Here is a 257,016-nt window from a genome sequence, read left to right on the forward strand (position 1 = left end):
TTAAACTTGTCTTGTCGCTAAATATCATAAGAAATCATTATTTTTTTTCCATTCTTCCTTTTTGAATACATTTTTTGTATCACTTCCCTTCTAATGCCCAACATGCATTAAAATTCTATGTTATTTCATGCATGGCTGAGTGTTTTTATTTTATCTTATCATTTCATATTTCATGCAGTCATTAAACATCTTGTTTTTGATCCAAATCATTATTTATACATTCGTACTGTATGAACAAGCATAGTTTTTGTATTTCTACACATATCACAACTGAACACAGCTGCTTTTGCACATCTGATGCATGTTAGTCCATTTTACAATTGTTTTACCTAAGACAAATATCTTGTGAAAGATATCTGTAGTATTTGAACATTAAGGCTACCTTGATATCCATTACTAGTGAGAAAGAGAAATATGTCCAACACTGTCCGCTATCAGAGCCATGGCTCTCAATTTGTTATAACTTTAACTATTTTCAACCGCTGCGGAAGGTGTTAGGAAGGTGAAGGTTGGAAATGTGAACTGTTACGGCCCTTTGATGATGGTCTACAGACTCAAAACTAAAGACAAAGTGTGTACACAGTCTCTTTGAGAGGGGCTGGTGCCATGATGTTACGCTCCATGACACCCTGAACAAGTTGCCAGTCAGTCACATGGCACATATAGTGAATATAAATAGGTACTATTCAAATAGATCATCTCTTGACATGGTCCGCTAACAAATCGTTGTTGTGTGTGTTTCCTGTGTTGAGGTCAGTTATTGTGTGAGTCTGTCCTGCCACCTACAGGCACTAACAAGTATCAGTACATGTATACAGTCCACTCAAATTATACATATTTCATAACATTTATTTTCAGAACACTGATGTAAAGAGTTTGACCCGTATAGATTTGATAGCTGACAACAAAATATATAGATTGCTATCTTTGCTGACTGATACAGCAGGAACCATCTGCAGCTCAGTATAACCAAGACTAAGGAGACGGTGGTGGATTTTAGGAGGTCCCACCGGCTCTGGTCAGTATTCACGATGTGGACACCGTGGGGTTCTACAAGGATTGGAGGTGGACCTGGAGGACAGGTTGGCGTAGACTGGTACCTCTGAGGCACTGTGCAGGAAGGGACAGAGTTGCTTCTACTTCCTGAGGAGGCTCCAGTTCTTTGGCGTTTACAGGACAATGCAATGGTTGTGCCATCTTCTACCATGTGGTTGGCCGGGGAAGTGGCATCAGAGCAGGGGATGCTTATGGGCTTATAAGAAACTTATAAAGAAGACTGGCTGTGTTGTAGGAGTCAGACTGGACGCTCTGGAAGTAGTCCATGAGCAAAGGGCACTTAAATGCTTTCCCCTGATGCTCATGATTTAGTTTTTAAATACATTGTGCCAAAATATCAGATTGACAAGGTCCTAACAGCTGAACCCTCACCGGAAAATCAGGGTTCAAGAGATTAAAGGTGGGTGAGTGAACACAGTGCACATCATTATCGTCAAATTCAGTGAATATCACCTCACGGTCCGCTAGCTGTTAGTTCTGTTGCCCTTGATTTTCAAAGACATCTTAGCTATAGAAGCAGCAGAGTTGTGAGTGTCTCTGTTTGGAGCTTGTGTGCTGGCTCTGAGACCATCTCGTCCTCTATGCATGTCAGCTTCACAGCAGGAACTGTCAGGACTTGCAGTACTTGGTACTAGGTACTTGTTGTGTTGTGAACCGGCTGCAGCAGCTCTGCAGTATCAGAATCAGAAAGAGCTTTATGGCCAAGTAGTGTTTTACACGTGGGAGGAATTTACTTTGGAGAAAAGATGCCACATGTGGACAAACATACAGTTGACATAAATAAATGCAGAAATATATAAACAAGGAATAACCAAATGCAAGTTATATAACAAAAATAATAAAAGAATAGAGAAAACAATACAACTATTTGCAGATAAAGGATAACGGCAGATATTCACAGTATTCTCTGGCTTCTCCTCAGCCTGTTCAGGTGTTGCTCCTCTGTCTCAGCTGCTGGCCGCCCCGCTGTGCAGCAGGCCTGAGGACAGCCACTGTTTCCTAACAAAAACAACCGTATCAGTGATTTTTGAGTGATGTCTCAAGCTCATTTGCATTATTTGCATAACTCACTTCCGTTTGCATATGACAGCAACTGATGCCCGGACATCCTTTTTGCAAGTGCAAATGATTTACACTCTCACACAAATCATTAGAAGTTTCTGGCACTGTGTTGCTGTATTTGTAAGTGATTGTGTCTAAACAGTCTGACAGGGTCCCGGAGTAGAAAACTGCAATCACATTTCACACTTTAAAAATATACTGCTGTGCTGGCTACAGTTGCCTCAACGTGTTGTTATATAATATGTATTTCAAAATGTTTTCTGCCTGATTCTGAAGGATTAATACGGCAGACATGCAATTTTAAATATATTTGAGCATGTAACCGGATCAACAGGGAGAAAAACACAACGTCAAATAACACAATCTGTGTGTTTGAAAGTGTGAGGATGGAGCTGAGTGGGTGTGTGTTTATGTATTAAACTGTATGTGAATGTGCATAGACGACAACTATAAACGAGATTTTGTAACAGAACCTGAACATTTATGAAATACTGATCGTGGCTGACATGGCTTACTGCCTGTGGAAACATCCAGAGAGCCAGGAGCTCTAAATGTAGAGCAATCATTACTGAGGATTAACAGCCAGTCAGGGTCAGATTGGGCCGGCACGCCTTTTATAACAAGGCTGTTTAGATGCAAACAAAGTCATTCCCAGCAACACCAGAAATACTTTTAAACTGAGGCAGCCATAGTAAGAGCTAAACCTCCATTAGCATTTCTTCTGCACTTTTTTAAAGTATAATTTGTCAAAAAAACATTCTGCAGTTAGAAAGGTTTATTTGCACATTAAGAAAACATGCAACGCAATTAAAATATAGAAGAAACAAATGTGCATTATCCAAAAAAGGAATTTAAGCTAAAAAAAAACGAGCTACTGATTATAAAATGACCCAAAAACGTAACTTTAACTACTTCTTAACACAGTGTCTTATAGGCCAAGTTTTCCGTTCTCTCCCTTTGACAAAAGAGGAAGGAAGACTAAATCACGCCTACATATGTGTTGCCTCAGCAAGGAATATTACATGAGAATAGTTGATCTACAGGAGAAACGGATCTGAAAGCAGCACAGAATGCCTGAGAGTTTATATATTAAAATGTCACACACTACATGAATTTTGCGTTTCCTTTTACATAAATAAAAACATTTCCACCGTAAATTTGGCGCAGAAACTTTCACCAGAATGCAGGAGATGAAGTAAACACTTCATGATGATCAAAATTTCCTGGGGAGGTCCCTCCAGGCCCCCCGCTCGTATATCTCAGCATTGAGGACATCTTTCAAACACTGTTTAAGGACGTTTTCGTCTCGTTCTCATATCGTGATGTCTTGTGAGCTAAGTGTCTCTTCACACCCCTAATCTGAGCCCCACTGTCCTGTCAAGTGACACTGATGGAGCTGCCACAAGTTGCAAAATTTCAAAATTTCGCTCTGAAACAGCCAGTTAAAACACAGATTCTGGGTCATGTGATTTGCACTGTTTAAACCATATGCTGCAGCATGTCTGTAATGCAACTATTTTAAACCCAGCTCATGTTGCAGTGGTACTCAGACACCACAGCTGATTTTATTTATTCAAGATCCTCTGTCACTCAACATGATGTCTTTCCCGAGCTTATCTTATTTTACTTCAGCACAAGTAGCTCAAATTCTTGTATGTGGGAAGCCTTATGTTGGTAAAACACCACTGCTTACTGTAAAATCACTTCATGCCGCTGAGCAGAGTGAATTTTATATAGAAATGCAATAATGAAAAAAAAACAGCTGTACAAATTTGAGAATTACAAAAATAATTGAATTAATTTTATTCATCAACTGAAGTAAATGTTAGAAAACAACTGCAGACAAATTTACCTTCAATAAACAGCAACTGCATAAAATACTGCGGCGGTATGGCGACGTCTTTACATGGTGACAATAACAAATGTCAGCAGTATGATTCCTCATTTCGTCTGTAAATGCAAAGGTCAAATGGGATTTACAGCTGTGACAATACACGTCCACACAGGCGTCACCGGAGCGATGTTGGGAATTACCCAGAATGACTAAGATGCAGTTTTATGACCTAGCAGGTCTAACAAAACCAACACAAGTCCAATCTGTACACGCTCACAAAATGAGCCAAAATAAGTGAAGTAGATTCAATGAAGTGGAATTCATGACAACCATCAAACATTAAAATATGCCAGGTTCCTTCACAATTCTGCTTGGTGGAGTCTGCAAAAACCTGAGTTACTTCAAACCTGCAATAACTGGATTTTTATTAGGCCGCTTGGAGGCAGCAGAAACATATTGTGAAGTCTTGAGACAGCTGAACATGATGATTTAGTAAGAAGACTCCAAAGATGGTCCCCAGGTCCTGGAGAATGTCCTTTACTAAGAATGTCACCTATTTTGAAGGTGCAAGCCTTGTTGGACACGGTGACATCCAAGCATGAATCCCAGTTCCACAGAGACTCAGAGGGAAGTCAAGGCTGACAACGTTAGAGCTGCATCTGGATCTGGTGTGTACAGGGTCTTTTTCCCCCACCATGATACAACTTGATTATTTTGTAGGCTACAGTTTGTGGTGCTGTTGAATTGTATTGCCTTGGACTGACGACGTTCCTGCTACATGTATACGTTATATACCAATGCATCTCTCTGTATAATTCAGTACAGCTCTCTACATTCCCTACAAATACATTACAAGGTCAGAATATTTTGCAGGACTGTTGTATTTTATTTGTTGTATTATAGTGTTGTCAGCTTTTACAGAGGAGCAATAGAAGGCATCCTGACTGGAAACATCGCCAACTGGCGTGGGATGTGCACGGCCCAGTGATGTTGGTGAGGTGAAGTGCCAGCAGAGGCCAAAGGACACTAAAGGACAGTAGCCACCCAGCCACAGCCTGTTCACCCTGCTGCTGCACCACCAGACTGCAGAGCCTCATCCTCAGCACTGCTCCAGTAATGATAGTTTATTTCTGTTTACCATTTGTATGATTGCTTTTGTATCGCTGCATATTGTCAGAGGGGAGTTACAAACTCAGTTTCAGTCTATAACCTGTAAAATTGTGACAAAATAAATCCTCCTACCTATTAGACGGCATTAGTTTTAGCTAGGTGTACCTAATAAACTGGCAAGTGAATGTTTCTAACCTTATCTGTGGTGATCAAAACCTTAGGATGTGAATCCTTCTGCTGTGCTCCGATTGAAACATGTGAACTACAATACAGGTGGAAAATGTTACTAAAGTAAACATATGTAAGCATGATAAAGAGAATGTATTTAAAGTATTAACATTGGAAAAAGAATAATGTCCTGTGACTGTGACTATTATCATCATCACTTATGATGAAGGGGAGCTCATTTTTAACTAATGAATATTTTCATTATAGATTAATATGCTGGGTTTTTTTCCCCATTAATTGATGTTCGAAATTCTGACAATAGTGAGAAATGCTGTAACAATTCCCCAGAGCCCAAAGTGACACAATGCTTGGTTTATCTAACCAACAGTACGAAGCTTAAAAATGATTTCAAACAAATCAAAATAATTAAAAGGAAAAGCAGCAAATCTTCACATTTGTGAAGCTGGAACCATGAAACATTTTTACATTAAAGAAAAAATTAAAATGATTTAAGGTGTTGCAAGTTTATTTTAATGTCAATCACAGCTGTACTTAAACTGTTGATTAGTTTAAATAAAATAAAAAAATCAAATTTTTAAATTTTTTTTCACATGTTTTGTGTGTAAAAATCTTAATTTGTAAAGTAACTAAAGCTGTCAGATAAATGTAGTGAAGTTAAATGCACAATATCTCCCTTTGTGATGTGGAGTAGAAGTAGAAAGTGGCATGAAAAGAAAATACTCAAGTAAAGTAAAAGTACATCAAATGTATACTTAAGTACCGTACTTGGGTAAATGTACTTAATTAGTGTCCAGCACTGTCTAAAGAACAGGGTTGTCACCTGATCGGCTGAGTTACAAAGTGAATCTCCCCTGCATGTCTCTTAGAACTGAACATGTGTACATCTACAGCATAACAACACCTGATGATTGACGTGTGTGTTTGTGTGTGTGTGTGTGTGTGTGTGTGTGTGTGTGTGTGTGTGTGTGTGTGTGTGTGTGTGTGTGTGTGTGCTGTTTACGTTTTTGAATTTAATTCTTTATTTGTCCCCCAAACATGAGATAAAAACACAAAAGTACGTGAGTGAAAATATAAAATGTCAGTATATTCAGAATGTAGGTTGTGTATGTGCTCGCCTTGGTTGAGAGCTGCAGACAGAGAGATTAGTGTTGATCAGCCCTGTCATTGATAGTTTTGATTAATACAACAATGTCCCAGACAGGCTTCACTGCAGCCAGCACCTTCACCCTTAATTTATTTTTCTAATTTCTTCACTATCACACACTTCTGTTTGGGCTCCGGCAGTAAAACATGATTAAATGCAATGGATTTGTATATGTGCTGGGTGATGATTGCGCATGGATAAGATGCCTGCCTTTGGTGTGAGAGACCCGGGTTCAATCCCCCACTGTGTCCCTGAGCAAGACACTTAACCCCTCGTTGCTCCAGAGGCTTGCGACCTCTGACATATATAGCAATTGTAAGTCGCTTTGGATAAAAGTGTCAGCTCAATGTAATGTGCTATATATTTGATTGCTGCAGAGTATATACCGCACCTCCCAGATGGAAAATACATTTATTTGGATTTGTGTTACTGGAGTTTGTGAGAGTTTCATCGTGAAATGAAATCGTCTGTACTTGCACCTTTCTAATCTTACAATACATCAAGCTCACCTCTTTAGCAGAGACTAAGGTCATCAGAAACAGAAATAAGCACATTCGTACACATTCACAGAAGTAAATTTGGGGATCAAACTCCCGACCTTCTGTTTACTGGACGACCTCTTTGACCTCTTCGGGGGTCAAACTGACCCCAATCATAAACAATCTAACTGTGTAGGATCACATACTGTTCGTTTCTTTGTCTTTTTGTGTCTTTTTGGCAAACAAAATATACTGCAGTGGTGGAAAGTAACTGAGCACAATTACTCAAATATGTACAATATGTACAAGTATGAGGTACATGTACTTTACTTGAGTATTTTCATGTTATGCTACTTTACAGTGCTGCTCCACCACATTTCAAAGAGAAGTATTTAATATTTAATAATACTTTTTTCTTTTAACAGCCAAATCATGATTACAAACCATCAAGGTTTAAGATGTGAAGCATTTTATAGATAGATTATGTAAGTATTTTATTGTGTTATATTGATACTTTTACATAAGTAAATTATTTGAATACACTGTACTGGTTATTTGTTTATACACAGCACATTTAACATATAAAACCTTATATTTTTTTCTTTTTTGGTGTGTTGAGAATACTTTTTTGCTCATTTCTGTGTGTAAATGTGAATTTTAAGACAAAAAGAAGAGTTACCACTTCATTACTTTAATACATATTGGATTTTATTAAGATCAGAAGAAAAAAAAAAGAAAATAACCTGGTTGATATTGCTTATTACATTATTATTATTACAACACATACAGCAGTGAGGGCTGTGAGGCCACAAACAATGAGGAAGTAAAGCCGTTTTCCCTGCTGATGATATTCATCTCTGCTAAAAGCATCACAGATGGTAAATAAACTGCCTTTCTGAACTATAACCTCTTACAGATGTCACGCACAGAAGAGTGTTTACAGTTCGTTGTGATATGCATAGTACTGCACATAAACACGTACAGCTCACACTCACCACAGCTTTTAGTAAATTCCAGTTCCAGCCTTCCTGGAGCAGCGAGACGCCTCTCTTGGCATTCACCGCGTGCCTTAATTGACTGATTTTAAATCAAGGTCCACTGTGAACACTGAGAGAGGAAGCCCAGAGTCACAGAGGAAGAGAGAGAGAGAGACAGGGACAGTAACCTTGGAGTAGAAAGTGCTGAGGTCAAACCTACAATATATCTGTTGTACTCACTGTGAATACCACAATGCCAACTGACTATCCAAATTGCAAAGAGGAGTACAGCATCATTTGTCCATTTTTTCTCTTTTGAACATGCAGCAGCAGTGTATATTCTGTCCCGGCTGCATCAGAATCATAATTAAAGGACATTCCCAATAATTAGCAACATGTTTTACAGACAGAAACTGTGAAAAAACGAAAAAAATATCCTTTTTTGTTTGGAATTATTTTAAAATACACTTCCTTGCTGAAAGTATTTAAAGGTCACGCATGCTGATCATCTTCCTCTCAACATAATGTATGGTTGCCATCAACTGTTTACACCTGCCTGTGCTACTAGACAGTATTCAGGAGTAAAAAAATTAAGAAAATCATGCAAAAACACAGGTCATAATCCAGCTCTCTTTTTCATGACATGTCAAGGACACATCAAGCAGGCAGCCATTACAGAGTATAGCCCAGGCTGCAGGGATCTAAATGAGGCTAAGACCGGATTTGATGGCGCCTCATCAGAATGTAAACAGATGGAAACCTGAGCATCTGAATCACGTTATCATGGCGAGAAAGACGCATTAAAGTGTGCAAAAAAGACATTTTAATAACAATCCCATATTGTTTTCTTTTGCCAAATGGTGACACTGTTAATTTACTCACGAGAAATGCAGCTGAAATGGTCTGATCTGTTCAGAAAGATGACATTAATATGTTATTATGGTCGAAATGAATGATGATATAATGGTAGATTTAAAAAACGCCTCATACAAGCACCGCAGTACTGTAAACACAACACTGAGCTCTACAGACACATTGTCCCTGCTGGAATATTGCAGTGATGATCAAACATATATCATAAACTAATAATTTTTCTAAACTCAATCTTGACAAGCACAGACACACAAAATGTCCCTTTAGGAAAGTTATATAAGAGATGCCTTTTCCTTTCAGCCCTCCCGACGTTAAATGGATCAGATTATTTTAGTATGTAGGCCGGGCCATGCAGCATTAGCCTATATGCTGAAGCCTGAACGACCACATTCTGCTAAACAATACAAAATATGCACTTAAAGAGAAAACAGCTTGCAAATACATAAATCAATATTCAGTTTGAATACGCAATTAAATCAGCCAACATGCGTCTATTTTACGCACAAAGGCAGCTTCTTGAAGGATGCCTTTTTTTTTTTTAAATAACAAGAATGTGTTGCCTAAATATGAAGAGCGTCGATATCTGCAGTGAGACGCGGGGGTGCTCGTCTCCTTGTCGCATTATCTCCTCCAGGGTCCATCCCGAAGCCTTCGCATCCTCTCTTGTCCTCCTCTCCTCTCCGAATCATTTCGGGCAAGACAAAAATAATAAAAGGCTAATTCTGATGGGAGGGGAAGGGGAGGGGGGGGTGCAAGTCCTCTTTTCGACGAGGCGTAGTCTCTTTTCAGTGTCCTCTTCCCAGTCCCTGGATGGCGAAAATGATCTTGGTTTATTGGGTTAATGTTCGAGACGGATTTGTTAAATGGAATCAGTGTTTGGATTCATCCTCCCGGACAGTGCGGATGGGCGGGCGGTGGATTACGCACAGGAGAAGGCTTCAAGCGGCTGGGGCGGAGTGACGTCACCATGCAGACAGATGCCCCCCCCCTCTTTACCCTTGAGACCGGGATAGGCCTAATATACAGCTGATGCTGCCATTTGGGTCCCTCACTGTGCTCTCTTTCCCCATTATTCAGCAGTTCTCTCTAAAAACACAGCAGAGAAAAGTGATCTCATAAAGGCTACTAAAAAATATGAATATATGTTTATATATTCATATTTACATGTGCAGCCATTTTACAGGGGCAGAGGATTTGTTTAAATATATCAATTCAAAAAAATACAATAGGCAGTTTGTGCAGAGACACACAAAATATTTACACTAGATTTGCATTTAGATTTACATTTACAGTATGCAATGTAAAGGGTGTGGAGGGGGGGAGGAGTGTCAGTAGGGGTCCCGGGCGTTGTTAATGAGGCCAGCTGTGGATGGGAAGAAACTGTTCTTGTGGCAAGAGGTTTTGGTCCTGATGGACAGCAGCCTGCTGCCTGAGGGGGGTCCAAACTGTCCAAACTGACCAAAACCTCTTGCCACAAGAACAGTTTCTTCCCATCCACAGCTGGCCTCATTAACAACGCCCGGGACCCCTACTGACACCCCCCCCCCCCCTCCCCCCCCACATTTACAAAAATGTGAGGGGTGTACTCACATTTGTGAGGTACTGTACTGTGCTAAAGTCTTATTGATGGCGTGGAACAATACTGTAAAATATGAAAGCTTTCAAAAACATACATATTAATGGATTATATTCATCAATTAACAAAATACAAAGTGAGTGAACAGACAAAAAATCTAAATCAATTCGATATTTAGTGTGACCATCCTATGGCTTTCAAAACAGCATAAATTCTTCTAGGTATACACGTACAAAGTCGGGGGTTTTGTAGGCATATCATAAGGTGTATGGTTAAGCAATTATAACAAACAGGTGCTTATAATCATAAATTTAATATGTAGGTTGAAACCAGATCATCAATTGAAACAGAAACAGCTGTGTAGGAGGAAAACAGCTGGGTGAGGAACAGCCAAACTCAAGCTAACAAGCTAACAAGCTGAAGCTGCTGAAGACAGTTTACTGTCAGAAGTCAAACACCAGAGTGAGAATGAGCACGGCAATACGACACGAGGTAGTTTCACTGCATCAGCAAGGCCTCCCCCTCGCAGATGTTTCATGGGTGTGCTGCCGTTGAGGGCCGCAGACGCAGTGGTCGGTCTTTCAAACCACATTTTACTTCTACTAACATTTACAACAGCCAAAACTCCATCCCAACGTGGCAGCACCTTCTCAGTAACAGCGGTCGCTGATGCCATAACTGCTTCCACATTCACTCTTCTTTCTCTGCACGGTGACTCTGCTGCTGTCCTTCCTCTCTTGCCAGATCTCCTGAATGAAACTGATTTCCTGTAAAAAGGACATTTGGGAGCTGATGGTGAAAGCGGTCTTTGAGAGCTGTGATACTTCATGAAATGAGTTAACGGCTGCGGGACTGGGAGTCAGTCCAGCACTGAAATGATGGAGTAGTTTCTTTGATTGAGGACTGTGTCACATTGATAGACCCATAATTTAAACATGACGCGCTTCCTTTCATTTCATCGGGCAGAATCAGGTAGATTTCTGGTTACGCTAAAACTTTTCAAGTTTCAAGCCGTGCTTCGTAAATGGAATCACTCAGCGTGGCCAGAGAGGGGCAGATTGGAAAGTTCAATGACACTTCAGTGTAGCATCACTCTCTGACATGTTACATCACCAAACACATTCATCAGACGGAGGCGGGCGGCAGCAGCAATTCTGACCACATGCAGATATCTTTTCTCTCTCTCTTTCCTTCGACATGTCCTGTCTTTTCATCTCTCTGCTCCTTATGTAATCACCCTCTTCCTCTCCTCCTCTCCCCTCATCCTCTGCTGTACCCCTGGGTAATCATCAGTTAAACTGAATACTATTGGTCTGTTGGACATTTAGACGGGACTCAGACCCGACAGCAGTAAGAACATGCTAGAGTATTTCCATTTTGTGCTACTTTATACCTCTGCAGCTTGTTGCATCAGCTGTGTGTAACATTAAACTCAGCCTAGTTGTAACGTAAATTATTGTGATTTATGCATTACTAAAAAAAAAGCAGTTGCACCACTGAGATAAGTTACAACATAACTCATTAAAGCCCCAGGGTCGGTGTAAATCATACATGTCACTGTATATAATACTCACTAATAGTAACTGCTCCACACATCTTCATTAATTTAATGTCAATTTGCAACACGGAGACCAAATGTATTGATATGATATTTGAATATTGGTCTAGCTTACTATGATTTCTCACGATGCCCAGTGACTCATGCCAGTCAGAAAGCTAATGTGCCCAGTAATCCTAACAATGGAACTCAATCTTTGATTGGCCGCTTGCTTTAGCTACGACTTTACGTCTAAACTAGTAAAGTCATCCTCCAAGTAATTGTGGAAATTGTGCAGTTTTAGTTACAAACTAAGTAGTAGTTACTAAGCCTCTACAGTGTCCACTTTACTGAGTGCAACACAGATTTCAGAGGTCGATATTGCACTTTTTCCTCCATTACATTTATTTACTGTTACCTTAAAGATGGAGATTTTACTTAACAAAGATGGTAATCTTTTAAAATATTACTAATGATTGAACCACTGTTCCCGACACTATCGGCTTGTGGCCCCTTCATAAAACAACAGTGTTTCTTCTCGGGTCTTCCTGCTTTATGTTTCAGATGTCTGGGAGTTGTGAGCAGGGGGCGGAGGCCTGCGGGCTTTTACAGCAGCAATAAGCAGAGGTGGGACACGGTCATTGTTTTACCAGTCACATGTAAGTCTCAAGTCTTAGCACTCAATTCTTTGAATTTCGAGTCCTAAACAAGTCGTGATGTGCTCTTCAAAGGGCCCCCTGCAGTAAGGTCTCAGCCTTGTTCATGGGGCACGTGCTCTACCAGATGAGCTAACCAAGCCCCGCATTTCATACTTAAAATATCCATCATGAAATCATGAAAGATGTATATTTAATGTATCGGCAACACCCGCCAACAATTTGATTGGTTGCTGTTGGATTCAAACTGTCATCAGTTAAATGAAGTACTGATGCGCTGCACACACTTTTTACATTAATATCCTTATTTATATTTTGGTTTGGGGAGGGTATCAAGTCACGAATCATTGGTGTTAACGTAAAAGTCGAGTTACAAGTCTTTTTTGATTTTGTCAAGTCGACCAAACCAGAAACCAAAAACCTGGACATAATTTGGGAAAAATATGATAGTTGCTGAGGTAAAAAAAAATTTATCCTGTACAGCCTACATCCAATATTGTGTCTAGTTGTTCTCCAACTGTCTTCACCATTGTGAAACCACAACACAACAGATGTTGAGGATCTCCTTCCACCTAAAAAGAGAAAAAAAGAGTCTCTTCCCCTGTGTTCCTAGATACTCTGGCCATCACAACCCTAACCAACCCCCTTCATACCTCCCCTCTCCACCCCTCCATCCTATCCTTCCTGAACCTTCTCGCTATCTACCTTTCATACCTCACAATTGGCGTGGTCTTTGTCAATGACACATTATCAAAATCAGCAGCACAATCAATGCAGCAATACCAGACACATTGTCTTTATTTATTCCGCACATTGTTGTCACTTGTCAAAACCTCCATCACCCACAGCACAACTCGACAGCCGACTGTTTGGTCTGAGATGCAGGTGTGTTATGCTAGTAGTGGCTAAGAATCCTCGAGCCGCTAGTCTCAGACACAGATGAGTAGCAGGCTACAGAGGTCTGCTAAGCTCTCTTCTGTCAAAACTACACTCTTTTTGATTTTTTGAATTTCCAGACTTGTAGCCTTCAGCCCAAACGACGCTGACTCAAGAGACATCACACAGCTCTCTCTGGAGACACTAGACACACTTTTTTTCACACATGCAATAGTACTTTCCAACACTCAGGATCCCCCAGACCGTTGGGAACCACGGGACTAAATTGTCTAATTGCCTTTAAAGTAGTTAAAGTAAAAGAGCATCAACACCTGGTGGTTAAATATTGACTCAAGTAGCAGCCCCGATAACTCAAGAGGCTCAAACACTTAATACAGACAACGTAATAATAATAATAATGAATTACATTTATATAGCACTTTATCATTGATACTCAAAGCGTTTCACAGTGAAGTGGGGGGGGGGGACTCACATCAACCACACCTGGGTGATGCACGGCAGCCATTTAGCGCCAGAACGCTCACCCACATCAGCTTGAGGCAGAGAGGGAGGGAAACATTGAGCCAGTTACTCTGGGGGATTATTAGGTGACCAGATGGTGAAAGCCAGGTGAACCCCCTACTCTTTGCGAGAAGTGCCATGGGATCTTTAACGACCACACTGAGTCAGAACCTCGGTTTAACGTCTCCTCCGAAGAACAGCTGCTCTTACAGCGCAGTGTCTCCATCACTAACACACTTATTATTAGAACCAGAGGGAAGACTGCCCCCAACTGGCCCACCAGCATCACTTCTAGCAGCAACTCATGTTTCCCAGGAGGTCTCCCATCCAGGTACTGAACAAGTCTAAACCTGCTGAGCTTTGGTTTACATTACTTTGGCTGCTGGCCAATGTAGATGATCTGATAAATGGTGGTGGTGATTCCCGACTGCGACCCATCCACCAATGTGTCCCTGAGCAGGACACTTAACGCCTAGTTGCTCCAGAGGCGGTAAAATTAATAAATTTAAAAACTGTTGGAGATAATGAGTAAATAAGAAGCCAGTGCTGGAAGGTTGTAAGGATTGTTTGAATGTGTACTTTACAAAAGTGAAAAAATGCTAAGACTTCTAGTGTTGACATTTACTCTGGTTTGTAATAATTCTACATTTGTTTCAGCAGAAAACAGTACAGCACAGTAAGAGACTTGAAGTCAGAAAGTACATAAATGAACATCCTGCATTCATTTATCCATTCAAGTTGTGATTTTTTAAGCTCAAAAGATGCAGTTTTATGTCTCAGAGGTTTAAAACATGTTGACATTAACCCACTAGTGGTGAGAATGAGCTGTGGGCCCCTATAGGGCCTCCGTGTGAGGTTATTAAATCACAAATTTATTCACACCATGTAAATTTTGACATACAGCTCCTCTACCAGGCACATTTGCAATCATCATTTTTGTCAAATGACCACAAACCAACCAATGAATATTGGCCCCTTGACACTCAGGAGTCCCAGGAAAGTTCCCTGTACCCTAATCCAGTCTTGATTATGTTCCTCTGAACCAAATCCAGACTGAAAAATGAGCGATTTAGAGAGTATTTATGATTACTAAACCAGGAGATAACAATCTAGAACAAAAACCACATGAAAACAGCTGGACTTAATATGTCACTCTCACACAGCATCTAGCAGCTGCAGCAGATGTTATTTTGTGTGTGAACATTAGAGGGCAGCCTCTCATTCGAGGACAAAACATGAGAAGCACCAACCTTCATCTCATCATAACATCTATTGTAGTCATGCAAATTTGAACAGGAGTGTGACCATCAACACTTACCTTTCACCTCTAGATAGATAAATAGAAGATAAATATCGCAGAGGTGAGAAAATACCTTTTGGAACATGTATTATTACATTTTCCATAAAGCAGTTTGTGTCTCGGCTTTGAGCGTTGATGATAGGCCGTTTTCAGAATCATCAGCTGCTCTCTTTTATCTTATATTTCAGTTCCTGTTCACGGTGCAGGTGTCCTCAGTCATGACCCTGCTCACTCCTTTCCGTCCGTTAATCTGATGTCTCCAGTAATAAGCTTACTAGAGCACAATCTGAGATCAGGAATAGGACAACATGCAATGAGTTCTGTGAGTGGGCTGTCCAGGTTAGAGGTTAGACAGAGCGCAAAGGTTAGTACAACATGACCAAGATAAAGCAAATATTATATTATAAAATAGCTTTATTTATCCGAGGCTGAGAATTTTCAGTTTGAAATAAACAGTCATCAGTTGAAATGGCCGTAATAATTTCCATTAAACAGACAGCTTTCTTATTTTGTCCTTACAAACCACACATCTGATCTTACTTGTGTTGTTTTACAGCCTGAACTTGTAGCTGTTGTGTAGCTCAACTTGAAACCATAAGAATCTCACAGGTTCTTGAGAAAGGTGACACTAGGATGAGAAATCATTTCTCAAGAGCTAAAATTAAATTACTGAAAGTGGAGAAAATATGTGTGAAGGCAGGTTTCGGTTTTAAGTACGCCCCTCTTAATGTCTCTTTGGCACTTTAGTCTGCCATATAATATCTAAGACTACAGCCGTGCCAGCAGCTCTGTGAGGCTATACTCTATGCACATTGGTTCTTTGAGTTAACATGTCGTTGTTAAGCAGGTAGGCTATAATGTTCACATGTGTGTTAACATGTTGCCAAGTAGCACAGCAAAGCTGCTTTATATGTCTTTAGTTTTTCAGGTATTTGATAAAACCAAAGTACCTGATGAAAAGTCAGAGATCAGCAAAGTGGTTACAATTCATCCTGAGGGGAACATGAATGTCTGTACTAACCTTTAAATTTAGAGATATAAAACAGAATGAGCTAAAACTGATACCTGATGGTGGCGCTAATGAAGATAATTATGCAACACTTTTTTAAACCCAACTCGTCACACATGGCGCTTGGTCAAGACCCCTTAGCATCTTTTTAATGCCCAGGGTATCACTTTAGTGTTGTTATTTGACGTGTAGGGCTCAAGTCAGCAATAATAAATATGCAACGTCCAGTTAGACTTTGAAAATAAAACTTGTGGTTAACGTTGTGAACGTCGCAATTTGGTTCGTTATAGGCAACATAGTAACTATTTTGTTAGGTTTAGGTAACAAAAACATCATCCAACATCATCATTTGCGTGAAAATGTCACTTAACATACATAAGTTAAGTAACGCTACTTGTGTAAGTTACGCAACTTACGTAACTTTCACAAACATTCATTGACTTTTTGTTTTACTTGGGAAGCAAACACTAGTATCCAGGGTAAAAGTCCGGTTTCTGGCCCACACGTCCACCCAAACCACCTCCTTACTTGAAATTTTGTGTTAAATATCCCACACCTAGGCTACCTTGCATGAATGAAACGACAGGGCTTCCCCAGTGCGTTACAAACTGACACCAATGGGTCTTGACCATGTTTTCATATGTGATGACTTGGGAGTAAGAAACGTGTTGCCTCTGGGCACCATGAACGTCTCTGCCAAATGTAATTCCAATCCATCTAATAGTAGTTGATATATTTCCCTAAAAGACAAACATGTCATCCTGTTGGTGGAGCTAGAAGAAAAGGCAGTCAGTAGAATCCATCCTCTGGGGACCAACAATGACTGTGCAAAATGTAAATAGCTATTGAGCCCTGCTGCTAGCTCCAGAGAAAAGACTAATGACTGAAGACCATTAAATTAGTCTTTATAATATATTGGTGCACAGCAGTGTGTATTTGAGTAACATACTGACTGTAAATCAATACATTGGCCAGTTCACCTCCCTACAGGGAAATTATAGGAGGATCAGTGATTCTACAAATAAGTTACTTTTGATTTATAGCCAACCAAACACCTTCTGTGTAATCACCATCTCAAACACTTGTACAATTGTGTGATGTAAGTGCAGATTTAGTTGGCCTCATTAGAAACTCACAGCTCAGCTGGGCAATCAGGGAGCTCAGACATTTGGCACCCAGGCTTTGGCTCTGCACCCTTAGGTGACAGGACTGCATTCCTCAGGCCAGACATGTCAATCTGCAGAGTATTATAAAGAAGTTAACGTGACCTACGATACATATTCATTTGAAATTGCACAATATTTGCATAAAGTATGGGACACAACTCACCTAACATTCCTCTGGGAAAAAAAGGCATTGCTGTGTGAAGAATCTTTTTACAGAGGGGGTGATTATGTCCTTTGAACAATCGAAAAACTAATTTGAAAGACTTTTGTACTTACAGATTAGATCAAAACTCTCACAGTACCTTGGAGAACTCATAAAAGTCCCAGAAATAACTAATATCAAAAATGTATTTATAACGATAATGGAAAAGAAAACTCCTACAGGAAGTCAAATGTTTAAGATAATAAATGGTTTAAAGAACACTAATAGTGGCACCCTAGAAAAGACTTGGGTGAAAGATTATTATTATTTAAGTTTATTAATAGGAAAACTTAAACTCCTGAAATTATATAGTGATGAAAAGAGTTGGCACTGTAATGAACAAAAAGTTTTATTCTTTCATATGATATGGAAATGTTCAAAACTTCAAATATTGTGGAAGGAAATAATGTCCATGTTATCCCATGTTTGGATCCCAAATTATGCATTTTGAATTATATGGATGATAAAAACTGGAAAAAAAGATAGTGTCGGTTGGATTTATGAGTGCAAAACGAGTTATAGCAATTATTAGGAAGACAATTAACAACATAAACGAGAAATCACGGCTTCTAACATTTGATTTGTTATTAAGCTTATATCAGACATTATATATGGACCTTCTCCTGTAACTTGGTATCAGATTAATACTCAGATTTACAACAACTCTGTCCTGACTAAATAATTATTAAATATTAACTTTTCATGTCAAAGATACTATATGGTGGGATGTGCAATGTTGCAGATAATCCAGGAATATCTTACTTTGTTATTTTGTTGTTTATTTATTTATTGTTGTTGTCATTTTTCTTATTTTATTTTGTAATTTGATCTGTATGGAATATGTTTTTCCTCCCCGAGCATGTGTTGAATAAAAAAGAAAGAAAAAAAGAAATTCATGTGACCTTATGATTCACTTTAGGAAAAGTCATTTTATAGTACATTTGTGTTAAAATATTTTAAGGAGGAAAACTGCATTAAACAGTCACTGACTATTTAAAAAAACAACAACCATGAAATACAATAACATCACTATGAATTCTTCAGTTACACTGGAAACATGGAAATATAATTACAAATGGAAATAACGTACTTTTTTTCAGGACTATTAAACTGTGTTATGTAAATTGGCATCATAGGAAATGAGGGATTACAGTAAGAGCCTCTACTGCAGGTGTTGTTTCATCCATCAATATGTCTGCTTCTGGCTTTAGCAACGTGCCTACCCGTGTGTGTGTGTGCGTGTGCACGTGTGTGCGGACACTGACAGAGTTTGCGCGGAGCAGCAGAGAGATTAGCGCTCTCTCTGGATCTGGACGTGCGCACTGCGTGTTCCCAGCTCTCCGACTGTTTGCTGGAATATTCCGGGCATCGTTTAAACTTAGACATGGAGGGACTGAATCATTTGTGGGAACCTGTTCACTTCTGACGGAGTCATTAGGCATTTCAGGAAGATCAGATGAAAGGTCGGGGGTTTAACTTGAATTTGGAGACTTTTTACGCGCGTGGATAGCCTCGTCCTGTAGCTCAACAGTTTGTGACTTTATTTAGAGTTAGGAGTAATGACCGTGTCTTTGGAGCTGAATAATGGACCTGGTGTCATGACATTTTATACAGAACTTGTGATTTTCTGGACTCATCTCAAGTGGCCTCATGAGAGATAATCCGTTTTTATATAGAGTGGAACTATTTACATTTTAAAGTCATTTAAAACGGAGTTTATAACAGGAATCATTTGTTAGCGAGTCAAATGGCAGAGGAATATGAGCTGTACGGGGCTTCAGAGTTTATTAAAGGTAAGTTACACATGCGTTTATGATGTATTATAATGAGTAATAAGAATTATCTGTGAACCTACTCAAACATCCATCATGGAGGGTGAATATGCTGTTGAGTGTAATTGGGTAGCTATAAATAAACTAGCTGAACAACAAGACTTCTATAGAAAAATATAGGACTTTAAATACATAAATAACATATTGTGTTTAAACTATAACTTGTTCTCTTGAGTAACCACAGACTAACAATGAATGTCAATAGGGATATCATAGTTATCCCACAATGATTCCTTAAGAGAAAAATACCACTTAGGTTAACTATTGAGAACCACAGACACGCTGTAGATTCCCATTGGAAAACTGCTGAATGCTTCATTGATTCTGGTTGGTTTATTCTGTTAAAAAGAGGTAAAACAAATGGAAGTTCGGCCTGTTTACCAATATCTGTAGGAGCTGCAGGAGTGGCTCATGGAGGGAACTAAGGCAGCTCCTGATTACTTCAAACATGGCACTTCCTCTCTGAGTCATAACTGAGTCAAGTCTCAGCACACAGACTTAACATGCAGATTTTTAGAGTCAGTGTGACACTTTGTGATGATACCACCAGTCCATCGCAAACAAACATCCATACATCTGCTTAGAAACAGAAAAAAGACGCTTCTTAACTCCAGAACTGGATTTTAAGAGGAGTATTTCAGTGATAGTTGTGCGTACATCCATGGCTTCACTGCAAACTGGAACTGCCAATAGCTAATTTGGCATTTAATGGTGACAATTTAATTCAGTATATAGGTTTCAGTAGTGCTAGGATTAAGTCTATTTAAACAGGTTGGGTAACAGGCAGTGTGGTTTAACGTGAGGAGCTTGTGTGAACATGTGCTCATGGCGCCTAAACAGAGAAGCTAGAATAAAAAGTCTCTGTATTAAACTTTGTGATCCTTGAGGAGGTTTTAGCAGTCAACATTAATTTAGTGTACAAGAAATTTAAAAAAAGAATTGTGGGTGCAATTAGAGGTTTCACTGTCAGTACGATGATCTCTTTCTCTATACAGTCCATTGAACAGCATGATTTACTTTGTAAATTGGAGGTTGATGTTTTACTCTGTGTCCCCGACATGAAAGCTAAACTGTCTGTGTTGCACCTGAACTCACAACACCTATCAATAATGCAATGTTATCTGTCTGCTTGTGTGTGTGTGTGTGTGTGTGTGCTGTACACCACAGACAGGCTGTACTTTACCACTCTACGTGTCAAACCAAAGAACACGGCCAACACACACTACTTCAGCACGGATGAGGAGTTCATCTATGAGAGGTAAGCCTCTGTGATAAGCAGCTGCATCACATTAACGTCACTCATCAACATCAATCCCAGAGATAATGCCAACACAGAATACTAAACACAACGCAAGGCAGCGGGACGGAAATACATTTGTACAGGTGCTCCTCCAGATCGGGTAACAAAACAGTAGCAAGAATTTAAACAACATCAATACAATATATATAGTCGCCTGACAGAGGTTCACCAGGTATCAGAACGTAGTTTAATTCGAGCTCTCTGGAATATTCTGATACTGTGAATGAATATTTTGTACTTGTGTGGCCTGTAAAATGGGTGTGAGCAGTGTTGTTAATACTTGCCTTTTAGTATCTATGCTGTTTAGTTGGTGTAATCAGACTGGAATCAATAGTAATGTTGCCACTAGTTTAACATTCAATATGTTTATACATGTAGGCTACAAGGTGCATAATATTAAATACACTAAATTGAAAATATCTACACTAATTAATATACACTAATTGAAAACTGAAAATATAAAGACCAGCAAGTTCTCATTCCAGGTACACTGTGTCACGTCTTTTGGCGTCTGTATCAACGCACTTGGAACCCTTTTACTTCATCGTTCAACGCAGTGGGGAAAGCCCTTTAGAGCCTTTGTTAATTGTTAGTCAGAGCAAGGAGTTGGTTGGGGTGGACAGGTGGTACAAACAGTCAACATTGATGTTGCGTAGGTACATAGGAAGTTAAAAATCAAGGCGTCTTGACCTAAGGGCAAAAATGACACCTACTTACTCTAACGTTTCTGTTATTTATAGAAATACTTTCAGTGTGGAACAACAGTGCTAAAGGTCTTACCCCAGTGCGTTGAACTATAACGCCACAAGGCGACTGATTGTTCACAGGACTCAGATGACTTTAACAACATAATAGTAAATGTTCATTTGTGTGTCATTGCCACACAAGTACAGGCTTTGTTAAGGTTAACATCTAACTAGTTGTAGTTCAATATGTTTTTAAAATGTTCCTCCTCTTTGCTCTTTTCTTTTTTAACACCTGTTCTCGGTCAGTACTGATAAGTATGGAATTGAATATCACGTGCATCAAACCGATGCTTTGTCTTATTCGGGATTTCATAGTCTGGAGGCAAATGTTTGGCTTTATAGGTTAGCAGCAGGGTCTTAAATTTACCGTGAGGCACCACAGGGACCCAGAGGAGCCAATGAAGGGTTTGGGCAGTTTGAAGAACAAACAGGACGCTGAGTTGACCATCTGCAAACCAGGTTGTTGCAATAATCCAATCTGGCAATGATGATGATGAACATGACTTATTTCTAAATGCCGATTCATGTCATCAGGCTCATAAGTATCATAGATGTGATATTTTAACTGACCATTGGTAATTAGCCTCTCTTCTATAACAGGTTAATGCAAAGTGAAAAGGTTGCAAGCGAAAAGTAAAGAACATTGTTTGATACTTCAAAAGCACTGTCTTTATATTTGTATACAGTATACACATATTGGAGAGAAGAGATGTATTAGACAGCACACTCTGAACGACACAGGCGTTACATTCATCATGTGCACTGTCACAGGAAATATTGTTTCTGGCCTAGATGCAGACACAAGAACAGAGCCGGTTAAATTAGTGGTGTTTATTTGAACCAAACTGTGGAAACTTACAGTGACGGTGAGGCAGTCCAAAACCAAGCGACGTACATCCAGAAACAAACAAGTGATAATCCGCACGACAGAGTAGAAATCCACAAGACATCTGAAAACAACACAGGTTGAAACGATGAAGTGGCGACTAACAACAGGAAGACAATGACTTATAGACACAGGAGGAGGGGACATTAAAGGACAGAAGTGATTCACATTAGACAATCAGTGAACCCACCCGTTCTCACTCCCCGACTCGTCACATATGGACGCATGGTCAAGACCCATCAGCGTCAGTTTGTAAGGCACTCGGGATCCCTATGGCGTCATAGTTCAACGCGGTGGGGGGAAGCCCTGTAGGGTCAGTTTTTGATGGTAAAGGCAGGTATATGATATTTAACACAAAAGACTGAGGAAGGAGGTGGTTGGGGTGGATGGAGGGCCAGAACCCTGACTTTGAACCAGGAGACCCGTGTTTGTGTCCTGTGTGAAACCAAAAGTCAACATTAAATATTTTTATTTACGTTACACAAGTAACGTTAGTTAACTTACGTGTTAACTGACCTACGTAGTTATTTTAACCCAAACCATGATCTTTTCCTAACCCTAACCAAGTACTTTTTGTGCCTAAACCTGACCAAATTGCAACATTTCACAACTTTAATAACATGCCGTTTAAAAATGGCGATGTTTTGAAACGCCAGCGTTTTATTTTAAAAGTCTAACCAGACGTTACATATTTTGTTGCTACGCATTGCTAACTTGACTGCGGAGCTAAATGGGTACCCAGGGCGTTAAAAAGTGTCGCCAAAGGGCCTTGACCAAGCATCAATATGTAACGAGTCGGGAGTGAGAATGTGTTGGGAGAACAAGTGTTGTAGTACTCAAGACCGGTTTGGTCTCGAGACCAGTCTTAAGACCACTTTTTGATGGTCTTGGTCTCGTCTCTGACTCCACCGCATTTGTACTCTGTCTTGTCCCGGTCTCGGATATTGAGGACTCAGGATTTTATTTCTAGACCAGTCAAGACCATGACTTTGGGAATATCAATAAATTGCTTTTGCATTGTCTGACTTATTTGTTAACATCCTAACTTTGATTGGATGTAAAACGTATTGTTTCAAATGCAATTAAAAATTAAAAATGTGTTGTTACTGACCGTCCCCCCTTCCCGCGATGGTAAACATGGAAAAGGAGTGTTGAATAAAGATGCTTACGTTGATTCAGCTCTTAATATTTTAATGGGAATGTGGATCTTTCAGATCAATTTGAGAAGTACCTATGATCTCGTTCCACATTTTATTGTGTGTCATGTAATGTGGGGAACTGGTCTTGGTCTTGACTTGGTCTCGCCCTCCCTCAGTCTTGGTCTCCACTTGGTCTCAGCCCCTTAAAGTCTTGGTCTTGTCTCGATAAACTCTGGTCTTGGTCTTGACTTGGTCTCGCCCTCCCTCAGTCTTGGTCTCCACTTGGTCTCAGCCCCTTAAAGTCTTGGTCTTGTCTTGATAAACTCTGGTCTTGGTCTTGACTTGGTCTCGCGCTCCCTCAGTCTTGGTCTCCACTTGGTCTCAGCCCCTTAAAGTCTTGGTCTTGTCTCGATAAACTCTGGTCTTGGTCTTGACTCGGTCTCGCCCTCCCTCAGTCTTGGTCTCCACTTGGTCTCAGCCCCTTAAAGTCTTGGTCTTGTCTCGATAAACTCTGGTCTTGGTCTTGACTCGGTCTCGGTTTGTACAACACTAGAGTGAACACACAAACAAGAATTAAAAGAAGACAACGACAGGAGGGACAGGTCAACTTCAAAGAAAAATAGGAAATATGAAACACCAACACCCCCAGAAACACGACAAAAGGGACATCAGTCGCTCTCTGACACCTTTCCTCAGTCCTTTGATTCCCTCCTTCCTTCTTTACTTTATTTATGATCTTGACTAAATCCCTCTTGTGTAGTCCTTGCATTTGAAAGAGGAATAAAAAATGTATTTGTGTGAGAAGTAAGACTCTCGTTCTGAATGAGGCAACAAAATCACCCCACGGGGTACAGTATTATGTGTAAATTAATTTACTTACTGTATGTTGAAGCAGGCTAATGAGGAAATACTTCTCTGAGCAGTTGGATTCCAGCCAGTGAGTAAAACCCGTTCATTCCCATTCATGTTCAGCCAGTGGTTATGATCCCACTGTAAGATATAGGTCAAGATGAGATCAGTGGCTGTGCCCTCGAGATGGAAAGGGATTTAGGACTAACACCGAGTGACGTCATTCAGACTGGATGCTTAATCATTCCAATCCATTTGTACCAGTCTACCATTTTTTCTACCATTACATTTTAAATTCTCGACGGTGGCCAGGACTTTATGTTGGACGGGAGACTCTTCCAGAGCCCAGGGGCAGCAACAGAAAAGGCTGTAGGCTTTAGAGTATTAGTTGAGTGTGCCAGTCGGCTCAGAGATGAGATTTATAGTTTAACATTGACATTTTAGAGGGAGAACCAAAGGTAGTGTGTGAAATATATCTTTACACCCATAAAGTATGAGTACTTAATACTGAGGCAGCAGCTTATCATGCACTCAATCAGTGATACAAAGAAGAGCTGAAAAGCAGTTAAAGTTGAGATTTTTTATGATCCACAAACTCTGAAAGGGAATACCAAAACTAGTATTAGATTCGGAAAGCAGAAGTGTTTTGATGAATGTGAGGTTCAGGACGTTTGGCAGCAGAACAGCAGCAGTGCGCTCTGTGACATTACCACAGATGGATGCCAGATATTTTTAAAATCAGCTTACTCAATGCAGCTGGACGGTGGTTGCCAGCAACAACTGCAGATTCACTTTACATATTCAGTGTGTCTCTGCACAGGATGTCCTCCCTTAAATGTCTGTCTATGGATGTACATGTGTTTCTATACCCCACAGACTTGCTGTGGTTAACTCTCCAGTAGGGTGGACGATTGTAATGGTCTCTTATACTTCGCAACTTGGTTAGGTTTATGAAAACGTTACGGTTTGGGTTAAAATAAAAATGTTACTTACGTCACCTCGCTAACTGTTACTGGCGTAATTTACGCAACCTACGTAACAATATAAAACATTCAATGTTGATTTATTGTTTCACACAGGAAACGATCACTGGTCTCCTGAAAAGTCCAGTTTCTGGCCCAGCCACCCACCAGAAGCACCTCCTTACTCAAACCTGTCTGTAAAATATCTGACGCCTACTTTTAGCGTTCAAAAGTGATGCTACAGGGCTTCAATCAGTGTGTTAAACTATGACGTTAAGGGTCTACCCAGTGCGTAACACAGTGACTCCAAGGGGTCCTGACTATGAGTCCATATGTGACGACTTGGGAGTGAGAATAGGTTGAAGACTGGAACATTTGGGACAGGGTCTATACTTCTAGAAACCTTAATAATGGTTATAAACTGTACAGTTGTAGTGATGTACAGTTCATTTGTTCCTCTTTGTGTTGCAGTTTCTATGCAGACTTTGGGCCCCTCAACCTGGCCATGCTGTACAGATACTGCTGCAAACTCAACAAGAAGCTCAAGGTAACAGAGACACCGCTCTGCACCTCACATCGATGACAGTACTCTGTTATAGAGATTTAAGGTGGAAGAGTTTACCACTTTCATACGCTGACATAAAGCTCTGAGCTGCTGTGTTGTTCCCCCTTTTTGTCACTTCAGTCCTTCACCATGTCTAGAAAGAAACTGGTCCACTACACCAGTTATGACCAGAAGAAGAAAGCCAATGCTGCCGTTCTCATCGGTGCCTACACTGTAAATATTTCTTTATTTGTCCATCTCTTCATCCTCCTATCTGTCTGTCCATCTGTCCATTATTTATAATACAGTAAAACATCTTCCCTATAGGTAATCTATTTGAAAAGAAGCCCAGAAGAAGCCTACAGGACTCTGATCTCAGGAAACAACACAGGCTACCTGCCGTTCAGGTACTAAACAAAGTTTTACTGCATTTATTTATCATTTAAAGCAATAGTTTTTTTTTGGCAAACATGCCTTTTTACTTTCTTGCCCAAAGTTAAATGACAAAATTTACTCCACTTTCATTTCTGTCCGCTAACTGAAGTTACAACCTGCAGCCAATTTCAGTATCTTAGCATAAAGACTGTGAAACTTCACATTTTGGGGTTTAGATTTGGTTATTTTTTTCCCAACACAACCTCTAGGTGAACCAGATCACTATCAGTGTTACAGTAAAGGGGTGAAAATGGTGCAGCAGAGGCTGAGACCAAACCCATGTTTTGAGCCTCCCATCCTGTTAAACACCCCTGCCTTAAGTTTGTCCTGAAAAAGGACAATATAGGTTGTTATTATTATAAGCCATATTTACATTTTTTGTGGCAGCGACCTCTAGTGACTGTACAATGGAAGAAGGAAGTCGGGTGACCTATTTTAAATGGACTGAAAGTCCGCGTAAATCCGGGCTGTTTCTCAATACAGACAAAGATCGGACTTGGCAAGTTCGGCTCGGGAGTACAAACTTCCAGGAACGGGAGCACGCAGTCCGTCATTCAGCAATTGGAACAGCAGCGGACTTGATGGCGGCCGGACCCGTTAGCAGGCGGGATCTCACATTTTCGAAAATGTTGTAGCGATTTTTTTAATCAGCTCTGTCTTGAGAAATCAACCACATATTTGTAGTTTAAACAACTATATTCCCGCATAAAAAACTCTTAAAACTATTATATTTGACACAAGAACAGCAATATTATAACTTACAGTTCTGAGTCTTCTCGTTCGTTCATTCTGGGATGAGGAAATACTTTTTTGAGCAGAAGTCCACACAAGTCACCACCGATGCAGGCTCGGTAAAACGGGCGGAGCGAGAACACATCCAGGTATTTGACTGTACTTGGCTAGATGTGGACTTTTGAATTGGAAGTCCACAAGAACACAAGTACAGACAAGAACGCAGACTGAGAAACAGCCCCGGACTTTCACTCAGGAGAACGGCGTTCGAGTCCCACGTGAAACCATCAATAATATTTCCTCACTTGACTTTTGTAATTTACTTACTTTAACCCAAATCACAACATTTCCCTAAACCTAACCAAGTAGTTTTTGTTGCCTAAACGTTTTCATTTTAGAGAACAAGAAATGCATTAACACTATATACACAAAAAATGTCCATGTCAGGGGTACGAGAACAAAACAGAGAAAAAGATTAACACAGAAAGAAAGAGGAGGATGTAAGAACTTAAAAGAGTAAAGTAGATTTAAATATTCAGGGGGAAATAGGACAATGCTGTAGCTCCATAAACCTGAAAACACACTGAAGAGCTACGAAATAACATAAAAATAAAAGCATTACTCACCTTTTATATTCCACTCGTGAAATATCACCTTTTTTTAAACCAGTTGGCTTAGTGACAACCTCTGATACGAGTGCTATATGTAAGCATAATGAACTTAATAATGAAATATTTAAGAACAGTATTTTCATGTCACATATGCAGCTTTAACCGTATTTAACCTTATGTTGCAGTTACTGCAAAACACACATGCTGCATTTCTTTACACTGTACAACCAGGAAAACTTTTACCAGGATAATTGCCCTTTAAGAATAATAGAATTGCCTTCCATCTTGCTAGCTTAAACACACTAGCACAAAACTACAAAATGATGAAAAAGCACCACCATGTGACTAAACATTAAACAGCACATGAAACCAAATTATAACAAACCTTGTGCCCTTATCAGCTGGGTGCTAAACAAACAAAAATATTGATTTGCCGTTCACGTTTCTTCTCATTAAGCGGACGCCTTCAAAATAAAAGCCCTGGCATTAAATTCTAAAATAGTGGGCCAAATAATGACCTCACTTCAGAAGAAAACGTATGATATGAAAAAGCATATAAAACAACTAGTATATGAAAGATGCTGGGCATTAATAAAGGTAATTTACAATCAGACCGTAAGAAATTGATCAAACACATAATTAGTCTTAATCGCCTTCTTATTCATAATGTCTTTGATCGGGGTGCTATATTGACAAAATTCTTGGCAAAGAAGTCCGTCATTTCTTCTTGTGAACTGGGAATATTTCCAATAATAAAACTAACTGCACAAAAAACTTTACTTACTTACTTTCAAAACATCCAAGATTGTCTTTACCCTGATGTTTAATTGTTTGGCCAGTTTTCCTTCTTATATAAAGTTGAATATTCAACCTAAATATTCTACTATACATACATAGAAAAAACAAATGACATTAATTGACATGAATGTTTCTTCTTGTAGTTCACAGAAAGTACTCGATATTAAATCTAAATCTACCTAATGTCTTTTTTACTGGACATTTTCGGTTTTATGATTTTAGAAAAAAAACTCTTTATTGTTTAGACTAAATTTGTCTCCTAAAAACCAATTTTTCTGACTGTTAATTTCCATAAAGTGAAACCCAGAGAGCTACAGCTTGTTTGTGATTCCTGATGTATTTATTCAAATATTTATTTTTAGTTATGTCAACTTCTCCAGGGTATATAATACCATTAAGTGGTTTGATTGTTGAGACTTGGACTGCTGAACCTCTAAGAGGTTTGTTGCCTAAACCTAACCAGACTGTGACTGTTTCACAACGCTAACCACATGTTTAAAGTCATGTGACACGTGATAACAAATCGTTTTGGGATGCATGAACAAACGCCGCCTGTCGGGCCGCTAATTTAGGAAACACTCACGTGGGTCTTGTTGGGAGGCATGGATAAGCGACCTTTGTTGAAGGACTTGCTGCATGTCTTCCAAACTCCGATCCACCTGGGACTTGTCAAAGCTCCTCCAGAGCCACAAAAGACATTTTAGAAAGTCTCCTCATGACTAGTAAACTGACCTCGGTGTGTTTGTCCCGCAGGGATGCAGCAGTTGGAGAGTGCTCCTTCAGCCTCACTGTCCTCGACTGCTTACAAGGAATACGCAAGGTAAACAACAAGCACCAAAATAAACTACAATGGATCACTTAAATTAGTAAATTAGCTTGTCACTTAGTTCACCCCTCATACACTCAGACTAGCAGAGATTAGTTGAGGGGAGGTCAGCTAGAGTTTATCCAGCAGTCATCAATCTGAGGCTTTGCTGTTAATATGATTTATTCCTTAAAACACATTAGTCACTATTTAAAGGCTAGTACTTATTAATAGTCACTAGTTACTATTCACATTTTACCAGTAACGTTTGATTCATTACTAGTACTCCATTTTTAGCTACTTGTAACTAATTGTACATTTTTTCCATTATCTAATCTTGTACTATTATCTAAATAATTTATACATGTAAAATGGAAATAGTTACTGATAGCTATGCGAAAAGTTACTAGTAACTAATGGATATGTGATAGCTTAACTGCAGAGCCCCGTAGATTTCAATGGCAAAAATGTAACTAAATTTAAAATTAAGTACTAGTAACTAATCTAATTATTGATTTGATATTATATATTATATGATATTGATATTATAGATTTTTGATGTAATGGACTGTCCTCTCTCTCTCTCTCTTTCAGGCATTACAACACGGTTTCTTTGACTTTGAAAATTTCCATGTTGAGGAATATGAACATTATGAGGTGAGGGCACTCGGACACTAATAACCATCCTCGTGCTCAATCATGCAGTTTCACTTGGTTTACTGTTGAAAGACACAATTAAGGACGATTATAAAATAAACTTACAGAGCAAATTTTAAATATCCAAGTCACTGTTAGAATAACAGACTAAAGAATTATGTGGAAGAGAAGGAGCAGTGAATGTGTTCAGACGGTGTCATTTTAATAGAGGTCTGCAGAAAAGCACTTTGTTTTGCTTGGGTCTAACAGGACGGACGCAGCCGACCTGCTGTGGGACTGCACAGAAATATTGCCTCACACACTCATACTTGAGCAATTTACTAGTTTTCTTTCATAAAGCTGGAAACATTTTTAAAAAATTGAAGCAACAGAGGCCAAAATATCCCAGAACATTGGATCATACATTTCCTGTGCAGCAACTAATAGCATCACTTAGTTTCAAACATTTGTAGAATAAAACCAAAGTGGAGATAAGCCAACAAGTTCTGGGTCCCAACTCGTCAAGACCCCTTGGCGTCGTTTTTCAGCGTCTAGGGCTCCGCGGTCAAGTTAACAACAATAAAAATGCAACGTCCAGTTAGCACATTGATAAGACTCAAATGGATTTTTGGGGTTTTATCGTGAAAATATCCCAAATGGCCAGACATTTACAGAACAGTTGATCAAAACATTGTTTTTTCATGGAAGGACCCCACATATTTACAGAAAACATGGCAAATAAAATGAGAAAAGATTTTTAAAACAAGCTCTGTAAACATCTATAAGAGCTAGGAAACAATGTGTTAAACAAGCTTTCAAATGATATATGAGTCAATATGAACAGCTAAATTCTAAAAATAGACCAATAATAATGTTTAAATATATTATTCATGATTGTTTTGTACATTTTAATAAAGTATGGTAATAAATCTGAAAATTGACAGACTGAAGCAAAATCCTAATTTTGGACTGTGGTGTCTAATAGTGCCACAGGTGTCAAATGTAGGCTCCAAATTGTTGCCAGCATGGTTTTCATTATTAGTAATAATAATAATAATATAATAATATCGAAGTATCATGACAGTTTTACCGTTGTACACATGGTTGGAGTACCTCAGTCATCTCCTTCTTTTCTTTTTAGCGAGTAGAAAACGGGGATATGAACTGGATCATTCCAGGGAAAGTTCTGGCGTTCAGCAGCCCTCACTCTCGCAGTAAGATCGAGAATGGTGAGTCAGATTCCTTCTAAAGCCTTTTCTCTAAATCACTGGGTTTAACATTAATTTCCCAAGAGCCCAGCTCAGCTTTTGTAAGACATATAATTAGAATTCATTCATTAGAAATCAGTATGAGGATGCCATGGGAGGGTTTACTCTTTTCCACATCTTTACCACCACTGAATTATTGGTTGTTGCATTTTAACAGAAATGATGTCTCTTAAAACTACTATATAACCACGATAATCATGATTGTTTTTCCAGGTTATCCTCTCCACGCACCAGAGGCGTATTTTACATACTTTTGCCAAAATGACGTCACAGCTGTGGTCCGTTTAAACAGGAAGTTGTATGATGGCAGGCGGTTTGAGGATGCAGGATTCGAGCACCATGACCTCTTCTTCCTGGATGGGACCACGCCCTCCGACCTCATCGTTAGGCGCTTCCTGCACGTGTGTGAAAGCACTGAAGGAGCCGTGGCTGTGCACTGTAAAGGTAGGAGTGGATGGATTTTCATTTTTCAGCGGAATACACGGAGAGCAGTGTGTTTAAAATCTAGAAACCATTTTTTCATTTGTTTAAAACTTTCTCTCGTAGGGCTGAGTATCGGTACTCGATACCTTTAAGATGTAGACCGAAATAATAATAATAATACATTTTATTCATAGGCACCTTTAAGAACACTCAAGGTCGTCTTACAGGACATAATGAAACAACAGGATAGCAATAAATAAATAAAATGAACAAAAACTAAAATTACAGTGCATAAAATCAGGGTGATGGTTAGTGATGTGCCCTTCCGTATCGAGGCTTGTCGAGTAATCCAGGATGAAGCGCGTATCGAGGCTTGCATTGGTGACGTATGTGGTGACGTTCAAAGCCTCGCGAGCCGGTCGTACCTGATTCAGGAAATGTAAATTTTGTATAGCGCCTTTCTAGTCTTTGCAACCACTCAAAGGGCTTCTACATTCATACACTGGGGCAATTCAGGGTTCAGTATCCTGCCCAAGGACACTTTGACATGCAGCCTGGAGGAGCCGGGGATTGAACCACCAACCTTTCAATTAACAGGCAACGTGCTCTACCTCCTGAGCCACAGCTGAAATGGTTTGTGGGTACGGCGTGCGATTTGAAAGGAGCAGCAAAATGCAATGGACCTTTTGATTAGATTTGTTTTTTTTTTTAAACCTGTCCTGCCCAGCAGCCTGGTATAGAGTAAGATGAGCTGGATACCATATTGTGCCAGACAGATTTTTACTTTAACAAGAGAGTATTAAAATACTCCTTTGTCTGTTTTATTATTTATTTAATTATGTATTGATTTGTCACCGGGTAAGACTAGCGACAGCAAGAAAGTGTTGAGATTTTTTTTTGTTGTTGACATTTTGTGTTTTTTTTAAGAATTAAACTGGGGGCTCTTACCCCATATTACCCTAATAATAATTTTCTAAAGCAGGTAAAATCATCTGCAAAGAAAGAAACCGCCTGAAGCCCTGCAGTGTGGAAAAGTCATTTTAAATAAAAATGAATTAAATGTTGTCTGTATTATCTAATGTCACAAAGCACATTCGCATCATAGCCCTTTCTCTTGTTTCCACTTTCCCTTTTGACCCTGTTTCATAAAGACAGACACCTTATTAATAAGTTTATTATTTATGTATTGGCACCACACACATCATTCATTAAATTATTCAATTCAAAGCTTCACACACCAAAGCCATTGTGCCGTTATAATCACTTTGCCTGTTTTACCTTTATTGTCCACTTGATGGCGCACTAGAGCAAATGAAGCACCATGAAGCTTCGGCCCATTAGTGAACCAACTGGATGGAAAGCTTCAATGCTTCATGAAGCTTGAAGCATGAGGGCTCAGATCAGGGGTGAGATGATACACTTGGGTCACAAGACGTGACGATACACGAGACCCAAGATTTTTAGAACTATTTTTTTCATAGTAATAAGCTCAATGTTTCCCTCCCTGTCCGCCTCAAGCTGATGTGTGGTGAGCGTTCTGGCATCCTACCCCAGGAACACTTCCTGCACTCTGGAGACATTTTCTGCTCCAATTTATGGTGGAAATGTCTTTATTTATATAAATGGAAACAAAATAAAAAATTCAGCTGGCAGGTGACAATTTATAAACTTAAAATATAACTTTTATATTATATATATACTTTATAATGCGGTCATCAGCTGTTTCTTCTATATTTAATAAAATGCATTGCATGTTTTCTTATTGTGCAAATAAACTTTTCTCAAAGCATTTTCATTTGTTATCTGACATTTCTTGTAGCAATCTATTTTTCAGTACATTTTTACAAGTGCTTCAAAAAAGTGATCAACCGTTTCGTGGTGGGGACATTGGGGACAGTGTAAATGACACCTGTGCCTTTAACACTAACGTGTGCGGTCTTTCTTCGCTTCAGCTCGCTTCTTTAGAGTCTTTACTGTAGCTTAGTGTGACTTGTTTAAACAGACTCCTTTCTCGTTTTCTACTTACTGTCATCCTTTTTTGGAGGTTTGCGACTCACCACTAAAGGAAAAAGCACTCGGGGAGATCTTTTAATTCAGTTATTCAAGATTTATTGATCCAAAGTTAGCAAAATGATTCACCGTGGTTTACTTTTAACAAACGGATCAAAAATGAACTTAAATTCCTTTTTCACAACTATTTCACTCTCTTATTCAAATACAAAAAAAGCAGTCATTCTAGTTTGGTCATCCTGGGACAAAGAGAGCTCTGAAATAATCTTCTAATATTTTATCTCAAACAATAAAAAAGAAAAGAAATTGATCACATTGCTTGTCTATAACAACAATAATAATACCAAACAACTGTTATGGCTTCAACCGGTGGCATTTTACACAAGGTTTTGAATAAAGTAGCCCACTGGTTTTGGTACTTTTATTGTATATTTTTATATGTATATTCCCTTAACCTTCTCTCTTTAAATATTTCATCCAATCATAGCTGGCCTGGGCCGTACAGGCACTCTGATTGGCTGCTACCTGATGAAGCACTTCCGGTTCACTGCAGCTGAGGCCATCGCTTGGATCAGAATTTGCCGGCCTGGATCCATCATCGGCCCCCAGCAGAACTTCTTGGAGGAGTGAGTTTCAGGCTCAGCTGTGGCTCCACATTATGAACAACCAGTAGCTTGTTTCCCCCTTTTAGTGAGACGGCTCCGAAGATCATTTGAGAGCATTTAGAGATCAGTAGGGACCAGTGGGCTTGAAAAGTCAGAAAGTTTTGAGAGATGCTTTTTGTGTGTAGGAAGCAGCACAGTTTGTGGGTCCAGGGCGACGTCCATCGCTCCAAGCAGAAACTGGTGCAGCAGAGGCTGAGTCGACGGCAGCATCTACAACAGCAGTGTCACCAGCAGCAGCTCCACAGCCCTGACTGTGAGGCAGAGAAACAGGAAGCCATGTCCCACCTACTCTCCAGCATGGACGACCTGTCAATCAACACCACGCTTTACAAATCATACAGCTTGGATGAGGTGAGGGGCGGGACTTTCTGGTGTCTTTATTATAGCTGCATTAAAAATGAGGATTGCAGTATTTAAAGAGGATAAACAGATAATTGACGTACATTTACAATGTGACCCCAACAATCAATTACTGATAATACCTTCTCTCCGTCCGTGGGTGTAGAATAACTGTAAAGAAGGCAGTCTAACTCAGGGAGACAAACTGAGAGCGCTGAAGGGAAGACGACCACCTAGATCGGCCTCCTCCTCCTCAAGGTACCCGTCGGTTCTAACTTTGGTTTGTGGTAAACATTTGGGTTGTAGTTGGGGTGTATATTATTATTCAGAGATCACTGATCGGAACAGTACAGTACTTAATATAGCAAAGATAGCCTGGAGGTGTCAGGCCTCAGATTCAAACGACACTTTACTTCATGCAAGACTGGTTTACTGAAAATTGGCAAAGTAGCCTCTCATAGCAAATGGCTTTTTGATACTTGGAACAAATGTAATGCTATATGTAGAAAAATGGGGAAAATATATTGTATATGTATTAGTTTGGGCAGTGAGGCTTGACCTTGTGTTGTGCTGGAAAAACGGGTCCAGGAAAGAGGGTGTATTAGTATGACGGCTTATTAGGGCCATTGTAGATATAATACTTTGGGGGTAATAATCCATGGAAAACTCAGAATATCCGAGATTAAAGTTTTTAATCATTCTTAGTCATTAAGAATACAGGACGAGAGTCAGTGCAGACACGAGAACAGGTGGAGATATGAGGGACTGCAACAAAGCATTGTCACATCTTAGTCATTTATAAATGTCCTTCCTCAGTTTTTTATGCTTTCGGTCGGACTACTATTACTAAAGACCCATGGGCATATCTGAGTTTTTAAAAAATATTTGTTACATTTATTTAATTTGATCTTTTGTAAGAGTTTCTTAATGTTTGTTATTCATGTTTTAGTCTGTACAGTGTAAAAAAACCTGATCGATATACACACACACACACACACACACAGGTATTTTGCCTGATTATTCCTCATCTGAGGGCTTCAGGTGTGTACAGATTTTGCTTGATTGACATCTGCCATCTCCTTACCGCACAGTCTTATATATCTTGAACCTTTGAAATGTTTTTTTATATTGTAACTTATACACATTTCATTAGGGATAAAAAGCAGCGAAGCCCTATTATTTCTGTTCTGATTCTTTCTTGCTAAAAGTGTTTGGGCAGCAAAAACTGCTGGACGAAAACTGGCACGTAGGTTTCAAATTCCACCCACTACTCAAGCAAAACAAATGGCCCTCATAGATCTCATGGTGGCACTCTAACAAACAACTTTGCGTTTTTGCAATTATCTTCAAAATGGCTTCGTTTAGAGTCAAACGTCATTATTTTAATCTCTGGATTCATCTGCATCTTTGCTCCAATGATCTTCTGCTCTAAAAATGTCATATTATGTGACTTTTTATCACTTTTTCAAAAACCTATTTTTGTGAACTCGTCCCAGATAGTACAGCAGACAAACATCTTTCAAATGTGGAAAGAAGTACCAGAATTTGACTGAGTGGGTCATTCTTTTGAAAAATCCCATTAGCCACTTAAATTTCCAAATCGCTGACTGTGACAGTATGAGGCATGTTTGTCTTTTTCTAATAATAATATGTTTTATTATTAATTGTTATTATCATATGCAGCCATTTTGCTGCAATTGACCTGACCTTTCTTTTCTCCGTGAGATTGAAGAATTGCTGTGTGACGCTGCGGAGAGCCCCCAGCTGCAGTAGGCCATGGATCATGTGAAATATTCTTCCAGACAGAGGGAACAATCACGAACCGCTCACAGCGTGTTGGTCGTACTAGCGACGACCTGTACCGGAGAGGAAGTGGGGCGGGCCAGGGACAGGAGATTGGAGAGCGACCGGCCCGCTGCGAACGGTCTGTGATCGTTCCCTCTGTCTGGATGAAGTCCGACGCTCCTGATTTTACACACAGATCCATGACGATAGAGAAATATTGAGACTAATGTCAATAATGCATGCTGTCAATATTTTAGAGACCCACAAAATATATTTTTGGGGAGCTGATGTCTTATTAAGAGGAGCTAAGCTCCCCCTGGCGCCCCCGTAGTTTGCACCCTGCTCTAAGTTTAAATGGAGCATCATCTTCACATGAGCAGCTACACAGGGCATGACCAAAACTGTAGCATTTGCAGCTGACCACACTCGGGCAGCAGTGCCAATTCATAGTCATGTGTCTATCAGAGATGGGCACTCGAGTTTGAGACTCGGACTGAAGTCGCACTTAAGTCACACACACACAGTGACTTGACTCGGACTCGGCTGTGTACACGCACAGTTAAATAACGTTGGCTGCAAACTGGTTACAGGTTTATTGTTGACCATGTAGCGTTTTATTTAGTTACCGTTACACTGGGTTTGAGAGTCTGGTGGTGGGTGTTGACTTTATTTGTTGCAGTGCACATACATGGTTGTGCTCAGTAAGTGAAAAGAGGTTACAGTCACAGAATTCCTTATAGCTGTGCAGTGGTCTAAGCAGCCTGGATGCAACAGCAGGAGTTGCAACACTACACATTATAACCACCAGGACTTGAGACTTGACTAGGAGTCTAGATCAGAGACTTGTGAGCATCTCTGGAGTCTGTCCACTGCCACGCAGATCACCTTTCCCTAGTCGGCAAGACTTTGTCCTTCTGGATAACCAAGTGTTGATTGTTCCCATATGCATCCTGCCTGGTAGGCAGCATCTTGCCCAAGGAAAGTTTCATAGTTAGACTTGGTCTCAACAGTGTAGATTACAAGAATCAGTCTCTATATTTTTCAGAATATGCTGAATCAGTTAACATCTATATCTCCACAAGTCTTTTTTCAAATACTACCAAAATCAACACAGACATTCTCTAGATTGCCAATATCAAGGTGTGTCAAAGGGTTTTCAGATCGGTTAAACGGTGAGTCTGCAGTGATATTTAGTATCTTGCTGTAACTTGTACAGGATGCACAACATTTTCTTTTTTGCACAGTTTTGGATCAAATGCCACCAAAATAATAGACAACACACTCAAAACCAGCAGAATGATGTGTGATTTTATTCAGACATTTCTCACCAACATCTTGACTGTTGTAAGCATTTTAAGTTTAAACTGACAAAACTATCCGGCTCTGGCACATGTGACGTCGCTACCTCAACTTGTGAGAAGGTGTGTGGAAAAAGCCTCTCACCAGTAGCTCAGTCAGTGAGTCACCTGCTCTGGAGATCTGAAGTTCCAGGATTCAAACCTCCAGGTGACCGAGTCAGACTTGCTGACAATGGGATTGTTCAGATCATATTGAGTCTAAGTTCTCTATTTTATTTGGATCCCGTGACACTTTATTTTTCTCTGCTAAAAAGTGTTTGTGCAGCTGAAATTTTAAATCATGGAAATACAAAATGTCGCAGGTGGGTTGAACATTTCACCCAGTAGCCTGTACATATAATGACACTCTGACCTCAAAGTGATGCTGTAAAAATCAAGTTTGCGTTTCCCCAAATATCTCAAAGTCCAAATATTTTTCATCACTATAATCTCTCAAGTCGTCCGCGTCTGTTCTTCTCCTCTGAAAATGTCAAATGTTAAAGTTATAGTTGTATTAGTCTGTTAAACACACTGTTCATGTGTCATCATATTTTACAGTATTTCTTCATCCTTAATACATGCTGTCATTCCTGTTAGTTCAAATTTTCCAGTCACATTTTTACATTATACGGTTACTAGTTGCATTATATTTAATGTGTGTACATCTGTTATAATGGGTTGATTCCCTTGTGTATCTTATTCAGGTTGAACCTGTCCAAGGCCTCTCACTGCTCCATTCCCCCGCCTCCTAGGCCCCTTAAGGGCCCCCTGTCCTTCTCCTCCTCTTCCTCCTCTTCTAAGAAGCTGATACGAAGCTCCTCCTCCTCCACCATGCACATCAAGAGGTGAGTGTCCATGTTCTCGTTGCTTTTTAAATGCAGCGCAGTCAGTCGGATAACGACTATGTTAACGGCTAAATCTGCTGTGACAACACCATTATGCAGGCATTAATATTATTTCTGATGTCGTCCTCAAGATTAAATATACAGAGGAGACAGCTTGACTGCATGAATTAAATCCCCTCCCTCGTTCTCCACAGTCCCTTCAGCCTCGGTCTGTTCAGCACCAGGCCTGCTGTCATTCACTGACTTCACAGTTTGGACGTTTCCATTCTGCTCACAAGTCGAGTCGACTGATGATGGAGTGAAAAACAGGACCACCAACATGCTGTGGTTGTCTGGGCCTTAAACATTTTATCAACCTCGACAAAGTAACTGCACTTTAAATGTAGGGATTCATCGCAGAGTCAACTAAAAGTAAAGAAACACCTTCTGATATGAAAATGTTCAAGGACTACACCAGCTTTGAAAGTGAAATGAAAGTTGGCACCAAAACTCATGTCCCTGTCTCTAGTAGAAAATAAGCTCATGGTATGTTCAAAGATAAAACACACACAATTATAGAGAAACAATTTCACAGACAAGTTTAATTAGTAAACCATCGTACCTATATGTACCTATATACAGACTACCTGGTAGTCTGTAAGTACTCCTTTACTTAAGTAAAAGTAGAAATATAACAATGCAATGTTATGCAATGCTTTCAAAAACCTACTTAAGTAAAAGTACAGGAGTATTATCTGCAAAATGTATTTTAAGTCTGTCAGATAACTGTAGTGCAGTAAAAAGTACAGTATTTCCCTTTAAAAAGGGATGAAAGGAAAAGACTCAAGCAACTTACAAGTACCTAAAATTTGTGTGCACTACTTACGTAAATGTACTTTCCAGTGCTGTGAACATCTTTCCCAGTTTACACACGACTTCCTGCAAACCTCAAAACTGAAGTAAAACTTCCACCAAGTAATAAAAAACAATACCAACTTTAGATCATACCATCTCTATACTTTGGATAATTCTGCTGCAACTACGTTTGACTACCATAAAACTTCAATTAATAGCCTGGGCTTTTATTTGCTTAAATCACTGAGCTCTCCCTGCTCATTGTTTCCGTCAAATAAACTGAACGATTAAGTTGTGGAGAATCTACGGATCTACCGATGTGTAGCAAGTCCATACTGACAAAAAACTTTTATATTGCTATGCATAATCTTAGAACTAGGAGCTTACAATTAGCTAAAGCAGGTGACCCGGCACTTTTATACATCCAGAGAACTTCTATAAAAACCAGACTAGGCGTCTAATTGAGACCTGCGTTTACTTGTCAAAATATTTAGCCACAGTTAAAGGGACTAAGTGGGACAAGGCTAATTGGAGTTTTACGGCAATTAACTTATTTTACATTTGAGTATGAAACGTGATTTTGGTGTCAGTCGGATGATGTGATAGTTCAGGTGGCGCACGGACCCAGCTTCATAGTCGTAGTTGTTTAAAAAAGCAAGCACGGTGTTTTACAATCTTACCAGCTCGAGAAAGTCAATAAGTGAGTAATAATCAGAGGAAGGTTTTCTGTTTTCCATCTGAAACGCCCGTTTGAATGTAACACAATGTTTAAAAGAGGAGTGGAAACGAAGCCATATGAATCTCAAATGCACTTTATTATTAGAACTCTAACATATTAAAAACTAATGATTAGTAAATGTTTGTTTTGAATCGAGCAAAGACCACAGAGAATGAACAGTTTATGGAGAGATCAGTAAGTTATCAAACAAACTAAGGCAACAGAAACGTTGGATTACAGGGGTACAAATGAAAATAATAATAACATTTTTGGTAGATATGTTTAGTTTTTTAACCAAAAATGTAACTCATGCAAGTCATTCATGAAGGGAAGTTTTTCTGTTTGTCTGTGTTAAACCATTTTTCTCCTTTCTGAGCAAATGTGTGTATTGAGATTATCTGTTTTATGTTGTTATGTTGTTTGCTGCAACATGAACTCTGTTCACTTTTGAAACTGTGCTGTTACGAAATATGACGTGATAATGATTCAGAGATTGTTATTTTTAAAATGAAGAATAAAGGTTGCTGATGATAAGAAAATGATTCTGGTTACCTTTGCTCATGTATGCATGTTGGTAGAATGAGTGAATGTGGGCCTTTGTTTCATATGACATCCCAGAGGATTTACATGATTACACCTAGTATATTGTTATATTGTGTATGGTTTAGTCATACAAAAGGAAACTTCAGGGGTTAAGGGATTTTAATTTTGCTCAACATACATGCAGAAAATTATGTCAAATGTAATTTGTTAACAAATATGCCCCTGAAAACAAATTTAAAATGTCATAATCATATCTTAACCTTTGCACACATTTATATACACTTCCTACTCATCCTGGAAAACAGCTGATCAATTTTCCAGACATGGAAAAAACTTGGAAAAGGAGAAGAAAAAGTCAAATGTCCAGGAAAATTATGTTGTGGCACACACCCCCACATGTAGCACAGGCTGGATGACATCAGTTCAAGTTATTGAAACTCACAAATACATATTATCATCAAAAAATAAATATTAGTGACACAAGGTTTGGGTTTCAACTCTAGCAATGTTTTCAAATATGTTGGGTATTGTTGAGAAAATTGCATAAGAATGAAGAGCAGTGAAAACAATGAATGGGAGCCCAGCTGTATGTGAATCAAACACCAGCTAAATACTAACTAACAGCACTTTTTGTACCATTAAACTGAGTTTGGGATGAGGACCACAGGGATTTGAGAAAGCTAAAGTTTAAGAGGATGCTGGGATTTGTTTTAGGTTATTATTTATTGGTGTTCAGGCAGCAGTGGTTAAAATATAATTAATTAATTTTAAGGGTTTTCCAAAAGAAACAAAAAAAAATACAATGTCAATCCATAAAAAAAAAATAAAACACAGCAATAAAACAAGGCCAAATCAACTTGTCGTAATTTCTAAGCATTTAAGAAATTATTTCTTAGATAAGTTATAGCCACAGACAGCATGTCTTTAAAATCAGACTTCTGCAGAGAGGAACATTAGGGCGTGATCCCTGTCTGTCTTACCAGTTAGATCGCCACTGAAAAAGTCCTGGAAAATGATCTCTAGGATAGAGTGACTGTCAGTGACTGTTCTTAAGTTCACTGTGCAGCAGTCTGTATTTCTCATATTACCAGTGGATGTTGCTTCAGGTCTGATAGATGTGTAAGTAGGCGACTATTTAACAAGCACTTCTGCGATAACAACTTACTCTGATGCCTTCAACATTAAAGGTTAAAGTACATCAATGTCAAAATGCATCTGTACATATACGTTGTATTTCTTAGTACTGATACATCCCCTGCAGACAGAAACATCTGTCTGTGTTTCCTAAAGCTATCTAGAAGCAGCAGAGCGGATGATGCCTTCCAGAACATCCACCTGAAAGAAAAGATCCAGAGAGAGACTTTGAGTTGTTGGTCATGTGAGCCGACGTCCCATCAGGTACCCGTGGTACTGACCGACTGCGGAAAGAAGCTTCTAAACTGCATCACATGCCCCCCAGCTAATGCACATTAAGTCAGACAGCAGGAGGTCAATAAGGCTTTTATAGCAAGTTCAATAAAAGCTTCTCCAATGCACAAAAACTGTGTCAGAAATATATTGTCCTGACTGAACAGTGACTGGTTGTTTGTGCTGACTAGTTGTTGTTTTTTAGGCTAGGCTACATTTCACGTGATCAGAGAAAGGGTTAATTTACAGCATTGGTCGGCAATAGGCGGGCCCACCAGCAATAATATCTGGCCCGTGGCCATAGCGGCTGGTGCTGATCTCAGTTGTGCTTTAAAATATTATTACTAACATTCAAAGCCCTCGACAATCTGTCTCCTACTTATCTGACTGACCTCATTCAGACCTACACTCCATCTCGTTCCCTGCGGTCTTCCACAACAAGTCTTTTGGCACTACCAACCATCAACCTCAGTACAATGGGTGCTAGAGTCTTCTCCTGTGCTTCACCCAAACTCTGGAACTCTCTCCCACCCACACATCCGTACACTGGACTCTATTACAAAATTCAAAACTGATCTTTTTGAACTACATTACATTTACATTTACTCATTCGGCAGATGCTTTTATCCAAATCGACTTACATTCGAGGAACAACATACAATCATTAACAGAGCATCAACTACAGATCTACAACTGACAATACATACTAGTAAGAGCAGCAATAAATACTAGTAAGAGCTCACAGTACACATCACATCAATGGGGAAGATACCTAAGGAAGGAAGTAAGAGTCAACAAAAAGTGCAATCAATACAAGATCATTGTAGGGGATAGAAGAAGAAGAGCACAGGAAGTGCATGTTAGAGGTGTTATAAGAGGAAGTGTTCTCAGAAGAGATGAGTTTTCAAGAGCTTCTTGAAGTTAGAGAGGGACGCCCCTGCTCTGATGGCGTGTGGTAGCTCGTTCCACCATCGTGGTGTCACAGATGAGAATAGCTGGGACTGGGATTGCTTTGTGTGAAGGGATGGCAGAGCCAGGCGGCGTTCGTTGGAGGAGCGTAGCGGCCGAGAAGGAACGTAAGTTTGTATTATTGAGTTTAGGTAGATGGGTGTAGACCCAGTAGTCACTCTGTATGCAAGCATTAGTGACTTGAATTTGATTCTGGAGGCCACGGAGACCCGGTGGAGGTCACTGAGTAATGGAGTGACATGAGTCCTTTTGGGCTGATCAAAAACCAGACGTGCTGCTGCGTTCTGAACTATTTGTAAGGGTTTCACCGCACAAGCTGGAAGACCTGCTAGGAGGGCATTGCAATAGTTGAGGCAAGATATAACCATGGCCTGTACCAGAAGCTGGGTGGCGTACTGAGTGAAGTAGGGCCTGATTTTCCTTATGTTGTATAGAGCAAAGCAGCATGAGCGAGAGACAGCAGCAACATGGTCTGAAAAGGACAGCTGGTCATCAATCCTGACACCTAAGTTTCTCACCACCTTGGTTGGAGTGATGGTTCAGTCTTAGAGTGGTTTAGTTGAAGGTGGCAATCCTTCATCCATGCAGATATGTCTGATAGACAGTCCGTGATCCGCGCCGAGACGGTGGGATCGCCTGGCGGGAAGGATAGGTAGAGTTGCGTGTCGTCTGCGTAGCAGTGGTAAGAAAAGCTGTGCGAGCGAATGATCGGCCCCAGTCAGGTGGTGTAAATTGAGAAGAGAAGGGGCCCTAGAACTAGCATGCTCACTGTAATAATGTACTACACTGATTCCCGGACTGTTGATGTTTCAAATTTTATTTACCTTTCGTTTTTATATTTTTACTTGCAGCACACTACTACACACTACTTTATGTTGTGTTTAATTGAGAGCTTTAACTTCGAAAAGTTCTGAAGAAAAAAAAAAAAAAATGAGTCTCTGGCTCAAGCCGTCAGTAAACGTGAGATCGGATTCCCCTGAATGAGAAAAGCAGCAAATGAGGATTGAACACACAACCCTCCAAACAGGAGTGCTGTGCACCACCAACTGAGCTAATCAGTAAACTTGGGAATATAAATGATCAATTGACGATGTTCTGGCCCGCCATCTAATGACTTGGGAAAAAAATTGGCCCAATGGCAGAATTATATGCCGACCCCTGATTTACAGTGTTGGGCAAGTTACTCAGAATTTTTTATATATTACTAGTTAGTTATTACTCCTTAAAAAACTAATATTACTTATTCGATCTATGTTAACTTTCAAGGACACCGAGACCATTTTACACGCCTTCATCTCATCACGCCTGGATTATTGCAACAGCCTTTTCACCTGTTTAACCCAAAAATCTATTGATCGACTCCAGACTGTCCAGAACTCAGCTGCCAGGCTTTTAACCAGAAGGAATATGACCACATTACCCTTGTTTTAGCTTCATTACACTGGCTCCCAGTATGTTTTAGAATTGACTTTAAAATTTTATTGATCACTTTTAAAGCTCTTCATGGCCTCTCTTCTTGTTATATCTCTGACCTTTTATGACATTAATTTATGATTTGATTTTATTCTATTTATTTTTATAAATATTTTATATTGACTTTTAACATGTGTTTTAGACTTTTAAGTGTTTTCTTGCTTTTATCACGTGTTTGTTTTTATGTTTTATTGCCTTTGCACTTGTCAAAGCACTTTGTAACTTGTTTTTGAATAGTGCTCTATAAATAAAGATTATTATTATTATTATTATTATTATTAATGGGTGGTAAAAGTTAGGTTACTCGTCATGTTACCATACAGTGGTTGTTACGTTATAGCCACTCTCTCCCGACGAGTCCAAGCTGCCGGATCGTCTTCTGTAAGTTTCACGTTGCTGTGCTGCTTCAGGTAACGTCACACTATGTCAGCGCCACTTGGACAAACTACATTGTGTCCCATATAAAGATGTAGGCATCAGAGCTGCTTGAGGTCTCTATTTATTAATACATATTTTTGCTTTATTTCACATTTGTTTTGTCGATTTTAATTCACTGAATCGTGGCCTTTCTGCTCTCAGGGTTTTTACCAGCTGACGGTCGGGCTGGGGTAAGATGCATATAAAAGGTAATGTGATATTTCACCGTATAAGTTCTCCCAGAGCTGTTAAACAATCTTATTTAACTGTTCTGAGTTCTCCATGGGTGTTCAGAGGTTCCCTAAACACTCAGATGTACAGCCAATCACAATCTGCCACTTTATCACACAAACAAACAGCCAATTATGTTATGTGATGTTACCATGCAGGTGCAGGACTCCGAGCAGATCTGGTACCTGCCGGTTTGTCCCTACAGCTGCCTGGCACTACTAGCATTGGCCTAAACGGTCCTTGCCACCTGCCCCTCAGGCTTACCTGGCTGCTGTCTCCCACACTGAGGTTCTTGAGCCGGTAGACAGTCACTTGTCCATCACTGTCTCCTACCAGGACACAGTCTGTCTGCGTGGCAAAAAGGAGGGACTTCATCTTCACACCAGGGGCAGCCGGCTGCACAAGGACTGGGTCCAAGCTGAAGGAGATAAGTGTTTATGGTGGATTCATCAGAGAAACATAACAGGGTTAAAAAGAGTGAGAGAGACCACAATCCCAGACAGATTCTCCCCTTCGTCTGACTCACATGCTTGAATTAAGGTCCCAGATCTCCAGCTGGCCCTCATTAACGGCTCCGAATACTGTGGCCCGCTTTGGGAACCACTTGACGTCGCACACAGCTCTCTGGTTGGAGGTGAAGCCTAATAGGGGGCTGAGGTGGTCCTGCTTCCACAGCTGGATGGTCCAGTCAGAGGAGCAGCTCAGGAAGACATCGGGACTGTGTGGACACCACGCGATGCGGTTCACAGGGCACTGAGGGGCGAGATGTGAACGTTACTGAGGTTCTCTCTGATTTCTCAACTGAGTAGCAGAACACAGACCCACTGAATAACACTAGAAACACGCGGTCACGGAATTTAATTTCAGCATTAAAATGTCATTTTTAAATAAAACATAATTCTGTTGACTCCTGATGATATTATTTCTAGTAGTAACTGAACACTTTGATTAGTTTTCCAATTATTACAGTTAATTAAAGTTTTGTTTCACCAAACAAACATTAAATTGTGGGTATACTTAAGACCTGATGATGAAAGCTCTCCCTGTCCTTTTTTACATCAGTAAAGCCATTTATTTTTTACATTTTGAAACCTGTATTGTCTACACTGTGATGCAGTCTTCTTCTTTATCTCTTCTCTCGGGGCACTGCTGCGTTATACAGCGTCCTGCTGCCACCAGATGTGGATCTGAGTCAGACTGCTTGAAGTCATTTGCTAAACGTAGGCAGCTTTTCAAGTAAATTTTTTTCACATTGGGTGATTTGACATGCAAACCTAACTACAACTGGTGAGGTAAGATTGTTCTAAAAAATAAGCTTTCATGTATGAACTTAACCTCTAGTCAGCAGAAATATTACGTTCCCCACACTGTGCTTGTTGAGTACATGTCTTTCATCAAAACATTGCTGCACATTGCTGCTATTCAAAGACTTCACATGGTACCCGTTAATTCAAAATGACATCTTTTAAACCTGAATTACATTATGTGTGTGATTCAGGGCTCAGTTCAAACAGGATCAAACATAAGTTCTCTCTCGTCGTTAACTACTGTACATATTTTTTCTGAAATAAGGTCCCATGGGCGGGAAGCGGAAGCGAGTGATATAGGCTCTCTATTGATTGCACAACTCTTACTTCTTCCCCTTGGTATTTACAATAGACTGTATATAAAAAGGTATTTACCCCATTGATGCCATACACACTAATGGCTCTTACTCTTGATTTTCCTAATTATCAATATAATAAATGTTTAATATATCGTCAATAAATATTTGGTTTAATTAATTTGAATCACGGAAAAATTAGCCTTTAATTTTTCTATAAAAATTTTATTTTGTTGACTGAAAAAATATTTACTAATCATATTTGTTGAAAAAGATTTTATTATAATAGTTTTGAATGTTCTACCTAAGATTTGTTAAGTGCTTATCACCATATAGAAAAGTTTAAAAACACAATTAGCCATCTGGTTTCTTCAATTTTCACTCAGGAGCAAAAATCAGCCTTTAAACTTTAAAGAAATAACGATTTGACATATATCGTGATAATTGTCGCTATCGAATGACATGAAATGTTTTTATCGTGGTAACATTTTTGGCCATGTCGCCCTGCCCTATATTCATGTTTTACTTGCTTTAAACCAGAGTTATCAGAAGGACTTGAAGGATCATGATGGACTTACAAAATGTTTCCTGTAAGTGTCCACAAACTGCTGACTGTTGGAACACAAGCACTTGTGGATGAGACCTTCCCATGTGCCCACCAAGTAGATGCTTGAATCCTGGAGGAATAATGCAGAGGAGACGTGTGATCCATGATTACAGTGGAGGAAACAATTCCACAAAATGAACAATCTTAAACTGTTCATTGTACAGAAAAAGGCTGTTTTAAAGCCACAGACTACGTTAGTGATACTTACTGTTGGATGGAAGTCAAAGCACAGACCCGGGATCAGTGCTGACAGAACACTTTCCGTCCTGTTCCCTCCAGCCTTCTTTGCTGTGTTACGAATCTTCTTGAGCTTCATCAGGTCTATGGCAAGAGACGCACAACTGGTTTGAAAACAATATGCCTCATTTGTTTGAATTATTTGTTACAAACAAAGACATCAATTCAACATGAGCACGTTGGGGGGGGCTGTGGCTCAGGAGGTAGAGCGGGTTGCGGCTCCTCCAGGCTGCACGTCGAAGTGTCCTTGGGCAATTACATTCACGTTCTCATAGCATTTTCAAATACTAAATGTGTGAGTTTGATTTTGTCTTGCTTTTGCAGTTCAAACATGACAAAAATGGTAAAAATAAATAAATCAAATCAGAATTAAATCAGACAGAATTTCTCGTTGGTCAATTGGTGCAGGTCACTCAACCTTAGGAACAAAAATAGATTGCAAAGCATCATCAAAGTGTGCCGGAAAACTGCAGGCACAAGTTTGAAGAAGGCCCGTTCAATTCTGGCTGATTCTAGCCATTCTCTGTTTGAGAAGTTTAGGTTGCTTCCTCCGGGCCGTAGATGCAGAACGCCAACATGCAGGACAAACACATTTAGGAATTCGTTTGTCCCAGCTGCCATTGGGGTTTCAAATGATTCACTGAAATTCCATTCAATTGTTTTATTGCTTTTACTTTAACTGTGGTCTTTTTAACGTAGTGCATTTCTTTTGCCTATTTTGATATTGCTTGTTTGTGAGTCATAGTTGATAGTTTTGTGTTGACAGCTGTCTGTACAACAAATTGCCCCTCGGGGACAATAAAGAGTTCCTTGATCCTTGAATTGCTGTTGACTACATGTTGTTTCCCTGTCCTTTAAACAGTTCACAGGGCTTTTAAATGAACTGTTATAGAGAACTTTTTCTTTCCACAAACTTTGTTAATGGGGTGCATTGCAGTTCTGATTACTTCTGAATGTATCTATGCTCTTACAGTCTTTTTAACTATGCATGTTGAGCTGAAGTAAAACAGTAAAACCACCACTTGTTGCTGAGTACTGTACCTATACAGTCGAGTCCATTGTTGCAGACAAACCACTTGCTGATCCTGCCATCTGCAGCCACAGAAAAGAGAGCTTCTACATTCTCCTCTCCTGTTAAACTCAACGCTTGTTGGATCCACCTGAGCTGCCACACTGGACCCAAGTGCTTGTTGGGGCTTTCACTGCACACACAAAGCAGTAAAGAGCAAGAACGTGAGCAGTAACAGTAACTGTTATTTGTGTGTGATGTAAGTAAGAGTCCTCACCTGCTGCTGACGACACAGGATCGGTTGTCTCGACTCTGCACACTGTACATAGCGATGCTGCCATCTTGCATCCCCACAGCCAGCTGACTCGGGTTGTTGGATGAGAAATCCAGGGAAGTGACGGCGCTGTCACAGTGGATGATACGCTCAGGCCACTGCAGAAGGGACACATGACAACATCTGGGATGGTCACATGGCTCGCCCACATTAACTAAATCCTAAGCATAATCGAGTAGCGTCAGTCTATAATAAACTTATGACTTGTGATATTAAACCACTCCCAGTAATAAGAAGTTGGGAAAAAGATTTTCTTCATTTTGATTGGAATTGGCCGAAGGTTTGGAACACAATCTTTTCTAAAAACCTTGCTCATCAGATAATTCACTACAAATTTGTTCATAGATTATTTTTCACGCCAGAACGCTGATTTAAAATTGATTACTAGTGACCTATGTATCAAATGTTCTGGCTCAGTCAGAGGAGATTATTGACATATGTTCTGGGCCTACCATCAACACCTTTTAGGAACATATCAATACAACAGTTGGAATTAACATTGCTAAGGTCTTCCCCTGCTGTCCTGCTCTTTTTGGGTACAACCCAAACTTTTTGGTATCTTTCCAGGAGAAACACTGCCTCTACAGCTGCTTGAAATGTTGAAATGTTAACTGCCAATGAGGCTGAAGTTGATACTGTGAGCAGTTGGTTTAAAGCAACAGATGAAATACAGGCGAATATGCAAACCTAATCTTCAGCCTTGCTTTTTTTCTTTACATCTGCATAAATAACACTTTCTATTTAGTACTGTGGGCCATAACAGGTAATATAGGTATTTGTATCTGTAAGTTTGCCTGTGTGTATTTGTAATTAGGAAGTTTGGATCATAATCTCTGCCTTCATGGTTCTTTTTTTAAATTTTAGTAGAGTAAAATGTGGAGTAACGATTACATTTTTAGGTTTGGTCCAGGATATCCTGCGCATTAGTATGGACTCACAATACTCTTTAATCATTTGGAGGACTCCTGAGCAGATATTTAAGATCAAATAAAACAACCCTGTGGTGTTCATTATTTATTTATGTATGTATGTAGCCTATGTATTAATTTCCTTTGTCCCTGAATGGATATTAATATGTGCCTGGTGATTTACAATAATGTTTTGTTTCTTGTCAAATATTTGATCACAAAAAAGCATCTGAGGATTAAGCTTGGGAAGGTAAATAAATGTTAAAACAAAGTCATACCGTGGGGTTTTTGAGAGACCAGCAGCACACCAGACCTGGTTTCTGGTTATTTAAGTCGAACTCACCATAGCCCACGGCCAGGAGGTCCTAGCAAAGCAGAGCACAAACAGGTATGCCTTGGTGAAGTAACACACATTTGACTTAATCACATATGTTACCATCAACGGATGAACAATTAATCAAAATCTTATCAAATCGCAATAAAGCCTACTGCAATTTTCAATATTTGTTAAAGGCAATATGTGTGTCAAAATAGCATTTATTTTTATAAATTAAATATTTTTGTCACATCATATAATACAGACTTAAGAAAACATCTTTCTTTGGTACAAATGACTCAATATTGATTTAAATATGTTTTTCAATTAAAATGAGTGAATAATTATGTAAAAATTATCAGTTAAAATAATCGCAATTAAGTATGTTTACAAAATCGTTCAGGCCCTATTCTTCATCTATTCATAACTTTTTCATTTTGATTGCCCGTGCTGATATTTTATTATGTTGGTCTATTCTGAACACACGACATCCATTGCATGAATGTCTGTCCTGGGAAAGGGGACCCCTCCTCGGCTGCTTTCCCTGGGTTCAAAAGTGTCGTAACTTTTCAACAACTGTTGGGATGCCTGTTGATTTAAGATATGAAGTAACATTTCTCTTCTTCATGACTGCAGGTGATGTTTGTTTAGCAAGCAGGGAATCCTCGTCTGATCCCACAGCATACTTTAATTTCCCCTTCGCGGGGTTTGTTAAATTTCCCATAAAAAAATGGTCTCCTAATAATTTTACAAACCACATGCTGCATAACGTTACTTTACATTACAGTGTGGCTCCAAACATATATGAAGTCATTAGCAGGGCCACGCCTCAACCACACCTCTTATCACTTACGTATCCTGTCCACCCTCACTCTCCCTTCCTCTGCCCAGCACTACTTTCTCTTCCCCCTTCTGCTCCACACTGAATCTCTTCCCCTCTAAGCCATCCTAGACCGGCCTAAACAGACAACTTCCTCTCCCACGTTCTTCCTCATCCATTCACCCTTCCTCCGCATCCTATGCTACAGGTGTGTCTGTGTTACCGGGTTCTTCTTGTTCCAGACCATGCTGCTGATGCTGCGTCCTCTGCTGAGCTCACAGCTGAAAGCCCAGAGACACTCCAGGGCTGGCGATCGAGGTCTCTCTGTCTCCCTCTGCTCCAGCACTGGACTGTCTGGATCTGACACAGTTATTACATTTATACTGACTGTTTCATTTATTTATCCATTAGTGTGCATTAACTCTCTGAGCTCACCCGTGACCGTCTTGAGGCCAAAGTGAACAAAATGCAGCCCATGTGATAATGAGCTGAGTTTACCTTCCAGCGTGGGCAGCTCTCTGAAAGCAGCCAGCTTGGGTTGGAAGGTGTTTCCCACTACGCTCCTCTCCATTACTAGTAAAGAATGTTGGAATTTCTCCGACAGCATGATCAGCGGCAGGTTTGACTCAGAGCTTAAACTGTTCCCAAACGCTTCCACTTCTTTCAGTGAGCTAGCAGCACTGGCTGAATAGAGAAACAGAGAAGAGGAAATTTGTATGCAAGTTATTGCAAAACAATCCTGAATTAAGAATAAAACAATTTTTAATCAGTGAGAAGTCAGATTACTTCAGTCAGCCAGTGGTCTCTTCATTTTCTCTGCACAGTATCTATGAAGTCGTGTTCATTTATCCACCACCCACAAACATTAGAGTATTATTGGCTTTTTAAAGTGTAATTACACTCAATAAAACCCGGACTAAAGCTGATTATCCCCCCAGTGTCCTTCATTGTTACCTGTACTGGCTGTGCTGCCCACTGACACGCTCCTCTCTGCACCTCTGCCGGTGTCCACACCAGCCTCCGGATGCTCAGGCCTCTCTGGTTCGGGGCCGCACTCTGTGTGGTCCTGCTCAGGGCTGATCAAAGTGTTATACATGTCCCAGGTGGTCACAGTCGTGGCTGTGGACATGGAAACATTTGAAAAAGACCAGCCACTTTCAAAAGCTGAACACCATTTATGTAACTAGCCAAGCGGCCAAAAGAAAATTCAGTAACTGCGGCTTTATTAGGATCGTAACCTGAGTCCGCCGTGACTATGCTGTCGCTCTGGACCTGCTTGTTTTTAGATGCTCCATTCAATGTCTGCGTTGATCGATCCACGTACTTATCATTGCCCATTCGGTTCCTGTAAATCTCAGCATACCGGTTGTTTCTCTCTCTGTGAAAACAAGGTGAGGGTGACACCAGCTTGTTAAAACCAAAGATATAGATTTTATCCACAGTCACTAGGGCTTGGGGAAAAAAAAATCAATACAGCATAGTATCTCTATACTTTCCGTGGCAATACTGTATTGATACACGGACGTCAAGTATTGATCTTTTATTATAAAAATTGCACGTGAGAATTTAACTTTTTGGCACTAGAACAATACAATCTACTGCTTTTTCAGCCCACTAGAAAACTCAACAGCACCATCTAACAGACTAAACAAGTGAGATGAACAAAAAGAGAAATGTATCTTTTTAGATAAAACAGATGTTGACAAAGTTGGGGTCATGATTTGAAGTTGGACCGGTCCAGTAGACATTTCAATCTCTGTCTGTTTTTGCAGATCAGAAGGATTAATGGTGCGTTCGCATTTTTCTCGGATGGTCCCATTTCCCGAGTTATGAAGTCGTTGTTCCAACTTTGGTGTGTCCGTGTGCTTTTAAGTCGTAATGTGGAAACAACATGGACGGTGTTACAAAGATGTGTTGGACAGTCATTGTCATCCAAGTGTGCTGAAACAGTTTTCTATTACAAGGTGATTTTTGTCCCAGAATTGTTACTGCACCAGTACTGAACAGTCCTGAAACTACTCAAATATAGCTTGTACTGCAAATACTACTAATAAATAACTTCCTAACTAATCTAGCTCACTCTACAAGGACAGCAAACTAACTAACTTCGCACCATTAATTTAAACGTTTCTAACAATTCTGATTATTCAGACACCACATATAGGTGAAGCTTGAAAAATGTGCATATCGTGCAAAAGTTCATTTATTTCAACTTAAAAGGTGAAACTAATATATTATATAGACTCATTACATGCAAAGTGAGATATTTCAAGCCTTTTTTTTATATAATTTTAATGATTATTGCATAGAGCTTATGAAAACCCCAAATTCAAAATCTCAGAAAATTTGAATATTACATGAAATCACTAAAAAAAAAATTTAATAAAAAGGATTTTAAATACAGAAATGTCAGCCCTCTGAAAAGTATAATCATGCATCATGTATATGTACTCAGTACTTGGTTTGGGCCCCTTTTGCATGAATTACTGCCTCAGTGCAGCGTGGCATGGATGCCATCAGCCTGTGGCACAGCTGAGGTGTTATGGAAGACCAGGATGCTTCAACAGCGGCCTTCAGCTCTTCTGCATTGTTCGGTCTCATGTCTTTCATCTTTCTCTTGGCGATGCCCCATAGATTCTCTATGGGGTTCAGGTCAGGCCAGTTTGCTAGCCAATCAAGCGCAGTAATCCCATGGTCATTGAACCAGGTTTTGATACTTTTGGCAGTGTGGGCAGGTGCCAAGTCCTGCTGGAAAATGAAGTCAGCATCTCCATAAAGCTCGTCTGCTGAAGGAAGCATAAAGTGCTCTAAAATGTCCTGGTGGACGGCTGCGCTGACTCTGGACTTAATAAAGCACAGTGGACCAACACCAGCAGATGACATGGCTCCCCAAACCAACACAGACTGTGGAAACTTCACACTGGACTTCAAGCATCTTGGATTGTGCCTCTCCATTCTTCCTCCAGACTCTGGGACCTTGGTTTCCTTGTGAAGCTCCCCCACACATTTGAAAGGCCTTTTCCTGACAATCCTCTCCAGGCTACGGTCATCCCTGCTGCTTGTGCACCTTTTTCTTCCACACTTTTCCCTTCCACTTAACTTTCTACTAATGTGCCTTGATACAGCACTTTGAGAACATCCAACTTCTTTTGTAATTAATTTTTGAGGCTTTCCCTCCTTGTGGAGGGTGTCAATGATGGTTTTCTGCACAGCTGTCAGGTCAGCAGTCTTCCCCTTGATTGTGAATTCCACTGAACCAGACTGAGAGACCAATTAAAGGCTCAGGAACCCTTTGCAGGTGTTTTGGATTAATTAGTTGATTAGAGTGGGACACTTTGAGCCTACAATACTGAACCTTTTCACAATATTCTAATTTTCTGAGATTTTGAATTTGAGGTTTTCATATGCTGTACGCAATAATCATCAAACTTATATCAAATAAAGGCTTGAAATATCTCACTTTGCGTGTAATGAGTCTATATAATATATTAGTTTCACCTTTTAAGTAGAATTACTGAAATAAATTAACTTTTGCACAATATGCAAATTTTTCGAGTTTCACCTGTAAACGCACAGTGTGAGTGGTCTGAGTAGAGGACCTCACTCACACGATAGCTTCTGCGTCATCAGCATCCACTGACACAGAGGTGCTGGGTAAATCCAGCAGTGAGATGCTGTCTGTCTCAGACACGTAGACGTCTATGACCTCTTTCAGCATGTCCTCCGTCACGTGTTCTTTCACAGTGCCTCCTTTCCTCTGCACGTCTGGCAGGAAACAAAAATACATTTTTACAAAATATTATTATATACACAAGATACGTTAGAGCTGCTACAGAGAACTGACATTCAATCACAATAAAATGCTGTAGGTGTAACTGTACTTTGCTGCATTTAATTTAAATTAACTTGTCGTGTGTAGATGGAGCTCAGACAATGAATTAAAAGTAATAAACAATAGAACAAAACTTATATATGTATGGAAACCTGAAAAGTTGATGGGCATGTCCCGTTTGGAAAATGTATCCTCAATCTCCTCATTCACTGATTCTATTGTAGACTGGCTGGAAATTCTGCTGCTTCCTAATATTGACCTGCAAAACCATGTCAACAGTCCATTTTTAGAAGGTGAAACTGTGTGGCACCTGCACAAAAAGCGATGTCAAACACTGTTATTATACATGACACAACGTCTTAGTGCTTTCTAAGACATGTGGCTACAAATCACATTTTATGTGCATAAAAGGTTAAATGACTATTTTCTTGCCCCACATCATTTCTATTATAAATAAATCATTCAGTCCTCTATGTATAGGTGATTTAGTTAAATTGCATTTAACAAAGTGGCCTGAACAATCATATATTATTATTATTATTATTATTATACAGTTTTCCTGAAGTCAACTAATGCCATGTCAGATCAGCTCCAGCTGTTTGCCAGCCCTGGTACCTGGAGAAAGGCATAGCGAAGCTCCCGGTGACTGTTATCTGGTCTGATGCTGATCCAGCAGAGATTTCATCCAGAAAGAACCTGCAGTTGGCTTTGTTCTGCACAGCTGTTGGATCTGCCCGGTACAGCGGCTGAGGAGTGACGTCATTGTCTTCTTCATCAAACACCTGCAGACAGGGGAACAATGAGCCGCCTCGCTACAATATCACTGAAGGAAGAAGGCAGATTATTCATTGATTTGATTATTTTTGATTTAATAGATATTAAAATATCTCAAGATATGAGTGAGTCCTATTTCAATAACTTGGACTAACTAATGTGACTGAGAGGAAATTAGTTTTGCTTTAATAATGTAAGGACTATTCTGATCCACGCTCCAAACCAAGTGATGCCGGTAGATAGAAGAAATGGTCCTGGTGTATTTCAATGTATATTACAGTATTTTTTTTTCCAATTGCTAACAAGCATCTGACAATACTGAAGCCACTTTTTCAAAACGCTTCATACAGTCTGCATTACCAATATGCATCTTGGCCAACAGTTAATCTCACCTCCAAAACGTCACTCCAAACCACCAAAACACTTCATACATGTCTCAAAATAAACTCGTTGGACCAAAACACTGTCTCACTCTGAAAGCACACACTGTCACTCATAACACTAAAAACACTAATAACAGGGAGCATTATACATAAATTATGAACTTTTGATTAATATTTCACATAAATCCGTATATAATTATAGAATAAATAATAATATATTTTCACATTAAGGACTAAAGTATATGTAATAAGAATGAATCAGAAATGCAGCAATTTGCTTCAACATCCTTTATTTGTTCTATAACATTGGGCATGATAATTTACTTGATAAGGGGCCCATAGATAATGCTTCTGTACAGGGCCAGATTTATGTGCGATGCCCCTGGACGTAAACATAAATGTTCTGCTAACTTTTCTCTAAATTTCAGTCTGGTTTCTGCAGAAATGCAGGCCATTTGCCAGCATCAAAAACACCCTGTAAATTGATGCTTTAATCCAGACTTTATCGTAAGCCTTACTGAATTTGTAAGGTTTTTATTTGTACTCCTGGAAAATGATAAAAATGTTGTTGTTGCATTGTATGTTTGTGCAGACATTGTTAATAAACAATAAAAAGAATGAGGGGAAAAAAACAAGTTGTGAAGTCGGAAGTTCCGAGCTGTCTGGAACGCAGCATAAGATCCACGGCGTGGGTAGAACCAGAGTAGAACCCGAGTAGAACTCACCCGAACAGCTGGTCTGGGAGTCTGCAGGACGCTCTTCTCCAGAAGTCTGCTGCCACCGCCGAGGCTGAAACTTTTCCTGCTCGGGGAGCAAACTGCGCTGTTTGTGCGTCTCGTGCTTTGGTTGACTCCATGTAAACCGGACACTGAAATGTTTACTGCTCGAGAGGAGCTAAGAGACAGCAAACATAATAAATTAGCACAACAGAATCAGCATGACTCCAGTTTCTTTGACAAAACAAAACATAAATGTGCACTTACGGCCTCAGCACCCGAGCCCGTCTCATCTGTCTTCCCTCGTTTGCCACAGACATTGTTGTTGTTGATGATGGTTTTCTTACTAAGTTGCCATGGCACCGTGACTCCCAGCGCCCCTGCTGGACAGTCCACATTATTAAACCTGTCATGCATGAATTAAAAACTACGCCTGTAAACTTATTTTGTCAACATATTTAATTTTGCACTGCAGACTCTGCAGAGGACACCATGCATCAACGGCATAAAAGTGATTTGATGAAACTCAGTATGAGTCCAAAAAACTATATGTTTTTAATATATTTACTAACTGCAAGTAGTATTATTCAAGTGTATCATAATTTTAAATAAAACACACAAAATAAGTCAGAACATATCGTTAACGTCCTCTGGAGTGAACAGATGGATTCAGTCACAGAACAAAAAGTAAAATAAATATATCATTAAAATCTGGTTTAAAGTATTTCTAACATCTTATTCTGTTGAAAAAATAGTTTTTTTGTACTGTTTTAGTTTGCTGATAAATGATTGTACAGTTATTGCTGAGGTACTTGGAACATCTACTCTTCCCTCCCCTATTTTGGATTTACACTCACCTAAAGGATTATTAGGAACACCATACTAATACTGTGTTTGACCCCCTTTCGCTTCAGAACTGCCTTAATTCTACGTGGCATTGATTCAACAAGGTGCTGAAAGCATTCTTTAGAAATGTTGGCCCATATTGATGGATAGCATCTTGCAGTTGATGGAGATTTGTGGGATGCACATCCAGGGCACGAAGCTCCCGTTCCACCACATCCCACAGATGCTCTATTGGGTTGAGATCTGGTGACTGTGGGGGCCATTTTAGTACAGTGAACTCATTGTCATGTTCAAGAAACCAATTTGAAATGATTGGAGCTTTGTGACATGGTGCATTATCCTGCTGGAAGTAGCCATCAGAGGATGGTACATGGTGGCCATAAAGGGATGGACATGGTCAGAAACAATGCTCAGGTAGGCCGCGGCATTTAAACGATGCCCAATTGGCACTAAGGGGCCTAAAGTGTGCCAAGAAAACATCCCCCACACCATTACACCACCACCACCAGCCTGCACAGTGGTAACAAGGCATGATGGATCCATGTTCTCATTCTGTTTACGCCAAATTCTGACTCTACCATCTGAATGTCTCAACAGAAATCGAGACTCATCAGACCAGGCAACATTTTTCCAGTCTTCAACTGTCCAATTTTGGTGAGCTCTTGCAAATTGTAGCCTCTTTTTTCCTATTTGTAGTGGAGATGAGTGGTACCCGGTGGGGTCTTCTGCTGTTGTAGCCCATCCGCCTCAAGGTTGTGCGTGTTGTGGCTTCACAAATGCTTTGCCGCATACCTCGGTTGTAACGAGCGGTTATTTCAGTCAAAGTTGCTCTTCTATCAGCTTGAATCAGTCGGCCCATTCTCCTCTGACCTCTAGCATCAATGAGGCATTTTCACCCACAGGACTGCCGCATACTGGATGTTTTCCCCTTTTCACACCGTTCTTTGTAAACCCTAGAAATGGTTGTGCGTGAAAATCCCAGTAACTGAGCAGATTGTGAAATACTCAGACCGGCCCGTCTGGCACCAACAACCATGCCACGCTCAAAATTGCTTAAATCACCTTTCTTTCCCACTCTGACATTCAGTTTGGAGTTCAGGAGATTGTCTTGACCAGGACCACACCCCTAAATGCATTGAAGCAACTGCCATGTGATTGGTTGATTAGATAATTGCACTAATGAGAAATTGAACAGGTGTTCCTAATAATCCTTTAGGTGAGTGTATGATGCAGTAAAATCAAATCAAAATGACATAAGATGTAAAAGATAATAATCAATTGTAGATAACGCTTTTGGGATCCGTCACATGGCGGCTGGTACTATGACTTAAACAGCTAAAAATGGCTTCCAAGTATTTGTCCATCTATGAATGAAAGGGTTAATGTTTGTTTTTCATTGAAACATTATGGTTACCAACTTTTACTTGTTACACTTCTAAAAGAAAGAGAGAAATTACTTGTTATATCAGCAACTAGGAGGCAAATCAAAGTGACATTTATATTGTCAGCCTGATCTGATCCAATATTAGGAATCAGTTTTTATGATCATGGCCCCGTGTGTTCACTTTGCTCACTCAGCTGTTGCCGTATCTAGACTGGAGATAAAATGACATTAAAGTGTTTTCCAGCCCGACGGTGTTGGGATCTTTAAAATATAGAAAACTTAAGACATGCAGGAATGAACCTCTCAGGATTGCTCTCTCTCTGTCTCTCAATTTATTTATTCAGTTCGATATGCTTAATTGGCATGAATGTTTAGGTTCAACAATGTTGCCAAAGCAGAAAGTCACAATAATATATATGCTGCTAAACAAATAGAAAAAACAAATAGAAAAAAACAAACTAAAAACCAAACATATCTTATCTGAAATAATTATTTATTAATAATATTGCAGTTATTTTATTATATAATATATTTATCATAAATATCAAATATTTTAAAATGAAATGTATTTAATTCAAGTATAATCTTGAACAATTTATTTTATAATAATAAATGAATACATACATTGTGTGAAATTAACATAAAATTTAATTGTTTTTTTTTAATAATAAATAATTAGTCGCTTTAAGTGAAAAGACGTTGATCTTTCCAAGCTGTACCTGGCAATGGCCACAAAATGTTTAGTTTAGGAGATATTTACTTCCAAAGTGAAGGGTTTTACAGATTTGTGGAGATAATAATGAGATAATGGTCATTTAGCTGACGCAAAGCGACAACTGCTGATATACTTCAGAGGTCGCCCACCTTTGGAGCAACCAGGGTTCAAATGTCTTGCTCAGGGGCACAATTGTGAATGTGTGCTAGTGGGAATCGAACCTGGGTCTCTGATCCATAGGTGTCATTTACTCTGGGTACACCGGGGACATGTCTCTACCACTTTTTGAAATGGCTGATTTTGCATTTCTTACAAATATTCTGAAAAACAGCACCAAGAAATGTTAACTAACAAATGAAAATGCTTTGAGAAAGGTTTATTTGAACAACAAGAAAACATGCAATGCAATTTAGTTTTCCCTCATAAAAAAACAGACATTTCCACTGTAAATTGGAGCAGAAAAGTTCTCCAGAACGCAGGAAATTACGAGTTTAATGCTCAAAATCTTCTGTGGGAGGACCCCCAGACCCCCTCATTTCAGCATCTAAATACTGTTAAAAAATCTTCTTGTCTTGTTCTTGTGCATCGTCATGTCTCATGACCCAAATGTGTCATCATGCTCCTAATCTGGGCCCTTGTGTCCCCACCACTTTTCAACACAAAGTGACGCCCTTGGTCTGATCCGCTGCTCCATCACCAGAGATTTCACGAGTGTGTCACATGACCAGCTAGAGCGCGGTGCAGACGATTTGGCAGACCGGAAAATAAATGTATTAACTGCTCACTGCTGCCCATTCGTGCATCTCCATAAACACATAATAGGCATCAAAATGTAGCCACAAGCCCTTTCTCTCTCAAAATCCCATCTCCCTCAATGGAGTTTAGTTTTTTAGATTTAAACCTTAATTGACAGGTAGCCCATGGTCATGGTCTCGGTCACTCCTGTACAGTCTGCAGACTGAGTCCCCCCTCCCACCCCTGTTTGTTGTCTTGCAGGTGTCTTTGTTTCAGCAAATTGGTGTATTTTTTAGCTTCGTTGTTTCCTGTTGTCACCCTCCCAACCCCCACCCCCCATTCTCTGGCAGGTGCTGTCCTTTCTCTGTGGTGTCTGTTACTGTGAGAGAAAAAAAGATTGGAATACAGGATATATTAGGGAAATGTTTTTCTGGTAAAGCTCTGTTTCTCCTCTTCTGATGACCAGCTCTCTCTTTCTATGGTTCAGAGTTCACTGAGTCTCTCTCTCTCTTTCTCTCTCATATTTCCTTTCTTGGCCCCTTATGGTATGCAGGTAGTTTTACCAGTGGTGGAAGAAGTACTCAATTTTCATACTTAAGTAAAAGTACAGATACCACATGAAAAATGCTATTCAAGTAAAAGTAAAAGTCGTCCAGCTTAAACCTACTCACGTAAAATAATAAAAGTACCTGGTTTTAAAAATACTTAAGTAATCAAAAGAAAAAGTACTACACATTAAAATCTTTTGATCTTACAAAACGCAATCTATCTTTTTAAATTCACTCAAGCCAGGTTTGAATACAGCAGTGTAAGTTACTGTGAATCACAATAAGAAAAACTGATTTGCAAGAGTAAAGTAGATATTTTCTACACTGTGGGGAGGATAAATCTGCGTCATTGCTCCGCTGGTGTGGTTATCCCCTTCAGACTGTCTGACAGACACAGAACACCGTCTGGGACCTTGGGTATGTTAAGATGAGACGTTGAGGCGGAAACCAAAACTGACTGAAACACTTCTCAATTCACAATCTCACCAAAAATCCACACACGTTAACTTCAGCGCCTGTCATAAAGTGCAGCTCACAGTCCCAAACAGAGCAAGGTTAGCTTCAGTTTTCAGATGTTTATGTTGCAAAACCAGCTACGTTACCACTCGGTCACAAACTGGCTGCGACTCATGATGCAAGAACAGAGCTGCTGCACAGTCACACCTGACACCACAATGCTCTCACTACAGTCCTCCCTCTGTTAGAAGCCTGAATAGAAACCTCTTCTAGAAAAGTCCAGTCCTTGTTTGACGTCTGATTGGGGCCTGGGGGCCAATCTGCTGGGTCAATCCATCAGGGTCTGAGCTGCTTGTATCTGATGCTGGCTGTACATCTCTGGCTGTGCTCGTACTGGCTGATGATCCCACATCTACTCTACTGACAAACTTCAGCACAGCCCCTGTACATTATAGATATTTTCTATATATTAATGTTATCAGCTGCATCAGGCCCATTCAAACTGGCTCCTCCAGGTTTCCTTCAATAAACTGCATAAAATACTTTTTATGAAATGACTGGGCTGAATATGTGATGCTTATTATTTACTTCCCAGCTAATCAACATATTAATAGTCGATGTGAATTCACTGTTTCCCATTTTGCATTAGTCCAGAGTTGTAAACTAAACTTCACTGTCTTGTTTAAAAATGATATGAGCAGTGCCATCACATCCTGTCTGGACTGGTCCCACAGATGTTCCTTGCTCGAATGCGTTCGTCGGCTTCATCAGTTTTACATTTGTTTTTCAGTGCTGCTCCACTCAGGTGTGCTGCAGGCGACTAATATGTAACGAGGTCTTGTACAGAACGTAAAAAGTCAGATATTTGGCTTTGAAATGTAGTGAAGTGAAAGTAAAAAGTTGCAACAACTAAAAAGTACAGATAGGCCTCCCGAAAAAACTACTTAAGTACAGTAACGAAGTATTTGTAGGGGAGAGCGGGGTATGTTGTTACACTGTTCACACCATCTAATATTTACTGAGCACCGAACATCACAATGGTACAAATGTCATACCAAATGAAAGAATGAAGTCTTGGGGCAGAATTTGGATAATAAATAATTTAATTCAAAACAAAAATGTTGGCAGAGCTCACATTAAGTGGGACAACCTCTTTCTTTGAACTTTAAAATCAAACATTCTCTGGAGTGCAAATAGATCTATGGTAATTGAATGTAATGCTGCAGATAACTTGCTTAAATGTATAACTTCTTTAACTAAACAGATGTGGTGTTTAAACACACTAATGCAACAATGTGCATTTTTGTACAACTTTCAGTATGTATCTGACTAATCAGACATGTGTTTAGAGTCACAGTTCTGGCACACATAAATTGCATGGCCTGAGGTGCAAACATCGCAGGCCCGTTTGTTGCTTTTCACTCACTTAAACCACGTCTTCTTTGGAATACTGTATGAAAATGGTTCCACATAGATGAGGCCAAAAGAGATGTCAGCAGCTTATGTCCAAATCCTTAGCTGTACTTCTGATTGATTTGTTCTTCAATTCACCTGCCTGACTGTCTTTAACATTATGTCAGGTGGTGTGCTGCCATTCTCTGTCTTCTGTTGGTCTTCTTTGCTGTCTATTACACTTGTTGCCTAAAAATTAATCACTGTATGATGTAGTGTGTGTGTGTGTGTTTGTATCTACTAACGTACTACATGCCTACGGTATAAGACCGTATATACTCTGTCATGAATTCAGTCTTGTCCAGGCATATGGCTGCTACTGTAAACAACAGTCCCATTTAATACTTGTGTCAGAGGTAATTACACAATTTCACATAGTTTTTTGAGCATGTTTTATGTGTTTATTTGTACTGGGGCTCGTAATCACATGTGACAACTTGCCCCAAACTGACATGTGTGCTAATGTTGGCTAAATCTCAAGGTTAGAACAACATAGCACTTCAGCTGAAGTATCAAAAGACACGTTACTGTCTTCTCTAAATTGTGCAAAGTTATCATTTTGAACATTCATACCTAATAAGGAATACATAAAATGTAAAGTGCAAATGTTTTACTTTTGAAGCAAAAAAATATAGAAATTGTGCTCAGCTCAGATTAGAGGGACCTTGACCACATGTGAACAGGAAGTTGAACATAGAACAAGAAATCACACAAAGTGGCCATTTTAGTTATGAGCAGTGTGACAACTTACACACGAGACAACTTACCCCGCTCTCCCCTACTACACATGTTAGCTTACTCAGTAATCCTTTTGCTGCGTTTCCGACCTCAAACTAGAAAAAGTACCAGGGGACCATTGATGTCACACAACAATGGAAGCACACATTGTAAATGGTAAACCATAAACTAAAAGGCTACGTAAAGTATGTTTGCCTGTAGGCTATTTCATTGAAATAATAGTCTACACTGAGAGTACACCTGACAAAAAACATCAGTTTACTTTGTCCATCAGCCATGTTTATCTTTGATTTCCCGCATCATGCACCTTATGTACCTGGAAGGCTTTGAGATCGGAAAAATCTTTAAGAAGAGAAAGCGAAGGGTTTCAATGGCTTAACTATAAACACAAAACTATTGACCTAAATCAGGAAAATAAAATTAAACACCCTCCTCTCACAAAGAGAGTGGGAGTAAGAACAAGCACACAGCTCCAGCTCCAGGCTGCCTTCTGGCCCGCTGGCCCTGCAACAACCCCTCCACGGTCCCCACCCTCATTAGAGAGAGGGGACAGCTGCATAAAACCACTGTGCTGCAGGGTTGGGGAGAAAGAGGGAACAGAAGCCACACAGAAAACAACTACAAGACACATGGATTTATGGACTTAACAACACACCATGTAGTGATGGTAGTTTCTCCTGTTTTATTCCAATACATGGACCTTTGTTACATATATACTGTATGTATATATGTGAACATGCATAGTGTCATTTACACTGGGGACATGTCCCCACCACTATTTGAAATGGCTGATTTTGTCCCAATCACTTTTTTAAAGCATAATTTCTTGAAAATGTTCTGAGAATGTAAACTAACACATGAAAGTTTTCTGAGAAAGGTTTATTTGCACAATAAGAAAACATGTAGTGTAATGTAAATACAGAAGAAACAAATGTGCATTGCCAAGAAAAAGTTACTCAAACTAAAAAAAGCAAACAAGATACTGATTCTAAAATCACCCCAAAACACGTGCATGCGCTGACCGGTTTGTTCTTTTGCAAGTCTTCCCTTCTCCCCTGTGAACATGACACACAGCCTGGACGCTGAAGAGTCTGGTTTGTTTCTAAAAGTGTGCAGCATCGAAACAACAAGGCAGATTAACATAACATCTAAAGGTAGGTGTTGTTTTTGGCATTGTTCGATGGACCCGGTATGTGTAGATGTGACAGATGTTTTTGTTTTGTCGACTCTGCAGCAGCCTACACTGCGCACTTTGATGCCCATTATGCAATATGTTCCTGACCCGCAGTAATTTGTACTCTGACGTCATATTGATCCCCCTTATATTTCCTAAAATTGCACATGCTTAAGACCGTTTACATCCCCACCACTTTTCCACACAAAGTGTGTGTGTGTATATATGAGCCTTGTCCAAAGATTGTGATCAGTGAAATCACAGTGATCTCTGCTCTTTGGATAAGGCTCATAAACGTGACAATAAAAATCCCATCTGTCTCTCTGTCGCTGCGTGTTGCTCTGCAGCTTTTACAGAGACTACATATTTTAATCGTAAAGACAGCAGAAAGACCCGGCAGAAAAGGATGGGAGAAAGAGAGGACAATCAGAGAGGGGAAAGGATTAGCACAGAAGAAAACAGGTCAGTGACAGACAAGTTCTCACAACTGATAAAGCTGCATACAAAGCTAAAAAAAGTGAGCTTGTGACAAGTTCTCTGGGTAAAATGACTCAAAACTAATTTATTTATATTAAACCTGGTGTGATTTGTGTCCTTGAGCAAATCCCACTAGAAAAATTCATTTTAAAGTCTAAATGTTGTTCACATTGTTGCATAGATAGACGTGTGATTGGCTCTTCTGTGTGTGTTCCTCCAGGATGAGGGCGCAAGGTTTGGACTTAGGACAAAAGAAACAGCAAGACCTTTATCTGGCCTCTCTAACAAAACAGCAGCTGATAATGATATCTGTGGCTGTTGGACTTGTCCTCCTGCTGATTGTCATAACTGTCACAGCAGTGTTGCTCACCACAAAGTCAGGTACATTCTGCCCTTTGAGTTTTTCAGCTTTATGGGATTTCAACTAATTCTCAGTAAATACATTTAACAGTGATGCAAAATAAATCATTGTAAACAGACCACACTGTTTTATAAGCGTAAAGTATTGAGCATAAAATAAAAACATGATAGTTGTGATTTATTTATAAGCTACTTTCATGGCTTAAAATGATTGTGTATATATGAATTATTCTACAAATAGAAAATCAAACACAAGACATTTCACCTCTCACAAGAGGCTTCATCAGTTCTACTGACAGGAGGGGAGTCCCAGACCTTCAGACCTCTGTGGCTCATTTATCTGTTGATTTTAAATAAGATTCACTGAAGTCACATTTGGTCAAACAGCTGTTATGTAATCATTTGAATTGTGGTGTGAATTGTTAGAATGAATCTAATGAAAGTTGTAAAATAATGAAACATGGAAAAGTCCAAGGAGAGATTTTGATGTGCAGTATATTTAAGTTTATCACTATGTAGAGGTGATAACAGTAGCTAAGATTGATTCATCCATAATCAGGGTAGATACCATTAAGGACACAGAGGTTATGTCCTCTGAACCGGGGGGCAATTTACATTCTGCAGTAACTACTTTTCTTTAATTCAATTCAAATTAGCTTTATTGGCATGAATGTGTAACAACAATATTGCCAAAGCATCATACAAACTACATAAGAACAATCAACCCCATACATTTCATTAAACACGTGATTAAAGCATAATAAGCGTCTTAAGTAATCAAAGCATATGTGTGTTTTTGTTAATTTTTTTTAAATTAAAAATTTAGATGAAATAAATAAATAAAACGGTAAGTGTGTGTGTGTGTTAAAAAAATAAAAATATATTAAAATAAAACAATTAAATAAAACAGTAAGCGTGTGTGTGTGTAAATTTTTTTTAAATATATTAAAAATAAAATAAATAAATAAAACAGTAAGCGTGTGTGTGTTAAAAAAAATATATTAAAAATAAAATAAATAAATAAAACAGTAAGCTGGTGTGTGTGTTAAAAAAACCCATATATAAATTAAAATAAAATAAAATAAGTAAATAAAATGGTAAGCATGTGTTAAAAAATTAAAATATATTAAAATAAAATAATTAAATAAAACAGTAAACTTGTGTGTGTGTTAAAAAAAAATATTAAAAATAAAATAAATAAATAAAACAGTAAGCGTGTGTGTGTTAAAAAAAATACAAATATATTAAAATAAAATAATTAAATAATACAGTAAACTTGTGTGTGTGTTAAAAAAAATATTAAAAATAAAATAAATAAATAAAACAGTAAGCGTGTGTGTGTTAAAAAAAATACAAATATATTAAAATAAAATAATTAAATAATACAGTAAACTTGTGTGTGTGTTAAAAAAAATATTAAAAATAAAATAAATAAATAAAACAGTAAGCGTGTGTGTGTTAAAAAAAAAAATATATATTAAAATAAAATAATTAAATAATACAGTAAACTTGTGTGTGTGTTAAAAAAAAATATTAAAAATAAAATAAATAAATAAAACAGTAAGCGTGTGTGTGTTAAAAAAATAAAAATATATAAAAATAAAATAAATAAATAAAACAGTAAGCGGATATGTGTGTTAAAAAAAAATATATTAAAATTAAAATAAAATAAATAAATAAAACAGTAAGCGTGTGTTTTAAAAAAAATAAAAATATATTAAAATAAAATAAATAAATAAAACAGTAAGCGGGTGTGTGTGTGTGTGTGTAAAAAAAACATATATATTAAAAATAAAATAAAACAAAATAATAATAATTTGAAAATTTGTACAATTATTTATCAGTCTGAGATTCCACTGGTTGTCCTCACTTCATGGCATGAGGAGGTATATTTTGCAGCACTTTACTGCAGGATAGAAAAAAAATGTCACTCAGTTCACTCCCCTACGAAATAAAAACATAACATACTCTATTTAAACAGAACGTCCTGTGTTTGTTTTGCTACCCAATCAGATTCCTCAGCTCCTCTTCCCTTGTTTTCCACTGGTGGAGACATGCTGGACTTCCTGGTTCAGTCGGGTCACATCAGCAAACCTGACGGTCTGTTGGCTACCTGGTTTCACAGAGCCAACAGCAAGAAGGAAATGAACAAAGCTCTCGCAAGTAAACTCACATTGACACACACAGATTCTTCTTTGGTGGTGGAGCTCTGCCGACTAATGTGGTGACAGTGGATTTATTTATACACACTCTCCTGTAACTATGAGGTTCAGATACTGGACATCACCTCTTCTCTCGTCCCCTCAGGTGATGTTATGATCCTGGAGTCTGATGTCACTGTGGAGGGTCATGGGACACCCAATGAGAAGCCAGTCCCTATCATGGCCCACCCCCCTGACATCTATAGTGACAACACTCTGGACCAATGGCTGGATGCTGTACTGGCCTCTAGAAAAGGTAGAGTAGATACAAAATGGAACAGATGTCTCTTTCTGTGTCTTTATCACTTTGTGTTGAAAAGTGTTGGGGACATAAGGGCTCAGATTAGGCGTGAGATGATACACTTAGCTCCCGAGACGTGATGATGCACAGTATTGGGTTTACGAGAACAAAACAAGAAGAGAGCACTAATTTAAAGACTTCATTTCCTGCATTCTGGAGATATTTTCTGCAGCAATTTATGGTGGAAATGTCTTTATTTATATAAAGGAGAAACAAAATTCAGGTTGCAGATGACAATTCAAAATATAAAAATATAACAGAATATAATACAATACACAGTAACTAGTTTGTTTTTATCTTAAGTTACTTTTATTGGACAATGCACATTTCTTTCTTCTATATTTAAAATGCATTGCAGGTTTTCTTAGTGTGCAAATAAACTTCTCAAAGCATTTTCATTTGTTAGTTTCCATTTCTTGTTACTAGCTATTTTTCAGAGCAAATGTTTGACCAATTATGCTTTCAGAAAGTGATGGGGACATGTAATAGTGTTTAATAGTATGAACTTGAGGTCGGATATGTCAATCCATTTATTGTCAGAGCAAGTAGACTTGAAGCAGTACACAGCAACACACCATGCCAATACACAACGCTTACAACACTTTATCTGTACTTTTGTCTGTGTCCGTTCTTAAGAAGCAAACCACAGGGTTTTAATGCTCTTTGTCTCCCTGCAGGCATGAAGTTGGATTTTAAGTCTTTGGCATCAGTGGGTTTGTCATTGGACCTGCTAAGTGGAAAGAACAGTAGCAGAGGGATAAACAGGCCTGTGTGGCTTAATGCCGACGTCCTCCGAGGACCCAACGTACCAAACTTCCTGCCTCCAGTCAATGGAACCAGGTGAAGAAGCCTGATTTTTATGTATTTTGTCCATCGGTTCCCTGCTGTTCACAAGCCAAATTAGTTCCCGATCATAATACATTTCTCTTCTGTCTTCTCTTTTTACGTCCTTCCACCTTTTCCAGATTTCTGCAGCTGATTCAGGAGAAGTTTCCAGACGTCACTTTGTCTCCTGGATGGAAGGTAAGTTCACGTCCTGATCAGGAATCACTGTAGAGTATGTGTATATGACCCTATGGACGTTCCAGTCAGTTGGTCAGATAATCAGTTAGTCTGTGAGTCAAAGATATGTATAGGTAGGATTTTACTAATACTACTTATTATATTATTATTATATTAACAGCCACACTAGAGGCTTTGTGAGGCTGTACTTAGGCACAGGGGCGCTTTGAGCAAAATGCCAACATCAGCATGCTAAAATGCTGAGCTTCATGCTAATATTTACTAATTAGCAGTAAACCCAAAGTACAGCTGAGGCTGATGGGACATTGGATTTGCAGGTATTAGTTCATAAACCAAACAGAAATTTTGACCTGATGTTGTCTTTTGTTGCAGCTAGCTCAGCTGTAGACTTTCAGTCCTGTTGTAGTCCAAATGATTTTGATTCCCCGCTGACGTTGCATTGTTTCTGACAGGTAGCCTATGCTCCTCCACTTTTCATTAAAACCTATACCAGGTCCATGGTGGAAGACATGTATGATATGATCAAAGATGTCCCGCAAAAGGTAAGCTTTAACAGACACAAAAAACAAGTATCAAGCAGAGTGAAAATGGATAAATAATATCGTTAACTGCTAACTTCCATCCATCGTCACCCGCTTATCCTGCGTACAGGGTCGCTGGAGCCCGAGCGAACACCCTGGACAGGTCGCCACACATAGACAGACAACCAGGCACACGCACACCACGTCACCAATTAACCTAGTCCGCACCTCTTTGGACGGTGCACCACAGTGAGAACATGCAAACACAGAAAGGCCTGGACCGACCAAGGTTCAAACCCACGACCTTCTTGCTGTGAGTGCTGTACCACCGCGCCGCCTACTTACCTAAACAAAACAAAGAACAAAAGAAAATACAGGCCGCTTACTTACGTCCTATAAACAGGAGAAATAGGTTAAAACAGAAAAAGCTTTTCCTCCCTAAAGTTTTCCAGGGCTGCACTTTAGTTATCGACTTACATTCTACTACAAATCTAAGAAGAAGAAGAAGATGATACTTCTTTGATACTTTATTGTCACATACACATACATGTTGTGCGGCGCCCACGAACCAACCAAATCGTAGCTCCACACTGGCAAGACTCAGCAGTCACTAAACAGCTCAGCAAGGCACAACAGAATCTGTTTGGGAGGCAGCAAAAGGAGGAGACCTCACAGCATCAGCATGCTAGGAAGGTTCCTAACTGAGCGAAATGACCCCGAAGTGTTTAAGTGGCAGCCATGATAAGAGCTGGTCACCCGCTTATCCTGCGTACAGGGTCGCTGGGGGCTGGAGCCAATCTCAGCTGACATCGGGCGAAAGGCGGGGTACACCCTGGACAGGTCGCCAGCCCATCGCAGGGCCACACATAGACAAACAACCAGGCACACGCACACCTAAGGTCAATTTAGCGTCACCAGTCAACCTAGTCCGCACCTCTTTGGACGGTGGGAGGAAGCCGGTGCACCCGGAGAGAACCCACGCAGACACGGGGAGAACATGCAAACTCCACACAGAAAGGAACGACCAAGGTTCGAACCCACGACCTTCGTGGTGTGAGGCGAAGTAGCAAAGTGTTTAAGTGGCAGCCAATATAAGAGCTGGTTGAATTCTCTAAAAGCTGAGGAAAGGAGCCTCAATGCTATTATCATCATAACAAAATACTATACACATAAATCTTGTTTTGCTGAACCCCCACATTGTGGAATGTAATAAAAAATCTATTTTCTCAACATCCTTTCTTTTTTGCAAAGCATTGGGTTTGTCACTGTAGGCTAATTATTTTCCGTGGTTCAGAAGTAATGTGTGTTTTTTAAAGCCTAGAGTAAAGTGCAGTAGGATTCTCTGAGCACAGCCGTTGTCTTTATGAAATGACCTTCACATCTTTCCTTGACCTTGTGACATTTTCATCAAGGTCAAGGAAAAGTGTGCGACAATAGTAGATGTATCAGCTGAAAGTCTCTGACAATGAAAATGGGCAGTAAAACATTAAAAATCATTTGTCTCTTTAGGTGACGTTCCCAGTCCACGCCCTGTTGGTCCGCAGTGGCTGGCAGCACATCAGCTGGCTCCTCAGCCAGTCACCACGGTAACACTCGCATGTGTATTATGACAATGACTGAAAATCACTCATCATTTAATAATAAGAATGTCCCACTCCTCAGACTTTTAATGCAGACATTTAAGTGATACTCCAGAGCATATTCACTCACGATATCATCCGTGTGCTTGTGATTTTACTCATATTGTTGTGTTCTGTTCCGCTGATCTGTGTCACTGTTGGGATTTGGTTTCCAGGTTCAGTCTGACACTGTGGCAGGGTTCGATTCACCCGAACATCAGTGACCTGCTGTTCATACGGGACAACACTCAACCCACCAGAGTCTACTACGATATCTATGAACCAACGCTGTCTGCCTTTAAACAGGCTGCAAGTAAGGAAGGAGCTTTTTCTCTGAACAGTAACAGAGTCGAGTCAGTGATTCTAAAACCAAAAATATTTTGAATACAATCATTTTAAAAATGCACATATGTTTTAATCCAGAAAAAGTTGCCAAATGGGTGAAAAATGTAGAAAGAATCTATGATTTAGCATTTGTATCACTGAATAAACAAATACTAAAACTACATATGAGCCTAACCTAAAGCAAAGCTAAAACACCTGAAAATAAAGGCAGCCCTGAAGGACTCCTCTGTATTGGACAGTAACATTGTGAACAATTCATTGCGAAGATTGTGGAAACGTCTCATAATTCATAGGTAAAAGACAAAATATTTTGTTAGCATTGAACAGCGACGGCTCCCCGTGACGCCTTGACAGCGTGTCACTGGCTACAGGATATGTTCTTATAAATCTTATTAAATGTAACTATACTACTATAGTTAACTACTAATACTACTATATGTTGAAATTACTGTACTTACCTCACTACTTAACTTATAGCACTGAAATATTTTACCATGAAAACCATCTATTTAAATTTGTGAGGATAAATTCCCTTATTTCAAATTTCCAGGAGTTCATTTTACGTTTTGAAAAACTTTTTTTGGGGGTGTTTCACTAATTCAGATAAGTTCATTGAGTTCTGATTTTTCTTTTTTGATCACATGACTGGCAGAATGTAACCAGATAGGACAGTTTTATGCATTGATTCTCCTTGTTATGCGATCCAGAATTTTTGATGTTTCAATTTCACCTATCCAATGTGAGAAGCAATGTCTGTATTTGAGTTTAAACATTTTTAAAATAGACTTTACTACATTCCATTGCTCATAAATCTTGCTTCAGACATGCAGCAAAGTGCGGCAGGTCAGATTTGAACACGGGCTGCTGCAACAAGGACTTAGCCTTCGTGCATTCGCCCCATTCTAGTTACCTACTGATGTATTGATTGTGTTTACAGTGCAGCGGGGCCGTCTGAGGCGGTTCTATCCTGGAGGAGACCTGATGGACTTCCTCTATCCAGTTCACAGCTCAGATACCAACTTCCTGTCCGCATCCACACAACCCAACAGCCTGGGCATCCATTGGTTTACAGTCACTGATCAGACCTCCCTGTTAGCTCAGCTTTCAGGTATGTAGACAAAAAAACAGCTTCTTTACACAGTTTCTTTAGACATACAGACATTAACTTTTATTATTTTTCACTTGATGAATAATTGATGAACTGATAGTAGGCTGTTTGGCTTCACTGAAATGTGTCATCAAACCATTCTCTCCATGTTCAGTAACTCTATTCTTTAAACCCCTAACTCTGGAGCCATCCGGTGGTAGTGTCAAACACTACTACACAAAACTGTGTGGCATCACAATACCATCATTTTGAAATATGACATAATCTCAAATTTCACACATTTTGATAAGCTGGTAAGCACAAATAAATTCCCTCCCATGAGTTATTGTGTGATTGCATCTCTTAATGCTATCATAGCATGCAACATCTTTTTGTGTTGACGTAGCATGGTGGCTCAGCGGTTAGCACAGCAAGAAGGGTTCGATTGATTGTAGGTCATTTTTACACTGCATAAAAGTGTTAAATGCATATACTCTGATAGACCAAATTTCTTGCACCCCCCACGACTCCCTCAAGTGCCCTTTTTTGTTGTTAGATGGTCGCTGAGTGATTTTAGCAGATCCGTTTTGTATCTGGATTATTGGGGTTATCAGTGTAAATATTGAAGTGTCCTGAGACAACAGTCAAAATTTATAGAAATTTTGGATTGTAGCTCAGAAAATTCCTCTAAGAATACGTGTTTAAGTTACAGTGTAACTGATATTGTAGGGGGGACAGATTTATGGACGAAAGCAGCATATTCAAAGGATGACAAATTGCCAAAAGACATATTATTAAAGCTTAAATTAGGATGCAGACCATGCATGTCATTGCACTGTGTATGACTATATATGTGACAAAAAAGTTGATTTATTTATTTAGTTGTACCTTCATTTCTTCATTGTGTTCAGTCAGGACATCCCGATAACATCTGTGGGTTTTTTGAACCACGCTTCATCACTGCAGCAATAATGAACCATTCGCCCTGTTCACCTTCACTGCCTTCTAACATCTGTGTGTCCAGATGGTGCTGGCGGCATGTTGGTGGTTCGGGTGGCTTCTGACAGCAACCGGCCTGAAGTCCCTCTGGTGGAAGGTTCTGCAAATCGCTCAGAGGCCCTCACACTGCAGGTATGTTAACAAAAATCAGTTTGTTCGGTTTTTATTTTTCATTTCTTAAAATAATTATTAGACTGAGACATTTCAGTTGGGCCATACAATAACTGGCTGATAGTTCCCTCCTTCACTCAGATAACAGTATAAACTTTTACTCCAGCTGATAGTAAGAGCATTTTCAATACGGATCTTAAACTATATACCTTAATCTGTTTCTGAATCCATCTGAGGCAAGAAATTAGCCAAGATGCTGGTGAAACGGGGCTCTATTTTAAATCTACAACTCCAACTTCATTCAAATATTTGCTTTTAGTGGAGAGGAGATTTAAGAGGTCAGCAAGTGACATCAGTACAACATTCTCTGTAGTACGGGGATTTGTTTATATGTCAAGTAGAGTTCAGTGGACTCACACAGGATGTTTTCCAGATTTGAATCTGATAGCAAAAACCGAGCTGGTGTCTGCCTTTGCTTTATATCATCTTTGTAGATTTGTGCAGCTCTTGTATTTCTCTGTTCTGTGAAGAGTCTTGACTTACAACCATAAATGCACCGTAGACGATAAATGTGCATGTGGATAAAAACGGCCTTATGTGTAATATGTCTTTGAAGGATGTCCTGCAGCTGCTTGGGAAAAGGGCGGATGTACCCTGGGGTGTTCACCTTCGGATCCACACTCAACAGCTTCTGGAAGCTTCTCTTGAACTGCTGCACTCAGCCTACAGCAGAGAGAAGCTCTACAGGCCTGTCTGGATCAGCATGGAGGGTTTACAGAGCACTGACAACACAAAGGTATGCAGTTTCCTTCCTGACTTCTCTGCATCCACCAAAAGGGGTTCTGATTTCATTCCAGATTGAGTTTCTCCTACAGCAGATTAAAAGTGTTAAAGCTGTATTAGTATGTGAAGAACTGTAGGTCAGGCTGAATTATAAGCCTCCAGTCAGACAGGAGAAAGAACAAACAACTGTGGTATCTGCGGTTAAATGACCATGCCAGTGCTTTTGCACGTTTCAGCACATTTACCACACCACATATTTTACATCGCAGCTAACAATTCTGCAAACTGTGTTTTTTTGTTTTGTCAAAAAAAGTTAATTCCATTTGGAATACCACAAGGTTCTGTCCTAGGTCCAGTACTGTTCAGTAGATATATGTTAACCCTTGGGGTCATCCTCTGTAAGCAAAGAATTGATTTATACTGTTATGCAGATGACACCCTGCTTTTTATAGCTGTTGATCCTGATGTCCTGATGTGTCCTTTACTCCCCTGAGAACTGCTTATCTGACATCAATATGGACAACCCAAAATTTCCTCAATCTACAAGACTAAACAAAAGTCTTGGACAATGGACTAACAGAGACTGAACAGAAGCAAAGGCATTTTGTAATGACACAGACACACACAGTCAGGCAGAGTAATTAACTCCAGGTGATACACATTGGATAATCAGGCAGAGAGGAAGCAAAACTTAACACAGACAACAGGAGCAGAAACCTACAAACTAAAACAGGAGACAGTCAGACACAGGGACCATCAGATAGACAACAGGCAAATTTAAAATAACCAGGACAAGCACACTGAACGAAAACTTCAGAAACACAGACCAAACAGATGTCAAAATAAGACAAGGAAACAGAGATCAGGAAACACAGAACACAGAGCAGAACAGGTCAAACCATGACAGGTTCTTGTTGTTGTCTATAATTGTATTGACTTGACTAGTTGGGTAATATGATGCAAAGATATGTCCCTGGTGGTTCCCTCTGATCCACAGACTCTATGCTGTATGTGTGTATATATTTGTACGTATATATATATGTGTGTGTGTGTGTATAAATAAAAATGTAGGATGTTCCATCATATAAGATGTGGACGACTGAATAACACGTAATTGTAGGCCAAAATATTTTGAAACTTATATGTCACACATAATCAGGGATCAGTTGTTTTTTAAGTGCATTTTTGACTGTGCTTTTGTTCCACTACATACAGCACAGTAGTGTTAATACTCCGTCGTCTTTCAGGAGTTTGTATCCACAGTAGAGAGGCTGTTCCCTTACGTCACCCTCGTCCTGACGGAGCAGAACTGGCCTCCTCTGATCCCGGCGACAGTGACGGGCTTGTCTCAGAGAGCGGCTCTACATCTGAACACGGCCTTGCTGCCCGAAGGACAGGATGCGCTTAACTCGCTAATGGGAATGATGGATAGATATGACCTGTTAGTGGAGGAGGACACAGAAAGCAGTGCTGGAGCTTTTACAGCCTTCAAAGGACTTATGGCCCAACGTACAGGGAGATCAACCACAAACCTGTATCTGATTTCTGACTGAGTAGATCTATCTATCTTCAGAGTGTGATACTCAGTCAGAGCCTAAATGATAAATTGGAGGGCTAATTTTTTCACCTGATATTGGCTCATCACTGATCAATTTCTTGTTCATAATGCAATAAAAGCGGTTGGTTGTATTGTCTTGCACTGAAAGAAAATAAAATGTAGGAACACTCTGGTAGGTGTTAATTGTACATGTATCGTGACATCTTTCGCACCTCTCAATTTACTGAAAAAGGGGAGTGTATTGGTATGCAGTATAGACAGCACCCTGCACAGCTGGGGGTCTGATTTCCACACCTGTTGGTTTGTTCCATTTACTGACTATGCAGCACCAGTGTTAGCAGAAACAAGACTAAGGCCCCATCCACACTGCAGCGTTTTCGTTTCAAAACGGAGACCTTTTGCTACGTTTGCACCTCCCGTTCGACGAAGGCCTAAAAGGGAGAAGTTTGAAAACGCTTCCGACCGCGTTTTTCGTTTTAAAGCTTCGGAGAGCAGTTTAGTGCGGACGGGCAAAAAACGGAGGACTTTAGAAACGATGACGCAGACGCTCACGTTTGGCTCTCAGATTGGGTCACATAAGTCATGCAAAGCAGAAACACGATGCTACTGACAGTTTTTGATTTGCTATTTTTATTAAATTATTTTGTACCGTGCAAATAACACCTACACTTGTCACCGTTTACTTTTTGACTACTCTCAGACTGTTTTCCGCCACCACCGCTGCTTTTGACTCCTGTGTTACATTCAGTAACAGTCCCAGCTCGTTGTTGGTCCATGCAAAAAAAACTGGTGTGGTTCCTCGTCTGCATTACTTTATTATCTCACCAAATCTTCTACGGAGTAGACCATCTGCTTCATGTTTACACCGGCACGTGCATGCCCAGTGTACATGAATGGCCACTAAATGTGCGTTTTCAGTCGTAGTGTATAAGGGGCCTGACGCATCTTCAGCCTTGCTAGCTGCTCTGTAGCTCTGCATTGCCACATGCTCACAATGATAATGCTTGCAGGTTGATGTTTAGCAGGTAAAATGTTTTCAATGTTAGTTTCGCCTTTGAGCAATTATTACATTTGCTAATTAGCACTAAACATAGAAGGATTGTCATTAGTTTAGCAGGTATTTGCTCATAAACCAAAGTTTTGGATAAACAGAAGTGTTGACCTGATTCAGGAGTTGGGAGATAAAAAAAAGTTGGAACAATCTTATTCACCTTACATTTATTCATTTAGCTGACCCTCTTATCCAAAGTGACTTACAACTGCTATACATATCAGAGGTCGCACCCCTCTGGAGCAACTAGGGGTTAAGTGTCTTGCTCAAGGACACATTGGTGGATGGGTCACAGTGGGGGATTGAACCCGGGTCTCCCACGTGTCTTATCCACTGCACCATCACCACCCCGCCAATAAGCAATATTATTAGGAAACATTTCCATTTCCATTGTTACGCAGATGATACCCAATTATAAATCAAGCCAGATGAAACCAATCAGTTAGCTAAACATGCAGTGTGCCTTAAGAACGTAATTGGATGACCTGTAATTTTCTGATGTTAAACTCAGACAAATGTCAGCCCCAAACACCTCCGAGATGCATTATCTAAAGATACAATTTCCATGGGTGGCATCGCCCTGGCCTCCAACACCACTGTGAGGAATGACTGAGTTAACTTTGATCAGGACATGTCCTTTGACTCTCACATAAAACAAACTTCAAGGACTGCCTTTTTTCACCTATGTAATATTGCCAAAATGAGGAACATCCTGTCTGAAAATGATGTAGAAAAACAAGTCTATGCATTTGTTTCTTCTAGACTGGATTATTGCAACTCTCTTTGGTTATACAAGGGCCAGATGGCTCGTAGCAATGGCCCCTGTACACCACAGTCCTGCAGTACACCCCACAGGATTCTCTGGGGGACAGGATCATAAGTAGATGTAGACAGTGTGAATGGCGGGAGGGTAGGTGTACGGGTACCATGTTGCCACAGGAGATAGCCACAGAGCTAACACATACTCTCCTCCACACACCACTGCTAAAAGCAACATCATGGATTTGAGAGGCATCGAAAACAGGTAGGAGACATCAGAGCCAGATGTTAGTTTGACATTTGGGTGAAATAAATGGCCCAGTTATTCTCATTTCTGACATGCATGTGAAATGAAACCTTTTCTTTCACGTGAAAAAACAGATGATGAAATCAGGGCCCGTATTTATCAAGCTTCTCAGATTTACTCATAAGAACACTGCTAAGGATTGACTTAAGAGTAAAAAAATTCTTGGCTCAAAGCAGTGCTTAAAAGTTCGTTATCAAGCATCTCATTCCTAATTTGAGTGAAGTGTAGGACTAAATCTTAAGTGTCAGTCTTAGTGCTGATTTACGACACTATGCTGTGCCGCAAACAGTACTTTGGATGACGATGTAGCCAAGGACCAATCACTGAATAGATTTCCTTCTTTAATATTCTAAAATCACATTGAATGGTGAAATTCCTAAGAGGAGTTTATATTCAACACACATTTGACAATTAAGTATTTTTAAGAGAATACATTATGATATACACAATAATAAATGAAATATATATGAGTGCTATCAACTGCACCTACTACTCCTGGGAAGCCGACTATTTGCATGAATTTTGTTTGCTTCTATTAGATTACGGGGGGTGTTGTTGGGAAGTCGATGAACCGCATGACAATGAGTCAAGCTGTAAGTGCCATAAATGTTTCCGTGACAAATCGGCTGAATGATGGTTGTGATGGCCCCAAATCATCAGTATTGCTACATTTGTCCTGTGGCAAAGAAACTGAGTCATCACAACCGTCAGTTTAGCTGAAAACGCATTGCTGTCAGTGGTGACATGACGTCGCTCACCAACTCACTGACAAAGATTATCATGATTATGATGCCTGTGCTGTCCGACCCCGTCTAATCAACTACGCGTTGTCAAATAATTCAAAAACATTCTTCCTCTCCTGAAATATTTGTGCATGTCTCTGTCTCCACAGTGCCATCACAAGGCCCTACTGGCAACTCCTAACCACTTGAGAGACCTCTGGAGCTGCCTTAAATAACTGTGAGATCAATCATCAATCAATAGATCATAAAAGATGCAATAAAATATCAAACATCATTTCATGTAAGTAACTAGATGGGTGCCATAGATAAACAAGACACTAGAGGGAAACAAAATTCATTAAAAAGCAGTGGTTAGTTGGGGCTGTTTGTCATGTTTCCACCAAAGAGACATTTCCCATCTAAAATTCTCAGATGCTTTCATTTAAATAACAGCTTTAGAACCAAAAAGGTCAAATGATCAATCATTTCACAAAAAGATTATAGGTAAGTGCAAAAAACAGATTTGTCAGAACTTTTTTCTTCTGTACCCTCCCATTAATAATTTCACAACCCCTGAGATTTATCTTATGACCCTTATGAGAGGCACCACCCCTAGGTCTGAAACCACCAGACTAAACTACCTGATTGTATATCAAGTAGCTAAAAGTAGCTCCACCTACAAAGCAGGTACAAAGTATGACATTAAAATTCTGCTTAAAAAGTGATGCATCAGTGTTAAAAATCTAATATTTAATAATAATAATAAAAATATCAGCCACAGGGCCATTTTATAATCAGAGTGCATACTTTTGATACTAAGTATGTAGTAGTAAATATAGTCTCCCTCCACATTCTTAAAACTACCACCTGAAGCTTTCTTGAGGAAGTACTTTTGTGTCTTTCACTCCACTGTTCATCCCCAAAGGAAGCAGCAATCAGTCAGACACAGACGCTCGTCAAAAGCAGCTGATCCTTTATTCTTTGTGTGATACAGTACGCAAAAACAACAACAGCAGCTCTGTGGGCAATGAAACAAGAGGTAAACATCACCCAGGGGTAAACCGTCAGTGACTGTACACAGTGTACACAGTATATTGGATAGATGAGAGTTTGGCTGTAAAAGTTTTCACTGGCAGCCAAGTTGGTAAAGTGCCACACTCGAGCTCCTCAGTTGTTTCTGGGTTGTATTTGTACTAATCTTATTCAAAATATAATATTTTCACGCCAGTAGCAACTCCAGTGATGTATTTTTATTTAGTTCCTTGTTGAATGAGTATAACCAGGTGCTCAGAACCTGCGAATGCTACTTTTTGTAGCACTTTTCCAATTTCCCACTTGACAATTCAAATTTCCATCAAGAGCAAAATTCATTTTAAAGGAACATTTTTAGAAATATGCCTGTGTCCTTAAGTGATCGTACTTGAATCTGTTTCAGTTGGGGCTGACAACTGCAAGTTTGAAAATGTGAAAATTTGGAGGTGTGGAGTTAGAAAGAGGCGAGCTCACCAGACCTCTGAAGCCAGCGTCTCATCTCTGCTTGACACCAGCAGGTCCAGGCTACTGTAGCTTCTACTAGCACAACACACCGGACACACAATGAACGGGTTTTGACAAGGAAGGGAAATGCTTGTAATAATGCAGAAGATTTATCTGGTTCTACTGCAATGTTTTTGATATTGTTTTAAACTGTTCATCATGAGTTTGCTATTTTGTAGGCAAAATGGAGCAGTGACATGGTACAAGCTGGTCACTATGAAGAAGCAACACCTTTTTTTGGTACTGTGTTGAAAAAGGAGTGAGTATACAGTAAAGTTGGTACATTATTCAGTCTAGGGCAGTAGGCTGTGTTGTGTCTGTATATTGTGTAATTACATGTTTTTGAGTGGCAGAACAAAGAGCATAGTTACGTATCAGCATGTCACCAGTAGTACAACCTGATCAAACTGTGAAGCAGGACTGGACCAAGGCTCAGGGGGCTCAGTTAAATTTTTTCCCCTGGTCCAGTCTGTCTTTTCCTGCTGCCACAGTTATAACAAAGCTGCCTTATGGCTTTCATGTGCTTTGGATGCACCCTCTTTAGCAGAACATAGCACTTTAGGAAGAAGTGAGGTAAATTATAGGTCCAGGAGCCTCTCCAGGAACCATCACCTTATCGTGGAGGAGAGGTTTGCATGCCCCTGTGAGTGTTGTCTGGAGACTAGTGCTCCTGGTAGGGTCTCCCAAGGCAAAGTTGTTCCAGGTGAGGGGCCAGACGGAGAATGGTTCATAAAGACCCCTGATGAAAAATCGAGGAAGAGGAAGAGATACCCTGCCCGGAGGAAACCCGGGGCCCCAGTCTGGAGCCAGGCCCAGAGGGTGAGCTCGCCGGCACACCCCGAAGCAGCAACCCTCTCCATCCTTTGGACCCACCATCCATGCGAAGATCCACGGGGGTCGGGTGCACTGCCACATGGGTGGCTGTGAAGGTCAGGGACCTCGACAGACCAGACCCGGGAGGCAGAGGCTGGCTCTGGGGACGTGGAATGTCACCTCTCTGTGGGTGAAGGAGCCGGAACTTGTGTGGGAGATGGAGCGCTACCAGTTAGATCTGGTGGGGCTAACCTCCACGCGCAGTCTCAGTTCTGGAACCATACTCCTTGATAGGGAATGGACCCAATTCTTCTCTGGAGTTGCTCAGGGTGTGAGGCGCCAGGCGGGTGTGGAGATACTCACAAGCCCCCGGCTGAGCGTCTCTAAGTTGGAGTTCACTCCGGTGAACGAGAGGGTTGCCTCCTTACAACTTCGGGTTGTGGGTGGGTGGGGGGGGGGGGACGACTCTGACTGTTGTTTGTGCATATGCACCAAACAGCAGCTCAGAGTATTTGGCCTTCTTGGAGACCCTGTGTGGGGCTCCAGTAGGGGACTCCATAGTTCTGCTGGGAGAGTTTAACATGCATGTGGGCAATGATGGAGATACCTGGAGAGGCGTGATTGGGAGGAACGGTCCCCCTGATCTAAACCAGAGTGGGTGTTTGTTGTTAAGACTTCTGTGCTAGTCATGGGTTGTCTATAACAAACACCATGTTCGAACATAAGGATGTTCATAAGTGTACGTGGTACCAGAGCACCTTAGGCCGAAGATCGATGATCGATTTTGTAATCGTTTCATCTGATTTGAGGCCGCATGTTTCGGACACTCGGGTGAAGAGAGGGGCGGAGCTGTCAACTGATCACCACCTGGTGGTGAGTCAGGGGGTGGGGGAAGACTCTGGACAGACCCGGTAAGCCCAAACGGAGGCGGTTGCAAGGTACTGACAGGCCTGAAGGGCTGCAGCCTCTGCTGTGGCAGATGCAAAGCAGCGGGTGTGGGAGAAGTTCAGACAAGACATGGAGAAGGACTTTTGGTCAGCACCAAAGTGTCTGCCACCTCAGGAGGGGGAAGCAGGGAACTGTCCAAGCTGTGTACAGTAAGGATAGGACTCTAAAATCCGACTGACACACCCTCTCTAGAAGAGACAGAGCTGGAGGCTGATGGGGGATTCTATTCAATTTCCCTGGTGGAAGTCACTGAGGTAGTCAAACCACTCCACAGTGGCAAAGCCCCAGGGATTGATGAGATCCGCCCAGAAATGCTAAAAGCTTTGGGTGTGGAGAGGCTGGATGACAAGTCTCTTTAACATTGCGTGGAAGTCGGGTACAGTTTTCGTCCTGATGGTGGAACAATGGAGTGGGCTTGGCCCATCCAGTCTACATGTGCTTTGTAGATCTGGAGAAGACGTATGACCGGGTCCCCCGGGAGATACTGTGGGAGGTGCTGCGGGAGTATGGGGTGAGGGGGGCCCTTCTCAGGGCTATCCAATCCCTGTACATCCAAAGCGAGAGCTGTGCCCGAGTACTTGTCCGAGTTGTGAAATACTAAGTCGGACACTTTCCAGGTAAGGGTTGGCCTTCGCCAGGGCTGCGCTTTGTCACCAATCCTGTTTGTGATATTCATGGACAGGATTTCAAGGCGTAGTCGTGGTGAGGAGGGGTTGAGGTTCGGGGGACTTGGGATCTCGTCACTGCTTTTTGCAGATGATGTGGTCCTGATGGCATCATTGGTCCATGACCTTCAGCTCTCACTGGATCAGTTTGCAGCAGAGTGTGAAGCGGTTGGGATGAGGATTAGCACCTCTGAATCTGTGGCCACGGTTCTCAGCAGGAAACCGGTGGAGGCCACGGTTCAAGTGAAGGAGTTCAAGTAGCAGAGAAATTGGCCGGTGGCAGTATTGCACTCCCTTTACCCACCTCTGCTGAGCCGTAAGGCAAAGCTCTCGATCTACCTGTCAATTTTCATTCCTACCCTCATCTATGGTCACGACCGAAAGAACGATAAGGCCGAAATGGGTTTCCTCAGGCTGGTATCTCTCTTACAGATAGGGTGAGAAGCTCGGCCATCCGGCTCGAAAGGAGCCAGTTGAGGTGGTTTGGGCATCTGGTAAGAATGCCTCCTGGACGCCTCCCTAGGGAGGTGTTCCAGGCACGTCCAGCTGGGAGGAGACCTCGGGGAAGACCCAGGACTAGGTGGACAGATTATATCTCCACACTGGCCTGGGAACGCCAGTCAGACCTGGTTAATGTGGCTCGGAAAAGAGAAGTTTGGGGTCCCTACTGGAGCTGCTTCCCCTGCGACCCGACCCCAGATAAGCGGATGAAGATGGATGGATGGAGGTCCAGGAGCATCACTTTAAAAATGGGGGATGGGTGCAGTGGAGGACACAGGGATGGATTGATGAAGAGTCTTTGAGGGTTTTTACCTTACAAGTGCAACAGTGAGAAGGAATAAAGACCATATGAAGGATGTTTATCAAAAGACTGGTTTGTTTCTTTATATTTTGAAGTTAAGACAACAGATGAACAGAAAGCCCAGTGTGTCCTAAAGATAGTCTACCTTCACATTATCCGGGCAGTAGGTGCTCAGTAAATAGATTTAGTAGCATGCCGGGTAAATGGTCAGGACCTCCGTCAGATGGAGTGCATTGTGATATAAAGAGGCGTGAAGCTGTTTATGCTTCTGGTACTTCAGATAAACATATCGCTACAGAGCAGGAACTGTCTGCAAAACTATTTTACTGATGACTAATTTGAGCAAGCACTTGGGGTCATTTTGATTGTTTACCTTTAGTAGTGATGATGCTACCACTACTTACAAAATCAGATGTACTTTTAAGAGCAATTCTAGGTGAGAGGAAACAAGATTAGAGGGATTATGTTGACAGGTAGGAGGTAAAGACAGTGACCACAGGTTGACCTTTGACATTAGAGATAGAAGGAAAACATTACATGGTTCAAATTAATGTTGTAAGGCCTTACATTGCTAGCAGCAGGCTTTTGTGTAGCACCGATATTAATGGGACCTTTGGTACCAGTGGTTTGTGTAAAGGGGTTGAGGTGCGAGGTTACAGTTAAGACTTCAGAGTCTTGGTGCCCTGCAGGACTGGCAGCAGGCCTTTCTGTAGTACCAATGGGAACACAGTTTCACCTTTAGGACTAGGGCACAGTTGGCTGTTGGTCTGTCTTGGCAGGAGTCGTCTACTGCTACTGATGCGGCCGGTGCTGCTGCTGGATAAAACACACAAAAGCCACTAAAAAAGTCTGAAATATATGGAAAGAGGCAAAAGTGCAAATGCTCCATTCAAGGTGAGGCACGGCAGGGAAATTTTGAGATTTTGGGCTACTTAGCTTCCTTAACATGTCTTCTTTCAGACTAGTGGAAAGAAAACATCTAAAATATACATTTAGTAGTTTATCTTACTACAGTTTGTCTCTGTGCGTCTGTAGATTTCTACTAAAAGTTAGTATTTCTAATGTAACACGTGCTACCGCTATCGCTGTCTTACCCATATCATTACCGGTACCGGTTGTTGTTGTTAAGGAGTTGATTTGATATTCAGTATGAAAATTCTGATTTTCAATGAAAAGTGTAGAATTGCACTATATTAACTATATTCTGAAGGTTTTTACAGAGAGGTTTATTTATATATCATTCATAGCCTGAATTAGAGAAAATTTTATTCACCAAAACAGGTCAGGTTTTTTTATGCCTGTTGATAGTATTTTCTGATTTATGGAGTCATAATAAGAGATATCCAACACCCCTCTATAAAAACATTTGAGTCTAATATATCAACAAAATAAAACAATAATTTGGATCTGACTTAATCCAGTGTTCAGATTTCAGTTCTTGAAAAAATATGCAAATTAGCACATATTTTATTAGATACTGCCTAATTTGCATATTCAAACACAACATTTCAGAAAACCTGTAACGCAAAAAATACTGTCTTAATGTAATTAATAACCTAGGAAAGTTTCATGGTGATATCTAGTTAAATTTTTTTACCCCATTCCCCTGCAGCGTCTCAAGAAACACTTTATCACAGGGACACATCTAGGACTTAGTTTATCCTATATCTCTAGCTCCTCCTGTCCTTTCAAGGAGGCGTAAATTGCTTCGCCTACATTAACTTTGCACACTGTGTTTGTTTCTGTACCTGGTGCTTCGGTCGGACAACTCTGGATTTCACAACTCTGTCTGGCTTCTGGCTTGAGGGCAGAGTCACAGCTGTGGCCCCTGGTTACCAGCTCCTCCCCCTGGTAACACTTCACTTCTCGAACCTGGACACCACTCCCACAGGTCTTACTGCACTGAGGGGGCATGGGAGGACAGGACTTTTTATGTTTCTGTACATATTATTGATGATCAGGCTACAGTGCCGACAGACACTCTCACTGAAGATGCGGGACATTTTACCCCGAGCCCTGGTTTGAGATCACTGTAGTGGTGAACTGGCTGGTCGATGCATCAGTATGCAGACAGACAGACTGTTACCTGAGACCAGGATGTGGTGAACCATTTGGAGCAGGGTCTCTGGAAGCAGGAGGAGCTGGTCTCTGGTTTATTGGTTGGGTCACAACTGCTGTCTGGAAACTCTTTGAACACACCGCCTTCCAGCCCAGCACATACCACCTGACGCTGACGCACTCCGCGCCCACAAGTAGCATTACACTGGCACACACAAACAAAGAAAATATATATATGATTTGGCTTATCTTAAAGAGATTTCCCCCAGCAGCCAAAATATGGTCTCCAAAGACCTCTAAAAGTGCACCACACTTACTGTGCTTTCAGACCAAATGCGAAGTGAGCATTGAGGGCTGCGCGATACAAACAAAGTCAATGTAAAGACGCGGAAAGACACGATTTCCTGTCGGCGGCAATGCGTTAGCATTGAGATTGTCCGGACATCACCAACAGTTTCAGAGTGTTGCTTGAAGAGGACCAGGCAGAGCGGAGGGACAGAGTCTCTGCCGACCGACAGATACTGCTGAGTGACAGGGAGCTGTGGAGGAGAGAGTCGGGGGCAGCGCCGGAGCTTTTGGACAAATAAACACCTACAGTTGGACCGGATCTGGCTGCTACAACTGCGCCGTTTAGCGGTGGAAGGGGCTCAGAGTTAACTGCTTTTATTAAAATTAATTTAAATTTTTGGGATTAAAACATTAGTTTATCTTCAGTCGTGCTTCTCAGCAGTGAGCCACCGTGTGTTTCTGACACTGTTATTATAGTGTCGGTGGGAAACTACTATTTACAGTTTAGACCTAAGACAGACTTTATTGTCATTCAACTGCACATTCACAATGTACATTTGAGATTTCGTTGCAAGGCAAGTTAAAGAAAAAACAGTATAAATATAAGTATATGCAATATAAAATAGAATAAAAATGTATAAAATAAACAGAAACCGAATTTGTCAGGAATGTAGGACAATATGAATAGTGCAAATATTTGTAGCACCAGGATGTATTGTAACAGCAAAACGGACGATAGTGTGATAGTGCAGATAGTGCAGTTACTCAGTTCAGTGTCCATGTAAAGTGACTAGTGTCGTATGTATGGGAGGGGGGATTAATGGGAGTTTAGTAGTCTTATGACGTGGCAGATGAAGCTGTTGTGGAATCTGGTTGTTCTGCATTTGATGCTGAACCTCTTGCCAGAGGGCAGCAGGGAGAACAGTCCGTGGCGGGGGTGGGAGGGGTCTTTTGTGATTGTTTGAGCCCTGGTCAGGCAGCGTCTGCGAGCACTGTCAAGGACAGAAGGAAGTAATTCTCTCCGCTGTCCTCACTACTCTCTCTACGCAATTCCAGTCTGAGGCATTGCAGGTCCCAAACCAGAGAGAGATGCAGCTGGTCGGCGTGCTCTCTACTGTCCCTCTGTAGAAAGTGGTGAGGATGGGAGGGGGGAGGTTTGCTCTTCTCATCCAACGCAGAAAGTCCTCTCTTCACAAGAGCAGAGGTGTGGAGGGACCAGGTCACAGTGTCTGTGATCCACACCCCCAGGAACTTGATGCTGCTGTCCCGCTCCACTGCGGCAGCGTTGTTGATGAGGAGGGGGGGGGGTTACTTGGCTGATTTTTCAAGTCAACGACAATCTCTTTTGTTTGACATTCAGGATTAGATTGTTTGTGTCACACAAGTCTACCAAGTTTTTCACCTCCTCTCTGTAGGCCAGTTCGTTGTTGTCCCTGATGAGACCCACCACCTGTCGTGTCATCCGCATACTTAATGATGTGGTTCGTACTACTTGCGGCAGTCATGGGTCATGAGGGTGAAGAGCAGTGGGCTCAGTACGCAGCCCTGGGGGGAGCCGGTGCTGAGGGAGATGACACTGGAGGTGTTTTTTCCAACCTGCACAGACTGGGGTCTGTCTCTGAGGAAATCCAGCAGCCAGGTACACAGGGGGGTGTTGAGTCTAAGGGGGGCAGTTTGCTCACCAGGTGCTTGGGGATGATTGTGTTGAATGCTGAGCTGAAGTCCAGAAACAGCATTTGCACGTGGGTATTTTTCTTCTCCAGGTGTTCCAGGCTCAGGTGGAGTGTGGGGGAGACGGCGTCCTCTGTGGAGCAAACTGAGTGGATCAAAAGGGGGGGGGGTTGGAGATGATGTGGTCCTTTGCCAGCCTCTCGAAGCACTTCATCATGATTGAAGTGAGTGTGACAGGGCGGTAATCGTTGAGTGATAAAATTGTGCGTTTTTTGGGCACTGGTATGATGGTGGCAGTCTTGAAACAGGATGGGTCGACAGCATGGGTCAGTGAGGTGTTAAATATGTCCGTGAGGACGTGAGCCAGCTGGTCAGCACAGTCTTTGAGCACCCGTATGTTACCGGGGCCTGCTGCTTTTCGTGCGTTGAGTCTCAGTGTCCTCCGGAAATCAGCTGTCTGCAGTCTGAGTGCCTGTTCATCTGGGTGAGGCGTGGATATCCTTACGGGAGTGTTGTTGAGTGCTTCAAACCGACCAAAGTAGTTACTGAGTGTTGAGGAAACCAGACAAAACATTGCTTGAAGAAAAGAAAGCGAGGAAGTTGAACTACCTGGTTCAGAAAATATGTGTATGTAACTTGACTCCAGCTATCGTTGTACTTTACTGTGAGCAAGATAGCATCGCACAGGCCTGATCGAGCCAAACTCCATTCAGAAAACAAGCATTTTAAAAGTTGTTTTTCTGCTCTCTTGCTGGAAGATCTAACAAAGCATGACTTCATTTGTTTAACAAATCAGCATCGTGTTGTAGTTATTTCGGCATCATTTTAATCCGTTTATTGCAATTAAATAACAGCAAAATGTTTACTTTGTTTTCACACCGCTGTCATAATTGCGAGTTGTGTTCATTATTGCATAGTGTGTGAACGCTCGGCGAGTCATCCAGGGATAAAACACCCGCGAGGATTAAATTCGTGTTTGGTCTGAATGCACACTTATATGGACGAGCCCTTTAGATGTTTACCTGTTGCCATTCCTGTTCGACCCAGTGGGGGGCGCAATCTCTGTCGCCACACGGATAGATGGCCAGCGGGCGCAGGGACTGGTCACACTGCTCCTCTGACATCACTACCCCACCCGACGATCGACACATCACTGCTCGCACCATCCTTCCCTCTCCACACACACCGGAGCACTGGAACATTTACAGACACGTTGAATTGAAACGTAAAACTGAAACTATTAATTTTATATTGAATGATAAAAATGATGATAAAAAGCTGCTGAAGCTGTGTGTGTGTGTTGTTAAACTCACAGGTCCCCAGTCAGAAACCGTCCATCTTCTGTCACAGGGCGGCCCTTCACACTCTTGACTTTCTATTGGCTGAGAGGACTGGTTGCATAGTCTCATTTCCAAGGAGCATCGCACCTCCCGAGTACGGACACCCCGAGAGCCACACCGAGCCGAGCACTGACACACACAGTGACAAACTCACACATATACAGTATATATACCCATACATGTGCAAGGATCACAAAAGCCTCCTCCAGGCATGTTCATTATACTAAAAAGGGGACCATGATGTTGTATAATGAAGAATACATAAGCAATCTAGTCAGAGATAAATGATCAACATGCAGAATACTATTGCTTAAGTTTTGTCTGTCTGAGTTACACCAGGCACTCATTGTTTCCTATGAAGTCATTATTCCTTTGGATGAGATGTTAAACTGAGGTTCTGACTCACTATGGTCATTAAAGATCCCAAGGCACTTGTCACAAAGAGTAGGGGGTTCCCCGGTGTCATGGCAAAATTCCCAACCTAGCTTTCTCCATCTGGCCATCTAATCATCCTCCACAGTAAAAGTTTCCCTCCCTCTCCGCCTAAATATTTGATTATATCTTAAAGTAGTGAGAGTACAGCTTGTATAACAGTGTAAATTTGTTGTCCCCTCAAAATGTATGAGGGAGTGTGAGAGCGATGACACCAAATTTAACACACCTGCTCCCCATTCACACCTGAGACCTTGTAACACTAACGAGTCACGTGACACCGGGGAGGGAAAATGGCTACCTGGGCCCAATTAGGACATTTTCACTTAGGGGTGTCCTCACCTTTGTTGCCAGCGGTTTAGACATTAACGGCTGTGTGATGTGTTATTTTGAGGGGACAGCAAATTTACACTGTTACACAAGCTGCACACTCACTACTTTACATTGTAGCAAAGTATCATTTCTTCAGTGTTGTCACATGAAAAGATATAATCAAATATTTACAAAAATGTGAGGGGTGAACTCACTTTTCTGAGATACTGTAAATATGATGCATTATTATTATCATTATCATTATTATCATTATTATTATTCTTCCAGTCTCACCTACCAACGCATTACGGTGTGGTGTTTAGCAGTCCTGGGGAGCCTCCGTTTTGAATTAATGCTTCTTAACTTTGAGAGAAACCAGCTGAGGTGTTGCAGACACCTGTTGCCTCCTAACTGCCTTGCTTTGGGGATGTCCTGGGGAACACCCAGCTGGGAAGACACCTCAGCATATGGTGCATGGATTAAACATCCCAGCTGGCTCAAGAGCACTTACATTAAAGGGAGCAGAAATCTGGGATTTGTGGCGTTCCCACTGACTCAAAAATGAACGATTGGATAGATGCAACATTAATCATAGTTGTTTTTTATTTTTTCAGTTTTAGGTATTAGATTTCAATTCCAGTTCAGTTTTATTTTATTTAAAATTTATTTTATTTAAAGTGAAAATATTTTCCCCAGTATTTGTAATTTTTGTTTGTTTGTCTCTGTTAATGACGACTGTTGTGAGCAGTCACAATGTATTGTGTTCTTTGCTGCTTTGTCCACAACAAAACTTCCCATGCACATCCCCACATCAGACACAATGCACTGTGGCTTGCTGTATTACCTCTGACCACTCTGCCACCTCCCACTGGGGTCCGCAGCTCTGGCCCAGACAGACCTTTCTATTGGCTGGTTTGTAAAGGTCATGTGACAGACACAGTGAATCGTAGACAGAAGAGTCAAGCCCGGGTGACAGCATCTTCCAGCAGCGCACAGTACGATACTGAACTCCCTCGCCGCACGTTCGAGAGCACTCACTCCAACCACTGGTCTCCCATCTGAGGACAAAGTGGTGAGACGGTGCAGCTGGTGAGGTCTTCAGCGAAATGTTAAACAGTTTCAGAAAACCATTTCAGTCACATTAAGAGATGTCATTCTTTCTTCTGCCTGTGTTTAAAATTTTTTACCTCAGTGTGAGGTTCTTGTTTGAGACACTTTGTGTAGAATTTAGATTTTGAGGTGCCATAGGCTCTTGTTTGTAGAAACATTAGACAATTCCAGTGAAACTTAGTAATCTACAGTATGTTATTTATGTTTCATTCAGCTGTCCCCGGGTCAGATCCGCGGTTGGGGATAATTTGTGTGCACAGCTGCCTGGCAGTGCCTTTTTTGCTTCTCAAATCCTACACAAATCCTTTCTAATTTTGCTAGAAAATACTTCTGAAAAATTCAAGACCTTAAAGGATAATTATGGTATTTTTAAACATACAACAGACTGAGCCTGTCAGCGGCAAAAATAAGCACGGCTGCCGGCTGAAGCAATCTACATTACATTTACATTTATTCATTTAGCTGACGCTTTTATCCAAAGCGACTTACAATTGCTGTACATGTCAGAGGTCAGGGTTAAGTGTCACACGCCTCTGGAGCAACGAGGGGTTTGTCTTGCGGTCAGGGACACAATGGTGGCTGTCACAGTGGGAATTTAACCCAGGTCTCCCACACCAAAGGCAAGCATCTTATCTATGCGCCATCACCACCCCTGCTCTACTCTACTATACTGCACAGATTCAAAACCTTTTGTACCCACACTGACACATGTGAAAATAGGGACATGGTTTAAAAATACTAAAATGATCCTTTATTTTATTATTTAAAAATTCCAAGATTTTTTGTTTGCTAAATTAGCAAGCATTTGTGTAGGATTTGAACATTTTTGACAACAATCCCTAGTTGTAGTACCAAAAAAAGACACTGATAGGCAGCAGTGCACGCAAATTACTCAACCACATTAATGGATTTGATTTGAGATACATAATCTTTGATTTTACAAGAAAAATGCCCAATTGATTAGTACTTGGATTAATTTGCTTGGTTTTTCCTTCAGGACTGAATTTATTTATGCACAACAGTCCTATGTTTAAGACCTCAGTAGATTCAAAGATGCAGATATACTGTAACTTTAATGTAGTACATAACTTTAACTTACAGACGTAGGTGTCATCTCACCTGACCTGACCTGATGTATTTGTTTTTCTGATCTCTCACACAAGAAAAGCACCACATCTTTGCCATTTGCAAATAAAACTGTGCCAGAGTTTGAATAATTTCACATCAGGCTTTTAGGTTACCAAACCAGTCAGTCAGTCAGTCAGTAGGTTAAATCCGTAAAAGGGTTGTACCTTGGAGGGCATTCCTTTCCAGTGCAGAACTCATGTGTGGGCTCCGGTCTGGTCAGAGAGTCACAGTAACTGTCATCGACTTCAGTACCATCATACCGTACACAAAGGGCATAGCTAGAAGTGATACCTGGCAATACAAACAGACACACACTGTTAACAGAGTGCACAGAGGAAATCATAGCATATAAACATAACGCAACACATAAATCGGCAGTGTCAGCCAATCAGATTTGTGTATTATCATATTGGTGTACTTTCATTTACCTGCTGTACAGGTTGAGCTGCATGGAGCGTAAGCAGAAACCTTCCAGCGATACATGTCTGCCAGACTAATATCTGGGTCCAGACCCACATCAAAGTCATTGCTAAAGAGAGACACACATAAACAGGCAGGCACATTTTTAAAACCATTTATTTTCTAGTTCATTTTCTAAATGTAACTAGGTTTGATTTAATTCATTTGCCCAAACTACTCAGCACTTAATTTTCCTATAAGATGTTTATTTTGTCATCAAGTGTTTGTTCTGACCGTAAAGAATAATTTGAAACCACATTTAACCACCTGGAGCCTTTAAACGTGAAAGAAACAATGATTTGACATTTATCCTGATAATTATCGATATTGAATGATTTAATTTTGATAACATTTTTTGGCGACAACGCCCATCCCTAAATGTATCAACTAGACTCACAGGCGAACCTCTACACCGTCATTAAAACATTGTTAGGACAGGACTAATCTTAATGTTTTTCAACATGAAATATCTAGATACTATACTCAGTAAATGAACGAGCCATTGAACATCACATGGCACAAATGTGCAGTGAATTATATCTCATATACCTCATACCTCTCTGTGTGGGCTGCTTGGACTGCAGACACCTGTTGCAGCTGTACCAAGATGGCGGTGCGTGTGTCTGAGTGTGTGCCAGATTCTGTGCGAGTAACAGAGTGTGTGTCAGTAACTGTGAGCGCGTCTGAGCGTAACTGTGGGTCTGTGGCAGACAGAGTTTCCACATGTGTCTCTGCTGGTGAATGTGAGTCAGTGAGGGTGTGTTTGACAGACTGTGTGAGAGAGCGCGTGTTTGAGTGCGTCTGGTTGTAATGTAAATCCTCCAGTAGCAGATAGGGGGCGTCTTCTGGCAGGGCTGCGGTGTGAACACTCACTTCACTACCTGCGAATGGATATAACAAAAACGTAGGGTTTTTAAAACATCCTGGTATTTTAAATATGTACCTGTCAAAGAGATTATAGTGAAATGATGTTATTTAAGACTGTATCGGATTTTCTTTTTTTGATTAGTTAAACCAAACTAATAATAGATTTTCTTTTTCTCTGTTTAAATGTCATTTTGGTCTCTTCTCTTCACATGGAAGTCAGAAGTTCAGGTACAGCTTCAGAACAACACACTGGAGTTGCTAGGGCCTGTTGAGTCTGTATGTTTGAATAAGGGGTAGTGTCTTTCCACCGCTTCATTCCCATCCTATCCAACCCCTATGTGTGGAGGATTTGCCATTCTGAAGCCTATCCCACAACAGTTAGTAGTGTAGCGGACCCTATGGGGGTAAATCGATGTCAGTATCCCTGTAAATGCACAGACTATGAGTCACAAATATACTTAATTTGTAAACCCAAACACAATCTACAAATACACTGAACAAAATTATAAACACTTTTGTTCATTCATCATGAGCTGAACTCAAAGATCTGAGACTTTCTCTATGTACACAAAAGGCCTATTTCTCTCAAATATTGTTCACAAATCTGTCAAAAATCTGTGTTAGTGAGCCGAGATGATCCAGCCACCTCAAGATGCTGGTCAGACAGCATGGGTATTCCACAGGTGTGCGTGAGTAATTTGCCCAACACTGCTGCTAGATACGCTGTATAAACTTATGTGCTGCAAAGACCGAGCTTTCTGCCCACTAGTTGCATCTCGGTGATGAGGTTGCACAGAAACCCGTCTATGGAAAAAAAGCTTGATTTGCCTTTCCTACCTGGTAACGGGAGAATTACAGTGTTGTCATCAGCAGAGGATGGCTCGTCAATCGAGTTGGAGGAACTTCCTGAATGAACAGTAAAAGAGAGATGACAATAAACACCACAACAATAAGAGGTTGGACAGAACAAAACAACATACTGAAGAAATGGCAGTTTAGATAAGATGAGATAGTGACTGGTTTCTGAAAGCGTCAGTGGGAGCTGCATCAGACAATTTCTATAACTTTCCAAGTCTGTGAAATGGCTTTCAACTGTCAAATCGTCCTGGACAATATACTTGCTATATTAGCTTGTCATTGACATATTATGTGGGCGTTACTGTAATCAGATTACTTTTGTCTGTAACGCAATAATGTGACGCGTTACTGTAACTTCAGTAATCACATTACAGTTACTAATAACAAAATCATCGCGTTACTTGCGCACTGGTTCTTGAACTATCCGCATAACGGGAGGAGAGAAAAATAAGTCAAACACCCCTTTTCATACGTGTTTGGCGTAACAATTTTCCGACCTCACTTTTGATTTTAGCGCCAGTTCACGAGGACGCAGAAATGGCAGAGCCGCTGAAGACGTCTTTCGAGGGGTGGAGGTATTGTATTAGTTTGGTGAAAGGACAGCGACCTCTGGTGCGCCTGTGGCGAGGCTCTTAAGCCAGGGCTGTCTTGCGCTGACTCAGACGAGGAACAGGTTGTCTGACAAACGATTTGAGAGACTCCTGCTCATCAGGTATAACCACTTCTTTGATAGGCATGTCCAGTAAGAGGAAAGATAGTTCAGCAAGTGAGCTACAGTAAGTTTGTTGTGTGGGTTTGGCCAAATTACATTTCATATGATATGTTTTTCCTTTGAAGTCTCATCGTCAGTTCATCATATTTGGTCATCATAGGTGATGTTACGCAGTAATCCAAGTAATGTAACTTGTAGTGTAAATAGTTACTTTCAGCAGTGAGTAATCTAGTAAAGTAAGGCATTACTTTAAAAAAAGTAACTAGTAATGTGTAATATATTACCTTTTTTGAGTAACTACAGTACCTCTTCACTGCTTATATGTCAGCTAATAAATAACAAGAAATTGCAGTATGGCAAGATATGTTTGAGGTCATTTAAGGTTCTCTAGTGTTCCCATTACATAGTTTAGAGAGTTTATTTTTTAACTGTAAAACATCCCACACAGTAAAGATCTTGGTCACAGTTCTTTAAAAAACATATGTAAAGAATTGTTTGCGCTATGTTATTATGAAAAAAAAACTATTTCATGATCAAACTTGCACCAAAAATGCAGAATCCGCTAACGCGTGCACAGGTGTGACACAGACCTACAAGTGCGCCATGAAAAGTTATTTTTCAAAGCAGTGGTAGTGGCTTTAGTCAAGATATCGTGCTCTGGATGTGTGTTGGACAGATGACAATACTATCCTTAAGATTTTGAAAAGCTATAACAAACCATATTTTATATATTTACTCCATGACTGATTATCTGTCAGCTGACTAATTAATTACCTTATCAGTTTTAGCACCGAAACACTGTCAATTTGCTTCTATGGACAAATGTGCTGTCAATAGTGGCGTGACGAGAATGAAACATGACGATATTTCTCGTCAAGCAACTGACACTTTTCTCACGCCGTCACGTCACACATCATCTCCAACCAGCTGACTGGCTGTACTAGTAAAAACTAAAGTTACCCCCCCATCTCACGCGGTGAGTCGCAGCCAGTTTGTGACCAAGCGGTAACGTAGCTGGTAGTTTTCCAATATAAACATCTAAAAACTGAGGCGCAACCTCGCTCTGTTTGGGACTGTGAGCTGCACTTCAACGGAGGTGCTGAAGTTAACGTGTGTGGATTTGTAGTGAGATTTCTGCCTGATCACAAGTGTTTTCGGTTAGTTCCGTTTTCCACAATCATCAGCCATCCTAACATACGGTCCCAAACGGGTTTATGTCTCTATCAGATGGTCTGAAAGGGGATGCAACCATATCAACAGAGCAGTGATTTTTGAATTCTCATTAAATGACGACGTTAGTCTCAGAATATCACAACTCTTTTCTCGACATGTCAGACATGTGGGAGAGATTTTGAATGTGCAGAAAGTTTTGAACCTGCAGAAACACATGAGCTATTAAACTTTAGGAGTTTATAACTAAATTAAAATGTAATAATTTATCCTTGAGGTGAAAAGGTGCCACAGTCACATTTAAAGAGGTTACTTCCCCAAACAAAAGACACAAAAGAGGAGGGAAACCATGACTCAGCAGGGAGGATATTACAGGAGAAGAGTTGATCTACAGGAGAAACAGATCTGAGAGCTGCACTGAATTATATTCTGTTAGAGTTTTAGATTTTGAATTGTCACCTGCAACCTGAATTTTGTTTCCCTTTACATTAATAAAAACATTTCTACCATAAATTGGTGCCGAAATAATTGACCAGAAAAATGTTAAAATCTCGTCTCAATCTCGTGAACCCAATATCGTGTCCCGTCTCGTGAGCTAAGTGTCTCGTCACACCCCTAGTTGTCAATTTTAAAAAGTAAAAAGCTCTATTATTAGCAGAAAGATCAATCTCGGACTCACGGTAGCCAGATGGCACTGGAGGTCCCTGTTCCTCAACATCATTATTGCTGAATACATGACTGGTGACGTCAGCCGGTCTGTAGACCAACATGTCGGCTTGCGGTGGGGGGCTGGGTGTCCTGATCTCCCATACGACGTCCTCCTCTTCTTCTTCTTCTTCTTCCTGCAGCTGAACATCGGATTGGCCATCAGCTCCCAGCTGGGTGTGGTAGTGATGGACAGATGTGACACTCCCTCTGCTGTGATTCGTCGCTCTTACATCCTCATTTACCTTGTTATCGGGGAGGTTAAGATGGGAGAGGGAGGGGCCTGTGGTGATGCCTTCTGCAGCTGTGATGTCATGAGATGTGCGGGGAACGGTGTACTCGTAGGTGATGTGGGGGAGCTTCCCATTCAGGTTGTAGTACTTCATGTCCAAAGAGAAAATCACAGATTAACCACTTCATACTGGAATTAAACTATAAAAATGAGACAAACATATTCCCGTCCTGTGTGTGTGTGTGCTCTACCATAACATTGACGCCCTGAAGTGTGGGCCCCTGGGCGATGATGTACTCCAGCCCGTCAGAGAATACATTGCTCGGACGTCGGTATTTAAACACTGTTCCTGCCACTCTGAAGTTTTGAGGATTGTCAAACACAGTGTTTCCGTTGAAGAAGAAATGCCCAGCTTCATCTGACAGAGCTGGATAGGAGAGGAAATGTCAGGGGGCGGGACTAAGACAGTGATATTCAAAACTGGGTCAGAACCCCCCAAAAGAATCGATAGAAAAAAGAATAATTTTAAGATAGTGGTACAATATCTGAGAGAGCCAGACCAGAAGATCAAAACGATCTATGGTCAGTTGGTGCAAATACAGACCCAGACAGCTCATCTCAAATGTATATATTAAATTATATAAAACTTTATAATAATAAAAACACCTAGAACTACTACTGATTTAAATCTGTTGATTGTCAGTTTATTGACCTTAAAGTTGTAGGTTCTCACCCAGGATGTTCTCCGTCTTGTGTCTCTCTATGATCTGAAGGTCTGAAGCTCCAGCTGGGATGTTGGTGATGAACACGTAGCCTGATGAGAAAAACACCCACATTAAACACAGGCACAGTGGACTGTTGTAAATTAACTGTCATCAGCGAGGCTAAAATGTTCCAAACAAATGTTTTTGTTGGACACAACCAGGATAAAACGCACCATTTCAGTTCTAGCTTTACTGGAACTCTTGTTCTTTCCTTAAAAAAGTTGCTTTGACTTGGAAAGCCGTTTTTTGTGAGATCAGGCGAGTGCACATTTCTTGAATGAAAACTGTGATGAAATATATTCGCCAACAACCTTATGAGAGAACACTGATTTCATTCAACACTTACTAAACTAAACACTGACTAAATCTCCATAGAGCAAAATAAAAACTATAACGAAATCTCTCTTTATTTTCAAGGAGAAGAAATTACATTCACGTAATCCAAATCTCCTTCTTCTCACTGGCTGCACATTTCACATATCCTGCATGCCTGAATCATCTTCCCGGTGATTTTGCACACTAGTAGCGCTTCGCCAACATGGCCAAAAGCCTGGAGCTAGCTGCACGCTACATCTGTAGGAGCTTGGCCAATGTGAGACAGTCAAGGGGAAACAACATTGTGACAACAACAGGGCAACGTTAGTAAAAAACAGGTTGACATTTCGTCCCACTTCAAATATAATGCTGTGGAGAGAAAAGTGTTTGGAGTAATGACATTATGAGGAGAGAAGCCCTGCAGCTAAAATGTAGCTGGAAGGAACACTACAAACCTGAAGAGACACGTTTTGTATTAGTGGTGGAAACTGGGTGGAAACGCCGTTCCAGGAGGAAAAGTCAGGAGGGAATGGCGTTCCTGCTCAGATTTCTAAAATCCATTCAATGTTTTTCACAGGAGGAAATCAGTTATAGCTGATTTACACTGTGTTCATGAAACGAATATAAACAATCAGTTAGCTAAACTTCAAGCGCGCCTTTAGGATGTAAAAACCTTGTAGTTATTATACTGGGGCACAAACACCTCCGAGAATCATTATCTGGCCTCCAGCTCCACAGTGAGGAATCTCTGAGTTATCCTCGGACCTTTAACTCTCAAATTAAACAAACTCTAAAGACCGCCTTTTTTCTACGATACTAGAAGACGTTTCGTCCCTCATCCAAGAGACTTCTTCAGTTCCGAACTGAGTCCGGTTGTCCTTGACCACAACCTTTGTTGGTCTCCCTTTATATGCAACCTCATCCCTTTAATGCATGTTACTAACTCGACTTCTTCCCTCTCCTGTAGTTTTGTGCTTTCTCGTCCCTCTCCTCTCTCCCTCTGTAACTTTCTGCAGGTGTTTCTGTCTCTGGACCTGTGTGGTCTGAATCTGTGGTTGCAGGCTTCCTAAAGCCCCCATGCTCCTGCTCGACACCCGCTACTACAAATATTGTTATAGTCCTACAATTATTCTCATTATTATTACTATTATTCGTTTTCATTGAAATTTGTATTATTACTACTACCATTATTATTATTATTTTGGTTATTATTATTATTACTGTGTGTCGTCACTCCTCCAGCTCTCTGCCCTTCCGCCCATCCGGTCGAGGCAGAAGTCCGCCCAACTTTATGGTTCTGTTCAAGGTTTCTACCAGTTAAAAGGGAGTTTTACCTTACCTGTGTCGCCAAGTGCACGCTCATGGTGGGAACTGTTGGGTCTTGATGTAATAATATTACAAAGAGTACAGTCTAGACCTGCTCTATATGGAAAGTGCAATGAGATAACTTCTGGTGTCAATTGGCACCATACAAATACAATTGAACTGAATTGAAAACAATTTCAGAATAAAATAATAAATAACATTTTAGTGAAATAGTCTTAGTGAAGCTATAAATCATAAATCAGTTTCAGGACTTGACATCAAGACATTCTGCAAGAAACGCATCATGAACATTAATTATAGAGACATTTGATGAGAGGGCTGCTGCAGGCCTAAATAACTGTTTACTCCAATAACAAAAGAAACAGCAGGTGACTTAGAAGTAAAACAGACTTTAGACTGTGGATCCAGCATATTTAGTATTGCTGTGCAACGAAATTCAACACCAGATATCTTGACTTTAATCATTAAGTGTGTTTGTGTGTGTGTGTGTGTTACCTAACTGTGTGAGTGCCTTCCTGTATGATCCAGAGATGCGCTGGCATGACGACCCGTTGCCTCCACATACTCCACACCTGTCCACTGCCTTACTGCTGTACAGCTCCCCATCACAGCCCACAGGCTGAAGGAGAGGAGAAATTCAATTCTTAGTTCATCCAGCCAGTGAATATGAATCAGTCATTCTTACAGAATATTTTTTGGAGGGGGGGGGGGGGGGGGGTTACCTGACATATTCCCTCTATACAGACTCCATGGTATTTGGTATCGTGGCAGAAGGTGCCATCGTGGGCAGGAACTAGCAGCTGCCGCTCACCACTGATGGTTGTGCACTGCAGGTCACATGGCTTATTGGAGATGCTGATGTAATCAGCTACACAGGAAATTACATATTTAAACAGATATTTACTTTACTGACATCACAACATAGGATTTATGTGCAACGAAAGTCTACGTAATTCAATTAGTGACATGTGGTTCTCGTTTGGTATTGCACAAATGCAAAGAAGCCTAGCGCAGCCTTAACTGAAGGTGTCAGATGAGTAAATTCAATCTTTTACATTTGCTGGACCTCGTAGGACTTAAATACTCCATTCAAGCAGTCACACTCAACGATTATTCAGCAATACTTTACTTTCATTTATTCAAGAAACTACGACATGCAAGTTGTGAACATTAATATCCAGTATAGACGGCTATTTAGAAGAGAGAGGTAATACCGAGGATTGATCCCTGAATGCACAAACAGGCAGACAGACAGATTTTATACCTGGGTACAGAGGTATCCACTGGTAGTATCTTCTTCCAAAGGCTTTAGAATTGAATTGGGAACACTGGTGCTGTTTGAAGCTAACACTGGGGCTGGGACAGGGCTGGAAAACACACACACACACACACACACACAAAAGAGTTTAACTTTTGTTCTAATTTCTTTCTAGTTAACATCTGCGTTCGAAGGTTAAAGGCTCAACATCAATACCTGGTTTGGACAGAGCTGGTACTGTTTAGGAGAGCCAACACAATATGAGCTGTTTATGTTCTGAGTGGTGGACAGCCTGAGAGGGAGACAGGATATGATTAATGTACTGTATTACATGGACTGCACACAAGATGAATAGAATAAAACAGTATATCTACATGTACACGGAAATCTTATATTGAATAAGGAATGGTTTTGCTGTAATTGAAATAGAAATTGTGATGGCCTCAAGTAACCTTTAGTCCACGAGAAGCTTTAGCAAGCTGTAAATGTCAAGACATTTTTATGATTGGTTTCATTATTAGCCAACTAGCTGCAGGCTCTATGTTTCACCACAGCAGTGGCTGTGATGGTGGCTGATTCGAATGGCTGTAAGGCAAAATGCAGATGCTTCAGTGCAGCACATGATGGCTCACTGAATGGTATGATCAGTATGAAAATGGCCGTCCCAGTCAACAGATCGCAACCCAACTGAACACCTGTGGGTTAGACAGCACTACAATCTTTGAGAAGGAACTTATATAATGGGTTTATACTGGGTTTTCCTTAATCACCTGTCTATTTGTATATCGTGGATGAAATATTATGAACAAAATATCTCGTAATGATAGTCAGGAATCAAAGCACAGGTACAAATTAAACTTAAAGGCTGAGCATGTGGGCTGACAGCTGAAGAGCCAGTGTGTGTTTGAAAATGAATGAAACAGGAAGAAATGTTACGCTCCACAAACTTCTTTTTCCAAAACCTTTCCTCTGGTATACAGTCTTACATCCCATCATCTCACCCACTCCTATTTGTGGAATAAACATTGATTCACTGACATTTAGCGCTCATAATGAAAAGTGACTTTCTGTAATGAGTAGCTAGAGCAGCTGCCACTGTGACCAAACAGTCCTTATATACACATCTCAGACACTTGGCACAAATTCACACACATTCAAAGTGCTTCATACTGACTAATGCAAATGTTATCCCCATTACTGTCTCGCATTGTATACATGGACTACTAAATAACGCAAAATTTATTACCATTACTTGCTCATTTGTTTTGCCATTTCACTCCTAAACTCCATCTTCTTTTTGTTGTGGTGAACGTTGCCCAACTTCAGAGAGCACTGTGAGACGCTCTTCTTTCCATTAAGGCTGCTTTTTAACCATTTTTTCAGCGGCTCCTTTTGCTTAATGTAAAATAAAGAGGTATACAGTAAATACTGTCTAAATCAATCAGTACACAATATTAGTTTTTTTTAATTTCCCTCAATACTCCACTGCTCCAATGTACACACCAACACTGGGTTGAACTTAAAGCTGCACAGATCTATATTTGTACATTAAAAGCTGGTCAATTGATAATGTGTCACTTTTTTGTCAGCGTATTGTTTTGGCTTTAGCTTTTCAATTTAGTTTGGAGTGAGATTTGGTGTTAGTGAGTAGGTGCATCAGGGCGGTCAGTCCTCAGGAACTTTGTTTAAAAGGTTCAGCAGCCAAATACACAATTTTAAAGCACATACAGGGTTATTAAAAATTGGACTCTCAGTAGAATCTGGAAGGTTCAGTGTGTAATATTTAGGAGGATCTATTGACAGAAATGCATTATAATATCCATAACTTTGTTTTCAGTGGTGTATAAAGACCTTACATAATGAACTGTTGCGTTTTATTATACTAGAATGAGACATTTCTATCTACATACACCGCGGGTCCTCTTATATGGACATCGCCTTGTTTCTACAGTAGTAGTAGTAGTATTAGTATTAGTCATAGTAGTGGTAGTAGTATAGTAGTCGTCTGGTTTATTAGAAGTAAGATGAGAAGTGAAATTTGGACAAATGGAGGACCAAACGTATTATTTAGCACAAGAGACGACAGAGCGTGTCGGCCACCGTAGCTTCACCTGCTCGCTTACAAAGGGAAGGGTGAGCAGTGACTGATGGTGCATTCATGTGGTGTCGGAATAATCAGAATCTATTTTTCCTCCTCAAATGTTTATTTTAAAAAGAGAATTAAAGTCTACATGGGACATAAAGTATACAGAACTTTGATTTCTGCAAAATCACATATATACATATTTTTAGTATACACAAGTGTGTATAATTTGTTTTCAGTCCATGTCTGCATGTTGTTCATATGCAAATGTAAATGCCTTTCTAGTCTTTGCGACTCCCACTCAAAGTGCTTTACACTACATCGCACTCACCATTCACACACTGAGCCTAAGTGCTCAAACAGAAACTAACATTCATACACTTTTTGGGGTTCAGTATTTGCCCAAGGACACTTCGACACGCAGCCTGGAGGAGCCGGGGATTGAACCGCCGACCTTCCGATTAACAGCACAAGAACACACACTGAAGTCAGAGTCGCAACTCGGGAAGTGGGACCATCGCAACCCTCACCACTAGATTTTTGTTCACATATATTGTTAAAAGTGGCATTTGGTGATTTGATTTTCAAATCTGTAGTACTCACCTCAAGGGCACAACATTGGTTTGAATGGTATAAGATGGCTATCCTGCTTAGTTTAAGAATTCTGCCACAAAAGTTGTAAATCAGATAAAGCTTCTTTCTCTCTGCACATTTAACCCAGAACCCTACTGAACATCACATGCTGCAGTATTCAATTAGGGATATAAGTTATATTTTGAAGAATAGAACTATGGCACATTATTTTATGGCACTAGCAACTACACTAGTATTTTATGGCCATTTGCAACTTCAATCACAACGTATAAGAAATGTTTAAAGAAGTCACACATTGTCATTTGTTTTATCAAGATCTGTTGATGCTTTATTGATGCTTGTATGTTGTTCCTCAAATGTATGTTGCTTTGGATAAAAATGTCTGCCAAATGAGTAAACGTAAGATCACTGTTTATGAAAGTGTTAGCTTTAGTTTAAGTCCAGCGTCACCATCTCATTTGACTTAAATTGAATAGCTTATATAGAAACATAATCCTTCATACCATCATGTATCTATCCTTTTACTGTTACGTTTTAAGATGATAAAAGACATCAATGAATCAGTAACAGAGATCAAGTTATCAAACTTGCTGTTGTTGACAAAGGTTAATTTTAAAATTACTACTACCAAATGGGCGTGTGGCGTCAGAGTGTGAAAAGCGTCAATTGCGCGAGTCTCCCGGTCAATGCGTGAAATTTGGCAGCCCTGATTTTACTGCCCACAAACACTGCTCTCAAGCTCTCAACGAGGCAAACCTGTTTGCAATTTATTGATATTCCCAAAGTCTTGAAAACTGTGCTGAATACTCATTTCAGCCAAGTACTCGCTCAACACTACTATCAATCTGTCTATATATACATATATAATAGGTGATATACAGTATGTCTTGTAGATATTGCCTTGAATCATGCATGGCAGAATTAAATGAGAAAGAAGAGTTGTCACTATCTGGGTAATTTTACTTTTTTTTTTTTTTTATGTTTTTGATTAACAGAAAAGTCCCAATGTGTTCCAAAATGTCCCAGATGTCCCAGAGAACTGGTTATGTTTACTTCACACAATTGATTTATTACTGATAAAAGCAAAATAATGTGATGGTATAGGCGTGGTACCATGGGGCCTGATGGATGGTAAAACTTTGTACAGGTCAAAAGTGGACGCTGTGAGGAACTAATTCATGGAAACTGCAGTCACTGCTGCTGTGTTTAGTTTGAAGTACATACATTTAGAGGAATGTGATAAACACAAGCTCACTTATGTATTTTTTTTGACAGTAAAAGGAGAAAGAATCTCTAAACCAGCTGATGGCAACACATCTGAAGGGTCTCAGAACTTCACGAGTTTGCAAAATTTTGCAAGAACAAGAAACACGTGTCTGCAAAAGCTGTAGCAAGAGAAATCTGTCGAAGAGTTTATGGTTAACATGATTGTAATTTTGTGTGTGTGTTTTGGGGAGGACCTACAGAACTCCAACATGGAGTTAATGCATCTGTCTTTCATTACCATGTTAACGTCACCCCCACACACCCCTCCTCTGTCTATTTATCTGTGTCGCTCTTTCTTCAGCCCATCCTCCAGCACTTTTTAGACGGTAAAGTAGGAGAGACAGCAGGAAGAGGTGAGTGGGAGGTCACTATGTGAGGGTGTCACATCTAATTGGTAGAAGGAGATGAGTGTAGGACAGGAGAGGAAGGGGGGGGGGCAAAAGGAGGTAAACGGGGCAGGGAGGAGAAGGAGGAGAAGAGTGTGTGGGGGGGGGGGGGGGGGGGGGGGGGAGAAGTTGAGTTAAAAGGGGTAAAAAAAATAGAAAGAGGAGTAAAAGGGGCATATGTGAGAGGAAAGCATGGGAAGGAGAGGAACAAAGACAGCATAAAGAAAGGGGGAGGAGGGGGAAGAAGGGGAGAGACAGAAGGCTGACTGTGAGGGCAGAGAGGCGTTAATCTTGGTTGACAGAAACTTCCGCAAGTCTGACAGGGGGAGGTCAAAGGTAACAAGATGGCTGCAAACACACATTTTCTGTCAACGCTCTGCCTAACTTCCCTCCATGTACAGCCATGTTCACTCTTCCACAGTGTGTTACTGCTGTGTGCATGTGTTTCCTGTGCATACACTGGGTGTAGGACGTGAATGAATCCTTCATACCCACGCTGGTTATTCTTTTTTAGTATTAAATTTGGCCCTAGTTTCCTGCCAGCACAAAGCCAGCAGTTCCACAAACTCAACTGCATTGCAATTGGCCTGAAACATGTTTCCTCATTACATAGGCAGGCTTAACATTACGCTCATCAACTCAACAAAAATGACGTGTAAATTCATATTTAAAAAAAAAAGAGGACATGGTCTACAACTGGGGTGATACATATTTTATCTAGAATGATGAATATTTGCATTTTGGGACTTCACAGTGCTTTATTGCTCATAGAAACTAGAGCCCGACTGATATTATCGGCTAATGACATTTAATTGGCATCAGCGTTTATACCAGCTGATATTTGATAAAGAAACAGTGTTGCGTAGTTTTCCCACCAGAGGGACCTCTGCAGCTCCCTCTGTTAACAACACTGCTGCACCAAAAGAAAACAATCAGCTGACCGGAGTCTACCGGAGCATGTAGAAACATCTAGAGGGCTACGTTAGCAGTGACTCGGCCTTTGTCACGTTAATTACATGACTTAAATAATTCTAATAAAAACAGACCCAATCACGTCTCCTCTTCTAAAAACATTCGTGACTTGCTAACCCTCCCGTTTTTCTTTGGCCTATCCCGGCTTCCTCCAGGCCCACCGTAGGTTTGATGTTACTTTATTTGGGTGTTGACAGACGTGATTGCAGATTTATTTCTGAAACAGTGTGGCAGCTCCGTGTTTATACTATGTTTATCTGTGGAGGAGCACTAACGTTACTGAGCCGTTCAACTACAGTTTCTGACGTATTCTAAATATTTAATGCGAGCCGCCTGTCTGCAGTTATAGTCACCTGTGGCTGTAGTTGAGTTGTTGAGACTGTAATCTATTTTATAAACATAATCCATTAGGGAAATATAGGTACAATAGCCCACATACAGAACAGCTTTCTATATCGGCCGGTTCTAAGTGTAGTTTGGACAGGAAAAGGGTCTGCTATCTAAATAATTTTCAAAATCAAAATATCAGCTCATAAATCAGCCCTTTTTCACCTTAATATCTGCATCGGCCCCCAAAAACCCATATTGGTCGGGCTCTAATAAACCTCAGCCGCACACCTCTTTGTCCAGTCCTGGTGCTTTTAAAGGAGATGGGTGAAGCTCCTGTGATTGACTGTTATTGCTCCCCCATCTCCACCTGCTGATTCTTCATTCCACCTACTTATAATGATATCAACCTCCAAGCTGTGCCTGGTTTGAGCTACTACAGGTGCTTAAATTAGTTCAGTCACACGCACTTGCACCCCGAGATTACTTGTGTTTAAGGTTGCACCCATTTTCCCTAGTGGCTGTCTCTCTCGTCCCCCTCTATAAGCGTTTGAATACAATACCTCTGTATGAGACAATGTCTCTCCTGACTCCTCACTCCTCCTCCACAGCTCCTGGAACAAGAGGACCAACTGGACCACTCCCCCCACCACTGAAACACCTCCTCCTGGGAGAAAATATAAACAGTCAGAGAAAAAAAAAGGATGTAATTTCCACCAGGGAAAGGCTTAACATTTGAAATCGCAGCTTGAGAGCTGTAGTTAGTGATCACACTGGTGCTGAAGTTTAACCAGCCAGTACCTTGTTGCTGGTCTGTTTGACATTCTGACTCCCAGAGCTGTGTGATTGTAGATGGATGTTACGCTGCTCCACCCTCCCTTCACTTCTGTCCTGGCAGACAGACACCACATACACAAACACAAACACATACACATGAACATGAAACACATTTACTGCGTGACCTATACTGGGCCGGAAATCTAAATGTAGTTGAACTGACCCTTTAATACACTGGTGAAAGTAACCCTAACCGTCTTTGTGTTTTCCACTGAACCTGCACACGAGTTAAAATACAGTCTGAGTTTAGGGTTTGAAAAGAACCACGTCTATTTATTTTCAGCATGCTAAGAAGAAAATTTGATAACTGATAATTAAGTAGCATAGGTGTACTGTTTGACCTGTGTGTAGCTATCCATCAGGTACAAAATTAATGTTGCACTCATGGTCAAACTGTGCCCAACACACTTGGCTGTCAGTTTAATAGGACATTAGGGGCAACGCCCTCCTGGCAGGTCTTCCAGCTTGTGCAGTGAAACCCCTACAAATGGTTCAGAACGCAGCAGTGCGTCTGCTTTTTGATCAGCCCAAAAGGACTCGTGTCACTCCATTACTGTGTGACCTCCACCGGGTCCCCGTGGCCTCCAGAATCAGGTTCAGAATCATCTACCTAAACTCCATAATACAAGTTTACGTTCCTTCTTGGCCGCTACGCTCCTCCCTTCACACAAAGCAATCTCTGACTGAAGAACTAACATGTTTTTGGTGGTGGGGGAAACCAGACAGACACGGGGAGAACATGCAAACTCCACACAGGACGACTTGCTGTGAGCCCACAGTGCTATCCACTGGACCACCGTGGCCACATTAGCATTTTTTTGAAGCAAGAAGGTTGATTGGTACTTTCTTGACCTGTTTTTTGTGACTCCGGGTGTGAAAGAAAAAAGCAAAAGCAAGTAAGTGTAGTGTTTGGACACCACTTTTAAGCACAATTAGTGTTAATATGAAATCTAAAATGGACTGATCAACCGCATCAAGCAAGAAGAGGAAGTTTGGTTTTCTACATACAATAAGGATTTGATTCCTTCAAGTACGGTTTGGTGGTATTTTTTAATCCCTCAACCAACCAACAAACAAACACTGACACACACATGAGGCTCAAAGTCCCACTACTGTGTTGTCTCAACAGGGTCCTAAACAAGCCCACACAGGCTCCTTACTCTGTCAGATTACCCTCTGGCTAATTCACCACATAAACCCACACACTGTGTGTGTGTGTGTGTGTGTGTGTGTGTGTATTTGAGAGCTGATAATAGACCGTAACAGTTGTTTACTATCAAAGCTATCACAATCAAAGTGTTTCTAGGACGGTTCCTAGAACGGTGGGTCAGACACAGCTTTGTGTTTGGTGGGATGACGCACTGCAATGCCAGTGCACTTTCATGGTTCAGTGACTGAAGAAAGGGCTGGAGATCACCTGTGCAAATACAAGTCTGTTGGATTGCAAAAAGCCAGTGTAAAAGAGGTCTGTACAAAAGGAACATTTACACCTCTTGCCGGGTAAGGTTAGCGGGTTGGATGTGGTATGGCTGAGGAAACTCTCACATGATCACCTGTAAGGTGTATATTCCTTTCAATGTAATGTCACTACAGCTGTTGGACAGACTATGCTGAATGTTTATGATAGAAATCAATACAGAATTGATCATTTATAACAGTGTTGTTTTTACAGTTGTTTATTTTTAAACTGTACTGCTTGGTATGTATCTTTTTGTTTGTTTGTTTATGTGTTTAAGTTTAAAAAAGATGAAAGATTTTTTTTTGTTTTTATCTAAAATGTCGGTATAATTTTTAGCCTGAAAGTCCCCATTCTCTGCAGCACGTAAATGTATTTAATTTACGCTAAAGCATGATTGGGCTAGTTTGCTATAGTGTCTCTTCAATATTAGGCTTGAATCAAAAAAGTTTACACATTTAAATATGAATAAACATTATTATATAGTACGTCTGGCCTGTTGCCCGATACACATCTGAAGCCCTTTGCAGTGCACAACCATTAACCTGCATTAAGTGTACATGCAGTTGAATTAAGCAATTCATCCCTCCACATCTTCATAGGAAAAATAACAGCCGCTATTTCAAACTAAAGTGATGTTACCACCATAAATTCAAACCTTTAAATAGAAAGAATTACCTCACTGTTGCTATGGTGCATGACGTTTGTGTGTAATAATGTTCAAAGAGTGCTTTAGCACTGTTGGAAGACGATGTCTTTCAATAGCCTTTGCCAAAAAGGGATTATAGATGTCACGGCAGTTGTTGTGCGCACTACAAAACTTTCCTTTTTTAACTTTTGCCATCAATTTTATGTGTAGTCAGCTTCACCCACAAAACCCAGAACTCTTTTAAGATCACTACAGTTTGCGTTTTTTCTTTCACTGGCAAGAATGAATGGACTGAATCGCGGTGCTAATCAGAGAAATATGGGGCATTTAATAGGCTATCTCTGGGGCATTAATGTTCAGTCCATTCATGTGCACAGAAACCAAATAGTGTGTATGGTTTAGAAGAAGAGCTGCGAGCGCTGGTGGTTACCACAGCTGCGAAAGAGTCTGCAAACAATTGTTTGCACAGCCTTCGGTAATGCATCTGTTTAGAGTTTCAACCATGAGACCCCAGGACACGCTGATAGGCTGGCTAGCTGCTGGCTGTCACCATGTTGTCTCCTTCACTCAGTCGAACAGTCAGACTGTGTAAGCCTTTCTGTCAGGCTGCAGATCAATCCGTTGTGAAACGGTCAGTCCGTGCTGTCACTTTATGAAGGCAGAGATGTTGTCTATCCTGCGGATAGACCGGAGTCGCATGTTTGCTTCCTAACAGTTAATGTTCATTTAACAGACTCACTTGGCCACATGAAGAAAGACAAATTAAAGGGCTTTGTAGTTTAAAGTATTGCCTTTAGAGGGGATGGGCGAGGATAAAATCATCGAGTTTTCTAAGTGCGTGTCTGACCATCTAGTTATATTGTTAGATGAAACTTGGTTACCTAAATGTCGGATTTAAGAGTGGGCCTCAACAAGTACAGAAAGGAAAGCTTTCCCCCCCAATAATCAGAGAAGGGTCGTTATTCAATAATCAAGCTAGAGTGAAGCATTTATTTCTCATACAAAAGAGAAATATGAAGCTACAAAGTAAAGGGGAGTCCTGATGAGACAAACAAGTATTTACAGACAACATAATGTGAACATTTTAAGTTACACACATAAATTTAGGGCTGTGTAGTTTGAATATTGCCTTTAGAGGCGATTTGCGAGGATTAAATCAACAAAACAGTGAAATTCTGCACGTGGACCAATGCTGCTCAAACTGCTCATCGAGTTTTGTCAGTGTGTGGCTGACCATCCAGTTATATTGTAATTTGAGTAAGTTACTGTTAAATGTAACTAAGTTACTATATTAGCCTAAATGTCCAATTTATGAGTAGGGGCTGAACAAGTACAGTAAGGAAAGCTTTTCCTCCAATAATCAAGCTAGAGTGAAGCATTTATTTCTAATACAGAACAGAAATATAAAGCTAGAGAATTGAAGGGGAGTCCTGGGGAGACAAACACAAGTATTTGTATTACAAGTATTACAACATGATGTGAAAACTGTGAGTAACACACAGAAATTAACCTGTTAATTCACATTTACCACCATCTTGTCTGACTTATGAACCTTGAATGTAGCTTATGCACACATCCAGTAGACAAAGTGGTCAAGTTCAACACAAGCTTCTTTTTTTTAGCTGCACCATCACAAACAAACAGGCAAGCTGAATGGGGGGGAAGCAGTAAGTCAGTCCAAACAAGGAACACCCCCCCTCAGAAAGGAGCCTCTGTCAGTCTGGGTTGAGATTAACCATTTTAACAGGTCCCGTTCATTTGATGTGGTTTGTTTCACAAAAGTTAGATAAGTTTCTTTTGGGTGACGCCAATTTAAAATTTACACAAATTATGTCATTTCTCTGCTGCTCTTTTTTGGTCTAATGTAAACAACCGTCGCGTTAATTCGCCAAACTATGAACTTTTCCAGGAGGATCGTGGAACAGTTTTTTTTTTTTTTTGTAACAATCAGCTCACCTTCACAAAACTTTCACAATTAGGCTACACTACGGTTAACTGAAATGGGGAGGGGGGTCCGAACAACTCTTTAAGGACTGACGTTTAATTTAGTCCTTACTAGTTTAATTATCGCTGGAAAAATGTCTCCAATAATTAACTTAAGGTGAAATCTAAAGAGTGCCCTTGACGATAAGCAGGGCAGATCAAAGTGACAGACTTTTGAGTACTACTCCGGAGCAAACTACCCCGGTCGTAACGTTTCTGCAAACGGACACAGAGACACGGAGACGTTAACAAACACCGCGAGCTATTTAAGTTACCTTAACGGGCCAGTTGTTCGTTACCGGTAGGACCGCGAGGTGTAGCAGGAGAAAGGAGCAAACCGGGAGAGCTGAGCCTCCGTTGCCGAACATGGTTCATTCATGTCACGGACCGACAACACTTCCCCTCCCCTCTCTCCTCTCCCCTGCTCACTCCTCTGCCTCTGCCCTCCTTCCTCCTCCGATTTCGACCCCCTTTTGATGTCGCCAGTTACGCCTTCTGGTCTCACGCACACACACGCATAGGCCTAACTTTACGCACGTTACGCACGCATTCGTGACATCCATCCAACATGATGCGTGTTTTATTTTAGCAATTTTTGTTTGTTTATTCTGGTCTGTTACAGTTGTATTGGGATTGTGTTTTTTATATATATATATATATATATCTTAAGTGTTCTGTACGTATTCTGTATAATTTTTCAAGTTTATGTTGTAGATTAGTATGCTGATGGGACATTATACTGTAGGTATATACGGAAGCCCTAAGAGGCCATACATCCATGCATTTATTTATTACGTTTTCCCGTGATAGGAGTTCGAAATAACCAGTGTTGGGCAAGATATTTCCAAAATGTATAACCTGTAGCCTATGTATAACAAATATATTACTTTTGCACGTAGCTCAACAAAACTACAACATTTGTAGACAGTAAAATAGTGCAAAATATGCTGAAATAAATATTTTTTTGTGGTAATTAAGCATTATTATTCAGTGTCATTGAGGTAGGTGGATGTGATATATACATTATATACAATATGAACAGCTATTAGATTGCTAGTAAGGAGTAAATTATACAGGTGGACGTTAGAGTCACTGCAGAGGAACTGTTCCATGTGTCTGGAGTTATTTACCCCTGAGGAATAAGAAATATATTGCAGGGATTTCACTTCAAGATGGAAATTACAGCAAAATTAAAGTTTTTAATCCTTACCTTTATCTGTAACAGAAGTTCCCTTTCTGATGTCTTTCAAATGCTGCTGTTCCTTGGCATTTCATTACTTGTGGAAATTGGCTCCAGTGACAAAATAATGTAGTTCTCTTTCAACGTATGAACACAAAATGTAAAACAAAAACTTTTGGTAACTGTTAATATTGACGTTAATATTTTAAAAAGGTAACAGTGATTTATTACAACAAGGATTTACAGGGAAAGTAAGTACATTAAACCAGTCCTCACACCATTTAATAATTAATAATAATTTAATTATCAGGGGGGGTATGTGTAGGGTCTGTGCGGATGTCCACGTGCCTCCTGTTTTTTGTGACCTACTGCGCATGTGTGGAACGTGTCCGCCAAGTTGACTGCAGAAAGTAGTATTAACAGAAGTAGTCCGGGTCCGCTCCCGAGTATATAATAGCTGGTGGGTTGCTGATGGGTGAAATAGGATAATCGTCTCCCCATTAAGAAAGACGCTGTGCACTTTTACTCACAAGGTTCAGCCGCATAACTTCATTGATTATTTAAATCTGTCAACACTCCGACAGGATCGGCCAGGATGAACTGACAGCAGCCTCTTTGATCAAGTACGTCGTTAAAGAAAACACATTTAGAATTCTATTCACACATGATCCATGATAATGAAGATACAGAAAGGAAAAAACTGCAAAAATGGCATATTGTTACTATTTTAGCGACCCCCCAAAATTTCACAAATCATGTTTTCAGGGGAGCTCCCGTCTTATTAAGAGGAGCTGAGCTCCCCCTGACTCCCCCGTAGTTTGCACCCTGCCTATAAACTCAACTGTGGAATACCTGCGACAGGAAATAAGGTTACTCTGGAAGTCACAGATCACAAATGTTGTTTTCCAGAAATAACCAGATAATTTTCTCGAGATAATGAAACTTTATTTTCCCGATAAAGACATAAGGAATTTGAGATCTCACGAAAACAATAATCAGTCCCTCCAGGATTTCGTAGATTTTGCAATCACAACTATTAACACAATTTCAGTAAAACCACGTGAATTCTGCGCCACTTGCAATTTTGACCATTCAGCGCAACTTTTCTACATATTTGTGTGATACGTCTCACATTTGCCTACAAAAATGACAGCAAAGGACAGTGAAAAACAGGATCCAGATCTTCTCTATTAAAGCGGGGGTAAACTGTTGATAAAGTGCAATATTGAATGAAAGAAAAGAAATCGTCTATTGACCACCGCAAAAACATACGCGGAGATCACTGTGACATAGGCTGTTGCATCCTGGGCAATTGCAAGCCCTGAAAGAGAAAATAAATTAAATGAACTTGTTATCACGGGAAAATGGAGAAAATAAAATACATGAAAGTATGGCATCTTAGGGCTTCCGTAGTTAAAAATTCCTCATCGCAAATGAAGCTTTTTAAGCCTACGACTAAGATTAAAGAAAAAGTACCTGATTATAATTAAAAATTGTATCTAATCTTAAATTTAATCAGTCTGATTGACTGACCACTTACCCCCGAACGTGTTTTCTGAAGTATGTAGAGATTTTTTCTAGTGTTAAATCGATATGTAGGCTGCATCATTTAAAAAAAACAATCATAACTATTAATATTGACTTTTGACTGTGGACCATTGATAGAGGAGAAGAATTTTCTGAAATCGACTGGAGAGGTGTCCAGTAGCAGCAGTGGATGTCATCCCACGCAACTGGTCAGTCAGTCTGTACTGTTGAAATTTATATGTGCCAAACTGATTTTCAATCACTGCAATCCAAACCTTAGCCATAGTTTATATGTCAGAAAATACTTACAGAGCACAATGTTTCATTGAAAATATGGCTAAACATTTTGACTATCGTGTTTATAAACAATGACGCGAGGAGTTGTCATTCGGGTACACTGACATATTTACTTTTGAGGGATAGAAAAGGATTTTGAGCACTTCCTGTTATGCAAATGCGAAGGATAATTCAAGAAATGCACCACAGAGGCTGAGAAAAACTGCAATAATCTATTTCTAACACCTAGAGCTCTGACGTCTTCTAGTGGTAACAATGTAAAACTACATCACAGTAAATACTGGATGACCAGCAGAACCAGAATGAATGAATCTGTGGTGTCCGCCTCTGTCCTCCTTCTCTGCCATGCCTTCTTTTTGAATAGCTATCAGTCTCAAAATGTCTTGCTATGCCTAGTTGTGGCCTTCAGAATTTAGGCTAAACACACTCCTGTTGTGTTTCTCTCTTTCCACTGCCAGGCACTTCACCAATGGCTTTGCATGGTTTACTTCTTATCTGCTTTCAGGTGGAAGGCCGTTGGAAAACGGATGGGCACAAAGATTATTGTTCTTAATTTTTCATACACCTCCAACATTGGTTAACAGTAACTAAGTACATTTACTCAAATACTGTAGGCTGCAAATTATAGGTATTTGTACTTTACTCGAGTACTTTCTTTTCATGCCACTTTCCACTTCTACTCCACTACATCTCAGAGGACGATATTGTGCTTTTTACTACACTACATTTATGTGACAGCTTAAGTTATTTTGCAAAATGAGATTTTACACACAAAACACATGAAAAGTTAAAAAAATTATTATGTTTTGTTATAAATTGAACTCCAACAGTTGGTACAATGGTACAAAACAAGCTTTGTGAAGGTGTTACTTTGGGCTCTGGACAACTGTGACCACATTTCTCACTTTTTTCAGAATCTTTTACAATCGATTAAAGAAGAAAATAATCAGCGGATTAATCCATAATGAAAAAAGTCATTAATTGCAGTATGATACAAAATAGCTCAACCTCAAACAAATACAACACCAAAACCCTGCTTTTACATTAACGCATGAGAAATAATCTCCTGATACAATATATTTTTATACTTTCTGCATTGACTACTTTTACTTTGAATAATGTCTGTAGGCAACATTTTCCTGATCGTACTTACATACTTTTTCTCAAGTAACATTTTCAATGCAGTACTTTTTCCTGTAACTGAGTATTTTTACAGTGAGGTATTAGTACTTTTACTTAAGTAAGAGATCTGGATACTTCATCCACCACTGACCTGCATTCCTTTGTAAATTAGGGCCCCGGGCCCCCCTCTGGCATTGCGCCTCAGTTTCCCAGAACACACCGCTTCCTGTGCATCCGCCATATTGCCTTCGCCTAAACGCGCTGGCTGGATCGGCTCGAACCCACAACTGAAAACGTAAGTACAGAAACAATCGTATTTTATGGAAGCTAGGAATATTTTGTGTTTATGTTTGTACGTGTGTATCAAAGGCTGGTTCGCATGTGAATTTGCTGTTTAAATTATTTAGAAATGAGGTTTAAAAAAAAAGGGCTGATATTAGCTGAAGAGGCTGGTGCGTCGGCTCCGTCTCTGTTGTTGTTTTTCCCCTCTGTCACAGCCACAAATTACATTCACGACTCCTTCGCGATATTTTAGATATTAGCGTTTTTTATCGTTGTGTGTAATATTTAAACCAGGACAAACGAGCCGCGTGTGCCCCTTTTGTCTTCTCTCGGCTACACACACACGCAGTATATGAAGCTTATTTCTGCCTCCTAATGTTTGCGTTTCGGGGGGAACAGCTAACCTCCGTGGTGGCTAGTTAGCATTAGCCTAGCCCCGCAGATGGTACGTGAAATCTGTGCGCGGGGCTGTCTATTATTAACTCTAATTGATTATCTAGTGCCAATCAAATCTACTGAATCAAACGTCGTCGTTAGCTACTCTCTGGTCTCGTGTTAGCCACAGAGAACGATAACGTTATGTCATCTGATTCGTTAGTTTTAACGCACTGGGCTTTGTTTACTGACATGAATGGATGATTGCGGGGGATATTAGACGAATGTGTAACGTTGGGGTGAAGATGTACCCAGATTCACGTCTCCGTTGTTGGCTTTTTTCTTGACATTATTAATCTGAGGGTGTAAAGATGCATCAGTTTTGTCTTCAGCCACCCACAGTGTTTAACACGGACCACCCCCCCACTTTCACCTCTTGGCTGTAGCATGTGTGTCAGTCAGCATGGCTCACACATGCTGAGAGGAGCCTTGACATTTTGATATTTAGAAAAACTGTCAGGTCCGAGACAGAGACCACCAGGCCCGATACAAAGTGTAGGATACCCCTGGTTGGATTTAGTTAATATTTTAGTCAGTTCAAGCTCTGCACGGCCAAAAAGTCTCAGGTGACTTTGACAAAGAGGCACAAAAGTGTTATAGATGGTTGGATAATTCAAGGCAGAGGCCAGACCCAAGTGTCTAGATTCTGGCTATGTTTGGAAAATTTACTTATCTAGCCTTTCCCTGTTATCCCATATTTAGAATGAGGATCACTTTAATTACCTCAGAGTTACCTTTAAACAAACAGGACAGCAAGCTCAACAAAAACAGACACAAACTGCAAACTACTGTACAAAAATAAAACACAAAACAACAAAATTTGTAGTCAGTAAATTAGTGCAAAAAAGCTGGAATAAATATATTTTTGTGGTAATTATGCTTTGTCTATTTCTATGGTGACTTTTTAACTGTTTGGATTTTAATTGTTCTTTATCTTCTGTGAAAGCACTATGTACTCCATTTGATAAGTTCTCTACAAATAAAAGTTATTATATACAATATAAAACGCTATTAATTTGCTAGTAAGGAGGATACAGGTGGATGTTAGAGTCACTGGGTTATTGCAGAGGAACTGTTCCATGTGTCTGGAGTTATTTACCCCTGAGGAATAAGAAATAAATTGCAGGGATTTCTCGTCAAAATTAAAGTTTTTAATCCTTACCTTTATCTGTAACAGGAGTTCCCTTTCTGATGTCTTTCAAATGCTGCTGTTCCTTGGCATTTCATTACTTGCAGAAATCGGCTCCAGTGACAAAATAATGTAGTTCTCTTTCAATGGATGAACACAAAATGTAAAACAAATCTTTTGGTAACTGTTTGATTACCATCTTATGGGTTTGATGACTGAAGTTAATATTTTAAAAAGCTGACATTGATTCATTACAGCAGGGATTTACAGGGAAAGTAAGTACATTAAACCAGTCCTCACACCTATTTAATAATTTAGGGGAGGCTAAACTCTGATAGAGCGGGTCCTCTCTTAATTACAGGGCTGGTGGTTCCTTCCCTCCTTTCCACGTGACACTAAACCACACAGTCGCTGCTGATAGCCAATCAAGTGCTTTGCATTGGATTGGAGCTCTGTGACTATTAGTACTAGAGCTGCGGCGATTGATCAAATAATCCATTAGTTGTCAACTATATAATGAATTGGTAACTATTTGGATCATTTGATTTGTTTAGTTTGAGTGAAAGAAGAATTCTCTGATTCCAGCTTCTTAAATGTGAATATGTTTTGATTTCTTTGCTCCTCTTTGAAAGTAAACAAAATTTTTGGGTTGTGGACAAAACAAGATATTTGAGGACGTCATCTTGGGCTTTGGGAAACATTTTTCACCATTTTCTGACATTTTATAGACCGAACAAGTGATCGATAATTATCGACAATGAAAATAATTGTTAGTTCCAGCCCTAATTGGTACATGTCTGTGTAAACGAGTCAAATTTTGTCTGCAAAATTAAGAAAAGTGCTTAAGAGTGCAGTCCATTTATCGTGCGTTTCCCACTAATAGTAATCACCAGAGGTCATCATTACGTCCTAGATTTCTAAGAAAATCTCATTATCCTTATTTTTTGTTGTTGTTGTTGTTTCAGCGTTGCAGAGATGACTCAGACAGTTCAGACCAACGGGGTTCAACCCCTCAGTAAGACCTGGGAGCTGAGTCTGTATGAGCTACAGAGAACACCACAGGTAATAATTCATGCCACTCAGTTCATTCACCGATTACGTACATAGTGTTTTATGGAACTCCTCTTGCTTTTGTTTGTTTTTTTTAAACCTAACATCTGTAGGGTAAATCAATCTGTAAAATAAAAATTGTATAGTGGTGAAACGAGTCATTTCGAGGGGGTTGTGACGCTCAAAAGAACGTGTCCAACGGAGGAAGTGCAACGCTACCAAGCTGACCAATCACAGCTCAAAATTCAACTTTTACTTGCAGGTGTTCCTGTTTACAATCATGATACATAATTATCAATGTGTTTGGGAAATGACAGAAGCTTAGAATATACTGTTGTGGCGTTAAAGGTGCTGAGAAAGATTTGGGTGCACCCAGTGTTTCCCACTCACGAAAGGGCCTTTCCGAAACTAGACCCTTGACACGGAGTGAACTCTGGTCGGAGTCACCCTCCAGGCCAAATCGAGCTCCCTAACCCGTATAGTGTTTAAATAAAGTGGACATGCGCATGAACGCGCGAATTGAGCAGAAGTAGGTAGGGAGAGGGAGTAGCAAGCACTTTTAAAAAGGCCCATAGGCTTTACTTGGGCCGGCGACCCATTTTAAATATCTCTCACTCTCTCTCACATTGACGACAGACCCGTCTGTGAAATTGAATGTTTAGTAGCCTGTCGTAAACACCGCTGCACAAATCTGTCCAATCTGTCCACTGTGTGAGCTTACTGTGAGCTCACAACAATGATCAGGCAAAAGGTGGTTCCAACTTTGTGCAGCCAGAGAAAAGCAACTGCGTGCGCCGGTGTTGTGCACCTCACGTGTGGTGACGCTCTATTATGCTGAGAAAAGAGGTGGATGATTCTGTGCCGCACCAATGCAGAAAGTTAGTCCGGAGCTCTCCCATGTTCCCGAAAATAGAACAGTGAGCTGTGCAATATCCCAAATGATGACTCTTCAGTTGCTGTGCACAGTCAGACCCGTGAGCCGTGTCAGCTGTACCGCTCCGCAGGCAGATTCATCTTTGTGTGTACTAACCTTCATCTCGATCTGTTTCGTACTGGCACAGGAGGCTATAACAGATGGACTGGAGATAGCAGTGTCGCCCAGGTCCCTGCACAGCGAACTTATGTGTCCCATCTGTCTGGACATGTTGAAGAACACAATGACAACCAAAGAATGTCTGCACCGCTTCTGCGCTGATTGTATCATCACAGCTTTGAGATCTGGGTGAGTTTTATCCTGCAGTAGAAACCAGGAGACCCCTCTCTGTCCCTGAAGTGGTATTCAAGGAACAGGCGGCTGCTGAGAATAAGTAGGAAGAGTGTGTGAGGTGTGATCCCCACAATCAGACAAGAGAAATCACGTTATTAGATCACAAGTGGAGAAAGCTAACATCACTCAAAGACTGACGATGATGGTGATATATTGGAGCGTACAGTAAGTTCCCATTACCTGTTTGATAAGGATAGGATCAATACTCGCATTCCAGTTTAACTCTTTTTATTTCTTCCTGTCCGTTCTCGCTACAAACAGATCCCTTGTTAAAGCAATTTCTGTGTAAATGATGCGAGATAAAATCCATAAAGTTATATGAGACACGGGTGACATTTATTGGGCGTAACGTGGGCAGAACATTTCCTCTGACATAACTTAGCAGTGTTTCCGGGTGTGCTCGGTTACTTTGGAAGTGAAACGGGTTGTTAAGGACATCATTGACATTTTCTGACATTTTGTAGGCGGTGAAAATGATCCTAAATTGCGGCCCTACATTAAATCTTGGCAAAGTATTGCTACTACGCTGTTTGTCATCACAGAAATGCATGAACTTAGACAATCGCTTACTCATTAGTCTGCAGCTCTTTTATTCCTGTAAGTGGTGACATTTGTTCTAATGTGCTTTTGACCATAAACTGTAAAAATGCGCTGAGTAAATACCACAGAAAAGGTTTGTGTAGGTCAGTTTTTTGTGCTCAAAGTAAACACATGTAGTAGCCCGAAGCAGCATATTCAGGTTTGACTCTTTAGTATTTCAGGTTTACTTAAAGTGTAGTGTTTGACCCAGACAGAAATTAAAATGCATTTGAAATGTCTTGCATTTATATTATTCCACATTATAAAACGGGTATCTCAAATCAAGCAATCTGATTGGTTCATGGTAGTGATATTATGAGCGTATACAACGGGTATGAGGTCGAATTCCTTCGCACAGATCCGTATCACTCCGTGACAAACAGGGTTCGAGTTATAATCTGAGCTTCGTGAGGGCCTCGTGCCACATTTACACCTGGTATAAAAAATTTTACCGGAGGAGATAAATAAATAAATGAGAGAGAGAGAGAGACACCGAGAGAAATTGTTGCTTGTTACGTGATTCAACATTTCCCTCTCACACGCACAAACACGCACACACAACAGTCCACTACTCGCCCCAGATGTCTGCGATATTGGAACAAAGTTTAAGTTTCAACAGCAATATTATTTCATGATATTAATGAATGTATAAAACACGTCTGTCCTTTAGAGCTGCAGCTGTGGAATATTTTATTAATCGTGTAATCGAGTAATTGGATAAGAAATACTTTTGTTTGGTGCCAGTACCCGGATCAGCTGTGCAGGGCTCCACTTTTTTTCACCTCCGTCCCAGAACAGTCTTGGAAAAGCAGACAAACAAAACTGAAAAGTTATCTGTTGGGGCAACTTTTTACCTCGACGATAAATTATTTAATTTCAAATCAGTTATAAACTCCTGGACTTTGTTTCAGCAGCTTTTCTGCTCTTGTTCAAAACTTTCTGCACATTCAGAATCTCAAAATAATCTCATAATATTATGAAACTAACATCATTATTTAATGAGAATCATAATCTTTTTTAAAAAGTCTGCCTGACCTATACTCTGCTGTGCTCCCCTTCAGACTGTACTGAATGAGACCAGTGACCTGCACGTTATCAGAGGTAGAAACTGAAACCATCACATCTCAGCGCAAATCCTCACGTTAACTTCTGCCGCTCCGATAAAGTGCAGCTCACAGTCCCAAACGGAGCCGGATTGTGCTTCAGGTTTTAGATGTTTATAATGCAAAACTCTACCAGCGAGTCTGCTGGCTGCGTCTCAGCGTGCGCGGGTTTCTTTACGGTCACGCCGTATGCAGAGTTTCATCAGCTGGGTGGAGATGATTCACGCCGCTAGTCGACGTTACCAGAATATAGATTTGTTTTTCACTGCGTGAGAAGATTGATGTGTGGCGCTTGACGCTAGCCTAGCTTGAGAGGTCAACAAGCTGTTTGTGACTGAGAGAATCAATGGACTTGTACTGCGGGAGAAGGTGAGCAGCCAGCCTCCTGTGTGAGTCCGGCGTGACTGTAGTAACAGCGTGAGAAGACGGCCTCCTCGTTCGGTTCAGTAACCCATTTGCTGTGATCGTAATAAATAAACACATGCCTACACAATCCCTTTCATCCTACAGAATATTTCTCTTTGTCCCAAACACATTATTTTCTAACGACAGGACGCCGTTAGTCTCGAGCCCTGCAGCTGTGTGACTCGTATCACTGTAACGTTACAACCCAAACTCGTGGACTAACCAGTCGGAGGACAATAACCACAAACGGACGATCATAAATTTACCCTTAAGAATTACCTTAGCTAGCCTTCATCTCAACTAGCAATCGTGATTTACGGTAAATGCTAACATTACCTTGTTTTTCAGTTATGCTCCGTTACGATGCGTAGACTGGATGCTTTCGAGGTGATCCCAAACTTTAGACACTTGTCCTCCCTGTCTCTGCAGTAATAAAGAGTGTCCTACCTGTCGTAAGAAGCTGGTGTCCAAGAGGTCGCTGCGTCCAGACCCGAACTTTGATGCTCTGATTAGTAAGTAACCATACAACTTTGCCAGGAGCTTGAATCACGACACAAGTCAAACCTGGAGTAAAAATGTCTTAATCATGTCAAAATTATTATAAAATATTCTAGAATTTAGTTTTATATTCATTTATCCCATTTCAGGTAAGATTTATCCCAGCCGTGATGAGTACGAAGCTCACCAGGAGAGAGTGTTGGCCCGCATAAGCAAACACAACAACCAGCAAGCCCTTTCCCACAGCATAGAGGAGGGGCTGAAGATACAGGCTATGACCAGGTAAACCGCAATTTCAACACGCACAAGTAATGCGCATCGACGCGTAATAATAATAATAATAAACTGAATGCGTACTTGTCTTTGTCAGACTGCAGCGTGGAAAGAGACACACAGTGGAGAACGGTAGCGGAGCTGAGGACAATGGAGACTCCTCCCACTGTAGCAACGCTTCGGTCCACAGCAACCAGGTATGTTGTGATGTTTAACAACGTTAACTTTGTGCATGCGAACATGCACGTAATGTTTTTGTGTGAATATATTGATGATGAATGAGAACATTATTTACGTTAAATGATGCCTAAACACTGAAAAGCACACATCCCCCCCCCCCCCCCCCACCAGGAGGCAGGTCCGAGCATTAAGCGCACCAAAACAAGCGATGACAGCGGTTTGGACATGGACAACGCTGCTGAGAACGGGGGCGGGGACTCTGTAATCGACGGCGGTGCCAGTGAAATAGAACTGGTGTTCAGGCCACATCCCACCCTGATGGAGAAGGACGACGGTCACAACAGGTAGCGTAACACACATACTGCTTGAATAACGGCTCGTACGGTCTCACAGATAAGAAACAGGAGTGGACTTAACGGCTTGAGAGTGCTGTGAGGGATGAGACATTTCAAGGTGCAAGCTTATTAGTCATTAAACAGCACAAGGCTGCATAACGAAATGACATTTGTAGTCCACCTCCTCTCATCTTGCGGGAGTCTTGCGCTGAAAGCTCAGAACACGGACCACCTGCTGAGTGCTTGATCCGGGGTGTTGATGGCGCAGGTCTCTGTAACGATGCGGACACAACAGTTCTGAAATCGGTGGCTTGTACTACGAAGGAAGTTCAACCTACTCAGAGTTAACTCGGGGTTATCAGGCAAATTCAGGGTTGGCAAACTCTGAACACCTACACTGGAGTTAAACGGTGAATAAGATGTTGGTTAGTTGAGTCCGTGTTAACCTGGGCTAACTTAATTGGAGTGTGTTAAAGGGGTGTGTTCGGCCGTTCAGGCAGGAAATTATGAATGTAAAGACACGTTAACAGCGAAATCTAATATCGTGGCGGCCGACAAATCCAGGGAGGCTTGTTGGCACTGTGTTCTTATTGTAGTTCAGATCTCTGTTATGTTTTTTATGGGCTCTTCTGTTATATGAAGGTAAAACTGCACATGAACTCCATTGTAATAGGGGGAAAAAAAGGAGCCAGCGTTTAAGCCAGACAGAATTTAATTTCCAAGATTAATCTACAAGTAAAAAGCTTGAATATTCTCTGACATTATAGTCACACATTTATGAGAGTAACTTCACTTTGCGAGGCTGCGACCTCACACACGTCTGCCGTGTAGTATGCATGCATTGGAAAGTTATCGGATTTAGCAGTGAGGAAATACTCGTGAGTTTAACCCACTATCTTAGAGATGCACGATAGTGATTGTGATACTTTTTTTTTCTCTGTTAGCATATGAACCCTCACCCTGACTCCCTATTTTTTTGGACATGTAAAATAGTCAATCTAAATATGTGAAAACACTCCGGAGAATTCAGTTATAGACTACATCTACGAAACTATTAATTAATTAACCTTCCTCTTTAAAATCCCCGAGGCTGCAGGGCTCGCTGTCTGAACGTGATGCTGTTGTGTTCAGAACTTGATTGCAGCCGCAGTGGAACAAATCAGCATGAAATCTAAACAGATTTTATGAAGCCATGTGTATTAATATCCAACTTCTCATCATTAACACAGAGTACAGATGTGGTGTGTAGTCCACGTGCAGGGTAACCTCGAGTTAACCACGAACCAAACCTGCTCGGAGCAGTTTAGACATGCTGCGTAAATTGCCATGGCAACAGACCTCGGTTAACACCTGTCCACCTTTCGTAGTGCGGGTTAATCTGGAAGTTACACCAACGTCACGAAGTTACCTGGATAAGCCAGTTTCCCCGCTTCGTAGTACAGACCACTGTTGTTTGGTCAACCTGAGTCCCTTTTATATCCAGATGTGCTTTACAAATAAATACCTTGACTAAATATTAACACATTTACATAATAAACCAAACCAAGCACAATACACCCACCTGTGCACCGTGCGTAAACACTTTTAGTATTCTGGGTACAGCCTAACTTGAAACTGGTATTTTGATCATGCTTCATGTTAGCTGGACTGAATGTGACCGATAGTAGCTGCTAATGTGGGAATGTTTGTTTTGACAAAGGTGCACAGAGAGTAGCCGTTACACATACTTCCTGCAACACATGTCAAAACAAAACACCTTAAAACAGTATCTGTCATTGTTGTTGCATTCACCAAACTCCTCCTGGATTTTGAAACAGAACTAATGAGAGCAGTCCGTTAGGGGTGTGGAAAATAAAAGATGCATTTTAGATGCATCGCGATGCAAACTTGATTATGATTCGATTAACAAATGTCAATAATTGATAACGTAAAAAAAAATCAATAGCGCACCTATCGTTAATGATTTTCACCTGCACTCTGTGTAGCGCTTAGCTAGCGTCCTCTTCTCATTCTTCAAATGACAGCCACGCGACAGGCGGCAGTAGGTGAAAACGAGCGGAATAGAGGAAGAGATGAGCGCTACGTTTCAGTCTGGCTGTAAATGTACAGTGTAGGTCACAGCGTGTCCGTTTATTAAAGTCTGTCTGTTGTTTTCAACTACTAGAAAGGCGGTTAGCGCTAACGTCTCCTCTTCAGACTGCGGTCTGGAAGCTGAGCAGGATGTTATTTGACTGCTGTAAAGTTGGTTTGTTGAAATGACCCAAATGCCGTTTCTCAAGGCCCATGGTGCTCAATACAAGATCACAATAACCAACTTACAAGACAAGAAACAAACGTGTAACTACACTAGACGAGACAAAAAAGGAACAGATATACTGAGGTGGCGTGAACGTGGTTTGGCTGGAACATTGTAAAGTGCGAAGTTCAACCCCCATCTGAATAAATAAAACTAGCAGCAGCAGAGGTCAGTAATAACGCTGTAATAATGCTGTGTTAGCTTATATGAAGTAACATTAAATATCTGCATTTTATTACTACCTTCTTGTTTGGATTACTTTGCTTTAAAAGTACCAAGTAGTCAAACAGGGAGAAAAATAATAAATTTATCCTGTTTGTTTTACAATTGCATCGTAGCCTCATATTCGTAATGCCTAGAAATTCCCACAGTTGAGGTGATGCATCGAGAAATCGAATCGCTGACCTGATAATCGAATCGTGAGACCAGTGAAGAGGCGCCTACAGTCCACATCCTGTGGGGCTACTATGTGCTCATTTACACATATATTTGAATGTGTGTCTGCAGTGTGGAGTTTGTACCTCGCTACATTAAGACGTCCGGTAACGCTACGGTGGATCACCTGTCAAAATACCTGGCCGTCAGACTGGCTCTGGAGGAGCTGAGAAGAAACGCGGAGGCCAGTCCTGTTAATGTGGAGGCCGCTTCAGAGAAACAGTACACCATCTACATCCCTACTGCTGGAAACCAGTTCACTGTGAGTACATACACACACGCAGACCGTGCACCAGAAAACAGCATTGATCTAAACACACGTCCCCAAGCAGATTAGTGCAATCAGTTTTTCCACCCCTGCACATTCTGCTGTTGGCCTTCTTCACAGAAGACATGTTGACAAGTCACAGCAGGAAAAGCACAGATGTCAGTAATACAGTAAAGGATGGTGGATAGTATATTACTTAGTGTCTTAACAGTAAAATCACTTTTGTGAGGAAGTACATGAAATGTACAGACACTTTATTATATTATGAATTGGTTCTGGTCCCAGTCAATAGTCTTCATGGTATTCTTCACCCTTTTTCCATAGAAAATTACTTGTGTCCCTCCCCCCAAAATATCTGTGACTTTGCGTCATACTCCAATCCACATCCTGGCAACCATTCGCTAAAACGTTGTAGGTTTGAAGCCATTATTGAATATGTGAAAGGGGTGTGTTCAGACTAAAACAGGTGCTCTTTAGGATCTGAAATGTAGAAACATACAGAGAAGGTTAAAACTTTCTGAAGAAGTTGGGGGAATATGAGCAGGAGAGCAAACGTGTGACCTTTCGGAGAAAGGCTAAGTTTTAAATCCAAAATTTATGTGATCTGTGTGCATCCGATTAGTCTTTGAAATCTGGGGGTTCTCTGGGAGGTCTGTTTATGACTGGCCCCTAACCCTCTCTCTTATGTAGCGTTAAGATAACCTTAACCACATGGTACCTGCCACCTAAAATATAACCCAGAATAATCAGTAATATCTCCTCAACCATCAGGCCTAGATGCATAATTCTGGTCTTCTTTGAAAGGTCAGAAACTAAGGAACATAAATCCATTGTACATTAATATATTTATATAAAAGCTATATTTTAATGCAACAAACCATCATAAAGAAGATTATAATGCACGTGAATATCTTCTAATACACCTGTTATACAACAGTTATTACACAATCTTTCAAAAATATACCAGAATATGTCCATGTTTTGGCCATATTTACTGTTTATATGTTCGCTTTTATTGGTAGTTATTAAAAACATTATTTCTCTCCACACAAGCACGTTCCAAATAACATAAAGCTTCCAAAACATTGAAAATTTGATAAAAACGGTGAATAATCCTGTGGCTTGTAAAGCACACAGGCCACAGCTTGAGAACAGAACATCCTCCAGGGCTGTAAGCGGGCTCTTTCTTTTCGTATTGAAGAGACGAATCGATTTGATATGCTGCATGTCTGTGTAGCGCCTACGGTTTGCCGATAAAATCCGCCTCCGCCAAAGCAAGCTCTTCTTCTCTCCCTCCATCTGATGACAGAAAGGAAACTTATCAGCTCACAGACCTCACCAAGATGGCGGCCCGCCAGGACGGCCTTTATTGACACAAACGACCGCTGTTTTTGGACTGAAAACGGCTAGAACAGCGAAAATTGATCACCGGTCCGGCAGATCCGGTACCAGTAGTAACGTTAGCTAACATACTTTATATATTTCTGTTTCAACGACTTTAGTACCTACAGAGGCATTGCATTCACCAAAGAAAAAAAGTAGATGCCTTGTAATTATGAGATAAATATTAGTCCGTCAACATTGCAGTAAAACCGATATCTTTAAACCCTGAAAACTTAGTGTTGGAAGTATCAAGCTGATAACTTGCCTTTCTGAGGCTGTGCAGTGGTTCTACTCTGCAAAGCAGGAAGTGACACCTTTTTCAGTTGTCTCATAATTACAACATCCTTACTACATTTTTTTTTTTCTTTGGCGAATGCAATGCGCTTCCGTTTCAGCGTTGTAAACAAACGCACACTGGCTTTGTAGTCTCTGTACAGGAGGCGTTCACTCACATGCGGAGGCAGATAGAGCAGCGCTCACAAACGTCTGCTGGCGAGATGAAACTATATTAAAACATGGAACGGCAGGCAAAAGCAGTTTAGTTTCCTAAACTCTGAGAACAACTCTGCTTCTACAGACGGACTGGAGGAGGTTTAGTTTAGAAAGTGGCGAGGGTCGGCGTGTGAAACCCTCATGGATGTTTGAACTGTTGTGTCTGTTCGCAGGTTCTGAATGGTTCCTTCTCCCTGGAGCTGGTCAGCGAAAAGTACTGGAAGGTGAACAAACCCATGGAGCTCTACTTTGCGCCTACTAAAGAACACAAGTAGTCTCACACAAAAACACACACATACATACACACACACACACACACTCACTCGCCAGTAGGACGTCAACACATGGACTTGGCTACACCTGCGCACACAGAAACAAGAAGAGAGGACCGTGTGTGTCTGAAGGAGACGAGGGGATGGTGAACCCCTCAAAAGGACTCTTGTAAAAAGAAAAAAACTTGTTTTATATTCTGTGGGTTTTCTTTTTTGTCTCTTTTTATCTTTCTCTCTGTAGAAGGTAGCAGATCAGTACAGCGGCCAGCAGAGACCGTAAACATAAATGTAAACATAAAATTGTGCAGGAAACACTGTTCACATGGCAACATTGTAAACGCCCATAGACATAGATAACACATGGGCGTGTGCTCTTCAACTCTACGATGAACCTATTGGAAACGGATAAAGGTCAGAATAAATATAGTTTTATAATGAACTAAAAACCTAATTTTGAAACTGTTGAAATTGAAACACCACTAAATTTATGACATTGAAGTATTTTATTTTCAAAACCATCCAGCTGGATTTCTGTGGTTTGATTTGCTCATCTGAACTCTTGACAGAATGAAATCAGTCAGAGACAGAGACACACTTAATCGATTATCCTGGGTAGCCTGAAATTTTAAGATAACATCTTTGGATCTTAAAATGAGCAGTTGAATCCGAGCAGCTTGAGTTTGGACATTTGACACTTGGATTTTCTGTCTGCGTTTGTGAACCCTAAAAAAAAAAAGAACCACACATTTCAGACTGAAGGTTTTCAAAGTAAAATGTAAGTTCAACATTAACTAATAAGTAGTGATTCAGTTTCACAGTTGGGTTGCAGTTGCTTATGAAATTCAAACTATTATGGGCTTTTCTGCCGTTGGCATTCCTCTAAACTGGTTCTGCACGGTCAGACACGGATTACAACCATAATTTAATTAGAAACATCTGACAAAGTGTGAGATGCTGTTATCACAGAGTGCATAGGGCCCTTTGAGAAAACACCTGATAAACCACATGTTGAATACCAGCGTTCACACTGAGACACTTGGCAGTTTTAACCAGCTGTCGGCTGTGCAAGCAAATCCAGTTGGATGTAAGTAAGTAGTGACATGAAGCTACAGAGATTTTCCAGCTGTCTTTGTCGAACAAGGGAGAGCACTAAACGAATGACTCTGTGGTCACCCCGCTGCACCATTTGTCAGGGCTTGTCCTGCTTTTGTTTCCATAACATGGTCTGTGTACAGCAGAGAAACCCTGAATTGTGACAGAGACTCTGGGAGCTGTTGTCTTGATCTGCTGCCTGTAGGAACAAACTGTCCTCTAATATCTGTGGCTGCTCTCTATGGCTTGTCCTTTTATAAATGTCTTTTGTAACGTGGAGAGGAAGCAGCGTGCGTGCGTGCGTGCGTGTGTGTGTGATTGGAGGCGGGTGGGGAGGGAGGGTATTTTTGCAGCGCCACAGTCAGTCAGACCATTAAAGTATTCACTATCTCTACAACTCTACTCCCTTTGCTGGTCATTCACCACTGACTCACCGGTGGTGGGGGTTCTTTTCTCGCCATCCTCCTCCTTAGACGTAAAGAAAGGTACTTCGCCCACAAGAACCCCGACGGGACAAACCCACAACGATTACACCGAAACACACACACACGTGCGTTTCAAACATGATGTTGCTCTTTTTAACTGGCTGCTCTGTTTGTGGGCAAGACGATGCACCGGTGTGTGTTTTTACCATAGCAGAGAAATGTGAAGTTTGCATGTGTGAAGCTCCTTACATTGATGAGCAGTAGTGCACAGAGGATGCGATTTAATGTTGTCAAATGTGGTCTGTAGGCACTGCCGTGGCTGCTAAGTAACGGCCGCTAGGGGGCAGATACACTAATCATGAGTGACTGGATGAATGTTTGTGTGTGTGTTGGTGCATCAGCATCTGAAACGAGACCTTGGCAGCCCACATCAGGTGTGAAGGAATCCCTTAGTCCAACCTGTCTGGGCTCATGGGGGCACCAAGACCTGGTTCTCACTGCTGTTTCAAACATGTTATGTTTTTAGGTGTGAAGCAGCGTTTGTTTCATGGACAGTCGGAAACTTTATTTGTCATTTATGTGTAATATTCCTGATATTTGGCAGTGCAGTTCTAATGCAGCTCATTTATTTGATCCAAGAGGCGGAACCCCCTGCAGCACGTCAGTGGTGAATAAAAGGGTTTCACGTCGACAATATTCCTGATAATGGGAGCACAGTGTTGTGGCATTCCTGGAGAAATAGTTCACTACATTACATTTAAAAAGAATGCAACCTATTTTATGAATCCTACGGAAGCCCTAAGCGGCCATTGAAAATTGCACCCTGTACTTTAATACAGCCTCACAGAGAAGGTAGAATGGACGTACATAGACTCTTGGTCTTGTTTATGAATTTTGGCAGCTGACAAGAAAAGAAAACCCAGTTGGAAGAAAAAAACATGTCCGTCCCCCTTTTTACTCCGTTTTCCCGTGATAACAGGATAATTATCTCGGGAACTCAATAACTAATTATAGCTGAAGAGCGAGGTGTCGGCAGGTTAACAATTGTTTTCTTTTGTTTTTGATTATCCTCTTCATCCAAGTTGTTATGAAGAAATTCAGGGGAATCCAATCACACATTTCCCAACGGCTATTTCAAAGGTTCCCAAATAGCCATCAGGAAATATGTAACGTTTAAGTCCATAAGTTGATGGATGTGGACCAATTGCCGGGATGCACACAGTCCAGCAACAGTGTCTTCATCAGAACTTTGCTGAAGAGGATTAGGAAAAAGATGGGTCCTGTGCTCTACCGACTGAGCTAACCAGTGACACTGAAATTAAAGTATTAGTAGTAAAAAAAATATTTGAATGGATGGCCGCTTAGAGCTTCCGTAGAATCCACTGTTAAAAAATGTATAAATTCAGAATATTTGTGAGATGGTACTATAATTTCTTAAAACCATAGAAGCTGCCTGCTTCTTATGATCCAAATTATTTCTGTTCATTTGACTAAATCAGCATCTCGCCGTCTTCATCAGCAGATAAAGTTTGCACAGTGGTCTCGGTTTAAAAAATAAAAATGGTAACTCTTTGGTCAAGAATCAATCCACATTTGAGTTCTGTTAAGTTCTTGTTCTGCCTGTAAAATTTAAAATGTGCCAACTCAGTTTAGCCTGTTGATACGTTTTAATGTCTGTGTAGCTGGCCCGGGAGGGGCGTCCACAGATCCAAGGATTGTATCAGATTTCTAGCTTTAGGAAAGACAAGGTGTCAGGTTTCACAAACTGCCCTGCCCTGATGGGAGAGTGTCGGAGGTTTGCTCGAGTCCCATCTCGTTAAAAAGAGCTTCACTCCTGTCTCATTTTGTACCGTGTGTCTGATTAGCTGTCTGTGTGTGGAACCTGTATACTGCATCTTTCTGTTTGGACAATAAACCTGAATCTCTGTGTTCAACGTAGAACACAGCGCTGTTGCTTATGTTTTCATTGTCTGCTTTAAACAACAAAAAAAAGTTCACATCTTGGGTGTGAAAATCACTGTTGGTCTGTATTGTGACTATCTCGTCTTTCCAGCTACATCAGTCAAACACTGAATGTCAGAGGCAATGGAGCTACTGGCCATCAAACGGAAATGCATTCCTACACATCCACACCGCTCAGGGCTTCAGTATGCAGACTGGAAGAACCAGGGATTGAACCACCAACCTTCTGGCAAGCAGATGACCGCTCTACCCCCTGAGCCACAGCTGCCCTTAATCAAACCTGTATCTTATATTTCCTACTTCTACCTTTCCGTATTAAACTGACTGTCATATAAGAAGAGAAATTGTCAAGTTGGATAAGGAATAAAAATAATAGCTCTTAGCGGAGGAGTGACTGTGGATTACATTAACTTTAAGAGTTCCCATTGGTTCAGTAGCTTTTGATTTATCTTGGTTACAGAGATGTATTCCTTAGAGGAACTTTTAGAAATGGGTCCAATTATTGGGTGGTGATGGCGCAGTGGAAAAGACACATGGCTTTGGTGTGAGAGACCCGGGTTACATTCCCTCTGTGACCCATCTACCAATGTGTCTCTGAGCAAGACACTTAACCCCTAGTTGCTCCAGAGGCGTGCGACCTCTGACATGTGAAAGGTTTTCTTAAACAATTAATTGATTATGAAAAAACTTGCCAATTACATTTACTTAAGCTTGTTGAATGACTAATAAAATTTAATATTACATCTGATATGTTTTACCACCAACCACATCGCTGAAACATCCTCCCAGCTCACAACACGGACTTCACCTTTCAGTAATAATAAAAAATATAAATACAAAAAGTGTTTTTGAGCCCTTGCTCTTTTATTTTGCACTTTTATTATTTATTTAATATAAAAAAATAAAAAATTATTTTAAGCAGTGTAACCTGAAAGCCAGGCTACATGCAACAAGTGGGTGTAAGCAGAAATAAAATGTTCAGAGTTAGAACGATAAGGGGAAAGAATAACTCTGATCCCAGCCTGGACAGGTGGTCTGTGACCGGGCCATCCAAAAATCTTTTGCATTTCCCCCACACTGGATGACACAGAGGTTGTAGAGAAGGAGGAGAGAAGTAGAGCGGAGGAGGAGAGTGAGCCGGCGGAGGCGTCAGAGCAGCTGGGAAGCAGTTTGAAAGGAGCGAGGAGCTGCTTTGGACTGAAGCATCTCAAATGTGTCTGTTCTCTCTGCATGGCTGACAAACACAGGCAGCCGAGGTGCCAGCACCGCCCTGCCTGACTGCCAGCAGCGAATGCAGAGACAAAAGAGGAAAGAACTTCATCAGGAAGATACTGAGCTTCAGTAGAAAAATAAACAGGAATTCTGTCCAGAAACAGAAAAAGCAGAGACTTGTCCCGGTACTCCGCTCCGCTGATCTTGAGTTCGTCATCATCTGTTAACCGGGGGGGGGGACTCTGGTGGTTCTGGGACGATCAGACGGTCTTCCTGGCAGTCAGAACTCTAACTATAGATCCCAAACCTCCCACTGCCAGAGCCTGTGGACACAAACACACACGTTAGCCAGACACTGACCATTAAATGAGTTTCAACAAATATTAAATAGTTTTGAATGACTTCAGGACTTGTCTGTATGTTTGCAAATCGCTTTAAATCGCCAAAAGACCTAAGAACACCTTTGTAGTTGGAGGTCTGACATTTCCAAGTTGCAGCATATCTACACACCTTTTCGTGCCACTGCAGCAGCACGGCGCTGCTGTTGTCGGACGGTTTCTCAAAGCCTCTGTAGATGTACTTCATCAGCAGGTCCACTCCGGCTCTGTCCAGGGAGCCCACGGCCTTCTCTATGTCACTGCTCTTAAAACCGCTCAGCACTCTGACCACCAGCAGCTCCGCTCGCTCCTGCACACAAACAACATGCTGCTTTCAAAATATATTAGAACTGTGCAGAGCGCGAGGACATGCTATGTCCTGCAGAGGAGAAACAGGGTCTCAAAACTTTGCAACGACGATAATCCAGGAACAAAGAAATACTTTAGTATTGGTGCCATACTATTATTTAAATCTTCCATCTATGTTTTAGTTCTTTACTACTGAAGCTAGATAATCCAAAATTGAAATAAAAAACTGAACTTACAGTTACTGAACAGTAATTTATGCTACCTTTAATTTCTGCTGGGTCTTTTGTTTTGTCGTTGCTGTATCTTATTTCTACCCCATTCTGTACGGCCACCAGAGGTGGCAAAACGTAAATATGGGTAGTAATAACGTGCTGAACAAACAACCTATATGGGTGTTCTTCTGGTGAGGCCAGTCTTACTGTAGGTGCAGGACTTTTACTTTAAAAAAAAATAAAGATCTCAGCACTTTTACCACTGCCAACATCACAACGTCACATGTAGAGACATTTGGCGGCCAAAATTCCCGCGTTCTTGTCAGACAGAGCAGCAACAGAAAGCATCCTGACTGGAAACATCACTAACATGGGATGTGCACGGCCCAGGACCGGAGGGCTCTGCAACTGCTCAGAAGATCATCGGTACCCACCTCCTGAGCATCAGTGGTATCGGTGAGGTGCCTGCAGAGGCCAAAGGATACTAAAGGGCAGGACCCACCCAGCCACAGCCTGTTCACCCTGCTGCCTAAACTATCAGACTCTTAAACTCTAATTCATCCTCAGCACTGCTTCAGTGCTGACAGTTTATATCTTTTTACCATTTTCATGATAGCGCCTTTCTGGTCTTTTCGACCACTCAAAGCGCTTTTACACTCCATCATTCACACACTGGTGGACACCATTCAGGGGACGCTTTGACATGAAGCCCGGAGGAGCCGGGGAGTGAACTGCCGACACCCGCTCGACCTCCTGAGCCACAGCCTCAATTTCACTTCACAACCTTTTGTAATGTGACAAATAAATCTACCTCGTATTATCTCTAGCGTCACCTTGTGAGAGCAGCGTTGCACAAAGACAAATACGGATACCTTGGCGTTCTGGTTCTTGGTGTTGACTGGAGGATTCTTTAGCACAGCATTGAGAGCCGCATTCATGTTCCCCTTGCGAACACCAGTCAAGGACAACACAGTTCTACAGGACAGAGGTACGTTTCTTTTTTTTTTTTAAATAAATAAAACACAAAGAACTTAGAGAAACAGCATTACTTCCATTAGTACAACGACAACATAAGTATGTTCTCACAGATTCATTCTAATCTGATGTGTTTTCAAGCTGCTGTCAGAAAAATAAGCTGCGCCATAAAATCGTACCTGGGAGGGACTGTCAGAGGAATACAGCACAGGAGCATAAACACAAAGAGGCGTCTACTTTAAACATAAAACACATCCCACTAATAATAGCGGTCAACCGGTACAGGTCACTGGCTGATATTTGGAGAGCAGGGCAGCTGATGGCCGACACATAATGCCGATATCACAACAAAGAGTACTAACAGATCTAACATATATTAGGGCTGCAACAATTAATCGAATAGTCAATTAGTTGTCAACTAATAAATTAATCAAACTATTTTCATAAATCGATAAATCGGTTTGAGTCATTTTTTAAAGAAAAATTGATCTGATTGCAGCATCTTAAAGGAGAATATTTTCTAATTCAATTTAGTTTAATTAATTTCTCCTCTGTGACATCAAACTGAATATTTTGGGGTTGTGGTTATTCTTTACAGTATAACTATATTTATATTTAACACTAGCCAGTAATGCTTTTAGATTAGATCTGCTGTCATTTAGGAGAAACCTGTTAACTTGATGCAAATATACCGGGCTCTCTGCGCTGTATAAAAAGGTACTGAGTCGGTGTAACACCAAAATCTGTGACCATGATGTTTTCCCAACCTTAACCAATTCTACATTTGGTGCCAAAACCTAACCAAACTGCAACCGCTTCACAGCATCTGGCGCTTAACTTCCCATTTGGGTCGCAGAATCTGATAGGTCACAAATTTTGGTGTCACACCGGAAAGGGGGGTCAGAACATCGTTCCACAGCAGATCACTCAGATGTGAGTGCAGGTATCAGCCGATGCCGATTAATTATTCAGAACCCTGGTGCGTAAACTGCGCTGGCGTTACGCACACAGAGTGGAAGGTTACGCACTACAACACGCACATTAAAAGTAAAGTCTGCTCGGTTAAAACACAAACAGTTAAAGTAACGTTAACCGGCCACACCCTCCTCCTGTGCACACCCGGAAATGCTGCAGAGTTATCTCAGAGGAAATGTTCAGCCTGCCGCACACATCCCGCAAATAAATGTCACGCGTGTCTCATTTAACAAGACTGCAGTATAAAAAACTGAAATAAGATAAGGGCTATTGTGGATATATCTAAATATACTGCGAATCTGCAGCCCTTTAGTCTCAGATATCGTTACGTTATATTTGACAGAGCCCCGACATGGTTACTGTAGCTCCTGCTGGCTCGTGCCCCTGCCTGAAAAGAGAATTTAGTCTTTTCCTTGGAGTTATTAAAGGATATTCTCTGAGCAAAGCGTCCACTTCTGCTTCGTCTGGACCGCCCTGGTTCTCTCCTCCGTCTTCCTCGTCCACAAACTTGTTCTCGTCGTATTCATCAACGTCCACTCTCCTAAACCGGTCGGAGACTGTATTTTTAGACATTTTGGACACGATAGTAAAGATAGTTTTACGCACAAAATGAGCGTTTCTGTCCGCAGAGACAAGCAGATGCACTGTCCACTTCCTCACTTCCTCACTTCCTCTTCTTCTTTCTCCTCGGAATAAGTGCCAGTTGTTAAACCAGCGTACACTTTTATTACCGCCACCCAACGGACTGGAAGATGTAGTAAAATATTAGCAGGACAAGAAACAAGGAAATTCCACAGTGGGTGGTGGATGAAGTATTCAGATCCCTTACTTAAGTAGAAGTACTTATAGGTCACTTACTACTCTGTTGAATACTCTTTTACAAGTAAAAGTACTGCATTGAACATGCTTCTCAAGTCAAAGTATGTAAGTATGATCAGAAAAATGTACTTAAAGTACTATAAGTAAAAGTAGGGTGAAGTCAGCCACTTTTTGGTAAATGACTACTAAGACCATCTAATAATCTATGCATGAGATTTAATGATATTTTTAGAAACTGGCATGGGTCTCTTAAACGTTTATTTGTAAAAAATGTGAAAAAGTATAATTGTTTTGTAATTATGAGAATTTGACAATAATTATCGCGCTTTTTTTCAATAACAATATAACAAATGTTCAATAAATATTTAATAAATGTTTGATTTTATTCACTTGAATCATACACGAATTAGGAATAATTTTTTTTATTAAGATGTTTATTTTGTAGAGGACTGAAAAGAAGCTTTGACTTAATTTAAATTTTTTCACGCATATTTGTTGACAGATTTTTTCATTGTTTTGAATGTCCTACCTCAGATTTGTGAGTAAATCCACTGTTGGGCTTCAAGTGTTGACAGAAATCAGCCTTTAAACTCAAAAGCAGACAAATTCGATACTTATCGTCATAATTATCGATGGTAACCTTTTTTTCCATATCGTCCAGCTCTAGAGTTTGAGTATCAGCATGTTGCCTCTGCCGCTGTTCAGGTTAAATGTAACACAACACAGTGAGTTTAGCTGAAATCAATTAAATTTTTGCAAGAAACTGACATTATTGTCTTTGAGGTGCCACAGTAACAAGACAAAATAAACAGGTTAACACTCTCCAAACTCTGTATTACATTGGCTGATATATCCTGTATAAGACATATTGATATTAAATATGTATATGCATGAAACAATCATACAGTTGGTCATCATTAGCACTTACACACAGGTTTGTATGCTGTATCACATGTTAACCTTCAGAGTTGCAGCCTTCTTGCAAAGGCTCAATTGTATTCATAAATCTTCTTCCACTCCTCACCTATGCCTCCTATATTTATAAATCTTAGTTTACTGTTATCGAGCCTGGCTCCAGGTGTTATCAACTTTATGTGAGAAACCAACAAGGCCTCATTTTCTCTCGTTTGGATGTCTAATTAATTTTAAATCATGGTCTATACCCTAACTTCCCCTCCGGCCAATTAGCAACACTGTTAAACTGGCTTGGTGTATGTGTTTTTACAGAAAGTGTGTGTTCGTGAAGGCCGCAGCCTGAAAGCAACAGGCGGAGCAAGAAAACTGCACCTCAAAGTTTCAGTGTATCTTTCAATAAACACGTTAAACATCATTCTTATAAACACGTTAAACATTACATTTAGTGGTTATCATGCTGGGCATTTGGAATATTCAAACATCAAGGCTAAAGGATAAAAACACAGAATTTAACCCACTGGCCAATAAAGAGGTCATAATAAAAAAGCATAAAGGCCACCGCAAAAGGACTAAAGCCGCACCTTTATCATTTTACCCTCATTCAAGTTAGCGGAGGGCTAAACAGGAAGTTAGCCTGCTCAGCTGTCAAAAGTCAACACAGTGGACGCTGTAGCTCTACCGCCAACTTGCGTTTTGGTGGTGTAAATGCAGAATGACGCAGACACCAACGCACAACTATAAATGCATGGCTATGGTGTAAGCGCGACACAAAAGTCTAAATCACAAGTTACCATCTCCCACAGAAAACGCTACTTCTTTACTTCAGTAACCAAGTTGTGTCACTTTGTAACACGTGTCATAATGCTTGCCTAGCGGCTAGTCAGACACGCCCTCAAAAACACTGGTGGAGAAACACACTGAGCTGCAGCACACGAGATTTCCGCCTGCCGCCTGCCGCCTCCCCTCAAACCCACCCTCCTTACACTAGCTACCCTCCAGCCAGTCAGTGGACATAAAGCTGTTACTATGATGTAGAGACAGAGCTCAGTTAAACGTTTACATATGAACGATAAATTTGTTACAAATTATTCACTTACTGCTCTGAACTTGCTCCAGTCTAGGTTGTGAAGCAGATTTGGGAACATGTACGGCTGAACCAAAGACGTGTTTACGGCTTGTCAGGACCCACCCTACTCTGCTTCTGATTGGTTAGTAGTCGACCTAGGAAATCGATCTAGGTACTGCACATGTGCAACTCCCAACAAAGATCTTGTAGAAGTGAGATGCTTCACTCAGTAGCTAAAACGGACCGTTCAACATATGGTTGCAGCAATATTCAGTATGAAAATATGGTGTTTTTAGAAAATGAAACCATGTAAACTTATTCTGGTACAACCCCTAAATAAAATGATGAACCTGAAAATGAGCATGATTTGATCACTTTAAATGACTTCTGACTATTTGAGTTTACAGAACTCAACAGTGTCTCCAGAAGAATAATAAAACCAAAGTCCAGCATAGAGAGGCTGAGTGAATGTGGTCTGGACTCTGTGGAGGAGAGTTATGGTTTCAGAGATGCTGTAGAAGGACAGAATACCTGCACTGTGATCCAGGTACACTCCTACTCTGGAGGACCGAGGACCTGAGACGGGAGTTTGGACATTGTTGGATCTAAACTTAAAACTGTCATGGTCACAATACAATGCCCACGATTTGTCACTGAGTCCAAATACACATTCATCTGAGCTCCCCGCTCTGCTGATATTCTTGTATGCGACTGCAACACAAACTCCTGCCCCTCTCCTCTCCACCTCCCAGTAACAACATCCAGTCAGACTCTCTCTACTCAGGACCTGACACCATCCAGTGAATCTGTCTGGGTGACTAGAATAAGACTGTTCTTCTCTCATTACTGTTACCTTTCTGTTCCCCTCAGATAATAACAAAATTGTGTTTGCTGTGTTTGGATCCAGAGTGATTTCACAGGAATATTTTAAGAAGTCAGCTCTGGTCTTGGGCTCTGGTTCTGACAGTAAAACATCCACTTCAGTCACTTTCAGTGAGACGTTTGTCCATGTCTCTCTCAGAACATCCTGTAGTTTGTCTCTGACTTCTGACACAGCTGCTGTCACATCCTCAAAGTAGCGCAGAGGACGGATGTTGATGCTGGATGAGTCTGTAGATTCACTGAGTGCTGACAGTGAGGGGTAGTTGTGTAGAAACTGGTTGTGATCCTCTGTGAGTGAGAGCTGCTTCAGCTCAGCGTCTTTCCTCTTCAGCTCAGTGATCTCCTGCTCCAGCTTCTCCTGAAGCTCTTTGACTCGACTCACTTCAGTGTCCTGCTGGGATCTGAGCTGCCGCTTGACATCGGACCTTCTTTTCTCCATCAGACGGATCAGCTCGGTGAAGATCTTCTCACTGTCCTCCACTGCTTTATCAGCAGAGCCATTGATAGCCTCCACCTCCTGCTGAAGCACCTTCACATCTTTCTCTCTGTCCTGGATTCTCTGCTGGATGTTTTGTTGACTCACCTCGAGCTCTCTCTGCCTCTCGGTCCTTTCTGCTGCAGCTGAGACTGTGTCGTGGCCTTTATGTTCATCCACAGAGCAGAGATAACAGATACTCTGCTGATCAGTACGGCAGAACATCTTCATCACCTCATTGTGACGAGAGCAGATGTTCTCCTGGAGCTTCTTGGAGGGCTCCACCAGCTTGTGTTTTTTTAACGGAGCAGCATCATAATGAGGCTGCAGGTGTTTCTCACAGTAAGAGGCCAGACAGACCAGACAGGACTTGAGGGCTTTCAGTTTTCTCCCAGTGCAGACATCACAGGCCACATCTTCAGGTCCAGCATAGCAGTGATCAGCAGGAGCAGCTTGGAGTCCAGACTTCTTCAGTTCCTCCACTAAAACTGCTAACATGGTGTTTTTCACCAGGACAGGCCTCGGTGTGAAGGTCTGCCCACACTGAGGGCAGCTGTGGATTTTCTTCTCATCCTCTGCATCCCAGTGGGTTTTAATACAGTTCATGCAGTAGCTGTGTCCACAGGGAATAGTCACCGGATCCTTCAGTAGATCCAGACAGATGGAACAAGAGAAGGTTTCTCGGTCCAGCTGAACTCCTTTCTGCGCCATTTCACCTCTCAGTGGCAACGACTGTCAAGTAGTTTCACTTTCTCTGAACAGTAACAATCTCTGTGCTCTGATGGACAACAAATATCTGCTCCTTGAGCTCTTGTTCACTTGCTGCAGTGAATGAGATTCACCAGCTTCTGCATTTCACACCATCCTTAAACATGCAGATCTGCGACTGGGAGGGGACAACAAAATATTTTGTCTGCATTCCACAAAAAGTATTTTTTGGGAGACACAGAGTGTGTTATCTGCCAGTTACAATGTGCTTATAGGCAGGTACAGGCTGGCAGACCGCTAAACCAGCAGACAGGCAGGCAGGCAACAAACAGATAACAGGCAGGTAGGCAGATGCAGGTCAAAGTAACAAAAAAAAACAACAGGGCATCTATGCACATGGCAACTAGGACAAACTGTCAAGACAGGAAGTGAGCTGGTATATACAGTGATTGGCTGACAAAGGAACAGGTTGCAGGTGAAGAGTGGGCCATTTAAATGCAGAGCAGATGAGGGAGACCAGTGAGAAAAGCAGAACCGCTCTGGAGTCCAGCAGTGAAGGCGTGACCCCTCTGGTGGCCAGTCATGACTCAGAGTCCAGCAGGTCAGCGGTAGCTTATACTGTATAGTATCATCTGGTTGGAGATGATGCAGTGTTTTCAGTTTGGCTGATTGTTTACTCCTGAAGTTAGTTAATGTAAAGTAAAGTGGATTCTTCTCCAAAATGAGCTGCTGAAAAGGTTGTCCACCTATTTTGTAGGAAGGGGCGGGGGGTTTAGCAAAAGTAATAAACTAACGTAACAAGTAATGCAACCAGTTCCCAAGTAAAGTTATATTATTACGTTTTAAAGGAGTAGCCTAATAAGTAAAAAGTAACTTTTAACTTAACTTCCCAACACTGTTAGATAGATCATTATTACCATAATAATAAGTATCTGCAGTAATACAAGTTTGGATGCAATTGGTGAGGAGGTCTGAGGTCAGGGGTAAGCTTTTTAGCGTGAGCTGATGTGCTGTCTTTCATAGGCCTTTGATTAACATGTGGACGTGAAGGTGTCAGATGGAAGGGGCAGGAGCTGCGGTGTGGCGTCTGTTTTAACGAGAATGCGCTGAAATTTAGATGTCAGAGTAGGGGAGTAAAAGAGGGCCAATGACACATCCGGTGGGTGGATGTGAAGGGGCAAGCCAAGAAAGACTGTGCTGCGAATGATATGCAGCTCGGAGTCGAGGATGCCTGCTGGGATGTGGTGAGTGAAGAAACTGGTGCTACTATACCTCAGAGCCAAATCCCAGATGAGGTGAAATGCTCTTCTGCTCTAAACATGAACTGTGGTGTTTCAGGAGGAAAACTGCCTCAGTTATACTCTCATATTAGTTTTACATTTTCTCCATCAGCTTTGTATGAAACCCTGGAATGAAGATGAGAAGAAAATACTTTGTTCATGTTTGTTTATTCATCGTGTAAACCTTCAGTTTGCAAGTCAGTAAGTGTTACAATCAGTAAAAGAACTCAAACATTTACACAGCAACTAATGAGAAGACGTCAAAGTACCGCCCAGAATGTTTGATTGACAGCTGATCTCTGTGCAGTGAAGAAATGCCACAACAATCAGCTCTCAGCAACAAACATGAAGACAAAAGACATTTAAGGATTAAAACACAGAATTTAACCCACTGTCCCTGAAATGACTTCTGACTATTTGACTTTACAGAACTCAGCAGTGTCGTCATAATCTAAAAACCAAAGTCCAGCATAGAGAGGCTGAGTGAATGTGGTCTGGACTCTGTGGAGGAGAGTCATGGTTTCAGAGATGCTGTAGAAGGACAGAATACCTGCACTGTGATCCAGGTACACTCCTATTCTGGGGGACCGAGGACCTGAGACGGGAGTATGAGCTTTGTTGTGCCAAAAGTCAAAACTTGTCTCATGACTGTATTCATCAAAATCTAACGCACAAGACTTGTCATTGAATCCAAATCTACATTCATTTGACAACCCTTCTCTGCTGATATTCTTGTATGCAACTGCTATATTAACTCCTCCCCTTCTCCACTCCACCACCCAGTAACAACGTCCAGTCAGACTCTCTCTACTCAGGACCTGACACCATCCAGTGAATCTGTCTGGGTGACTAGAATAAGGGAAGATTTCTGTGAATGTTACCTTTCTGTTCCCTTCAGATAATAACAGATGCGTGTTTGGATCCAGAGTGATTTCACATGAATATTTTAAGAAGTCAGCTCTGGTCTTGGGCTCTGGTTCTGACTGTAAAACATCCACTTCAGTCACTGACAGTGAGATGTTTGTCCATGTCTCTCTCAGAACTGCCTGTAGTTTGTCTCTGACTTCTGACACAGCTGCTGTCACATCCTCAAAGTAGCGCAGAGGACGGATGTTGATGCTGGATGAGTCTGTAGATTCACTGAGTGCTGACAGTGAGGGGTAGTTGTGTAGAAACTGGGTGTGATCCTCTGTGAGTGAGAGCTGCTTCAGCTCAGCGTCTTTCCTCTTCAGCTCAGTGATCTCCTGCTTCAGAGCTTTGATCCAATCAGCATGTGTTTCTGCAGCGTCTGTCAGCTCCTGCACTTCACCACTCGTCTTCAAACTGTAGATCTGAAGGTGAGGGAAAAAAGAAATTTAAGTTATGGACAGAGTGGTGCTGGCTGTGTTTGACAGCATTAACCTCCATAAAAATGGTGTTTTCCTCCGTGAGAACTTTAGTCTAATACATTTTTACAAAAATACAACAACTTACAAATAAAGACACATACAGGAAAGTAGAGAGTACACATGCTATTCAAGTTACAGTAATATTGACAGTATTTACCTGAGATTACTAAGTACACTGACTCAATTGCTGTACTTCAGAACAAAATCAGGGTACTTGTACTTTACTTGAGTATTTCCATTGTATGCAACTCTATACATTTACTCCAGTTACATCTCAGAGGCAAATATTGTACATAAACTCCACTACATTTTTCTGACAGCTTTAGTCACTAGCAGGGCTCAACGTTAAACTTTTTTGCAACTGGTCCCATCAGTCCAGGGGGTTTGAAACTTACTGGCCCCAAGTCAATTTTTACTGTCCCTCCCTTCAAAAGTTGTAATTTATCAGTGTTACAACAAAACATTAAAAGTTATGTTACTCTGTTAATACGTTTAATCGTTTATTAAATACATCCTGGATATAAAAAAAACTAAACTGAAATGTAGGCCTAATCACAGTTAAGAGGCAAGAGCATTAACCACTGTACTATGGACCACCCACCCCTCGAACATATATTCATACTCTAAATCGCACACACCTACCATATACATGGTATATGTATATGTATGTATATAGACGGCTTCTCATAGAAGGCACATTCACTACAGTAACGTTACTGACTGCGGTCTAACTGTTAGAAAATATGGCAACAATCTCATTGTAATATTAAGTCTAATTCACTAAACGTTTAATTATAATGACATCCAAATTATTTCAGTCTGAATATAAACTTCTTTATGTTCATCCATGCTATGAGATATGATCTGAAATTTTTTACAAAATAAAAAACCTGATGGCAGTCCATCATCTGTGCATTATTAAGGGGGATACATATTTTAGCAGACTGCATGTCCAGCCTGGTAGGACCAGTACGGTAATGGCTTTCTTCGTAGTTTTTTTTTAAATGCAATGCATTATTAAATTACTATGATAATAATTCATTCGTTAAAAAGGGGGATTTAGAACAATTCCTGGCACAATCCAAAGGCCATCATTAGGTGGATTACAAGGACAAAATATTGTCTACAATGCTGCATTCATTTCAAAGTAGATGTTGTTCTGACGATCTATGCTGCCTTGTCGAAAAATGCTACCTTACGTGTTCCCATTTCCAATCCCATAAAAGGTATAACTAATAAGTATTATGATGTCTACTGTTTTTTTATAACAACATCATTTCAGGGGTAGCGTATTCTGATAATGACTAATATCCCCTATCCAATAATGCTCCCACTACAGAATCATTTTACATTGCACATTTTACATCTCCACTGCTCTAGTGACCAGTGGCGGCGTGCTTTAGTGGGTGAACAAGCTGTGGCTGGGTGGGTAGTCGGGAGATGGGTACCAACGATCTTCTGGGCAGTTTTAATCACCCTTTGCAGAGCCCTCTGGTCCTGGGCCGTGCACATCCCATGTTAGTGATGTTTCCAGTCAGGATGCTTTCTATTGCTCCTCTGTAGAAGCTGATAAGAACTTGGCGTGGGAATTTGGACTTCTTAAGCTTCCTCATGAAATACAGTCGTTTCTGATCTTTCTTCACCAGCGTGGAGATGTGAGACGACCATGTCAGGTTCTCTGTGATGCTGATTCCCAGGAACCTGAAACTGTTCACCTGCTCCACCTCCGGACCACTGACATCAGTGTGTGTCTTTATCTCCTTTTTCCTGAAATCAACAATCAGCTGCTTAGTTTTGCTGATGTTGAGCAGTAGGTTGTTCTCTTTACACCACTCTGCAAGATTATCAATTTCCTCCCGATATGAACTCTTGTTGTTCTTTGAAATTCGGCCGATGAAGGTGGTGTCGTCCACAAACTTCACAACAGAGTTCTCTCCATTTTGAGGGATGCAGTCGTGGGTGTACAGCGTGAACAGGAGAGGGCTGAGCACACAGCCCTGGGGGGCTCCGGTGTAGAGAACTAGAGTGGAGGAGGTGTGTCCGCCAATTTCGAACTGACTGGGGTCTGTTAGTGAGGAAGTCCAATACCCAGCTGCAGAGTGTTGTAGTTAGAGTTTGTTGATCAGTTTCATGGGGGAGATTGTGTTGAATGCTGAGCTGAACAGCATTCTGATGTAGGTGTTGTTTTTCTCAAGGTGTGTGAGGGCTGAGTGGAGGGCAGTTGAGATTTCCTCCTCTGGGCAGCAAATGTAAGAATACTGAACAGCGTTTTTGTAAGCAAACTGGTGAGGGTCCAGGCTGGCTGGGATGTTGTTCTTTATGTTGAAATACCAGTTTCTCAAAGCACTTCATCAGAATGCGGTGATAGTCGTTCAGACTAGACACTGCAGACTTTTTAGTTTCAGGGACGATAGTGGCTGTCTGAAAGCAGGAGGGAACCCACTCCTGAGACAGTGAGATGTTGAAAATGTCAGTAATAACATCAAGTAGCTGATTGGCACAGGATTTTAGCGCACGGCCAGGAATGTTATAAGGCCAAGCTAATTTACTCATATTCACTCTCAGCAGGTTTTAGTTTTAGTGAGGAAAGTTGAAAGGACAAATGCACTTCTGCTCTAAACACAAACACTTTACTTTTTAATCAGGATTTTTGAAAAAACACAGCACAACAGCAGCCCTAAATATAGTAAATTACTTTATTGATTCTTTTGACAAAAACAACATTGTGGCAAGCTTTTGATACAGAGGATCATGCAGTATCAAAACAAGGATTTTTCAATGTGTAGGATTGTCAGAACAAACTGGTTCGGAAACTATCAGTCTGGTAGATCTCAGTGCAGGTGGACAGTCTCCCTTTTAGGCCTCTTAGTGTACTCAAGGCATGCCCCAGGGATTAGTGCTGGAACCACTTCTATTTATTTTATACATCAACAGTCTTGATCAAAATGTCTCCAACGCAAATTTCCACTTCTATGCCGATGATACTGTGATATACTGCTCTGCATTACCACCAAAGAAGGCTCTTTGTCAGCTTCAACTTGCTTTTAATACTGTTTTTTAAACTTGTTTTGAATGCTGAAAAAACTAAACTCATGCCAAAAGTGATTCTGTATCTCAATACAAGTATCTTGGTATTCCAATTGGTGATTCTCTCTCTTTTAAACATGCACATTCAGCAATTAGCAAAAAAACTGAAGGAGAAATTGGGATTTTATTTTAGAAACAAGTCATGTTTTTCCTTTGAGGCCAAAAGCTCACTTGTTGCTGCCACTTTTATGTCATTGCTGGACTATGGTAATGTTATATACATGCAAGCACCCATTCAGAGCCTGAAAGTGTTGGATACTGTTTACCATGGAGCACTGAAGTTCATCACAAACTTTAGAGCCCTTTCTTATCACTGCTCCTTGTATGCTTGTGTTGGTTTGTTCTGTGTTATCCACCTGTAGACTTGTAAGAGTTAATGTAAGAGAAGTTAAGTTAATTCACATTTTTGAGGTAATTTACTAAAAATATATTTACAGTGTTTATTCAGTTCACGGCATTTTTTATTTGTATCACAGTTGGTATCTAAATCATTACATTTGAATCTGTAAATCAGCTACGATATTAAGCAGAATCTACCTCTGTGTTTTCTTTGCATTTACTTCAGTCTAACTCCTGCTAGCTCCTGATTGGTTAGTTCGGTCATGTGAGAGGGAGGACGAGGAAGTGTGGTTGTTGTGACGAGGTGTGAAAAGTAAAGTGCTGCGTAAGAAAGTTATCCGTCTCCATCCTGTTGTTTTTCTCATAAAGAGTGTTCCAACCACCTAACATCGAACCCCCACGTTACATTTGGTGGCAGCGGTGGGATGATTTTGTTGGTTTTTCGCATTTGGTGAGTTTTTATTCCTCCGAACTGGGGAGATAGTCACTTTTGCTACCGGGATTTTTTTTTCACTCTTTGAGAGCACATGATGAACTGAACACTGTTAGTTGGAGATATTAAGGATTTCTGCAGTTTTTCTCGTTTTTTCATGCTTGTTGTGATTTTTGGGATTGGATTTTTCACGCTATGTCATCTGATGAAAGTGAATCTGGGCAGCCTTCCGCTTCACAACGAGTGGATGATACGAGGGCTAGTACCATCCCATTGGCCCCACATGTTGTCTCCAGTGGCCTAAAAATTGATCTTCCGCCTGCTTTTAAAGGAGATGGGACTGAATCTTTCACAGTTGGTCTCGACGCTTTGAAGTGGCAGTACAGGCTATGACTCCACCTGATGCAGATTTTTGTACAGTAATGGCCTCCATCCTCCCCACTCGCCTAGCTGATGCTGCATTTCTGTATTGGGACAGCCTCCCTCCTTTAACTCAGAAAGACTATGACTCAGTGAAGGGGAGGCTTAGAGAAGTTTTTGGGCCTCAGTACTCCCTGCCATTCTTCCAGACACATGTGAATGCTCGCCCTCGTAAACCAGGTGAAAGTTTGGATGTGTACAGTGCAGACATCACTCGTCTTGTGCTAGAAGCTTTTCCCAACTATGACCACAACGCTATAGAAGGTGAAAAATTTTGCCGTTTTGTTGCTGGATTAGATCCACTTTTACAGTCAAAAATCCATGAGATGGGTGCAGAGGACCTTGGGGACGCCGTGCGCATTGCCAGCCGCTGCGAGAGAGCACGTGCAGCACTACAACTGACTGCTGCGGGATCCATCCACGCACAACCTTCAGAACAGGTAGCCATGGTTCGTCCGAAACCTACTGATGAAAAACTTCTTCAAGCGGTTGAGCAGCTGACTCTTACTGTACACAGTTTGAAATATGAAGTAGAGCAGTTACGAGAGAAACACAGTTACCTTGCTCAGCGTGTTGACTCTAGACCTGATCGATCCTCCTCCAGTGAAGCTCGATACAGTACACGTAGTGGCTCTCCTTCACCATACCATGTCAGACAACACCCCAGAGACTATTACCCACTGAGCAGTATTATGGTCGTGATCCCGAGTCCCGCTACGAACATTGTTCTCCTTCTCCTGTTCGTCAGAGATACAATGAGTGGAACAGCAATGACAGACGGGAACGCCAGCATTCTCCATCACGCCCATCCTACCAGTATCCTAGGTATAGTCGCCATGACGATGAGGACACTAACCAACGAAGACGCAGTCCTAGTCCAGCTCCACAGAGAAAGAGAGAGGCAAGTCCACAGACTAGGGGCACTGTCCGTTTCCAGTCTCCTGAAAGACACACCCATTCTGGCGTCAACCGACAGGGAAACTTTCAGTAGCTGCTGTTGAGGGGCAAACATCGGCTACTTGTTCCCAGCCCCAGAATGATACACCACCTTTGATGCCTGAGGACACTGACTCACAACTTGATGAATCTGCTTCTTCGAACATCCTTACTATTGTTGAAGGCATTGAAGTGTGCACTTTAATCGACTCTGGCTCTTTTGTCTCCATTGTGAGTGAAGATTTCCGAAACTCCCATCCAGCTTTAAGAAAACGCCCGATGACAGCCTCTTCAGTGCCAGCTCGCTCAGTCAATGGACAGCACCTGGACATTCTTGGCAAGTTAACCGTTGGGATCAGAATTGGAAAACAGGTATGGCAGCAGGAATTTGAAGTTCTCAGAGGTGCTTATCAGCCAGTCATATTAGGTTGGGATTTTCTGGTAAAACAGTGCTCTCCTTGACATCAAAAACAAAGTATTGCAACTGTGGGACATGAGAGTTCCTCTATTGCCCAAAGACATGAAGTCGCCGCCTGCTGTAATGTGTCTGTGCTAGCACCCACTAAGATTCCAGCTTTGAGTGAAACCCTCATCACAGCCTGTGTGTCAGCAGCTACCCCTGCTTCTCCTATGCCAACTGGCTATTGTGGTGTTCTCATGCCCAACCCAGCCGTGACATCATTGTGGCGCACTCTCTCAGTGAAGTTCAAAATGGCACAACTGTTGTTCGAGTTTTGAATCCCTCCAGAGATGACATTGAGCTGCATTCTGGTCAACACCTTGGTGAGTTTCATTCAGCTTCCTCTGTTGATATCATGCCAGCTGGAGAAACATGCTGTGCCATCTCACCTGCACCTGATTCAGCCCTACCCATTCAGATAAATGAAACAAACCTGTCACCTTCTCAAGCCCAGTCTCTGAAGTCACTGCTTCAGAAATACTCAGTAGTATTCAGTAAACACTCAGAAGACAGAGGTCGCACAGGAATAATCAAGCATCGTGTACGCACTGGTGATGCCACACCAATTAAACAGAGAGCCTACAGAGTGACACCAGAACAGAGAGCGGAAATACAAACTCAAGTGGAAAACCTGTTGAAGGCAGATGTCATTGAAGAAAGCTATAGTCCCTGGGCTGCACCTGTGGTTTTGGTGCGTAAGAAAAATGGCACATGGCGTTTTTGTCTAGACTATAGAAAACTCAATGTAGTGACAATCAAAGACTCCCACCCTCTTCCCAGAGTCGATGACGCGCTGGATGCTTTGTCCGGCTCGGCCTGGTTCTCCACCATGGACCTGCAACATGGCTATTGGCAAGTTGAGCTGGAAGAGGAAGACCGTGAAAAGACAGCATTTACAACAGGCAGCGGACTTTATCAGTTTAAAGTTATGCCGATGGGACTCACCAACGCTCCAGCCACATGCCAACGCCTGATGGAAATGGTACTTCGTGGCCTTCCATGGAAAACATGCCTTGTGTATTTGGATGATGTCCTCATTTACAGCCACTCTTTCAGTGAGCATCTCCAGCACCTGAAGAAATCCTCTTCAGATTTCAGTCAAGTGGCCTGAAGCTAAATCCATCAAAATGCTGTTTTGCCAGAGATCAGGTACAATTTCTGGGCCATGTGGTATCCAAAAACGGCATTCAGCCAGACCCACGCAATGTGAAAAGTGTTCAAGACTGGCCTACTCCACGGACAGTAACAGAAGTAAGAGCATTCCTTGGACTCTGTTCATATTATCGCAAGTTCATCCGAAACTTTGCACATCACAGCGTCCCACTACATGCACTCACTGCAAAGAATGCTGCTTTCCAATGGACTTCTCAGTGTCAGGATGCATTCACTTACCTGAAGCATGCACTCACAAACCCTCCTGTGGTTGCCTTTCCTGACTTCACATCACCATTCTCCCTCTACACAGATGCTTCATGTTCGGCTATAGGTGCTGTACTGGCTCAGACACAGGGACATCAGGAAAAAGTGGTTGCATACGCTAGCCATGTTCTCACAAAGCAGAAAGGAAGTGGTCAACTTACGATAGAGAACTCTGGGCTATCGTCTGGGCGGTACGACATTTTCGCCACTATCTTTACAAGCAGCCCTTTGTTATTATCACAGACCACAAACCTCTCTTGGGTCTCAGGAAAATACCCATTGACAATGACAGAACTGGTCGTCGTGCAAGATGGGCTCTTGAACTTGATCCTTTTGAGTGGACTGTAATTCACAAAGACGGCCACCGCCATCTTAATGCAGATGCTATGTCACGTCGCCCGGCGGACACCAGACCAACAGAGCAGAGCACCTCCTGTAAGACTCTTGCCAGTTCACACCCTAATGAGAGGCATTCAAGCCCTGTAAGGCCATCTTGTCTTGTCAGTTCTGTACATCACCATAGCCCCTGCAGTACTAATCCGAAACCAATTTCCTGTAACCAGACCACTTCACAGACTCCAGCTCCAGACTTAAAGTGTGCTCCCCAGTTGGTCTCCTCCACATTTGTGCTTCAACTCCCTGAAGAGGACCTTAAAAAGGCACAACGACAAGATGTCACACTGTCCGAGGTTATTAACTGGAAAGCTAAAGGTCAGAAGCCTCCATACTGGTACATGAAAAAACGCACGCCTGTTGAAAAAGCACTTTGGCAAGAGTATCACAGACTTACCTTTCATAATGGGTTTCTCTGTCGTAAAGTGTTCGATCCACACACTAAGTCAGCACTTTATCAGGTTGTTGTTCCTCATGCCCTTAAAGACACTGTCCTACAGCTGTTGCATGGGAATCCAGTAACTGGTCATCTGTCAGCAGACAAAGTCCTGAAACGGGCTCAGCAACTGTGTTACTGGCCATTCATGTCACGTGATATTAAGATGTGGTGCAAGCAGTGTACCCCATGTGATGCGAGACGGAGTCCCACACCCCATCAGAGAGCTCCAATGCAAACTATTGTTGCTACTGAGCCATTCCAAAAGGTTGCAGCAGACATACTTGAGCTCCCCATCACCAGCCGTGGCAACAGGTATGTGCTTTTGTTCAAGATTATTTTTCTAAGTATGTCAACCTCTATGCCATTCCAGACCAGCGCTCTACGACAGTTGCAAAATTTCTGTTTGAAAACTACATCTGTGAGCATGGGATTCCAAAAATGCTGCACACAGATCAAGGACGGCAGTTTGAGTCTGACCTAGTGAAGAACCTGTGTCAACTATTGGGTATTCAGAAAACAAGGACCAGCCCATATCATCCTCAGTGTGACGGCATGGTTGAAAGGTTCAATAGGACACTTATAGATCAGTTAGCCAAGTTACTTCTTCAACAGTCAGGTGAATGGGATGACTGTCTCAATCAAGTTGCCTTGGCCTACAATACCAGCCCTCACTCTACTACAGGCTTCACTCCGTTCTTCCTCACACATGGGCATGAAGCTAGGATGCCTGCCAACATACTGTTGCCTAACAACACACCATCTTCATCTACTCCAGGTTCTCATTCTGACTATGTCGCACAGTTAACCCAGAAACTTCAGTCTGCCTTCAGCGCTGCTTCCTGGAACAGAGACTGTGCCCACAATCGTCAGAAACGGCAGTATGACAACAGTGCCAAGCACACTCCCTATGTGCTCGGAGACCTTGTGTGGTTAAATGACCCCACTACAGCAAAACAAAAACTCGCTCCACACTGGAAGGGCCCCTTTAAAATATTGGAGTGCCTTGGATCTGATGTGGATTCTCCGGGAGTGACCTACAGGATTCATTACCTCCTGGATCCGTCTAGCAAATCCCAGGTAGTCCATTACAACCGCCTCAGACCTTACAACGCACCTGTGCCTGATTGTGGACAGAGGACACCTGTTTGTGAGTCATCTTTGCAACCTCAACTCCCTTGCTTGACGGCATTGTCGGGTGCTTTGCCCTTTACATCTTCACGGTTTGCAGCATCCAAGGGCAGTACCACTCCGGGCTGCCGCAGTGCTCCCTCAGTGACCCCTCAAATCTGCCAGCCACAGACCAACTCCCACTCTCCCTTGTCCCCTACTTCTGGGACTGTTTCCCCCTCAGGCAAGTTGCTAGTTTGCCAGTCTGACACGGTCCCCTCTGCCATTCCTGGGCAAGGCTTGGGTTCTTCAGCTCGCCCAAGTCGATGTCAAGTTAGACCTCCCAGATACCTGATGGACTATGTTCTAAAGTAAGACTGTTGCCTTGTTCTTCTAATAGCGGTTGCTGCTTCTCCGTATGTAATGTGAAACAGGGACGTTTCTTTTCGGGGAGGAGGAAGAAATGTAAGAGTTAATGTAAGAGAAGTTAAGTTAATTCACATTTTTGAGGTAATTTACTAAAAATATATTTACAGTGTTTATTCAGTTCACGGCATTTTTTATTTGTATCACAGTTGGTATCTAAATCATTACATTTGAATCTGTAAATCAGCTACGATATTAAGCAGAATCTACCTCTGTGTTTTCTTTGCATTTACTTCAGTCTAACTCCTGCTAGCTCCTGATTGGTTAGTTCGGTCATGTGAGAGGGAGGACGAGGAAGTGTGGTTGTTGTGACGAGGTGTGAAAAGTAAAGTGCTGCGTAAGAAAGTTATCCGTCTCCATCCTGTTGTTTTTCTCATAAAGAGTGTTCCAACCACCTAACATCGAACCCCCACGTTACAGACTTAATCTTTGGCGCACTCTTGTTTATAAGGCTATTCTTTCTCTGTTTCCACCCTACTTACAAATCTACATCCAAGAGAAAAGTACAGAAAGAAACTGTCTTCGTTTTGAGAACTTATTACTACTATCTGTGCCTCAAGTCCGAACTGAATTGGGTAAAGGAGTGTTTAAATATGCGGCTCCCTTTGCTGTCCATAATCTTGGGGAGGTGTTTTCACTGGTTTCTTTTAAAATACTTTTAAATGACTTTGAGGCTGGCAAATCTGTCTGTTTCACATTGCAGAGGTTCATTGTAGTAAAGGTAAATATTAAAAAGTGTGCAGAAGTGCTTCATTGTAGATTGTCCTCTGTAATTAAAATAAGAAACAGCAGCTGGAGCCAGACACTCACAATCACACACACACACACACACACACTGCTGTTTAATTAGGTGCATTTGAGATAAGAAAAGCAACTGCGGCCACCATCGGTTTAAATATCATGTGACATGGTGACGTTTTGCAGTGCCGGCGAAAATCGGACACAATTTATAACCAGCATGCCTTGTTTTAAGTCCAGCATGCATCACGTTAAGTCAGCGCTGCGCAGCGCCGCATGAAGTCAAAGGCACCTATTGTTGAACCATGTCAGTGAACGCACCTTGGCCTCTGAGCGTGTCAGTTGTATGTAGCGCTTTCTCAGTATCATCTAGCATGAGATAAAGCGCCCTGGGTTCTTTTCAGTAATCTGCACCCTATAGTATCAGTTGCAACCTGTAACCACTAACTACTTTAGGAACACTCTAACAGAACTATATCAATTTTACAAAAGATGGTGCAGATGTGTAGTTTTAAACCCTTTTTAAACTGAAAATACTCTGCTTCAAATGTGTATATTTATAACAATGACAAAGAGGTAAATCTTATAACATAGATAGTTAAATAGTTAAATTTTTTTAAATAAAAAATAATAAATTAAATGAAATAAAGTGACCTTTAGGGTTAAGAGAGATGTCCCCTCAATTACCTTAACAAATCAAAGTATACAACCGTCCACTTGTTCCCCAGATACTGTAAAACTGATAGGTCAGTCTGTACCTTTAAAACTCTTGATGGAAACTTAAAGTTCTCTGCCCTAAACACTTACTGTAAATATCTAAATTTACCTTAGCAAACATTATTTTTTCACATTCCAACTGCAAATGAACATTCAGCAGCAAATACCTCAGATAACTTCATATAAACCAATTATCATATATCCATAACCACAGTGCTGTAAATTACTCAGTTACTCTAATGGGCCCCAAAAAAATAAAAGCCGGAATTAAAATAAACAACCCCCGTGGCAGGCCTGAATGCTGCTTGAGCGCGCTGAATGACAGATTACAGTGGATGGTCCCTTCGCTCCCTGAGCAGGGTACCAGTGAGGTCTCTACCCTCTAATATTCGTCTTGGTTCGTAGCTATTCGCCACTCAAAATACAGTTGCACACTCACACTGCAGCGTCTACTTCTCTCGCATGTCTCCCTCGTTTCTCTGCTCTTCCAGTTCCTCTGACTAGGACTAGTCCCGACCCCTATTCAATCATACCTGTTAGGAACTAGATGTCTCTGTCAGTGGACTAATCAGAGGCACATAAATAAAAGCATCAGGTTAATATGTCTCACCTCGTGATGTGCGTTCTAAATAAACTATGAAAACACTGTCCTCTTAAAGGAACAGTGCCTACTATAGTAACAATGTAGGGTTTACACTGCTGTGTTTAAATTAGCTCTGGGGTTTAACCCCGTGGCTACATGTAAAAAGCAAGTGACAGAAAACTTTGCTCATTTCTCTATGACAAAGCTGTTTTAGTGAGGAAAGCTGAAAGGACACAGACTGACTGACAAATGCTCTTCTGCGTTCTGTGTTTTAGGAGGAAAACTGCCTCAGTTATACTCTCATATTAGTTTCACATTTTCTCCATCAGCTTTGTATGATACCCTGGAATGAAGACAGGAAGGAAAGACTTTGTTAATGTTTGTTTATTCATCATGTAAACCTTCAGTTTGTTCACACATCCCATCAGTAAAGTCTGTTAAATGACTCTTGTTCAATGATTTCAGGTACAGATTCACTTCATCCACACAAGCAGTGTGTTTGAGCAGAATCCCAAGTACATCAATTCAAATATTCAGCAAACATTTAGAGCACAGAGAAGTTTCCATTTTCATGCAGAGAAATGTCAGTTCAGGTAAACAGGAAATCATCCTGAGCAGTGATAGCCTCCATGGCTAAACAGACACAGGAAGGAGCGCCACCTAAAGAAACTCAAACATTTACACAGCAACTAATGAGAGAAGACGTCAAAGTACCGCCCACAATGTTTGATTGACAGCTGATCTCTGTGCAGTGAAGAAATGCCACAACAATCAGCTCTCAGCAACAAACATGAAGACAAAATAAGTTTAAGGATTAAAACACAACTGTCCCTGAAATGACTTCTATTAGAGTTTACAGAATTTAGCAGTGACTCCATAATAATACAGCCAAAGTCCAGCATAGAGAGGCTGAGTGAATGTGGTCTGGACTCTGTGGAGGAGAGTCATGGTTTCAGAGATGCTGTAGAAGGACAGAATACCTGCACTGTGATCCAGGTACACTCCTACTCTGGAGGACCGAGGACCTGAGAAGGGAGTTTGGACATTGTTGTACAAAAAGGTATAACTGTCTTTCTCACAATCTAATGCCCAAGATTTGTCATTGAATCCAAAGTCACATTTCCTCCAGCTCCCTGCTCTGCTGATATTCTTGTATGCAACTGCTACATGAACTCCTCTCCCTCTCCACTCCACCTCCCAGTAACAACGTCCAGTCAGACTCTCTCTACTCAGGACCTGCCAACAGCTAGCGAATCTGTCTGGGTGATTAGAATAAGACTGATTTTTTCTCATTAATGTTGCTTTTCTGTTCCCCTCAGATAATAACAGACGTATGTGTGCTGTGTTTGGATCCAGAGTGATTTCACGGGAATATTTTAAGAATCCAGCTCTGGTCTTGGGCACTGGTTCTGACAGTAAAACATCCACTTCAGTCACTGTCAGTGAGACGTTTGTCCATTTTGCACTCAGAATGTCCTGTAGTCTATTTCTGACTTCTAACACAGCTGCTGTCACATCCTCAAAGTAGCGCAGAGGACGGATGTTGATGCTGGATGAGTCTGTAGATTCACTGAGTGCTGACAGTGAGGGGTAGTTGTGTAGAAACTGGGTGTGATCCTCTGTGAGTGAGAGCTGCTTCAGCTCAGCGTCTTTCCTCTTCAGCTCAGTGATCTCCTGCTCCAGCTTCTCCTGAAGCTCTTTGACTCGACTCACTTCAGTGTCCTGCTGGGATCTGAGCTGCCGCTTCACATCGGACCTTCTCTTCTCCATCAGACGGATCAGCTCGGTGAAGATCTTCTCACTGTCCTCCACTGCTTTATCAGCAGAGCCATTGATAGCCTCCACCTCCTGCTGAAGCACCTTCACATCTTTCTCTCTGTCCTGGATTCTCTGCTCAATTTTTTGTCGACTCACCCAGAGCTCTCTCTGCCTCTTAGTCCTTTCTGCTGCAGCTGAGACTGTGTCGTGGCCTTTATGTTCATCCACAGAGCAGAGATAACAGATACTCTGCTGATCAGTACGGCAGAACATCTTCATCACCTCATCATGCCGAGAGCAGATGTTCTCCTGGAGCTTCTTCTAGGGCTCCACCAGCTTGTGTTTCTTTAACGGAGCAGCATCATAATGAGGCTGCAGGTGTTTCTCACAGTAAGAGGCCAGACAGACCAGACAGGACTTGAGGGCTTTCACTTTTCTCCCAGTGCAGACTCCACAGGCCACATCTTCAGGTCCAGCATAGCAGTGATCAGCAGGAGCAGCTTGGAGTACAGTCTTCAGTTTCCCCACTAAAACTGCCAACATGTTGTTTTTCACCAGGACAGGCCTCTGTGTGAAGGTCTGCCTGCACTGAGGGCAGCTGGGGATTTTCTTCTCCTCCTCTGCATCCCAGTGGGTTTTAATACAGTTCATGCAGTAGCTGTGTCCACAGGGAATAGTCACCGGATCCTTCAGTAGATCCAGACAGATGGAACAAGAGAAGGTTTCCCGATCTAGCTGAACTCCTTTCTGCGCCATTTCATCTCTCAGTGACGACTGTCTGAGTTTCACTTTCTCAGAAGTAAAACTAGTTTGAGCTGAGGGGAGGGAACAAGGAAATATATAGACAGAGTGGAGCTCGCTGTGTTGGAGAGCAGGAAGCAGAGGGAGGGGTTATCAAACTGCAACTCACTCCAGGAAGAAGAGCATCTGAGAGTTTGTTTTCTCATTTACAGCAAAGCCTTTGTTAAAACCTTCTCCCCGTTTGAAAGCTTTAAAGCTCTAAAATTCTTCTTGGCTCCTCAGGCTTTGCTGATGGCTCCATTTTTCTCCAACTCTGTAAATTATGTTCAGGTTTATTTTACTGGTTAAAACCAGTTGACTAACAATAATCAAAGTAAACTGTCATAAAAGATGTTAGATTTGTCATTACAGCGGCCAACTGTCCGCTAAACACTTATTCTTACAATAGTGTTACCTAAGCACTCACAGTTCTTTCCATTTTTTAGTGACTGTCGCTTAATCTCATGGTTGTTTTCAAAAGTTTTGGTTGCTAACGCTGCCGTACTTTAGCTTAGCCGTTAGCGACTTTAGCTCAGCAGCTAGTGATGGCTTCTCCTTCTTTCCTCTCGCTCTCCTACTGTGTGTCAGATGTTCAGTTACTCCTCTGCCTCCTTTAGCGGTAATGGTACGTTTAACAAGTGTAGTTTATTTGTAGACATGGAGGCGAGGCTCAGTGATTTAGAAGTCCGGTTCCGCACCTTGGTATATCAGTCTTTAGCTACTGTAGCTAGCCAGTCCGCAGTAGTTGGTGCGGAACGCGTCACCACCAACCTGTTCACGTTTCTAACAGATTTTCCCCACTCAGCGACACACCCGCTGAGAAACCAACTCTGATCATTGGCAGCTCCATTTTGAGAAACGTGAAGTTAGCGAAGCCAGCAGCCATAGTTAAGTGCATCCCTGGGGCCAGAGCGGGCGACATTGAGTCTTATTTGAACTGCTGGATAAACGTAAATACAGTAAGATTGTTATTCACGTTGGCGGTAATGACTCCCGGGGCCTGTACCACGAAGCAGGACTTGAGCTTATCGAGGTAACTTCGTGGTTAACTCTGGGTTTTCAGTACCATGACGGTGGTTCACTTCTTACTGGGGTAGATTGCTATGGTAACTTATGCTGAACGGCTAACCTACTCTGGAGCAGGTTATGTTCCAGATAAGAGATCAACTCTATGAAAAGGCCGCCTACTGACCAATCAGCTCTCTTGGAAAATGACATCACCATCTGTAGGAGATCCCACAGACTGTTTTAGCCAATAGGCTGCTTTATGTTTGCAGCGGCGATGTGGAGAAACTCTTGTAGGCTATAGTGATATCATCCTACAAAGACTAATTAAAAGCCTAAGGTTATTGTAGGACTATATGTATTTACAGTAAGCCTACTTACTGCTTTTAAATGTGTTTAATATTTATTTGCTCCCAGTCCGTTTAACACTGCTTGTTGCAGCCGTTAAAAAAAATGGGTTTCATTTTTCTTATGTTAGGCTGAATATTATGAGCAATTTGGTTGGGATATTGAAATACAAAATTTTAATATGAACGTAGGCTATTAAGATAGTAGCTTTCTTACAGACTCATCATGTAGCCTACCTCCCCACCTTTTGAGGTGAGTTTTCAGTAGCCTAAATGTTGAGATTCAGTCTTTCAGCCACTATTTGAGCACATTTTATGGCATGAATGGATTTTTCATTTCATTGCTTTATGAAGTTAATTTAGAGCCATTCTATGGGAAAAGGGATCAGAACGGCAATACTTTCCTGAGGTACCCTGTGGATGGAGAAGGATTGGACAATTCCTTTACTGTCCTGCTAGGTGTCAATAGAGACACTTAAAAGCAACAGCATGTCGGTGCAAATTAGGATATACTTTTTTCTGTCTTTCCCAATACTCCAGGGGGTTGCGATGTTTGGTTCACCCAGGTACGTTTGGACCTCCACTGTCGCGTCTGCAGTGACATTTTGTGTCCTAGTCTGCAGGACTGCGGTGTTCAAATGATGCCACAGACTGTAAGTGACTAAATACAGTAAGACAATTAGTATGTATTACAGTATCTATTACCTTGAATCAAAGGCTTCTGATATGTGACTATGAGCAGTGAGCCTCTTCTCGGCTTCTGCTGCTTTATTGGGGCTAAAGAAGCCTATCTTTTTAAACCTGAGATCAAGCAGTGTTGCCAGTGACATGATGCTCATTGATTGCAGTGTATAGCTTGTACCGTAACTGTCTGCTCAGACTCTCACACAGTGTTTTGGTCAAGAGCCTTTTTACAAGTAAATATAAAGTATGCGCCACACAATTTGTGTGACGCAAATGAAGCTCCTTGGCACAAGCACCATCAGTCACAAGGTAAGTAACTTTGTTTGTAATACCCCACTGTGACATAAGTGCTGCTTTTACTTGTGCCAAATTTTCAGCAGTTTTGAGCACCCCTAAAACAACAGAATACAAAGAGGTGCTTGCATCTATAAAATGGCATGTCACAGCTAGATACGCGTCGGTGTTGATAGAGATACACACATCTGATGTTAAACTAACTGCTGACACGTTCAACACCAAGGCTTTGGCTTTCGCCTTGGATTCCTTATATTTGTCCTCCATTATAGCTTTCAAAGCCTAAAGGAAAGAAGAGAACACTCTTGGAATGGCAAATATGGGGAAATAGGGAAAAATACATGTGCTCACAAACGCATCTGCCTTGTGGGGAGAACATAGGAAGGGTTCAAAGCTTTAACAAGCTTTCTGAACCCTTTGTCCTCCACAATAGTGAAAGGCTGGGAATCCTCAATCACCCCATTGACCAAGATATTAGATTTGTCCGTTAACACCTCTTTGTATTCTGACAATCAACTTGCATTCTTCTGGAGAAAATACAGAGCTTGCGCCGTTGCGAAATAACTGTAATGTTGGTACAGACTGAATGAATAATGGTGCAGATATTTATAGTAATGTTAATTTATAATAATAACAATAGGACTTGTAATAACAATTTTTAGCAGAGGGTGTCGAGCAGGAACACGGGGGCAGCAGGTGACTCGCAACCACAGATCCAGACTCTACAGCTCCAGAGCCAGAAACACCTGCAGGAAGTGATAGGAGGAGAGAGGAGAGGGACGAGAAAGCACAAGACTACCAGAAAGGGGAGAAGTTGTGTTAGTAACATGCAATAATGGGATGAGGTTGCATACAGAGGGAGAGAAAGTAGAGGAGAGAGGAGCTCAGTGCATCATGGGAAATCCCCCTGCAGTCTAGGCCTATAGACCCTTTTTTAGCCGACGTCAGAGGTACGTCACAGCGTTAGCTGGAGGCAAAACAAATGGACATCCAGAGGCGGCCAATACAAACCAGCACAGGGTCAGCTACACAAGGAGCTTAAAGTGTCATCTTGTTGTGTTGTTGGTTGCCAGAATCGACGGAGTACAGGCAATTTGAAATTTTATCGCATACCTGCTGCCACTGCCAGACAAAAAACCCATAGACAGCTGTGGTTAAACGCAATAAAACAAGCAGACTGGACAGAAACGATCATCAAAAATGCTCGCGTATGCAGCGCACACTTCATATCAGGTAAGTTAAGGTAAATAAACTATTGTCTTTCGTTGGTAAAGTAACGTTATCTACATATTTCTCATAATGCTAAATGCCCACTTAAATAGAAATTGGGTAACATTAACAAGTATAGTTATTTCTGTCGTGATGCTGACTTTTTGAGGCCCGTGTCATGTACAGGTATTATGTTCAAGTAGTTGGATTTGCTAACTTTCGCCACAGTTAGTAGCCAACGAAAAGGATAACCTTAGCTAGCTAACTACATAGTAAGGTAGGCTGACACTAGCTTTAATTACTTCTTCTTATTTTTTCTTCTGTTTACAATGACCCAAGCCTGGTACATGGTCGTCTTCTGGCCTTGGCGCTGGCTAGGCAGAACTTCGGATCGTACGACACAAAACTCATCTGTTAAATCTTTGTATTTTAAGTCTTGTACGTGACCATTCAGTACGTAGTTATAGGCATCTAAGAATTTATACGCCCTCAGTTTGTCTTTACTATACACGCTCGGTTTCTCTATCAGGTAGGTGTAGATGTCAGGCCACTCAACCGGAGGTAATCCTGTCAGTTCGTCCATCCATTGAGTGAGTGTGTAGGGGTCGACCAATCTGGTTCCGTCCGTTAAAGTTAAATTTTTAAAATAATTATCGCGGTCCCGGACAGTGAGTTACCTTATATATTCAGATAAAATCGTATTTTCTCCATCCATTGTTGAAAAAAAAAAGCTAACAAAATTTGCTAGCTACCGTTGTTGAAGTATTCAGGGGAATCTTTCTGCCTCCAGCTATGCCCCGCCCACACAAATACGTCACAATGTTTACCAACTGAAAAGAGGCCTATAGCAGCATAACTAAGGGATGGTTCAGGACTCACCTGAGCCGGCCCTAACTATAAGCTTTATCAAAGAGGAAAGTCTTAAGCCTACTCTTAAATGTGGAGATGGTGTCTGCCTCCTGAACCCAAACTGGAACCTGGTTCCACAGGAGAGGAGCTTGATAACTGAACGCTCTGGCTCCTAGTCTACTTTTGGAGACTCTAGGAACCACAAGTAAACCTGCATTCTGGGAGCGCAGTGCTCTGGTGGGGTAGTAAGGTACTATGAGCTCTTTAAGATAAGATGGTGCCTGACCATTAAGAGCTTTGTAGGTGAGCAGAAGGATTTGAAATTCTATTCTACAGGAAGATCATCACGCGTATCATCTTCTTCATTTTGAGAACTACTACCATCTGTCCCTGTAGTCCAAACTGAATTGGGTAAAGGGGCGTTTAAATATGCTTAATTTGCTTGGAATCAGCTCAAAATTGTCCCGAATCTTGGGGAGGCGGTTTCACTGGTGGTCAGCAGGTGGAGCCAGACACACATATACATACACAGACAGGTGAACAGCCATCATTGCTGTTATTGTTGAACCAGGTCAGTGAACGCACCTTGGCCTCTAAGAGAGTATAGGTTGTAAAATGCAACAAGTGACAGAAAACTCTATGACAAAGCTGTTTTAGTGAGAAAAGTTAAAAAGACAGAGACTGACTGACAAATGCTCTTCTACTCTAAACATGAACTCTGTACTTTGTGGTGTTTAAGGAGGAAAACTGCCTCAGTTATACTCTCATATTAGTTTCACATTTTCTCCATCAGCTTTGTATGATACCCTGGACTGAAGAGGAGAAGAAAATACGTTTTTCATGTTTGTTTATTCATCATGTCAACCTTCAGTTTGTTCACACATCTGTAAAAGTCAGTAAGTGTTAAATGATTGTTGTTAAATGATTTCATGTACAAGTTAATTTCACCAGAATCTCAAAAACATCAGATCAAATATTCAGCAAACATTTAGAGCACAGAGAAGTTTCCATTTTCATGCAGATAAATGTCAGTTCAGGTAAACAGAAATCATCCTGAGCAGTGATAGCCTCCATGGCTAAACAGACACAGGAAGGAGCGCCACCTAAAGAAACTCAAACATTTACACAGCAACTAATGAGAAGACGTCAAAGTACCGCCCAGAATGTTTGATTGACAGCTGATCTCTGTGCAGTGAAGAAATGCCACAACAATCAGCTCTCAGCAACAAACATGAAGACAAAAGAAGTTTAAGGATTAAAACACAGAATTTAACCAACTGTCCCTGAAATGACTTCTGACTATTTGACTTTACAGAACTCAGCAGTGGTTTCAATATAAAACCAAAGTCCAGCATAGAGAGGCTGAGTGAATGTGGTCTGGACTCTGTGGAGGAGAGTCATGGTTTCAGAGATGCTGTAGAAGGACAGAATACCTGCACTGTGATCCAGGTACACTCCTACTCTGGAGGACCGAGGACCTGAGACGGGAGTTTGGACATTGTTGTACCAAAAGTCATTTAAGCAACCATCTACCGCCCAAGATTTGTCATTCTTTCCAAATCCACTTTCGTCCCCTGCTCTGCTGATATTCTTGTATGCAACTGCTACATAAACTCCTCGCCCTCTCCACTTCACCTCCCAGTAACAACGTCCAGTCAGACTCTCTCTACTCAGGGCCTGACAATGTTCAGTGAATCTTTCTGGCAGATCAGAATAAGACTGTTGTTGCCACGTGAATGTTGCTTTTCTGTTTCCCTTGGATAATAACATAAGTCTGTTTGCTGTGTTTGGATCCAGAGTGATTTCCCGTGAATATTTTAAGAAGTCAGCTCTGGTCTTGGGCTCTGGTTGTGGTTCTGACAGTAAAACAGTAAAACATCCACTTCAGTCACTGTCAGTGAGATGTTTGTCCATGTCTCTCTCAGAACGTCCTGTAGTTTGTCTCTGACTTCTGACACAGCTGCTGTCACATCCTCAAAGTAGCGCAGAGGACGGATGTTGATGCTGGATGTGTCTGTAGATTCACTGAGTGCTGACAGTGAGGGGTAGTTGTGTAGAAACTGGGTGTGATCCTCTGTGAGTGAGAGCTGCTTCAGCTCAGCGTCTTTCCTCTTCAGCTCAGTGATCTCCTGCTCCAGCTTCTCCTGAAGCTCTTTGACTCGACTCACTTCAGTGTCCTGCTGGGATCTGAGCTGCCGCTTGACATCGGACCTTCTTTTCTCCATCAGACGGATCAGCTCGGTGAAGATCTTCTCACTGTCCTCCACTGCTTTATCAGCAGAGCCATTGATAGCCTCCACCTCCTGCTGAAGCACCTTCACATCTTTCTCTCTGTCCTGGATTCTCTTCTGGATGTTTTGTCGACTCACCTCCACCAGCTTGTGTTTTTTAAATGTAGGTGATTCATAATGAGGCTGGAGGTGTTTCTCACAGAAAGAAGCCAGACAGACCAGACAGAACTTGAGGGCTTTCAGTTTTCTCCCAGTGCAGACATCACAGGCCAAATCTTCAGGTCCAGCATAGCAGTGATCAGCAGGAACAGCTGGGAGTCCAGTCTTCTTCAGTTCCTCCATTAAATCTGCTAACATGGTGTTTTTCAGCAGGATAGGCCTCGGTGTGAAGGTCTGCCTACACTGAGGGCAGCTGTGGATTTGCCTTAAACCCTGTACATCCCAGTGGGTTTTAATACAGTTCATGCAGTAGCTGTGTCCACAGGGAATAATCACTGGATCCTTCAGTAGATCTAGACAGATGGAACAGCAAAATCTATCTCGGTCCAGCTGAATTCCTTTCTGCGCCATTTCACCTCTCAGTGATAGTGACTGTCAAATAGTTTAACTTTCTCTGATCGGAAACAATCTCTCTGCTCTTGTTCACTTGCTGAGGTGAATGAGATATATCAGTTTCCGCATGTCACACCACCTTTATACCTGCAGCTCTGTGAGGGGGAGGGTGAAATATCTTGATCACGTGGATCTCGCTGTGTTTGAGAAGAGGGAAGGGTTATCTTGCTTTATGGGAGAGACAGGGTGTGTTATCTGTCATTTACAACGTGCAGTAAGAATAGCTGCACTTTGAAATCTGACACTCAGTTCACAACAGAGATTCATTCCATTCATACTTTTATATTGTTATTGGAGTTCTGACTTTAAAAATAATGCCCACATCTAGTTCCTCAAGGCCCGGTGAAGAACTGTGGTGAGACCAAAATAAACATCAACAAAGAACTACTAGCTGTTATAAAAATAAAGACGTATCTTCATCCACCCCACTGCACCATCTGCATGATGTTTCAGCGTGGAGCCTCTCTTTCCAGCCTCCAGTTCTGCGTTCATTTCAACAAGTCTGCTAGAGAAAACACCATCTATCTTTCCATGCGGACACTCCAACCAAAACACTAAATACTTATATGATGAAACATTTTCAATTAAGTCCCCCTCGAAAGCGTCATAAATTTAGTTTTCTTAGTATTAAGCACTAACTTGAGGCCATGTAGTGAGACTGTAGTGAGCTGTTGAAAAGCTAACTGAAGCTCTGTTATGGTTTGGTTCAGTGAAGGGGCAACTGAATATATCACTGTGTCATCCGCATAAAGGTGCACTTAAGCAGTTTGCACGTCCTTTCCAACCTTATTTATAAATATAGAAAATAAAATAGGGGCTAAAATTGAACCTTGGGGAACACCCTCGGAAATCTCTAAAAAGTCAGATTTAAGACCATCAATAGAAAAACATTGCGTTCGCTCTGTTAGATAGTTTTTGAACCAGTTGATTGCTGTGTTTCTTAATCCAATATTACTAGTATTTAGCAGTAGCTCATGATCAACAGAGTCAAATGCTTTGGACAGATCAACAAGGAAGGCAGCGCAGCGTTGTTTTTTGTCCGAAGCATTTACAGTGTCATGTAATAGCGACAAAGTTGCTGTGACAGTGCTGTGCCCAGCTCTAACACCTGACTGTAAATCAGTTAGATTGTTGTGATCTGCCAAATATTCTTTTAATTGACAGTTCCAAAATTTTACCAAGATTTCATAGTTTTCAGTCATGTGACATGCGCGGTGACCTGGAGGGCAACAGACCAAGATAGCGGCTCACACCGTGACTCTCCCATAGAGACGCCGCAAAAGCAGTCAGATTTTATTTGAATCATCTTTCAACTTAAGAACAAGAAAAATATGAACACAAACTGCTGTTAAGCATATCCGATCCATATAATGTTACAGCATCCGCTGCTTCATTTCTACTGTTAAAAACCTCCAGGTCCCTGCTGCCGCTCGACTGCAGTAATTGTTTACTTTTACCTTCTGGGGAATCCCTCACTGAACACAGCCCAGGCTTGTCTCATCCTCGATGTGAATCCGAAAGCACAACCACCATCCAGCATTTTGGCAAGTAACACAAGTAACAAACTCAAAGTAACAGTTCATAACTTGCTGATTGGTTGGCAGGCAGAGGAATATAAAGTTTTTTTTGCCCTCCAAGAGAGTGTTTTACTTGGAATGTGACGTCACATGAAAACTATGAATAGAGAGTTTGGGAAGTGGCCTATAATTATGAATATCTGAAGGGTCCCTTCACTTAAGCAAGGGAAGCACATAGGCTGCTTTCCATAATTTGGGATTGACTTCGTTTTCGGATTACAATTAAAAATTGAGGAGCTTGATAGCTGAGCCTGAGTGTAACCTGTCCTGTTGAACCGCTGTATGGTCTTGGCCACCGTGCTGCAGCTCAGTTTCAGGGTCTTGGTTCTTTTGGCCTTGGCCATCTTTATGTAGAGCAACAATTTTTTTTTATCAGATCCTCCGAGAGTTCTTTGCCACGAGGTGCCATGTAGAACTTCCAGTGGCCAGTATGAGGGAGTGTAAGAGCGATAATTCCAAATTTAACACACCTGCTCCCAGAACTTGTAAAACTAACAAGTCACATGACACTGGGAAAGGAAAATGGCTACTTGGTCTCAATGTTGACATTTTCACTCAGGGGTGTACTCACTTTTGTGAGATACTGTATGTCAGACGTCACACTAGGGGTTAAGGGTCTTGCTTAAGGACACAGTAGCTGTGTCCACAAGGAATAGTCACCGGATCTAAGACAGATGGAACAAGACAAGGCTTCCCGGTCTAGCTGAACTCCTTTCTGCGTCATTTCACCTCTCAGTTGCAGCAACTGTCTGAGTTTCACTTTCCCAGAAGTGAAACTAGTTCTAGCTCTGATCTACACAGCATGTGTTTCTGTAGTGAATGGGGCCTGTCAGCTGCTGCACCTCACCACATGTTGGTCACACTTTAGACTGAAGGGGAGGGAACAAGGAGTGTAGCTCGCTGTGTTGGAGATCAGGAAGAAGAGGGAGGGGTTATCCCAGAGACAATTTGGGTTATCCCCATTCCAGAAGGAGGTGCAGCCCTGTGAATTTGAACTTTGTTTCCTAATTTGCAGCAAAGCCTCTGTTAAAACCTGCTCCCCCTTTGAAAACCTTCAAGTTTTTAGTTGCAAAATTCTTCTTGGCTCCTCAGGCTTTGCTAATGGCCCCATATTTCTGCAACTCTTCCTCAAATTCTGTTTAGTTTTCTTTTACTGATTAAAACCAGTTATACTAATAATAATCAAACTAAAGTGTCATAAAATCCTTAAACTGCTGTATAATTATGGTCTCACCTCTTTGAACTGTAAATAAAGGAGGACAAACTAAACCTCCAGTCAGTGAGAATCAGAAACCAAACAAACCACTAATAAAGGCAATAATTTCAGCTTTGATTTGAAACCATGCAATCCTAGAATGTGTGTAAAAGGTGTCAGAGATGAGGACTCTAAACACAGGTGCATCACAAGCTGCCATTTTATCACCTTTGTTGTTTTCTTCTTAAACCAATGAGTCCAAGACTCCCACTTTAACTTCCTACAGTGAGCTGATGGTATGGCGCTGGTTAGCCATGTAATAAGGACTCTGTAAAAGATGGCCCATATTATAATCATGTAGTTTCTCTGCAGCAGTGGTGTGAGGAGAGTGTGTTTAATAAATGTAGGTGTGTAGTGAAAGAACCGATCTTATCCAGCAACACACAAGACTCTCCTGATAAACCTTTGACCATCACTGGATCACCTGTACAAACTGTCAGGAGTTTAAATATCTTGGAGCTGTGATTGATGGCCACCTTAACTTCACACAGAGAGCTGACTATATCTTTAAGGAAGGAAACAGAGCTTGTATCTGCACTTTTAGCAGGATATGTGACACAATAAACTTTTACTAGAAAGGTTTTTATTAGCCTAAAACATGTTCTGAACTAAAACTACAGACAAAGTGAGCTGAACAGCTTTACCCTCCACTACATCCCTGGTTAACAGGATGAAGGCGCCCTCTTGTGCTGAGAATCAATTTTCACATTTCACTTCTTAACCTGCTGTGACGCTCACTGCAGGAAGACATTGAAAACTTCACTGAGCGTGCGCCATGAGTTTGTGAAGTAAATTGTAATGATCTATGGATAAAAGTGATATATTTGCATGCAGTCATTTACTCTTTATCTCTTTCCCACATGGTGACATCTGTAGATCTGATTAGGAATGAGCTTTTGGTCTTTCACAGTCTGTTTCCTCAAAACTGATAAAATTTGAAAGATGGTTGGATGGTACTGAAGTTCCTAGGCGTGTTTCACTCCTGTGAAGTCACTGTTTCAGTATATTATCTAAACTTAAGTTAAATGAAGAATCCCATGTGACTGATGACGTCTGAAACTTCAAATGTCCCTCTGTTTAAATGTACTCGACTAACAGTAAATATCAATTGAATAACATCACATTGTGACTAATTTGAAATGTTACATTTAACATGAAGTTAAAACACAACTCCACCGTGTCGCTGGATTTAAACTACACAAAAAGGTACTTTCATATTTTGTGTCAGAAAATATATATTATAGTCTATCTAGACTTTTTTGATAATGCATTTATTGATTATTTTCTGTAACATGTTTTCACAAAATTATTACACATTTAATAAGAACACATAGCCTTCTTGGACTTCTGTTGCTCACAAATGAGACTAGAACTACTAAAATCAGAGACATGTTGAAGAGCTTCGGCTGCAGTCTTAAAGGCCTGCTGTGTTTTCTGCAAGTCACCAGATGGCACTGAGATGCTGCGTTTAAAGTGCTGAGCTTTGAATCCTTTTTCAAATAGAAAAAAAGCCACAAAGCATCATATGGTTTCATCCGCCCATCCTTAGATAAAACATTGAAGGCCAAACTAAAAGATCATCATCAACAAAGGATAAAAACTTTCTCTGACTTTTACCTGTCAACTGAGAATAAATGAGAAGCTGGGAAATAGCAGGAAACCCAAAGACTCTGGTACAGAGAGTCAAACTCTAAAGACGGTCATTCCTCAAATTCTTTAAGATTTTTCTCCACATCGACTGCAGAGTGATATGAAAATGTATGATGTGTTCACTGACCTCTGCCAGGTATTGGTCCTCCCAGTCACTCCTCCACTGGCCTGGTGGTACCGCTTCTTTGCCTGGTGAGGAACACAGGTTTGTTACCAGGTTTCTGTTTGTTCCTTAAACTAAACATTATTTATATTTCCAAACTTTAGTTTGACCACATGTGAAAGAGGTGACAGCTACAGTTTGAACCCTAAACGTATCTCAGGACAGAACAACATTTATTCTCTTGTTTCCTGTGTTTTGTCCCATTCCTAAAAGCCCCAGTCCATCAGCTGGAAGTGATCAGTTTGAGCTGCAGGTGTGACTTTGAACTGGATATTATAAAGGATGTTTTAGTGTCTTTTCAGGAGATTCTTGCTGCTGTTTTCACTTTCAGTCCATGATTTTCATGTGTGCATTTTACATTACATACATATTACAGTTGCAGAACCCTTTGCAATTACCTGGATTTTTTAATAAATTGGTCACAAAATGTGGTCTGATCTTCCACAAGTCACATCAATATACAAACACAGTCTGCTTATACTATTGCCACACAGAAAATTATATGTTCTCATGTTTTTATTGAACACGGCGTGTAAATATTCACAGTGCATTGAGGAAAAGCCCTCAGCTAATGACTTCTCCAAAAGCTAATTGGAGTCAGGAGTCAGCTAACTTGGAGTCCAATGAAGAAGACGAGATTTGAGGTGTCGGTTAGAGCTGCCCTAACCTATGAAATACACACACAAATTTTAATTTTGCTATTCTCATAAAGAATACGCCTCAAACAAAAGAACTCTCAGAAGATTAAGAATTACTGACTTGCATGAAGCTGGAAAGGGTTACAGAAGTATCTCTAATGTTGATGTTCATCAGTCCACGGTAACCGTCTATAAATGGAGAAAGTTTAGCGATGTTGCTGCTCTCCCTAGGAGTGGCCATCCTGCAAAGATGACAAGTACAACGCAGAACCCTCAATATGAATAAGAACTAGATTATTCTTAATCTCACTGACTATTAGAATTAGAAGGTGCACAAAGCCCTTAAACTATTAGATACCAGGGAATTGACAGGTCCTGATAACTTGAAACCTTACTTTCTGAAGCTAGCATCTTATTTTTTGGCACCATATTTGACATATATTTTCAATCTCTCCCTAGACACAAATTAAATTCCACTCATATGGAAATATACATTTGTTCTTCCCCTGTTGATAGGGGGTGCCCCATCAGATTAAAACAATTACAGACCCATCTCCAAATTGTCCAAAACAACTGAAAGAGTTTCTATCCACTAACAACATTTTATCACATTTTTAATCAGGATTTTAGAAAAAACACAGCACAACTACAGCAGCCCTAAAAGTAGTAAATCACTTTATTGTTTTTTAAAAAAAACAATAAACAACAACATTGTGCAGCTCTCTTTATCAATTTACATAAAGCTCTTGATACAGTAGATCACACTGTTAAAACGAAGACTTTTCCCTGTAGGATTGCCAAACAGTCTGCTGGTTCGGAAAATATATATCTGTTAGATCTCAATGCAGGTAGATGGTGTCACCTAGGCCTCTTAGTGTACTCAAGGTGTGCCCCAGGGATTGGTGCTGGAACCAATTCTATTTATTTTATATTTCAACAGTCTTGATCAAAATGTTTCAACGAAAATTTCCACTTCTATGCCGATGATACTGTGATATTATTCTCTGCATCTACACCAAACCAGGTTCTTTGACGGGTTACAACTTGCTTTTAATACTGTTTTTTTATACTGTTTTTTAAACTTGTTTTAAATGCTGACAAAATAAAAACTCATGTTGTTTCCCAATGCAAAAAAAGTCACTGAACCTTCCACCCATCACCACTTCTCTGGGCTCCAAAACTGATTCTGTATCTCAATTCAAGTGTCTTTGTATCCCAATTGGGGAAACATCACATTCAGCTATTGGCAAAAAACTGAAGGTGAAATTCGGTTTTTATTTTAGAAACAAGTCATGTTTTTCCTTTGAGGCCCAAAGGAGACTTGTTGCTGCCACTTTCATGTCAGTGCTGATGTTATATACATTCATGATTCCATTCAAAGCCTGAAACTGTTGGATACCGTTTACCATGGAGCACTGAGGTTTATGAAAAACATTAGAGCCCTTACTCATCACTGCTCCTTGTATGCTCAGGTTTGTTGGTCTGCATTGTTCACCCGTAGACTTTATCAGTGGCGCACTCTTATTTATAAGGCTGTTCTTGGTCTGCTTCCACCCTACTTACAAATCTACATCCAAGAGAAAAAATTACGGAGTCTTTGTTTTACTATCATCTGTCTGTCAAGTCTGAACTGAATTGGGTTAAGGGACGTTTAAGTATGCAGCTCCCCTTGTCTGGAATCATACTTTGCTGATGCATCTAGTCCACGTAGATCCTCCTGTCCTGCAGACCGACACACAGACCAGAGATCAGTCAAACACACCTGAACAGCAGCAACACAACAGAGAGCATGGTGGGAAATTACAGCAACGGTCTCAGTCAGTCATCATGTCCTTTAAATCCTTAAAACTGCATATTTCCTACTGAGCTTTATTATATTTATTTTTACAATGCTGTTGCAGCCTCACTTCCACTCAGAAAAGCACTTATTCCACCTCATACCTGCTTACACTTTAAACTGAAAAGTACTTTTTTCATGGAATGAGCTCCCTTTGGGCCGAATGTAAACATGGGGCAACAACCCAGAGTGCTTTGCTTTTTACTCACCTTAGATAGAAGCTACAGTAATACAGAAGTCTGTGTTTATAATAGTTTGATACTTGCTTTACAGGAAGGAAACTCAGAAATTATTGTTGTTGTCATTGTTGCATAACTTCTGTGCTGGAAATGGTGGAGTGACTTCACCTCACGGTGTAATTAATCAATGTCAAGTGACAGGAACTGTACTCATGATGCATTCTTTAGTTATGTGTAATAACTAAAGAATGCATCATGAGTCTTCATTGACTAAGTTTGTGAACTAATTTCTCATTTCTCTGTGAAAAAGCTGTGAAAAAGGGAAGTTGAAAGGACAGAGACTGACAAATGCTCTAAACATGAACTCTGTACTTTGTGGTGTTTCAGGATGAAAACTGCCTCAGTTATACTCTCATATTAGTTTCACATTTTCTCCATCAGCTTTGTATGATACCCTGGAATGAAGACAATGTTCATGTTTGTTTATTTATCTTACCTTCAGTATGTTCAAACATGTTTTCCCTCTTCTAAATTGAATCTTGAATTCATCTCTTACAAAGATCTTTAGCCAAAACAGAAGTACATAAAACAACAGCGTAATAGAACAGGAAAAAACTATAAATAAAGAGGTATCATGTAACAAACAACAAAATCATTAAATACAAATATTTAAATCTTTACATATTTTGATTGCTTCACAATTCTTTAAGCCAAATAAAGTTTCAATACATTTGATTTCTATCTTGAAATGTGCTAATTGTGGTTTCTTCTTTGACCATTTGCAATTGTGAATGTAATATTTTCCATTTAAATTAAAGAGGTTCAAAATACATATTATTTTACAAGCAATATCAATATTTTGTCTCTTTTCCACAGATTAATAGTTGAACCAGTCTTAAAGAATTATTCTAAATCTAACCACCCTCGCCCTTGCAAAACACTTTTCCACAACATCATTCCTGAACCTTGCGATTAACTAGTTCACAGAATAAATAAAATGTATAGTTATAAATTAAACGTCTCTAGTATTTAACATTTTCAAATCCAGAGATCCAAGATAGCTTCGAAGGAGGAGTGGTGGAAGCTACAGTAATCCAAGAGGCTGTGTTAAAAATAGTTTGATACTTTCTTTACAGGAAGGAATCTCAGAAATCTGGCTTTGTCGTTGTTGCATAACTTCTGTGCTGGAAATGGTGGAGGGACTTCACTTGTGATGGTGGAATAAATCAATAACAAGTGACGGGAACAGACAGATGTTATGTAACAATGACAACAACAAGTCCAAGCTGTGCCAGCATGGCTCCTCTCCTGGCTCTCTTTCCGTCTCCTCTGTGCGATCACTGCACCCGCCATGGCGCCTGGTCTGGTTGTTCCAACCGGGTGGATCGTGGTCCACTGCTCCTTAATCAAAAAACCCGTCTTCATCTTCCAATGACTGTATTTATGTCAGAAATAACGCATGTTTTGGCAATAAAGCCGGAAAAAACAGATTAAAAACAAAAGTGTAGAGAAGTTTGAAGGAGTTACAGGCTACTGCTTCTACAAGTGCTGCCAGTTTCCATACATGTTGATTATTTCTTTGGTTATAATATCTTCTTTTATATGTTTGGCCTTTGCAGTGGCCTTCCCTCTCTGGATAGCCAATCTTCTGATTTTAGATGTCATATATTACCAGGGGAAGCCATAGGATTTCCATGTTTTAGCTTTAATCCAACTTTCATTAATAATCAATTTTGCAACACCCATAAACAGTTCATCTTTTAAAAGGCAATTGTTTAATGTCCAATAACTTCCATTGGGTTTCTTTCCTTCTATTGTGTAATCAAGACTTAGGCTACTGAAATACAAATAAGTTTGTAGCCAGTGAGTGCAGAGGGCTCAACATAAACATCCAATACCTGTTTTTCTCTAGATGTTGTTTATATTGATCAGAAATCTATTCTCGACTGTTTAGTCATATCTTTGGTACACAACATGAAATAGATTTTGTCAGGATTCCTATTTCTCCACAAAACAAATTAGAGTTAAGCATAGATTTTCAGTTTGATCTCACTTTCCATCAGTAAAAGTCTGTTCAATGATTTCAGGTACAGATTCACTTCATACACACAATCAGTGTGTTTGACCAGAATGTCAGCTATGTCAAAGAAAAGAATGAACCATCTCCTTTTGATTGTGATCATGATAATTACTGTTTTATAATACCTCATAGTCCCTCATTTAAATGTAAACAACAACAACATTTGGTCTGCCAAACAAATAAATTTATTTATGCAGGGGCGTAGGAGCGATTTTGAACCTGGGGTGGACGCAGAAGGGGGGTTCAGGTGCGTACCCCCCCGATTTTTTTTTTTTAATAAAGCACTTAAATGCTCATTTCTACGACAGAGTATTAGGGCCACATTAAGAAAAAAAAAATTGAGGATGAAGATTTTTTATTTATTTTGCATTTCGAGAATAAAGTCAGCATGTCGAGAGTAAAGTCAGCATGTCGAGAGTAAAGTCAACATGTCGAGAATAAAGTCAGCATGTCGAGAGTAAAGTCAACATGTCGAGAATAAAGTCAGCATGTCGAGAGTAAAGTCAGCATGTCGAGAATAAAGTAGAAATGACGAGAAAAAAGTCAACATGTCAAGAATAAAGTCAACATGTCGAGAAGAAAGTCAACATGTCAAGAATAAAGTAGAAATGACGAGAAAAAACTCGACATTTCAAGAATCAAGACCAGTTTACCCACAGCCTACTTCCACAAAAGGCCTCATGTTTATGATCTCGTAAACTTATACTTCAGAATCGGTTTTAATAACAAGGAAATTCTTTCTCTTTTAGCGCATAAACACGGTGTGGTAATAAGTATTAGGACTTTGAAGAGATTGTGCCGAACATTGCATTTGTTCAAAAGGATAAACCACACAAACTAGGAAGAGGTGGGTGCATTCCTGCAAACTGAAATAACTAGAAATGGACAGATGCAAGGGTATCGATGGTAATACAGAGAGGATATGTGGTATCACAAGACACAATAAGACAGTTGATCAAATTTTTTGCGTCTGAGACGTGTTGCGTTTTTTCAGATTTTGAGAAAGGAGAGGCTCAGTCCAATGAAAATTAACAAAAAGATTTAATTACAAAAATTAGTGAATAAAGAGATGGCATTACAGAACAAACAAATAACACTGCAGTGGACTGAAAAGTTGGTCCTCCGTTCAGATTTACAGCTTTCAGTCAAGTCCGAACAGACTGAGCTAAAGCCGCCTCCAGCAGTGGACTGAAAAGCTGCTTCTCCTCCCAGATCCACAGCTTACAGTCCTGATTCTCACAAAATAAATTGTTAATATCCTCCAGGTATGTGGGCGGGTCCATTTTCCTCCAAATGGCTTAGGTCCATAGCCATTGGTCGTTTGGTTAACTTCTTTGTCACCCAATTGGGAAGGGTGTACCTTACTGTTCTACCTTTTGGTCGAACAAAAGAGCACCGATCCCAGACGTGAAACCCCCCTTCAATCTACAGGAATAAACAGTCTTTTGCTCTAAACTAATCATAGAGAACAACTGGGCTTGTCTCCAAAATGGTTGACACCCTATCTTAAGTGTCAATGAAACAGTCAAAACAAAACAGTCCTTCTGGCACTAAACAAAGAGGCGTCAGTTTTCTTCACATTACAAAGAGGATCCAAACAATGGTTTAATCAACATTCTGATGCAATCGTCTGGCCTAAAATCCTGCAGTTTTACATTTGAAGAAAAACACTGAAACACTGGAACACATTACGTTCGTTGTAACTTTTTAAAACTCAACAGACGCAGGCATTACCACAACAAAGGTCCCAACGCGCTATGGCATATGGATTCGTACGACAAGCTGAAGCCATACGGCATTTGCAGCAATGGTTGTATTGATGGTTTTAGTCGCTACATTGTGTGGATGGAAGCCTACAAAACAAATAACGACCCAAAAATAATAGCAGACTATTTCATCACATCCATTGCCCACTTGGAAGGATGCCCGGAGCGACTGCACGCTGACAGAGGCACAGAAAATGGGCATGTCGAAAACATGCTTGTCTTTCTGCGCAGGAATCACGCAGATGGTTTTGCAAGAGACCGGAGTTTCATCTATGGACGCAGCACCGCCAACCAGCGGATTGAATTGTGGTGGAGAATCTTGAGAAAACAAAGTGCACAATTTTGGCTCAACCTTTTCCAAACCCTCCAATATGATGGCCATTTCTCCGGTGATTTCTTGGATAGAAATCTAATCCAATTCTGCTTCCTTAACCTTGTTCAGGTAGGCCTGCAAGCTGACACACACACACACACACACACACACACACACACACACACACACACACACACACACACACACACACACACACACGATTTAAACATGCCAAAACAAAGTCAAAAACATGCATCTCCTCATTCCATAACTGTTAAACACATATGCCTACATAATTCTCCTTTAGCTGAATTAGCTTCTTGTTGCATCACCTTGGAGAGCACTGCGGTGCACAATATGACGATGAGACTGTATATGACAGTTTTCAACTTACAGATATTTAAATGAATTGGCATTCCTCCAACAGTTGAAGCATACATACTGTATATCTCATATCTGCAACCTTGTATAATGAATAAAACCTCAGGTTATGTCTGTTTTTTATGCAGGATGAACTTGATGAAGTCGTAACAACCTGGAATTCGCACAACATACGAGTCAAGCCAGGCCATGGTGTGATAGGAGGTCGCCCTATTTTATGGTGCTGAGGACAATCTTAAGACAGTTGACATGGAGGAATTGGCCCTTTGTAAGGAGGAGTGCACCCCCAAAAGCCAATACCCATGTGATGAAACTGTATTGGATCTCTGCTGTCTTCTGATGGAGGAAAAAGGATGGGATGCGCCCAGAGATGCGTTTTCCGCTGCTGAACTATACACCTTATTGAGAACTGAAATAGGCCTACTGCTAAATATCTGAGGGGTGGACAACTCTCTGCAGTAAGGTGATCATTGGATCATATGATAGGCTACTATGTAGGCCACACAGTGAAAGCATCATTTCCTCTAAATGGGCCTGATGTAGACCTGCACTTATGCAGTACACATGTGGTGCCAAGACCATTTTGGCCAACTTGAAAACTTTGTAGTGATTATACACAGTGATCAGCAATTTCTTGTCACGTGCGCACTTGACTGTACAGCCTTTATGCAGCATGTGTGATGGACTCATGCAAGGAGTTTGAATGGCAGCTCATGAGTATCCTCACTTTCACAACATTTTGATTTTATTCCGAAAATATATTCAGTATTTTCACTTGCTACCTGGCAGTGTGTTTAAGAGGATCTATTCAAATACACTGAATATTCATAACTATGTTTTCATTAATCTATCACTTGAAAGCTGTTTTTTGTTAGCTTAGAATCAAGTAATGTCTTCTGCAGAAACCACCATCTTGAATTTACTTTTGTTGGAAGGTCAAACATGCAAATTATGCAATTATTACTAAACTACTCTAACATTGTCTGTAACAATGGGCGTAATGTGTTAGATCTAACATTAAAGGTTTTGTTGTATCAGGGATAACAATATGTACGTCATTTCTCACCAAATTAATCAGGTGCTAGACTAATTACTGCATTAACCAGTTAAACTTAAATGTTTCACTAGGAATGCTGTAAAGGTGCTTGACACTTCTGAATCTTACACTTTAACTTAATGAATAGTTAAACATCATACTCAATTGAAATAGGTAAACTTTTAGTATCAAATTATGAACATGCCTTGGTCCATTTTTGGGGGTATAGAAACTGCACCCACAGAACACTCACATAACAAGTAAACTGTGTGTTTTTCAATTCCTTTTTGTTTGACATCTTGTGTCTTATCCTGTAAAACAAACATCAAACAAACATGCTTTAACATGTACTATGCCTGTAGAGGTTTTATAAAATAAAATAAAAAATATTTAATCACAAGAAAACGTTTGCACAACCACCAAATAATTATGGCATGACTATGAAGGGTGTGAAGTGTGAAGTGTGCATGAAGAGCAGCAACCATAAAATGCATTTTAATGTCACTACCTACTTGTTGTAATAAACCCCAGCTTAAGCTCACTCAAACTGTCAATACACAAAGACAAAGGATTTTATGCAAATACAGTACATAACTAAATGAGCCTTTAAAATATATTTTCAAAACTAGAAACTCCTCTCTAACGATCCTAAAGTGCCGCTGGCCAGTGTCGGTTAGCTACTCAAAATCTTTACTCAAGAAAAAGTAGAATTACTCCCATAAAAATTCGATCAAGTAAAAGACAAAAAACTGACAAACCTACTCAAGTAAAAGTTTAATATATTTAATAATATATTTTATCTGCTGCTCATCAGGTCAGAAACTGCTGAGCAACATGTTTATTTCTAGGGAATGCAATTTGCTGTGCTTGTTGATTAATTTAGCTATTTCTGTTTAATACAATTATTTTCCTTTTTAAATTTCCATGAACTTACTGATAAGATCACTTTAAAATATCAGCTTGCTGCCCAGCCACTCTTGTTGCCTGTATATTTTATTATGAACATGTAGCCAACCAAACCACTTGCTTTGCAGTAGCACAGGCAGCCAAAACAATCTGATTATTCCTAAAGCATCTAAAATCTTTACAACGCAAAGAATCATTGTGGCAGCAACAGGGAGCTGCATACAGAGGAAGCTGTGCGTCCTGCGTAAAACCCAACAGGACTGTTTTATCCACCCATATTTTCTCTCTCTCCGCATCTCAAAAACGACTGTTTGGTGAATTAATTACAGCTGTAGCTGCTGAGTAAAAGCCAAGATTAGTTTCACCTGCAACATTCTGTTTATGGACTCACCGTCGGACATCGCTAAAACAAATAGTAGCCTAACTGATGTGAAATAAACAGGCTAATGTCTATCAAAAGAAAGCCATGCTCTTTTCAACAACAGGATACTGTTAATATATCAGAATCAATCCAGTGATCATCTGACTTAGATGTTACAGCGTTTGCTCTGCAGAGAGTGAATACGCTTTAAATGCGCCGTTATTAAGTGAAAGTATTTATTTACCGGCTTGTTAACTAGCGACGCAGGCTGCTTTCCAACACGGCCGGCAGTGCCATGGTGTGCGCTCACCTATTAGTAGAACAATAAAGACTTAAAATGAAAAGAAACTTGCCTGATTTTCTAAATGTTTGCAGCTCTGTGACAGTGACAAGCGCCCGACACCAGGGCTCTTCTGCGTAACTGCGCGCACACAGCCTGATGACAGCTCATTTCGGTTAATGAAGCCTGATGCATATTACAGACTGGTTAAATTATGAAGGTTTCAATCGAAAATGTAGCGCAATTAAAAGAAGATTACTGGCCTAAAGAAAATGCTAGAGTGAAGAGTAAAAGTACAGTTTTAAAAAAGGAACATGAAAATGTGCCAATGACTTTGTTTATTTTAATTATTCATTTTGCAAATTTGCTTACAAGTTACAACTACCCACCCTGCTGCATGCGTCCTCACTGCTGTCTTTAGGATAAGTAACAGCAGCACAAAAGAAAAGTCTATAATATCAACCCGCTGCACCTTTTTTTTTTCTCCCTTGAGTTTTCAGCACCACCTTTGCGGTGTCGGAAGGACTAACGTTAGGCTACATGTTTTTTTGTCCGCGTTTTAACCATTTAATCATGTCTGATACGGTGTGTGATTGATTGACTAGTCCCTCACACTGCAGGCTATGAGCCAACTCCGAAATCGCCTGAAAAAAGTGAAGGGGGACAAAACATCGATTTTGAAATGTGGGGGGGCTCCTGCGCGTATCTATGTATGAAATGGAAGGTTTCTCACTTCAATTCAATCTAGCTTTATTGGCATGAATGTAAAACAACAATATTGCCAAAGCTACAAATAAATTACAAAAGAACGATTTATTTTATACAGTTCATTAATCAATATAAAATAAAATAATAATAATTATATATATATATATTAAACATAAAGTAAATATGTGTGTGTGTATGTGTCAGTATCAAATGTGAGAAAAAAAAACAAATAAAAGGAACAATTACTAAAATAACAGACATGTACTGTATACAAATACATCAATACAAATATTCATCAAACATTTAGAGCTCAGAGAAGTTTCCATTTTCATGCAGATAAATGTCAGTTCAGGTAAACAAAAGTCATCCTGAGCAGTGATAGCCTCCATGGCTAAACAGACACAGGAAGGAGCTCCACCTAAAGAAACTCAAACATTTACACAGCAACTAATGAGAAGATGTCAAAGTACCACCCACAATGTTTGATTGACAGCTGATCTCTGTGCAGTGAAGAAATGCCACAACAATCAGCTCTCAGCAACAAACATGAAGACAAAATAAGTTTAAGGATTAAAACACAGAATTTAACCAACTGTCCCTGAAATGACTTCTGAGTTTTTGACTTTACTGAACTCAACCGTGGCTCCATAATTAGAGTAAAACCGAAGTCCAGCATAGAGAGGCTGAGTGAATGTGGTCTGGACTCTGTGGAGGAGAGTCATGGTTTTAGAGATGCTGTAGAAGGACAGAATACCTGCACTGTGATCCAGGTACACTCCGACTCTGGAGGACCGAGGACCTGAGACGGGAGTTTGGACGTTGTTGTACCAAAAGATATAACTGTTTCTGTGACATTCTAATGCCCAAGATTTGTCACTGAATCCAAACACACATTCATTCGACCACCCTGCTCTGCTGATATTCTTGTATGAGACTGCTACAAAAACTCCTGCCCTTCTCCACTTCACCTCCCAGTAACAACGTCCAGTCAGACTCTCTCTACTCAGGACCTGAGAATAATGAGTGAATCTGTCTGGGTGACAAGAATAAGGCTGTTGTTCACTCATTGCTGTTACCTTTCTGTTCCCCTCAGATAATAACAGACGTGTGTGTGCTGTGTTTGGATCCAGAGTGATGTCACATGAATATTTTAAGAAGTCAGCTCTGGTCTTGGGCTCTGGTTCTGACAGTGAAACATCCACTTCAGTCACTGTCAGTGAGACGTTTGTCCATTTCTCTCTCAGAACGTCCTGTAGTTTATCTCTGACTTCTGACACAGCTGCTGTCACATCCTCAAAGTAGCGCAGAGGACGGATGTTGATGCTGGATGAGTCTGTAGATTCACTGAGTGCTGACAGTGAGGGGTAGTTGTGTAGAAACTGGGTGTGATCCTCTGTGAGTGAGAGCTGCTTCAGCTCAGCGTCTTTCCTCTTCAGCTCAGTGATCTCCTGCTCCAGCTTCTCCTGAAGCTCTTTGACTCGACTCACTTCAGTGTCCTGCTGGGATCTGAGCTGCCGCTTCACATCGGACCTTCTTTTCTCCATCAGACGGATCAGCTCGGTGAAGATCTTCTCACTGTCCTCCACTGCTTTATCAGCAGAGCCATTGATAGCCTCCACCTCCTGCTGAAGCACCTTCACATCTTTCTCTCTGTCCTGGATTCTCTGCTGGATGTTTTGGTGACTCACCTCGAGCTCTCTCTGCCTCTCGGTCCTTTCTGCTGCAGCTGAGACTGTGTCTTGGCCTTTATGTTCCTCCACAGAGCAGAGATAACAGATACTCTGCTGATCAGTACGGCAGAACATCTTCATCACCTCATCATGACGAGAGCAGATTTTCTCCTGGAGCTTCTTGGAGGGCTCCACCAGCTTGTGTTTCTTTAACGGAGCAGCATCATAATGAGGCTGGAGGTGTTTCTCACAGTAAGAGGCCAGACAGACCAGACAGGACTTGAGGGCTTTCAGTTTTCTCCCAGCGCAGACATCACAGGCCACATCTTCAGGTTCAGCATAGCAGTGATCAGCAGGAGCAGCTTGGAGTCCAGACTTCTTCAGTTCCTCCACTACAACTGCTAACATGGTGCTTTTCAGCAGGACAGGCCTCGGTCTAAGGTCTGCCTACACTGAGGGCAGCTGTGGATTTCCTTTCCATCCTCCAAATCCCAGTGGGTTTTAATACAGTTCATGCAGTAGCTGTGTCCACAGGGAATAGTCACCGGATCCTTCAGTAGATCCAGACAGATGGAACAAGAGAAGGTTTCCCGATCTAGCTGAACTCCTTTCTGCGCCATTTCACCTCTCAGTGGAAACGACTGTCTGAGTTTCTTAGTGCAAGTTTGAGCTCTGATCTAAACAGCATGTGATTCTGCAGTGAATGTGGTCTGTCAGCTCCTGCACTTCACCACAAGCTGATTACACACCGCATGTTGATACACGTGACATTTTTAAACTGTAGCTCTGAAGGGGAGGGAACAATGAAATTTAAGTTATGGACAGTGTGGAGCTCGTTGTGGTTAAGAGTGGGAAGAAGAGGGATGGGTTGTCATGCTGCGACATTCCAGGAAGAGGTGAAGCTCTGTGGTTTTGAATTTTGTTTCCTTAATTACAGCGGAGCCTCGGTTAAAACCTGCTCTGCCTTTGAAAACATTCAAGTTTTTAGTTGTAAAATAATTCTTGGCTCCTCAGGCTTTGCTGATGGCTCGATATTTCTCCAACTCTTCTTCAAATTCTGTTCAGTTCATAAAATCCTTAAACTGCTGTATAATTATGTTCTCACTTTGAAGTGTAAATAAAGGTGGGCGAACTAAAGCCAAAACTCCAGCCAGTGAGAATCAGAAACCAAACAAACCACTAATAAAGGCAATAATTTCAGCTTTGATTTGAAACCATGCAATCCTGGAATGTGTGTAAAAGGTGTCAGAGATGAGGACTCTAAACACAGGTGCATCACAAGCTGCCATTTTATCACCTTAGTTGTTTTCTTTGCAAACAAGTTAGTTTAAATTCCAAGACTCCCACTTTAACTTCCTACAGTGTGTTGATGACATGGCGCTGGTTGGCCTTCTGTGTGACAGGGACCCTGCAAAAGATGGCACATATTATAATCATGTAGTTTCTCTGCAGCAGTGGTGTGAGGAGAGTGTGTTTAATAAAGGTAAGTGAAACCCAAAACCTGATCTTATCCAGCAACACACAAAACTCTCCTGATAAATTTAAACCTTTGACCATCACTGGATCACCTGTACAAACTGTCAGGAGTTTAAATATCTTGGAGCTGTAATTGATGGCCACCTTAACTTCACACAGAGAGCTGACTATATTTTTACGGAAGCAAACAGACTTTGTTTCTGAATTGTGGGTTGCACATAATGCACTTTCACTACAAAGCTTTTTATCATTGTAAAAAACACATTCTGAGATAAAACTGCAGACAAAGTGAGCTGAGGAGCTTCAACCGCCTCTGCATCCCTGGTTAGCAGGATGAAGGCGCCCTCTTGTGTTGAGATTCAGTAACTGTGATGTATGCAGGAAGACATGGAAAACTTCACTGAGCCAAATTGTAATGAACTATGGATAAAAGTGATATATTTGCATGCTTTTCACTCTTTATGTCTTTCCACCATGTGTCACCACTTGACTTTCCTGTTGAGAACCGCTGCCTCGCTAAAGAAGCTGAGGGTAAAGGTGATGGATAAATAATGGTGGCCACACAAAATATTGACAGTTTGGGCCCAAAGTGGACATTTTCACTCAGGGGTGTACTCACTTTTGTTGTCAGTGGTTTAGACAGTAATGGCTGTGTGCAACATTACACTCTTATACAAGCTGTACACTCACTACTTTGTGAGGTGTCCTTACATTTATGAGATACTATATTAGATTTTTACATTATTATCCAAAGTGACTTACAATTGCTAAGTATGTTAGAGTAGTTCATCACAGCATGAAACCTTTCATGTTATTTTATGTTGCCAGAAGGTGGTGCCATGACTTTGAGTGAATATTGGCAAATGGATGTGTTCAGGGATGCTGAGACCGTTGGCCAACATTACTGTGGGTCAGAGCCTAATAGAGCCACTCCTTGGTTATCCTGGCTGTGTGCTTCGGGTCATTGTCATGTTGGAAGACCCGGCCTCGACCCATCTTCAATGCTCTAACTGAGGGAAGGAGGTTGTTCCCCAAAATCTCGCAATACATGGCCCCGGTCATCCTCTCCTTAATACAGTGCAGTCGCCCTGTCCCATGTGCAGAAAAACACCCCCAAAGCATGATGCTACCACCCCCATGCTTCACAGTAGGGATGGTGTTCTTGGGATGTTACTCATCATTCTTCTTCCTCCAAACACAGTTAGTGGAATTATGACCAAAAAGTTCTATTTTGGTCTCATCTGACCACATGACTTTCTCCCATGACTCCTCTGGATCATCCAAATGGTCATTGGCAAACTGAAGACGGGCCTTGACATGTGCTGGTTTAAGCAGGGGAACCTTCCGTGCCATGCGTGATTTCAAACCATGACGTCTTAGTGTATTACCAACAGTAACCTTGGAAACGGTGGTCCCAGCTCTTTTCAGGTCATTGACCAGCTCCTCCCGTGTAGTTCTGGGCTTATTTCTCACCTTTCTTAGGATCATTGAGACCCCACGAGGTGAGATCTTGCATGGAGCCCCAGTGCGAGGGAGACTGACAGTCATGTTTAGCTTCTTCCATTTTCTAATGATTGCTCCAACAGTGGACCTTTTTTCACCAAGCTGCTTGGCAGTTTCCCCGTAGCCCTTTCCAGCCTTGTGGAGGTGTACAATTTTGTCTCTAGTGTCTTTGGACAGCTCTCTGGTCTTGGCCATGTTAGTAGTTGGATTCTTACTGATTGTATGGGGTGGACAGGTGTCTTTATGCAGCTAACGACCTCAAACAGGTGCATCTAGTTTAGGATAATAAATGGAGTGGAGGACATTTTGAAGGCAGACTAACAGGTCTTTGAGAGTCAGAATTCTAGCTGATAGACAGGTGTTCAAATACTTATTTGCAGCTGTATCATACAAATAAATAGTTAAAAAATCATACATTGTGATTTCTGGATTTCTTTTTTTTAATTATGTCTCTCACAGTGGACATGCACCTATGATGACAATTTCAGACCCCTCCATGATTTCTAAGTGGGAGAACTTGCAAAATAGCAGGATGTTCAAATACTTATTTTCCTCACTGTATTGGTTGGAGGGGTGGAGCAGCTGTTTCTGGCATGGGCTGACCAAAATATAGAGTATCTACGTAATGCTGAAAGGGTAAAGTCAGGTGGGCCCTCTTCTTTAATTCAACTTCACCCTATGTTATCGCCCCAGATCAAAGAATGCTGGATGCTCTTTCCCGCTTATTGGATGCAGACTCCACTCCCAAGTCCCTGGAGACCATTCTGCCCTTCTCCTGTGTGATGGGGGTAGTCTTTTGGGAGGTGGTAGAATGGTCAAGTAGACCAAGGCTTTTTTGTGTCTTGATATGATACATGTCCCACAAAAACTTAACTTCATCTAGTTCGAAGGTGGTGTGGGGACAACATTTTTCAATTTTGTAGGGGGTGCTATGGAACCATTTTGCTATGCCCATGCACAACACCCATTTTCAGCACTTCTGACATGTGTGCAAAGTTTTGTGAGTTTTCGAGCAACTTTAGGCTGTCAACCGCATGGTTTATTTGGGAAAAAGAAAGATTGAAAGAATACCTTCAGTTTCAATAGGGTCCTTGCACGTATTGTGCCTGGGCCACGTCTCAGAAGCTGCAGACGCGGCTCTGAATTGTCACACGCTTTGAAGGCTGCAAAAAGGACATAAACATCACTTTCTGTGTCCCCTATGTGGTGCTAGAGAACCTGGTATGTATCTGTTTCTACAGAGAGATTCATCACTACACCATCCTTTTACTTGCAGATCTGCGAGGGGGATGGAACAAAGAAATATTTTGATCAGGTAGTGCTTGCTGTGTTTGAGAAAGAAGAAAGGTTTTTCAGGCTGTACTGCATTCCACAAAGAGTAGTTTTTTCATCTAGACAGGGTGTGTTGTCTCTGTTATCATTTACAACATGCAGTAAGAATAGTTGCACTTAGATGCAACCATCACTTCATGATTCATAGTAACAATAGCAACAATAATTGCATAAGGCTGCTCCTAGAGGTCTGGTCTGGACAAAATGGGACACGTGTTGGCCAGGCAACGGAAACCAGAAACTCTTGTGCTCACAATTTTACAGAGATCTTGTCCATCAACACACCGGATCAAGCACTCGGTGGGCGGTCAATGTTTCAAGCTGTCAGCGCAAGATAGCGCAATAATCGTCTTTGCTGCTGTTTACATTCAGCCCGACACAAATTCAAAAATGCATAACAGAATGTTTTGGGAACAAACGTAGGTAGAGTGGGTTGCCAGTTAATTGGAGGATCGTTCTCTAGTCTGCATGTCGAAGTGTCCTTGGACAAGACACTGAACCACGAATTGCCCCAGATAGCTGTTCTATCGGCGTGGGGAAGTTTCTGTTCGGAGCAGTTAGGCTCAGTAGTAGGTAATGGTAGTGGCTCACTACCCCAATGAAGGTAATGTAAAAGTGCTTTGAGTGATTGGAAGACTTGAAAGGAGGAATCCAAATACAGACCATTCACCAAACCATTTAGTCATTAAATAATGACTCCAGATAAACTTGAACCTGTCAGTGAAGGACATGTGAGGAGTTTCTAAGCACTTTCAAATCAAAATGAATGTTATGAATGAAATTTCAATACTGTTTAGTTAATTTTAGTTGAGAGAAGAGTGAGTAGGTGATTGGTGGGGGGTAAAAGAGGGGAAATGTACCTTAACCTGAGGTAGGAGAAGCCTGGGGAGTTTCAGGAAAGGAAAGCCAACAAGTCCAAAGCAGCTGCATTCAAGCAGGTCAAAGAGGTGGATGAATGAGATTCATCCAAACCCCCTCCAGGGACCAGCATTTTTCCAGTAGCACCTTGGCATTAATTTTTTTTTTAATTCTGGAAATCTAGTCAGATCCTGGAAAAACTGCCACTCCAGTTACTTTTATATACGGCCTCTGATCTATAGGTCTCTCTGCAGTCCAGTTGTGGATGTTGACACAAACCCCCTGAATCTCACAGGGCAGACTTCTCTATTCCAACCACAAAGTTCTGCTTCCTGAGCTAACTCGGCATGGAATAGACAGCTAATCTTCCTTGTCACTGCTTAACAGGGAAGACTGCCTTGGTCCACCTTGCAGGCCTCACCTGACGGCATGCTTCCTCCACCACCATCTCTCTCAATTCTGGGGCTGCAGCCTAACTCCAGAGCTGTTGCTGCCTCGTCCGCTGTATCTCAATAATGTCTTATCACATTTCGACATCCGGAATTGTGCGACAGCATTTGGCAACCAGCTGTTGTTGTCCGTTATGGTCCTGAAGAAAAACTCCTCCCAGCCCATAGCTGCTGGTGTCAGCATTTACAATTGCTGGTGTGTCGACGTCATAGAAGGTTAGTATGGGTGCCTCGGTCAACAGCTGTTTGACTTTTACGACTTTTTCTTATGGCCTTTATCTCTTTCGGACATTGTAGACAATGAGCATTTCGTGCAAAGGGTGTAAGTTCAAAGAGGCCAAGAAATAATGACCATTCTGTGCCAAAACACACTTCAAAGAACCACCTTGGAAAATCTTTAAGATTCTAATTTGAGAATCATTTGGTTGTGAAATGTATTATAAAGGGTCTTTAAAACACCTACAAAGTTCATCACATCACCATCACCAACATCACCATAAAATCGACATTATATTTGGCTGGTAACCAGTGAAGAGCAGCCAATATTTGGAAAATATGGTCCCTCTTCCTTCTACCAGTTAAAAATCTAGCAGCAGCATTTTGAACGAGCTGTAAGTGAGATAAAGATGAGTGAAAGATGCCAGAGTACAAGAAATTGCAGAAATCAATTCGAGAGGATATAAGAGCATGCAAGACAGTCTCCAAGTCCTTTACAGAGAGAATGGATGTCAGTTTTTCTATGGTCTTCATGTTTTTTATTTTGCTTTTTTTGCTTCATGTGTGAGGCTATATTGATCAGTTCTGACAAGGCCACAGGCTCAAACCAATTTAGAGAAACAGGGCATGGGAGTAGCTCAGATGGGTCAAGATTGTAAGGTGAGATACCAGATCTAATGACCTCAGGAAGTTCTCTGTAATTTCAGAGGTAGCATCAGGGAGAGCAGTAGCATGGTTAGTGCAGTGTTTATTAAACTAAACAAGGTTTTAGGGCTGTGTGCATTTCTAGCTATGATATCTGAGAAATATTTTTGAGGCTTTGACTAGGTGTTGGTAAGATGTTAGGCAGTTTCTTAGTATTTCCACAAGTTGCAGAAAGTGGCTAACCAATGGATTTGATGGGCAACAGACATGAATGTCAAAATCCCCAAGGATTAAAACTTTATCAAAGTTGGGCACAAACAATGATAAAAGAAAGAAAATTTGTCAGTAAAGTCCTTATTGCACTTTGGTGGTCTATACACAAGTGCACAAAGTAATGGGCAGGCCCGTTCAACTTTAAATACTCCAAGTGTAGTTTGCATGTAAAGTGATTCTTAAAGACAGTAGCTAAACCTCCAGCCTTACCTGTTGTTCTGGGAGAACTAAAAACGTTACAGTCACTGGGGGAGAGTTCAGAAAGAGGACTTAGATCACCAATATTAAGCCATGTCTCTGATGCACATAGAAAATCCTAATCACCTGATAAAAAGAAATGATTTAGGACGTTTTGTTTGAAAGTTATTGTACATTCACCATGGCCATTTTGAAAGGGGTATTATCCAGAGTTTGCGCTGATCCTTTTTGACCCTTTGAACAAGTAACGATTGTATTAGTGGCAGGCCCCAAAGCCAGTTTTGAATGGCAGGGAACGGTTATCAGATTCGACAAGTCAGGTGTGTTAGAGGGAGTCATTTTGTTGATTCTGATACAAGTCACAACAAGTTTGCTGTGGACATGATTAGTGCCTGGTGATGTGGCAGTACAGTCTCCTGGCCACTGGGGGAAGCTATTGTGCTTAGTAGGTGAGGGATAAGTTTGCTGGTGAAGAGAAGAGGTGAACAAGAGTGGACAAGTGTTGGAGGATAGTCATACTCCCTGTCATCTGTAATAGAGCCGATGAAGGAGCAGTCATCAACTTCTGGGGATGACTTGCTCCCAAGTTGAAGCAAATTCAGAAGTGTAGAGACAGAAACAATCCCAGTACAGTGCCTTGGGGTTGCCAGTGTGGCTCTCCACCACATCTGACAGGCAGCTATGCAGCCTAACATGCTGCTGCCTGTTGGTGAGGTAGTCAGTGATCCAGGACACAAGGACCATGTGCATCACAGAGACCTTCGCTGCCAGCCGGAGAGGCTGGACATTGTCAAAAGCACTGGAGAAGTCCAAGTTTTTCTCTTTGGAGGAGCTGAGGGAAGCTGAATTGGAAATAATCAGTCTTGTCAAATCTTGAATATACGAGTCTAATGATGGTAGCTTCATGGTATCAGGTGCAGGCTGACAGGTGTGGTGATGTAACATCAGCTGTTTTCCCCAAAAGATCAGGGAGAAGACAAACGAGCGGATTGTGCACATTCACTGTCTCACCTGTGTTGTTTATTGTCATTGTCTGTTCCATCAGAGTCGTTCATTTAAACACAGACTTTGGACTTTAAAGACAACAACGCCTCTATAATTTGAATGTTCCTGCTTTCTGGATAACTTGCTTGCCTGCTTTCTTCTTCACTGTCAGTTTCCTTCCAAGCTCAACTTCAACTCTGTTGGTCATTTCAACCAAAAGAATGCAGCTCAATAACATATCGTTTCTCACAGGAACAACGCTAAAATAGCGACAGGCTTAATGCAGGGAGTTCATTTAGAGCATGCATGCAATGAAAACTTGGTGCAGCATGCTGATGGTGTTAGTATGATATTGTGTCACAAGAAGTAGCACTGCAGTATCTTGCCATATATATTCTGTATATTGTAAAGAAGGTCTCACACAGAAGAGGCTCATTGTAGTGATGGTAATTATTAAAAAGACAGGGCACACACTGACAAACCGTAACTTGACGCGAGACGCACACCTGAACATACCAAGACTAAAATGCAGAAACAGAAGAGGACATGGACCTACACGGAAAACAACATGCTAGTAATCAGAGAAACTAGTAGTCTAAGAACTAAGACACAGAACAAGTAAGACCAAAAATAAAATCACCACAAGAATAAAGAAGACAAGGAACCAAAATGAACCAAAATAAGGTCTGAAATCCCCAAACCATGACAGTTACATAGACTGGACGATAGCCGGAGCAATTTTATAATTTTATGTAAACAAATGCACACATTAGTGATTTAGTTTCCCTGAAATCCTGAAGTTTAGTTGGCAATAACAACCAAAAAGGAAAATCAATTATTGCTTAGACTGGTGGTCTGGTGTACAGTTCTTTTCAATGCATGTAGCCAGTAGAAATGTTCTTGACTGGCTATGTCAGTCACATGACATCAACAAAGCATGTGTCTTACTTATGAAACCTGACTGAAGGTTGAAAGAAACCCCAGACACAAGCAGAGCATCACCAGGGCAGATATTAAGACTTTCACAATCTCACAACTTCTGCGCTGCTCACACAAAGACACGTCTTGTTCTCCACTTGGAGAAACCCAAGACTCAAATAATGACAATATTTAAGGAAAGCATGCAATGAGTCATTGTGGGGCAGATTGTGTCAGTTTTCCAGGTGTGTATGTGTTAAACAAAAGAGCAGCTGTTAAAATATCACAGGTTACACAGTCACAGGGAGGGCTGTGGAGGGGAAAAGAAATTTAATGTAGACAAATCTCAGTGACATACAATGAGCACACGACACAAACATGTCTAACTAAAAATTAATGAACTGAAAAATACGAACAAAAATATTAAATGTCCTCCACCACACAGAGGACGGGGAGTTGTGGTTGTGTTGTGATATACTTCATTTTGAACTTGACACTTAAACTGTAAAGTCAGCACAGGCTGCAGCTGCACTCTGTAGATATGTTGTTACTGCTTTTATCTCCGTGTACTAGTGACAGATTCACATCATCACCACCTGCACCTGCTGCTCTGACCATTTCTCTCTTGTTAGTCTATAATTTGCACATTTATATTGGTTCTTGTTATGTCCATCTCCAGGTTTCAACCAGCTCGGACACAGGGCTATGCTCATAACATGCCAATTATGTAAATAGTGGGGCTTTTCTGTGTTTTTTAATACATAGTTAGTCTTTACATATAAATATTGTTTAAAAGTTAAAACATGACAATTTGTACAGTATGTAAATATTGTCAGTAGTGCGTTTTATTTCTGTGGCTTTTATACACATAGTAAACATTTTGCTTGAAAGAAAGACCTGTTGTAAAGCTTATTTTTTATTTGCACACATCCCCATAAAGCTTGATGTGTAGTAGGAAGTGATTTTACAGTCCTGTTTTATTTCAGTCCCTCTACCATTAGGTGAAAGTAGAGTCACACAACACTTAAAAAGAACGATTGTTCAAAATGTCACTTTAGACAATTATTATGCATTATCTACAATTTTATTCATATATGTCACTACTTTTGTGACACCAAGACTTTGGTAAACCCATTTCAAGAACCTAAGGAATTCATCCACATGTGTAATGGTATGTTTCCGTTAGAAATTTGAAGAATTTCAAAAATCGGACTTACATTTTTCAACTTTAGAGCCACATTATCTATCTCTCTTTATACAATGCTCTAGGACAAGTGGTGGGCTTATTACAAAGAGAGCTGGGGGTTTTCTGCACATTTTGATATAAAACACATGGTATCATGTTATGCAACTGCCTTTAAAAGGTGAATTTAAAAAGATATGTAAAATCGAAGAAAAAGTGAAAAAATGCCCTGGATGCTTCCTGTCTCTGGACTCTTTCCAAGATGCTACAACTACAAGTGCATCCTGTGATGAAAACTGTCACAGCAGATTCTTCGTCGACTTGGCAAATTGCGGCAAAAGTCTTGCAGTCGGCAAGTCCAGCATAGAGAGGCTGAGTGAATGTGGTCTGGACTCTGTGGAGGAGAGTCATGGTTTCAGAGATGCTGTAGAAGGACAGAATACCTGCACTGTGATCCAGGTACACTCCTACTCTGGAGGACCGAGGACCTGAGACGGGAGTTTGGACTTTGTTGTACCGAAAGTTAAATCTGTTTTGGTAACAATAAAACGCCCAACATTTGTCATTGAGTCCAAATCCACATTCCATCCTGCTCCCTGCTCTGCTGATATTCTTGTATGCAACTGCTACACAAACTCCTGCCCTTCTCCACTCCACCTCCCAGTAACAACGTCCAGTCAGACTCTCTCTACTCAGGACCTGATACCAATAAGTGAATCTGTCTGGGTGACTAGAATAAGACTGTTGTTCACTCATTGCTGTTGCTTTCACAATTTGATAGATTTTGCTTTGGAATTCTTCTGGATTGTGTCAAGAACATCGTCCGTGCATGTTTCAGCAAGTTTCAGCAGTCATGGCGGAGGACTTCACAACAGGTAGGCAGCTAGAACGTGGAATTGCAATGGGGTCTACCATCTCACCAGTCTTGTTTGTCACAGCCTTCAAAGGCATCCTCAGAGGGGCCAGGAAGGTAGTCGGCGGCATTGAGCTACCATCAGGTGAGAGGCCTCAACCCTTGAGGGGCTTTATGGACGACATCAGAAGTATCCTTCAGGTAAGACCACACACAGCAAGGCTCCTCAATCGTCTTGATGAGCTGATCAAATGGGGGAGAATAGAGATAAAGGCTGCAAAATCAAGAAGTCTCTTGTTGAGGAAAGGAGTTTTTCAAGAAACCATCTTAGTTGCTGGAGGTGAACCAATTCTATGGTTAACAGAAAAAAACACATAAGAGCCCAGGGAGGATGTACACAGCAGACGTATCTGACAGACAAATGGAGAAGTTAGCAAAGAAACAGCTCGCAGAGGGCTGGGCAAGAATCAATCAAAGCCAGCTACTAGGAAAGTACAAAATTAGGGCTGCGGCAATTCATCGACATAGTCTGCGCCTTCGACTGTCTAAAGTTTGGGAGTATTTTAGACAGACACTCAACAGTGTGGTGCCCTCTGAGCTCCACGAATTGGAAATGGCTTGACTGCAGTCCAACCGCTGTCCATGAACACGTGAAGCAGCACCAACACGTGAAGCAAATGCAAACCCCGGAGCACTTTGTCAAGACGGCAATGGCAGCACCGCAGTTTATCCTGCCAGCTTTGCTGAGCAGATGCACGAGTCGAACATGCATAAGGCCATAAAGGAGCAGGGAGAAGAGGCAGAGAAAGCCAGTTACTGGCTATGGCTATAGAGGAAGGATTGTAATTGGTTGCCAGGACCCCAGTAAAGGCAGCTGCAGGGGGTGGCAGGGACGGTCCCTATACGCTACTTCACCCCCCACCAGGAGATGTACCGGTGTAAGGGCGAAACATCAGTGAACGGTGGTATTGAGCTGACGACCCTGCAGCTGATATAATGGCACCTGAGGAGGACAGTCAGATATATGAAATTGTCATCGATGCTTAATACTTCCGTGCTGGAAAAGGTGGAGTAACTTTACCTGTGATGCTGCAATAAATCAATCCCAGTTGTCTGGAACCCTAATCTTGACTTTTTTAGATGGATTTTTTAAATCTGTGTAATAAATCCTCTATATTCACTAAGTGCACAAACAAAATGTTCATTGTAAAAACCAACAAGTGACAGAAAACTCTGCTCATTTCTCTGTGACAAAGCTGTTTTAGTGAGGAAAGTTGAAAGAACAGAGACTGACTGACAAATGCTCTTCTTTTCTAAAAATGAACTCTGTACTTTGTAGGTTCAGGAGGAAAACTGCCTCAGTTATACTCTCATATTAGTTTCAAATGTTCTTTATCAGTTTTATATAATACCTGGTATGAAGACAAGAAGAAAAGACTTTGTCCGTGTTTGTTTATTCATCATGTAAACCTTCAGTTTGTTCACACATCCCATCAGTAACGTCTGTTAAATGACTCTTGTTCAATGATTTCAGGTACAGATTCACTTCATCCACACAAGCAGTGGGTTTGAGCAGAATCTCAGCTGTCAAAGAAAAGAATAAAGCATTTCCTTATTGATGATGACAACAACAACATTTGGTCTGCCAAACAAATAAATGTACATGCGATTATAGATTTCTTTACAAAGTGAGAACAAATGATCTCAGATAAAGGAAGGTCTGCTGCTTTCTCTCTTAAGACCCATGCAGTAGAAGAGAAAATACAAATACATAAATATGTATTGATGTATAAAATGGCTAAACAGACACAGGAAGGAGCTCCACCTAAAGAAACTCAAACATTTACACAGCAACTAATGAGAAGACGTCAAAGTACCGCCCACAATGTTTGATTGACAGCTGATCTCTGTGCAGTGAAGAAATGCCACAACAATCAGCTCTCAGCAACAAACATGAAGACATTAACAAAACATTAAAGTAGTAAAGTATTGTCTGTTTATTTGAGTTTACAAAACTCAGCAGAGTCTCCAAACAAAGAGTAAAGACAAAGTCCAGCATAGAGAGGCTGAGTGAATGTGGTCTGGACTCTGTGGAGGAGAGTCATGGTTTCAGAGATGCTGTAGAAGGACAGAATACCTGCACTGTGATCCAGGTACACTCCTACTCTGGAGGACCAAGGACCTGAGACGGGAGTTTGGACATTGTTGTACCAAAAGATATAACTGTTTTTTTCACAATGTAACAGCCAAGATTTGTCATTGTATCCAAATCCACATTCATCTGAGCTCCCTTCTCTGCTGATATTCTTGTATGCGACTGCAACAAAAACTCCTGCCCTTCTCCACTCCACCTCCCAGTAACAACGTCCAGTCAGACTCTCTCTACTCAGGACCTGAGAATAGTAAGTGAATCTGTCTGGGTGATTAGAATAAGACAGATTTTTTCTCATTAATGTTGCTTTTCTGTTCCCTTCAGATAATAACAGACGTATGTGTGCTGTGTTTGGATCCAGAGTGATTTCACGGGAATATTTTAAGAAGTCAGCTCTGGTCTTGGGCTCTGGTTCTGACAATAAAACATCCACTTCAGTCACTGTCACTGAGACGTTTGTCCATGTCTCTCTCAGAACGTCCTGTAGTTTAACTCTGACTTCTGACACAGCTGCTGTCACATCCTCAAAGTAGCGCAGAGGACGGATGTTGATGCTGGATGAGTCTGTAGATTCACTGAGTGCTGACAGTGAGGGGTAGTTGTGTAGAAACTGGGTGTGATCCTCTGTGAGTGAGAGCTGCTTCAGCTCAGCGTCTTTCCTCTTCAGCTCAGTGATCTCCTGCTCCAGCTTCTCCTGAAGCTCTTTGACTCGACTCACTTCAGTGTCCTGCTGGGATCTGAGCTGCCGCTTCACATCGGACCTTCTTTTCTCCATCAGACGGATCAGCTCAGTGAAGATCTTCTCACTGTCCTCCACTGCTTTATCAGCAGAGCCATTGATAGCCTCCACCTCCTGCTGAAGCACCTTCACATCTTTCTCTCTGTCCTGGATTCTCTGCTGGATGTTTTGTCGACTCACCCAGAGCTCTCTCTGCCTCTCGGTCCTTTCTGCTGCAGCTGAGACTGTGTCGTGGCCTTTATGTTCATCCACAGAGCAGAGATAACAGATACTCTGCTGATCAGTACGGCAGAACATCTTCATCACCTCATCATGACGAGAGCAGATGTTCTCCTGGAGCTTCTCGGAGGGCTCCACCAGCTTGTGTTTCTTTAACGGAGCCACATTATAATGAGGCTGGAGGTGTTTCTCACAGTAAGAGGCCAGACAGACCAGACAGGACTTGAGGGCTTTCAGTTTTCTCCCAGTGCAGACATCACAGGCCACATCTTCAGGTCCAGCATAGCAGTGATCAGCAGGAGCAGCTTGGAGTCCAGTCTTCTTCAGTTCCTCCACTAAATCTGCTAACATGGTGCTTTTCAGCAGGACAGGCCTCGGTCTGAAGGTCTGCCTGCACTGAGGGCAGCTGTGGATTTTCTTCTCCTCCTCTGCATCCCAGAAGCTTTTAATACAGTTCATGCAGTAGCTGTGTCCACAGGGAATAGTCACCGGATCCTTCAGTAGATCCAGACAGATGGAACAAGAGAATTTTTCTCGGTCCAGCTGGTTTCCTTTCTGCGCCATCTCACCTCTCAGTGACAGTGACTGTCAAGTAGTTTCACTTTCTCATAACAGAAACAATCTCTGTGCTCTGATGGTCAACAAATCTCTGCTCCTTCTGCTCTCGTTCACCTGCTGCAGTGAGATTGATCAGCTCCTGCATTTCACACTGTCCTTATACCTGCAGATTTTTGAGAGGGAGGGAACAAAGAAATATTTTCAAAAGGTTGACCTTGCTGTGTTTGAAATGGTTTTTCAGGCTTTACTGCATTCCACAAAGAGCAGATTTTTGGGAGGGTGTGTTAACTGTCATTTGCAAGGTGCAGTACGAATATTTGCACCTAGAAATCTGACACTCAGCACCCATTAATTTATTCACGTAGCTGCCACTTTTATCAAAACAACTTACAGTTGCTATGTATGTCAGCGGTTGCATTTTATTCATTTATTTTTATTTAATCTTTATTTAAACAGGTAGGCCGATTGAGAACAGTTTCTTATTTGCAACGGCGACCTGGCCAAGAAAGTGTAGACGTGCAGAACAACATATAGTTACACATTAAATACACATAGCATAAATTACAGAAATACGTAAAACTGTAATGAGTCTGTAGGAGAATATTTGAAAGTGCAGTAGCGTCTATGTACATTTAGTGCAGGTGCCGACCATTCAAGGAGGTAGGTCAGATTGTATGCGTAAATGGTATGGCAACAATAAAAATCACGATACACAAATAGACAGTCTATATATAAATAAAAACTACAGAGTACAGAGATCTATAAACATTTTGTGCAAGTTGAGTCCTAAATTACCGAGGTAGATCAGGTGGTGTGCACAACAGTATGGCAGTAGCGGTGGGAAGAATGACATTTGAGTATACTTGTGCAGATGGAATGGATCAAAAGAGCATAAAACAGATGAGGCAATGGTACAGGTCAAACTGTGCAACTAAGAAAGGGACATGACAGAGCAATTTTAGTAATGGTATGCAAAAGTAGTGGAGGAGACCTAGCATGTACAGAGATCGGAGTTCAGACAGACATGCTTTAAAGGCAGTGAGGGGAATGAGGGTCTCTAGCTTGAGGTTTTTTTTAACTCATTCCAATCGTTGGCAGCGGAGAACTGGAAGGAGTGGCGACTGAAGGTGGTATGGGCTTTTGGGCTGACCAGAGAGATGTACCTGCTTGAGCGCAGGCTGCAGGTGGGTAATGATATAGACACCAGTGAGCATAGGTATAGAAGGGCTCTGCCAAGAAAGAACTTGGAAATAAGCTGGTACCAATGAGTTAGGTGTTGAGAATGTAACGACGGCCAGCCAACTAATGCGTATGAGGTTGCAGTGCTGGGTATTAAATGGGGTAACAAAACGGATGGCACTGTGGTGGTTCAGGAGAGAGTTTGAGGCAGATCTGTAGATGACATCACTGAAATCTAGCATGGGTAGAACAGTCATTCTTACCAAGGCAAGTTTGGCAGCACGGGTGAAGGAGGCCCTGTTGCAGAAAAGGAAACCAATTCTGGACTTAATTTCAGACTGAAGGTGGTTTATGTGGGGCTGGAAGGAGAGGGAACTGTCAATCCAAGCACCTAAGTATTTGTAAGTGTCCACATATTCTAATATTGACCCATCTAGCGTTGTGATGCTAGTCAGATGAACCGGTGTAGGAAGCGATCGTTGAAAAGCATGCACTTAGTTGTACCAGAGTTTAGTAATAGATGGAGGTTTTGGAAGGATTACTGAATGGAATTAAAGCACTCCTGGAGGGTTAATAACACAGTGTCCAGTGAAGGATGTATACAGGATGGTGTCGTCTGCATAGAGGTGGATCTGAGAGTCACCAACTGCAAGCGCAACATCATTGATATACAGAGAGAACAGAGAATAGAGCATGCCTCAGGGACAAATTGGTGGATCTGCCAAGTTCATCATACTTTCAACAAGAACAACTATCTATTAAGACAGGAAGGCCATGTAATGCTTACTTCACCCCTTCTGCTCCTTCTGCATGGGGTTGCAGCCTGCAGCCTCTCTTTCCAACCTCCAGTTCTGTGTTTACCTCAACAAGTCTGCAGGAGAAAACCCCTTCTCTTGTCCCATGAGGACAACACTGGCTCTCTGTCATCTACTGAGACAACAATTGCTATGCTGACATTAGGTGGTGCATTAATTCAATATAATAGTTTTATTTAAATTTTCTAAATGTAATGTATTGTTTCACACACAAAAATGGGCATGGCCCTTCCTTTAGACCAACCTCCACTAAACCAAACCAAGCGAAGACGTAGTTCAAACTGTGACATATAGTGTGTTTTTTACACTTTGACTGTAAAGAAGTGTATCACCCTCCCTTGTGTCCCTGCCAGAGTGCTATGATGGAGATCTAGGATCATGCAGCTCTTTTAAGCTCCATTGTTTCCTAGTATTTGAGCAGCAGCCATTTTCTTCAGATACTCTGAAAAGCTTATATTGTGGGGTTACATACAGGGAGGGCTAAACCTTGAGGAGCAGCAGTCTGGGAGAGCTAATGTTTGGCTAGTTCCTCGTTCTCAGACTTTGTTGTAGAAATTAAGAAAGTTTCTTATAATCCTGTTAGGGGTAAATATCATCCAGGTTCCAGAGCTGAGTGCTCTCTCTCTCTCTTGCCAGTATGTCCGAGACAAAGTTTCACACAATCCTCCCCTTATCCAGTGTAGTGAATGCAGTCACGTGAAAAATAGTGTCTGGTAAACAGGCCCAACAAACTAAACCAGATCCAAATAATGGGCCCTTAATCTTTAGTCTAGTTCCTACTGGACGCCCTGATGTAATGATTCAAATGTATGCACAAAACAGCAGGTGGAACAGAAGTTTTGCAGCAGCAATCTCTGACTGACTCACTCACTTTAAATATTAGCAAGACTGAATTATGTATTTTCCAATCAGGCGGAAAGATATTCATCAGCCTGAAATCTTAAGAGAAAAGCTTCAAATAGTCTCTTTAAGTACCTAAAAGGATAGTTATTAATTCACAGCTAACCTCTGAAAAACAAGTGAAAAGGGTCATCTGTATAGATAAACTGAACGCAATAATTTCAGCTTTGTGATCTGAAACGATGCAATCCTAGAATGTGTGTAAAAGGGGTCAGAGATGAGGACTCTAAACACAGGTGCACCACAAGCTGCCATTTTATCACCGTTGTTATTTTCTTTGTGAACCAGTAAGTTAAAAGACTGCCACTTTAGCTTTTAATCGTGTAGTTTCTGTGCAGCAGTGGTATGAGGATCACACGGTTATAGTGACGGTCAAATAGTTTCACTTTCTCTGATCAGAAACAATCTCTATACTCTGATGACAACAAATCTCTGCCCTTCTCTCTTCCGCACTTGTACCTGCATATCTATGAGGGGGAGGGAACGAAAAGGGTGTTCAGGCTCTACTGCATTCCACAAAGAGTAGATTTTTGGGAGAGTGTGTGTTAACTGTCATTTACAACATGCAGTAAGAATATTTGCACCTTGAAATATGACTCTCAGCTCACATTACATTATATGTACAAAGGCACACAGCTGAGTTCATGGTTATTCATACTTTCAAATTCAAATTGGAGTTCTAAGAAGAATCAAAATAATGCTTCATATTTTGAAATTCATGACTGAGATTTGTAATCTTTGTTCCCACATCCAGTTCTTCAAGACCTGGTGAAGAACTGTGCTAAGAACAAAATAAACATAATAAGAAGGCCCAGTCTTGAATATTAACTCTGACTTTTTAACGTTTTTATCAGCCTAAAAACATGTTCTTAACTAAATCTGCAGATAAAGTGAAGTAAGGAGCTTTAACCTCCACTATATTCATGGTTAGCAGGATGAAAGCGCCCTCTTGTGTTGAGCATCAGTTTTCACATTTCACTTGTTAAACTACTGTGATGTTCACTGCAGGAAAAAAAAACATAAGTAAACAGAGATTTAAATGTCAGTTTAATGAGTGTAACCTGCATCTATATTTATATTAACAGTAAAACTGTACAGTAATGTTATGTGTTGACTTTTTACAGACAGCAACACATATGCAACACATATGCACTCCTCCACTGGCCTACTGGTAGCACTTCTTTGCCTGGTGGAGAACACAGGTTTGTCACCAGGTTTCTGTTTGTTCCTTAAACTATACATAATTTATATTTCCAAACTTTGGTTTGACCGGAAGAGGGTTTGAAGAGGTGACAGCTGGGGGCGGCTGTGGCTCAGGAGGTAGAGCGGGTTGTTAATCGGAAGGTCGGCGGTTCGATCCCTGGCTCACCCTGGTTGCGTGTCGAAGTGTCCTTGGGCAAGATACTGAACCCCGATTTGCCCCTGGCGGCTATTCCGCCAGTGTATGGATGAGTGTGAATGTTAGTTTCCGTTCGAGCACTTAGGCTCAGTGTATGAATGTGTGTGAATGCTGAACTGGTGAATGCAGATGTAGTGTAAAAGCGCTTTGAGTGGTCGAAAAGACTAGAAAGGCGCTATACAAGTACGGAGCATTTACATTACAGCTGAGGGTCCAGTTTGAACCCCAAATGTATATCAGGCAGGTATGACTCTGGCTGAGTTTGGCCTGAGCGCTGCAGTTACAAGTAAAACAAACTGTGTCTGAGGGACTATTTCCTGGAAGAGACTGAAAAAAAGAATGTTTATATGGGTGTCATAGGATTGACATAATGGCCTGGAGATCAGACTAAAGCGCAGAGCAGGTCTGGAGGGCAAACATAAGGCCGGACAAGAGACTGGCAATAAATCCATCAACTAGAGAGCAGCTAGACCGGAGACCAGTAACTGGGCAGCTGGACTGGAAACCGATGACTGGGAGTCAGGCAGGAGGGCTGGAAGAGCAAGGGACAGAAAATGGTGCTGAAGCACGAATAGAGGACTGCTGCATTTCAACAGTATCAGAGATCTGTAGCAGTTCTTGAGCAGCGGGAGCGACTCTGGATTTTCCAGACTCACTTGCAGCACAAAAGTCATGAAGTTCAACTGTCTTAACAGGGTTTCATGCACCTTTTCACCTGAAATCCACTCAGCTGATTTAACTCTTCAATCCTTCTTTGCCAGGGCCTTTAGGTTCCTGTGAGCTAACTTTATCCAATCCACATTTTGACCTGCAGGGCTCCTGGAGGATTTGTTTGGCCTTAAGGATAAAAGGGGAAAGAAAACCCATTGGATTGTGAAATGAGCTTACTGTGGAGAGGATACTTCTTCTTGTGGCAGACCGACTCTTTACAGCCACTCAGAACCCAATAATTTTATATTTTCCCAATAATGTAATAAACGGTTGTCACCTTTAGGGAGCTTTTAGATTATGTTACGCAAGGTCACAGGAACGTTGCCTCCTATGTGGGCTAGCCAACTGATCTGGCTTAAGGCCAATAATGTGTCCTCAGGCTCCAAAGCGAGGTCCAACAAAAAAGAAGCCAGAGAGCTGGATGTCCCAGAGTCACATACCGACTCTGGAAGTGGGACTGACTCAGGAGATTCCTCACCTCATCATGACGAGACTAGCTGGCAAAGGGGTAGCTGTCTTGATGGGCCACAACCTGGGAGTCAAACTTCTTCAAACTGACCAAATAAATTCTGACTGTTTTTCCTCTTTTTTAATTCTGTGTAGTAAATCTTTTTTATTGACTAAGTGCACAAACAAAATGTTGGTTATAAAAGGCCAGAAAACTCTGCTCATTTCTCTGTGACAAAGCTGTTTTAGTGAGGAAAGCTGAAAGGACAGAGACTGACTGACAAATGCTCTCCTGCTCTAAACATGAACTCTGTACTTTGTGGTGTTTCAGGAGGAAAACTGCCTCAGTTATACTCTCATATTAGTTTCACATTTTCTCCATCAGCTTTGTATGATACCCTGAAATGAAGACGAGAAAGAAAGACTTTGTTCATGTTTGTTTATTCATCATGTAAACCTTCAGTTTGTTCACACATCCCATCAGTAAAGTCTGTTAAATGACTCTTGTTCAGTGATTTCAGGTACAGATTCACTTCATCCACACAAGCAGTGGGTTTGAGCAGAATCTCAGCTCCGTCAAAGAAAAGAATGAAGCATCTACTTATTGATTGTGATCATAAATCCAGTTTATAATACCTCGTAGTCCCTCATTTGTACGTCTCTTTGGACAACAACAACATTTGGTCTGCCAAACAAATAAATGTAAATATAATTATAGGTTTCTTTACAAAGTGAGAACAAAATCTCTCCGATAAAGGAAGATCTGCTGCTTTCTCTCTTAAGACCCATGCAGTGGAAGAGAAACAACAACATACAAATACACCAATCAGCCATAAAAGTGTGACGACCTGCCATTTAAGTCCTGTATATTGTGAAGTGGAACCTCCATGAATCAAACTTGTTTGTCCAGCACATCCCGCAGATGCTCAATTGGATTGAGATCTGGGGAATTTGGAGGCCAAGTCAACACCTTGAACTGGTTGTTGTGTTCCTCAAACCAGTCTGCAACAATGCTTAGGTGGGTGGTACGCGTCAAAGTAACATGAACGGCAGGTCCCAAGATTTCCCAGCAGAACATTGCCCAAAGCATCACATTGCCTCTGCCGGCTTGCCTTCTTCCTGTAGTGCTTTCTGATGCCATGTGTTCCCCGCGTGGATCCGTGTGATGTAAAAGAAAACGTGATCCATCAGACCAGACCAGACCACCTTCTTCCATTGCTCTGTGGTCCAGCTCTGATGCTGACGTGCCCATTGTAGGTACTTTTGGCAGTGGACAGGGCTCAGCATGGGCACCCTTGCAGCCCCAAACGCAACAAACTGCGATGCACTGTGTGTTCTGACAACTTTCTATCATAACCAGCATTAACCTTTTCATCAGTTTGACCTACAGTAGCTCGTCTGTTCTATTGGACCACATGGGCCAGCCGTCACTCCCTACAGGCATCAGTGAGCCTTGCCTGCACATTATCCTCTCGCCAGTTCGCCACTTTACCTTCCTTGGACCACATTTGATGCATTCTGATCACTGCAGACTGAGAACACCCCACAAGAGCTGCAGTTGGAGAGATGCTCATCACAAAGTCACTCAAATCCTCACGCTTGCCAATTTTTCGTGCTTCTAACACATCAACTTTGAGGGCAGGTGCCATGGTGTCGAGAGAGTCAGTGTTATTGACTTCACCAGTCAGGGGTCATAAAGCTGATTGGTACACACGTAAATACAAATATTACATAAATACAAATATACAACAAACATTCCAAGTTTCCATTTTCATGCAGTGATAGCCACCATGGCTTAACAGACACAGGAAGGAGCGCCACCTACTGAAACTCAACCATTAACACAGCAACTAATGAGAAGATGTAACGCAAAATTAGTTCAACCATATGGAAACTGCCACCTTTTTCCAGGAAAAACGCCTAAAACTACATACCCAAAATGAATCAGGAATAACTCCTCAACCATTTGGCCTGGATGCATAATCCTGGGCTCCTTTGAAAGGTCAAAAGCTAAGGAATATAAATCCATTGTAATTTAACATTTTTATCTTACCATTATAGACTAAATGGAGATGCAATAAAGAAAAGTATATTTTCATCCTTGCCTTGTAAAGAAGCTACATTTTTAATGCAATAAACCATCAAAATCATCAACAGATAGTTTATAATGTAGCTGTATATATTCTAATACACCTGGAATGCAATTGTGACAACAGTTACCATACAGTATTTAAAAGATATACCAGACGAATGTCCATATTTTGACAATATTTACTGTTTAAATGTTGACTTTTATTGGGAGTTATCTTCATCATAAATACTATTTATGTCCATAGAACCATTCCAAATAGCATAAAAGGTTCCGAAACATTGAAATATTGATAAAAACTGTGAATATTGATCAACATTCCTGTGACCAAAAGCACACCCATGCTTTACAAGCGTGTAACTTAAGAATGATTGATGTCCCCACACAGTGATGGGGGGTTCAATCAATCCGGATGGAGCAGACCGTAGCTACTATGGGTCGGCCACCAGACCGCGAAAAAGACCGGGTGTTCCAAAGCGGCACTTCTCTGCAGAAAAAGGCGAGAGACGGCAGGCACTGCTCCCAGGTATTGCACAATAATCAAGATGGCGCCCAGCAAAATTTTTAGCAACAAATCAGCTGATTTTTGGAAATGGGGAAAATGACAAAATTAAGTCAGCGGTACTGGGGACGTTGGTGCTCAGGCTAAGGAAAACACAGAATTTAACCCACTGTCCCTGAAATGACTTCTGACTATTTGACTTTACAAAAATCAGCAGTGGTTCCAAATGAACACAACCAAAGTCCAGCATAGAGAGGCTGAGTGAATGTGGTCTGGACTCTGTGGAGGAGAGTCATGGTTTTAGAGATGCTGTAGAAGGACAGAATACCTGCACTGTGATCCAGGTACACTCCTACTCTGGAGGACCAAAGACCTGAGACGGGAGTTTTGACTTTGTTGTACCGAAACATGTAACTGTTTTTGTTACTATCTAAAGCCCAAGATTTGTCATTGAATCCAAATCCACATTCATCTGAATTCCCTACTCTGCTGATGTTCTTGTATGAGACTGCAACAAAAACTCCTCCACCTCTCCACTCCACCTCCCAGTAACAACGTCCAGTCAGACTCTCTCTACTCAGAACCTGATACCAATAAGTGAATCTGTCTGGGTGACTAGAATAAGACAAGATAATATGATTTTGACTCATGAGTGTTGCTTTTCTGTTCCCCTCAGATAATAACAGACGTGTGTGTGCTGTGTTTGGATCCAGAGTGATTTCACAGGAATATTTTAAGAAGTCAGCTCTGGTCTTGGGCTCTGGTTCCGACAGTGAAACATCCACTTCAGTCACTGTCAGTGAGACGTTTGTCCATGTCTCTCTCAGAACGTCCTGTAGTTTATCTCTGACTTCTGACACAGCTGCTGTCACATCTCAAAGTAGCGCAGAGGACGGATGTTGATGCTGGATGAGTCTGTAGATTCACTGAGTGCTGACAGTGAGGGGTAGTTGTGTAGAAACTGGGTGTGATCCTCTGTGAGTGAGAGCTGCTTCAGCTCAGCGTCTTTCCTCTTCAGCTCAGTGATCTCCTGCTCCAGCTTCTCCTGAAGCTCTTTGACTCGACTCACTTCAGTGTCCTGCTGGGATCTGAGCTGCCGCTTCACATCGGACCTTCTTTTCTCCATCAGACGGATCAGCTCGGTGAAGATCTTCTCACTGTCCTCCACTGCTTTATCAGCAGAGCCATTGATAGCCTCCACCTCCTGCTGAAGCACCTTCACATCTTTCTCTCTGTCCTGGATTCTCTGCTGGATGTTTTGGCGACTCACCTTGAGCTCTCTCTGCCTCTCGGTCCTTTCTGCTGCAGCTGAGACTGTGTCGTGGCCTTTATGTTCATCCACAGAGCAGAGATAACAGATACTCTGCTGATCAGTACGGCAGAACATCTTCATCACCTCATCATGACGAGAGCAGATGTTCTCCTGGAGCTTCTCGGAGGGCTCCACCAGCTTGTGTTTTTTAAATGTAGGGGATTCATAATGAGGCTGGAGGTGTTTCTCACAGTAAGAGGCCAGACAGACCAGACAGGACTTGAGGGCTTTCAGTTTTCTCCCAGTGCAGACATCACAGGCCACATCTTCAGGTCCAGCATAGCAGTGATCAGCAGGAGCAGCTTGGAGTCCAGTCTTCTTCAGTTCCTCCACTAAAACTGCTAACATGGTGTTTTTCAGCAGGACTGGCCTCGGTCTGAAGGTCTGCCTACACTGAGGGCAGCTGTGGATTTTCTTCTCCTCCTCTGCATCCCAGTGGGTTTTAATACAGTTCATGCAGTAGCTGTGTCCACAGGGAATAGTCACCGGATCCTTCAGTAGATCCAGACAGATGGAACAAGAGAAGGTTTCCCGGTCCAGCTGAACTCCTTTCTGCGCCATTTCATCTCTCAGTGGCAACGACTGTCTGAGTTTCACTTTCTCAGAAGTGAAAGTAGTTCGAGCTCTGATCTGAACAGCATGTGTTTCTGCAGTGAATGGGGTCTGTCAGCTCCTGCACATACTGCTACACCCATCTTCAAACTGTAGATCTGAAGGGGAGGGAACAAGGAAATACACTGCTCAAAAAAATAAGGGAACACTTAATCATCACAATATACCACCAAGTCAATTAAACTTCAGGGATATTAATCTGTCCAGTTAGGAAGCATAAGCAATTATGAATCAATGTCGCCTGTTTTGGTGCAATTGAAGAGCAGAAGAAGGGCATAAATCCAGCAGCAGGAGCGGCATCTGCTCCTTAGTGTGAGGAGTAAAAGAAGGAGCACTGCCAGAGCCCTACAAAATGACCAGCGAAATACTGGTGTTCACTTTCTGACCAAATTATGAGGAACAGACTCCATAAGGGTGGCATGAGGGTCCGACGTCCTCTAATGCGATCTGTTCTCACAGCCCAGCCTTGTGCAGCTCAGTTGGCTTTCGTCAGAGGACACCAGAATTGGCTGGTCAGCCATTGGCGCCCAGTTCTCTTCACAGATGAGAGCAGGTTCCCACTGAGTACGTGACAGATGTGAAAGAGTCTGGAGATGCCGTGGTGAAAGTTATGCTGCCTGCAACATCATCCAGCATGACTGGTTTGGCGGCGGGTCAGTGATTGAGGCATACACTTGGAGGTTCACACAGACAGCCACATGCTGGGCAATGGTACCCTGACTGCTGTTAGGTACCAGGATGAAATCCTCAGAGCCACTGTCAGACTTTACCCCGGTGCACTGGGCCCTGGGTTCTTCCTGGTGCAGGGCAATGCCCGCCCTCACGTGGCCAGAGTGTGCAGGCAGTTCCTGGATGACGAAGGCATTGATGCCACTAACTGCCCCTCTTGTTCTCCAGACCTGAATTGAGAACCTCTGGGACGTTTTGTATTGGTACATCTCACGCCACCAAGTAGCGCCACGGACTGTCCAGGAGCTCACTGATGCCCTGATCCAGGTCTGGGAGGAGATCCACCATCAAGTCGCCATGATGAAAGCCACACAAATTGGATCAGCCTGTGATTTAAAGTTTTTTACTTTTTGATTTTTGGTGTGATTTTGAATCCAGCCCTCATCAGTTGGCGATTTTGGTTTCCATAAACTGTTATGTAATTTTGTTAACAACAAATTATACAATGGACAGTAAAGATTTCAAACTATTTCATTCATTGAGATCTGATTTGTGATTTAAATGTTCCCCTGTTTTTTTTGAGCAGTGTATATGGAAGCTTCTGACTGACTGGTAGGGAAAATCAGCTTCTTAACCTGGAGCAACCAGCGGGATCGATTATCTTGCCCAACGACTTCACAAAGGTTAAATATCTGATTTCCCCACCAGTCAGTAAGGACTGAAGAAGTCTCCTGGATGAGGGATAAAATGTCTTCTAGTATCTTCAACCAAGTCCAGTTACCCCTGATTTTAATCCTCCTTGGATAACTGTGACCTGGATAACTGAGAACCTTCACAGACATATAGGCTAGTATAAACAAATCTCTCCACATTTGCTTTGTACTGTTACATCCTTAAGGCTAAAATCAACACTTTGACTTAATGCGGTGGGACACAGGATAATGATATGGGTCGCGTTAGCTGGTGAACTAATGTTGAAAGCCGGATGTTGCACCGGATGACTGGTCGGCCAATCAGCCTTTCTGATGTTGTCTGTTTTAACCCGACATTTTCTGATTGTTTGGCCTGACAGGCTTCAGCATAAAACTTGGTTGTTGACCTCCACTTTCCCACCCCAACTTCCTACAGTGTGCTATGATATCATAATTTAGTCATGTAGTTTCTCTGCAGCAGTGGTGTGAGGAGAGTGTCTTAATAAATGTCTGTGAAACCAAAGAAAATATCAAATCCAGCAACACACAAGACTCACGTGATCAACTTCAACCTTCGACCATCACTGGCTGCGCTGTAGAAACTGTCAGGAGTTTAAATATCTTGGAGCTGTGATCACCTTATCGTGGTGGAGAGGTTTTGGTGTCCCTATGAACCTGAGGGCTGTGTTGTCTGGAGCCTGGTGCTTCTGGTAGGGTCTCCCATGGTAAAGTGGTCTCGGGGGAGGGTCCAGACTAAAAATGGTTCAAAATGACAAAAGATAAATCAAGGATGAGGAGAAGTGACCCTGTCTGGAGGAAGACCAGGGCCCCCCTCTGGAGTCAGGGGGGCAAGTTGGGCTAATCCCAAACAAGCAACGTGGCACCCTCTTCTCCATCCCACCACCCATTGGAGGAACCGCAGGGGTCAGGTGCGCTGCTACACTGGTAACAGTGAAGGTCAGGGGCCTTGACGGACCAGACCCGGGCAGCTGAGGCTGGCTCTGGGGATGTGGAACGTCACCTCTCTGTGGGGGAAGGAGCCGAACTTGTGCGGGAGGTGGAGAGCTACCAGTTAGATCTGGTGGAGCTTACCTCGGTTCTGGAAGATCCTGGACAGTGTGATGGACTTTATTCTTCTCTGGAGTTGCCCACGGTGTGAGAAGCCAGGCGGGTGTGGGGATGCTCACAGATCCCCGGCTGAGCGCTGCTATGTAGGAGTTACCCCGGTGGACGAGAAGCTCACCTCCCTACGCCTACAGGTGGCGGGGGAGAGAACTCTGAGTGTTGTATGTGCATATGCACCAAACAACAGTTCGGAGTATCCGGCCTTCTTGGAGACCCTGAATAAAGTCCTGTATGGGGCTCAGAGAGGGGACTCCGTAGTCCTGCTGAGAGACTTCAATGCACACATGGGTAATGATTGAGACACCTGGAGAGGCGTGATTGGGAGGAACAGGCCCCCTGATCTAAACCTGAGCGTGTTTGTTGTTAGACCTCTGTGCTAGTCATGGATTTTCTATAACACCATGTTCAAACATAAGGATGCTCCTAAGTGTAAGCGGTACCAGAGCACCCTAGACCACTTGGACTCTAGAGGCCTCTGCCGTGAAAGAGGCAGAGCAGCAAGTGGTTGGCTGGAGAAGGACTTTCAGTTGGCACCAAGGTGCTTCTGGAAAACAATCCACCAACTCAAGGGAAACGGGGAACCATCCAAGCTACGTACAGTCAAGATGGGACGCCATTGACATGGCCGCCGTATAGGGGGGAAAAGTAAGGACAATTCCAAGGGCCCCTGATCTATCTATAGATACAGACTTTATTATTCCCATCATGAAGGGCAATTTATTTGAGAAGGAAATAGTGAACTGCATCCTGTATGCAGACTTGCACGTACAAATCTCCAGCAGTACATATTGTGGTAGTATTAATCTTGAACTACAAGAAGCCAGACACTTGCAAGCCTTTAATTAGAGTTATGTAAAGCTTTTGATGGGACAGTTAAGGCCTAGAGAAGTGGTGACAACATCTGTGCAGAGGGGGTCCAATTTGAGTTTTTTGGCATAGGGCCCAAAATTCCTGGCGGCCCCCCTGGCTGTTGACCTTTACTGAGGAGGTAATAGGACGGTGGAAGGAACACTTTGAGGAAATTCTTAATCCCACAAACATGCCCTCTATGGCAGAGGCAGAGTTGGAGGCTGATGGGGGATCATCAATTTCCCCGGTGGAGGTCATTGGGGTAGTCAACCTCCCAGTGGAAAAGCCCCAGGGATTTAGGAGATCTGTCCAGAAATGCTGAAAGCTTTGGATGCGGAGGGGATGTCTTGGATGATACGCCTCTTCGATATTTCTTGGAAGTTGGGGACAGTGCCCAGGGAGTGGCAAACCGAGGTGGGGAAACTTCACACAGAGAGCTGACTATATTTTAAGGAAGCAAATAGAGATTGTTTGTATCTGCACTTTTAGTGCTTTGACACCGTTTACCACGATGTGTGACACAATACACTTTTACTAGAAAGCTTTTTATTAGCCTCAAACATGTTCTGAACAGGATGAAGGCGCCCTCTTGTGTTGTGCATCAGTTTTGACATTTCAGTTGTTAACCTGCTTTGAGGTGTTCAGGTCAGATGGGAAAGATGGTAGAGAAGAGTCAAACTGAGTAAATATTAAAATAACAATTGTATTTAATGTTTATATACACAAAAGATTATACCAAGTACTATGAAAATAAAATAAAGCAAATACTTAAATAAATAAGTGACATTCGGGACAAAGCGATGAAATTAAATTTTTTATGACCTAATGCTGCTGGACCCAAACCGTCAATACACAAAAGGAATGTTTTATTTTCTGTTTTAAAATAAAAGTTTTAAGTATCTGACTTCATGAGACTCAACACTTTTAGTTCAAGAGAGAAATAAAGGAGACAAGTGTGTGTTGTTCTTTAGGCTCAGGAGGCCAGCTTGAAAGCAAACCTAAGCACAGGGACCGAAGTGGAGATGAACCTAAGCGAAGGGTCCGGCAGCGGGCTCGGGGATGTTGGTGGCATGCATGTCGCGCGTCATGTTAGACTTCTCCTTAAGTTTGGCCTGCAGCAGTGTGTGCTCGACGACTCCGATCCTCACGTCCATCTGAACAATCTCCTGCTTCAGCTTGGTCAAACTCTGCTTGATCTTCACCACCGGAGCTGAAAGACCAACGCAGACACACAGTCAGAACCAAATACAGTTCACTTCTTCAAACTAAAACTAGAGGTATCGGTATCACCTCCATCAGACATGCTGCTGCCTTTCTCCTCCATCTCCTGCTTCACCTTGTCCAGCTCCTCGCTGATCTGAAACACACAGAAAAGGTTACAAACTGTCTGTGAATAACGCCAAGTTTGAAGCAACATTGGCGCCGCTGTTGAGCTGGAACATAACCGGGCTGAGCGGCCTCTATGGACGAAACGTTACATAACAGATGCTTCAGGACGTTTATCTGTCAACCGAGAACAGAGGAGAACCTGGAGAATACCAGGAATCCCAAATCAAACTCTAAAGATGTTTCTTCCTCAAATTCTTTGAGATTTTTCTCCACATCGACTGCAGAGTGATATGAAAATGTATGATGTGTTCACTGACCTCTGCCAGGACTCTGGTCCTCTCAGTCACTCCTCCACTGGCCTGCTGGTAGCGCTCCTTTGCCTGGTGAGGAACACAGGTTTGTTACCAGGTTTCTGTTTGTTCCTTAAACTAAACGTTATTTATATTTCCAAACTTTAGTTTGACCACATGTGAAAGAGGTGACAGCTACAGTTTGAACCCTGAACGTATCTCAGCACAGAACAACATTTATTCTCTTGTTTCCTGTGTTTTGTCCCATTCCTAAAAGCCCCAGTCCGTCAGTTTGAGCTGCAGGTGTGATGTTGGTGTTTACCTGGCTGAGTTTGGCCTGAGCGCTGCGGTACTCCTGGATCAGATGCTCCAGCTGGTTGTTGATGTACTTCTCTCTGCTGCTCACCTTCTCAAGAGTCTTACCGATGTCCTCCTGCAGTTTGTCCAGGTAGCTCTGCAGAGACAGGAGAGGACAGCAGGACGCCTTGAAGACACAGAACTGGATATTGTGAACATTTCTACTGTATTCTAGCTGTTTCTGGGGGATTATTTCCTGGAAGAGACTGAAGAAATGATTGTTTCTGTGGCTGTCAGGTGAGGTCCAGTGGAAAATAATGTAGAGTTTATATGAAAACACTCAATTCTGCAACAAATCAGTAAACACTTCTGCTGCAGGGAAGGTCGATTTTAAAAAGTTCTTCAATGTAGAATTAAAATAAGAAACAGCAGGTGGAGCCACACACACCAGCTAAACAGACATCACTGCTGTTATTATACAACCAGGTCAGTGAACGCACCTTGGCCTCTTTGAGCGAGGACTGGATCCCGTCTCTGTGCTGATGCATCTGGTCCACGTGGATCCTCCAGTCCTGCAGACCAACACAAAGACCAGAGACCAGTCAAACACACTTGAGCATGCTGTGAAACTACAGCTACTGTCTCAGTCAGTCATCATGTCCTTTAAATCCTTAAAACTGCATATTTCATAATATTTATTTGTACAATGCAGTTGGTCAACACTTGGACTTCTCTATATTATTACTGTAATAATAAGTATCTGCAGTAATACTGTAGGTGTAGTAAAGGTAGCAGCAGTGGAAGTTAAGCATGTTTTCATCATCACAGACAACATTTTAGTACCACATTCTGCTTTGTGACTAAATCAACAGCCAGATGTGAGACTGTTGCCTTCAGGGACCACTGGGACATTGAAAGTGTAAAATCAGCAGAGAGACACCTGCCCGCTGCTTTTTCTCCTCACCAGAGCCTCAGTTTCCCCCTCAGTTAGCTGCAGCCTCACTTCCACTCAGAAAAGCACTTATTGCACCTCACACCTGACGAATGTAAACGTGGAACGACGACCCAGAGTGCTTTGCTTGTTACTCGCCTTAGAAGCTGAAGCTACAGTAATACAATACACAGGAAATGGACCAAATGTGTCAGCTTTGACGTTATGAAAAGCCAGAAAGCTGCCCGCTGTGGGATCACCCTCGGGGTGTGGAACCACCAGCCCTCGCCACAGCTCTGATATGAGGCTCAGCTGCTGGTAACCTGCCAACAGTCTTCGACTAGTCAAGAGGAAAAAGAGTTGCTTACATTGACTTTGAACACTGTGGAGTTCAGTTAATCTCAGATAAGCTCCTTCGGCACGAGTATAACTGCACACTCCATCGTGTAGCCGTACTTTAACAAACTCCTCCTAGAGAATTAATACGATCAATTAAAATTTTCGCTGTGCAGTCTTAAGGCATTGACGATGAAAAGTTGTCATGCTCACGTGCGTACCAAACTTTACATGTATGATAACAGTCCCCCCCTGAAAACAGCTGCAAGCCTAAATTCACTACTACTGGCAACAGGAAATGACAAGTTTTATTGGTGATCTGCTGCTCCTTGCAGGTTGGCCACACCAACCTCAAAACAGTCTCAGAAGACCCTTAAGAAGCTGATGATGCTCTGTTGTGAAGCTTGTGAGATCTTGCTTAGCGCCGTGTCTGTGGCGTGGCGTTGAAGTTTGATGCTTCGCCATTAAACAGGAAGTTGTTGTAACTTCACTGTACGTGCTCAGATCTGTACCAAATTTGATAAGAGACTACAGGCCAATAGTCACTCATACTCATAGCAGCACCTACTGGGCCCCACGCGGCCCACATGAGCAGGTCGGTCCACACGCCAGGATCTAATTAGCCAAAAACAACTAAACCGATTAAAACTGATCAGGTCAGGAGTCACCTCCAACCTTTCAGATAAAGGCGATGCTCAGGCTAGTGTGTACCTTGTTGTCTGTTCTGATGGTGACTTTGAGTTGTGGCAGGACTCTCTCCACCTCCAGGTTCCACTCTGCGGCATCAATCGTCGACTCCAGGATCTCATCAGGTTTGGAGGAAGGTTCTACTTCCTGTCAGAGAACCAAGAACACATTTTATCTTAAAGTGTGGCACAATTCAGATTCATAGAGCTGAAGGAGAACTGCTTCAAAGTCCTGTTTAAGGCTGGCTCAAAATGAAGCTGTGAGTCAAGTGCGAACAAAATCCTACAGACAAAATGTTTTTAAAAGCATCACATTTCCATGTGAACTCACAGTGCGAGTGGTTCGTAACTTCAGAGCCTCCAGGTCCATCACATTCTCCTCTTCATCGTCAGGCTCCTCCTGCACACAGGTTTTATAACAATGTTCCAACAAGCTTCAAAGAAAATACTGTTGTAAATCATCAGATATTACCTTATTCAAATCCTTATCTTGGTTCATTTTAAACCGTATTCAGACAAAGCCAACAAAACATTTAAAATTTTTCATTTTGGTGTTTGTCCTAAAACTCAGGTTGGAACAACAGTTGCATTGAAACCTGTGACCTGCCAGATTCTGAGACAGCGATTATAAAACTCAGCTGTACTGTCGCTGCAAAGCTGCTCACAATTTCATAGCTGTACCCAAAATTTGTGATCCCTTCCTTCATTGATAAATCTATCGGCTGTCTTTTTTAGCTTGTAACAGCAGCCCTTTTTCCTGCAGAGTCACAGAATCTGATGGCACACTCATTTCAATATTTCAGTAACAGAAGCACAAATAAAAAAAGACACGGATCATAATGTTAAAAACAACATTTGGATTTAAATATTTAAAAGATTGGAAGTGTTACGTGTACAGTTAAATAAAGTTGGGACACCTACGATCATCTCCTCCTCCACTTTGCTGAGCGTGAGCTCTGCGTCGTCCTCTATCACAGACTCTTCTTCTGTGGTTTCTGTTGGGTAGTTTGGTCTGGGGGCCAAAAAAAAAAAAAAGGACAGTACGTCAGAAGACACGGACACAATCAGCTTCTCCTAGATAAAAGGAGATGATAAATAATTAATTCATGGTTCAGTATGATTTGCATACTCTGCACGCCCCTGCTGTCTTCACTATGTGACCCTGTAGATTAAAAGGTTCCCCGTGGAGTTTTAGATCATTAGTAGCCCTATGGAGCAGTTTTTCTATGAGCGGGTCCCCGGCTTGTTTATCATGCATGAAGACGTCCACATGACACATGAGTGAAACTATTCCACTGCTCTACAGTTGCAGGTAATGCGCCAAGATAGTATGCGGCTATTTTTTCATTCATTCAAACCTTTATTTAACCAGGATAAAAAAACTCCTTGAGATTAAAAATCTCTTTTACAAGAGTGTCCTGGCAAGTGGCAGCAGCGCGGTTACACATAGATACAGAGACACTTACAGGTAAATATATAGACACACTCATCATATTCAAACAACAATGACATCATAAATCAATTTAAAAACAGTGACAGACAGACTGCCTTTCTGCAAGGGCCTTTAAAAGAATAAAGTGAGACCAACTCCTTCAACTGTAGTTCATTCTGAAGCTGATTCCACGCAGATGGTGCTGCAAAATTAAAAGCCTTTTTGCCAAAGTCAGTTCGGGGCTTTAGGGACAGTCAATAAAAACAGATCCTGTGAGCGCAGGTGAGGATGTAAGTCTTCAGATAAGGAGCAAGAAGTCCTAACACTGCCTTATAAATAAAAAGATGCCAATGCATCCAACGGCGAATGGAGAGGGAGAACCACCCGACCCGAGAATACAGCAAACAGAGTCACAGAGTGAGAGATTTTAAGTTTGTGATGAATCTCAAGGCTCCATGAAACACGGTGTCCAAAGCATGAAGACACTGGGAGGTTGAATGCATGTATAAAATATCACCATAGTCCAAGACAGACAAGAATGTTGCATTTACAAGTTGTTTTTTGGCTTCAAAAGATAAACAGGACTTGATTCTAAAATAAAACCTAACTTCAATTTCAGTTTTTGAACCAAATCTTGGACATGCAATGGTAATGCCAAGTATTTAGAATGTGACACTTCTTCAATTTCTGTACCAGAAAGTGTGCAATGCACTAGCTAAGGCAGGGAAGAAGAAGACTGCAAGCAAATAAACATGGATGTAATGGATGGATTTAAAATCCTTTGGAATTTGGAAAATGTTTTATGGGAAAGGAAATACACTCAACACATTTGTTAGACCGTAAGGAAACACACTATGGGTTTTGATAGTGGACCTGAAAGTAAACATAAGTTGTTTACAAGGAAGCTCCAAAGGGCTCCTTTAAGATTCATCTTTACCGATAAGTAGAATCCAAACGCACAGGTCTTTTTAAATCCACCATTCTTGGACCTTTGGTAAAACTTCCAGCTTGGAACTTGTTCTCGATACCAACCATACTAAGGGCCTGTGTCCACCAAAGCGTTTTTTCCTGAGGCCAGTAGCGTGACGAGAAGCTGAGCGTCTTTTCTCCGCTGAGTGCTGAGTCCTGAACGTTTTTTTCCCGGTCGCTGAGAGTTGAAAAATGTTTAACATTAGGAAAACGCAGCGCTCATCACTGTCACTTTTAACCCAGCCGTCCAATCACAATGCAGGAGGGGCGGGACAAACGAAACGATGTGCGTCCTTGCCGAGTTATTTCCTTGCCCGTAAAATATCGTTGACCGACGTACGGCCAGCCCGTCCCCTCTCTCTACATGCTTGCAGCAAATCATCTCCACGGAAATTATGTCTCATAGCAACCACAGCGTCTCGACAAAAAAACGCCGCGCCTCTGAAGCGCACTCTAGCGCTCCCAGCTGGCTTTGGTGGACACAGGCCCTAAGGCCTGGAAGACAGGAAACATTAGGTTTGCTCTAGAGAGGTGAGTAGAGGAGAAATGTTTGAGTACCTTCTGAAGGTGAACCCCTTTCTCCTCAGAGCCTCTTCAGCCAGTCGGTCCAGCACGAAGCAGACGTGTTCGCCCGAACCTGATTTCAGTTTGGAGGGCGGGAAGTCCACCTTAACACCCTGAAAGACACAGTGATGAGTCAAATAAGTCTCCTATACGCTCATATCTCTGAGTTCTTACTATATAACAGCCGCTAACAGTGAGGAGTCTGCTGAGTTTGAGGTCAGGATCAAAAGCACAGAAATATTTTATTCATCATTACGTTCAACTGTTTTATTCAGTGTTCGTCTGTCAAGTTTAATCAAAGACAAGTGTGAGAGTTTTTCTTATATGACGCAGACACCCAGTTTAGTGACAAAATGTGAGAAATGAAAACCAAGTGGAACCAAGTCTGTGTGACAGAGTTGATTTTTATTTTTTGTCTGTTTAGCATTTGAAGCCTTGTACTACGGCTAAGCAATAAAATAGAAATGATAATTATTGTGATATAATTTTCCTCAATAACATAACAAATGTTCAATAAATGTTTGATGTAATTAATTTGAATAATTTTCCAATAAAGATATTTATTTTTATTGGACTGAAAAAAGATTGTACTTAATTTTACTCATGCGTATGTGTTCAAAATATTTTATCAATTGTTTTTAATGTTCTGCCTCTGAATTGTTAAGTGATCAACTGTTCAACCATAAAGAATTCACCCAGGAAATTGATCGTGATGTTGATTGTCGATATTAAATGGTCAGACTGCCAGCCCTACCTCGTACCTGTCTTTATATGCATATGGTTGATTCGTTTCTATAAAAATAACTTACCTCACCTCCAAATCTGAATCCAGGACCTCACAAACTTTATTTGACTCTACTCAAAAGCTTTTAGCCTTCATTCTAAGGCTGCACAATACATCGTTTTGCACTCAAACCATCCTTTCTTCAGACTAAAAAGACATTTTCAGCTTAGTTATTTTTATTTTCTATCCATTTACCCCTGCAAAGTCACCCCAGTAATTCTAGGGTGCCTAATTCTTTTCAAATAGAGCAACTGCAGTCATCTGGTGAAAATTCCCAGAAAAAAAAAAAAAAATCCATGTCAGTTTTTCCCCAATATGGTGCAGCCCTACTTCATTCTGAACAGTGTTCCGTCAAAAATGTCCAAATGTCAGGATTTAATTAACGACTAAAACTGATCTTACATCGGGAGTCACATCACACAGAGCTGAGTGGTTAAGCGTCACTTACGAAAGCCCTGAGCTCTGCCAGGATGTTGGACACGGTGGCGTTGGGTTCGTCGTACTCCTGAGGCTCGGTGAACGGCCTCCCTGCCGCGTTGATGAGCCACGCTGCGATGATGGTGAACATGTAGAACTGCTCGCCCGAATTGAACGCCAGATACGGACTGGAGACAAAGTAATGTCTGAAGGGGGAAAACAGAGGGAAGATCATCAACTCCTGCATTTTGTTTCTCCTCCTGTAAGGCACTTTGTAACTTTGTTTTGAAGGTTGCAACATAAATGAAAGGTTGTTATCATTATTTTTATTATTATTATGAAGATCATTATTACAGTGCCACAACACCACTTAAAATAACAGTGTGTAATGTGTATTTATTTTATTTAGTTATTTTAATAAAGAACAATGTTTACGTTTCTATGAAGCTGAAATAAAATGTTGGAAATAGAAAAATGGTGTGCAAACATATCTAAACTATTTTGAATAGACCTGAAATACAGTACAGTACTGAATTTCATATATGATTTTAAACTTTCATTAAAAAAAATTAAGAAAAGACTTTGGACAACAAACCGCGCAAGACTTTTGTAGGTCACCAAATGTCCATTACAGGTAACGTTACGTAATGAAGAAATTGAGAAATTTTGATTGTGCTTGAACTATGATTTTTCCCCAGATTGTTTTAGACCAAACCCTGAGACTCAAATCCTCACAGTTCTTGTAAACAGCTGAACTTCAAACGTGGACACAGATTGTTCCACTCCTACTAGCCCCGTGTAGTAATAAAACCACACTTATAATCAGGACATTATAAACTCCAAGTTTTCACTCATCAGGTAGCAACTGTGAGTGATAAACTCAGGTGAAATTAAAGCTGTAGCTGGTTTATCTTGGAACAGACTGCAGTAAACAGAACAGAACACACACAACAAAACAACAACAATGTTGAGAGATTGAGACAAAGGATGCTGGAGTGATAAGCGGATATGATCTGTACTGTAGGCCATATACAATATGAACAGCACTGATTTACAAAATAACGCATAAATAATAATAAGTCAACAGGGGGATGATTGCAGTCAGAGTTACTGGGTTAACGTTATTGTACAGGGACTGTCACTGTAAGGTCATCTCTCACCTGGACAGGTGTTTCATGTTGTGTTTGGCCAGAACTTCCTCCTCGTAGTTCAACACCTTCAACTTTTCCAGCAAACACTCCATCACCACAAACACCTGATGAGCTGCTCCGGGACCGCGTTCGTCTTCGTCTCCTCGTCTCCCTTCATCCGCCATCAGGTTAGTTTACCAGCTGCCAGTCATACAACGAAATGTTTAAATACCACAAAATCAAGTCTTGGCCTCTTTTGGCTAATTAGCTCCCGCTAGCCTGTTAGCTGCCAGCCAGGTTTGTTTGGCTTCCTCCTCTGTTGTCTGGCAACCGAGCGCTAACGCTAGCTGGCTAGGTAGCTAACGTTAGCTGCCAACGAAATCATATTTCAGACTTAAGATTCAAGCTCGACGTTTATTAAAGTCAACGTTTTATCAGTGTGCAGGGTATCTACAAGTCGGGGAGGTTAAATGCGACATTACTACCGACTCTGCAGCACTTTAAATCATGTAATGCGACGAGCTGTTAGCACTGTTAGCTAAACTCTCAACACCAGCCACAAAGGTTTCCGTCGTGACCTTCGAAATAAAAGACTTCCTGTGGTTGCTCTGCTGTCGAAGCTTTCAAATTAAAAGCGTAGGAACGGGCTTTCAAAAGTTCAATTATTTAAATAGCTAATAATATTAAAATATCATAATTATATTGCAGTATCAGTATGTTCAAACTAATCCTCCGTGTATTAGTATTTTGTGGAAATTATCTGTTGATTCTTGAAAAGTTTTATTTGTTTTTTTTAATTTCACATTTGATTCTGATTTTTTTTGTTGTTTATTAATATATTGTTGTTTCTTTTTTAATCCTAAACATAAAATTACTTCTTATATTGGACCTATGGCGTACAAAGACACACACACACACACACACACACACACACACACACACACACACTTACTGTTTTGTTTAGTTATTTATTTTTTTTTTTGATATCTTTTACACCAACATACACAAACGCTTTTACTGTTATATTTACTTTATTTAATGAACTGTATGAAATGAATTGTTCTTTTGTAATTTATTTGTAGCTTTGGCAATATTGTTGCTGGACATTCATGCCAATAAAACTTAATTGAATTGATCCAAATTATTCTGTCTTGTTCTGAGACAGTAATTCAATTCAATTCAATTCAATTTTATTTCTATAGCGCCAAATCACAACAACAGTTATCTCACAGCGCTTTTCATAAAGAGCAGGTCTAGACCGTACTCTATGATGCTATTTACAGAAGCCCAACAGTTCCCACCAAGAGCAGCACTAGGCGGCAGAGGCAAGGAAAAACTTCCTTTAAGAGGCAGAAACCTCGAGCAGAACCATGACTCAGGGTGGGCGGCCATCTGCCTCCACCGGTTGGGGTGAGGGAGAGAGAGGGAGAGAGAGAGAGAGAGAGAGAGAGAGAGAGAGAGAGAGAGAGAGGGCAGGAGAGGAACAGAGAGAAAAAGAGAGGGATGAAAGGAGAGAGAGGGAGGCAGCCTACACAATATACACACAGAGGACAGTAAAGGTGATGTTGCTATAGACTAAATGAAAAATGGTACAGATATTTATAGTAGTGTTAATGGTAACAGTCGTAATGTTAATGATTATAATAACAATAATAACAATAGGACTAGTAACAATAGTTGTTGTAGCAGAGGGTGCCGAGCAGGAACACGGGGGCAGCAGGTGACTCGCAACCACAGATCCAGACTCCACAGCTTCAGAGCCAAAAACACCTGCAGGAAGTGATAGGAGGAGAGAGGAGAGAGACGAGAAAGCACAAGACTACCGGAAAGGGGAGAAGTCGAGTTAGTAACCTGTATTAATGTGATGAGGTTGCATACAGAGGGAGAGAAAGTAGAGTAGAGAGGAGCTCAGTGCATCATGGGAAATCCCCCGGCAGCCTAGGCCTATAGCAGCATAACTAAGGGATGGTTCAGGACTCACCTGAGCCAGCCCTAACTATAAGCTTTATCAAAGAGGAAAGTATAAGCCTACTCTTAAATGTGGAGATGGTGTCTGCCTCCTGAAAAGTAAAGTTGTTTTGAGTTGGAAATATATTGAACATACAGATTTATCTTACTTGTTTTAAGAAAATAACATTGTTACTGAGTACGTTTACCCAAATACTATACTTATTTACTTAGTATTTCCATTTCTGTGCCACTTTATACTTGAATTTCACAGCATTTACTGTCGTAGGTAGAACTATCCAAGTAGGCCTATTTATAAAGTGGATCAAATTAGCTCCTTTTCAACCATCTTACAACGTCAGTAGGCCTACAAATTTGTAGTACTTGTACTTTATTAAGTATAACTTTATATCTCTATTCCACTACATCTCATAGGCAAATATTGTACAATTTACTCCACAACATTTATCTGACAGCTTTAGTTACTTTTCAGATTACATTTTCTTTTCATCCCCTTCCTTTCCAGTTAGAAACATGTACCTCCAGATGTGTTGATAGCTGGAAAAAGCACCGTCACAAAGCTGGAAACAGGCTGACTTCTTAGAGATATGTGGTTCTCACAGGACAGCGACGCTACAAACATATGATGATCTTAGAGAATATGATGCATTGCTGCAGATTAAACTACCCATCAATATATAAAGTAGTTAAAATGAGCTCATCTAAACGTCTACAGCACTAAAATGCAACATGCAGCAGTAGGGTGGTGATGGCGCAGAGGATAAGACACATGCCTTTGGTGTGAGAGACCCGTGTTTGAATGTCCCTGAGCAGGACACTCAACCCCTCGTTGCTCCATGTGACATATATAGCAATTATAAGTCGCTTTGGATAAAAGCGTCAGCTAAATCAATAAATGTAATATTAATCCAGAAACATCAGATAGTGAAACACATTTGCTGATAATACTTTATTTAATTAAGGTTTTTAATGCAGTACTTTTACTTGTTTTAGTATTTCCACTGTGTGGTAAAAGTGTTTTTACTTCAGTATAGGATCTGAATATGTCTTCCACCACTATGTGTGTATGTGTGTGTCTGTTAGTGAATAATTCATATCTCCACCCCCCTTCAGGCAGTGAAGGGAGGGGGGTGTTTGTTTAATCTGCATGCTGCTCCCTGCCTGTCTGTGAGCACACAGGTGGAGCTCCCAGGTGACTGTGTTTGATGGATAGGGCCCGCTGACTGCCTGCTGCATCGCTGATGACATTCAGCGAGCCGCAGAGCTGCTTCACCGACAGCCTCGATTCACCGGCTGAACTGAGAAATGTAATCACAGAAACACAACACGGAGGAGTGGGTGAGATTCAAACATATTAAAGGAGTATTCAGACATTTAGTGGGATATGTTTGTTTACCTTCTTCTCCCCAGAGTCAGAGGGATATCAGTTTCATCTCTCTGTGTGTCCAGCGCAGAGATAAGTCCAGGATGTGTTTAGCCAGGCTGAGCAGAAAGACTGGAGGCAGAGGGAAACTTAAGAGAAAGCATCATCTTCCAACAAGATATTGTAATTTTAGTAGCAGTTAGCATTGCACATTTGTCCTGTACTGTCAACTAAATACAACTGACACAACTCGCATTACAACAAGTTGTAAAGTCAAATTGAGTTTTTAACTCCCTTCTGCTACGTAGCAGACAATGTGCAGTTATACAAAAGCAATTATTAAAATGGTAAACAGAAATAAACTATATTCAGAGCAGCAGTGCAGAGGATGACTTTGAGTTTAAGAGTCTGATAGCTTGGGGGAAACGCTGCTCTGTATCTCTTCCCAGAAGGCAGCAGGGTGAACGGGCTGTGGCTGGGTGGCTACTGTGATGGGTTGGTGACTTGCATGGTTCAGAATTTGGGGACATACCGTCCTTTGCTTTCCTTCTGCAAGTGAGGTGAGAAAACGGATATCAATCTCACGTCTGTGTTTTGCACCAAGCTGGAATCAGGACATGGTTAGCCTAGCTTAGCATAAAGACTATGCCAGGGGAAACAGCAGCCTGTCCTGTCCAAAGTGACTCCAACAACCTGTGAGAGCCATTTGAGGGGGGTTTTGTGTGGGTGCAGAACACTAATGGGTCCACTAGGTGTCATCTGTCTGCTTTGCGTCAAAGGCAATTTAAGCAGGAACTTCTTACGACAGGTGTTGCTGGACAGAGGGGAGCACCAATAGTTTTTTTTTACCGTTTCACTTGGAATGGGCGAGCCGTACAGTGTTTAATGAGAAGATAAATAAATAAATAATGTTCACAGAATGTATTTTGGACTATTGCATACACCTGAACACCAGCACTGGCAAACAATAAATTGGAACAAAAAAGGCAAGAGCAAATAATTATTTTATCAGGCACTAGTAGGCTATGGTGGTTGGGAAAGCGTGTCAATTATATGCAACCCTCAGGGACTGTATGTGTGGAATTTGCCACTACAACACCCTTAAAGCTCACTGAATAACATGTTGTACTTGGTTTGTTTAATCTATATGAAAAACAGAAATGTAAAAAAGGTACGTTGTGGTTTTAGGGGAAGTTTTCCTGCTGAAAAAATAGACCTTTTTCACTTTAGACATTCTGAAAGGTGAGACAAATTTCATTAGCGATGCCATTAAATGTCCCAGTAAGCCGGGACAGTGAGCCAGCAGTCATCTTTAATGGTGTCAGTTACACCTCTGCTTTTCCTGCTATGAAGAGCCAAAATTGTTGGATAGCAGCCGGGCACTGTGACTCTGCCACTTCCTGAAGTCTCAGAGAGGTTGGCAGGTTTTATTTACTTGATTTCATTTCATTTTACGTGTAAGGGAATATTAACCATAAACATTACCATTTGATGTAGCCTATTTCTCCAGAGTTAGCTTAAACCTAATTTCCATCTGCATCCATCGGCAGGTCACAGCTAAAACAGAAACACATACCACTGTTTGTGTGCCAGCATCCATACCAATGTAAAGCCGGCTACTGCTGATTGACCGGAAGCTAAGCAGGTTTGGGCTTGGCCAGTACCTGGATGGGAGACATCCTTGGAAAAGTAAGTTGCTGCTGGAAGTGGTGTTGGTGGGCCAGTAGGGGGCGGTCTTCCCTCTGGTCCTAAATATAAGATCCCAGTGCAGTGATGGGGACACTGCGCTGTAGAAGCTGCTGTCCATCGGATCAGACGTTAAACCGAGATCCTGACTCACTGTGGTCATTAAAGAATCCCACGGCACTTGTCGCAAAGAATAGGGGGTTCCCCGGTGCCATGGCAAAATTCCCAAACCTGGCTTTCACCATCTGGCCATCTAATCATCCCCCATAGTAATTGGCTCAATGTTTCCCTCCCTCTCCGCCCAGGTGGGTGCTACACATTGGTGGTGGTTGAGGTGAGTCCACTTCACTGTGAAGGGCTTTGAGTATCTATGATAAAACGCTATACAAATGTAATTCATTATTATTGTAAATTAAACATACAGAACAGGGCACAAAAACTCTCCATAAAAAAAGCAAAAACCAATAAAATGACTTTTCAACTGGCTTTAAAACTACTTATAGAACTACAATGTCCTCATGTAGGTTCCACTGAACCGTGACTTTCACATTAAAAGCTATGGTACCATCATGATTGTATGGAGACCAAACCCTGTGCACGCTGACAGATCTGGCAACCAGCACTGCAGACTAATGACTTTTTAGCAGTACTGTGGTAGCAGAGTTGAAGTTACTGACTGTGAAAGCAAAAAAAAAAAAACATGTACAGAGAGTCTGTTTCAAAGGGAATGTAACAGATAAATTAAAGTCAAACTGATTTAATGGTTTATGAATGTTGCTTTCTGTTTTTCTTTCCAAAGCTGAAGTTTATTGTTGGAGCAGCTGATCACAGCTTGGCCCAAAAAATGTTGTTTGCAGGATTAAGTAAAGACGTCTTCTAAAACTGATTTAAATGTTGCTTTTTTTTCTTTTTAACACTTCATTTCAGTGGCATTTTGATGCCTGTATTTTCAACATGTAACATGATCTACAGGATATCTGGATCAGTCTATAGCTGGAGACAGAGAGGCACTGGGCAGATTGATGAATATGGCTTGCCAAAAAGTAGTTCCTGTATTTTTTAGTAGTTTATATTTAAAAAAATGAAGAACAGATGCAGAAATGAAGGCGAATAAATAAAAAAAATGTTTTTTTGTGGTAATTTGGCAAAGATATTTGTATAATGAAATGTACGTATTGACTCACGTCTGCTTTGCACACCCCAGCAAGCCATTTGATTAATTATTTATATGAAAAGTATAACCTTATTATCATCACAGAGACAGCCCACTGCCTGTGAACGTGTGCTGCAGCAGCTGTTAATGAATCTTCTCCAGACGCCTACAAATAAAACGCAGACCTTTACACAACCTGTGCAGAAAGGATTGGCTTCTTCTCTGCTCTGGCGTGATTACAGGCTCGGTGCAGCCAGACAGTGTGCGCCTGCGGCCTGGCCTCCTTTTCTTGGCTTGCCAGTGTTCGATGGGGAGGTAATTGGGAGGAGAGGTAGAGGTGGATCCATGGCTGAACCTGAGCAAGGCGGTAATGAGCGCCTGCTGCTGGGAGGCCTCGCCTGAGGGCCAACAGATAGCTTATCAGCCCGCTGGGCGTCATTCAGAAAGGCTATTTATGCCTATTTTCTCAAAAATAACTGCTATCTGAGAGTCATTATTTCACTGCATATTTTCTAAAAGGGGTGACAGGTGACGTTTTTACTGTTCTGTAGCATTAATGTGGGGGCTGATTTGCTTGTCAAAGTAATGAGGACGATATATCTGACATTGCGAGGCATCTCTACCTATCAAATCATACACGTTTCACAATAAATAACAAAAATTATGATGCATTTTGTTTTTACCTTGTGCTGTACGTTTACCCACCTAAAACTAAAGCCTCGCTGTCGTTTGTTTATGTTGGCAAATGATTCTGTGTGAGCTGAAATCTCATAGGTGCGAACTCCGATAATCCTCACCAACTCTGCAGCTCTGCTGAGCTTTTCAGCCTCTTTTAGCTCGTCTGGTTCAGTCTCAGCAGCAGCAGCTGTTTTCATCAAACCAGCTCTGATAACCTGCCCATCAGGCAGCAAGCAGCACACAGACACCATCAGAGACTCGCTGGTCTTTCTGGTCTAACAATTTGGAAACCTAGCTGAAACTGACAAACATAAATCGATTTTTTATAAAGCGACACGACCCAAAAGGGCAGTTAGACGTTGTCTAAAAGAGAACCAAGGATAATAATACCTGATCCAAACATAGCACATGTCAGGCTGTGTACAATAGTCCACTTGGATCCACTGCAGTGCTACAGATATCTAGTGCTCTAGTAAATATTCACTAAAAGTACTGCACTTAGGTACAATTTTGAGGTACTTACTTAATGTACTTCATAGCATACTTCTAGTCTACTTCATGTATTTAACAGCTGTAGTTATAAGTCACTTTGCTGATGAAGTTTTGCCTAAAAACATACAATAAAATAAAAAAACACACAGTTAGTCCTATAGATAATGTTACCCACCAGTACATAAAGTACTTACAATTAGACAAGCTGTACATTAGAATACTGTTTACATTAGTACGCTAGCAGACTGGCCATCGGGAGCAGCAGGAGCTTTCCCGGTGGCCTGACCTTTTTATTAAGTGTAGCCTTAAGTCCTGTGATTAGTGTATTTCAGACCGTTCTCATCTCAGGGCGTCAACGCTTTCAGAAAAAGTGACAAAACGTAGTTATTTGATGTCAAAGGTCTCATTTCTAAGGAGTTTTTGATGGTGCTCTCATGGCCATAGCATAGGCCTACCTTGAAAACCTGGTGTTCAGATAAGCTACTTGTTGGTCAGTCCCAAATGTTTGTATTTTCTAATGTGCATAGTGGCCAAATCTATACCGTTACATCAACAAATAGGGTTGGTCTGGTGGTTTGTGTGAACAGGGTGGCAGGGGAAATTCCTGGCCTGAATTATTTAACACAGTCTGCCTGCATTAGTACTTTGGATACATAAATGTGTGTAATCAACTAATATAATATACAGTATAAAACAAAATAAAAAACTGAACAACGCCTTTTACATTTGATATCTCAAGTACATTTTGTTGTTAATACTTTTACTTTTAATTTATTATTTTACAATGTGGTATTACTGCTTTTATTTACTTTAATATTACTTACTACTTTATATATTGTTGGGTAGTTTAATCTACAGCAATGTATCATATTCTGTAAGATTGTCATGTTTTGTAGCGCCGCAGTCCTGTGAGTACCATGAATCTCCAAAAAATAAGTTTTAATGAGCTCAGAAAAACAATCTTGTTTTAAGCTTTGTGATGATGCTTTTTCCCAGCTGATCTAAGGGAGGTTTAAATAGTTTATTTAAGAAGGAGGAGGATTTTCTCAGCTCTTAAAGGAACACTTTAGTCATCAATTTATCACAAACATTCAAAATCAACATTTGGAGATGGGCTACATGTTTTCACTGGACAGGGAAGGGTATGAAAAACTGCAATCTGTAAGTAACTTGTAACTAAAGCTGTCAGACAAATGTAGTGGAGTACAAATATTTAGCTCTGAGAGTAGAAGTATAAAGTAACTCATTCGTACTTAAGTGCAGTACTTGAGTAAATGTACATCCCACCAATGCTGATCACCTGTATCAGTGGAGTTGTTGCAGTCCTGGCTGTTGGCTGATAGAGGTCAGTAAAGACAAGTTATTGTTCCTTTAAAGAAGCAGGATTTGAAGCTGCTTAATTGTCTCTGTTGTGTGAGCACAGATGTGAGCTCACAACTTCATTAGTATTCCACTTCCTCTGCCGTCGTGTCAGCGCTCATTTCTCTGACAGAAGGTGTCACTTCTTTCAAACGCTGGATTTGTCATTTTGGAAAGAAAACACTCTTTTTCACAGCTTGATGAGTCATTATGTTCCCCCCCCAAAAAACGGCTGACAGGCGAAGCGGTTAGACGGCACACACTGAGAGCTCCATTCACAGACACTTTGCAATGACAGGAGTTCTACTTTCATACAATTAACAAGTCTGGAGATGACGTTTGAGCCGGAAAGCTCACTTAAACTGTTAGCCAAGATGCCACAGTTGGAATAATTATCTCGTCTTGAAAAAGCTAAAAGTTGTTTTAAACGAGATTTAATTAATTCTGTCAACATTGTATGAATGCAGCTTAAAACTGCACTATTTGTCAATATGTCTATATTGTTTTGTTCATAGTGTGTATATTAGTGTTGTCTATTCTGTAGTTTGTGTCTGATTTTATTTTATTATTATTATTATTGTGTTATGGTATTATTGTATAAGTAAGCACATCGTGAGCAATGTACAATCCTGAGTCAAATTCCTCGTTCTGATTCTGATTAAAAACAAGTCCAAAATCTAAGATATTATCCTCGGTCTGAGACGTTTGTGTCACAAAGACATTAATTCAAACAAGGAGTTGAAGTGTACTATTGTGGACAATAGCTGAGTTAAAGAATAGTTACGGCAACTCAAGTCTTATTTTTGTACCTTTGTCTATCACTTCCATAAATTACAAGATTTTGCTCATCAAGTTAATATCTGTGAACAAGGCGACTAATCAAACACGATGAGACAAGTTGGAAACAAACCTTCAGGTTAGATAAACTTATTTGGAAGAGAAAACAAAGGTGAATAATTAAAGGTCCAGTGTGTAAAGGATCTACTGACAGAAATGCAATAAATACCCATAACTATGTTTTCAGTGGTGTATAAAGACCTTACATAATGAACCGTTTTTATTACCTTAGAATGAGACATCTTACACGGAGGTCATGTTTCTACAGTAGCCTGAACAGACAAACTGCTCTACAGAGTGCGTTTCATCTCTACGTTGAATGCGTACAAAGAAGAAGTAGTAGTAGAAGTAGTCGATGTTTTATTACAAGTAAGAAAAGAAGAGAAATTAGGACAAATGGAGGACCACACATATTATTTAACACAAGAGAGGGCTGAGCGGTGGCTGAGCCATTTGTTGCAATTCGCAACCCTCACCACTAGATGCCACTAAAACACTGAACCTTTGAATTACAACCCAAACTTCTGTAGAGAATTATGGATTAAATGGCATAAATGATTCGGTTGTCAAGAGATCTTTGCTGTGCTGTGTCCTCTTGTAGAGTTCGGAGGAAATTGGTCGTCTGTTCATTGTCCTCTTCGCAGGGTTAGCTGCTTGGTGCTAAGCTACTTTTCTGCTCTTGTTGAAGTTAGCTGGCATACTTTGTGTCATACCAGCTGCCGTTGACTAAGCTTGTTTGCAGGGGTCTTACACCAACAAGCAAACGAGTGAATATCTGATTGTTTAATAAGTCTTTCCCAGCGGAGATGTCCTAACCTGCTCTGTGCATCAAACAGGCCAAGAAAGGTTTTGCTTGTTTGGAAAACCGCTCCCCCTGGTTCACGTCCAAAATATAATCATTGGACAAAAATCAAAATGTTCCTGACGTTTCCGTTCCGTTTCCGTGCATTGCGGTATATGCTGTAAGAAAGTTGGGTCCTCTGGCCTCAGGTCCAAGATGGCGAGCTGAGGTTCAGGCAGCCAGCAGACAAGTCCTGGAGAAAAGAGAGTGAACAGAAGTAGAGCTGAGGTTTTGTTGGCCTGGTGATGTCACAGGTCATACTGACCAATGGTAGATGAAAGCAGCGTGGGTAGGTGTGAAGTCCTGGAGGATTGTGGGAAATCATGTGGGATTATCATCTTCTTCTGTGCGCTCATTTTCAGTTTGGCTTTCAGTTAACGTGGTTTATATCATCTGGATAAACTGTTGGACAAAATCAACCTCCACTCTGCAATCATATATTGATATGAAGAGACAAAATATTCTGAAACTAGGATAAATGCTTCATAATTTCTCAAACATGGAGGATACAAACAAATTAAACACGCCCACCTGCTGCCTCTGTGTTGAGGCCAAATGGATGTTGGAAAAAATCCTCAGTAAACAAACAGGGCAGTAAACGTTGTGTTTATCGTCACTCTGTGGCCTAGATGGTTCGTCTGTTCATTTATTTCTTCATCCTGTTGGGAAAGCTGCCATTGAAGCTGAAGCTAAGTCGTTAAAACCGTTGATCCTTTTTTCTCTGAATAGAAAATTTAGGTAACAACACGACAAAAACAGACTCCAGCTGTGGGCTACTCTGTGAATTAGCAAAAGTAACAGCTGTAAAAAAAAAAAAAAAAAAAAGAAAGAAAGCAACAAGTACTATCTATAAATAATTTACATTTAAGCAAATTAAGTGGTGGGGCGGCTACAGTCACTGAGAGCTTCTTGTTGTTTATCTCGGTGCGCTAAGCTTAGATTCCAACTTTACATCTACTGAACAGGTGAATCAGAAAAGTAAACACTCTCGGCTGATCTTCTCATTCTGTTTGTTCTGTTCCTCGAGCAGAAAGAGCCTCTTGACAACAAAACCAACCAAAGTTATTTAAATGTCAATGGTTTGATTCAACAAAAAACGCTGAACATGTATTGATTCCCATTTTTAATAAACATAAGAAAGTACAGCAGGTGTGTGTCTGTCATGTACTCACGCCACATGCAGCAAACACTGCTGACCCTCCGTGTGCAGGCCAGGATCCCTTTCCTCGTGCTGCGTCTACAGGCAGAGTTGAGATTCTGAGAGGCTGAAGCGTGCTCCCAGCCCGGGGTGGTGGCTTAGACAAGACTGACATCGGGTGACGTCTAAAGTTGTAATCTTTGAAGAAGCTACCTGTGGGGCAGCAGGCCTTGAACGCCTCTCAGCTCCCTTCGTGCTTGCTGACTGTTTGCCCTCTTTTTAAATAATTGAGCAAGTCGAGTATTGCCTAAAGCCCGGGATATTTCTCTCTCAGTATATTTGATAAGAAACAATAAACTAAGCTTTTAACCTTTTCCTGGGATGTGGTCTTTTGCCCTTTGCTGAGACTGCTTGGTAAACAGGAAACCTGCAGGCCCAGTGCAAAGTACAGCGGTGTGTGTTAGAACGTATTCTGCTTAATGCTTAAAGACTGATTCTGTGGTAGTTACTGCATAAATTAATGCACATATGCAATAGTGCATACAAACTTACCAACAGCTTACAGTTTAGCCTCGTTGTCATCTAATATTGTGTTAATGGATGGGCGTGTCCTATGAATGCTATGTCCTATGTCTTTGTTTGTCCCCCTTCCATCGGCACCTTGAAAACCTGAACAGCTTTTTCCCCAGAGCTGTAGCCTTCACAGCAACCTCCACCACCAAACACACAGCGTGCAATACAGACACATATTATTCTGAAATATGGTACAATATATTACAAACTCTTAAAGCACTGTATGATGTTGTTGCCTTTATTTATTTATTTCTCTGTGTTATACTGCTGTCTCAGAGATACGATTACAATGACAATAAACTTCCTTAGGTCCTATAAAAAAGATAATATCTGTGGTTCTGCTGCAATGATTTTGATCCTTTAAAAAATAAAAACTGTCTATCTGGACTCAAACAATGTTAAATCTGTGGAGTACTCTTAATGGAAATGTAATTCAGGTGGCTCTATGTTTCTGCATTACATTTAGGAGACAGGGTTGATTTTTCCTGCATACTGCAGAAATGCAGCATGTTTTTCAAACTCTCTCAGTCACTTTGACAACATCTTTTGTCAGATGATGGCTCGTCTTCTGTGGTCTTGTACCAGTCACAGTTCACAAAGAAGAAGACAAATCACTAGACCTCTACAAGCCACAGTGTCGGCCTTTACACAGATCATATTAAAAGAAGACGTTTGACTTTTCAGGTGATGAATCAAATAAAATAAAAAGGAACAGAGTCCTTTATCTAATGCCGCTCTCCAAATTCACTCCGTGTAACAAAATGTAAATGTAAATCCTTCCTGTGAGTGTTATGCTGCTGAGAGAACAGATTTGACAAGTCAATCTCAGAGCAACAGAGACTCCTCAGGAAACATCTGCAGGTTATTCAAGTGTTTCTGGCACAGACAAAGAAGTGCTCACACTCTGAAGGAGAAGATGAAATTGTGTTAATGGAGCTGTGGATCAGCACAAGGCAGTCCCCTTTTCCTTCTCTGCACTGGAGTCCCAAGGCCGTTTCTCTTCAACAGATTGCTTGAGGAGCTCAATTGTGCTCAGCCAATGCATAACAAACAGATGGAGCTTAATGCAATCACTCCAGAGTGGCATCTCTATCTCTTTCTCTCTGCCTCTCTCCCATAAGCACTGAAATAAATCAAAATTATGTTTTTTGGTGCCAGTGAAACACTGCAGAGCAACACAGTTATCATGTGGTTCCGAATCACAGATCTGCCCGAGCGAGGGGAAATTAATTTACATCATTTTGCTCTACTTCTCTGAAGCGTTGATGGGTACAGTGGCCGTGACAACCTAACTGTGAGGCACAGGTGCCCATAGGTGACGGATGATATTTATAGCGGGAGGTGCAGACTGCGGCGGTGTCATCTTTCTAAGTTTGTCAAGGTTATAAAAAGCAGCGGCGCTGAAATTAGACGGGAGCAGCTGAAAACCTGCGGAGAGCAGATCAGAGTCTGCAGCTCATTTAGGGGAACAATCATAATCATTAACAGACTCAAAGACACTTCCGGCATTCAGTCAAAGCTCAGTTACAGGACGTATCTGGTGATTCAGATATCTTTCTCTCAGGAATCAAACCTGCGTCCTCTCAGTCTACAACAGTGGTGGAATGTAGCTACGTACATTTACTCAGCAGCTGTGTTAAAAAACAAACTCAAAGTACATTACTTAAGTATTTCCATTTCATGCAAATTTATATTTCTACTCCACTGCATCTCAGAGGAAAATATTGTACTTTTTACAGCTTTAATTACTAGTTACATTACAAATAACAATTTTTCATCCCCCTCATCTCCAGTGAAAACCATGTATTTCCCAATATGAATGTAGGGCTGTCCCCCTCTAAGGATTTACATAGTCAAATCAGAATTGTCAAGTCTTGCCTATAGTCGACTGATAGTCGAATCATGTGTGTTTTTGAGAAGCTGCAGAGGTGCAGTCTTTATTCATCAGTCAGTGTAAATTACTGTACATTTCCAGGCATTCATCGGTCTTGTGCAGACTTTTGTGTGCACACCGTGCGGCCGACAACTAACTGTACCTGCACTCGCTGTTCCTTGTGGGTCTATTTCAAGTAGCCTACTATATAAAAACGATATAATATTGTTTGTGTGGTTCATCAATGGCCATAAATTATCTAAAAGTCCCGCGAGGTACGGACAACTCGGCACAACACCGGTGAAGCTGTGGCTCGGTCCTCTTCTGCCACTACACGAATACGCGCTAAGCCTACATTTGTCTCTGACGCCCCAGGGTTACGGTTACAATTTTGGATGTATTCATGCACTTTAAAAGGATTTATTAATAGTTTTTTCTTTTCACATGTTTATTTACAGCATTAAACGTTGTAAACATTAAATGTATATTGTAATAGGCTGCATATTAATTTATTGGGCGAAAACTGGTAGTTCTATGTAAAATCGTTGAGCACCCCCATATCGCCGAAATGGCGCAATCCTCATTTCGCTGTGAAGCTTCGACTGTGAGATTTACAGTTGAATCAGCCCAGTCTTCAAACCAGTCCAGTTGACCTTGATTTGTAGAAAAGGTGATTAAAATGAGTTGGAGGCTTACAAGGCTAACAAATTCATGGTTACCTGCAGTTCAGTATACCTTAAACTCCACCTTATCCCTTGAACAGTGTTTAAACTGCAGAAATATGATATGAATAATTACACACATATACAATTTTAGCAAACACACACACACTTAAGTTTCCTTTCAGAACAGAGCTCTGGATTTGTCTCTTATGTACTCAGCTTGCAGATAATTGGGTCTCATGTCTGATAATTCTCCAGTCAGACCTCGGACAGTCTTTTATTATCTTTATAGGATTCATGCTTCAGCTGGTGAGTTTGATTGGACTGTTTGAGGAAATAAGGGCCACCATATTTATTTTAGGGCCAATAAATTCACACTTGACATCCTGCCGCTGAAACCTCCGGCGGCACAGAGACGAGCTAAACTGTAAATTCCCTCCAGAGTGTAGCTGAATGATTGGCGCTTCATTTAGAAGGCAACGCCGGGGGAGAAGTGAATCTGCAGGACTCTGCTGACTCAGTTGAGTGATCATGTTTTGCTGGAGCCGACATCAAGTTAGTGATTTAATCTGAGCCACAGATAGATGAGATCAGTGGAAGACAGAGGCAGATCGGAGGGATCGTCTGTGTCTCTGTGGCTAATGTTAAACACGGGTTTGAGATGTTAGTGATAAATTCCACACATCTCTGAAGAGATTTCCAATGACCAAAGGCTCAGACCTTATGAAAATTCTAATTACGATTATATAAAGCGTTTAGCTATCAAACTCCTCTCCTGTGGAACCAGGTTCCAGTTTGGGTTCAGGAGGCAGACACCATCTCCACATTTAAGAGTAGGCTTAAGACTTTCCTCTTTGATAAAGCTTATAGGCTCAGGTGAGTCCTGAACCATCCCTTAGTTATGCTGCTATTGGCCTAGACTGCTGAGCTCCTCTCTCCTCCTCTTTCTCTCCCTCTGTATGCAACCTCATCCCATTATTGCATGTTACTAACACAACTTCTCCCCTTTCTGGTAGTCTTGTGCTTTCTCGTCCCTCTCCTCTCTCCTCCTGTCACTTCCTGCAGGTGTTTCTGGCTCTGGAGCTGTGGAGTCTGGATCTGTGGTTGTAGGCTTCCTAAAGCACCCATGCTCCTGCTTGACACCCATTGCTACAATTATTATTATCAGTACTATTATAATTATCATTATTAGCACTATTATTCTTTTTTATTGTCTGTACCACTACCACCTTTACTGTTATGATATTGCATTGGTTGCTTCTCTCGCTCTCTCGGTTCAGTCTAAAATCTGGTATAGACAGATTGAATTTCTCAGAAATATTGCTCTCTTATGCTTCAGTACTTATCACATATCAGAAGAAAATGTGTCTCTGTCTCTACCTCACCTTTTTTACTCGCATTTATAGGAGACTTTCTTTGATTGTGTAGGATGTTTCTGTAGAATTCTGCATGTAGGGTCTCAATGGGATGCTTCTCCTCTTTGTTGTAGTTCTGATGACTGAGTGGACCCCAAACCTGTGTATTCAGCTTAATAATAACTCTCTCTGTTCTCACAGCCCACCCTTTGTCACAGGTCTGTTCAAGGTTTCTACCTCCTAAAAGGGAGTTTTTCCTTGCCTGTGTCACCAAGTGCTTGCTCATGGTGGAAATTGATGGGTCTCGATTAATAATAGCACAAAGAGTACGGTCTAGACCTGCTCTGTATGAAAAGTGCAATGAGATAACTTCTGTTATGAATTGCTGGGCCTGATGGTGTCCTTGGGACTCCGCAGTGAGTCCTTCTGTATTCTCCAAGGAAGGTTAAAATCAAGGGCAACTGGGCTTGAAGGGGGAGGGGTGGACTGAGAGAGAGAGAGAGAGAAGCAGTCCAGTGAATAACAGTACTGATAATGATAACAATATTAATTAGCAGCGTTGGGTGCTGTGACGCGCGTCGAGGTGTGCCGCAGCAGCCAGAAGTCAAGAGATGCGCCTTGAATTGTCATCATTTTGCGTTTTGGACCGGTTGCGAAGGACTTAAACTAACAGTAGGTGAAGTGTGGACCACGCAGTGAAAATGCCATGTAAATCAAATGATTTTCTGTAACCACTAAGTGGTGCTGTGACGTTGAGTGAATGTTTGCATGTAGATTGTTGAGGGCTGGACTGTTATCAACCATGTAAAGTTTGGTACAGTTCTGAGCATGTAGTCTGAAGTGATAATAACTTCCTGTTTTATGGTGAACTGTCGATCTTTGACGCCAGGCCATGGACACGGCCATTGACAAAACTGACAGCACCACTTTTCATCGTCAATGGCTTTAGAATGCACAGTAGTAAATTGAAGTCAATCCGAGTAATTCACTAGGACGAGTTCGTTTCAGTACGGACCTTGTAAAAGGCCATAAATGAGCTGTAATCACACATTCAAATCAAAATGGCTGACTTCCTGTCTGATTTCAGGTAGGGCTCCAAGAGGCTTTTTTGTGTGTTTGGGGATGATACATTTACCACAAAAGTTTTGTTTTGCCTTTAGAAGGCACAGCAGAAATTTGAAGTCGATCGGATTAATTCTGTAGGAGGAGTTTGTTAAAGGAGCACCCTGTAAATGGTGAAAAATGGGTTAAAATTGCATTTTCAATTCAAAATGGCGACTTCCTTTTGAGTTTAGGGTATGGGTTCTAGAGGCTTTTTTGTGTGTCTTGACATGATACATGTCCCCAAAAAATTTTGTTCATGTAGGTTAAACTAGGTGTAAATTTTTTCCAACTTTGTAGGTGGCGCCATGGAGCTATTTTGCCATGCCCATGTGCAAGACCCTTAAAATACGTAATTTTTCGCCACGCCTGACATGTGTGCGAGGTTCCTCGCATGTTTCATGCTCGGGCCCAAATGATAATCATAAGACTGATAATAGTAACTGTAACAGCAGGTATCACTCCTTGAATAACTTTGACCTGGATGACCAAGACTCTTCACAGACATCTACTGTATTCTATAAGTTTAACTAGCCTAATCAAGTAAGATGTTATTTTCAACAGGATACATTTTGTCATACAAGGAATGGGAATTTTAATATGTATAACTCAGAATATTTTCCTCCTTTTCAGTGTGCAATGGGACCGGAAACTAATTCAAACATTGAGGCAGAACGAAGTCAAGGAAAAGGACTTGTTCGAATGTACAGGCTTGCAGTCAGGCGCAAGAAGGCAGTCCAGTAGAGCAAACAAATCCAGAGGAGCGAGGCAGGTCATAAACAGACAGCAGGTCAAAACACGTAGCAGACATCAGGCAGAAAACAGGTGCAGCTGGAACACAAGTGCACAACACTGACAACATACAAACAGACAACAGGAAAGGGCTGGTGAGCTGGTTATATGCACTGAAGTACTGATGAGATATTTTTCATATGTTTTACACAATCTTTAAAATGTCTGCGGAGCGTGTACTGTTTCAATTTTCAATCAACATGTTCCACTTGTCAAACAGGCAAGAACTTTCCTTTTCCACATGTGTAGGTAATCATCGTCCCCTGGCAACAATAGTCAGCCCGTTTCATTGTCAACATCCTTTGTTGCTCACCTCCTTGTGTTTTCCGTAAATGCACTTGCAGCATTTTGGATATGCAAGTCGTTTAACACATCTCGGCCATATTAAAATCCCCTTATCTTAATGACTCCATGGAAATTATCTGATTTTACTTTGACTGCTTTGATTGTACTGACTGGAGTGTTTTTGAGGCTGCAGCCACTGACCTGGACAAACTAACTGACACTGTGACATCTTACATCAGCTTTTGTGAGGACATGTGTGTGCCGACTAAAACCTTCCGCACATACAACAACCAAAAACCCTGGTCCACAGCGAAACTCGTCAGACCAAAGAGAAGGCCTTCAGAAGTGGGAACAGAGCCCTGTATAACCAGGCCAGGAACACACTGACTAAAGAGGTCAAAGCAGCAAAGAGGTGCTACGCTGATAAGCTAAATAACAGCTTTGCAGCCAGCGGCTCTGCGTCAGTGTGGAGAGACAATCATCCTGTTCCCCAAAAACCCTCTATCTCCTGATTAAATGACTACAGGTCTGTCGCCCTGACATCTGTAGTCATGAAGTCCTTTGAAAGACTGGTGTTGGCCCACCTGAAGGACATTACAGGCCCCTTGCTGGACCCCCTGCAGTTTGCCTACAGGGCTAACAGGTCAGTGGATGATGCAGTCAACTAGGCACTGTATTACATCCTGCAACACCTTGACTCTCCAGGGACAAGGATCCTGTTCGTGGACTTCTGCTCGGCGTTCAACACCATCATCCCGGACATCCTCAGCACCAAACTCACCCAGCTCACTGTGCCAGCCTCCACCTGTCAGTGGATCACAGACATACTGACTGACAGGAGTCAGCCTCTTCCGGGACGGTGATGAGTCGGCCTACAGACGGGAGGTTGATCAGCTGGCTCTCTGGTGCGGTCAGAACAACCTGGAGCTTAACACGCTCAAAACTGTGGAGATGACCGTGGACTTCAGCAGGAGCCCCCCCCACTCTGCCCCCCATCACCATACTCAACAGCCCTGTGTCTGCTGTGGAATCCTTCAGGTTTCTGGGGTCCACTATATCCCAGGACCTGAAGTGGGAGCCCAACACTGACACCATCATCAAGAAGGCCCAGCAGAGGATGTACCTGCCTAAGGACCTGTTGATCCAGTTCTCCACAGCCATCATCCAGTCTGTTCTCTGCACCTCCATCACTGTCTGGTTTGGATCTGCCACCAAAAAGGACAGGAGCAGACTACAACGGACAGTCAGGACTGCAGAAAAAATCATGTCCATTCAGGACTTATACATTTCCAGAGTCAGGAAACGGGCAGGAAACACTGCAGATCCATCTCACCCCGGACACAATGTGTTCCAGCTTCTCCCCTCTGGTAGGTGCTACAGAGCGCTGTACGCCAAAACCAACAGACTCAGGAACAGTTTCTTCCCACAAGCCATCACTCTGATGAACAGCTGACTCTGACTCACAGTGTCAGGAACGATTCCTGTGCAACAACCCAGTAACTCTGCCACCTGTTTACTGGCTATCACCTACTATTTATTCATCATTCTCTATTTCAGAGCTGTTCATACTGTTCATTTTGTATATTGTAAATACTGTATACCAAATCCACCTACCTCATGTACCTAACACCTGCACATAATACTTATTTATTCCAGCATTCTTTGCCCTCATCACAATGTAATGTATGCTTGTATGTGCACCTGTATATCACATCCACCTCCGTCATGTACATAATCATTTTCTCCTGCATCCTTTGCACTCTGCTTATTGCATTATTGTCTCAGTCTGTCTGTTTTTGTTCATAGTGTATATATATGTGTTCTCAATACTGTAGCCTGTATTTGATTATTATTGTCTTATTGTATTATTTTATAAGTAAGCCCGTCGTGAGCAACAATCCAGAGTCACAATCCTTATATGGTACACATACCTGGCAATAAAGCTGATTCTGATTCTGATTCTGATTTTGGACCAAAATGTTGCTGTTTCTAATGCTCCAAAATGTCTCCTACATGTATTGTAGTGTTGTTTTTTTCATTATGAATGTATAAGTAAATCTTCATATGAATTTTTATGTCAATACTAATAATAATAATTTTACTCTATCACCTAAAAAGCCACCATCAACAGCAGGTACATGTTTTTTTTGTGTATGTGTGTTGTTTTATCCTGCAAACCAGTTTATACAGGTTTCACGAGAACTTTATTTATACAAAAACAAAACAAAGTTTATTGTCTGGCCAAAACAACAACACACAGGTCCTCAATCTGCAGTTTTTTTCAATGTAAAGCAATAAAACTGGATTGAGATGATTGTAAAAATGACAACACAACATAATAGGGAAACTGAGCTGTAATCAAAAATGAAAAAGTAAAATATGAGCTGAAACCTTGATAAAAACACTCAAACCAAATGCGATCAATCTACTGCATCAAAGTCACCATCAACACACACCAGCAATACAGAAACATAAGTTTAAAGCTATACAGAAAGTGTGCTAATACACAATGACAGCACTATATGAGCTAAGCTTCTACAGAAAATATGAAGAACATCTGATGACTGAAAATCCTATCATCTCGATGAAAGCTGTGACCACGCTAATCGCTCTAGGAGAATAAAGTCAGTATGCTCACTGAACTTCAAAAGAAACTATGAATATCAAGCAGCAAAACAGAAAAAAAAATTAAAACAGTCATATGCCAAAATTCAGCAGAGCTCAAAAAGCTTTGAAGCCGCCAACACCTTGTCTCAGAGCGCCTTAAATCCACTACATTCACTTTCAGAAGAGTAACAGTCTAATTTTTAAAATACGACAATCAAGAAAAGCTTTGCATCAACTTCTAATAAGGGACTGTGTTGCTACAAAGTTCATGCAACGTTTTATTAGTTTTATGACCAGCTTCTGTGCTGTTCAATCAAACTTAAAGGTACGCTGGGTAAAAATTCTATTAAGTGAATGTTGATTGGCTTTAATCAAACCCACATAACTTTATTTAAATCAACAGTTTCCAAAGATACCAAATGTGTCAGGCTGAATTTTACAGCAGACACGCAGTCTTGACGTTGGATATTTCACTCAGTGGAAACACTGTATAACTTAATTGTAGAGCTGGAACGTGATGATATAAAATATATATATATGACATTAAAGGATTGTCAAAATTTACCGACACTGCTGGGGAAATCTAAACGTTTATCAGGTTAAGAGAAACTCATTTCCAGCATTTACTTTATTGCAAAGTTTCCTTATTTCCCCATTGCTAACCTTTAAGTTCAGTTTTTATTGACATTTGGACAAACCTCTGAATCTCCGTCTGCATTGCTCATGTTCACTGACAGCTGTTACCACCAGCTGGACAAGCGGATACTGGTCAAAACTTATGTCATCTTTTAGATCTTTTAAAACAAGGCTAAAGATTTTTCAGTTTGACACTATTAAATTAAACGCTGGACCATTTACTCATGTTTAGTTATGGTTGTTAATCTGTTTTATTCTATGTTATCTAATTTCTATCTTCTATTTCATTTAAAATCATAAGTCTTTTTATATTTTCTTGTGTTTCTTTTCTACCTTGTCTTTATGCTTAATGTCCTATGTAAAGCACTCTAAATTGCCTTGCTGTTGAAAGTTGCTTTACAAGTAAGCTTCCCTTGTCTTAGCTAGCTAGCTGCATCATGAAAAATACACATTATCCATATTTTACCCCACAAACTTTTCATCCAGTGTTAATCCCACATAAAATGAAGGCAGCACGAATCATCACAATATACTGATGTTGCCTCATTTAAATCCCAAAATGTGAATCTCTTTGTGTTGTGCAGCTTTAATGTTTATCTAAGCGATCACTGATGCTTTAAACTTCACTCTAACTTCATCTCCTTCCTCTTATTTTGTGTACAGAAACCAGTCTGATGTTCAATCCATTTTATTTTTTCGACAGGATCCTCAGAGACCAGCTGAGGCCTGCATGGACCAAATTTCACCTTCCCAGTTTTGTCAGTATGTACAACATTATATGTACATCCAGATCAACACACACGAACTACGTCAACATTCATCTTCCTTTTCAAAGTTTTATCAACCGTTTCTGTTCCTTCCAGCAATCTTGTGCAAATAAACCTCACCTGCACTTTGATCCTGGTCACTAATCACAACCTGTAACCTCTAAAATTTTGACTCTAGACTTTAGACATTTGAAATAAAGATTCTCACATTCAAGTTGTTTAAATTATGTAATTGTTAAAAACTGTCAACACATAAAATTTACTTGACTTAACACCCTAAAATAGATTTATTTCCTGATGAGTTGTTGGTGTCAGTACCGATACTCATCTCACGTCTTTTGTTTTAATACAATCTTGCAAATAAACATGTCCATCATCCTTGTCGACCAATCACAGAACTTCTTTCTAAATCCTGGGTATTACAAGCTTTCTCAAGTGTCCCGCCTCCTCTTCCTGCCAGCGATGTCTGATCCGACATCTGATCTACTTCCTGTAATCTTCTTCCCCTACCCGGGTGGCGGTGCCCTCCTCCACGGGCCCCTCCCTCTTGGTTTCCATGGCGACCTCAGTGTAGGTGACCCCCGGGAGCACCGCCGGCTCCGTGACCTGGGCCTGGACGTGGAGCTCGGGGTTAGCCTCGGCATCTGCGCCCTCCTGGCCCTCGGCGACGGCTCTCTCCTTCTTCAGCTTGATGCGAAAGGACTCTTTGGTCGGAGCTTTCTTGGCGATGTTCTCCTTCAGCCGCTCGCCGGACTGCTTCAGCCGCTCCCCGGCTTGGTGCATCTTGTCCCTCCGCTCGGGCGGCATCACCTTCTCGCCCAGGTTGTGGAACTTGGAACCCAGATTTTCTTTGGTTTTGCTCATGTTCTCTTTGGAGAAGGCGGCCTTCAGGCTCTCCGTGCCTTTTGCGACTGATTTCTTGAGGCGGGCGGCTCGCGAAGGGTCGGCCTCCTCCACGCTCAGGTACTCCTCATCAGAGGAGAGGTCGACAGGGACGTCGTAGGAGTCAGGCTCGATTTCCAGCCCGTCCAGGCCAGACCCTTTGGATGACTTAGTGACGGCCACTGATGGGACCTCCGTCTCACCCTATCGGGAAGAAAATAGAGACAACTAAGACATAGAGAAGCGAGCAGGCAAGGCTGGGCAATAAAACACATCATAGCATGAATAAATCTTTTATAGCTCAAACCACAAGTTTGCCTCAATGGGCTTTACTATCTGCATACATGTTGAGCTGTGAGTGCTGCCAAAATGTGTCTTAGCAGAAAGCAGTACTGTGGCTGACCGCATCCTGTTTAGCTAGTGACAGAGAACTGACGCCACTGACGTCTTGCTGTCGCCATGCACACACAAAGCTGAGCTCCAAACCTGCGTGCTACATTACAACTTGTCTTGTCGACATCAGACGCATCACTAAGTACTTTCCCTTTGTGTAAGCAAGTTACTTCCAGCTGTCTTTATGATCTCTGACTTGACAACACATTGAGGAGTAGGAGGCCTTCAGGGCCTTTCACACCCATGGTCCAGACTTGCAGGTGTTTTCACTTATCTGCCTGCTTGAATAACATGTCCCTCTCTAGCTGCACCTGTTCAGGCAGAACGTCCTACACCTTTTTCATTCTTATTGCAATGTTAAAGTCAGTGACCTCACACAATTTCAAGTTTTACTCTCAAACTTCAACGCAAGCAGAGGTCCAATCAGTCAGGTTAACTGAAAAAGGCATACTCTGACATTCAGGGCAGCTTCCCTCTGCTGCTGTCTTTGTGCTAAGCTTGGCTAAACCCATCCTGGACCTGTCTCTGTACTGGACACACAGAGATTAAACTGATATACATCTAAAGCATGTGACTCAGGGGAAGACAGAGAACCAGAGGATTTAAGAAAGTCATAAAGTTGAGTTCTGCTGGATTTTTAATCTCAGAGCAGTTTCTCTTGAATCGTCTCTTTAAAGTTTTGAGTCCACTGATCAGTTAATAAAATGTCACACTGCGCATGTTGACATTCACTTGCAAGATGCCTCGCCTATCACTGTACTGGACACAGAGAGATGAAACTGAGATCCATCCTCTCATCTGTCTCTTCTATCCATTAGTGATAAATTGCTATGTTGCTCATTGAGGTGATGCAGGTCCAGATGGAAAACATGATATTCCTTTGAGATACTCCGTCAGACTTGGCCTGCAGCCTCTTGCCTCGAACACACTGGCATCTTCATGAGATCAAGTTTTTTTCTATTTTTACAGTAACTGAGACTCATTCAGAGAGGAAGCTTCTGGCAGGAACAACACCTGCAACTCAAGATGGCCAATAATAATTATGACACCCGTAGGCGCCTGAGCAAGTGGAGCAAATGCATCGCCATTATCTACTTTTTGTCTTTTCAAATAACCGTATACAGTCCCCGCGATCATGTGATTATATTAAGCAGCCTATATCAATGTCTTGTCTCTAATCAAAGTAATGAAAAAGTTCAGTCGAACCCGAAACTGATCGTTTACAACTTTGGTTGGCTGTAAATCCCAAAATTATTACATCAGTTATCAAAAGGAGCTCACATGGAATAGTCTAAATGAGTGTAATTTGGTTAAAGAGAAATTTCAGAGATACTGTAGTTTGAGGGAATATTATTGTCTTTCCCACTTTTCCAGATTTAGAAATGGTAAATGCCTTAGGACAGACCTCTTTTTATTTGGTCTACAGTCTGAAGTTATGTCAGACAGCAATATTATGTTATCGTGGCCTCAATGTATCTAAATTGTTGAGTGTCTATGGCATCAAATAATATAATCGTGAACCAGGCATCTGGGACTGGAAAACCCCCGGACAAGTGCATGTTGTATGGGCGTGCTTGGCCCACTGACTCCTGCCAAACTCTAAATGAGCTAAAAGTAGGATTGTAATGTCGCTGAAATGCAGAACTGATTTGGATTAGGCTGGATTTGGCTGTGGAGATGTGATGTATGCAGATGGTCTAAATCAAAGAGTCGGCTCTTGTAACGTGGAGCGCTCTTGAGTAATGTGGCATAATATTAAAGTTTTGCATAAACCCAGTTGATTTGATGATTATTTGAGGTGTAGTGGAGGTTAAACACACAGCCATATTTTCCAACATGTGTTTACTCACCTTTTTCTGAGTTTACCATCATCCTTACCTACACACTGGACAGTTTAGCCAATGGACATTTATAGTTTAACCATCTCTGATTGTACTTTTATGACCGTAAGTCAGAGGTCTCTGCTGGTTATCCTCCCTGCCTTAGGGTGTAGCTATCCTGTGTGTCTCCAGTTTGTTGTTTGCAGGTGGTGGACGCAGCTGATTGGACTAGAGAATGATGACACCTGCTTTGAAAGGACACCTGTGGATGCCACCCAGCTCGACTGTGTTGTGCCACTGAGTGATTGCTAAGTCCTGTCAGTTATTGAACCAGGTTTTGTATAGAACGTATAAAAAGTATTGTGTAGGATAGACAAACTCGTAAAGTGTGGTCCTGGAAACCTGTAGGGGGAAGAAGGGCTTTTTGCTAATCCTGTTGTCTCCTGTTTTTCTTGGGAGGGATCTAAGTGGCCTGTACTGTCTTTTGTTCCTTGTTTGATAGGCAAGTTAGTAGGGAAGGATATGATTTGTTTTGTTTGTTATTTTTGTCTTTAACATGCCCTCATACCTAAACCACCAAACAGGCTGATTGTCAAGTGTCCCAAAATGACATATATGGCCATTTTCTAAAACAACCAACTGGCTGTTGGAAAGTCCAACCACACATCCGTCCAGCGACGGGCTTACCCGATGTTACTTAAGTCCTGTGACGTTTAACGCGTGGAAAATATTGTAATAAGGAGCTGTAGTTTGGTTAGGTTTAGGCAACAAAACTACTTGGTTAAGTTTAGGAAAAGATCTTTTGGGTTAAAGTAGAGAAGTCAGTTATGGAAGTCAGTAACGCAATCTTAGCTAAAAAATCTAAATAAATCTACATTTACTTGATTTCTCATGGGACTCAAACGTCGTTCTCCTGTGTGAACGTTGCGGGTTTGACCCATCATCTCCCCATCTTGCCGTCTTAGGCTACTAGAGGTCACTAAAAACTTAAATAGGGGTCGTAAAAACAGCTTAATAATTGACCTACACGACCGTTTATCTGGTGAAGACAGGCTGTGATGTCTGTTTCTCAGATGAGTAAATAAATTCATCTTTCTTTTGGACTGCATGGGTGGTGGCATTGGTCATTCCTGAGAGTGGAAAAAAAAGGGGGGAGACATTTCCTTTATGCTGCGCTCAGATTTTCCCCTAGGCCGGGCATAACATGTACCACTACTCCACTGCAATTGGGTCCAATTACTGTTAATAGCTCTGCTCTCTCCCTCGCCCCACACAACAGCAGACTAACCTTGAAAAGTGTTTCCCAAACCTCCATTAGAACATGCAACCCCTGTCCAGCCTGTTTTCCATCCAGCCCTGCTTCACCACAACTGGCTAAAATGGGATTTTATCAATTATGCTGTTACTTTAAACAAAGTGAAGAATGAACAATCTCATACTGAGTCATTATTATTCATCTCATTGTAAGATTGAGTGGGGCCTATACAAAATGATGATGATTTTGGGTTTTGGAAATTAACATCAGTTGGGTTAGGTGTCTTTAATCAAATGTTATTGTTTCAAAATGTTGTAATTAATGACATTTTAACCAATTTTGAACACTTTTTTCAATGTGATTTTAATAAAAAATAATAAATACCACATACACACTGACACTGTCCTGAATATTTTTGATTTGGTCCAAATTGCCCACCACGCTATAATTCTTCACCCCCCGCTTGCTCACTTTTAAAAAATAAATGCCAAACCCTAATCCTATAATTAGAAAAAGCAGGATTGTCAGATGTTTCTTGACATTTCTTGATTATCTGCTCAAACAAACCAGCTCCTGCAGCAACCTCCTTGCAGGCCTGCTCCACCTGCTGCGCCCTACAGGTGACTTTGGATGTGAAAGCCAATTAATCCTAATTAAACCGTGGCCACCTGCAACGATCACACTCATTAATCAGGGAGGAGTCGTCAGAGCGCGTCCAGACATGGTGAATGACACAATAATTACACCGGCAGGGAACCTAGGGCAAGGCATGTATTAATAACCTCGGGTGGCGGCAGAGGAGAGAGCGAGGGAGTCTCACTTATTTGTCTTTTGTATTTTTGAACTGCAAGTCTCCATTTATAAAATTTTAATTATTTCCTATTTTCTCTTATTTTAATAATCTTTCCATATGCATATATACATTTATATATATTTAGTTTAATAGCTTTAGTTTAATAAAAGACTCTGCAGACCATCGGCTGAAAGCAGTAGTGGGTATTTGTGTTGTACTTAAATTCAGTTTTGAGGCATTTGCACTTGAGTATTTCCATTTTATGTTACTTTATACTTACTTATTGAGTACTAATTTAGATTCCTCTACTGCTTATTTATAGGTTTTGCATTGTTCTCAATAAATAATATTGCAGGAATATTTTTTAAACGTCCACTAACTGCAAATCAAATAATTCTCCTACAGCATGTTCAGAACTTAGCTGATGTTATGTGATGTTGTTGCAATGTTCTCTGTTAGCTGCGTGACCTCTTGTTTTAATTGTGTTTGCGCCTGTTGGGGAGTTTAACTCATGAACTTGTCAGTGCTCAGCTTCTCTCATTGCCACACAGCAGAAATATTTCAAACTATAACCCATTAACTTTTCTAAAACGGCGCGCTGTCCTCTAATGTCCAGTGTTGTGAACAACAGCTGGGGCGGAGAGGCCCTGGGAGTAAACCAGCAGACCATTTATCTTTTTCTTATTACTGTCCCGTCCTTCATTATTCAGCGGCTGGCGACGACTGTCTCTAACAAAGCGCCTGTTGCTTCCTGGTTAAATGAAGCTCTATATTAGGAGATGAACGGAGGCCTCAGAATAACCGACAGCACATCAGTCATGAGGAAACTCAACACTGCGACTGTCTCCTCTGCAGGCCGGACTCTGAGAAAGCCTGAGCCGCTCGGGCTGAGCTAAACCTGGACTCAGTGTACAGAAATACAAAGAGTAAAGAAGGAGCAGCAGCCACACAGGGTGTACCTGATGTACATGAAGTTCTTCTATAAATCTAAAACTGAATTGACTAGCTGTAATTGAAAAAGATGAAGTGACAGTTTGGCAGTTAAGTTTCATGCCATCTGAGCTTTTGACTGGAGAAGTATTCCTCTGATCCGATCAAGTACAATTTTTAGGTACTTGTACTTTACTTAAGTATATCTAATTTATACTACTTCTACTTTACTACATTTGAGAGGGAAACACTGTGCTTGTAGTTACTTACTTTTAACATGCCAAATGTATCACCTTTTTAAATCTGAGGCACGTAGATTAAAGACGTCACAGGGGTTCTCAGTTACGTAGCAGGTTGTAGCTCTCCTGGGATTTACGTGAGGTCATCATCGTACTTGTACTCTCATGTAGTGAAGTTGTAATTTTTGCCCCGCAGCAAAACTTACATGATTATTTTTTATCTAGTTGCACACAATAATAACTTCCTGTACAAATTATTATCTTGTATGCAGACGATACAATATAAAATATATCCACTTTCTGGGTCCATTCTGCGTAGTGAGTACTTTAAGATACTTAACTGTATTTTTTTTGGTTTTGAGTTCAAGTTGACTTCAGAGTTCAATATCTTTGTTTGTTTTTAGCTGTATTGAATGGCCTGCATGGTCTATGGTAGTGTTTTGTTTTTACGTGTAATCGGCCTAAAATATACTTTTAATTTGTTAAAACGTATTTGTCACACAGTTTGTCCAGCCAGCCTCAAGTCTTTAAACCCACTGTCCTCTCAACTTTCTGTAGACGTTATACTTTCATCCAGTACCAACCTTTTTTACATCTCTTTTAAAAATGTTTTCACATTTCACCTAACCTCTAAGTAGGTCAAACATTTGAATATTATGAGACATAAGAGACCTTTTACCCCATGCAACCACATGGGTAATAAGGGACTGATTAGCATGCATACTAATGACCTACTTTAGTGTGCTTTAGCACCACATTTAAGGTAATTACAGCCAATAGTCTATGAATTCATATAATTATTACAAATACACTTGGAGAAGGGGATTTTAACACTGACAACCTTTGTTCCTTTGGTCAGTGGATGCCCACGTACCCACAGAGAGAAACAGCACTCTGCTTCATCAACTCCACATTACTTCTGGCTGGCCTTTTGCCATCAGGGCCTGAAGACTGAAGTGCAGTTAACTTTGACAGTGGGTGTGTTTCAATCGCTTAACATCTCCCTGTGAAGTGGACTCACAAAGATGTTTACACACTGTTTGTCTGTATGTATTGTCATTATATCTAAAAACCTAAAAACAACAATTCTCAAATAACTTGTACATCAAATATTGCAGTGTCTCTAGAGAAACGAGTGCTTGTTGTAATTTATAACTTCCATACTTATGTTGGTTTGGCTAGCATAGTCTCGTTCAATATTACAACAAACGTTCAGTGCTAATATGAGCTGCTATAGTTAGAAACATAAGCTAACCAACAGTACAGTACTCATTATGCATTCTGCAGTGGGCATTGTTCTCTGGAGACTTCACAGTTCGATGGGTGCACGAGACATGGCATTCATTTCGTGCATCATTTATAAATTATCAAGCATGTCATGATATAATCTACACATAACATAATCTGTAAATCATTTGTATATATTAATTTTTTTAGGAATGACACTGTGCATGTTGTAAATTAATCAAATCATAGTTACATACATTTCAATAGATTCGTTTTTTTGTAATGGTATCAGTTTTTGTTTAAATATATTAAATATTTTATTTTAGTAGTGTAAAGTTTCCACTGTAGCAGCAACAGGTATCTGAGGTGTTTACGTTACCAGGGTAACGCTCAAAGATAGTGATGTCTGTGTATTTGGCGTTGCAGGGTCTGAATGGAGGTCTTATAGCAAGGGAAGTTCCTTTAATCGACAGGGAGCAGGAAGTGCCTCTTTCTGTACACTGTGTATTCAGACAGTTTTAGGTCTGTCCGCTGAAAGTTGATGTTTCAAATCATCAGCAGAGAATTTCCAGTTTAATCACTACACGATAACAGAGTAGCATAGGCTGGCAACCTTTACAGCTCTCAAAATGTTCAAGCTACATTACAAATTACTTTTGAACCTGACGCTGGTAAAACCTCCTCTACTGCGGTCCAGTGTGATTAACTCTTTAGCTGTAAGCAGCAGGAACCACAAACACAACCCCCCTTACACACAGACGAGAGGTTAAAAAAGAGAGAGACACACCAGGTCAATAACTTTTGGTTGAATAAACACAAACCATCCAAATTGACTATCCCTCCGATCTGTTATATAATCTACACCAGCATATCCTTTAGGATCAAGGGGGGCTGTGTCCGATCCCAGCTGAGACAAAGAGACAAACAACCATTCACACCTGCATGTCTTTGGACCCGGGAAAAAACCCACGGAGAGAACATGCACACTCCACGAAGAAAGGCCCAAACCAGCCGGCAGCTTCAAACCTAGAACCATCACCACTGCACCGCCGTGTCGATTTCATTTTCCCTGCCTTATTGTATAAACAACGATCAGCCATAACATTAGGACCACCTGCTGGTCATAATGTAGGCCTCCCGTTTGCCACCAAAACAAGACCCATTGAGGCATGGACTCTGTTCTGAAACCTTTCTATCAGAACCAGCATCAACTTTTTCCTTCCTTGGACCACTTCTGATAGATACTGACCCCTGCAGACCGTCTAGCCATCACAGTTTGGCCTTTGTCAAAGCCGCTGAAATCGCTTGGCCTTTTTTTCCTGCTTCTAGCACATAAACTATGAGGACACAATGTTCACCTGCTACCTGATATATCCTACCTACAAACAGGTGCCATGGTAACGAGATAATTAGTGTTATTCACTTCACCTGTCAGTGGTCATGTTTTGACTGATCAGTGTATCTATACATGAAGTTATATTATTTTATCTTAGTTTGTTTGGCATTATTAACTTGTCTTATCTTACAGTATTTCATCTTCCATTATCTTTTGTTTAAGGGGCGGTCAGGATGATTGACACCCCTCCTCTCTCTCAGTACATTACCGCCTGTGATAAGCTGCCATGTCAGACCCTGATTCTGGCTGACAGCAGTTCATGGCGTGTCCCTGCTGGTCCCAGAATAGGTCTCTCTGTCACGGATCCAGCAGCTGTTAGCAGCACATAGCACCCGGTTACTATTCTGAAGTCTGGACGTTAACGAGGACAGCGCCTCCATCTAACACTGCCTGCTGAATGTATATCTATCTGCTGGCCGTACATGAAGACGAGTGTTTATCTCTCATTTATTGTCATCCAACAATAGCAGCGTTTTCAAAACAAGTTTTGGGGGAGAGTTACAGCGTAATGTGATGGCCTGGATGCTTTTTCAGAAGAAAAGTTTTTGGGAAAACTGAAGCAAAATGTAATTTACATTTGGAAATTTAAAGGTTTCATGCATGAACTATATTCTGAAAAACACTAGGTCCAGTATATTGTTCTTCCGGTCACTGTGAAACTAAATTTACCTTAAAATTCTTCTAGTTTACCCACTGATAATGATGTAGCTTAACTAAGGTAAAGAGATTTTAGGGGGATAAGTAAAGGACAAATGAATAGATTGCAATAAATAAATATTTTTTATGGATTATCTGTGCAGTTTATGTAAAAAATCTCTTAAAATTAACCAAATATAAGATCCTAATGGGTTTTTACCCATCTTAAATCCTGGAGATAATCCATTAAAAAAACCTTAATGTATCATAATCTATTAATTAATCCAATAATTACCCTAAATTTGCGGTGAAGCCCTTTTAAGGCACACATTAAGGGTAACCTGTGATGTAATTTTGTAAATTGTAAGCAGTGCCCATTAAAACATACTTAATCTATGCAGAAAATCCATTGATATGTTTTTAGTTTAGTATTTTAAAGGACTGTTTTTGTATAGCCAGTAGTAAGTGTGCCAGGACTGTACAACTCAATAAATCCTTGCAATGAGCAAATCATTCCCTTAGATTATGGCCCCAGTGTGTTTACTTTACAAATTTAATTTGATTATTTTGCTCTCTCAAGTCACAAAAGGTGTTTTCTGAATTTTAATTTGTTCCCTTTGATTAAACCCTTGCCCCAAATTATTCCTTTGGCCATACACTTGTGTGAGAACATCTGATTATTTGATTAAACATCCATTTGTTGCAGGATATGAACCATGAGAGCAAAATAAGTCATGACACAGGGCCTCTTTGCAAGACAAGGCCTCAGGATTGAGAAACAGTGAAGAAGTTCACCTCACAATTTGAGTTTTTAAAAGGCTCAAACTAATTTGTAATTAATCTAATTGCTACAGATTAATCATCATGTAGCAGAAACAGTTCACGCCTGACACCACCCCACACTCTCACTGTTTCTGACTGAGGCTTCAGATCGTGACGCTCTTTTCCTCTTGTCTGACCAAAGCTGCACTCATTCAGCCTGCAGCGGTGTGCAGAGAGTCTTTGATCACCGTTAAAAGTCCTCTCGAGTTCAGAGAAACGTCTTTTTCTGTCATCTGACCAGCTGCTTCCACAGAAAATCCCACAGCACTCCAATTTAATACCATTATGAAGTCTGTCTATCTCTTTAACGAGTGCAAGTATTCTCCCTCTCTTTGCACGTATTATGTGTCTATTTGGAGATAAGACCCCTCGTTTGGCTTATTTTTTTTAATAGATGAATCAATAGGAAGATTTGTTCATGCAAATTGTGTTGTGCAGTGGCGTGTTTCAGGTCACCAATAAGACTCTAAAGTGAATCATCTTGTTTTCACCATTTTCTGTAAACAGCCTGTGTGTTCAGAGTCGAGGGCTCTTTAGTGTTGAACTTAACCCACCTTTCGATTCCTCACATCCCTGCGCGCGCTCTCTCTGCGTCCACTGCTAAATGAATTAAGTCAGAGTTCATTTGAGTTAAGATCTGGCTGCTTGGCACAGTTTGTCCCGCCTGAGGGAATGAATCTACTTCATTTATGATACTTAACTTAATTATGCTCCAGTTCCTCGTAAACGGAAACCTGGACCTTGGATTTGATAATCCAGAGTGCAGCAGCACTCCCTCGACAACCACTGACTGCTGTGTATTGACTGAAATCACCAGAATCTTATTTTTAAACCGTCCCCACTGTTAAAGGCCTTAAAATACTATTTTGTCAACCAGGATGGCTTCCAGATAAAACACTAAAATTTTCTGCAGTGTAAGAAGTTGAAGTGGGCGGGGCTCAGCTGGACAATGGTTGTTTTATTATCTGCTTATGCTGCCACGCAACCGTCAATCAAATCTGATCAGACCACTCCCACAGTCCTGAGACTTTTCTGACTGTAAAGCTCTTCATGAACCAAAACTTTGCCATTGATTGTTGCACTTTTTTAATCAAGAATAGCACAAGATTTGAAACCAAATTGAAAATTGAACAACAACATTTGGGCCTGATGAGACACTTATTATCAATTAATCCAGTGGTTCCCAACATTTTTAGTTTGTTACCCTTTAAAATGTCCTGTTTACAGATTGCACATGGCCAGTTAAATCTTTATACTTTATTATATCTTTATTCACGCCCGAAGATGTGAAAGTATCCAGTCATTTACAAGCAAAAACATTTTTTAAAAATCAATTCTTTTTGTTATTTTGTGCAGCAGCAACGTGTTTCTCTGCATTTCCATCCAAATTATCACCTCACGATCTCTCAGATTTTTGTCCAAAGAATAAAACAAGTAATTTATAAAGAAAAAAATCGTTCACCAATCTCAAGTTTGTTAACTTGGCCTTGGCTATTTTTAACTAACTACTGTATATCACTAGACTGCCTTTGTTTGTTCAACTGTATATTAGTTTATTGGTTTTTTAAATATTTACTCATGATTTTCTTCTTTATTGTGCTGTGTTTGCCCAAGAAATGTTGCTGTCCACTTACTTTATTTCATTGTGAGTGTAACTGTGTCCGTATGCCTTCTTGTGTGATCCATGGGGAATAAAGCAAAGTCTAAAAAAGTTTGACAGCAAATTCTCACACATTAGACACTGAAATGAATTTTTACTTCATGAATGACTTAAACGATTAATCGTGCTGCGATTGACCGACTGATTGAATAATTGATTCAGCACAAAAAAAGATTGTTGATCGTACAATCAGTCTCAGTATTGAGGGAAATGTTCAACCTCTGTGATTTAGAAACCCAGAAACATTTTCAACATACAACGCTTTCATCCGAACGCCAGCTTACCTGATAGATAACGACGCGGAACTTGTTGCGTGTGAGCAGCTCATCCTGTGTGGATTCCACCTTCTTGACGCGAGTGTTTTGTTTCTCGACCCGCGTCCGGACCTCCTTGACGTTGGCGCTGACCTTGCGGGTCTTCTGCAGGAGCTTCTCCACCGTGCCGCTGGTGTCGGTGTGGTCCTTGGCCAGTTTCAGGACGTCACCCTGGATGATCTTGATGTTGTTCTCCAGCTCCATCTGGCGCTCCTCCATGCGCTGCTGGCCGGACTGGACGTTGTCGATGATTCCCGCCACGCGCTCCAGCAGAGACAGGATGGTCAGGGCACTGATGGGGTTCCCGGCCTCGTCCTCCACCCCGATGATCTCCAGCTTCTCCTGGACGCCCGCCGTGCGATACTTGTGCTGATCCATTGCAGTGTTTCGGTGACTAAGGAAGATCTCTCACTTTAAATTTGTTTAAAACTTGCTTTAAATTTGCAGGTGCGTGCTTTGGTTTGGGGAAGGGGACCAGGACCGGAGAGTGGCAACACCCAACCGCTGTGACCCAAACTCAGGTCTGGGGACAGGAGAGAGGGGAAACTCCACCTACCCCTTTTAAAAAAGGCCTCATGATCCAAGGGGAACCTGAATTCAGCCCTCATCGGGATGTGGGCCAGGCGGTAAACTCAGAGGGGAGCGGCATTGCTCACACGAACCCCCCACAGCTAAAAATAAAAACTCTTTGTAAGGCGACACTCTGACATTTTGGGAAGATGCAAAGCAGTGGATGACGGAAATCCCCGTCCAAGTCCTGCTCTGCTTCATTAGAGCCACACAGACTGATTCATAATTTTCCGTTATTTGCACATGTGTTCATGCTAGCAGCTGCGAAATATGTACATCAACAGCAGCTCAGGAGTCATCGTGCAGCTCTGCACTTAAAGATGCAGAGAAGCCACAGTTGTCTGGTCTGATTACACAGCGCTGGAATGTTTTTGGGGATTAAACGTTGCAGCGCTGCCCTTTTTACTTTCCCCTGGGCAGCAGAGTCCAACATTGACTCTGACTGAGATCTGAAGCTCTTTATAGAGACGATGCAGGGAGTGTCAGAGTGGCACTATTTTAACACTCACTCCTCTGAACAGCCAGAGAAGAAGGATTTATTTATTCTGAGCATTACTTATGTGCAAAGTTTACAGTGCATGTGTGAGTTGATGAGCTGTATTCATGGCAGTGATTCATTCTTGGTCTTTAGCTCAGTTTGACAAAGTCATGTTTTGCCATCCGTTAATAGTCTGTGTTAAAAAATATTTGTTGTCCATGAATACACACGTGAATGTGTTAAAACTAACAGGCATACACTAACAGCCGGCCCCCTTAATGCTGCAAGGATTCGTGACTTGCTCCCACGCAGTCATGGGTCAGCCTCAAAGAGGGCAAAGGGAGCCTGCAGGTGTAATCAGAGAGCACAAAGTGCAGCAAAACAACGCTTTGACAACAAGAAAAAACATAAGGCATATTTTGTTATTTGTGTTAGAATGACTGCCCGGATAGATTTTGTTGTTTGTGTTTATTTGCTCCCAAACAGCCAGTGGACAGACTGTTTTCTTCCAGCCTGTCGATCCCATTTTTAAAAATCATCTGCACGTTTACATTGATCGGTTATAACATTATGACCACTGACAGGTGAAGTGAATAACACTAATTATCTCTTGCAGTGGGTGGGATATGTTGGGCAGCAGGTGAACGCTGTGTCTTCAAAGCTGCTGTGTTAGAAGCAGGAAAAAAACCCAAGCGTGAAGATTTGAGCGGCTTTGACAAGAGCCAAACTGTGATGCCTAGACGACTGGGTCAGAGCGTCTCCAAACTGGTCTGCAGGGGTCAGCACCTATCAGAAGTGGTCCAGGGAAGGAAAAGGGGTGAACCGGTGACAGGGTCGTGGGTGGCCAAGGCTCACTGATGTAAATGAAGAGTGACGGCTGGCCTGTGTGGTCCGATCCAACAGATGAGCTACTATACGTCAAAATGCTAAAGAAAAGTTGATGCTGGTTCTGATAAAAAGGTGTCAGAACACACAGACCACACAGTGGAGTCCCTGCCTCGATGATTCAGAGCTGTTTTGGCTGCAAAAGGTAGACCTACATTAAGACCAGCAGGTGGTCCTAATGTTATGGCTGATCGGTAACGTCTACCTTCATAAAGCCTCAGGATCCCTGTCATGTTTTTGCAGAATTCACATCCACTCGGACCAAAGTTAAGCTAATATTCCTGACATTTTATCATCTTACCTAAATCACAACCTTTCCTTTAGTAGTAAATTTAATCACTTAACTATAGTCTTGTTATGTCTAGCAGCAAATGCCTTGACATTAGCCTTGTTTTTACAAAGTTAGCAGCTAATATTTGTAACACCGAATTACTTTACTTTAAATACTTTACAGTTTACGATGGGTTTTTATTGCATGTGGGAAATTCGATGCACAGGTCGGTTAGTGATGTCTCAATTAAGCAGACACTCTGTGCCCATGAGAAGTCATCTATGAGGAAATTCATAAAGTATCATGACTTAAATGAACGTATGTTTTGGTTTAAGATGAGACAGAAACACACTTGCTTTGGTTTTCTGGTTCTTTTTCTGCTGAAATAACTAACGCAGAGTTAATTTTCAGTTTAGTTCCTTTCATGTTCTCCCTGGATTTGTCTTCTTATTTAGCGACATTCTGTACTTGATTCTGTCCATGGTGGGGACACTACTCCGGGATTATCTTTTTAATGAATGAATCTTGGATCGGGATGGATGTTTTCTTACAGTGTGGTCGTTTGGGGGATGAGTAATTGCTGAATGTGTTCGACTGAAGCCAGCAGCTGCTTCTGCCCCTGAATACCCTCCATCCACCCCACCACCTCCACTCTATAACTCTATATTTACTCCGGGGCAGCGTTCCTGAGTCCCCGCCCCTTGTAGAAATGTACGACACACACACACACACACGCGCGCGTTGGTTTAGTTTCTCATGAAGAGGAGATGACCTCTGCTCCGGTCAGGCTTCTCCTGAGGAGCGGTTTTTAATTAGAGCGGAGCTGCAAATAATGATTTAGCCCCTCCTCTCTGATGGGTGGGGACTGATAGTGACGACGTGGCTGGAGACCAACTGTCCCCAACCTCATCTGTCCTTATTTGCAAACTACAAAGTCCCAAAGATTTTTAGCAGTCCATATACTGTCGTCAATTAACTTAAAACTGCAAGATAAAAAATGTTTCAGCATCATATCTACAGAAGCTGATTGAACAGAGGCTCGCCCGGACGTCACGTCATGACTTCATCACTCTATATGTGCAGCTATCCGACGCTTCTCCTGAAACGTCTGCAACATCCCAGCTGTTTACAAACTGTGTGGAGGGGACAAGGACAAATGCTGTAAATGTAAATCAACAATATTAACAGGATGGTACAAATTCAGTATTTATAGGGACCTCAAAGCTGCTAAAAGCTGGAGTGCAGGGCTTTAAATGAACGTTCGTTGGCGTCCTCGCCAAATGACTTCACACAATGCTGATTAAGCATTTTACCTCCAGGTAAATCTCTCTGTATTTTGCTGTATACCAGAGTTTTATGTCAACCAGCAGTGACTGGTTTGCCAGAGCAGAAGGGGGAGCGACCAAGAGCCCTGTTTATTGACTGTATAGCTGGTGCTAATATGCTTTTGCTTGTGTTGTATTGTTTGCAGTCATGACAATAAAGCCACTTGAATTGAAATTCAAGCAGCTAGCAGTGTCTAAGAAGCATCCATGAAAAGGTTTTGATGCTCCAGACTAGGGTTGGGTGATGTCTACAATGAAACATCGTGATGGACGATGGCGTCGTCCTACTCCAGATAAAAAAAACGGATAACCATTGGTGTAGCTTTTTCTCGTTGGAGAGGGACTGGTGGTAGGTTGATATCTGTAAAATATTTGGAGTAGGCTCTGTAGCTGTTACATTTACTTGAACGCCCTTGAACGCCCAGAGCTCGTTGACTGTGTAATTACTCTCACTGCCAGAAAGGGGAAACAAAAGTTCCACACTGCAGGTTTAACTTCACAAGCTTAAAAAAGCTTTTCTCACCTATCAGACTGCGTAAAATTTACAGTTCACATGTGCCTTTTTCTGGTTGGGCTGGTACCCGTCTAGTGTAAGAGATAGATTTCTTGTAAACAGTTCAGTGTCAACATTGGCAGATGGTGAGTAACCTCCTGCATAATGTTTACTATTTAGTATGGAATTAGGTCTCAGTAGAACAAAAACAAAAGAAAAGTATTTTGTATGCGTGGATGGAAGCGTCTCCTGT

General features: G+C 41.3%; 10 protein-coding genes and 3 pseudogenes across 16 annotated transcripts; 3 read left to right on the top strand and 10 right to left on the bottom strand.

The window, feature by feature from the left end:
* The first annotated feature begins 18,911 nt into the window (after positions 1–18,911).
* Positions 18,912–40,551, top strand: LOC119902617 (dual specificity protein phosphatase CDC14AB-like). The gene is made up of 14 exons (XM_038718943.1): positions 18,912–19,361; positions 20,568–20,658; positions 25,754–25,829; positions 25,968–26,060; positions 26,154–26,233; positions 29,156–29,222; positions 29,802–29,864; positions 30,985–31,072; positions 31,325–31,555; positions 34,032–34,170; positions 34,335–34,560; positions 34,715–34,806; positions 38,375–38,515; positions 38,710–40,551. The coding sequence occupies exons 1-14, from the start codon at positions 19,316–19,318 to the stop codon at positions 38,756–38,758; spliced, it is 1,482 nt and encodes a 493-aa protein (XP_038574871.1). The 5' UTR covers positions 18,912–19,315; the 3' UTR covers positions 38,759–40,551.
* Positions 40,552–40,754: 203 nt separating this feature from the next.
* On the bottom strand, positions 40,755–57,022 carry LOC119902616 (dynein intermediate chain 4, axonemal-like). Its single transcript, XM_038718942.1, has 17 exons — positions 56,914–57,022; positions 56,656–56,824; positions 55,389–55,555; positions 54,926–55,032; positions 54,550–54,706; positions 52,180–52,319; positions 51,896–52,060; positions 51,440–51,625; positions 51,165–51,301; positions 50,084–50,170; positions 48,841–48,995; positions 48,596–48,756; positions 47,526–47,638; positions 47,289–47,387; positions 45,634–45,860; positions 45,372–45,525; positions 40,755–41,945 (listed from the first exon to the last, which is right to left on the bottom strand). The coding sequence occupies exons 1-17, from the start codon at positions 56,964–56,966 to the stop codon at positions 41,901–41,903; spliced, it is 2,322 nt and encodes a 773-aa protein (XP_038574870.1). The 5' UTR covers positions 56,967–57,022; the 3' UTR covers positions 40,755–41,900.
* Positions 57,023–64,516: 7,494 nt separating this feature from the next.
* Positions 64,517–76,251, top strand: fam151a (family with sequence similarity 151 member A). Of its 3 annotated transcripts, XM_038718944.1 has the most exons (14): positions 64,517–64,674; positions 65,042–65,156; positions 65,392–65,552; positions 67,545–67,694; positions 67,839–67,988; positions 68,711–68,873; positions 68,999–69,056; positions 69,509–69,598; positions 71,087–71,163; positions 71,373–71,509; positions 72,479–72,649; positions 73,653–73,759; positions 74,355–74,534; positions 75,769–76,251. In XM_038718944.1, exons 1-14 carry the CDS (start codon positions 64,584–64,586, stop codon positions 76,072–76,074), a joined length of 1,956 nt encoding a protein of 651 aa, XP_038574872.1. In that variant the 5' UTR covers positions 64,517–64,583; the 3' UTR covers positions 76,075–76,251. The 3 variants fall into 3 exon arrangements, with proteins under 3 accessions (XP_038574872.1, XP_038574874.1, XP_038574873.1); XM_038718945.1 differs by lacking the exon at positions 65,042–65,156 and having other exon boundaries at positions 64,556–64,674; XM_038718946.1 differs by lacking the exons at positions 65,042–65,156; positions 65,392–65,552 and having other exon boundaries at positions 64,527–64,674.
* Positions 76,252–83,735: 7,484 nt separating this feature from the next.
* si:ch211-267e7.3 (ADAMTS-like protein 2) lies at positions 83,736–111,684 on the bottom strand. 4 transcript variants are annotated; one of them, XM_038718949.1, is made up of 21 exons: positions 111,516–111,684; positions 107,117–107,206; positions 106,879–106,982; positions 100,904–100,979; positions 100,694–100,796; positions 100,152–100,297; positions 99,925–100,048; positions 97,758–97,838; positions 97,276–97,451; positions 97,038–97,172; positions 96,767–96,935; positions 94,185–94,253; positions 93,037–93,361; positions 92,450–92,550; positions 92,186–92,312; positions 90,628–90,841; positions 89,013–89,168; positions 88,722–88,892; positions 85,769–85,945; positions 85,431–85,584; positions 83,736–84,498 (listed from the first exon to the last, which is right to left on the bottom strand). In XM_038718949.1, the coding sequence occupies exons 1-21, from the start codon at positions 111,606–111,608 to the stop codon at positions 84,350–84,352; spliced, it is 2,940 nt and encodes a 979-aa protein (XP_038574877.1). In that variant the 5' UTR covers positions 111,609–111,684; the 3' UTR covers positions 83,736–84,349. The 4 variants fall into 4 exon arrangements, with proteins under 4 accessions (XP_038574877.1, XP_038574876.1, XP_038574875.1 ...); XM_038718948.1 differs by having other exon boundaries at positions 83,736–84,495; positions 96,767–97,172; XM_038718947.1 differs by having other exon boundaries at positions 96,767–97,172.
* Positions 111,685–115,587: 3,903 nt separating this feature from the next.
* On the top strand, positions 115,588–131,519 carry rnf2 (ring finger protein 2). Of its 2 annotated transcripts, none has more exons than XM_038718960.1 (9): positions 115,588–115,661; positions 118,178–118,274; positions 119,318–119,484; positions 122,046–122,128; positions 122,264–122,396; positions 122,485–122,584; positions 122,739–122,911; positions 125,706–125,895; positions 127,950–131,519. In XM_038718960.1, exons 2-9 carry the CDS (start codon positions 118,188–118,190, stop codon positions 128,049–128,051), a joined length of 1,035 nt encoding a protein of 344 aa, XP_038574888.1. In that variant the 5' UTR covers positions 115,588–115,661; positions 118,178–118,187; the 3' UTR covers positions 128,052–131,519. The 2 variants fall into 2 exon arrangements, with proteins under 2 accessions (XP_038574888.1, XP_038574889.1); XM_038718961.1 differs by having other exon boundaries at positions 115,589–115,661; positions 119,324–119,484.
* An 851-nt stretch (positions 131,520–132,370) lies between these two features.
* Positions 132,371–136,270, bottom strand: LOC119902632 (actin-related protein 2/3 complex subunit 5-like). The gene is made up of 4 exons (XM_038718963.1): positions 136,021–136,270; positions 134,510–134,582; positions 133,250–133,426; positions 132,371–133,062 (listed from the first exon to the last, which is right to left on the bottom strand). The coding sequence occupies exons 1-4, from the start codon at positions 136,158–136,160 to the stop codon at positions 133,000–133,002; spliced, it is 453 nt and encodes a 150-aa protein (XP_038574891.1). The 5' UTR covers positions 136,161–136,270; the 3' UTR covers positions 132,371–132,999.
* Positions 136,271–138,763: 2,493 nt separating this feature from the next.
* LOC119902629 (tripartite motif-containing protein 16-like) lies at positions 138,764–140,477 on the bottom strand. The gene has a single exon (XM_038718959.1). It carries the CDS (start codon positions 140,453–140,455, stop codon positions 138,779–138,781), a length of 1,677 nt encoding a protein of 558 aa, XP_038574887.1. The 5' UTR covers positions 140,456–140,477; the 3' UTR covers positions 138,764–138,778.
* A 14,831-nt stretch (positions 140,478–155,308) lies between these two features.
* Positions 155,309–157,151, bottom strand: LOC119902626 (annotated as a pseudogene).
* A 5,300-nt stretch (positions 157,152–162,451) lies between these two features.
* Positions 162,452–181,873, bottom strand: LOC119902625 (annotated as a pseudogene).
* Positions 181,874–193,509: 11,636 nt separating this feature from the next.
* Positions 193,510–195,866, bottom strand: LOC119902624 (tripartite motif-containing protein 16-like). The gene has a single exon (XM_038718955.1). The coding sequence runs from the start codon at positions 195,746–195,748 to the stop codon at positions 194,072–194,074; it is 1,677 nt and encodes a 558-aa protein (XP_038574883.1). The 5' UTR covers positions 195,749–195,866; the 3' UTR covers positions 193,510–194,071.
* Positions 195,867–203,470: 7,604 nt separating this feature from the next.
* LOC119902623 lies at positions 203,471–205,719 on the bottom strand (annotated as a pseudogene).
* A 4,007-nt stretch (positions 205,720–209,726) lies between these two features.
* ift57 (intraflagellar transport 57 homolog (Chlamydomonas)) lies at positions 209,727–218,779 on the bottom strand. Its single transcript, XM_038718958.1, has 11 exons — positions 218,239–218,779; positions 217,110–217,284; positions 215,872–215,990; positions 213,834–213,924; positions 213,244–213,312; positions 212,938–213,060; positions 211,460–211,531; positions 210,985–211,116; positions 210,690–210,752; positions 210,334–210,400; positions 209,727–210,253 (listed from the first exon to the last, which is right to left on the bottom strand). The coding sequence occupies exons 1-11, from the start codon at positions 218,391–218,393 to the stop codon at positions 210,072–210,074; spliced, it is 1,248 nt and encodes a 415-aa protein (XP_038574886.1). The 5' UTR covers positions 218,394–218,779; the 3' UTR covers positions 209,727–210,071.
* A 21,501-nt stretch (positions 218,780–240,280) lies between these two features.
* cavin4a (caveolae associated protein 4a) lies at positions 240,281–253,291 on the bottom strand. The gene is made up of 2 exons (XM_038718962.1): positions 252,712–253,291; positions 240,281–241,460 (listed from the first exon to the last, which is right to left on the bottom strand). Exons 1-2 carry the CDS (start codon positions 253,117–253,119, stop codon positions 240,858–240,860), a joined length of 1,011 nt encoding a protein of 336 aa, XP_038574890.1. The 5' UTR covers positions 253,120–253,291; the 3' UTR covers positions 240,281–240,857.
* Positions 253,292–257,016: the final 3,725 nt, after the last annotated feature.

The sequence above is a fragment of the Micropterus salmoides genome, unplaced genomic scaffold, assembly GCF_014851395.1.
Source record: "Micropterus salmoides isolate LMB-PRFRI ecotype aquatic unplaced genomic scaffold, ASM1485139v1 Ms_hic_scaffold_14, whole genome shotgun sequence".
In the NCBI taxonomy this organism is placed as follows: Eukaryota; Metazoa; Chordata; class Actinopteri; order Centrarchiformes; family Centrarchidae; genus Micropterus; species Micropterus salmoides.

What these genes read in the sequence shown, in the direction of transcription:
- cavin4a (XM_038718962.1), bottom strand. Translation starts at nt 253,119, where the DNA reads ATGGATCAGCACAAGTATCGCACGGCGGGCGTCCAGGAGAAGCTGGAG. An exon ending in TCCGCGTCGTTATCTATCAG is followed by an intron (nt 241,461 to 252,711) that starts GTAAGCTGGCGT and finishes TCTTCCCGATAG; the next exon opens with GGTGAGACGGAGGTCCCATC.
- ift57 (XM_038718958.1), bottom strand. Translation starts at nt 218,393, where the DNA reads ATGGCGGATGAAGGGAGACGAGGAGACGAAGACGAACGCGGTCCCGGA. An exon ending in CCTCGCTCAAAGAGGCCAAG is followed by an intron (nt 211,117 to 211,459) that starts GTGCGTTCACTG and finishes CTGTCTCTGCAG; the next exon opens with AGCTACCTGGACAAACTGCA. An exon ending in GGACCAGAGTCCTGGCAGAG is followed by an intron (nt 210,401 to 210,689) that starts GTCAGTGAACAC and finishes TGTGTGTTTCAG; the next exon opens with ATCAGCGAGGAGCTGGACAA.
- LOC119902617 (XM_038718943.1), top strand. Translation starts at nt 19,316, where the DNA reads ATGGCAGAGGAATATGAGCTGTACGGGGCTTCAGAGTTTATTAAAG. An exon ending in GCTTACAAGGAATACGCAAG is followed by an intron (nt 29,223 to 29,801) that starts GTAAACAACAAG and finishes TCTCTCTTTCAG; the next exon opens with GCATTACAACACGGTTTCTT. An exon ending in AATCATACAGCTTGGATGAG is followed by an intron (nt 34,561 to 34,714) that starts GTGAGGGGCGGG and finishes CCGTGGGTGTAG; the next exon opens with AATAACTGTAAAGAAGGCAG.
- LOC119902624 (XM_038718955.1), bottom strand. Translation starts at nt 195,748, where the DNA reads ATGGCGCAGAAAGGAAACCAGCTGGACCGAGAAAAATTCTCTTGTTCC.
- LOC119902629 (XM_038718959.1), bottom strand. Translation starts at nt 140,455, where the DNA reads ATGGCGCAGAAAGGAGTTCAGCTGGACCGAGAAACCTTCTCTTGTTCC.
- si:ch211-267e7.3 (XM_038718947.1), bottom strand. Translation starts at nt 111,608, where the DNA reads ATGTTCGGCAACGGAGGCTCAGCTCTCCCGGTTTGCTCCTTTCTCCTG. An exon ending in AGACATTGTCTCATACAGAG is followed by an intron (nt 100,980 to 106,878) that starts GTATTGTATTCA and finishes TCTCCCTCTCAG; the next exon opens with GCTGTCCACCACTCAGAACA. An exon ending in CAAGCAGCCCACACAGAGAG is followed by an intron (nt 92,551 to 93,036) that starts GTATGAGGTATA and finishes GTCTCTCTTTAG; the next exon opens with CAATGACTTTGATGTGGGTC.
- fam151a (XM_038718944.1), top strand. Translation starts at nt 64,584, where the DNA reads ATGACACACAGCCTGGACGCTGAAGAGTCTGGTTTGTTTCTAAAAGTG. An exon ending in TGCCTTTAAACAGGCTGCAA is followed by an intron (nt 71,510 to 72,478) that starts GTAAGGAAGGAG and finishes TTGTGTTTACAG; the next exon opens with TGCAGCGGGGCCGTCTGAGG. An exon ending in CAGAGGCCCTCACACTGCAG is followed by an intron (nt 73,760 to 74,354) that starts GTATGTTAACAA and finishes ATGTCTTTGAAG; the next exon opens with GATGTCCTGCAGCTGCTTGG.
- rnf2 (XM_038718960.1), top strand. Translation starts at nt 118,188, where the DNA reads ATGACTCAGACAGTTCAGACCAACGGGGTTCAACCCCTCAGTAAGACC. An exon ending in AAGGACGACGGTCACAACAG is followed by an intron (nt 122,912 to 125,705) that starts GTAGCGTAACAC and finishes GTGTGTCTGCAG; the next exon opens with TGTGGAGTTTGTACCTCGCT. An exon ending in CTGCTGGAAACCAGTTCACT is followed by an intron (nt 125,896 to 127,949) that starts GTGAGTACATAC and finishes GTCTGTTCGCAG; the next exon opens with GTTCTGAATGGTTCCTTCTC.
- LOC119902632 (XM_038718963.1), bottom strand. Translation starts at nt 136,160, where the DNA reads ATGTCTAAAAATACAGTCTCCGACCGGTTTAGGAGAGTGGACGTTGAT. An exon ending in GTGGACGCTTTGCTCAGAGA is followed by an intron (nt 134,583 to 136,020) that starts ATATCCTTTAAT and finishes TGGTGTTCGCAA; the next exon opens with GGGGAACATGAATGCGGCTC. An exon ending in CCAAGAACCAGAACGCCAAG is followed by an intron (nt 133,427 to 134,509) that starts GTATCCGTATTT and finishes GTTTGTGTGCAG; the next exon opens with GAGCGAGCGGAGCTGCTGGT.
- LOC119902616 (XM_038718942.1), bottom strand. Translation starts at nt 56,966, where the DNA reads ATGTCTGTGGCAAACGAGGGAAGACAGATGAGACGGGCTCGGGTGCTG. An exon ending in AGAGCTGCCCACGCTGGAAG is followed by an intron (nt 51,302 to 51,439) that starts GTAAACTCAGCT and finishes TAACTGTGTCAG; the next exon opens with ATCCAGACAGTCCAGTGCTG. An exon ending in ACACTTACAGGAAACATTTT is followed by an intron (nt 45,861 to 47,288) that starts GTAAGTCCATCA and finishes CTCGCCCCTCAG; the next exon opens with TGCCCTGTGAACCGCATCGC.